General features: G+C 50.0%; 2 protein-coding genes, 3 long non-coding RNA genes and 1 other non-coding gene across 8 annotated transcripts; 1 reads left to right on the forward strand and 5 right to left on the reverse strand.

The window, feature by feature from the left end:
- Nucleotides 1-24,639: 24,639 nt before the first annotated feature.
- Nucleotides 24,640-130,490, reverse strand: LOC120381422 (zinc finger protein 850-like). The gene is made up of 3 exons (XM_039499611.1): nucleotides 129,660-130,490; nucleotides 76,007-76,948; nucleotides 24,640-25,568 (listed from the first exon to the last, which is right to left on the reverse strand). The coding sequence occupies exons 1-3, from the start codon at nucleotides 130,292-130,294 to the stop codon at nucleotides 24,764-24,766; spliced, it is 2,382 nt and encodes a 793-aa protein (XP_039355545.1). The 5' UTR covers nucleotides 130,295-130,490; the 3' UTR covers nucleotides 24,640-24,763.
- Nucleotides 40,989-48,988, reverse strand: LOC120381494. Its single transcript, XR_005588093.1, has 3 exons — nucleotides 48,940-48,988; nucleotides 42,142-42,237; nucleotides 40,989-41,039 (listed from the first exon to the last, which is right to left on the reverse strand). It is a non-coding gene; the product is annotated as an uncharacterized LOC120381494 (long non-coding RNA).
- LOC120381470 lies at nucleotides 82,582-96,124 on the reverse strand. 2 transcript variants are annotated; one of them, XR_005588066.1, is made up of 3 exons: nucleotides 96,043-96,124; nucleotides 90,697-90,836; nucleotides 82,582-82,636 (listed from the first exon to the last, which is right to left on the reverse strand). It is a non-coding gene; the product is annotated as an uncharacterized LOC120381470 (long non-coding RNA). The 2 variants fall into 2 exon arrangements; XR_005588067.1 differs by having other exon boundaries at nucleotides 82,596-82,636; nucleotides 90,614-90,836.
- LOC120381423 (zinc finger protein 850-like) lies at nucleotides 109,620-224,585 on the forward strand. 2 transcript variants are annotated; one of them, XM_039499613.1, is made up of 5 exons: nucleotides 109,620-110,819; nucleotides 110,904-111,253; nucleotides 123,439-123,443; nucleotides 223,814-223,960; nucleotides 224,045-224,585. In XM_039499613.1, the coding sequence occupies exons 1-5, from the start codon at nucleotides 109,801-109,803 to the stop codon at nucleotides 224,531-224,533; spliced, it is 2,010 nt and encodes a 669-aa protein (XP_039355547.1). In that variant the 5' UTR covers nucleotides 109,620-109,800; the 3' UTR covers nucleotides 224,534-224,585. The 2 variants fall into 2 exon arrangements, with proteins under 2 accessions (XP_039355547.1, XP_039355546.1); XM_039499612.1 differs by lacking the exon at nucleotides 123,439-123,443 and adding an exon at nucleotides 220,569-220,602 and having other exon boundaries at nucleotides 109,620-111,285; nucleotides 223,791-224,585.
- Nucleotides 224,586-228,995: 4,410 nt separating this feature from the next.
- Nucleotides 228,996-229,067, reverse strand: TRNAC-GCA. Its single transcript has one exon. It is a non-coding gene; the product is annotated as a tRNA-Cys (tRNA).
- A 41,289-nt stretch (nucleotides 229,068-270,356) lies between these two features.
- LOC120381471 lies at nucleotides 270,357-273,994 on the reverse strand. The gene is made up of 3 exons (XR_005588068.1): nucleotides 271,470-273,994; nucleotides 270,878-270,966; nucleotides 270,357-270,418 (listed from the first exon to the last, which is right to left on the reverse strand). It is a non-coding gene; the product is annotated as an uncharacterized LOC120381471 (long non-coding RNA).
- Between the last annotated feature and the right edge of the window lie 11,503 nt (nucleotides 273,995-285,497).

Genomic DNA, 285,497 nt, shown 5'->3' on the forward strand with positions numbered 1-285,497 from the left:
GCAGCTCCCACTGTGGGAGGTCCACCCAAAAATGTGAGGCTGAAATAGTGCTCGGGCAGTGATCCCCACCAGTGACCTGGGCCAGCCTTTGGGCTCTCTGGTGAGAACCCTCAGCCTCCCGTCCTCAGTCTCTACCTTGATTGGCTGAGGAGGGGGGTTATTGACAGGGAGAAGACTCAGATCTTTGTTGTTCTCTTTTAAGACCAAGTAAATAAGTCAGAACCAGTTCTATGTTTGATGAATTTTGCTGCTTCTCTGCATTAATGGTCTCTGAGCAGTTCATGATTCTCTCTAACATTGCAGTTCTCAAATACTTGCTGAATAATTACTGTGCACTGTTGTTGGTCTGGAGCTCATCAGAGCACTTTATTCAGGTCATTCAATGTATGAAATTCAAGATCCGATGGTTAGTTTGAAAATCAGGGCTCTTGGGTCCTATTCCCAACTCTGCCACTGACTGGCTGTGTGACCTCTGACAAGTCAATTCTCCTTTCTCAGCCTTAGCTTCTCCCTCTTTTGAGTAGGAATAATAATGATCCGCTCCTACCTACCTCACGGTGGGTGGAGGCAGGGCCAGCTCTAGGTTTTTTGCTGTTCCAAGCAAAAAAAAATTTTGGCTGCCCCCACCCCAGCCCTGGGGTCCCCCCCACACACTCCTGCCGACCGAGCCCTGGGCTTCGCCCCCATACACCCCATGCCAACAACATAGGTTTGTTCTCCCCAGTCTGCCCAGGCTGAGCTGCTCCCGTTTATGCTCCGTCTCCAGTGGGAGCATGCCCAGAGAGGGTGAGGGGGTGTGGCGTCTTCAGCCCACATGGCGCAGTTAACCCTAGCAGTGCCAGTGCAGGGTGGATGCACCTCATCATAGACAGCATTTCCCAAATGTTGGGATTAGCTAGGAGATCTCTTCAGGAGTAACCTCCTGTAGGGACTGGGTCACGAACACCTTGGGAACCAAATACCTGGGTGTTTTCCTAGTTCCGAATCACTTGCTGTGGAATTCTATCCCTGGATCATCTGAGACAATATTGACTTAAACAACTGAACTACCCTGTGACCATGTGCACTTACTTCCGTCAGTTGCACCCATTTGGGGTCTGCTGCTGTTCACCTTTTCAGAGTGGAGATTTAAACATACGACTGTTTCTCTGATAATATCTCCAACAGCTTGGAGTATTCTCTCCTGTTGACTGAACTGTATTTGAATTTTCTCCATGTTGTCATGCAGGGATAGGGGGAAAAACAAACCTGAAGTAAAAAAAAATGGTAATTTGTCTGAAATTTCACAAAAAATCTGAGCTACATTCTATCAAACAAAACTAACATGCAGTTATATGACCAAGGAGCCTTCATGAAAGATAGAAAACCCATATCACAGAGAGGTAAAAGACACTTTCATTTTAATTTAAAGTGAAATTCCAGACTAGGTTACATCTGATGTCTCATAATCAGGATGAGAGATTCTCCCATGATCCACTGAAACCTGCTTCACCCGGCGCTTTCTCATGCATCCGAGGAAGGGGTATTCACCCATGAAAACTCATGCTCCAAAAGTCTGATAGTCTATAAGGTGCCACAGGATTCTTTGCTGCTTTTACAGATCCAGACTAACACGGCTACCCCTCTGATACTTTTCTCAGTGTTATTTACAGGAGTTTTAGCACCTTCATAACGGGGGAAAAAAACAGCCGACCTTCCCAGAAGTGGCTTTGCCATTGAGGGAAAAGGGGATTTGAACGGTGCTTGGGATCCACTTGAAATCCCCTTCCAAGTCTGACATTTTCATCTCCTGCCAGACTGATTCTGATTTAGGATCAAAGACGTGTACAAGCACCATTCCCAAGCATGGACAGCCAAGAACATGACCCCACCAGACATGTTGGGAAGCGAAGGAATACGAAGGGGTGAACTGTGCATGGCTCAGGCACAAGGTAACAGTTCTGGGGTGATGGGGAAGGATGGAATGTCTGAGTCGCCCCATCTCCTTCCAGTGTCACAGAGCCTAAAATGACCCTTATTTCCCTGACACTGCTCCAGCTCTTCATCATATTTAAATATATTTTAAATGAGAAAAAAAGTCAACAAAATAACTGCTGTTCTGCACAATCCAGGGTAATGTGAGAACAACTGGGAATGAGACAATGTCTCCTCAAAGAGGAACTTGACGTCTCTAACAGTAACTTTGCACTGGGAGGAGGAGTATAAATGTCAATCTCCAGGTTTGTTTAGAAAAGGAAATGTGATGATGGTTAGCTCAGACAGGAGGAAATGTGCAAGATAACTCCACCGACTATCCATGGCCCATGTCTTTAGTGCAAGAATAGTTCTCTTTTTACATCAGGAAAGTGAACTCAAGCTAGCTAACTCCATGACAACCACAGTGATGAGACCCAGGTAGATTTTATCTCAACGTAGCTAGTTGAAGACACCCCCCATCTCCCCCACCTGGGGTGATGACATTCCTGGTAGAAAGGACACACACTCCAATGACTCGCAGGACAATGGAGTTGATACAAAGGACCACAGGATCCACCCCAAAGATGGGCGACCTTCAAAAGCTCATGTGTGGGAGCTGAGGAACTACAGTGCGCAAAAGATGCAAACAGCCTTAACACTCACTACCTGGGAACTGTCAAAAGAATTAAAGAAAAAAATCTCCTGACAGCTCTAGAGAAGGTTTTTATGAAGTTTATCTCCTTTACGGATTCTCTGATGTTTAGAAAGGCCTGAACTATGAGTGAAGCTTTTCCCACACTCACAGCATTCATAGGGTTTCTCTCCTGCGTGGATCCTCTGATGCATAGTAAGGTTTGAGCTCTGAGAGAAGCTTTTTCCACACTCGCAACATTCGTAGGGTTTCTCTCCCGTATGCGTTGTCTGATGAGAGATAAGGGCTGATCTCTGAGTGAAGCTTTTCCCGCCCTCACAGCATTCATAGGGTCTTTCTCCTCTGTGTATTTGCTGATGCCTACTAAGGGCTGAGGTATGATTGAAGCTTTTCCCACACTCACAGCATTCGTAGGGTCTCTCTTTCGAGTGGATTATCTCATGTCGAATAAGGGCTGAGCGGTAATGGAAGTTTTTCCCACACTCACTACATGTATTCTCTCGCTTTTCCGTGAGGATTTTCTCCTGGGACGTAGTTTCCTTGAGGTCCCTGTGAGTTCCCTGACAATTAATGGGTTCATCCACTCTCTCCTCTGAGTGGTTTCCCTGCTCTCTCTCTGGTCTGTGGTAATTTTCACCAGCTTTTCCCTGCTCATGGGGGCTGGACACGCTCCCTTTGGCTCTTCGCAGTAATTCCCCATGCGCTTTGGCGAGCTCAGCATCTTCCTGGTGAGGATTCTGCTCCTCGCTCTCCCTCACCACCCCATCACCTGCTAGAAGAGAGGAGAAATCTCAGAATTGGGGATGGAAAGGCAGAGAACAAACCCAAGTAAGTGCTGGAGAGACAGAAAATAAAAATCAGGGACTGAATTCCCCCAAACTCTTCCCCACAGGGGACAGTGGAGGGGATCAATTCTGCTCCCCACCCAGGACCGGCCTTTCGGGGGGGCCGTACCCAAGGGGGTGCCGGGCACAGGGTTTGGATTCCCACCTGACCTGCTGCCGAGAGGCTCGCTGAGCTGATGAAAGCGGCACAGGGAGGCAGATAAGCAGCTGCGTGGGGGAGTGGGATAGACCTGAGCTGCAGGTGGCAGTTGGACGACCAGCCATAAGAGCCAGGTGACTGCTCCGGAGCAGAGGGGCCCCTCTCCGCCCTGCTCCACCTGTGCAGCTGCTGCTGTTCCTGTCCCCACAACCCCCGTCCACCCCCGGAGTCGCCCCGTCCACCCCCGGAGTCGCCCCGTCCACCCCCGACTGGGAGCATCCTCCTGACTGCTCTGCAGGGGGGAGGTGCTGATTGATGGGGGGTGTCCCCCTCCCCCCGATACCCAATTTCCACTGAGCTGGGGTGACGGGACAGGGGGAATCTGCGTGTGCTGCTGCCTCTCTGGGGCCGGAGCTGCCGGCAGCTGCTTGTCTGAACAAGCCTAGTTCAGGCTCCTGACCCTGGGAACTTTGTTAAAGAGACAGCGCGCTCACTCACTCAGGCACACACACACTCCTTCATATCCTCCCCTCAACCAACACACACACACAGTCCTTCACACACTCCCTTCAACATACACACACAGTCCCCCCAACACACCCCCAGGGCTCCCTGCATCCAGGTCACTTCCCCACCTGGGCGGTGCTGAGACATCAGGAGCAGCTGCTCTCCTGCCCTCCCCTTACACAGCCTGCAGGGAAAGTGACCTGGGTGCAGGAAGCCCTGACATCGCTCCTTGCTCCCCTCTCCCAGCCCCCCAGGGCTGTGTGGGGCGGGGGAGCAGCAGTCCAGTGGGGGAGCGAGCAGCAATGCCAGCTGCTTTGTGCATCCAGGTCAGGTTCCCCACTTGGGTGCAGGAGGGGGGTGCCGGGGTTAGAGGCAAAGGGGGCACAGTGCAGCGGTTGAGGGCACAGGAGAGTGGTGCAGGGGGTAGCAGTGAAGGGCTGCATAGAACCATAAAATATCAGGGTTGGAAGGGACCTCAGGATGTATCTAGTCCACCCTCCTGCTCAAAGTAGGACCAATTCCAAACTAAATCATCCCAGCCAGGGCTTTGTCAAGCCTGACCTTAAAAACCTCTAAGGAAGGAGACTCCACCTCCCTAGGGAACCCATTCCAGTGTTTCATCACCCTCCTAGTGAAATAGTTTTTCCTAGTATCCAACCTAGTCCTCCCCCACTGCAACTTGAGGTCATTACTCCTTGTTCTGTCATCTGCTACCACTGAGAACCGTCTAGATCCATCCTCTTTGGAACCCTCCTTCAGGTAGTTGAAAGCAGCGATCAAATCCCCCCTCAGTCTTCTCTTCTGCAGACTAAACAATCCCAGTTCCCTCAGCCTCTCCTCATAAGTCATGTGCTCCAGCCCACTAATCATTTTTTGTTGCCCTCTGCTGGACTCTCTCCAATTTTTCCACATCCTTCTTGTAGTGTGGGGCCCAAAACTGGACACAGTACTCCAGATGAGGCCTCACCAATGTCGAATAGAGGGGAACGATCATGTCTCTCGATCTGCTGGCAATGCCCCTATTTATACAGCCCAAAATGCCGTTAGCCTTCTTGGCAACAAGGGCACACTGTTGACTCATAGCCAGCTTCTCATCCACTGTAACCCCTAGGTCCTTTTCTGCAGAACTGCTGCCCAGCCATTCGGTCCCTAGTCTGTAACAGTGCATGGGATTCTTCTGCCCTAAGTGCTGGACTCTGCACTTGTCCTTGTTGAACCTCATCAGGTTTCTTTTGGCCCAATCCTCTAATTTGTCTAGGTCCCTCTGTATCCTATCCCTACCCTCCCGCGTATCTACCACTCTTCCCAGTTTAGTGTCATCTGCAAACTTGCTGAGGGTGCAGTCCATGCCATCCTCCAGATCATTAATGATTGCGGCACAGGAGTGGGGTGCAAGGGCTGGGGTGAAGGGGGTACAGTGCAGGGGTTAGGGGCTCAGGGGGGGCAGGTGTTGGGGTGCACGAGGGAGGCAGAGGTTAGGAATGAAGGGGTGTAGGGATTAGGGGGTGCAGGAGGGGTGGCAGGCATTTGGGGCAAAGGGACACAGTGCAGAGGTTGGGGGGAGGGGAACGTGGGTTGCCTAGGGAGCCCATGGGAGCCAGGGGCACCAAAATGCAAGTTTGCCCCAGGTGCAATTTCCCCAAGGCCGGCCCTGCCCACATCCCAGTAGAGTAAGGACCTGGAAGGGCAGGGATATCACTGAAGGCAGGATCTCAGCAGCATTAGATGTCAGAAAAGCACATCCTGCGGCATTAGGGAACCTAGCGAGTCAGGTATAAAGGGAGGGAGCATAAAAAACACTGTGTGTGGAGAAAGCTGGCAAATTAGATGGTGTAGTTCAAGAGCCACAGACCAATTCTTCTGCCAAAGGAGAATGTGAGAAATAAGAATCAGGCCACGTGACTTCAGAAGGGACAAATTCGAAGATCCAAAGAACATGCAGAGAAGAAAGACGGCGGCTCTTGCAGGTGGGGATGGAAAAGGAAGAGTCTCCGTGGTTCATGGAACCAATTAGTTCATTTTATCATTCATTGATCATTGTTATGGTGATCTCATATGTTATTTCAGATGTAGTCACTGTGTACGAAATAGATTTAAGTTGTAGGTATAGACAGAAGAAAGACAGGTAGAGCCCTGCATGGATACAAAATTTATATCCGCATCCGACCTGCGATCCGCAAAAATGGTCCATGGAGATCTGCAGATTTTCAGGGCTCTAGGAACAAAATTTGTACCCGCAGCCGATCCACACAAATGGTCCGAATTCTCCACCAGGAGACGTGATCAAAGCCAAGGGCTAAGGCAATGAATCCTAAAATCTTCTAATATAGGCTGGAAGGGACCTCAAGAAGTCATCTACTCCATTCCCATCGCCCTGCGGCAGGATCAGGTGTAAATATGCCAGAAGTTTGTCTGACCTGTTCTTAAAACCCTCCTGGGACAAGAATTCCACAACCTCTCTTTGTAATCCATTCCAGCACTTCCCTATCCTTATCGCTGGAAAGGTTTTGGTATTACCCACCCTCAACCTCCCTTGCAGCAGATCAAGCCAATTACTTCTCCTCCTACCTTCAGTGGACGTGACGAACAATTAATCACTGCTCCCTTATAACAACCCTTGACATATTTGAAGACTGTTCTCAGTTCCCCACTCACTCTTTTCTCAAAACTAAACATGCCCAGTTCTTTCAACCTTCCCTCATAAGTCATGTTCGAGGACCAGGAGGGCGCTTTCCCCTTCTGAATGGAGATGCGCAAGGTGAGGTCAGAGAAAAGGATGTTGCAGTAAACGAGACAGGAGAGGATGACTAAGAGCTCTAGCTGTGCAGATGGATAGGAAAGGCCAATTGTTAAGGATGTTACGCAAAGAGAAAATGCCAGGTGTAGGCACAGCCTGGATAGGAGGCCCAGAGGGAGCTCCGTGACAAAGGTATTGCACAGTTATGGGCCTGAGTGACAGGCAGCACAATGGTGCTGTCTGCGGCGGTAGAGAAAGAAGGTGGGGGGAGGGCTTGGGGGGAATATTAAGAGCTTTGCTTCAGCTGTTGATCTTCAGCTGATGGCTGGACATCAGTGAGGAGATGAGAGAGAGAGGGGGGCTGAGATTTCAGTTGCGACAGAAGGAGACAGGCCAGGAGCAGAGAGGCAGAACTGGGAGTTAGGAGCACAGAGATGGTAGCTGAATGTGTGTGTGCAGATGAGATTACCCAGAAATAAGGTGCAGAGGAAGAAAAGAAGAGGCCCGAGGACAGAGCCCCGTGGAACCCAAACAGAAGGCTGGAACGGGGGTCAGCCGGCTCATTCTAAAGACACTCTAATGCAGCGACTGGAGGAGGAGAAGGATGTGACTCATCATGGACCTCTTGATGCCACCTGGCAGAGGGCACAGGGTGCCTAATGTTTTACTGGGATCCCACAGACCAGGTACATGCATATTCGTTCACCCAAAGGTGGCGTGTCAGGTGTCTGTCGAGGAACTAGTTAGGTAGGTCTTGGGTAGCTCTTAAAAGCTTTGCCAGTCCAGCTCTATTGTTTAAGGCTGTGAAAAAGTGCCCACACGCATGCGCACACACGCACCCCATCCAACATGGCTCTGCTGGCCAAAGCTCAATTACAGACACAGCTATAGTGGCAAAAGCATCCATTTTTTAAAACAGGAAACTAAATGCTCATAAGCTACATTAATGCAGCGTTAAGGTTGCCCAGTGCTGTCTCCTGCCTTGCACCATATGGACGGTGAGTAAACTTAAACCTCTGCAGACCAGGAAATGAAAAGTTAATGTAAACTTTCCCCCAACCCTTAACCCTGTAGCTGGCCAGAACCAGTGAGAATGGTTCTGTGTGGGCCGTGCAAAGGTTAACCAACTGCCACAGGGACTCAGGTATTCAGCTCAATGCAGCAGTAACGGGATGAATTCTATGGTCTGTGGTATAAAGGACATCAGAGTAGACGACCTAATAGTCATATCTGGCCTTAAAATCTATGAACCTATAATCGACCCGAGGAAAGACTAAGACAAAGACATTGTCTGTGCTGTGCTCACAGGTGGGAATCCCAGCACCTATCCGCATGCCTCCAGCTGTGTGCACTGGGCCAGCTGTAGCTGTGACTGGCTGATGGAGGGATGGGTTGGAGCAGCTGGGCAGAGCTGTGCCTGTGCTATGCAGAGAGGTGCATGTGAAACTTGGGGGGCAATTCTGCCTCATTTCCATGCTGAGTGTTGCAGGCTTGGTCAGCAAAGGTGCCCAAGGGCGTGTTCTTGCCATGGGGATTGTCAGCACCCTGGTGGTGTATGTTCGAGTGACCTGTGGGGCTTAGTGAGGGGTAAGTGAAGGCAGTGACTCACAAGGAAAACTCAGGTTGAGGGCAAGGGGGTAGTAACACTGTGCAAGTCTCAGCTGGCCTGTGTGCAGGAGGTTCAGTACTGGAGAGCAGGCCAGGGGGTAGGAAGCTTCTGTTTGCTATGATGGAGTTGAACCCGAATATTATCTTAGCAAAGAGAAGAACATGTTAGACATTCTGCTGCACTGCTCTGTTCCCAGAGCGCTGTGTAACAGGGGAGGGGAGAGGGCTAGTGTGGGTGTCTCTGGCATGTCAGGGTGATGCTGAAACAGGGCAGAGCAGAGGTGGCATTGGAGGAGTGTCATGAACCTTAACTCTGCATTTCTCCTTCTAAAAACTGAGGGAACAGGAATCCTTACCCAGCGAGGTCACATTCTCACAGTTCTCCTGCATGACGTCCCAGTAGAGGGCTCTCTGAGTGGGGTCCAGCAGAGCCCACTCTTCCCTGGTGAAATACACAGCCACCTCCTCGAAGGTCACCGGCCCCTGAAAGAGCGAGAGTCCAACACTCAGGACCTGCTGCCCCACTCACATTCCCACTATTCATGGAGGAAAGGAGCCAATCAAATGGAAGCTCTGAGAGAGTCAGCAGAGTCCTATCCCCATACTGCTGAGAGCAGCCAGGAGACATCTGGGTGAGGGGACGAAGTGAGAGCCCCTTGTCTCTCCCAGCAGATCCACCACAGACCTACTAGCCAGAGACTGATACAGGAGATGGAGCCCCCAGTAGGGTCCAGGCAGGGGCGGCTCTACAAAGTAGGCTGCCCCAAGCAGCGCGGAGCGCTGCGCCGCCCTTCCCCAGTCCCGCGGCGGGTCCCCTCTTCCCGCGGCTCCGGTTGAGCTCCCGCCGGCATGCCTGCGGCAGGTCCACCGGAGCCCGGGACGAGCGGACCTGCCGCAGTCATGCCTGCGGGAGCTCAACCGGAGCCGCGGGAAGACGGGACCCGCCGCAGTCATGCCTGCGGCAGGTCCGCTCGTCCCGGGCTCCGGTGGACCTGCCGCAGGCATGCCGGCGGGAGCTCCACCGGAGCCAAATGCCGCCCTCCCCAGGATGCCGCCCCAAGCGGGCGCTTGGCCCGCTGGTGCCTAGAGCCGCCCCTGGGTCCAGGCACAGCCCCATGGTGGAGAACCCAACACCCGCCCCACTGCCAGCAGCTGGATGTGAGGGGCCGGGACATCTTCCCTACAGCTCCCTGCTGGGTGCCCCCTTTCCATGTCACACCAGCCTCTGGCTAGCAGGCTGAGGGTTCAGCCCTGGAAATCTGGTCCGTTTTCCCAGCCCTGCCCAGGGAGTTGCTTTGTCTGTTTCCTGTTTCACAAATTAGGGAATTTTCTCCCCCAACACCCAAGTGTTTGTTCTGAGGATCTAGGCCAATGTTAACAAGTCCCAGCAGGTTTGTCACACTCTGTCCCCAATCCTATCCTCACCCAGGGTATTCCCTGCCCCCTCCAGCCCTAACTCCCCAGAAGTTGCCACCTCTTCAGTATTTCCTGCCCCTCTCCCTCCAGCAGGAACCCACCAGCAACCCCCCAATAACTCCTACCTGAGCTGGCTCCACTACAGCCATTTCTCTTCCCTGTCGCATGGGAGGCTGGGACGAGCTGGAGCGAGAGGTGGGCATCATTCTGCAGCCTGGCAGGGCGAGAAGGGCAGTTGTGGAGGTTTCAGAACAGGCTTCAGTTCATTTCACATCACGATTCCCCCAGGCCCTTTCCCTGCAGACAGAGATTGTAGATTCTGCCAGGCTGGGAACATGCTCAGTCCCCACAGTGCAGCAAAGACCTGGCCCCCGGCCCCTCCTGTCCCCCTTGTGCTCCCCCAGCAGCAGTAACAAACCAAGACATTTTGAAGCCCTCCCAGCAACAGGGTGTGAATCAAACCCTGGACCAGACCAGACCCAAAGGAGCCCCCTTGGGGGGGGGTCCCCCTGCCCCTGCCCCCAGGGCAGCGCACTCCTGCCGCAGGGGGAACAGGGAGAGTCCGGGGCTGGTTCTTCCTCTCTCTGCTCCTCACCTCGGTCACAGGGAAGTGACCCTGGGCAGGGAGGCTGCAGTGAGTGTGCCGGGGAGGGGAAGAGGGGTTCAGAGATCTGGGAACCTGCCCCCACCCTCTAATTTCTCCTCACACCGTCTCCCATCCCCTCCCCCGCTTCCCTAGCGCCCTGCCCCGGGCTGGGAGCCGGGGTCACCGCCCCGTTCCCGGGGGTCTCCCCCCGCGGCTGCCCCGCTCCGCCCGTGCGGGGAAGGGGGCACCAGGCGGGGGGACCCGCTTCACCCCCCCCCCGTACCGGGCACAGCAGAGCCGGGGGGGGGGGCGGCTCAGACTCGCTGCGGGAAGGATCCTCCCGGCCTCAGCGCTGCAGCAGCTCCGGGCCCCCGGGGGCAGCGATGGGGGGGGGCACCGCGCAGAGCCGGGACCTGCCCCGGCCCCCGGGCTCGGTCACCGGGAGCCTCGGCAGAGTCCGGGCGGATTCTAGCCGGAGAAGCCCCCGCCGGCCGGGCCCGGAGGGGTTAATGCCAGACTCCCTCCCACCCCCCAGCACAGACCCCGCTGGGGAAGCAGCAGCTGCTCAGCTCCCAGCTCCCGATGGAGGCAGCAGCGTCTGGTCTCTCCGGAGCTGCCGGGGCCTGATGGTCCCGGTTCTTTGTTCTCCCTCCCGGCTCCTGCCTCCTTCCTCCCGGCGTCTCCCCCGCTCCCAGCTGCCCCAGCCCCTCCCCGTGCCCCCAACCCCCCCCTCCGCTCCCAGCTGCCCCAGCCCCTCCCTGTGCCCTGCAACCCCCCCCGCTCCCAGCTGCCCCCGCCCCTCCCGGTGCCCAGCAACCCCCCCCGCTCCCAGCTGCCCCAGCCCCTCCCTGTGCCCTGCAAACCCCCCCAGCAGCTGCTCCAGCTTCCTCGGGCTGGAGCTGCTGGCCCCGCCCCCACACCGACCCCTGGGGATGTTTGGGGGGGGCTCACTCAGCCCCCCAGGAGGGGGGGGGGAGCAGCGGAGCGGAGCCTGCCCAGCAAACAGCTGATCGCAGCTGCGCCCAGGCCATCCCCGGGGAAAAGCTCCGCGGAGGAGGCGCCACAAGCTGCCGGCAGAGGGTCATTCCCGGGGGGCTGAGCACCCGCCTGCAGCCGCCGCAGCCTCCTCCCCCCCCCGCCCCGGAGCCCCCACGGGAGGGGGGGGAGCAGCCTCCCCAGCCGGGGTTCAGGGCATTGGGGTGCCGGGGCTCCCCCCCTGCGCACGCCTGGGCCCGGGACACTCACACACACACTCTGCCCCGGGGCTCCCCTGGTGCCCAGAGACCGATCAACCCCCCGCCTGCAGCTCCGGCCTCTCCTCCCGCCCCGCCAGCCGCACCCAGAGGAGCCCCGGGCCCCAGGCTCTGTCCCCACCTGGAGCCCAGCGGGGCCGGGGGCAGCTCCTGCTGCAGCTGAGAACAGCGGCTCCGCTCCGGCCCGGGCGGCTTCAGCGCTGCTGGCAGCACGTGGCCACCAGGGAGCAGCTGCTGAGCCCGGGCTCCTGCGTCACAATGTGCCAGAGCCCCGCCCCAGGAGCTGCCCGCCCCCAGGCTGTGCCAGAGCCCCGCCCCAGGAACTGCCCCGCCCCGGGCTGTCCCAGAGCCCCGCCCCAGGAGCTGCCCTGCCCCGGCCTGTGCCAGAGCCCCGCCCCAGGAGCTGCCCCGCCCCCGGGCAGTGTCAGAGCCCCGCCCCAGGAGCTGCCCCGCCCCCGGGCAGTGCCAGAGCCCCGCCCCCAGGAGCTGCCCCGCCCCCGGGCAGTGCCAGAGCCCCGCCCCCAGGAGCTGGTCGCCCTCTGGGATTTGTTCTCCTGCCTCCTTCTTCCCAGCACCCACCACTCCCAGCTGCTCCTTTCCTGTGTCTGTAAACACCCCCCGGCGGGCTGCAGCGCTCGCTGGGGCTGGCTCCAGTGGCTGAAGTTACCTCCATCTCTGATCACCCGGGGGGGGAGGGACAAAGAGAGGAGATGGGCCCAGGGTGTGAAAGCAGAATCAGGGGGCAGGGAAAGAAGGACTGTTTGGAAAGGTGGGTTTTTTACAAGGGGGGGGGGGGAATCCAGATGGAGTCAGAAGCAGTTGGGCAGCAGAGGCTCAGGGAGATTGAGGGGAACCCCCTGGGTGTCCCAGTGTTGGCCAGGGATTGTACAGCACCTAGCGCAATATGGGGTCCCAGAGCTGTAACTAGCTATTTTTTCACCCAAGGCAAGAATAAAAAATTGCGCCCCCTGCTGTGCCATCCAGCCCCCTTGAAACACCTCCCCAGTGCCACCCATCCCTGTGGAAACAACCCCCCCAGCGCTGCCCGCCCTGCAGAAACAAACCCTCCTTCCCCAGCGCTGCCCCACCGAAACAGCTGTGGGCCGAAAAGGAAGGTTTGGGAGATGGGGGAGGGAGAAGAAACGGCCCCCGTAGGGTGACCAGATCTCACCATCACACCCCTCTTCACCCCCTAGCCCCCCGCTGGCCTGCTGCATCTCCTGCTAGTCAGTCTCCCACCCACCACTCGCCTCCTTTCACCTCCTCCCTCCCCTGCCAGAAACCCCCCTGCCCGTCCCTAGAGCCCCTGCTGGCTCACTGCTCACCTCTGTGCCCACCTGCCACTTGTCTACCCACTCTCCTCCGACTCTCCCCCCCAGTATAAAGCCTCATTCAGAGCCCCAGGGGTCACTATATTACAGCACACCGCAGTCACTCACTGCAGTACCAAACATTAAACTGCTGAAAATGGCGCCCCCCTCCAGCCACCGACGTTTTGGACTAGAAAGCTTTGCCCCAGACATCCCCTTCAGAAGACATCCCCAGACTGGCTGAGGGATGCTGGTGTGGCCTCACCTGGCAGCCCCCAAAGAAGGAATTGGGAGGACTACATGGACAGGGCCCCTCTCTAGCTGAAGCCTGGCAAGGGAGGTACGTGGATCCCACCAAAATTTAAAATGAAAAGTGAGGGAGGGGAGGCTCTGCTGGACCTGGGCAGCTCTAGATACAGCACCAGGCACGTAGGAGGATTTCCACTCCTGAGCCATGGAAGCAGAAATTGACTTTTCCTTTCCAGATTTAGTTAATGTTCAGAAAGGGAATCTAGCACCTGCCTTCCAGATTTGAACACCTCAACATTCAGGAGTGCTTCAGCTCAGTTTGGGCAGCTGTTACTTCATTTCTCCCAAATCAAATATACTGATCCACTGTCATTTGCTGTAGAAAAAGTAGGATAAAATTGAGCAAGAAATGCTTCCCAGGGGTTATTAGGACTGGAATTGCTATTTTCAACAGCCATTGACTTTTTGTTTGTTTTTGTTTTATTTGTTTAAAAGGAAGACAGTGATATTGCATTGGCAAATTCCCCAGAGAAGCAAAGAGTGGAACAAAAGAATAATAAAGGCACCTCAACTTTTCCTCATGTATGGAGGACAGTCTTATAATATGCATCCAGGTATCCTCCAATCACACAAGCTGAAAATTGTTCCACTTTACTGCAGCTCTGTAACCATATGGGAACCAGTCCTGTCTGTGTTCTGTGCACATCCAAAATCCCTGCTGAATGACCCACCCTGGGAGCAAGTTGCCAGTGACCCAGGGCTGGTGCAGGGTGGAAGGAGAGTGCAGGGGTGTGTGTGTGGGGGGGATGAGCCCAGGGCTGGAGTGGAAAGAGAGTGCAGGGGTGTGTGTGGGGGGAGAGCCCAGGGCTGGGGTGGCAGGGGGGTGCGGGTTGGGAGTGGAAAGCCCAAGGCTGTGGTGGCAGGGGGTGTGGGTGGAGGGGGCAGAGCCCAGGTCTGGGGTGGCAGGGAGGTGCAGGGGGGAGCCCAGGGCTGGGGTGGGGGCAGCCAACATTTTTTTTGGCTTGGGACGGCAAAAAACCTAGAGCCGGTCCTGCCTCCACGCACCGTGAGGTAGGTAGGAGCGGATCATTATTATCCCTACTTGAAAGAGGGAGAAGCTAAGGCTGAGAAAGGAGAATTGACTTGTCTGAGGTCACACAGCCAGTCAGTGGCAGAGTTGGGAATAGGACCCAAGAGCCCTGATTTTCAAACTAACCATCGGATCTTGAATTTCAGACATTGAATGACCTGAATAAAGTGCTCTGATGAGCTCCAGACCAACAACAGTGCACAGGAATTATTCAGCAAGTATTTGAGGAGAACTGCAATGATAGAGAGAATCATGAACTACTCAGAGACCATTAATGCAGAGAAGCAGCAAAATTCATCAAACACAGAACTGATTCTGACTTATTTCCTTGGTCTTAAAAGAGACCAACAAGGACCTGAGTCTCCTCCCTGTCAATAACCCCCTGCTCAGCCGATCAGGTTAGAGACTGAGGACGGGAGGCTGAGGGTTCTCACCAGAGAGCCCAAAGGATGGCCCAGGTCACTGGTGAGGATCACTGCCCGAGCTCTATTTCAGCCCCACATTTTTAGGTGGACCTCCCACAGTGGGAGCTGCAGAGCCCTCTCCCGCAACACACACACACACCCCCTCCTGGTGTTGGGAGGGGAACAGGAGAAAGGACAAAGGAAGCAAGAGACGAAGAGAAAGGAGAGAGGGTTGGAGGAAAAGGTGAAACACAAAGGACAAACCCTAATGTCCCCAGTGAGTCTAAGGGACAAAATCCCAGGTGTGCAATAAAATTCTGCCTCCTTAAGCTTGTGTTTTCCATGCCTAGAATTCAACTCTCACCAGATGGACCAGACTGAACAGGTTTCACACCTCGAGGAGGCTCTTACCTTCTAAACAGGGACGGCTGTTTTCTAGTAAAATCACTGAAAGGGAAGGAGCAAACTCGAAAGAGGTTCCTCCTGGCGCTCACGTCCGTGAACCTGAATACTCTCTCAGTCCTCAAAGAGAGACCTGGAGAAGGAGACTTGCTGAAGCAAAGCCACAGGGGTCTCTGAGGTTTCCCTGGTCCCTCGCCCCTGTCCTGCCTGGCTGATGTCAGCATCTCTCTGTGAGGTCACCACCTCCCCACCACTTTGGACCAATAGTCTGAGGTCCTGCCAAAGGCCTTTGTGATGTCACTGCCACACCCCTCCCTTGCTGTGCCAATGTCCTGCCCCTGGCCAGGCACTGTGGAGGTTTGAGCTACTCCTTGTGGATCACCCCACTCAAGGAGCGTTCGTTCTAGGCAGCAAGTTGGCTAGACAGGGAAACATCAGACGCTGCTCCCATTGCTCAGTTTTTCAGAAATTAGTCGACTTTCTGGCCAGAAGAGACTATTAGAGCATCTAATCGGACCCCCTGCATATCACAGGCCTCCTGTATGACACAATAGCTACTTTGGGGGCAAACACATTCCAGAAAGGCATCTAGTCTTCATGAAATTACATCAAGAGATGGAGAATCTACCACTTTCCTTGGTAGCTTGTTCCTGTGATGAATCCTCGCTGTTGAATATTTGTGCCTTAGTTGTAATATGAATTTGTCTCTTTTCACCTTCCAGCCATTGGGTCTTGTTAGGCCTTTCTCTGCTCGATTCAAGAGCCCTTTAATACCTTTTCTCTCCATTAAGGCACTTCAGCACTTCAATGAAGTCACCTTTCAATCTTCTTTTGATCAGCTACACAGGTTGAGCTCTTTCAATAGCTCACTAGAAGGCATTTTTCTCCAGCCCTCAGGACATTTGGTGGCTCTTTGCTGCCCCAGCTCCAGTTTCACAACATCTTTTTCAACTGAGGACACCAAAACTGAAGGCAGTATTCCACTATCAGTCTCGCTGATGCCATGTCACCTCCTGTGACGTTATTGACATAATCTGTAACTGTATAGATCACCGTTGCGACCGCTGTTCTATATTTGCAGCCAATATTGTAGAAAGGTTGTCGTGTAAGGGGTCTATGGAGAGGTTCTGATTGGCTGATTATAATGATGCTATCTCTAGATACGTATCATTTTTGTAGTTGACGTTATGAATATTGGCTCTATGCTGCCCATATTTCAAACTTGTGCTCTGCTTCCGGGGAACACCCCAGACAAGTTGGTGTCAGTTCTGCCTAGCCTGCTTGATGGCCCATTAAGGACCATCAGCTATACAATCGACCCACTGAGAGAAGGCAGATATGCCTTGTGACTCAGCAAGGTCTGCAGGGACCTGCCTATGGACAGAACTCTAAGGTTTTTCTATGCCACGTGCTGGATAGAGTGTCCTTGGGACAAAGAAAGCAAAGACCACATGGCAAGAGACTATAAAAGGCTGATGCCTCATCTCCATCTTGTCTTCAATCCTGCTTCTTACCTCTGGAGGGACTTTTCCACAAACTGAAGCTCTAGACAAAGGACTGAATGACTCATCCCAGCTGTGGATTGACTCCAGAGACTTGATTTGAACCTGCAGTTTATTCCATCATTGCTACAAGCCTGAACCAAGAACTTTCTCATTACTGTATGTGAAGGGTGAAAATCCATGTGCATTTTATATAACAACCTGGTCTATGGATTGTGCCAGCTCTTTTCCAGACCCAAAGTCCAGACTATGGTCTAGCCCACTATGACTCTTTTGATGGTTTAAATTACACTCACAGGCACTGAGGATAGAGTTACTGAAAGTTTCGGAGTTAGGAGCTGAAAGGTCAGTGGTCCAGTCCCCTCACAGATGACCCCGACCCTCTGGGACAGGGGCAGGTCTGAGCTCTCACACCAAATGCCTCATTGTGGCTGCCAGAATCTACGGGCTGCTCATTTAGTTTACACTGAGGGTTGAGTCCTGCTTCGTGCACCATGTGTGACAATGAAAATCCTAAACCGCCCTTTGAAATAACAAAAGCAGCAGGACGTGTTATTGTCCCTGCCCCAAAGCAGACAGACCGGTGGAGAAATGCCATTGAGACCAGGGTGATACTCCACTGCCGTTCTACCTTTTTTACTTGCTAAGCTCCCTCCCACCCTTGTGGGGTCTCAGAGCCCGGTATTGAGCCTGAGCCGAGATGTCTACACTGCAAATTTACCACCCCACAGCCCAAGCCCCGGGAGCCTGAGCTGGTATGGGACAGCCCTGGGTGTTTCATTGCAGTGTGGACATAAGCCTATTGTGTTTCATTTCTTAGGTTCTGCTGCCATCGTGTGGCCATTTCCTTCCCCTCCTTTCTGTCCAAAGCGCAGCGCCCAGTTCCTCCAGGGGGAGAAGGACGTCTTTCTTCTTTCCTTCCTTAACAGCCCCCTTCCCTGGAGAGCCCTTTGCTGGGGTCTGGGTGGGGAACAGCCGTTTCTGAGGATTAATTTAATATTAATGGTGTTGATCTATAGATTTCACAGCCAGACTAGATCACTAGGTACCTCTGCTCTGACCTGATTCAGAACAGAGTCCAGAGAATTTTACCCAGTGACTCCTACATCCACCCCAAGAACTTCTGGCTGAACGAGGAGGGTTCATTCAGAAAGTCATCGTGTTTGGGTGTAAAGGTGTGAAATGATGGGGAAATTGGCCCCTCTTTCAAGTTTAAATGTTGTCACTTCTACATCTAGACCGGGGTGGCCAACCTGAGCCTGAGGAGGAGCCAGAATTTCCCAGTGTAACTGCCAAACGTGCACCTTTGTTTGCAACTACTGAGTCAATTGTGAACCTTCCCATCAATGTCCTTTGCTCTTAACCCTGAGGCTATTGCTCCATCATGGGACCATTTCCCGCCTCTGTTTCATACAGAAGCACAATTTTCTTTGCACAGATACAGGAACAGCAAGAAGCAGCAAAGAATCCTGTGGCACCTTATAGACTAACAGATGTTTTGTAGCATGAGCTTTCGTGGGTGAACACCCACTTCTTCTGCTTGCATCCGAAGAAGTGGGTGTTCACCCACGAAAGCTCATGCTACAAAACATCTGTTAGTCTATAAGGTGCCACAGGATTCTTTGCTGCTTCTACAGAACCAGACTAACACGGCTACCCCTCTGATACAGGAACAGCAAGATCTTTCTCTGTCCCTTGTGCAAAGCAGGAGGCCAAATTCCATGGAAACAATGGACAAGTAGGGGGCTCTGGGCACATCCAGCCCTGGCCATGAGATGTTCCCTCCCCTCTTTCTTTATGCTGCTGCTGCTATTTCATGGATTGTCTGGGATGGGGGAAAAGCTGAGTTCACTGCAGGTGGAGGGGAAAAGAACCTTGAAAATCTCAGGACCCAACCCTGCTACCAGGATCACTGAGGTGCTGAGAATCTGCCTGGGAAAGGGACTGTGTGAATTGTCAAGGTGGGGAATGAATAACAATCTACAACTAGATCCACCTCATTAACCACCGACACAGGCTAATCCTGCTGGCAATAGAAGGGAAACTGGGCGCCATTCTTTGCTGTTCAGTCATGGAAACAGTGACCCAATTGCACCGCAGTGAATGTGCTGGGGAAAGCTGGACTTCACAGGCAGGTGGAAATAGCAGATCCTAGAAATACCTGGAGCTTCCCACAGCACTTCTGCCACCAGGGTGAGGTGTTGAGCTGCTCACAGCATCCCCCACCATGACCTTGCAGCAGGGAATTGCAGCACCCCCAACCCAATGCAGGGGAGATGGCTGAGTGTATCTCTGTACCCTGAGACCACGGCACCCACTCTCTCTGCCCCACACATAGAATCTGGCCCTGCTGAAAAGTGACCCCTATGAACAAGTCACCTCCAGGAGAGCAGGATTGGTCCTCAGAGAGGGGAACGGGCTTCTCGTGAAGCTTATAGGTCACTGGATGCTCTGGAAACAGGAGCGCTCTGAGTGTAACCCATAGCACACACAACCTGCTAAGGGATGTAGCTCAGTGGTTGAGCACATGCTTTGCATATATGAGGCCCTGGGTTCAATCCTCAGCAGCTTCATGATCATTTTTTCACCCTGCTGCTTTGCTCATGTCCAGAGGGGATGTGGCCCACCAGTCTCCCTGCACCAGTTTCAGTCCTGCTCAGTGAGGGGCAAGTGACAATTGCATGGAAGATCTGGGGGGGTTCTGCTCCTAAGTCACCTCAGTACATTTAAGATTCCCACCCGCTGTGCTGCTTGGGACAACGGTAAATGAGAAGGGTGAATCCTCCAGCACTGGAGGGAAAGGTCCCATCTGCACAGCCTGAGAGGCAAGGAAACAGAGGGGCAGTCAGTGCTCAGGGAGGAGAGGGGTCAATGATTTACTCCCAGCAGGGGACACTGTCTTTTTGAGTATCAGAGGGGTGCCGTGTTAGTCTGGATCTGTAAAAGGCGACAGAGTCCTGTGGCGCCTTCTAGACTAACAGACGTATTGGAGCATGAGCTTTCGTGGGTGAATCCCCACTTCGTCAGATGAATGGAGTGGGAATTCTGTGCCTGGCTTGCCAACTACAAAAGCAGTTTCTCCTCCCTTGGTGTTCACACCTCAACTGCTAGAAGAGGGTCTCATCCTCCCTGATTGAACTAACCTCCTTATCTCTAGCCTGCTTCTTGCCTGCATACTTATACCTTCCGCTGCAAATTTCCACTACATTCATCTGACGAAGTGGGTATCCACCCATGGAAGTTTATGCTCCAATACGTCTGTTAGTCTATAAGGTGCCACTGGACTCTCTATCTTTTTGAGGCAAGTGCTGCTGGCTTGGGATGGTGCTGACAATGGCTAGAAAAAAGGCTGGAGTCAATGGCAGATGGGACCACAGAAGGGGAAGGGGAATGGCAGCCCCACCGAAGGTCCTGGGTGCTCAGATGCCCCAGTTATTGCACCCTGGCCTGTCCTAGAGAGAGAAAAGACACCGAGTCCTGGAATTTAAGCAACGGAATTTAAGCAACGGAAGCTTCAAACCCTGCACGGGTGTGGGCTGAGGTGCATCAGCAGAAGGTTGGGCTGGACAGGGGTGGCAGGTTTGTATAATTTTTGGTGGTGCCCAGAATGGGACCAAGTCCTGCCCCACCTGCCACACACACCTGCCTAAGGCTCTGGGAAGGAGTTTGGTTGTGGGAGGGAGAGGGGTTGGGCTCTGGGAGAGTTTGGGTGCAGGGTCTGGGCTCAGTCAGGGGGTTGTGGTGAAGGAGGCAGTGTGGGGGGCAGGCTCTTGGAGGGAGTTTGGATGCAGGTGTGGGGTCTGGGCTGGAGCAGGGGGTTGGGGTTGCAGGAGAGGGTGAGGGGTGCAGCATTTACCTCAGGCATCTCCCGAAAGCAACCTGCAGCCCCTAAGCTGGAGAGCTGGGGGCGTCTCTGCACACTGCTGCCCGCAGACTCCACCCCCGCAGCTCCCATTGCCACAGTTGGCAGTTGGGGCGGGGGCAGCATGTGGAGACCCCCCACCCCCACAAATGTGTTTAAAAAACATCTTTAGGGGTGCAACTGGTTAGTGCAGAGGGGCCATCTGTTGGGGTTATGAGTTCAAGCTTTCTCTCAAGCCCTTGTTTCTCTTACCTGTGTAGTTTGTTTTGCCAGTTCATATAGAAAGTGCTATACTAGAAAAAGGAGAGTAAGTTCTAAAATGTAGAGGTGGGTGCATACTTTAGAAACATCGCCCCTGTGCTGCCATTAGTTCCAGCAGATTGTTCACTGGAAGGGCAAATTGATTTCTTTGCTGCTGAGAAAGATGCCAGGACAGGTCTGTAGGCACCAGATCTCTCTGCTTCTTCCAGCTCCTTCCCTGCTCCAGTCATTGCTGTAGGAGGATCTTATATGCACTGAGCCTAAACATTTTCCTGGGCCTTCTTAGCATAGTTGGCAGCATGTCAGTCTGATACTCAGTAGGTCCTGAGCTCACACCTCAGAAAAGACAATGGATTCTGCTCCCTGCTTCAGATTTTCTAAAGGAAATCAGAGAAGAGAAGCTATAGGAGAGTGGTTCCTAGACACTCTAACACACACAGAGATCTTCCAATAAGCTTCTTTTGCAGACTAGACTTATTTCTTGTCTGGGCCCAATCTTTTCACCTGGTATAGTCCTTGTTCCAGCTCAGGTGGTAGCTAGGGGATTTTTTTTGGTACAAGGCAGGAATCTTTTCTCTTTCTCCTAGGGAAAAGACCCAGGTTTAAGATGGATTCCTGTACCACGTGACATGGTCACATGACCTGTGAGACCCCAAGCCTTCATTGTTCCTGGCCTGACTCACAGATGGTGCAGGACAGAGCCATCTCCAGTCAACTGTCCTGGTTAATGGGAGCCATCAAGAGTCCAAACCACTATTAATGGCCCACACTTTGCATCATTACAACAGGACCTCAGAGTTATAGTTCATATTTCTAGCTTCAGATACAGGAATGATCGGTTCATACAAACAGGCTGAACACACACAATAGATAATAAGCTTTGTAATGATACTGCACAAGAGACCTTTTGCATGAAGCATGTTCCAGTTACATTATATTCACACTCATTAGCATATTTTCATAAAATCATCAACATCACAGCAGGGAAAGGGTTTTACTGCGGCACCTGGGAACAGTTGAGTTTCATGTTCAGGCTCTGCTATGAGTTCCTCCAGGTTTCCCATAAGCACACAGGGCCCTTAGCGGGTACTCTCAATACAGGAATGGCCCAGATACAATGAAGTGATGGGAATTGCATTTTCCTTTTTAATTTTTGAATTTCCAATGACATTTCTGTTTGTGATTTCATTTTGCTTCGTATAACTGTGTTTTCTCAGGGACTTGATATTTACCAGGCTAACTAACAGCTAATAACGGGAGACTTCCAAGCAGGGCGTGGGCAAGCAGAAAAGAACTGTAAGAGACGCTGGTTTTCGACCTTGTGTTAGATAAGAATAGAATGCAGATTGTAGCAGAAACTGCTGAGAGAAGTAAGCTATCAGAAAGGAATATGTACAAACAAAATGCAGTTGTTGCTCCTCACTGTATGTCGCAAAAGGTATAAATGCTTGCCTTAATTGCTTATCTAACCGAGACCTACCTCGGGAGGGGAAACTCTGCCTGTCTGTACTCTCCCAAATAACTGCAGTTGCTTGAAATAAACGGCATAATATAATAACATTTAACATCCCTGTGGTGGGAAGAACATGTCAACAGCCCAACGCTATGGCATTTAATTTAAAAAAGGGGAACTATACAAAAATGAGGGGGTTAGTTAAACAGAAATTAAAAGGTACAGTGACTAAAGTGAAATTCCTGTAAGCTGCATGGACACTTTAATGACACCATAATAGAGGCCCAACTTAAATGTATACCCCAATTTAAGAAACACAGCAAAAGAACTAAAAAAGAGCCACCGGGGCTTAACAACCATGTAAAAGAAGCAGTGAGAGACAAAAAGACTTCCTTTAAAAAGTGGAGGTCAAATCCTAGAAAGGAGCATAAACATTGCCAAATTGTAGGTGACAAATCTGAGGAACTGTCACAGACTGAAGTGTCACTAGAGCAGGTTTTGGAATTAATTGATAAACTCAACATTAACAAGTCACCAGGACCAGATGGCATTCACCCAAGAGTTCTGAAAGAACTCAAATGTGAAGTTGCGGAACTATTAACTATGGTTTGTAATCTGTCCTTTGAATCGGCTTCGGTACCCAATGACTGGAAGTTAGCTAATGTAACGCCAATATTTTAAAAGGGCTCTAGAGGTGATCCCAGCAATTACAGACCAGTAAGTCTAACATCGGTACCGGGCAAATTAGTTGAAACAATAGTAAAAAATAAAATTGTCAGACACATAGAAGAACATAAATTGTTGGGCAAAAGTCAACACGGTTTCCGTAAAGGGAAATCGTGTCTTACTAATCTATTAGAGTTCTTTGAGGGGGTCAACAAACATGTGGACAAGGGGGATCCAGTGGACATAGTGTACTTAGATTTCCAGAAAGCCTTTGACAAGGTCCCTCACCAAAGGCTCTTACATAAATTAAGTTGTCATGGGATAAAAGGGAAGGTCCTTTGAAGGACTGAGAACTAGTTAAAAGACAGGGAACAAAGGGTAGGAATTAATGGTAAATTCTCAGAATGGAGAGCGGTAACTAGTGGTGTTCCCCAAGGGTCAGTCCTAGGACCAATCCTATTCACCTTATTCATAAACGATCTGGAGAAAGGGGTAAAAAGTGAGGTGGCAAAGTTTGCAGATGATACTAAACTGCTCAAGATAGTTAAGACCAAAGCAGACTGTGAAGAACTTTAAAAAGCGCTCACAAAACGAAGTGATTGGGCAACAAAATGGCAAATGAAATTTAATGCGGATAAATGTCAAGTAATGCATACTGGAAAAAATAACTCCAATTATACATAAAATATGATGGGGACTAATTTAGTTACAACAAATCAGGAAAAAGATCTTGGAGTCATCGTGGATAGTTCTCTGAAGATGCCCACGCAGTGTGCAGAGGCGGTCAAAAAAGCAAACAGGATGTTAGGAATCATTAAAAAGGGGATAGAGAATAAGACGGAGGATATATTATTACCCTTATATAACTCCATGGTATGCCCACATCTTGAATTCTATGTACAGATGTGGTCTCCTCATCTCAAGAAAGATATACTGGCATTAGAAAAGGTTCAGAGAAGGGCAATTAAAATGATTAGGGGTTTGGAACAGGTCCTATATGAGGAGAGATTAAAGAGGCTAGGGCTTTTCAGCTTGGAAAAGAGGAGACTAAAAGGGAATATGCTAGAGGTATATAAAATCATGAGTGATGTTGAGAAAGTAGATAAGGAAAAGTTATTTACTTACTCCCATAATACAAGAACTAGGGGCCACCAAATGAAATTAATAGGCAGCAGGTTTAAAACAAATAAAAGGAAGTTCTTCTTCACGCAGCGCACAGTCAACTTGTGGAACTCCTTGCCTGAGGACGTTGTGAAGGCTAGGACTATAACAGCGTTTAAAAGGGAACTGGATAAATTCATGGTGGCTAAGTCCATAAATGGCTATTAGCCAGGATGGGTAACTGGAGCACCCAATTCCAAGTACAGTCCTAGTGGATGTAAGGCACAGATAACTTTTGCCTCAGGGTAGCTTGTTGGCATCAACTCTCTCTCTCCCCGACCTGGAGCTGATGAAATTCCTGGCTGGAGGGACACACTCTCCTATAAGTCAAAAGGAAAGGAGCTGATAGAAAAGATCACAGGACTGACCCCAAAGAAGGGTGAGCTGCAAAAGGCAGAAGCAGACAACTCATCTGGCAGAGCTGAGAGACCACAGTGAAGATGGTGCAAAGTTCACTATATTGGAATTAGCAAATGTGATTTTTTTTAAAACAAATCTTTGGGAAGCCCTAAATAAATGTATTTCTTACAGTTCTCTCCCATTTGGATTTTCTGATATCTAATAGGGAATGACATCTGATTGAAGCTTTTCCCAAATGCAGAGCATGTGTAGGGTCTCTCTCCACTGTGGATTCTACGATGTCTGACAAAGTCAGAATGCTCAATTAAACTTTACCCACACTCAGAGCATGTGTAGGGTAGCTCTCATCTGTGGATTCTCTGATGTGTGATAAGGTTTGAGCGCTGACTGAAGCTTTTCCCGCACTCAGAGCACGTGTAGGGCGTCTCCCCTGTGTGGATTCTCTGATGTCTGATAAGGTGTGAGCTCCGACTGAAGCTTTTCCCGCACTCAGCGCATGTGTATGGCATCTCTCCTGTGTGGATTATCTGATGTCTGATAAGGATTGAGCGCTGACTGAAGCTTTTCCCGCACTCAGAGCATGTGTAGGGCGTCTCTCCTGTGTGGATTCTCCGATGTGTGATAAGGTGTGAGGGCTGATTGAAGCTTTTCCCGCACTCAGCGCATGTGTAGGGCGTCTCCCCTGTGTGGATTCTCTGATGTGTGATAAGGTTTGAGCGCTGACTGAAGCTTTTCCCGCACTCAGAGCATATGTAGGGTGTCTCCCCTGTGTGGATTCTCTGATGTGTGATAAGGTTTGAGCGCCGATCGAAGCTTTTCCCGCACTCAGAGCACGTGTACGGCGTCTCTCCTGTGTGGATTCTCTGATGTCTGATAAGGTGTGAGCGCCAATTGAAGCTTTCCCCGCACTCATGGCATGTGTAGGGCATCTCCCCTGTGTGGATTCTCTGATGTGTGATAAGGTGTGAGCGCTGACTGAAGCTGTTCCCGCACTCAGCGCACGTGTAGGGCGTCTCCCCTGTGTGGATTCTCTGATGTCTGATAAGGTGAGAGCTCTGCCTGAAGCTTTTCCCACACTCAGCGCACGTGTAGGGCAGCTCCCCTGTGTGGATTCTCTGATGTCTGATAAGGTGTGAGCGCCGATTGAAGCTTTTCCCACACTCATGGCATGTGAAGGGCGTCTCTCTTGTGTGGATTCTCTGATGTGTGATAAGGATTGAGCGCTGACTGAAGCTTTCCCCACACTCGTGGCATGTGTAGCGTGTCTCTTCCAAGTTGATTCTCTCATGTGTAATAAGGTCTGAGTGGCTACTGAAGTTCTCCTCTGGCCTGTGCAGAGTCTCACAGGCTTTTACTTTTTCTCGGAGTGCACAACTCCTGGAAACATTCCCTTTGGGTCTTCCTGATAACCCATGTGGTTCTCCTTGCTCAGCATCTTCCTGCTGGGGTTTCTGCTCCTCATTCTCATGCACCATCCTCTCACCTGATGGGAGACAGAGAAAATCCAGGCATAGGTCACTCCCTGTGGGGGGAGGGATAGCTCAGTGGTTTGAGCATTAGCCTGCTAAACCCAGGGTTGTGAGTTCAATCCTTGAGGAGGCCACTTAGGCATCTGGGGCAAAAATTGGTCCTGCTAGTGAAGGCAGGGGGCTGGACTCAATGACCTTTCAAGTTCCCTTCCAGTTCTAGGAGATTGGTATATCTCCAATTATTATTATTTATTATTACCTGTGCCTGAGAGAAAGAAAATCTCAGAGACAGGAATTTAAAAAGGGATGAACAAACCAAAATATGTGCAGGAGAGATCAAACCTATCAGGAGCTGATTTTCCCCAGAGGAGAGAGGAAGGGATCAGTTTTGGTCTGCATTTCACCAGAACATGCAGGACAAAGTGGGATCAGGTAGGGATCTGCTGCCAGTTGTTAGTCAGGATAGGTGGGAAGGCATGAGTGACATCTGCCTAATTATTCCACATCTGCAGGGAACAATCCTGAACAGAGTCTTTGTAGGGCATCCCAAATGTTTCCTGTATTCACGGACAGTTTTTTACTTGCTTTAACCAAGTCCTCACCTCTGCAGGCACCTCTCGGGAGCACTTCATTCTCAGAACCCTGGAGGTCCTGGACCCACGGCTCTTCCCCTCGTTCCAGCTGTGAGACCACATCAGGTTTGGAATATAGAAACCCTATGCCAGGCAAAGAAAACCAGGAAGGTCAGTGGAATTTGTGGGATGCTTGTCACAAAGAATAGTCCATGGTTTTACCCCCAGCTCATTTTTAAGCAGTAACATCCCAAGACCAGCTTCCTTGGCTCCAAGTGGCAGGAGAGTTATTATTATTATTAATCATACACATTACCTTAGTGCCTAAGGACCAACTAACAGTGTGTCTCCGTTGTGCTAGGCACAGTATAAATGCAGAATAGTAGATGGCCCATGCTCTGAAGAATTTACAGTCTAAATAGACAAGACAGACATAGCATGGGGGAAGGGGTAGAACCCTCTGTTAGAATGGCGATATTCAGGCCTGCCTGCAAAGCCTTCCCCACACACTTAGGTGTATTTTTATCACTTAGCTAGTTACAGGAGTATGAAAACAAAGAATCAAAATCACAGTCTGCCTGTGTCTGGGCCTTCTCTCACTAGGATAGTCTGAGGCCTTGTTCTTAGGCTAAGGACTTTGGCTAAGCTGGGAAGCGAAGGGTCACATCCTCACATCCCAAACCAGTCACACTGAAATAAGGTGCTATTGGGCTGTTAGGAAGATAATCCTGTCCGGATCTTAAGATGGTTAAAGAAACCTTAATTTGATAGCATTGTGACTGGCAAGAAATCACTTATCAATGGTTGTGGTTGTGAAACCCTCATTTCTGTATTGCTTTATCTTTATGGCCACCACTTTTATATTGTTAATCAGTCTGGTTCTCTAATTGTTTCTCTCTCCTGTATAATTAATGTTGCCAGGTGTAAGTTAATTAGGGTAGTGGTTTATAATTGGTTAGAGCAGGAGTAGGCAACCTATGGCGGCACATGAGCTGATTTTCAGTGGCACTCACACTGCCCAGGTCCTGGCTACCGGTCCAGAAGGCTCTGCATTTTAATTTAATTTTAAATGAAGCTTCTTAAACATTTTAAAAACCTTACTGACTTTACATACAATAGTTTAATTATGTATTATAGACTTATAGAAAGAGACTTTCTAAAAACGTTAAAATGTATTATTGGCACATGAAATCTTAAATTAGAGTGAATAAATGAAAACTCAGCACATCACTTCTGAAAAGTGGCCAACGCCTGGGTTAGAGAATTATGTCACAATATGTTAGAATTGGTTAGTTAAATTTCAGCACAATGATTGGTTAAGGTATAGCTGATAATATTACTCAATAAATGAGGTCAAACAGGAGGGTGGAAGGAAATTGGAATCATAGAATCTCAGGGTTGGAAGGGACCTCAGGAGGTTATCTAGTTCCACCCCTGCTAAAAGCAGGACCAATCCCCAACTAAATCATCCCAGCCAAGGCTTTGTCAAGCCTGACCTTAAAAACCTCTAAGGAAGGAGACTCCACCACCTCCCTAGGGAACCCATCCCCGGGCTTCACCACCCTCCTAGTGAAATAGTGTTTCCTAATATCCAACCTAAACCTCCCCCACTGCAACTTGAAATCATTACTCTTTGTTCTGTCATCTGCTACCACTGAGAACAGTCTAGATCCATCCTCTTTGGAACCCCCCTTCAGGTAGTTGAAAGCAGCTATCAAATTCCCCCTCATTCTTCTCTTCTGCAGGCTAAACAATCCCAATCCCCTCAGCCTCTCCTCAGAAGTCATGTGTTCCAGTCCCCTAACCATTTTTGATGCCCCCCGCTGGATGCTTTCCAATTTTTCCACATCCTTCTTATAGTGTTGGGCCCAAAACTGGACACAGTGCTCCAGATGAGGCCCCATGAATGTCGAATGTTGGTTAGGGGGAGAGCGGGAACAGGGACACAGGCAAGGCTCTGCGGCATCAGAGCTGGGAAGGGAACAGACGGTATCGGCGTATAGAGATAAGCCCGACTGGTGTGAAGGGCTTCGGAATATGTAATCTTATAGGTGTAAAAATTGTACAGACTATACCACCCTGTGACATCATCAACGAAGTGCCCATTTGTGCCTGGGTAGGGGCCCTGCTCTGGGAGGGAGGATGCAGCAAGGACTCAGGATCGGTGGCCGGGGTCGCTGTGCATAGGAGATGGGGAGGTTATGTGAGGAGGGGGGTAATGAGTGGGAGAGGGAGGTCAAGAGTTAAAATAATAATATTTGGGGAAAAAATGTATAATAAAGTGAAACTGAACAGAAATAAAACTGGAGTGGAGGCTCTAAAGCAACAAGGCTTCAGTAGGGATTTGGGGTTAAAGGTCTGGGATCCCCCACAGCTCCAGATCCCCAAACCTCTCCTCCCTCCCACTGACCCACCCACCCCACTTCCTGGGTGCCCCTCCCCCACACTCCCCTCCGCTTCTTCCCATTACTCTCAGCCAGCACCACCTCCCGGCACCTTGAGAACTTCTTGTATTTTCTCCTCGTCTCTCACAGCCTCCTACCTCCCTGCTGCTTCTTAGCTCTAACCCTGCACACACCCGCCCCATGTCCTGGCATATCTACTACCCCCCGTCTCCGTCCCTCCCACGGCTCGCTTATCCCTTCACCCATGGGATCCTGAACGGCAACATTACACACTCTCCTAAAAGAGCTCATCTGACTGTCACACAAGCCAGGCATGAGTCACACACCTATTTACTCAATTTAGAATTCTACAGGCAGAATATTTTCCTCTTAAAATGAGGAAAAGGCATGAAAGCTACAGTGATTAATATAGTTACTAATGTAGCCAATAAGGATACATTCAATGCAATTTTAAAATGTGTGACAGCACCAAAAAGGCACATGTCCAAAAATGATACTAGTGGGTGGGAAATAAGGCAAAAAAAGGGGGGGCAAGGAAAAAGACGGTTACTCACCGTTGTAACTGTTGTTCTTCAAGATGTGTTGCTTGTATCCATTCCAGTTAGGGGTGTGCGCACGCCGCGTGCACGGTTCATCGGAAGATTTTTACCCTATCAACACTCGGTGGGTCGGCTGGGCGCCCCCTGGAGTGGCGCCGCTATAGGGCTAGATATATACCCCAGCCGACCCGTCCGCTCCTCAGTTCCTTCTTGCCAGCTACTCTGACAGTGGGGAAGGAGGGCGGGTCTGGAATGGATAGGAGCAACACATCCGGTGAGTAACCATCTTTTCTTCTTCGAGTGATTGCTCCTATGCATTCCAGTTAGGTGATTCCCAAGCCTTACCTAGGTGGTGGGGTCGGAGTGAGATGTGGCAGAGTGTAAGACCGCTGAGCCGAAGGCTGCATCGTCTCTGGACTGTTGCACCAGTGCGTAGTGGGAAGCAAAGGTGTGTCGCCGCCCGACAGATGTCCTGAATGGGGACATGGGCCAGGAAGGCGGCAGAAGAGGCTTGCGCTCTTGTAAAGTGAGCGGAGAGATGACCAGCCGGAACCTGAGCGAGCTCGTAGCATGTCCTGATACATGACGTCACCCAGGCCGAAATCCGCTGGGAAGAGACTGGCATGCCCTTCATGTGATCTGCTACCGCCACAAAGAGCTGGGGCGAGCGGCGGAAAGGCTTCGTTCGGTCTATGTAAAAAGCAAGGGCCCTACGCACGTCGAGGCTATGAAGCTGTTGTTCCCTACGGGATGCGTGCGGCTTCGGGAAGAAGACCGGGAGGAAGATGTCCTGGTTCACATGGAAAGCCGACACCACCTTAGGCAGGAAGGCGGGGTGTGGCCGAAGCTGCACTTTGTCCTTATGGAAGATAGTATACGGCGGGTCAGCCGTTAGGGCACGAAGCTCAGAGACTCGTTGCGCCGAAGTAATTGCGACGAGGAAGGCCGTTTTCCAGGACAAGTAGAGAAGGGAACATGTGGCCAAGGGCTCAAAGGGGGCTCCCGTAAGCTTGGCTAAGACCAAGTTCAGATCCCAGGTCGAGGTGGGGCGTCGTACTGGAGGGTATAATCGTTCTAGCCCCTTCAGAAAACAGGAAACCATGTGGATTGGAGAAGATGGAACGTTCTCCTATGCTGGGCCTAAAAGCGGAAATTGCCGCCAGGTGCACTTTCAAGGAGGAGATTGCGAGGCCTTGCTCCTTGAGGGACCAGAGATAGTCCAGTATCTTGGGAACAGGTATCAGGAGTGGGTTGAGACCTTTCTGATCGCACCAGAGCGCGAAACGCTTCCACTTGGCGAGGTAAGTCGACCGAGTGGAAGGCTTCCTGCTCTCTAGCAGCACCTGCTGCACTGCAGCGGAACAGTCCCGCTCTGCTCGGGTTAGCCATGCAGGAGCCAAGCTGTCAGGTGGAGGGACTGTAGGTCCGGGTGGCGAAGCCTGCCGAAGTCCTGTGTTATGAGGTCCGGCCATAGCGGGAGGGGAATAGGATCTGCCACTGATAGGTCGAACAGCAGGGTGTACCAGTGCTGTCTCGGCCACGCCAGAGCAATGAGAATGAGGTGGGCCCTGTCCCTCCGGAGCTTGAGCAGCACCCGGTGTACGAGGGGGAATGGAGGGAAGGCATACAGCAAGCGATCGTTCCACGGGAGGAGGAATGCGTCCGAGAGAGAGCCCTGGGAGCCGCCCCGGTAGGAACAGAACAGATGGCATTTCCTGTTCTCCCTGGAGGCAAAAAGGTCTATCCGGGGAAAACCCCACCTCTGGAAAATTGTGTGCACCACATCGGGACGAAGGGACCACTCGTGGGAGAGGAAGGACCTGCTGAGGCGGTCTGCCAGTGTGTTCTGCACTCCCGGGAGAAACGATGCCACCATATGAATGGAGTGGGCTATGCAGAAGTCCCACAGTTGCATCGCTTCCGTGCAAAGCCGGGAGGAGCGTGCTCCGCCCTGCTTGTGGATGTAGAACATCGCTGTCGTGTTGTCGGTGAGGACACACATGCAGCGACCTTGGAGTTGGGAGTGAAAGGTTTGGCATGCTAAGCGAACCGCTCGCAGTTCCCTGACGATGTGGAGGGTCAGCTCGCGAGGTGACCAAAGCCCTTGAGTGTGTAGGCTGCCGAGGTGCGCACCCCACCCCATGGCCGAGGCGTCTGTAGTTAAAGTGATGGAGAGATGAGGGGGGCGGAACGGAACCCCGGGATACACCACCCCCGGGTCTAACCACCAGTTGAGCGAGACGAGGACTGACGGCGGGATCGTGACCACCGTGTCTATGGAGTCCCTGTGCGGGCGGTAAACCAACGCCAACCACGTTTGAAAGGTGCGAAGGTGGAGTCTCGTGTATGGGGTCACGAAAGTGCACGCTGCCATGTGGCCTAGGAGGCTGAGGCAGGTGCGCACCATTGTCGTCGGGAAGGACTGCAGGCTTCGGATGATGGAAGCCATGGCCTGGTGCCGAGGCAGAGGGAGGCAGGCCCGGGCTAGATTGGAGTCCAGGACAGCGCCGATGAATTCTATCCTCTGCGTTGGAGTCAAAGTAGACTTCTCGGCGTTGATCATAAGGCCTAGGTGTTGAAACAGGCCTAGGATCTCGGCCATTTGCTGTGCTACGAGCTGCTGGGGCATCCCGCGGACCAGCCAGTCGTCGAGATACGGGTACACATGTATCCGCCGACGTCGAAGGGCCGCGGCGACCACCGCCATACACTTGGTGAAGACCCTCGGTGCCGTGGAGAGGCCGAAGGGGAGCACCGTAAACTGGTAGTGCTGGTGGTTGACAACAAAGCACAGGTAGCGTCGATGAGGAGGGTAAATCATAATATGGAAATACGCGTCTTTCATGTCGAGGGTGGCAAACCAGTCTCCCGGATCCAGGGAGGGAATAATGGTCCCCAGGGTTACCATGCGAAACTTGAGCTTGACCAGAAATCTGTTGAGCTCTCGGAGGTCGAGGATTGGTCGCAGACCTCCCTTCGCTTTGGGGATTAGGAAATATCAGGAATAAAATCCCCTGCCCCGTATGCCTTCCGGCACCTCCTCTATGGCACCCAAACTCAACAGAGTCTCGACCTCTTGCAAGAGGAATTGCTCGTGAGAGGGGTCCCTGAAGAGGGATGGGTAGGGTGGGTGGGAGGGAGGGGGAGAAACAAACTGGAGGCGGTAACCAGACTCCACTGTGCGAAGTACCAAGTTGTCTGTTGTTATCTGGGACCAGGCCGGTAGGAAGCGGGAAAGACAGTTGAAAAACAACGGGGAAGGATCCGGTAAAGAAACTGATGGGCCGTCCTCGAGCGTCCCATCAAAAGTTTTGCTTGGGTCCTGAGGAAGGCTTGGAGGGCGGGGTTGGGACTGGTTTCCCTGATTGCCCGACTGCTTGCGCCAGTTCACTCTGCCCCTGCGCCTATTATCGGGGCGCGGTCTGGGCTGCTTAAACGGGCGGTATGGTTGTGGCCGGAAGGATCTCCGCTGGGTAACCGGCGTGTGCATGCCCAGGGAGCAAATGGTGATTCGACCATCCTTGAGGGTCTGCAGCCATGAGTCTGTCTTTTCAGAAAAGAGACCCTGGCCATCAAACAGCAAGTCCTGGATGGTGTGCTGGACCTCCGGCGGCAACGTGGAGGCCTGAAGCCACGAAATTCTCCTCATAGTCACTCCAGAGGCCAAAGTCCTGGCTCCCGAATCTGCAGAGTCCAGAGAGGCTTGGAGGGCCGACCGGGATGCCTTTTTACCCTCCTCAACAAGGGCCGTGAACTCAGGCCGGGAGTCGGAAGGCACAAGCTCAGAGAACTTCGAGAGGGACACCAAGGTGTTATAGGTGTACCTACTGAGGAGAGCCAGCTGGCTGGCGACTCTCAACTGGAGGCCCCCGGCCGAATAGACCTTACGGCCCAAAAGGTCCATGCGCCGCGCCTCCTTGGATTTGGGCGCTGGCTGGCCATGTCGCTCACGGTCGTTAACCGACTGGACCACCAATGAGCACGGAGCTGGGTGTGTGTAGAGATACTCGTATCCCTTAGATGGGACCGGGTATTTTCTCTCCACTCCCCGAGCGGTGGGCGGGATCGAAGCTGGTGATTGCCAGACAGTGTCCGCATTCCGCTGTATAGTGCGGATGAAGGGCAGGGCCACACGAAGAGGCGCATCTGCTCCGATTATGCTAACGACGGGGTCATCATCCTCTGCCACCTCCTCAACTGGCAGGTTTATGTTTTGGGCCACCCGTCGTAGCAAGTCCTGATGGGCCCGAAGGTCGATCAGAGGAGGGCCCGAGGAGGATGCCCCAGCTATGGCCTCATCCAGTGAGGAAGAGGATGATAGGCCTGGGAGCAGCGTGTCCGGCGGGGGCTCATCGAGCTGCTGCGGAGCCTCAGCAACCAGGGGATGTTCTGCATCCGTGGATGTCAGTGGCTCCTCTACCACGGTTGTGGGAGGAGGTCTGCTGACCGTAGCCTCAGGCGCTCTGTGGTCGGATGTCCTGGAGCGCTGGGTGGAAAAGGGCACTCCTTGAGTCTCATGGTAGGCCCATGGAGTCCAGAAGCCCCATTGAGGAGGCCCCTGGTCTTGCCCTTGAGGCTCAGTGCGCTGATCAACGGCGCTGTCTGCCTGAGAGGAGACAGATGGCTGTCTTGAAGGCCACGGCGGGGCGGAGAGACTCTGTGACTGCGCCGTCGACACTGCAGGTACGTTCCTGGATGGTGCCAGGGAATGGTGCCGGTCCTCGCGGTGCCGGGAATGAGACCAGGACCATCGACCGTGCCAGAAGGTCGACTGGGAACCGGTACCGGGAACGATACCGAGAGCTGGATCGGTGCCGGTAATGCCGGTCCGGAGAGCGGGACCGGGAACGCCTCCGCGAGTACGACCGGTACCGCAATGGAGAGCGGTACCGGGACTGCGAGCGGTGCCGAGATCTGGAGCGGCGTGAGCGTGAACGTCTCTGGGATTGGGACCGGGACCTGGAGTACCGTCTCTCCAGTCTGTCAGGGGAAGGAGGCCGCATGATAGCCGGCTTACCCGCTGATTTAACAACCCGCACCGGAGGTGCCGGGGGTTGAGTATGCGTTGGCTCCGTCAACGCAATGAGTTCTCTCACTGTCGAAAAGGTTTCAGGTGTCGACGGGACAGCGAGCTCGACCGCGGTATGCACCGGGGAGCAAGGAGGTACTGGACTCGACGGCCCTTGCGGTGCCGGAGTCAATGGTACAGCACAGTGTTTATACGCTGTCGGTGCCGGTGGTTGGGCGAGAGGTCCTGGTGCCGAGGCCTTGGAGGACGTCTGCGCTGGCTTACGTTTCCTCGAGGGAGAGAGGGAACGGTGCCAGGGTGCCGGTGCCGGCTGTTTCTTCATGGCCTCGGTACCGGAACGGTCAGGAACCGTTGGAGCGCTCCGCACCGACGAGGTCTGCGGAGCGGTCGGTGTCGGCACTGCAGGGCTAAGTGCCGATTCCATCAGGAGCTGCTTCAAACGAAAGTCCTGCTCCTTCTTTGTCCTTGGGTTAAATGACTTGCAAATGCGGCACTTATCTGTAAGATGAGACTCTCCTAAGCACCGCAGGCAGGAGTTGTGAGGGTCTCCAATCGGCACTGGCCGCTGGCAGGCCGAGCACGGCTTAAATCCCGGTGCCTTGGGCATGAGCCTGCACCGGGTTGGGAAAAGAAGGGCTAGGCCCCTCAATTTCCCCTAACTAACTAACACTAACTACAACAAACTACTTAAACTAATCTAACTATTTTTAACAAACTATATACAACAAGTATGAGAAGAAAAGCAGCAAAACGCTAGGGCTGTGGAGGTCAACGAAGCACTCCACTGTTCCAACAACCCTCACGGGTGGTAAGAAGGAACTGAGGAGCGGACGGGTTGGCTGGGGTATATATCTAGCGCTATAGCGGCGCCACTCAGGGGGGCGCCCAGCCGACCCACCGAGTGTTGCTAGGGTAAAAATCTTCCAACGAACCGTGCACGCAGCGCGCGCACACCCCTAATTGGAATGCATAGGAGCAATCACTCGAAGAAGAACTTGTCAAAACTTGTATGACGAATAAAAGTATAAAGTTATTACTACTCAGGTTCTTCAGAGACCCCACAGGTTCTAATAACCCAGGGGACAGGATTCCTTACCCAGCGAGGTCACCGTCTCATAGTTCTCCTGCATGACATCCCTGTAGAGGGCTCTCTGAACAGGGTCCAGCAGAGCCCATTCCTCCCTGGTGAAATACACAGCCACCTCCTCGAAGGTCACCGGCCCCTGAAAGAGCAACAGTCCAACACTCAGTACCTGCTGCCCCACTCACAATCCCACTATTCACGGAACAGCAGCACCAGGTAAATGGAAGCTCCAGGAGGCACATGTTAACAGAGTCCCACCTCACCTAGCTTAGAGCAGCCAGGCGGCATCAGAGGGTAGAAAGAGAGAACCTTTGTGTCTCCCAGCTGACAGACGGAGGCAGGGTCATCACATTTATCACATACCTACTAGCCAGAGTTTGATATAGGAGATGGGGCTGGCTCTGAACCCTACTAATGGCTCCCTGGTAGGAAACACTCTCCAAATAAAATATAAGGAAGAAAAGGGAAGTCAGTAGTAAAGAATATTAGTTAGAACAGGGATAGGCAACCTATGGCACGGGTGCTGAAGGCAGCACGCAAGCTGATTTTCAGTGGCACTCACAATGCCCGGGTCCTGGCCACCAGTCCGGGGGGCTCTGCATTTTAATTTAATTTTAAATGAAGTTTCTTAAACATTTTAAAAGCCTTATTTACTTTACATACAACGATAGTTTAGTTATATATTAAAGATCTTCTAAAAATGTTAAAATGTATTACTGGCCCACTCAAAACCTTAAATTAGAGTGAATAAATGAAGACTTCTGAAAGGTTGCTCACCCCTGAGTTAGAAGGTCAGAATTGTAGAAAATTGGTAAGGGAAGCTATCAGAAATCAATGACCAATCAATGAAAATAAGAAGGAAGTTTTGAAAAGTATATTAATCCTAACAATGGTAGTGATAAATTACTAGACGGAAATGGCAGAATTTTATCAAAAATAATGCAGAAGAGGTAAAAGTGTTCAATAAGTGTTCTCTCCTGGATTTGGAGAAAAACAGATGCTGTACTCGTATCGTAAGATGTTGACGACGACACTCTTTCCATTCCAACAAGAACTCACAAGGACATTAAACAGCAGCTATTACAGTTAGACATGTTTAAATAAGCAGGTCCAGATAACTTGTATCCAAGAGTTTTTAAAGACCTGGTGGAGGAGCATGGTGGACTATTAATGTTGATTGTAATTAGGACTTGGAACACTGGGAAAATTCCAGAAGACTGGAATTAAGCTAATGCTGTGCCAATACTAAAAAGTGTAAAAGAGATGACCCAGCTAATTACAAGAGTGTCAGTCTGATATCAATACTGAGCAAAATAATGGAGCAGTCGATACTGGATTTCGTTAATAAAGAATTAAAGGAAGGTAATATAATTAGTACCTATTAACAAAGGTTTAGAGAAAATAGATCCTATCAAACTAACTGGATATCTTTATTAGATGAGATCAAAAGTTTGGTTGCAGCTAATATTATTGATGTAATATATCTAGACTTCTGTAAGGCATATGACTTGTTTCAGCACAATATTTTGACTAAAAAACTACAATGATACAAAATAAAAACGGCATACATTAAATAGATTAAAAACTGGGATTGTAAATGGGGAACCACGGTCGAGTGGATTTATTTCTAGCGGGTTCCCACAAGGATTGCTTTTTGCCCGTGTGCTATTTAACATTCTTTAACAATGACCTAGAACAGAATATAAAATCATCACTGATAAAGTTCGCAGTACCACGAAGATTGCGGGTGGTAGTAACTAATGAAGTGCCAGTAGATTCAGGCTCCAGCACTGGGAGTCTGGGAAGTTGTCGCAGCCCTGGCTGGAGGGTTATTTCCTGTTCCACAAAGAGGAGAAGTTCCATTCCCAAATCCCGTGCCTTGAAATTAGGCCCTATCTGACACTACACCCCATATTCAGCATAGTGGTATGGTTATAATATGATTAGGACATAATTATGATGCATTTTGTGCAAGATGCGTCATGTGCTGAATATGATTATCCTATTTGTGTGCATGGATCATGTTTGTATTTGAAGTTATGGATATTGACTCTGTATTTCAAATGTGCTTACTCTGGGTATCACCCACAACGAGCCTTTCAGGTACAACAATGAAGAAGCCAGACAGAGCTGATGGCTCATCAACAAAGACAATGGACCGTGGAAGAGCTTAGCCTTCCTGTGATTGTTTCAGCCAGCCTATGAGTCATGGCTACTATGACTCAGCAGGACATGCTAGGACATGTGACTAGACCACATGACAATGAATTCCATTTTGGTACCTGTATTTTTCCACAAACTGGACTGGGAACTGAGTTTGGAACAAATGGTTCCCGCCATATGGAAAAGCTACATAAGGTGGGGTGTGACATCATCTCTTGGCCTCATTCCCCACACAAGAGAACTCCTGGAAACACCTGAGGAACAAAGACTGAACTGGGGGAAACTGCTGGTCCCAGGGTAAAGGGATTTCTAGCTTGTGTATGGAAACCTGGTGGACTGCTTGTAGCATCAGTCAGGGTGAGAAACTGCTAATTCAAATTCTATCCATCTAGTATGTTAGGCTTAGTTTGAGTTTTTGGTTATCTGCTAAGTAATTTGCTTTGATCTGTTTGCTACCACTTAGAATTGTTGGGATACGTTAGGGTTCAGTAAAACAGCTGGGAAGCTGCTAATGTGCTGACATGCATTGGGGACAAAGGCATAAGCAGGCAGTAATTCTTTGCTTAACAAATAAGTTGCCAAATTTTCCTTTCTCTGTTGCTTGTAAGAATTGACATTGATGCAGCTACATAAACAAGCCCTGGCTTATGGCCCCTTCCTCCCTTCCCCGAGAACTGCTCATTGACCCTTCCTCCATACCCTGAGAACTGCTGTTTAGGGAAATTTGTGGCAACACGTTATTGCAAAGAACGGTATTTTCAAGGTAAAAACGCCTCTATGATATGTGTAATACTGTGATAGTGGATAGGGGTGGGTATACTAATTGTATGAGTGTTTCTACTACTTAATAAGGAGTTTTGGGGTGTTGTAACGGATGTAGATGTTTACATACAAACTTAGATAAAAGGCATGTGATGTAACTAATCCAGTGCTTACTCGATAGTTGGGTCAAGGGAAACAAGAAACGCAATAAAGAAGCCTGTATTCATATCCGAATCTGGATCAACCGGCTCCTTTTTTGTTCTAACAATAATTACTTAAAATCTACCTTTCTGCCCTTAATAAACTTGTTTTATGCTTTATCTTAATCAGTGCATTTTGAGTGAAGTGTTTGGGGAAAAGCTGAGCTTGGTTAGCACAGGCTTGTTGTGCACATCTTTCCCATATTGAGGGGAAGGTGAACTATATTAATGAGCTGACATTACAGAGATCCCTGTGCACTATAAGCTAATGTAGTTCCTATATTCAAGAAGGGGAAAAAAAGTGACCCGGGGAATTATAGGCCTGTTAGTCTAACATCTGTAGTATGCAAAGTCATGGAAAAAATCTTAAAAGAGAGAGTGGTTATGGCAACTGGGATAGATTACAGCATGGATTTACGAAAGGTAGATCGTGCCAAACCAACTTGATCTCCTTCTTTGAGAGAGTAACAGATTTTTTAGACAAGGGAAATGCGGTGGATCTCATATATCTGGATTTCAGTAAGGCGTTTGATACGGTACCGCATGAAGAATTACTGGTTAAATTGGAAAAGATGGGGATCGAAGTGAAAATCCAGAGGTGGATAAGGAGCTGGTTAAAGGGGAGACTGCAGAGGGTAGTATTGAAGGGGGACCTGTCCGGTTGGAGGGGGGTTACCAGTGGAGTTCCTCAAGGCTCGGTTTTGGGTCCGATTTTATTCAATCTATTTATTGCTGACCTGGGAACCAAGAGTAGGAGTGGGCTGATAAAGTTTGCGGATGACACCAAGTTGGGGGGTATTGTCAATTCGGAAGAGGATCGGGATATTCTCCAGGGAGATTTAGATGACCTTGTAAACTGGAGTATTAGTAACAGGATGAAATTCAATAGTGAGAAGTGTAAGGTTATGCATTTAGGGATGTCTAACAAGAACTTTAGTTATAAGCTGGGGACGCACCAGTTGGAAGTAACGGAGGAGGAGAAGGACCTAGGAGTCCTGGTTGATCGCAAGATGACTATGAGTAGGCAATGTGATGTGGCAGTTAAAAAGCTAATGCGGTCTTGGGTTGCATTAGGCGAGGTATTTCTAGTAGGGATAAGGAGGTGCTAGTCCCGTTATATAAGGCGCTGGTGAGACCTCATTTGGAGTATTGTGTGCAGTTTTGGTCTCCCATGTTTAAGAAGGATGAATTCAAACTAGAACGGGTACAAAGAAGGGCCACTAGAATGATCCGAGGAATGGAAGGCCTTTCGTATGAAAGGAGACTTGAGGAGCTCGGTTTGTTTTCCTTAACCAAAAGAAGGATGAGAGGAGATATGATTACACTCTTTAAATATATCAGAGGATAAATACCAGGGAAGGAGAAGAATTATTTCAGCTCAGTGCTAATGTGGACCGGATATAAACTGTCAGTCAGGAAATTCAGGCTTGAAATTAGTTTCTAACCATCAGGGAGTGCAATACTGGAACAGTCTACCGAGGGAAACAGAAGGACCTCCATGACTTTAAGATTAAGCTAGATAAGTTTATGGAGGGGATGGTATGATAGGATAACGGGCTTAGTCAATAGGTCAATTATGTGCCTGGTATGATATAACCTTTCCAGAGGGTTTGGCTGGAGAGTCTTGCCCGCATGCTCGGGGTTCAGCTGACCGCCATATTTGGGGTCGGGAAGGAATTTTCCTCCAGGGAAGATTGGCTATGGCCCTGGAGGTTTTTCGCCTTCCTCCGAAGCATGGGGCAGGGTTCACTTGCCAAGGAGTGGGTGGATCGGCTTATGTGGCCTGCATCTTGCAGGAGGTCAGACTAGATGATCATAATGGTCCCTTCTGATCTTGAATTCTATGATTCTATGATTCTATGGTATAATTCTGAATTTATACTACAGCAAGTGTGCAAGGTTGGGGAACTGGGAAATTGGCTGTTGTCGTCTATCTGTCCTTGAGCGGCTCAGGTAAAGCATTCAGGTAGCTTAGTTGGGTGTATGGCGCCACCTGCTGTCATGCTGGGTGATGACAGGCCCTGGAGAGGCTGGTGGAATCTCCAGCAAAGCCGTGTGAGAAGGGCCAGCCCAGCTTGAGGGTTAGAGGGCACAGCGGTTCCCAGAAGCCCCCCAGACTGCACCCCGGGGTGACAACCCATCACACCCTAGAGTACACAATTCTCAGCAGGTTTGTCACATCCTGTCCCCGCCCTTTCTCCACCCGAGATATTTCCTGCCTCCCACCACCTCCAGCAGCTCCTATCCTCCTATGCATTTACTGCTCCTCTCACTCCAAGCAGAACCCACCACCAGCTCCCTGGTAATCCCTTACCTGAGCCAGCTCCAGTGCAGCCATTTCCTTCCCTTTGGGAGGATGAAATGATCTGGAGCAAAACGTGGACGTTAATCTGTAGCCTGCCAGGACGAGAAGGGCAATGTGAGAGAATGCAGAGGGGGCTTTTGTTCATTCCACATGCTGATTCCCCCCTGATTTTTCCCTGTTAATGGACACTCTAGGTTCTGCCACACTGTGAAGCACAGAGTGACCTTATTCCAGTACAGGCCTAGCCCCCTCCCACCAGGGTGTAATCCTCTGAGACACGGTGAAACCCTCCCAGTAACATCCTCTGTTATACTTAAGTTTGCAGACAATACCAAGCTGGGAGGGGTTGCAAGTGCTTTAGAGCAGGGGTCCCCAACCCCCGGGCTGCGGACCGGTACCGGTCCATGGCCTATTAGGAACCGGGCCACGAACCGAGCGCACAGCAGGACATGAGCGGTGAGTGCACAGCAAGACATGAGCGGCTAGGACATGAGCGGTGAGTGAGCTAGCAAAGCTTCATCTGTGTTTAGAGCCGCTCCCCGTCGCTCGCATTACTGCCTGAGCTCCGCCTTCTGTCAGATGTTAGATTCTCATAGGAGCGCGAACCCTATTGTAAACTGTGCATGCGATGGAGGGAGTTTTGCACTCCTTATGAGAATCTAATGCCTGATGATCTGAGGTGGAGCTGAGGCCATGATGCTAGCGCTGGGGAGCGGCTGCAAAAACAGATTACATTAGCAGAGGTTTTACTGCACAGAGACCATAATAAATCAATCGCTTGCAGACTAATATCAGAACCCTATCAGTGAATGGCAAGTGACAATTAAGCTGCATCTGGTGGCAGGCTTTATAGTGGCAAGTGAGTTGATGTACTTCAATTGCACAGCTGCATCTGGTGGCAGGCTTTAAGTCAGAATCCGACACTTATATTAGTCCGCACGTGGCCCGCCCATTATTTTATTTACCACTTCCGTCCGTGCCTCTTTCCCGCACAGTTTTGGTAAGCCCACAAGCTAACCCTGGCCAAAATGAGTAAAAAACAAACGTCACTGCAAAGCTTCTTTGAAAAGGGGGAAAGACCCAATGATGAGACAGCAGAAGACTCTAAGACGGCCAACAAAAAGAAAGCTGCATTTAAAAGAAAATACCAAGAGTCCTACTTAAATTACGGGTTCATTGCAACAGGTGACTCACATTCTCCACGCCCGCTTTGTATAATATGTGGCGACCGGCTATCCAACGAAGCCATGAAACCTTCAAAACTGCTTCGCCACATGGAGACCAAGCACCCTGCATTAAAAGACAAGCCTTTGGAGTTTTTCAAAAGAAAAAAATGTGAACACGAAGAACAGAAGCAATTACTGAAGGCCACCACTTCATCAAATGTGTCTGCACTGAAAGCATCATTCTTAGTGGCTAACCGCATTGTTAAAGCTAAGAAGCCCTTTACTATTGGTGAAGAGTTGATCCTGCCTGCTGCTAAGGACATTTGTCGTGAACTTTTAGGAGAGGCTGTAGTTCAAAAGGTGGCACGTGTTCCTCTTTCGGCTAGCACCATAACTAGACGAATTGATGAAATAGCAGAGGATATTGAGGCACAATTGTTAGAGAGGGTGAATGAGTCACCGTGGTACGCAATCCAGGTTGACGAGTCTACCGATGTTGACAACAAGGCAACAATGCTTGTTTTTGTGCGATATATTTTTCAGGAGGATGTGCATGAGGATATGTTATGTGCACTTTTGTTGCCAACCAACATCACAGCTGCAGAACTATTCAAGTCTTTGAATGATTACATGTCAGGAAAACGGAATTGGTCATTTTGTGTCTCTATATGCACGGATGGAGCAGCTGCCATGACTGGACGGCTTTCTGGTTTCACTACTCGGGTCAAGGAGGTCGCTTCTGAATGTGAGTCTACGCACTGTGTCATCCATAGAGAAATGCTAGCTAGCCAAAAAATGTCATCTGAACTTAAAGTTTTGCAGGATGTGATTAAAATTATCAACCACATTAAAGTACATGCCCTTAACTCACGTCTGTTTGCGCAGCTCTGTGAGGAGATGGACGCAGAGCACACACGTCTTCTCTTATACACAGAAGTGAGATGGCTTTCTAAAGGTAGATCACTGGCCAGAGTTTTTGAATTACGAGAGCCGCTCAAGAGATTTCTTTTAGAAAAACAGTCACCACGGGCAGCACATTTCAGTGACACAGAATGGGTCATAAAACTTGCTTACTTGTGTGACATATTCAACCTGCTCAACGAACTCAATCTGTCACTTCAGGGGAGAACGACAACTGTGTTCAAGTCGGCAGAAAAAGTGGCTGCATTCAAAGCCAAACTAGAATTATGGGGGCGACGAGTGAACATTGGGATTTTTGACATGTTTCAAACATTAGCAGAGATTTTGAAAGAGACTGAGCCAGGGCCTTCTTTTTCCCAGCTGGTGCATGATCACCTATCTGAGCTTTCAAAAGAGTTTGAGCATTACTTCCCAACCACAAAAGACCCCCGAACTGGGAAGGAATGGATCCGCAACCCATTTGTGAATAAGCCAGGTGAATCGACTTTATCCGTGCTAGAAGAGGATCAACTGCTTGAGATCACAAATGATGGTGGCCTTAAAAGTATATTTGAGACAACTTCAAATCTCCATACGTTCTGGATTAAAATCAAGGCGGAATATTCTGAGATTTCCACAAAAGCACTGAAAAGCTTACTTCCATTTTCAACAGCCTATCTTTGTGAAGCAGGGTTTTCTGCAGTGACAGCAACCAAAACGAGATGACGGAGTAGACTGGACATAAGCAACACACTTCGGGTGTCACTGTCTCCCATCACCCCCAGATGGGACCGTCTAGTTGCAGGAAAACAAGCTCAGGGCTCCCACTAATTCTGCATTATGGTCAGTTGTATAATTATTTCATTATATATTACAATAATAGAAATAAAAGTACAAAAATAAATGTAATGCGCTTGAATCGTCCCAAAACCATCCCATAGGTCCGCGGAAATTTTTTTTTCTATGAAACCGGTCCCTGGTGCCAAAAAGGTTGGGGACCACTGCTTTAGAGGATAGGCCAGGGAGGGAGAGCTCAGTGGTTTGAGCATTAGCCTGCTAAACCCAAGGCTGTGAGTTCAATCCTTGAGGGGGCCATTTAGAGATTTGGGGCAAAAATCTGTCTGGGGATTTGTCCTGCTTTGAGCAGGGGATTGGACTAGATACCTCCTATGGTCCCTTCCAACCCTGATATTCTATGATTAAAATTCAAAATGATCTGGAGAAAAGGCCTGAAGTAAATAGGATGGAATTCAATTAGGACAAATGCAAAGTGCTTCATTTAGGAAGGAACAATCAGGTGCACACGTACAAAATGGGAAATTCCTGCCCAGGAAGGAGCACTGCGGAAAGGGAGCTGGGGGCCATAGTGGATCACAAGCTAAGTACAAGTCAACAGTGCAAAAGGCAAACATCATTCTGGGATGTATTTGAGGGAGTACTGTAAGCAAGACACAAGCAGTAATTCTTCCACTCCACTCTGTGCGGATTAGGCCACAACTGGAGTACTGTGTCCATTTGTGGGGGCCACATATGAGGAAAGATGTGGACAAATTGGAGAAAGTCCAGAGAAGAGCAACAAAAATGATTAAAGGTCCAGAAAACAGGACCTATGAGGGAAGATTGAAAAAATTGGGTTTGTTTAGTCTGGAGTAGAGAGGACATGATAATAGTTTTCAAGTACATAAAAGGTTGTTACAGGGATGTGGAAGAAAAAATTGTTCTTAACCTCTGAGGATAGGACAAGAAGTAATGGCCTTAAATTGCAGCAAGGGCAATTTAGGATGGAGATTAGGAAAAAACTTCCTAATTGTCAGAGTGGTTAAACTCCAGAACAAATAGCGTAGGGAAGTTGTGGAATCTCCATCATTGGGGATTTTTAGGAGGAGGCTGGACAAACACCTCAGGGATGGTCTAGATAATACTTAGTCCTCCCTTGAGTGCAGGGGACTGGCCTAGATGACCTCTCGAGGTCCCTTCCAGTTCTATGATTCTATGAACCAAAGGCCAGAGAAGAGCAGAACCAAAGGAGTCACTCTGGGGGATTCTCCCTGTCATTGTCCCCAAGGCAGCTCTCTCAGGTTAACTAAGTTGTTTGATGCTTTAGCCTTTGTAGAGCCTCTCCTGGGAGTGCCCCTTTCATGGGTGGGCCTAGTTTTAGCCTTTGGGAAGCGTGACCCCGGGGGCTCTGAGACTGGGCCTTCTTGCCTCAGCACATCTTGTTCCTTTCTGTGGCTCCCCAGTGAGTCCCAATGAGTAGATACTCCTGATAGAGACTGTGAACATAAGAACATAAGAGCTGCCCACTGCATCAGACCAATGGTCCATCTAGCTCAGTGGCCAATGCCAGGTGCTTCAGAGGGAATGAACAGAACAGGTAACCATCAAATGATCCCCCCCGTCGCCCATTCCCAGCTTCTGGCAAACAGAGGCTAGAGACACCATCCCTGCTCAGCCTGCCTGTGACACTGGCAGATGAGGTGTTAGCTCTTGCAAAAGCCCCCATGTCTTCACGGAACAGGGACAAATGCATCGCTGGAATCAGTCTGACTCACCTGTGTTAGTATTAGGTTTTAGGATTATAAAAATGCGTTTACACTTTATTGAATGCTTGAGAGTTGCTGCCTGGGTTAATATCTGACTAGTTGCATTGGGAGCCTCTGTGGCTCTGTAAATCACCACACAGGAGAGAGACTTTACCTAGGTGAAGTGCTGGTTGACAACCGAATGCATTACACCCTGCCTGGCAGGAAAGGTTCATCAACACCAGATAGACTATTATGGGATGTTAAAGACAACAAAAGACTGTTGTTGTGCTCTTGACTTCCCAGTAGCTGACTTTGCAGCTCAGAGCACATGGCAGGAAGGGCATAAAAAACCCCATACAGAAGGAACTGATTATCTGTATGCTGCTTGGACTCGGGGGGTGGGAGGAGTTTCTAGGCATAAGCACGAGATCCCCAGCTGATTAGCCGGGGTTAGCCCTAAAGAATATGCAGAGCTTGCTTATTATAGAAGCTTCTATTATCTTTGAAATCTAAGACTGCAACTCGTCTGCATCTATCGGATTACCTGCTTTAACTTCATCAACAACTCTCCTTTCCTTTTAAATAAGTCTTAATACAGGTTATGACAGGACTGGCTACAAGTGCTGTCTCTGTTGGAAGATCTAAGATTCAATTGACCTAAGGAAGTGACTGGTCCTTTGGGACTGGCAGTAACTTGAACATTGCTGTGATTTGTGGGGTAAGGCAGGGGTTCTCAACCAGGGGTCTGGGGCCCCTGGGGGGCCGTGAGCAGCTTTCAGGGGGCTGCCAAGCAAGGCCGGCATTAGACTCGCTGAGGCCCAGGGCAGAAAGCTGAAGTCCCAGCGCATGGGGCTGAAGTCCAGGGCCCTGAGCCCCACCACCAGGGCTGAAGCCGAAGCCTGAGCAATGTAGCTTTGTGGGGGCCCCTGTGGCATGGGGCCGCAGGCAGTTGCCCTGCTTGCTGCCCCCTAATGCCAGCCCTGGCTTTTATATGCAGAAAACCAGTTATTGTGGCCCACGTGGGCAGTGCAGTTTTTATAGCATGTGTGTGTGTGTGGGGGGGGGGGGGAGCTCAGAAAGATATATGGGATCACCCAAGGGGGCTGTCTGTGATTCCATGTTAATGCTGTTACAGAGCCTGAAGTGTTTACACTGTATTCTAGGTTGGTGAAATCTCCATACAGACCTCACACCCAATTTGGGGTTTGTTCCCTGCTTCTTACCAGTCTGCCCGAGGCTGCTGCTCATGCTCTCGAGTCACTGGAGACAGCGTTACAGAGAGAGGGGCTGTGACTTCCCCACAGTCACTGAACAGGTCTGTGACAGAGCCAGGAACAGACCCTGTTAACTCCAGAGCCCTGTCACCCGCAGCATGGAAAGGTCCCCCGAGCACACTGTATTAGGCTGCAGGAAGAGGTGTGCAGGGACTGAAGCTGAGCTGCCCTGCCAAGACGGCCTGTGCATCCATGGACAAACCACCTCGCTGGGGGGGTGTCCCCTGGGTCAGGAGAAGTCAGTGTCCAGCCCTGTGGGGCTGTGCTCCTGGCTCATACCTCCAGCACTCACTGCTGCCCCCCACCTTACCAGCTGCACTGTTCAGCCAGCCCCAGGCCTCAGGGAGGTCACTTCCCCCCGCCCCCACCTCAAACCTTCAAACTGGGACATGGTGCACCAGTGCCAATCAGAGTGCACTAGTGTGAATTCTGTCTACACTAAGGGTTTGCACCAGTGCCTAAAACATCAGTGTGGCAGAGACCTTCAGAAACAGCAGTACGGTGGCACTAGAACCTATTTCTAGCTCGGTCACAGACAGCCTGGGTGACCTTGGACACGTCAATGTTTCTCCTCCCAACTTCGGTCTCTTTACCCAGCTGCCCACTCACTGGGGTCTCCTCTCTCTCCAGAGCTGCTCACCACTACAGTCTGTGTGGGTGTCCCCAGAGCTAAGGCAGTTCAGCTCGGGAATAGTCTTACAAGGGAGGCTGGGGAGTCTCTGTCCCTGGAAGTTTTTAAGGACAGGTAGGACAAAGCTCTGCCAGAGATAATCTACATATACTTGACCTGCCTCGGCAGAGAGAGCTGGACTTGATGACATCTTGAGGTCCTATCTAGCCTACATGTCTAGGATGCGATGCAATATATACATATAAAAACCCAACATACAGAATAAAACCCACCACAACATAACATCAGGCAATTCAGGGGGAAAAAAAACCACAACCTACACTCCACAGCATAGAATGACAATACAAAGGAAAAGAAGGCAATACGATGCAAACGACGACATCCTAGGGCAAAAGCACACAATGGAAAATAGCTCAAACCAACACAGCACAGGCACCAAACAAGCTGAGGCAAAACAATTCACCATAAAACTGCTACACAGCATGGTGCGATCACAGTTCCAAATGGCACCATGCACAACAGCTCAGCGTAGAACAGGGCACAGCACAAAAGAGAATTATTTCAGTGTAGGCCTGGAAGGGATCTTGAGAGGGCGTCTACTCCAGCCCCCTGTGCTGAGGCAGGACCAAGTATCCCTAGACATTCCCAGACTGGTGTATCTCTAACCAGGTCTTAAAAACCTCCAGTGAAGGAAATGCCACAGCCTCCCTTGGAAGCCAATGCAAGGCAAACACTGACCAAAACAACGCTGTACACACACACGCTGGGCTTGTGGTTAAGAGGAGGGGCAAGAATTCAAACAATCTAGATTCAATTCCCAGTTTTGCCCCAAATTCTCCATGCAAACTTGTTCGACACCGGCGGCTGGTCCGTGCCCGCTGACTTGGGCTCACACGGCTCAGGCTGTGGGGCTGTTTAATTGTGGTGTCCATGTTCCGGCTGGGGCTGCAGCCCAAGGTCTGGCACCCTCCCACCTCGCAGGGTCCTACAGCCTGGCCCCAGCCCGAGCCCAGACACCTACACTGCAATTAAACAGCCCCTTCGCCTGAGCCCGTGAGCCTGAGTCACCTGGCATGGGCCAGCTGGGGGGTTTAACGGCAGGGTAGAGATACCCTTGGTGTCTGTTCAGCACCTGTCACAATGGGGACCCTGATCTCGGTGTCTGTGCAGAGCCCTGCACAACAGGGGCCTGACCTCAGTCGGGGACTCTGCAACTCCGGCATTACAGGATCCCGGATTTTGTTTGGGGTCCCTGCAGCAACTGGCAAAATGTGGGGGCAGGATCTCTGTCAGGTTCTGTGCAGTGCCCAGTACAGTGGTGGGGTGTGATCTTCGTTAGGATCAGTGCAATGCCAGACTCAGCGGGATCTCTGAAGTGCCCAGCACAATTGATGCAGCAGTTTGGGTTGTAGCCGTTTGCTGCCTGGCACAAGAGGGGCTGTGATCTCGGTCCAGGTCTCAGTTTTACCTCGCACAACAGTGGGGTCTGATCTCACCTGGGGTCTCTGCAGCAGCTGTCAGAACAGGGCCACGCTCAGTACGATAAGAGCCCTGATCTCAGTCACACACCTGGAGAGAAAAGTGGAAAGATTTTTGAGCATTAGATATCAGTATTTCAGAACTGAGGAGAAAATGGGGCACAAACTAAATATTTGCCAATATAAGGGACAAGCATCACGTGGGGAGATTTTATGTCACCATTCAAGAGAAAAGATGGGAAATTGGAGGGGATCATACAGAGATATTGAATCAACAACAGAATGGGACAGATTCTTCTTGCCCCACACTCACAGGGCCAGTAGGGAGCCCGGGGTGATGTCTTTTCACAGGGGAAAGGAGGGGGCTGGAGTCAGAAAGTCATATCAGTGGGGAGGGGTTGGCAGTGGGGTCTGGGAATGTGACTAGCAAGTGCGGGGGGGCTGCTGGGTTGGGCAGGGTGGGGGAGGGGAAGTAGCTGGGACTGGGAAACGTGGGGCTGGGCAGTGGGGGGGGGACACTTGCTCCTCCCTCCCTGGCCCTTCCCAGGCCCCGTTGCCAGCAGAGAGTGGCCCCCCCAGCCCAGAGGTGTCCCTGTCTCAGGCTCCCCCAGCCTCTGCCCATTCACCCTCTGCCCAGCTCAGAAATCACTCGGGGGAACCATTTCCCACCAACACAAGGACAAATCCCTGCAGGTGGAAATGGGGGAAACCCCCCAAACCTGAGATCTGAACTGGCCACTGGCGAAGGGGAGAGAAAATGGGGCACAATCGGGGACAGGGAACTTCTCAGGGGGTTGGGGGGGTCACCCTGGGTGCTGCTTGTGGCTCTCTAGGGAGAAAGGGGGCAGGATGGGAGAGGAGGGGGTCCCCACGGGAGGGAGCAGCGGTAAATCCGAGGGGATCTCTGCCCCCCCTTTCTCCCCGCTCCTTGGGGGTCACCTGCCCCCCCCCCGGCCATGTCCGGGCTGCACCGACATTTCCCGCCCGCCCCAGCCCGGTCTCACCCCCCCAGCCCCGCCCGGCCCCACGCAGGGACCCCAGTGGGGCCGGGCCCCTCCCCCCGGCACCCCCCACGGGGCCCCAGGGCAGAGCCTGGCTGGGCCCGGGGGGCGCTGGGCTCCTGCGGGGCAGCAGCCCGAGCCCCCGCGGGCGCTGCCCCGGGAGCAGATCCCGGCGCTGCGAGATGCCGGGTCCCCGGGCACTGGGGCAGAATCAACGCCCGGCCCCGCCCCGGGCTCACTCCAGGACCTGGAGGCTGCAGCTCCGCAGCGGGCGGGCGGAGCCCGGGCGGCCCCAGGGCGGCTCCAGCAGAGCAGGGCCCGGGCCGGGCACGGGGGGCGGGGGGGGGCGGTGGTGGTTAATGAAGGGCTCTCCTGCCGCGATCTGCGCATGCCCAGAGCTCCACCGGCACCAACGCTTCTCCGGCCGGGAGAGGCTCCAATGGCCCCGCGCGAGCCAGGCAGAGCCGCAGGGGCCCGCGCGCCTTTGCAACTCGGCTTGGTCTCTCCACCCAACGTCACTTCCGGTCCAGGGAGAGTCAGGAACTACATCTCCCAGCCTGCCCTGGGGCGTTTCCGCTCTCTCCAGCCCAGGGAAGGGAGATCCCTGGGGCCAGCGAGCCCTTCCCCCCACCGCTCATCCTTTCCCCTGGGGAAAGGAGGGTTTCAGCAGGTAAAATCGCGCATGCTCTGTGGGAGCCCACGTGGGGGTGGGAGAACAAAGCTGCTGCTGCCGCCTCCGCGTGAGCCGGGCCCGGGCTGAGCCGCTGCTGCTCCCCGGGGGGGCCCGGCCAGGCGGGGGGGTTTCTCCAGCTGGGCCCCGCCCCCGGGCAGCCCCGGGCTCTGCCCACCCCAGCCCCGCCCCGCGCCCCCGGGGAGTGAGAGACCGGGGGGGGGGGGGGGCGAGAACGTGGCTCTGCCCCGGGAGAAGCCTCGGAGCCGTCTCGGCCCCAGTGGAGCTGCAGCAGGATCCTCCCCCTGCTGGGTTGGGGGGGGAGAAGGATCAGTGGGACACGGGAGGGGGGGCGTTAATTGGATCCTGTCCTTGTTTGTGCCACTTGCCTCTCACCCCTGATACAAATTCTCTCTAGTTCTGCCCCTTTTCTCGCTCAGTGTCTCACCCGGGCTGTAAAATCCGGGGAGATTCGCCCCTTTCCCCGCCAATGAGCCGCTCTCCCGTCTCCCCCATTTCCCCCTGGTCTCTCCAGGAGTCTGATTTTCCACCTTCAGTTGCATAGTTTGTGACACCTTTTTTCTGCAAATCTCAAAGGTTGATATAAAATACCCTAAACGTTTGCTCCACTTCTCTCTAATTGTCTATTTCTAATTGAATATGCCCTGAGATTTTCCCCCTCTCTATAATTATAAAATACCAAGAAAATCTCAGATTTACACCTTTTCTCAGCTTCTTGAACCTGGATATAAAATGTTTGCAAATGTTGCCCATTTCCTCTCTATTCATTTAACAAATACTGATGTGAGAAACACTGACATTTTACTGCACATCAGATATAAACTGATATAAAATCCCTTTGATTTTCCACTTTCCTCTCTATTTGCAAAAATAGAGCCAAAATCTCTCAGATTTCCCCCCTTTCTTTCATTTCTATGTAATTATCAAATGTCAATTAAAAATCCTTACATGTTTGGGGCTGTTCCCCATGTCTCTCAATCCCAGCAACTTCTCCTTTCTTCGGGGAAACCTGTTGCCCTGAATCATTCTCCATCCTGGAGGTTGCAGGGGGTTAAATTTCCCAGTGTTGATCTTTCCCCTCTCCTTTGAGAACCATTTCTCCCCCCCCCTTTATCTGTGTTAAAATGTTTGCTGATGAAAGAGACCAGCCACATCTTTAATACACATCAAAGCCAGAGGCCTCCCCCTGTTTCGGGATCAGTGGTCCCCAGCTGGTAACAGGAGAGTTGGCTGGACCGTTTTATTTTCTCCAGCTGGCACGGGATGAGGAGGACACTCTGAGTGCAGTGTGGGTCCAGAAGTATCCTAAACCCCATGGCAAATGGCCTCTGTGAGGGGTTGCTTCCCGCAGTGCTAAGATGCAGCCACTTCTGGGGTGGATCCATGGTGGCCGTTATTTGCTAGTGACAGGCCATGGACTTTTCTTACCTTTCTTGCCCTCCAGAGCTTCCATTCTCCTGTTCAAGAGACATCCCCCAGGGCTCCCTCTGCCCCTGTGACTGGCCAGCAGGGGGCAGTGATAACTCTCTATCCACTTAGCAGACACTCTGAGGTAACAGTGTTGTGCGGGGTGGGGGGAGGTGTCTGTGGGGGGAGATTGCAGGGGGTACCCTAGTGAGGTTGGTGGGTTCTGGAGGTTTGGTTGTTCAGGGGGTGGTTGTGATGTGCCCAGCCCTGAGGCTGTGGGTCCTGGAGGTGGGTATCGCTGGGGGCCGTTGGCTGCAGAACAGCCGGGGTGGGCGTCTCTTGGGGAGGCGGGACAGGGGTTAGAGGGAGCCTGGTGCTGTGCCAGGGGCTCCATCTGGGCTTCTCCGGCTGGCTCCTGGGATCGCTGCCGTGCCCAGTGCACAGAGCTGGGGGAGGGGATCCCTGGCACTAGGTCAGGGGATGCCAGGGAAGCAGAGTGAGGGGTCCCACTGAAAAGCATCAAGGGGTCCCGCTGGGTGGAGGAGGGGGTCCCAGACAAATGGCAGGGCAGATCCTGCTTGGTGGTGGTGTGCGGGGCGGGTCCTAGGCAGGCAGTGAGGAACTGAGTTCCCAGTAGGCGAGTCTCTGGCTGCTGGGGGCTCTTGGTGGGGGGAACCCTCTGGGATTCCCAACCTGACAGTCATGGTCTGGTGGGGATTCCCTGGCGGTGGGGCTTTGAGGGGTATCTGGGGTCCCTGGGGGCTGCGTCCCAGGGAATATCTGGTGGGCCCCTATCTGGGGGAACTTCTACTAACCATGATCCTTCTCTCTGATCAACTCGCGTCAGAGTCCTGGCTCCAAGCACTGCCGGGCATTCCCCAGTCACCGGCCCTGTCACTGTGATAACTTTCTGTCCACTTATCAGACACTGTTTGTGTGAAATCACAGATTTTGCTTTTCTCCTCTTTTGAAAACTACAGGAACTTTTGGTTCAGTTTAGAAAATTTGTGCCCCCCAGTCCTGAGAGCAGCTAGGGGGCATCACGGTGAGAGAACAGAGAGAGACCCCTTGTCTCTCCCAGCAGATCCATCACACACCTACTAGCCAGAGGCTGATATAACCCCATGGTAGGGAACCCAACACCCTCCCCACTGCCAGCAGCTGGATGTGAGGGGCCGGGACATCTTCCCTACACCTCCCTGCTGGGTGCCCCCTTTCCATGTCACACCAACCCCTGGATTCAGCACTGGAAGTCTGGTCAGTTTTCTCCACCCTGCCCAGGGGGTTGGTTTCTCTATTTCCTGTTTCACAAATTAGGGAATTTTCTCCCCCAACACCCAAGCGTTTGTTCTGAGGATCTAGGCCCACGTTAAACAAGTCCCAGCAGGTTTGTCACACTCTGTCCCCACTCCCTACCCTCACCCAGGGTATTCCCTGCCCCCTCCAGCCCTAACTCCCCAGAAGTTGCCACCTCTTCAGTATTTCCTGCCCCTCCCCCTCCAGCAGGAACCCACCAGCAACCCCCCAATTACCCCTACCTGAGCTGGCTCCACTGCAGCCGGAGAAACCCCCGCCTCCCCCGGCCGGGCCCGGAGGGGTTAATGCCGGGCTCCCCCCGTACAGACCCCGCTGGGGAAGCAGCAGCTGCTCAGCTCCCAGCTCCCGATGGAGGCAGCAACGTCTGGTCTCTCCGGAGCTGCCGGGGGCTGATGGTCCCAGTTCTTTGTTCTCCCTCGCGGCTCCTGCCTCCTTCCTCCCAGCGCCTCCCCCAGTCCCAGCTGCCCCAGCCCCTCCCTGTGCCCTGCAACCCCCACCCCCGCTCCCCCAGCCCATCCCCGTACCACGCAACCCCCCCCGCTCCCAGCTGCCCCAGCCCCTCCCCTCCGCTCCCAGCTGCTCCAGCCCCTCCCTGTGCCCCACAACCCACCCCGCTCCCAGCTGCCCCAGCCCCTCCCCGTGCCCGCAACCCCCTCCGCCCCAGCTGCCCCAGCCCCTCCCTGTGCCCGCAACCCCCTCCGCTCCCAGCTGCTCCAGCCCCTCCCTGTGCCCCCAACCCCCAGCTGCTCCAGCCCCTCCCTGTGCCCCGCAACCCCAGCTGCTCCAGCCCTCCTGTGCCCCCAACCCCAGCTGCTCCAGCCCCTCCCTGTGCCCCGCAACCCCAGCTGCTCCAGCCCCTCCTGTGCCCCGCAACCCCAGCTGCTCCAGCCCCTCCCCAGCCCCCCAGCTGCTCCAGCCCCTCCTGTGCCCCGCAGCCCCCGCTCCCCAGCCCCTCCCTGTGCCCCGCAACCCCCGCTCCCAGCTGCCCCAGCCCCTCCCTGTGCCCCGCAACCCCACTCCCAGCTGCCCCAGCCCCTCCCTGTGCCCCGCAACCCCCGCTCCCAGCTGCCCCAGCCCCTCCCTGTGCCCCGCAACCCCCGCTCCCAGCTGCCCCAGCCCCTCCCTGTGCCCCGCAACCCCGCTCCCAGCTGCCCCAGCCCCTCCCTGTGCCCCGCAACCCCCGCTCCCAGCTGCCCCAGCCCCTCCCTGTGCCCCGCAACCCCCGCTCCCAGCTGCCCCAGCCCTCCCTGTGCCCCGCAACCCCCTCCCAGCTGCCCAGCCCCTCCCTGTGCCCAACCCCCGCTCCCAGCTGCCCCAGCCCTCCCTGTGCCCTGCAACCCCACTCCCAGCTGCCCCAGCCCCTCCCTGTGCCCCGCAACCACCTCCCAGCTGCCCCAGCCCCTCCCTGTGCCCTACCCCTGCTCCCAGCTGCCCCAGCCCCTACAACCCCCGGGCTGCAGCGGCTGGGATCCAGCTGACACCCTCTGCTGAGCCGGGCACTACACGGGCGGGGGGAGCTGCTGTTCCACCGGCTTCCCCGCGTGTCCCACCCCCCTGCGTGGGGCCCGGGGACGGGGCCAGGCCCGGGGAGGAGCCGCCCCCTCCGGCCCGGCCCCCGCCCATTTGTGCGGCAGCGGGGCCATGGCCGGGGCCGGGAGTGCAGCGCGGGGGCTGCTCCAGTCCTGCAGCCCGCGGGGCAGCGCGGTGGGGCCGGGGGCAGCGCGGGGCGGACACGCTGCTGCGGGGGCGGGGTCGGGGCTGGGGGGCCAGTTATGATGGGGGGGTCACAAGCCCCCCCAGCTCTACCGCTCCCCGGGGCAGGTGCGAGACACGGACACACACTCACCTCCCTCCCCCCCCGCTACGGAGGCCGCACCGGGACCGCCCGGCCCAGGGCGGGGGGGGGTCTCGGGCCCAGGTGTCTGTTCCCCGCCCCCCGCTCGGATCTTACCGGTTCTGTCGCGCGCCAGGAGCTCCCGCCGCGGCGGCCGGAAGTGACGCACCCAGCGGGGGAGGGGGGGGAAGGAGTCACATGACGGGGCCGGTGTAACGACAGAAACAGCCCCCGCTCCGGATTCGCTACTTGGGCTGCACTGAGCATGCGCAGCCGAACGGAGCATGCGCAGCAACCTCCGTTGTCGCCGCTGCCCGCTCTCTGCCCTCACTGCTTCCGGCGCTTCGCTGCCCGCTCCGCGGGGGGGGTTAAAAGCACCGGGAGGCAAATCGCGGGGGGGGCAGAAACTCACTGGCCGGGGGGGGGGGTCGAGCTGCTGCAGGGGGCGGCGGGGGAGGGGCCGGGGGGAAATGGGGGGGGAGCCGATGCCAGACCCTGTGCGGGACAAACCCCTGTTTGGGGAACAGGGGCCCCTCGGGCCGCGCCCCCCGCTGCGCGCGCAGATCTGGGGGGGCCGGGCGGGGGGGCACCGGCTGTCTCGGTTCTGCCGCGTGTCAGGCCGGGGGCGGGTTCCCGGGCTCCAGGCACCGCCCCCGCCTGTCCGAGCCCCGCCCCCGCAGCGCCGCTCGGTCTGTGCCAGACACCACCCAGAGACCCCCACCACCCCCCTGCCCAGCACCCCTCCGGCTCCCTACGCCCAGCGCCGCACCACCCAGAGACCCCACCAACCCCTGCCCGGCACACCTCTGACTCCCTACGCCCAGTGCCGCACCACCCAGAGACCTCACAAACCCCCTGCCCAGTGCCCTCCCAGATCACTCCCCCACCCACTCAGAACCCCCCCACAGATCCTCTCACTGACCAGTGCCCCCCAGCTGAAGACCCCCCACAGCCCTCCCACAACTGCACAGGGCCCCGCACCTTCCCACCCAGAGCCCCCACTATAGATCCCCTCACTGTCCAGTGCCCCCCCGCCACAACTGCACAGTGCCCCGCACAGACTCCCACACTTTCCAGCGCCCCTGACACACACAGATCTCCCCCACTGACAGCCCCCCAACTCTCACAGATCTCCCCTCCCCCCAGTGCCCAGCACCTACCCAGACCCACTAGAGACCTACTCTCCCACACCCTAACCCCCAGCCACAGTAGCCGTCCCTGATGGGAGGTGACTGTGTCTGCCATGCTGAGCTGGCAGCGCAGCCAGAGCTGGTCCTGGGGCAGGAGAACTCCGGCCCCTTGGGAGTGGTGGAAGCAGCCAGGCTGGAGCAGGAGCAGAGCCTACCCGGGCCAGGCTCCCTCAGGACCCAGCTGAGCCTCCCCCCTCCCCGACTGTTCCCTGTGAGTGGCTGAGACTGGCCCAGCCTCTGCACCAGTCCCAGGTGGCTCTTCCCCCCCGGGGAGGCAGGTGGGGCCCCACAGATCCCAGGCAGTGGAGACAGCTCAGAGCTGGAGCAGTGCTGGGGAGCGGGGCAGATCCCTGAGATGTGACTCCCGAGATCCTACCCAGCCCACCCACACCCATTGGCCCCGTGGCCAGCAGCCTTGCAGAGCACACACCTCTCTCTCTCCCTGCTTTCCTATCACCAGTTATGTTACTACAGGAATGAAATGGAGCCATCCCGTAAAACAGCTAGTTCCACATGGTTCTTCAAACCTCAGATCATTGAAATGTAGCTTTGCATTTGAGATACTATATGACTGTAGTACATTTTGCACTGCCTGCATCTACACTGACATCAGGAGAGGAGAAGAGGACAAGACTGTCCCTAGCATATGTGATTTTAAAGAAAGGTGAGACACACCCACCCACTATCAATACAACAAGAAGGGAGAACAGTAGCTGGTGCCAAGAGAGAAGATGCAATGAAACCCTTCTGTACCCACAACTGATGTCTGAAAAGCATCAGTCATTCTGCAGATCAAAGAAAGAAAGAGCAGCCAGTTTCAGACAGATAGGATCCTTATGACCTATATAGGAGAAGTGCACTTCCCTATAGCAGTTTCCCAACATAGTTTTCTTATGGATTTATTTATTAAGCAAAAATTAAGATTAGGAGTCTGATTTAAATTATGTACATTTTCAGTATTAGTTAAGTATGAAACTTTTGCAGCTACTTTTATTTTACTCCTGCCTTCATAAAAAGCTACTGAGTTATAGCAGATAATTACAAAGACTAAAGTACATGCTTTACTATAATTAGGACCGGGCAACCCAAGATGAAAACTACACCGTGGAAGAGTCCTACAACCAGGTTTTTGAGGCCAATCCCTTTATCAATGGAATCCTCAACCAAAATATGAGGAAGGAGAAGAGTCTTTTGACAATAGCTCAAGGTCAGACACCAAGAAGACCAGTACCATTCATCTTCTGGTTTTGGATAAAATACTTGATCTTGCCTACATCATAGAAACCTTCCTCTCTCCAAGTCTACACCCCGCTACACCCTTTAGCAATAAAGTAACCATTAAACAAGTTCTGAATCAGTCGTCTTTCTTCCCAATTTAGTTTTAACAATAAAGCTGCAACGTAAGTAGCTATGGGAGATGACAGTGCAACTGCTAGGTATTGGTGGGGGAAAAGTGTGCTAGTAATGTCCTGGATATACTGGCAGGGCTGGCTTTAGGCCAATTCAACCAATTCCCCTGAATCGGGCCCTGCCCCTAAGAGGGTCCCGCACCCAAGCCCCGGTTCGGTGTATTGGCAAGAGTCAGTGCACTGTACCGAGGTGGCCCAGCTTCTCCTGGGGACAATTTAAAGGGCCCGGGGGCCCTTAAAATTGCCACCACAGCCACACTGCTGGAGCCCTGGGGTAGGGCTGTGGGGATCTGTGGGCTTCTTAAAAAGTCCATGGCTCCCGTTGCTTCTATCGCCCCAGCCCTTTAAATAACCACTGGAGCCCTGCCGCTTCCCCAGGGCTCCGGCAGCTATGTACATGGCCAGGGCTGTGGAAGCAGGGGAGCCCCAGGTGGCTGCTGCTACTCTGGTGGGGGAGGGAGGAGGGAGCACTTACCATGGGATATCTCACAGGTTTGGTTCTCTAATGGTGACTACGAATCAATAATATCTTTAAGTACACAAAAATTTGAATGGGGTGAATGATTGCTATCGATCAGTTGAATGAAATTTGCATTTTTAGATACAGGTGCAGTAAAGTAAAAATTTGAGAAAATATGATTCCCAAAAAATAAAAAAAAGTTCAAAGCATTGACTGCATTAAAATATTGACAAGTAATAAATCAAGGTTTGCATTTTCAGTGTTGGTCATACCATATTCATCATTTCATAATGCTATAATTATTTTTTAGAAAGCGTGGAGGACTACTGCATATACTGCAACTGTATCAACTGTGAAAAAGAAAATGAGGATTGCACGATGGTAAGAAACATAGTATTGAATGAGAAATATACGCCATAAACTGGTTAAGGATCATGATTCCTGTAAAAATTCCACAGCAGTAATCCTTTTCTTCATGCTGATAGTCATATATTAGGTAACGCTCCCATGTGGAAGGAATAGCATGAGTGAATGCTAAGTATGCGTAACATTATAACTTCTGTGATTTCATTTCTTAATTGTTACTTATCAAAGGTCCAGTGTGAATCTTGCAAGAGGTGGGCACATATACCCTGCATTGCAGAAGGAACCAATCAAGAAAACCTGACAGATGAGAAGAAAGAGTACAACTGCAAGAAATGTGCATAGTTCACTTCATTACCCCCCAAAAAACCCCAATAGAAAAACCCATAGTTTAAATACCTCTTGTTCAAAACATAAAACTATATTTCGTTGGGTTGCATTATGTATAATCAGAATTTAATAAAACATGTTTTTACTTGAAAAAATTATTTTCTGTATTTGTGTCCATATATATAATGCAAATTATAAAATTATAAAAATAGATTTAAAAAAAGAAAGTGGTCTCATCATGGGCGTTCTCCATACCCCCAAACCTTACCTCCCTTTTCACGTATTCACACACAAAAAAGGGAAAGCGCGCGCCTCAATCATCCAATAGGTCAATTTGGCACATTAGCCAGGAGGAAGCAGATCGTGAGCGTTTTTGACCGCAAACCCCATCCCTCCAGATTTGCAACCATCCCCGGACCAGTGACAGGTGCACAACCATCCCCGGACCACTGCATAGGCAGCCAAGTCATTGGAAATAATCAAGGAGGAAGCCAGTGGAAAAAATGAATGGGGCCACTCTGGTTATCACCTTGGGGTCAGGGGCGTCCTCTGTACCCCCAAACCTTACCTCCCTTTTCACTTATTCACACTGTGACGAGGCAGTTCTGGTGGGACCAAAGTGAGAGTGCCAATTCAGGACAAATTGTTCAAACAGGGCAGTTACAGCCCTCGGCTGGGGGTTTTCCACCTCTAAGGCAAACCAAACCAGCCAGACAAAAAGGACTTTGGTTTCACCCCACTGGGTAACACAAGTCACACAAACAATTTCCTTAGACACTCCAGTCTCCCAGTATCACCACCAGACCCACTCATCCTGGGGATGAATGGTTATGAAAACCAACACCCCAATAAAAGAAAACGGTTCTCTCGATCCCAAAGGACCAAGCCCCAGACCCATGTCAATATACACATCTGATCTTACCCACAAATCACGCTGTTGCCAATCCTTTAGAATATAAAATCTAAAGGTTTATTCATAAAGGGAAAAAGGTAGAGATGAGAGCTAGAATTGGTTAAATGGAATCAATTACATGCAGTAATGACAAAGTTCTTAGTTCAGGCCAGGGGTGAGCTGGAGCCGGTTCGCACGAACCCGTTGTTAAATTTAGAAGCGGTTTTAGAACCGCTTGTTAACTAGCTTCCCTGCGAGGGAAGCTTTGATGGGCTCTGCCTGGGAAGCCTGTAATTCCTCCTCCCGGCCGCCGGGGGGCGCTGCGCTGCGGGAGCCACGTGAGCTGCCTCCTGGCCCTGTTGCTGCTGCTGCTCTTTGGAGCTCTGGCCCTGGGGCTCCTGCTGCTGCCTGGTGGGTGCCCGGCTGCCTCCTGCTGCTCCCAGCCCCGTGTGAGTGTCTGCGCCTCCCCGCCCAGAGCCCCCTGCCTGCAGCCCCACGCTGCAGCCACCCCCTGCCACCCTCCCCCAGCCCCTGTCTGCACCCCCTGCCCTGCCACCCCCCATTGTACCCCCTGCCCTGCCCCAGCCCCTGTCTGCACCCCTGCCCTGCCCCCAGCTCCTGTCTGCACCACCTGCCCTGCCACCCCCATTGCACCCCTGCCCTGCCCCAGCCCCTGTCTGCAACCCTGCCCTGCCCCCATTGCACCCCTGCCCTGCCACCCCCATTGCACCCCTGCCCTGCCCCCAGCCCCTGTCTGCACCCCTGCCCTGCCCCCAGCCCTGTCTGCACCCCTGCCCTGCCCCCATTGCACCCCTGCCCTGACACCCATTGCACCCCTGCCCTGCCCCAGCCCCTGTCTGCACCCCTGCCCTGCCACCAGCCCCTGTCTGCACCCCTGCCCTGCCCCAGCCCCTGTCTGCACCCCTGCCCTGCCACCCCCATTGCACCCCTGCCCTGCCACCAGCCCTGTCTGCACCCCTGCCCTGCCACCCCCATTACACCCCTGCCCCGCCCCCAGCCCCTGTCTGCACCCCCTGCCCCGCCACCCCCCTGGCACCCCCTGCCCCCAGCCCCTGTCTGCACCCCCTGCCCTGCCCCCAGCCCCTGGCTGCACCCCCTGCCCTGCTCCCAGCCCCTGTCTGCACCCCTGCCCTGCCACCCCTATTGCACCCCTGCCCTGCCCCCAGCCCCTGTCTGCACCCCTGCCCTGCCCCCATTACACCCCTGCCCTGCCCCTGTCTGCACCCCTGCCCTGCCACCCCATTGCACCCCTGCCCTGCCCCCAGCCAGCCCCAGCCCACAGCCCCAGCCAGCCCCTGCCCACAGCCACCCCTGCCCCCAGCCGCCCCTGCCCCAGCCCCTGCCCCAGCCGCCCTCTGCCCCCAGCCAGCCCCTGCCCACAGCCACCCCAGCCAGCCCCTGCCCCAGCCCGCCCCAGCCTACAGCCACCCCCCTGCCCGCAGCTACCCACAGCCACCCCCTGCCCGCAGCCACCCCCTGCCCGCAGCCGCCCTCTGCCCACAGCCAGCCCCTGCCCACAGCCAGCTCCTGCCCACAGCCGCCCTCTGCCCTACCCCCTGCCCACAGCCACCCGCAGCCAGCCCCTGCCCACAGCCGCCCTCTGCCCACAGCCACCCTCTGCCCGCAGCCAGCCTCTGCCTGCAGCCCCTGCCACAGCCACCCCCTGCCTGCAGCCAGCCTCTGCCCACAGCTGCCCGCAGCCACCCCCTGCCCACAGCCACCCGCAGCCAGCCCCTGCCCACAGCCGCCCTCTGCCCGCAGCCAGCCCTTGCCACAGCCACCCTCTGCCCGCAGCCAGCCTCTGCCTGCCCACAGCCACCCGCAGCCCGCCCGTCTGCATCACCTGCCCACAGCCAGCCCGTGTCACTCCCTGCCTCCAGCTAGCCCTGCCCCACGTCCCTATCTGCAGCCAGCCCCACATCCACTGGTGCCCTGCAGTTCCCAGGGCAGTAACCCTGCACACCTGCTTTAATGAGGGGGGGCCAGGGAGCAGCTGGGACCCACACGTGCACACCCTAGAGTGACCAGACAGCAAGTGTGAAAAATCAGGACGGGGGTGAGGGGTAATAGGAGCCTATATAAGAAAAAGACCCAAAAATTGAGACTGTCCCTGATCACCACCCACACATGTGAAACGGAGCTCATTTCTAGTTCAGCCCCATCTTTTTAAAAAAGAACTTTAGGTAGGGTTAAAATACATCTGTATTCTCCTGGACATGTCAGGCTTTTCGGTTCTTAATCACCTCCTGGGAAAATATAGACGTATGGTAACCCTATTGGTACAAAAAATACATGCTGTCGCACATCCCTTAAATCAGAACTTTTTATAGGGAACCTGTTGTTAAATCAGAACTTTTTATAGGGAACCCGTTGTTAAGATTTTGGCAGCTCATCACTGGTTCAGGCTTGTAGCAGTGATGGAGTAAACTGCAGGTTCAAATCAAGTCTCTGGAGAACATCCCCCGCTGGGATGGGTCACTAGTCCCTTGTGTAGAGCTTCATTTCCTAGCAAAATCCCTCCAGAGGTAGAAGCAGGATTGAAGACAAGATGGAGATGAAGCATCAGCCTTATATAGGCTTTTCCAGGTGTAAGAACCTCTTTGTCCTTACTGTGGAAAATTACAGCAAAATGGAGTCTGGAGTCACATGGACAAGTCCCTGCATACTTTGCTCAGTTACACAAGGCGTATCTGCCTTCTCTCCATGGGTCGATTGTGTAGCTGATGGTCCTTAGTAGGCCATCAAGCGAACTTATCAGAGCTAACACCAACTTGTCTGCGGTGTCACCCAGAAGCAGAGCACAAATACAAAATACAGACAATACAGAGCCAATACTTATAACTTCAACTACAAAACGATACATACATACAGACAGCATAATCATAACCACTAACCCATAACCTGGTCTTAGCCACCTTATATGACCCCCTTACCCTAAGATTTGGTGCCACTACAGGACCTTGGTTGCAAACCATGTTCTATATGGTCCCAGTTTATATCAATAATGTCACACACACACAAACAAGGGAAAGCGTGCGCCTCAATCATCCAATAGGTCAGTTTGGCACATTAGCCAGGAGGAAGCAAATCATGAGCATTTTCGACCGCAAACCCCATCCCTCCCGATTTGCAACCATCCCTGGACCAGTGACAGGTGCATAGGCAGCTGAGTCATTGGAAATAATCAAGGAGGAAGCCAGTGGAAAAAATGAATGGGGCCACTCTGGTTACCACCTTGGGGTCAGGGGAGTGCTCTGTACCCCCAAACCTTACCTCCCTTTTCATGTATTCACACACAAAAAAGTGGAAGAGCGCGCCTCAAGCATCCAAAAGATCAGGATTCGGCAACCTTTCAGAAGAGCTGTGCCAAGTCTTCATTTAGTCTCTCTGATTTAAGGTTTCGCATGCCAGTAATACATTTTGATATTTTAGAAGGTCTCTTTCTATAAGTCTATAATATAGAACTAAACTATTGTTGTATATAAAGTAAATAAGGTTTTTAAAATGCTTAAGAAGCTTCATTTAAAATTAAATTAAAACGCAGAACCCCCCAGACCCCTGCAATAGGTCAATGTGGCACATTAGGCAGGAGGAAGCAGAATGTGAGTGTTTTCGACCACAAACCCTGTCCCTCCTGATTTGCAACCCCATGGACCAGGCGGCAGCAAGTCCTGAGCAGGAGCCCAGATGGTCACGTTGTGCGGCAGAAACTGCAACTAGTAGCAAAACGCGATCAGCTGTTTGCTGGGCAGGATCCGCTCAGCTGCTCCCCCCCCCCGGCTCCTGAGGGGCTGAGTGAGCCCCCCCCAAACAGCCCCAGGGGTCGGTGGGGGGGCGGGGCCAACAGCTCCAGCCCGAGGAAGCTGGAGCAGCGGGGGCAGGGCACAGGGAGGAGCTGGAGCAGCTGGGAGCGGGGGGGCTGCGGGACACGGGAAGGGGCTGGGGCAGCTGGGAGCGGGGTTGCGGGCACAGGGAGGGGCTGGGGCAGCTGGGAGCAGGGGGTTGCAGGGCATGGGGAGGGGCTGGGGCAGCTGGGAGCAGGGGTTGTGGGGCACAGGGAGGGGCTGGAGCAGCCGGGAGCGGGGGGTTGTGGGCACAGGAAGGGGCTGGGGCAGCTGGGAGCGGGGTTGCGGGAGAGACTGGGGCATCTGGGAGCGGGGGTTGCGGGCACAGTGAGGGGCTGGGGCAGCTGGGAGCGGGGGTTGTGGGCACAGGGAGGCGCTGGGGCAGCTGGGAGCGGGGCGGGTTGGGGCACAGGGAGGGGCTGGGAGCGGGGGTTGCGGGGCACTGGGGAGGCTGGGAGTGGGGAGGCGCTGGGAGGAAGGAGGCTGGGAGCCGGGGGTTGCAGGGCACAGGGAGGGGCTGGGGCAGCTGGGATGGGGCGGGGCACAGGGAGGGGCTGGGGGAGCGGGGGTTGCGGGGCACAGGGAGGGGCTGGGGCAGCTGGGAGTGGGGGTTGCAGGGCACAGGGAGGGGCTGGGGCAGCTGGGAGCGAGGGGGTTGCGGGCACAGGGAGGGGCTGGGGCAGCTGGGAGCGAGGGGGTTGCGGGGCACAGGGAGGGGCTGGGGAAGCTGGGAGGGGTTGCAGGGCACAGGGAGGGGCTGGGGCAGCTGGGAGTGGGGGAGTTGCGGGGCACAGGGAGGGGCCAGGGCAGCTGGGAGCGGGGGCGGGTTGGGGGTCGGGGCTGGAGCAGCTGGGAGCGGGGGGGGTTGCGGGGCACGGGGAGGGGCTGGGAGCGGGGGAGGCGCTGGGAGGAAGGAGGCAGGAGCCGGGAGGGAGGACAAAAAACCGGGACCATCAGCCCCCGGTGTGACGACACATTGCGAAACCCTCGCGTTTTGCTACTAGTTGCAGTTTCTGCTGCACAACGTGACCATCTGGGCTCCTGCTCAGGACTTGCTGCCGCCTGGTCCATGGGGTTGCGAATCAGGAAGGACAGGGTTTGTGGTCGAAAACACACACATTCTGCTTCCTCCTGCCTAATGTGTCAAATTGACCTATTGCAGTGGTCTGGGGGGTTCTGCGTTTTAATTTTAAATGAAGCTTCTTAAGCATTTTAAAAACCTTATTTTCTTTATATACAACAATAGTTTAGTTATATATTATAGCCCTAAAAAGAGACCTTCTAAAAATATTAAAATGTATTACTGACATGCGAAACCTTAAATCAGAGAGACTAAATGAAGACTTGGCACAGCTCTTCTGAAAGGTTGCCGAACCCTGATCTTTTGGATGCTTGAGGCATGCTCTATCACTGTTGTGTGTGAATACATGAAAAGGGAGGTAAGGTTTGGGGGTACAGAGCACTCCCCTGACCCCAAGGTGGTAACCAGAGTGGTCCCATTCATTTTTTCCACTGGCTTCCTCCTTGATTATTTCCAATGACTTGGCTGCCTATGCACCTGTCACTGGTCCGGGGATGGTTGTGCACCTGTCACTGGTCCAGGGATGGTTGCAAATCGGGAGGGATGGGGTTTGCGGTCAAAAACGCTCACGATTTGCTTCCTCCTGGCTAATGTGCCAAATTGACCTATTGGATGATTGAGGCGCGCGCTTTCCCTTGTTTGTGTGTGAGTATGTGAAAAGGGAGGTAAGGTTTGGGGGTATGGAGAACGCCCATGATGAGACCACTTCCTTTTTTTACATTTATTTTTATAATTTTATAATTTCCATTATATATATGGACAAAAATACAGAGAATAATTTTTTCAAGTAAAAACACATTTTATCAAATTCTGATTATACATAATGCAACCCAAAGAAATATAGTTTTATGTTTTGGACAAGAGGCATTTAAACTATGGGTTTTTCTATTGGGGTTTTTTTGGGGTAATGAAGTGAACTATGCACCTTTCTTGCAGCTGTACTCTTTCTTCTCATCTGTCAGGTTTTCTTGATTGGTTCCTTCTGTAATGCAGGGTATATGTGCCCACCTCTTGCAAGAATCACACGGGACCTTTGATAAGTAACAATTAAGAAATCAAATTGCAGAAGTTATAATGTTACACATACTTTGCATTCACTCATGCTATTCCTTCCACATGGGAGCGTTACCTAATATATGACTATCAGCATGAAGAAAATGATTACTGCTGTGGAATTTTTACAAGAATCATGATCCTTAACCAGTTTATGGCATATATTTCTCATTCAATACTATGTTTCTTACCATCGTGCAATCCTCATTTTCTTTTTCACAGTTGATAAAGTTGCAGTATATGCAGTAGTCCTCCACGCTTTCTTAAAAATAAATATAGCGTTATGAAATGATGAATATGGTACGACCAACACTGAAAATGCAAATCTTGATTTATTAATTGTCAATATTTTAATCCAGTCAATGGTTTGAACTTTTTTTTCTTTTTTTGGAATCATATTTTCTCAAATTTTTACTTTACTGCACCTGTATCTAAAAATGCAAATTTCATACAACTGGTCGATCAATAGCAATCATTCACCCCATTCAAATTTTTGTGTACTTAAAGATATTATTGATTCATAGTCACCATTAGAGAACCAAACCTGTGAGATATCCCACTTTAGGGGTATTAAGAGAACTGTCTACTATGTGACAAAGTTCCACTCTTCATGTTATCTTCACATGTGCCCAATGAGTCCACAAGACATGGAAGAAAGTAATTACCTGACTCCTTCATTAGAAGAATTGCTATATGTCTTCTAAACGCAGTATTAGCCTCTTGTGTTGTTTCTACCGCACTGCTGTCTTTGTGCTGCAAATACGTTTCTGCAAACTAGCAACACAGATATTTAGAATACACATTATAATTACCAGAGGTGAAAGTGGGTCGGTCCAGTGTACCGGTAAGAACTGGCCACTGGTTCCGGCCCATACATGGCTGACATGACACTTCCGCTGTGGCAGTGCTTTATGCTTTAACAGCGCTGCCCCCTTTATCCCATCGCCCCCGCATCAGCGGCCCTGCCATAGGGTCCGGCAATGCTGTTGAACGCTTCTGGCAGGGCTGCCTACAGTGGGGGAGCGAAAGGGGCTCTGGGCTACGGTGATTTACAAGCGCCTGGTGTTCCTGGCCACTGCAGCAGCAGCTGTCAGGAAGGGCTGGCTGGTAGAATCTGGTCCCCCCAGCACCGCACCTTCCACTGGAGACCCCATCCCTTCTTGGGGCCAGAAGCGCACCCTGTACACCCTGGCAAGGACACCAGTGCAGTGCCCACTGGTAATCTCTGGCATTTACTTTCAACATGGATAAGTAAACATACATAACCAATATTAATTGCAATTTGGTATTCAATACCTTTAAGATGAGTGGTCCGCAGTTGTGGCCATCACTTTGTCTGGCATGCTGAACAATTTTATTGTTCCAATCAGATGAGGATTTACTAGTTAATCGTTTGATGAAGTTTCTGAAATTTTTAGAGAGTACATTAGCAGACTGCAGAAATGAGCTTTGCTTTCCTTTTTTCCCCCCTCTGGTTTCTGGACATAGATAAAAATCCATACTCTCTCTTTTTAATAGTAATTGAAATGACTTATTGCTCACATATATACACACTTGTTTTCATATTATTGTCTCACACTTACACAATGTATCACCTGATTTGCTGTGCCCCATGTTGATAATAACACATTCTCAAACATGCAACATGCCACTGTTTCGTGTCCACATTCTGTGAAGTCTTTCCCCAGAGTCAAATCACTCAAAGTCCATTATTAAGCATATTCAGTAGAAGTACATGCTGTTTCAATGTTTACTTGTAGCTAACAGGAAGATATTAGTCTCACTATTGTTACATTCCCTTTTAAAAAAATTTCAATGGAACAGTTAATGTCCAATGTAAAAGTAAGTATCTAATAAATCACCTCCAATTCCTCAGGCATGTTCTTTCATATCTGAAATTCCCTTTTTTTCCATCAAGACTATCTGTAAGTTTCAATATATTCACAAATTTTATTGGTAATGAGATTTTTTTCAAAAACTTTATACTGATTTATCAACAATCATTATGCAACTAACATATTGTCATTTGTAATGTCTCAGTAACACACAAGATATAAGCATATTGTGAAATCAATCAATTCTTTACAGAATGTATTCTTCCAGGATACATGAACAATGTAAAGTGACAGTAGCAATTTTTTATAACATTCACACTCCTCTTTCCTTTGCATGCACTGAACTCACTGAAAACCCGCAACAAGGGAAATTATAGTACAATACAAAACATCTTACCGCAATAACCTAATGACCTGGTGTGTGGTAAGGAAGCAAGAATATATCATTTTGAAGTAATTCACTCTGTGTTTATTTAAAAAATTAGAAATTCAATTATAGTTTCCAGTGAAGCAAACCATGAAATATACATTATACTGTATTTCCCAAATTCATTGCATGTCTTACTATTAGACTACTCCTCCACATCAAACATACCACTGCATTTGCTGTTTCACACTGTGTTTAACTCACTGAATGAAATTGTGCTTTTCTCATGCTCAGTATGAAAATGTGTTAGCATTTACCTTCACTTTCATTTGAGTAGCTCTGCCTGAGAGAATGACAGTGGAAACTACTGATGAGATGGCTTGTACCTGTTGACAGTCAACAAAGTTATTAATGCATTAATAATTGTGGCACGTCAAAAACATAATGAATTTAAATAGACAGATATGCAAGGGATCCTTCGTTTTACAAATCAGATACGTATATAGAATCACAGAATTCAAGATCAGAAGGGACCATTATGATCATCTAGTCTGACCTCCTGCAAGATGCAGGCCACATAAGCCGATCCACCCACTCCTGAACTAATTCTCTCCCTTGACTCTGCTGTTGAATGCTCCAAATCATGATTTAAAGACTTCAAGTAGCAGATAATCCACCAGCAAGCGACCCCTGCCCCATGCTTTGGAGGAAGGCGAAAAACCTCCAGGGCCACTGCCAATCTACCCTGGAGGAAAATTCCTTCCCGATCCCAAATATGGCGATCAGCTGAACCCCGAGCATGTGGGCAAGACTCTGCAGCCAGACCCTCTGGAAAAGGCTAACAATATCCCAACATTGACCCTTTGTACTAATTACCAGTGTGGCACGTTATTGACCTATTGACTCAACCCGTTATCCTATCATACCATCCCCTCCATAAACTTATCCAGCTTAATCTTAAAGTCATGGAGGTCCTTTGCCCCCACTGTTTCCCTCGGTAGGCTGTTCCAGAATTGCACTCCCCTGATGGTTAGAAACCTTCGTCTAATTTCAAGCCTAAATTTCCTGACTGACAATTTATATCCGTTTGTCCTCGTGTCCACATTAGCACTGAGCTGAAATAATTCCTCTCCTTCCCTGGTATTTATCCCTCTGATATATTTAAAGAGTGCAATCATATCTCCTCTTATCCTTCTTTTGGTTAAGGAAAACAAACCGAGCTCCTCAAGTCTCCTTTCATACGACAGGCTTTCCATTCCTCAGATCAATCTAGTGGCCCTTCTTTGTACCCATTCCAGTTTGAATTCATCCTTCTTAAACATGGGAGACCAAAACTGCACACAATACTCCAAATGAGGTCTCACCAACGCCTTATATAACGGGACTAGCACCTCCTTATCTCTACTAGAAATACCTCGCCTAACGCATCCCAAGACCGCATTAGCTTTTTTAATGGCCACACCACATTGCCTACTCATAGTCATCCTACGATCAACCAGGACTCCTAGGTCCTTCTCCTCCTCCGTTACTTCCAACTGGTGCATCCCCAGCTTATAACTAAAATTCTTGTTAGTCATCCCTAAATGCATAACCTTATACTTCTCATTATTGAATTTCATCCTGTTACTAATACTCCAGTTTACAAGGTCATCCAAATCTCCCTGGAGGATATGCCGATCCTTTTCCGAATTGGCAATACCTCCCAACTTGGTGTCATCCACAAACTTTATCAGCCCACTCCTACTTTTGGTTCCGAGGTCAGCGATAAATAGATTAAATAAAATCGGACCCAAAACCGAACCTTGAGGAACTCCACTGGTAACTCCCCTCCAACCCGACAGATCACCCTTCAATACGACCCTCTGCAGTCTCCCCTTTAACCAGCTCCTTATCCACCTCTGGATTTTCATTTCGATCCCCATCTTTTCCAATTTAACCAGTAATTCCTCATGCGGTACCATATCAAACGCCTTACTGAAATCAAGATATATTAGATCCACCGCATTTCCCTTGTCTAAAAAATCTGTTACTTTCTCAAAGAAGGAGATCAGGTTGGTTTGGCGCGATCTACCTTTCGTAAAACCATGCTGTAATTTGTCCCAGTTGCCATCGGCCTCAAGGTCCGTAACTACTCTCTCCTTTAAAAATTTTTCCATGACTTTGCATACTACAGATGTTAAACTAACAGGCCTGTAGTTACCTGGGTCACTTTTTTTCCCCTTCTTGAATATAGGAACTATATTAGCTAATCTCCAGTCAAACAGTACAACCCCCGAGTTTAGAGATTTATTAAAAATCATCGCTAACGGGCTTGCAATTTCACTCGCCAATTCCCTTAATATTCTAGGATGAAGATTATCCGGGCCCCCTGATTTACTTCCGTTAAACTGTTCAAGTTTGGCTTCTACCTCAGATACCGTAATGTCTACCCCCATATCTTCATTCCCGTCAGTCCCTCTACCACTATTCCTTAGCCCTTCATTAGCCTCATTAAAGACCGAGGCAAAATATTCGTTTCAATATTGTGCCATGCCAAGATTATCCCTAATCTCCACTCCGTCTAAAGTTTTAAGCGGTCCCACTTCTTCCTTCTTGGTTTTCTTCCTATTTATATGGCTAAAAAACCTTTTGCTATTGGTTTTAATCCCCTTCGCTAGGTCCATCTCCACCCGGCTCTTTGCCTTTCTCACTGCTTCCCTACACCCTCTGACCTCAGTAAGGTAGGTTTCTTTGCTGATCCCTCCCATTTTCCAGTCCTTGTACGCTTTCTGTTTTTTCTTAATCACCCCTCTGAGACGCTTGCTCATCCAGCTTGGTCTAAAACTGCTACCTACAAACTGTTTTCCCTTTCTCGGGATACAGGCCTCTGACAGCTCCTGCAACTTCAACCTGAAGTAACCCCAGGCATCTTCCGCCTTTAGATCCCTAAATATGTTAATCCAATCCACTTCCCTAACTAGTCGCCTTAATTTAGTAAAGCTAGCCCTTTTGAAATCGTAAACCTTAGTCTCAGATGCAATTTTGTTTATCCTTCCATTTATTTTGAAACAAATTAGCTCATGATCACTCGAGCCAAGGTTGTCCGCTACAACTATTTCCTCAACAAGGTCCTCGTTACTCACCAAAATCAGATCTAAAATGGCATCCCCCCTCGTTGGTTCAGCAACTACTTGATGAAGGAATTCATCAGCTATCACGTCTAGGAAAAGCTGAGCCCTATTATTATTACTAGCATTTGTTTCCCAATCTATATCCGGGAAGTTAAAGTCTCCCATGATCATACAGTTCCTATTAGTATTTACCTCCTTAAAAACATTAAAGAGCTCTCTATCCATATCCAGGCTAGATCCCGGCGGTCTATAGCACACCCCATCACTATCCCAGGGGACGCTCTAGTAGTTTTCTTCCCCAATGTCACCACTGCCCAAACAGACTCCGTATTATCCATTGCATTGCTAGTTATTTCGTTACATTTCACCTCATTATTGACATACAATGCTACTCCCCCACCTTTACCTTTGTTTCGGTCTTTCCTAAACAGCACATACCCTTCCATACCTGTACTCCAGTCATGGCTACCGTTCCACCATGTTTCGGTTATTCCTACGATATCTGGTTTCAATTCTCGGACCAGGAGCTCCAGTTCCTCCATTTTGTTACCTAAGCTTCTCGCATTGGTGAACAAACATCCTAATTTTTGCTGTTTGGCTCCTCTCACCCTTTTCACCCAACTTGGTAGGGACACAGTACTACCAGTATGACTTGCCGGTCTAGTATCCGTTCCCCCCTCTTCCTTATACCTAACCCTCCCCCTCTGGCTATATCTGTTGTTATCCTGTTGTTCTCACTCTCAACGTATAAATTTGGCGTGGAGAGTACCTGGACCTCTCCCAACCGTCTCCCCCCCCAATGTCTAGTTTAAAGCTCTTTTAATCAGATGAGCCAGCCTCCCTCCTAGAATTCTACTTCCTTCCCTACTTCGGTGGAGCCCATCCCGTGAGAACAGTTCTCTGTCCCCGAAAGCCTCCCAGTGCCTATACATCCCAAAGCCCTCCTTGTAACACCACTCCCTCAGCCAACTATTTATCATCACGATCTTGTCACCCCTTTGGCGCCCTTCCCTAGGGACAGGTAGAATCCCACTGAAAATCACCTGAGCCTCGATTTCCTTGAGCGTCTTACCCAATCTGGCATAGTCTCCCTTGATCCTCTCTAGCGAGAATCTAGCCGTGTCATTCATTCCTACATGAAGGATGATCAATGGGTTCTTACCTGCTCCTCTTAGGATTCTTTTCAACCTCAGGTCCACATCCCGTATTTTAGCGCCCGGTAGACAGCACACCCTTCTGTTCTCTGGATCAGCCCTGGTCACAGGCCTGTCCAACCTTCTCAGTATGGAATCCCCAATCAGATAGACCTGCCTTTGCCTGGGGACAGTGCGGTCCTCTAACCTATCCTCCGTCCCCCCTGGTTGCAAGCTCCTTCCATTCCTATCATCCCTTGTGGTTCCCCTTAAGCCATCCTGCATCCTCCCTGGGCCCAGACTTGGTGCTGCCTCCATCGACTCCTCCCCTCTTTCTATCAGACTAGCCGCTCTTCTCTTTTTCCTTGCCCTCCCACTGTCAGCTACCACCTTCCTCATTCTCCAAACCTTCAAACCTGTTCCTTAGCTCTATTTCTCCCTCACTGGCTCTCCTTTTCCCCTGCCTGCTTCTCACGGTCACATGCTTCCACCGACCATATTCCTCATCTGGCAGTCCCCCCTCACTGGCCTTAACCCCTGCTTCCCCCTGTACTCCTGGGCATTCCCCTTCAGCCACTGCTTGCCATTGCTCCATCAGCTGCTCGAACCCCCTTCTATGCTCTACCAGGGTTTCTACCTGCAGCTCTAGACCCTGGAACTTTTCCTCCAGCAGCTCTATTAGGCGGCACTTCATGCATACATAGTACTGTTCTGGGTCCCCCGCTAGGACCATGTACATACCGCAGCTGCTGCATGCTATCATCCTCAGTGTATCCTCTGCTGCTTGGCTCATGGCTGCTGCTGTCTCGGCCTCGCTCGGCGGTCCTACCTGGGGACCACAGGAAACACGGTGCCGCCCCCTTCCGCCTCCCCCTGTAAACTCCCACTCAAACTCCCCTGTTAGCAGCCCTGTTCGCCGGCTCTCTTTCCCTTTAGTCTTGTCGTAAAACTAAATATCTCTTCAGATACAAGGGAGTGTTTGTGTTCATTCCTGTTAGCTACACAGGGGTTTGATGTAGCTGCTGGGAGATTAGACCACCTGGTATGCCTAGCCGATTTGCTGTTAGCGCTCCTGGAATAACACTCAACATTTGGATGGGGTTAGGGAATCAATGGAAATTTTGGCCATTAGAATCCCCCCAGCTTTAGTGTATACGTAAAGTGAAACCAGGGGAAGTTGTCACTGTTCATGATAATGTTTGCTGGGAGGGTAGGGGACAAGGAACTACCCTGACAGGACACCTACTTTTTCAAGCTAATGATGATAATTGTGTGTATGTTAAAACCACCATGTTGCAAGACATACGTTTTAATCTCACTACTGCTGCAGGCAATCATATTATTTACTGGCCTGCAGATAGCATTTTACAAGTAGCCCTTAAGTTCCAGATACCCTTTAATTGGACTAGTTTAGTACCTGATCGGTTTCAAGATTTGCTTTCATTGTTACCAGAGGTTCAAAGAATCTCTGAAGTACAAGGGCAAAGTCACATGCTTCAAAATATATATCAAGTTGAAAAGAATGCCTTTCATACAGCTTATAGAGTGTCTGCTTTATGTACTAAGTATGATGTATTGTGCTTTATGACTAAAACTGTACAACAACCCCATCATATTACTGTGAGAATGTTACTGCTTGTATTGTTGTTATTTAGTTTAGGATTATGTTGTTGTTGTTGTTGTAAAGGATGTGATAATAGTAATACCTTTCATGTCCAGGCTAATCATGCATTGTCATTACATCCAATTAAAACCCCTAAGGTTAAAACATCTGATGTAGAATCTGAAATCCATGGCTTAATGCAAAAAGAGGTTTGAGAATATTTGTTGTACTAGAAGTACAAAAGGGGGGAGATGTGGAAGTAGAGCAAGAACTGATAGGGATTTGAAGGGGATTTCAATGCATGACAGTCTCTGTTAGCAAGAGTCAGGCTAGCTGTAACCCTAATAACGCGAGATTTGTAGAAGTGAGGATTGTGTGAGGCGAATGGGAAAGAACTGTGTGAGTTGTTGTTGCGACCTTGTGTCGATAATGAGGAATGTAGACTAGTGTCTAAATAGAAGTGAGAAAAATAAGATATCAAGAGGACCTATGTATAAACAAAATGCAGCTGTTACTTATTATTGTATGTAACAAAAGGTATAAATGCTGCTGTAATTGTTTACCTGTAGAGAGACCTGCCTAGGAAGGGAAACCCTGTGTCCTAGCGCACTCTCCCCTTCTATGAAATTGCTTGAGAAATAAAGTATCTGACTTTGCTGAACCCAACCAGAGAGTGAGAACTATGTTTTTCTCCAACTACACTAAAATGACAATGGTTGGAACTCTCCATTTCTTCCTGTCTTTGGATTGATGGGCACTAAGAGCTGTAGCTACAGTTGAGGAACCAGGTGATCCGACAGCTGGCTCAGCCCTCCATACTAGCAGCTTTCTCACATACGAGTAGATGGGTCAAAATTGGAATTGATGTCATGACTTGATTCCCATAGGGGATCAATCTGTCTAAGGCTGTGTCTACCCTTCAAACACTGGAAGTATTCTTCTGACAACCTAACACTGTCTAGACTGGGGCTCAGGTCACATTAACTACTACTCTCAGTGGCGTGGATTTTTCACACTCCTGAGAGATGTGGCTATGTCAACATAGCTTTTCAGTGTAGATCAGCCTCTAGGTGGCTTTTTGACATGAAAGGAAACGGAGTAATCAGCCTTTTCCTTGATACTGATGGTTGATGATTGCAACTTTCCTACCTGCTGGACACATCCTATGACAGATCTCATGCCTTTCCTTTGCAAATTAGAGAAGTGGGGAAGTCAGTGACCCTTACAGGCTAAGTGGGTAAAATCTGATGCAACTTGACTCCTCGAGTAATTTCCTTTTAATAGAAATTAACTTTAAAGCTAAGCAAAGTAAGTTTTATTTGAAATACAAAAAATTAAAGTCGATACTGGGCCAATATTCTCTTATACACTCATTCTCACACACATTCTTCCACCCCAACCATTGAAGTTAGGTTTTCTACCAGAACGCCTTAAATTACAGGGGGTAAATTAAATCAAATTAACTTTTCAAGATTAGCCATCATTTGCTGTAAGAGAACTTTCAGTTTTCCAAAATAATTGAGATTATCACACAATTAGTCTCTTACTCTTTAACCAATAACTTCACCTATAACTTCATTTTCATTGGTAACAAGAACATATTCAAAGATCACAAATTCTTATATCTGTTAGTTTTCTTTTAATGCCCACTGCCAACAACTGAACCTTGGCTCAAATTGTGGTTTGTCCCAACATAGGTCCCAAATACGTCTGTAAGTTCATATATCTCAGGATCTTCTGCCATGTGTGTTGGTGGAAGGGGTCTCCTATGTGGGAATGTCTGCATCATGAGGAAAGATACTTCTCTTTTCACACTTTTTAATCTTTCAAAGTAGGAAAGAGGTAAAGAAGTAATATGATGCTCCCTGGTTCCGGATAGGAAGGGCACACTTGAATTACACAAGGGACAATGGAGTTGATAGAAAGGACAAACGGGTCAACTTCAAAACAGGGGGAAAGGCAAAAATGGGCCACTCATCCAGACAAGCTGAGGGATAACGGTGCTGCAAACAGTTCAAACAGCTTTAAAAGTTACTATGTGGGAATCAGGAAAAGTATTAACATAAAGTACAGATAGCCCTAGAGGTTTTTATAGTGTTGATCTCCCTTGCAGATTCTCTGATGCCTAACATGGGCTGAGTGCCAAGAGAAGGTTTTCCCGCACTCACTGCATTCAAAGGGCCTCTCCCCTGTGTGGATTCTCTGATGTTGAAAAAGGTCTGAAGTGCAAGTGAAACTTTTCCCACATTCACTGCATTTATAGGGCCTCTCTCCTGTGTGGACTGTCTGATGCCTAATAAGGTTCGAGCTGCGATTGAAGGTTTTCTGACATTCAGTGCATTCATAGGGTCTCACACCGGTGTGGATATTCTGATGTTCAGAAAGGGCTGATCTGTGAGTGAAGTTTTTCCCACACTCACTGCATTCATAAGGCCTCTCCCCTGTGTGGATTCTCTGATGCCTACTAAGGACTGAGATGCGATTGAAGGTTTTCCCACACTCAGTGCATTCATAGGGTCTCACACCGGTGTGGATTTTCTGATGCTCAGAAAGGGCTGAACTCCTAGGGAAGCTTTCCGCACACTCACTGCATTTATAGGGTCTTTCGCCTGTGTGGATTCTCTGATGTTCAGAAAGGGCTGAGCTGGTAGTGAAGCTTTTCCCACACTCACTGCATTCATAGGGCCTCTCTCCTGTGTGGATTCTCTGATGTTGAAAAAGATCTGAAGTGCAAGTGAAGCTTTTCCCACACTCACTGCATTCATAAGGTCTCTCTCCTGTGTGGATTCTCTGATGCCTAAGAAGGTGTGAACTGTGATTGAAGGTTTTCCCGCACTCACTGCATTCATAGGGTCTCTCCCCTGTGTGGATTCTTTGATGGGTAATAAGGTGAGAACTGTGATTGAAGGTTTTCCCACACTCACTGCATTTATAGGGCCTCTCCCCTGTGTGGATTCTCTGATGAGTAATAAGGTTTGAGATGCGATTGAAGGTTTTCCCACACTCACTGCATTCACAAGGTTTCTTACCTGTGTGGATTCTCTGATGCTTTATAAGGGCTGAGTAGTGACGTAAGTTTTTCCCACTCTCAGTGCATGTATTTTTTCTCTTTCCCCTGAGGATTTCCTGCTGTGTTGTGCTTTCCTTGAGGTCCTTCTGAGTTCCTTCACATGGAATTAATTTACCCACTTTCTCCACTGGCTGGTTTCCCTGCTCTCTTTCTGGTCTGTGCCGAATCTCACAGGATTTTCCCTGCTCGTGACTCCTGGACACATTCCTTTTCCGTCTTTGTGATAAGTCTCTGTGTTTATCCACTCGCTCAACATTTTCCTGCTGAGAATTCTGCTCCTCTTTCTCACATGCCATTGCATCACCTGCTGTGATAGAGACAGAAACCTCAAACAGGGAGACCAAACCAAAACAAGTGCTGGAGAGAGGTCAAATAAAAATCGGGAACGGAAATCCCCCAAACACTTCCCCAAAATGTACTAGTAGAATTTTGTGTTTGTATTTTATATAATTTAGAATGAAGGATAAAGAATAAGAATGTAGCATGTATTAAATATATTGGTGTATGATCTGATCATATCCTGCCAAGTCACCCTTTTTGAATAGCAGAAAGGAATGGCCTTATGGGCCAATGGGCAGAGATACAGCAGCCAGAATCTGTGTCTGGACTGATATCAAGGCAGTAACAGACCTTTGAGGGTCACCAATTTGTTGTAGGTTTAGCATTTTAAAATAAGTAAAAGAATGCCATGATTGTTTTCTTTTGCATTGCAATTTGATATTCCTGTTGAAAATGTTGTGCGTAAATTAAATCTGTTGTGTGTGTGAATGAGGAATGTACGTGTTAAGAGATAAGTGTGAAGGCCATCACTGAACCAGATGTACGAGGGAGGAACTGGAGACAGACGTAAGGGCACCAGGAGGCTGCAACACGCCCCTATTGAAATGTCAGAGGAGGGCAGATTGACGACTCTAAAGATGAGACAGGCACCTATCAGGGGGGACTAGACAGCTGTAATCAAAACCACCATGGGTAACTCCCTGAGGAACTTGATGAAAGAAAGAGATAAAGGATGAAAAGGACAATTTAAGAAAACAAGCACTCGTCAAACAACAATTGATTAATGCATGACGGTGCAAAACTCATTGGTCCCAAAGAAGGAAAATCACTATATAAACAGGGTGCCTTGCCATGAAACTTTGGGTTTGTCCTGCCAAGAATTCCCCAGAGCATCATATCGCGTCCGACACAACCTGGCTCCTCCTACGTGTGATCAACCTAGCTGGCCACAAGATTGATCCATACTCTGGACGGGTAACTATAACATCGACTGGCAGGACAGTGTTTGTGTGGGGTGCGATTGACTGCATATGCTAATTGTTGTATCTTCAATAAATGCAGTGTATTGCCTTTTCCACTGAAAAAGATCCCTTGTGCTTCTTATAAACATAACACAAGTAGGAGAGAGGAGGGGATCAATTTGGTCTTCACACCCCATTCAAATTCGCATGGGGAAGGGAGGCAGCTACTGCCTGGTGTCTGCTAGGATCTACAGGAAGCCATGAGCTATAGTTACCCTGAGGATACGACCCCTGCTAGGAAAAATAATGAACTGAGAGATCTCCCAAGGGTTTTGTAGGGTATCCCAGATGTTTCCTTCAGGCACTTACAGATTCTGAGTTGGTTTAACATTTCCTCACCTGTGCAGGGAGCTCTCAGGATCTCTCTTTCCTCTGAACCCTGGAGGACTGGGACCCATGGCTCTTCCCCTTGTTCCACCTGGGAGATCACATCAGGTATGGAAACTGGAAACCCTGCCCAGATGAAAGAAAACAATGGAGTTCAATTGATCTCATAAGACTTTGTCATAAAAAAGATTCTATTAATTTAACTTCAGTGCTTAGTGTGACCTGGTGGGCCAGGGGCAGTTCTCACTGAAAATGCCAAGGTTAGGGCAGGCTGAAAAAGGGAGAGCAGACGCTCCTAAAACTGTGCTTTTGATTCCCCGCATGGGTAATCGAGAAGCTGAAAAAAGAAATCACACAACCCCCTTTATTGCATTCCAGTTCTCTGACTCCCAGTCAGCATCTAGGTCCAGTACAGTGAGAGGTTATTTAAAAACTTATTTTAAAACTCTGCTCACATAAACAAAATGTTCTTCTGACCCCAAAGGGTCAGCCATGTTACCAGGTCAGTATAGGTTTGGCCATGCTGCCAGCCAATCCATTAGCATGTAAACTAAAGGTTTATTATAAAAGAAAAGAAAGAAAGGAGTTGTTAAATAGGAAAGCAGTCAGATACATTCCGAAATCTATATATCAGGTTCTTAGCAGTAAGAACCATCTGGCTTGAAAGTCCATCTGGACCACATCCACAGTTTGTATAGGTCATTCAGTCCTTTGGTCAAGGCTTCAGTTTGTAGAAAAGTTGCTCCAGAGGGAGGAAGAGGGACTGAAGACAAAATGGAGATGATGCAGCTGCCCTTTATATTCATTTTGCCATGTAGCTTGTACTTCCTGTGTCCCAAACACAAGATTCACAGCACATGGCATGTAAAAGCCTTGGAGGTCTCAGTACACAGGCATACCCCGGCATGTCTTGCTGACTCAATAGGTGTATCCCGTTAGTCCTTTCCATGGGTTCGCTGTACAGCTGATGAACCTGGATGGGCCATCAAACGGGCTAGGCAGTGCTGACGCCAATATGTCTGGGGGTGTCACCCAGAAACACTGCACAAGTCTGGAAATACAGATATACCCTACATATCTATAACTCACAATACAAAGGTATTGTACATAGAAACAAAATTATCATACCTGGAAAATCATAACATTTTCACTGACACATTACATGGCATATCTAGCACGATTCATTGCAATTTTTTCATATTGGTATTAATAATAAAATAATAATAATATAAAATGTCTCACAATTCCCAGCAAACCAGTGAATTCCCAGGGCCAGCTCCCCAGGTCATTGAAGATGCCAAACACACTGCTTTTGAGCGATTGAAATACCCACATATCTGCTGGGAACACACACAGACACTGTGTCAGTCTGTACCCCTATGTTCACTCTTCTAGAAAATTATGATCAATTTTGTACACAGTATGGCTTGTGAGGTATCATTTGAAAACACATAATCTACTGAATATTATCCTCCTGTTAAAATGTGTATCAACACTTATGTAAACTTATGAGATTCTACTGTATGATATTACTGAAAAAGTTACAGTTCTGGGGAACAGCCGCAGACCAGTTCCTCAGAGACATCAAGGCAAACAGCTGGTCAAACAGCCATTCTCTGGAGGGGGATGGTGTGAAGAAGACATTTACATTCCATCACAGGGACCACTTGAAGCTCATATCTCCAACAGACAGCCTGTCACCATGACTCAGCTGAGAACTGAAGTGGTTTCTAGTACAAAGGACTGAATTATAAAAAGAGGTAAGGAAAATGCTTGAGACTCTCTCTCTCCCCTTTCCCTCTGCTCATGACAACTTCCAAAGAGCTGCACTTGGGCAGCAAGGGCGGGTTAGGCAGAGTCCTGGCTGAAAGGAAAGTCAGCCTGTCTCAGAATATGGTCAGAGAAACATTTGCTTTCAATCCGTTTTAGCTTGTTAACTTAGATGTTAGTTTTTGTTTTATCTTGTTATCTTTTATAACCAATTCTGAACTTTTATGCTTCATTACCTGTAGTCATTTAAAATCTTTTTTTTTTTCCCGGTAGTTAACAATCTTGGTTTATTGTTTATCTAACCAGTGTGTTTGGATTAAAGTGTGTTGGAAACTCAGTTTGGGATAACAAGCTGGTGCATGTCATTTTCCACTGATGAAATGACAGACTTCATATGAGCTTGCGTTGTTCAGTAGTGTGCTGGACAGTGCAAAAGGCATATTTCTGGGGGAAAGTCTGGGAGCAGAGAATTTTCTGGGGCTCTCCTGTGGGGTACTGTAATTCGTGAGTCGCTGACTAGCAGCACTCAGTACTGTGTAGCTGGGAGTGAGTTACATGCTGGAGACTGTGTGTTAACTGCCCAGGAGTGGCTGTTCTCACAGTAAAGCAGTGTTAAAGACACCCCAGCTTGGGGAACTGAGAGGAAACAGCTGTTTAACCACAGTACAATCTGGACTGTTAATGTCACAGACACTCAATTTCAATGAGTCTCCTAAAACACAGAGAAAGTAAATCCATGTCTCAGATATTGAAGACTCCAGACAGAGGGCAAGTCTCCCTGGCACTTGCTTCTTGCTGACAGAGAGGTCCAGAGACAATGAGAGTGTAAATTTCCACTACTTGCATCCGATGAAGTGAGTATTCACCCACGAAAGCTCATGCTGCAAAACGTCTGTTAGTCTATAAGGTGCCACAGGATTCTTTGCTGCTTTTACAGATCCAGACTAACACGGCTACCCCTCTGATACTTGAGAGAGTCCTGGGGAAGCTGGGAACAGGAAGCATGGGCTGGTGGGGTTCAGTGGAGAAAGGGAACAGGAAGGGCAGGGATATCACTTAAGGCAGGATCTCAGCAGTACTAGATGTCAGGATAGCACATAATGCAGCCCACTGGAAAACATAATCCCAACTATACATATCAAATGATGGGGTCTAAATTATCTGTTTCTATTCAAGAGGGGGATCTTGGAGTCACTGTGGATAGTTCTCTGAAAACATCCACTCAGGGTGCAGAGGCAGTCAAAAAAAACCGAGAATGCTGGGAATAATTAAGAAAGGGATAGATAATAAGACAGAAAATATCATATTGCCTTTATATAAATCTGTGGTGCGAGCACATCTTGAATACTGCGTGCAGATGTGCTCGCCCCATCTCACAAAAGATATATTGGAATTGGAAGAGGTTCAGAAAAGGGCAAATAAATCATTAGGGGTATGGAAATCCCTGGGTGTGGAGAACACTGGGAAATTAGAAGCTATAATTCAGAAGCAAGAGACTCTAATTATTCCGGAAAAGCAGACTGTGGAAAATAAGAATCAGGTCATGTGACTTCAGGAACGAGGGACACAAAAATCCAAGGCGCCTGCAGAGAAGAGAGATTGTGGCTATTACACACGGTGATGGGGGAGCAAGACTCTCAATGTGTCAGGAAGTTTCACTACCAACCTAGGCCATTTTCACATGCTGGGGTGCAACCCAGCTCAGTGAGGAGTTGTGTCATCTGTAATCCTGGGTGAGATTCTAAATTCTGATGCTGGCGCTCCCCTGTCTGGATACTCCCAGCCAGCATTCAAGGACACACCAAGTCTCTGTGTGATAAGTAACCCTGGACCAGCAGCTCTGACTCCTGCAGCCTGCTTGTTACACCCCAATCACGTTCTGGTTTGGGTGGAGAAGGCTCAGGGTTTGAGAGGTCTGGGGTAGAAAGCTTCTGTTGATTATGCTGGACGTGAGCCCATTTTACTTGAGCAAACAGGAGCTATTTGACACTGTGCGATACTGCTCCTGTGCTCTGTTCCCAAAGTGTTCTGCAGCAGGGGAGGGTCTCTGTTAGTGTGTGTCACTGGCATATTGCGGTGATGCTGAAACAGGACAGAACAGAGATGGCATTGTGGGGCTCGTGTGAACCTTATCTCTTCATTTCCCCTTCCAAGATCCGAGGGGACAGGAACCCTTACCCAGCGAGGTCACAGTCTCATAGTTCTCCTGCATGACGTCTCTCTAGAGAGCTCTCTGAATGGGGTCCAGCAGAGCCCACTCTTCCCTGGTGAAATACACAGCCACCTCCTCGAACGTCACCGGCCCCTGAAAGAGCAAGAGTCCAACACTCAGTACCTGCTGCCCCGCTCACAGCCCCACTATTTGTGGGGGAGAGGAGCCAATCATATGAAAGCTCTAGGTGGCTCACAGTCAACAGAGTCCCACCCCCACCCCACTCAGAGTATCCAGGAAACAACAAGATGAGGAGACAAAGAGAGAGCCCCTTGTCTCTCCCAGCAGATCCATCACACACTGATACAGGAGATGGAGCCCCTAGCAGGATCCAGGGAGAGCTCCCTGGTAGGAAGCCCAACACCCTCCTCATTGTGAGGAGCTACACATGAAGGGAGGGGAATCTCCCCTAAACCTGACTCATGGGTGCCCCTTTCATATCTCACAGCAGCTGCTGGTTAGTCGGGTCAGGCTCCCGCAGTGGGAATCTGATGAGTTTTGCTAGCTCCATGTAGGTGGATTATTTTCTGTTCAACAAATTAGAGCATTTCCACCTACGAACCTCATGGGTCTGGTCCTAGAATCTAGGCTGCTTATTAAACAATTCCCAGCAGGTTTGCCACACCCTGTCCTCCTCCCTTTCCCCACCCTGTGCATTTCCTGCCCTTCTCCAACCTGCAAACCAGACTGTGCAAACCTTCCCATCTCCGGTGTATTCGCTGTCCCTCCCCTACTGCAGAAACCCACCAGCAACCCCCCGATAATCCCTATATGAACTGGCTCCACTGCAGCCATTTCTCTCTCCTGTCCCATGGGAGGATGGGATGAGCTGGAGTGAAACATGGACGTCATTCTGCAGCCTGTCTAGGTGAGGAGGACAGTTCTGGAGGTTTCAGAACAGGCTTTAGTTAATTTCACATCACGCTTCCCCGGGCCCTAGGATAACCAGACAGCAAGTGTGAAAAACCAGGACAGAGAGTGGGGGGTAATAGGAGCCAATATAAGAAAAAACTGCAAATATCAGGACTGTCCCTATAAAATTGGGACATCTGGTCACCCTACTTTCCCTGCAGACAGACAGACATCCTAGATTCTGCCATGCTGAGAAAATGCTCAATCTCTTTATTACAGTGCAGACCTGGCCCCTCCTGCCAGGCTAAGCCCACAGACACATTTTTAACCTCCCTTCTCCCTCCCCTCACCCCCTAACAAAGTCTTTGAACAAAATGCTAGAAAAAAGGAAAACGAAAGGAGTCACTTTCGATGATTCCCTCTGACCCCATGGCAGCCACACCCCAGCAGGAGGGATATGAACATAAGAACATAAGAAAGGCCGTACCGGGTCAGACCAAAGGTCCATCTAGCCCAGTATCTGTCTACCGACAGTGGCCAATGCCAGGTGCCCCTGAGGGAGTGAACCTAACAGGCAATGATCAAATGATCTCTCTCCTGCCATCCATCTCCATCCTCTGACGAACAGAGGCTAGGGACACCATTCTTACCCATCCTGGCTAATAGCCATTTATGGACTTAGCCACCATGAATTTATCCAGTCCCCTTTTAAACATTGTTATAGTCCTAGCCGTCACAACCTCCTCAGGTAAGGAGTTCCACAAGTTGACTGTGCGCTGCGTGAAGAAGAACTTCCTTTTATTTGTTTTAAACCTGCTGCCTATTAATTTAATTTGGTGACCCCTAGTTCTTGTATTATGGGAATAAGTAAATAACTTTTCCTTATCCACTTTCTCAACATCACTCATGATTTTATATACCTCTATCATGTCCCCCCTTAGTCTTCTCTTTTCCAAACTGAAGAGTCCTAGCCTCTTTAATCTTTCCTCATATGGGACCTCTCTAAACCCCTAATCATTTTAGTTGCTCTTTTCTGAACCTTTTCTAGTGCTAGAATATCTTTTTTGAGGTGAGGAGACCACATCTGTACACAGTATTCGAAATGTGGGCGTACCATGGATTTATAGAAGGGCAATAATATATTCTCAGTCTTATTCTCTATCCCCTTTTTAATGATTCCTAACATCCTGTTTGCTTTTTTGACCGCCTCTGCACACTGCGTGGACATCTTCAGAGAACTATCCACGATAACTCCAAGATCTTTTTCCTGACTCGTTGTAGCTAAATTAGCCCCCATCATGTTGTATGTATAGTTGGGGTTATTTTTTCCAATGTGCATTACTTTACATTTATCCACATTAAATTTAATTTGCCATTTTGTTGCCCAATCACTTAGTTTTGTGAGATCTTTTTGAAGTTCTTCACAATCTGCTTTGGTCTTAACTATCTTGAGTAGTTTAGTATCATCTGCAAACTTTGCCACCTCACTGTTTACCCCTTTCTCCAGATCATTTATGAATAAATTGAATAGGATTGGTCCTAGGACTGACCCTTGGGGAACACCACTAGTTACCCCTCTCCATTCTGAGAGTATCAGAGGGGTAGCCGTGTTAGTCTGGATCTGTAAAAGCAACAAAGAATCCTGTGGCACCTTATAGCAGAGCAATAGCAGATCACAATAGCAATCACACAATAGCAGATCTTAAGGTGGCCATCCTGCAGCAAAAAAACTTCAGGACCAGACTTCAAAGAGAAACTGCTGAGCTCCAGTTCATCTGCAAATTTGACAACATCAGCTCAGGATTAAACAAAGACTGTGAATGGCTTCACAATTACAGAACCAGTTTCTCCTCCCTTGGTTTTCACACCTCAACTGCTAGAACAGGGCCTCATCCTCCCTGATTGAACTAACCTCGTTATCTCTAGCTTGCTTCTTGCTTGCATATATAAACCTGCCCCTGGAAATTTCCACCACTTGCATCCGAAGAAGTGGGTATTCACCCACGAAAGCTCATGCTGCAAAACGTCTGTTAGTCTATAAGATGCCACAGGATTCTTTGTTGCTTTTCCATTCTGAGAATTTACCATTAATTCCTACCCTTTGTTCCCTGTCCTTTAACCAGTTCTCAATCCATGAAAGGACCTTTCCTTTTATCCCATGATAGCTTAATTTACATAAGAGCCTTTGGTGAGGGACCTTGTCAAAGGCTTTCTGGAAATCTAAGTACACTATGTCCACCGGATCCCCCTTGTCCACATGTTTGTTGACCCCTTCAAAGAACTCTAATAGATTAGTAAGACACGATTTCCCTTTACAGAAACCATGTTGACTATTGCTCAAGAGTTTATGTTTTTCTACGTGTCTGACAATTTTATTCTTTACTATTGTTTCAACTAATTTGCCCGGTACTGACGTTAGACTTACCGGTCTGTAATTGCCGGGATCACCCCTAGAGCCCTTTTTAAATATTGGCGTTACATTAGCTAACTTCCAGTCATTGGGTACCGAAGCCGATTTAAAGGACAGGTTACAAACCTTAGTTAATAGTTCCACAACTTCACATTTGAGTTCTTTCAGAACTCTTGGGTGAATGCCATCTGGTCCCGGTGACTTGTTAATGTTGAGTTTATCAATTAATTCCAAAACCTCCTCTAGTGATACTTCAATCTGTGACAGTTCCTCAGATTTGTCACCTACAAAAGCCAGCTCAGGTTTGGGAATCTCCCTAACATCCTCAGCCGTGAAGACTGAAGCAAAGAATCCATTTAGTTTCTCCGCAATGACTTTATCATCTTTAAGCGCTCCTTTTGTATTTTCATCGTCAAGGGGCCCCACTGGTTGTTTAGCAGGCTTCCTGCTTCTGATGTACTTAAAAAACATTTTGTTATTACCTTTGGAGTTTTTGGCTAGCCGTTCTTCAAACTCCTCTTTGGCTTTTCTTATTACACTCTTGCACTTAAGTTGGCAGTGTTTGTGCTCCTTTCTATTTGCCTCACTAGGATTTGACTTCCACTTATTAAAGGAAGTATTTTTATCTCTCACTGCTTCTTTTACATGGTTGTTAAGCCACGGTGGCTCTTTTTTAGTTCTTTTACTGTTTTTCTTAATATGGGGTATACATTGAAGTTGGGCCTCTATTATGGTGTCTTTAAAAAGGGCCCACGCAACTTGCAGGGATTTCACTTTAGTCACTGTACCTTTTAACTTTTGTCTAACTAACCCCCTCATTTTTGTATAGTTCCTCCTTTTGAAATTAAAGGCCACAGTGTTGGGTAGTTGAGATGTTCTTCCCACCACAGGGATGTTGAATGCTATTGTATTATGGTCACTATTTCCAAGCGGTCCTGCTATAGTTACCTCTTGTACCAGCTCCTGCGCTCCACTCAGGATTAAATCTAGAGTCGCCTCTCCCCTTGTGGGTTCCCGTACCAGCTGCTCCATGAAGCAGTCATTTAAAGTATCGAGAAATTTTATCTCTGCATTTCGCCCTGAAGTGAAATGTTCCCAGTCAATATGGGGATAATTGAAATCCCCCACTATTATTGGGTTCTTAATTTTGATAGCCTCTCTAATTTCCCTTAGCATTTCATATGGGTCAGGAACTGGATTTTCCTCTGTCTGATCTTCATCTTGTCCACAGGAAAGTGATTCTACCCAGGGTGCGGTAATTAATCTGCCCAGACAGATGTGAGATCTGGAAATCTCTCTCAAAACTCCTCTCTCCCACAGCCCCTTTCAGTCTCTCTTTCTCCTTTTCTCTGTCCCCTCTCCCTGCCCATCTGGTAGGAAAGTCCCATTCCTGAGTTGTTTGCTCCCCCATGGCTGGATTTGCTCCTGCAATTGCTAATGGGAGAAGAAATGAAGGGGGAGGGGTGTTTGTGTAGAGTCATTTTAATGTCAGACCCCAGCATTTTCCCTTGGTTTCTTTTAGTTACCTGGAGTCTCTGGCTCAGAATTTAGTATTAACAGGGCCTATGGGGCTAGTACTAGGTGGAGAAAGTAATCATCTGGGCTGGGCAGAGAAGCAGCTTTAATTAACGTCACTTCCTAGCAGAGAACCCCGCTGGGGGAGCAGCAGCTGCCAAGCCTGGTCTCCCCGATCACAATGGAGGCTGCAGCCTCTGACCCAGGAAGCTGAACCCCAGTATCCTGAGCAGAGAGGGACAGAGTGTTTGAGCAGCTTCCCTCCTTTAGCTCTCTGGGGAGAGCAGCTAATGAGAGCCCCTCCTCACAGGGAGAATTGCTGATCTCATTTGCACCACTGTCCATCCGGAGTCACTCCTTGTCTTTCCATACAGTGACTCTGGATTAACAATGGTCTCAATGAAACCAGATTTCAGAAAGAATGATTCCAGAACGCTGTGGAAAAGACCATTGTGTGGCAGTGCTGACCCCCTTCCCACCTCCCTCACCCCCAGATCTAGGACAAGGACTCGGGGCACAAATTTTCTCAATGGAACCAAAAGTTCCTTCAGTTTTCAAGAGAGGAGAAAAGCAAAATCTGTGTTTGGTAAGTGGATAGGAAGTTATCCTGGTGACTGGGCGTGGCCAAGGAATGACGGGCAGTGCTTGGAGCCAGGATTCTGTCACAAGCTGATCAGGGAAAAGGAGCGTGGTTAGTAGCAGCCCCCACAGCCCACACCCAGGGTCCCCCAGACACCCCCCAGTATCACCCAGCCACGGTCCCACTAGATATTCCCTGGGACCAAGCCCCCAGAGTCCCTGCCAGGGACCCCAGATGCTCCTCAGAGCCCCACCAGCCAGGGAACCCCCACCAGACCTTCACTGCCAGCATGGGGATCCCAAAGGGTTCCCTCCACCAAGAGCCCCCAGCAGCCAGAGACCCCACCAAGGGAACCCCCGCACTGGGAACTCAGTCCCTCACTGCCTGCCTGGGATTCCCCCACTGCCTGCCCTTCAGCAGGATCTGCCCTGGTGTTTGCCTGAGACCCCCTGATGCTTTACAGTGGGACCCCTCACCCTGTCTGCTTGGCATCCCTGATCTGCTAGGGATCCCCTCCCCCACAACTCTGTGCACTGGGCATGGCAACGATCCCAGGAGCCAGTGGGGGAAGCCCAGACAGAGCCCCTGGCACAGCACCAGGCTCCCTCTAACCCCTGCCCCACCCCTAAGAGATGCCCACCCCCATTGTTCTGCAGTCAAGAGGCCCCCAGCAATACCCACCTCCTGGACCCACAGCCTCAGGGCTGGGCACATCAGAACCACCCCCTGAAACCTCAAACCTCCAGAACCCACCAACCTAACTACGGTACCCTCTGCCCAGCCACCCAGAGGCCTCCCCCACCACAATGCCCCTTCAGCTCCAGCTGCAATCTCCCCAAACAGACACACATGTCCCCCAGCAACAGTGTTACCTGGCAGTGCCTGAGAAGTGGATAGAAAGTGACCACCGCCCCCTGCTGGCCAGTCACACAGGCAGAGGGAGCCCTGGGGGATGCTTTTTGAACAAGAGAATGGAAGGCCTGGAGGTCCCAAATAGGTAAGAAATGTCCATGGCCTGTCACTAGCAAATAATGGCCACCATGGATCCACCCCAGAGGTGGCTACATCTTAGCACTGCGGGAAGCAACCCCTCACCGAGGCCATTTGCCATGGGGCTTGGGATACTTCTCAACTCACACTGCACTCAGAGCAACCTCCTCATCCCATGCCAGCTGGAGAAAAGAAAAGGGTCCAGCCAACTCTCCTGCTACCTGCTGGGAACCACTGATCCCCAAACAGGGGGAGGCCTCTGGCTTTGATGGGTATTAAATATGTGGCTGGTCTCTTCCATTAGCAAACATTGTAACAGAGGGAAAGGAGGGAACAAATGATTCTCAAAGGACAGGGGAAAGATGATCACTGGGCAATTTAACCTCCTGGGACCTCCAGGATGGAGAACGACTCAGGGCAACAGGTTCCCTCCAAGGAAGGAAGAAGTTGCTGGAATTTAGAAATATGGGGAACAGCCCAAAACCCGACAGGATTTTTAAATTGACATTTGATAATGACATAGAAAGAGGCAAACCCTGAGTTTTGAGATCAGTGTTCAGAAATGAAAGAGAAATGATGCAAATTGGAGGGATTTTGGATCCATTTTGCAAATTATAGGGAGGAAAGTGGAAAATCGGAGGGATTTTGTATCAGTTGTTGATATGAGGTAACATCTGTGTGTCTTTAACATCAATATTTGATAAATGAATAAAGAGGAAATGGGCAACATTTGCAAACATTTTATATCCATGTTCATAAACCTGAGAAAAGGTGGGGGCAGTACTACTCAAAAGGATCTGGGGGTTACAGTGGATCACAAACTGAATCTGAGCCAGCCATGTGACTCGGTTGTGACGAAGGTTAGTTCAGTACTGGAATAGGTTACCAAGGGAGGCTAGTATCAGAGGGGTAGCCGTGTTAGTCTGGTTCTGTAGAAGCAGCAAAGAATCCTGTGGCACCTTATAGACTAACAGATGTTTTGCAGCATGAGCTTTCGTGGGTGAATACCCACTTCTTCGGATGCAAGCAGTGGAAAGGAGGCTGTGGATTCATCATCATTGGAGGTTTTTAAGGACAGGTTGGGCAAACACCTCAGTGTTGGGGGGCTGGACTAGGTGACCTCTCATGGTTCATTCCAGCCCTACAGTTCTCTGATTCCATTCTGAGGAAACGTTTGATCATTTTATTACACCACTGACCCGGCCCACCACACTGGCACTAAACAACGGAGACATTTTGAAACCCTCCCAATAACAAAGTCTGGGAACCAAATATGAGACAAGAGCAGAACAAAAGGAGCGACTTGGGGGATTTCCCCTGACATGGTCCCCAGGGCAGCACACTCCCACAGCCGGGGGCACAGGGAGAATCAGGAATCGGCTTTTCCTCTCCCTGCACCTCACCTTGTTCACTGGAAAGGGAATGTGCCCCATATGCTGCAGTAAGTGTGGGGGGGTAGGTTAGAGATCAGGGAATCTCTCCCCCCAATTATTTCTCCCACTGCCCCTATCAATCTCTCTCTCCCTTTTCTCCTTGTGTTTCCCACCTCCTGTTCCTCCCGCTCTGGCAGACAGCCAGCCATTCCTGGGTGTTCGCTCTCCTATGGCTAGATCAGCTCCTGCAATTGCTAAGGGGAGGAGAGCTGTGGGGTGAGGAGGGGCTATTTGTGCAGAGTCACTTTCATGCCCATCCCCAGCACATTCCCTTTGTCTCTATCAATCACCTGGAGTATCTGTCTCGGATGTTGGTGTGGGCAGAGCCTCGGGCTGGCCCATGGAGCTAGTTACAGCTGGGGAAAGTCCTCACCTTGCCTGGGCACAGAGGAAGCTTCGCCCCAAGTCACTCCCAAGCCCAGACCCCACCGGGGAGCAGCAGCTGCTCAGTCTGGGCTCCCAGACCACAATGCAGGCAGCAGCGTCTGATCCAGGAAGCTCAACCCCAATATCCTGAGAAGAGAGAGAGACACAGTCAGACAGAGACTGAGGGCTTCCCCGCATTTAGCAACAACTGAAACCCCCTCCCCAGAGGGGCATATCCCGATTTTATTTGCCCCCATGTTAATCTGGAGTCGCTTCATGTTCTTCCTTGAAGTGTCTCTTGATTAAGAAGGGGGAGAAGGATTCACAGCAACAGCTTCCCTCCAAAACCTGGAGTTCCAGCAGTTCTGAAAACGGGGAAAGAAGCAAAGCCTGTTGTGATTTCGTATCAGTAATCAATAAATGGATAGAAAGTTATCAGCAGCCCCTGCCAGCCATTCACACAGGTTGAGGGAGCCCTGGGTGATGCTTCTTTAACAGGAGAATGGATGGCATGGAGGAGACAATTTTTTAAAGAAATTTTCATGCCTGGTGACTGGCAGATAATGGCCAATAGGGACCCACTCCAGACACAACTATATCTCAGCACTAGGCGAAGCAACCCCTCATGGAGACCATTCATCATGGGGGTTTGGGATACTGCTGGTGAACACAGTGAGGGGCAAGTGAGGGGCTAATACAGTAGCAGGGAGATTCTCAGCCACTCTGGGGACAGCCTGGGCAGCAAGGAGCACAGACTAAGCCCTCATCCTGTGCCCCCTGAGGAAAGGAAAAGGGTCCAGGCAACAGTCCTGTGAGCAGCTGGGAGACACCGTTCCCCCCAAACAGGGGGAGGCCTCTGGCTTTGATGTGTATTAAATATGGGTCGAGTCACTTTCATCAGCAAACATTTTAATGAAGATAAAGGGGGAAAGAAATGAGTCTCAAATGAGAGGAGAAAGTTGAACATTGAACTCCCTGAAACCACCAGGATGGAGAATGACTAAGGCAAAAAATTCTTTCCAAAACAGGAGAACTTGCTGCAACTAAAAATGGGAACGTCTTCAAACACAAGATGCTTTTTAAGACATTTGATAATTACATGGAAAAAGACAAAAACTGACAGCTGATATCCATGTTAAGTCATTAAAGAGAAAAGGGGAGAAATCTGGAGAATTTTTCGTCAATTTTCACAAACTAGAAAGGAAAGTGGGAAAATGTGAGGGATTTTATATCGATAGTCAATAGTAGGTAAAGAGGTAAAATGAGAGTGAATTTCATATTGTTATTTGACAAATTGAGAGAAAACGGGAAACCTCTGCAAAACTTTTCTAAATATATTAAAAAAAATGAGAAAAGGTCAAAATCTGAGGATGTGTTATGTTAATATTTTATTATTAGTGAGAGATGGAAAAAATTTCAGGGAATATTAAATTAGAAATAGATAACTAGAGAGAAAGGAGGGCAAAGTTTTAGGATATTCTCCTGAAGAAGAGATCTGTGTGTAGCTCAGAGATTTGTCTCTCTCATCACCTGAAGTGGGTCCAATAAAAGATATTATCTCACCTACCTTGTCTTTCTAAATGCACATTGGAGAGAAAAACTGCAGTTACTTGTACACCGGGAGGTAAATTAATTATCAAATGTAGCCCACAGGTCCAGCTTTAGCATTTATTTTATGCAGCAGTAATGGAAGGAACCTACAGGCCTGTATCCTGTACGATACTGGCTTGAACAGTTAGCGTAAGACTTGAGGCCTATGAACTCTGACACAGTCACCCCTAACTAAGGGTATGGCTACATTTGAGAGTTGCAGCACTGGTGGAGGCTTTCCAGAGCTGCAATTAGTAACTGTCCACACCTGCAAGGCACATCCAGCGCTGCAACTCCCTGGCTGCAGCGCTGGCTGTACACCTGGCTGGCTGTACACCTGTATATCTGCTTGGGATATAACGAGTGCAGCACTGGTGATGCAGTGCTGCTCGTCAAGTGTGGCCACACACCAGCGCTGTTATTGGCCTCCAGGGTATTAGGAGATATCCCAGAATGCTTTTAACTAAATTACTCCCTTTGTTTTGTTATGCTGCCTCTCTTTGTTTTGTTGTGAACTCAGGGCTCCAGGAGCTGCTTATCTAAAAAACAAACACAGCTCCTGTTTGCTGTGATCAATCTGTAACTGACTGTAAACAATCAAATGAGAGAACCCACTACCTTGCTGTGAATGAGGCAGGCAGGGGGATGAGTGTTTGCTTGAGGATGGAAACAGCGGGGGCAGGGGGGAGAAAGGGAGTCCGTTGGAGCAGCTGCTTATCTGGTCTGCAGGCTGTTTGCAGTTAAGAGTAAGGGGTCGGGAAAATTTTCTGATTTTGCAAGGCTGATACACAGTGTCAGCTCCAAAAATCCACTCTCTCTCTCCCCCGGGTCCCTGTCACACTCCACCCCACCCCCACTCTTTTGAAAAGCACATTGCTGCCACTTGAATGCTGGGATAGCTGCCCATAATGCATCACTCCCAACAGCGCTGCAAAGGCTGCAAATGTGGCCACACACCAGCGCTGGTAGCTGTGAGTGTGGCCACACACCAGCGCTTTCCCTACACAGCTGTACGACCAGCGCTGTAACTCCCAGTGCTGCAACTCTCAAGTGTAGCCATACCCTAAGGTTTGGAGAACAGGAAACTGTCTCTAAGGGAGAATTTTGTCCATAAAGACACCAGCCAACCAGAAGAACATGAGCTAACACCGGCATTTCAATAGAACATCCGCAGATGTCTGACCACAGGAGTGCCATGGCAACGAATTGACACATTTGACCCCAAGATCATGAGATCATTAATACACTAACCTATAGGAGGACACCCCAATATTAATAGAGAGGAAATACAAATAAAGAAGAGGGGAGAAACCCCTACTGAACATGCATTACACCTGCAGCATCAGCAGAACATATTATCCGCTACACAAGAAAAAGATTTGCATGTTGCTGTAGATAGATCAATGAAAAACTCCACTCAATGCACAGCTGCCAGCAAAAAAGCGAACGTGTTCAGATTCATAAGGAATGGGATGGAGAATAACACCGAACATTTGTATATAAATCAAGGGGGCAGCCTCAAATATCCTGGGACCACCATGGCGACTACAGCACTGCACACAGGATATTTTATATCTATCTTTGAGAATTGGGGAAGAAAGTCTAAAAAGAAATATTTGATGAGAGAAAACCACCCAGATCTGAAGAGATTTTATACTAAGTAAGTGACAGTAATTGGACAGTTTGATGGGATTGTATATGGAAGTTCCATAAACGGAGAGTAATAATCCCCTCCGCCCCCCTTCACGTAGGCAGCAGGGAGCCCTTTGAGGAAGTGGTTTAAGAGGGTACGTGAGGGGAGTGGAGAGCAGGAAAACTGCCTGGCAGTGGGGAGGAGGCAGCAGCAGAGGTGGGTAGGTGATTGACAGCTGGGGGGAGCCGCATTGGGCAGTTGGGGGCAGCAGTAGCCAGGACTGTGTAATCTTGGGCTGGACAGTCTCCAGTGGGAACTTTTTCCTTCTGTCCCCTTCCTTGCCTTGTTGCTGGCAGAGAATGGCCACCTCATCCCACCCCAGAGGCAGCTGTGTCTCAGGGCTCTGCAAGCTGCACCCATTAAGCCCCTTCTCATTTGGGGAATGATTCAGGACAATTTCCCAAAGAAAAAAAAAATTGCCACAGGTCAAACAGGTGTGAAAATATCCCAAACCTGCGACTGTTTTAAATGAACATTGGAGAATTAGAGAGAAAATGGGGCAAAATCTGAAAAGGAGACTAGAGAAAGTGTCAATCATTGCTCCATCAACAGGACCCTTCATGGAGCCGATGCTGCTTTTACACCTGAGAGGAGACTCCATGGGGCCATGGTAGGAAGTGGAGACTCAGTGACTTGAGGCTGATGGAGGGGAGCAAAGCCGAACCAGCTGCCCAGGGTTCGGGCATCGAGCCACTGAGGATCTGTGTTGTGGGAGGAGCGCTCACTCAGACAGAGCTGAAATAGACTCCTATGAAAGACCAATTTAGAAAGTTGCCCTCAGAGACTTTCTAAATTGGTCTCACACTTCATCAGACATTTGCTGGGTCCTTCCACCAATGCAAGGATTGTTTGATCTTGGTGGGTAGCAATAGTGGTTTGTCTAGGCGGTGGGAGGCTGGGACGGCAGGTAGGCCTGGGTTCCCCCACATCAGTGGTTCTCAGCCAGGGGGACACCTACACCTGGGGGTGCCCAGGGGTCTTCCAGGGGGTCCATCAACCATTCCAGATGTGGCCCTACTTTTACCACAGGCCACAGAAAAAGCACCAGCGAGGTCAGTACACACTGAACCTGCAGCCAGTGACTGGGGCTGGGGCACCAGGCAGGGACCAGGGCACTGGGTGGGGGGGAAGCGGGGCGCGGGCAGGGACGGAGCGGGGAGCTCGGCGCGCCAGGCGCGGGCAGGGGAGGGGAGCTCGGCGCGCCGGGCGCGGGCAGGGGAGGGGAGCTCGGCGCGCGCCGGGCGCGGGCAGGGGGAGGGGAGCTCGGCGCGCCGGGCGCGGCAGGGGAGGGGAGCTCGGCGCGCCGGCGCGGGGCAGGGACGGAGGGGGCGGGAGCTCGGCGCGCCGGGCGCGGGCAGGGACGGAGGGGGGAGCTCGGCGCGCCCGGCGCGGGCAGGGACGGGGGGGGGGGGGGGAAGCGCGGCCCGCCGGGCGCGGGCAGGGGGCGAGGAGCTCGGCGCGCCGGGCGCGGGCAGGGGGCGGGGAGCTCGGCGCGCCGGGCGCGGGCAGGGGGCGGGAGCTCGGCGCGCCGGGCGCGGGCAGGGGGCGGGGAGCTCGGCGCGCGGGCAGGGACGGAGGGGGCGGGAGCTCGGCGCGCCGGGCGCGCAGGGAGACGGGAAGCTCGACGCCAGGCGCGGGCAGGGACGGAGGGAGGGGAGCGCGGCGCGCCGGGCGCGGGCCGGGACGGAGGGGGGAGCTCGGCGCGCCAGGCGCGGGAAGGGACGGAGGGGGAGCTCGGCGCGCCAGGCGCGGAAGGGACGGAGGGGAAGGGGAGCTCGGCGCGCCGGCGCGGGCAGGGACGGAGGGGAGCTCGGCGCGCCGGCGCGGGCAGGGACGGAGGAGAGGAGCTCGGCGCGCCGGGCGCGGGCAGGGACGGAGGGGGAGCTCGGCGCGCCGGGCGCGGGCAGGGACGGAGGGGAGCTCGGCGCGGGCAGGGACCGGGGCAGGGAAGCCGGGGCGCGGGGAGGGGGGGACCGTGGGGGGACAGGGGCACCAGGGGTGGAGGGGGCTCTGGGCCGGGCGCGGGCCGGGCCCGGCCCTGGGGGTTGCGGGCGCGCGGCGCTCACCCACCGGGGTTCAGTGTCTCGCTTTCCGGTGCGTCGGGGGACACTCACCAGCCGGGCCAGAGACCCCGGGGCTGAGGCTCCGCCCGCCCCGCGCGCAGCCCCGCCCCCGGCTCTCCCCGCAGCGCAACGGCCCGGCCCGGCCCCGCCCCCGAGAAGCGGGGCCGCTGCTCCTGGGGCGGGGGTGTGAGAGGCGCAGGCTGGGGGAGGGGCGCGGGACGGGGGGGGCGGGCTCTCAGCGGGAAAAGGGGAAGAGAGGCGGGGAGAGGGAATCAGGCTGACCTCGGGGCCCGCTCTTACCAGGGGAGGGCGGGAGCGGCCCCGGGGCAGGCTGGGAGATGTAGTTCCTGACTCTCCCCGAAGCGGAAGTGACGTTAGGATGGGGAGGTGGAGACGGAACCGGGCTGCGAAGGAGCGTTGGCCGCTGCGGCTCTGTCTGGCTCGCGCGGGGCCGTTGGAGCCTCTCCCGGCCGGAGAAGGGTTGGTGCCGGTGGGGCTCTGGGCATGCGCAGATCGCGGCGGGAGAGCCCTTCATTAACCCCCCCGTGCCCGGCCCGGGCCCTGCCCCGCTGGAGCCGCCCTGGGGCTGCCCTAGGCTCCGCCCGACCCGCTGCGGAGCTGCAGCCTCCAGGCCCCGGAGCGAGCCCCGGGGGCGGGGCCGGGCGGTGACTCTGCCCCAGTGCCCGGGGGGGACCCGGCATCTCGCAGCGCCGGGATCTGCTCGGGGGCAGCGCCCGCGGGGGTTCGGAGCTGCTGCCCCGCAGGAGCCCAGCGCCCCCCGGGCCCGGCCAGGCTCTGCCCTGGGGCCCCGCGGGGGGTGCCGGGGGGAGGGGCCCGGCCCCACTGGGGTCCCTGCGTGGGGCTGGAGGGGAAGGGGCGGGCGGGAAATGTCGGTGCAGCCCGGACATGGCTGGGGGGGGGGCAGGTGACCCCCGAGGAGTGGGGAGAGAAAGGGGGGGGCTGAGATCCCCTCGGATTTACCGCTGCCCCCTCCCGTGGGGACCCCCCTCCTCCCCCGTCCTGCCCCCTTTCTCCCTAGAGAGCCACGAGCAGCGCCCAGGGTGACCCCCCCTCCCCCAACCCCTGAGAAGTTCCCTGTCCCCCTGATTGTGCCCCATTTTCTCTCCCCTTCGCCAGTGGCCAGTTCAGGGCTCAGGTTTGGGGGTTTCCCCCATTTCCACCTGCAGGGATTTGTCCTTGTGTGGGTGGGAAATGATTTCTGAGCTGGGCAGAGGGTGAATGGGCAGAGGCTGGGGGAGCCTTGAGACAGGGACACCTCTGGGCTGGGGGGGGGGGTACTCTCTGCTGGCAACAGGGCATGGGAAGGGAGGAGCAAGTGTCCCCCATGAAGACTGCCCAGCTCCAGGCTGCTACCAGTAGCAGATTCCTAGGCAGAGTAGTTTAATACTCTATGCCTGGTGGGGGCTTTCTCCAGCTGGGACCAGCCCCTGGGCCGGAGCCCCCTGGTGAGTGAGAGACCCTGGGGTTGGAGTGGGGGATGGTGCTAGGGCTGGGTAGGAAAGTGACTCTCTCCCCTCAGATCTTGGTGGTTTTCTCTCATCTTATCAAATACATAGTTTGTGACACTTTTTCTCTGTAAATCTCAAAGATTCATATAAAATACCCTAAACATTTGCCCCACTTCTCCATAGTTGTCTGTTTCTAATTGAATTTGCCCTGAGATTTTCCCCTATCTCTCTCATTATAAAATATTAAGAAAATCTCAGATTTACACCTTTTCTCAGGTTCTTGAATATGGATATAAAATGTTTGCAAATGTTGCCCATTTCCTCTCTCTTCATTTTATCAAATATTGATGTGAAACACTCAGATTTTACCTTGTATCAACAACTGATAGAAAATCCCCTCGATTTTCCACTTTCCTCTCTATAATTTGCAAAAATGGATCCAAAATCTCTCAGATTTCCATTGTTTCTCTTCCATTTCAGAACTTTGATCTGAAAGCTCAGGTTTTGCCTCTTTCTATGTCATTATCAAATGTTAGTTAAAAATCCTCTTGAGTTTTGGGCTGTTCCCCATGTTTCTAAATCCCAACAACTTTGCCTTTCTTGGGGGAACCTAAAAGGTAATAATTGGAGAAATACCAATCTCCTAGAACTGGAAGGGACCTAGAAAGGTCATCAAGTCCAGCCCCCTGCCTTCACTAGCAGGACCAATTTTTGCCCCAGATCCCTAGGTGGCCCCCTCAAGGATTGAACTCACAACCTTAGGTTTAGCAGGCTAATGCTCAAACCACTGAGCTATCCCTTCCCCCTAACCTATTGTACTGAGTTGTTTTCCATCCTGGATGTTGCAGGGGGGTTAAATTGCTCAGTGATCATCTATCAACTCTCCTTTGAGAATGATTTGTTTCCCTCTTTTATCTCTGTTAAAATGTTTGCTGAAGAAAGAGACCAGCCACATCTTTAATACCCATCAAAGTCAGAGCCCTGCCCCTGTTTGGGGATCAGTGGTTCCCAGATGGTAACGGGAGAGTTGGCTGGACCCTTTTCTTGTCTCCAGCTGGCAGGGGCTGAGAAGGTCACTCTGAATGCAGCATGGGTTGAGAAGTATCCCAAACCCCATGACAAATGGTCTCCATGCGGGGCTGCTTCCCACAGTGCCAAGATTTAGCCACCTCTGGGGTGGATCCATTACTTGCTAGTGACAAGGCATGGAAATTTCTTACCTATTTTGCCCCTCCATGCCTCCCCTTCTCCTGTTAAAGAAGCATCCCCAAGGGCTCCCTCTGCCTGTGTGACTGGCCAGCTGGGGGTGGTGATAAACTTTCTATTCACTTATCAGACACTGTGAGGTAACACTGTTGCTGAGGGCAAGGGGTGGCTGTGTGGGGAGATTGCAGCTGGAGCTGAAGGGGGATTGTGGTAGGGGGAGGCCTCTGGGTGGCTGGGCCGGGGGTACCCTAGTTAGGTTGGTGGGTTCTGGAGGTTTGGGGTTTCAGGGGGTGGTTGTGATGTGCCCAGCCCTGAGGCTGTGGGTCCTGTAGGTGGGTATCGCTGGGGGCCTGTTGGCTGCAGAACAGCGGGGGTGGGCGTCTCTTGGGGAGGTGGAACAGGGGGTTAGAGGGAGCCTGGTGCTGTGCCAAGGGCTCTGTCTGGGCTTCCCCCGCAGACTCGGGATCGCTGCCATGCCCAGTGCACAGTGTGTATGGGAGAATCCCCGGCGCTAGGCCAGGGGATGCCAAGCAAGCAGTGTGAGGGGTCCTGCTGTAAAGCATCAGGGGATCCCGCAGGGGGGAGGAGGGGGTGCCAGGCAAAGGGCAGGGCAGATCCTGCTGGAGGGCAGCCGGGGATCCTAGGCAGGCAGTGAGGGACTGAGTTCCCAGTTGGGGTCCCTTTCAGGGGGTCTCTGGCTGCTGGTGGCTCTTAGTGGGGGGAACCCTTTGGGTTTCCCAGGCTGGCAATGACGGTCTGGTGGGGGTTCTCTGGCCAGTGGGGCTCTGAGGGGTATCTGAGGTCCCTGGCTAGGGACTCTGGGGGCTGGGTCCCAGGGTATATCTGGTGAGACCCTGGCTGGGGGGATTGGGGGCTCTGGGGGCTGCTGCTAACCTCTCTCCTCTCTAATTAGCTTATGCCAGAATCCTGGCTTTAAGCACTGCCTAACATTCCCCGGCCAGGCCCAGTCACTGTGATAACTTTCTTTCCACTTATCAAACACTGTGAGGTGAAATCACAGATTTTGCTTTTCTCCCCTCTTGAAAAATGCAGGAACGTCCAGTTCCATAGGGAAAATTTGTGCCTCGAGTCCTTGTCCTAGATCTGGGGTTGAGGGAGGTGGGAAGTGGGTTAGCACTGGCACACTGTGATCTTTTCAACAGCATTCTGGACTCATTCTTTCTGTAATCTGGTTTCATTGAGACCATTGTTAATCCAGAGTCACTGTATGGAAAAAGGAGGAGTGACCAGCTGTACAGTGGGGCAAATGAGATCAGCAATTCTCCCTGTGAGGAGGGGCTCTCATTAGCTGCTCTCCCCAGAGAGCTAAAGGAGGGAAGGCCACTCAAACACTCTGTCCCTCTGCTCAGGATATTGGGGTTCAGCTTCCTGGGTCAGACGCTGCAGCCTCCATTGTGATCTAGTAGACCAGGCTTGGCAGCTGCTGCTCCACTAGTGGGAGTTTTGTGCTGGGAAGTGACCTTAATTAAAGCTGCTTCTCTGCCTTGCCCAGCCCAGGTGAACAAGAAAAGGAGCAGCCAGAGGAAAAGCCAGTTCCTGACAACATATTCCTCCTGCTGGGGTGTGGCTGCCGTGGGGTCAGTGTCCAAGGGAATCCCTCACGGTGACTCCTTGGCTTCTGCTCTTTTCTAGCCTTGTGTTCAGAGACTTTGTTACGGGGTGGGGGAAAGGGAGAAGGGAGGTTAAAAATGCCTCTGTGGGCTTAAAACCTCCAGGGTAGATTGGCAGTGGCCCTGGAGGTTTTTCGCCTTCCTCCGCAGCATGGGGCAGGGGTCGCTTGCTGGAGGATTATCTGCTACGTGAAGTCTTTAAATCAGGATTTGGGGACTTCAACAGCTGAGTCAAGGGAGAGAATTATTTCAGGAGTGGGTGGGTCAGCTTTTGTGGCCTGCATCTTGCAGGAGGTCAGACTAGATGATCATAATGGTCCCTTCTGATCTTAAGTTCTATGATTCTATGAGTGGTCAGGTCTACACTGTAATAAAGAGATCAAGCATTTTCTCAGCATGGCAGAATGTAGGATGTCTGTCTGCAGGGAAAGGGCCTGGGGGAATTATGATATGAAATTAACTAAAGCCTGTTGTGAAACCCTCACAATTACCCTTCTCACCCTCCCAGGCTGCAGAATGATGTCCACGTTTCATTCCATTTCATCAGATCCTCCCATGGCACAGGGGAGAGAAATGGCTGCAGTGGAGCCAGCTCAGGTAGGGATTATTGGTGGGAGTGGTTGGTGGGTTCCTGCTGGAGGACAGGGACAGCAAGTACACTGGAGATGGGAAGGTTTTCACAGTCTGGTTTGGAGGTTGAACTGGGGCAGGAAATTCACAGCGTGGGGAAAGGAGGAGGCCAGGGTGTGGTAAACCTGCTGGGAATTCTTTAATAAGTGGCCTAGATTCTAGGAACTGACCCAGGAGGTTCAGAGGTGGAAATGCCCTAATTTGTGAAAGAGAAAATAACCCACCTATATGAGATGAGGAAAACTAACCAGACTCCAGTGCTGGAGCCTGATCCGACTAACCAGCAGCTGCTCTGAGATATGAAAGGGGCACCTGGCAGTGAGGTTTAGGGGAGCTGCCCCTCCCTTCATATCCAGCTCCTCAGAATGAGGAGCGTGTTGGGCTTCCTACCAGGCAGCTCTCCCTGGACCCTGCTAGGGGCTCCATCTCTTGTATCAGTTGGTGGTTAGTAGATGTATGATGGATCTGCTGGGAGAAACAAGGGACTCTCTCTTCGTCCCCTTAACCTGCTGTTTCCAGGATGCTCTGAATGGGCTGGGGGTGGGACTGTGATCCACCAGAGCTTCCATTTCATTGGGAGTGTGAGTGGGGCAGCAGGTACTGAGTGTTGGACTCTTGCTCTTTCAGGGGCCGGTGACCTTCGAGGAGGTGGCTGTGCATTTCACCAGGGAAGAGTGGGCTCTGCTGGACCCCACTCAGAGAGCCCTCCACAGGAATGTCATGCAGGAGAACTATGAGAATGTGACCTCGCTGGGTAAGGTTTCCTGTCCCCTCTGTTCTTGGAAGGGGAAATGAAGAGTGAAGGTTCACACCAGCCCCACAATGCCACTTCTACTCTGTCCTGTTGCAGCATCACTCCAATATGTCAGTGACACACACACTACCAGAGACCCTCCCCTGCTTCAGAACATTTTGGGTACAGAGCACAGGAGCAGTATCGCACAGTGCCAAATATCTCCTCTTTACTCAAGTAAAACTGGGGGTTAGGTCCAGCATAATGAATAGAAGGTTCCTACCCCTGGCCTTCTCTCAAACACTGAGCCTTCTCTAACCAAACCAGAATGTGCTTGGGGTGTAACAAGCAGGCTGCAGGAGTGACAGCTGCTGGTCCAGGGTTACTTATCACACAGAGACTCGGTGCGTCTTTGAATGCTGGCTGGGAGTATCCAGACAGCAGAACATTGAATCGCACCCAGGATTACAGATGACACAAGTACTGCTCTGGATTGCACGCCAGCATGTGAAAATGGCCTAGGTTGGTAGTGAAACTTCTTGATACCTAGAGAGTCTTGCTCCTCCATCACCATGTGTAATAGCCACAATCTCTCTTCTCTGCATGCTCCTTGGATTTTTGAGGCCCTCATTCCTGAGTCACATGACCCAATTCTTATTTCGCACTTTCTGCTTTTCCAGACTAATTAGAGTCTGTTGCTCCTGAATTATAGCTTCTAATGTTCCAGTGTTCTCCACATGCAGGGATTTTCCAACTCCCTTCCATTACACTGGACTCACTAGATTCCCTAGTACATAAAAACAGCTATACCGGGTCAGACCAAAGGTCCAGCCAGCCCAGTATACTGTCGTCTGACAGTGGCCAATGCCAGGTACCCCAGAGGGAATGAACACAACAGGTAATCATCAAGTGATCCATCACCTGTCATGTATTCCCAGTTTCTAGCAAGCAGAGGCTACAGACATCATCCCTGCTCATCTTGGCTAATGGCCATTGATGGACCTATCCTCCATGAATCTATCATGTTCTTTTTTTGAACCCTGTTATAATCTTGGCCTTCACAACATCTTCTGGCAAAGAGTTCCACAGGTTGACTGTGCATTGTGTGAAGAAATACTTCCTTTTGTTTGTTTTAAACCTGCTGCCTATTAATTTCATTTGGTGATTCCTAGTCCTTGTGTTATGAGAAGGAGTAAATAACACTTCCTTATTCACTTTCTCCACACAAGTCATGATTTTATAGACCTCTCTCGTATCCTCCCCCTTCATCTCTCTTTTCCAAGCTGAAAAGTCCCAGTCTTTTTAATCGCTCCTCATAGAGAAGCTGTTCCATACCCCTAATCTTTTTTTTTGCCCTTTTCTGAACTTTTTCCAATTCCAATATATCTTCTTTGAGATGGGGTGACCACATCTGCATGCAGTATTTGAGATGTGGGCGTACCATGGTTTTATATAGAGGTAATATGATATTTTATGGATTTGTATAGAGGCAGTGTTATATTATCTATTCTTTTCTTAATGAGTCCCAACATTCTGTTCACTTTTTGACTGCCTCTGCACCTTGAGTGGATGTTTTCAGAGAACTATCCAAAATGACTCCAAGATCCGTCTCTTGAGTGGAAACAGCTAATTTAGATGCCATCATTCTGTGTGTATAGTTGTGATTATGTTTTCCAATGGGCTGCACTTGTGTTATCCTGACATCTAGTACTGCTGAGATCCTGCATTCAGTGATATCCCTGCCCTTCCTGTTCCCTTTCTCCACTGAACCCCACCAGCCCATGCTTACTGTTCCCAGCTTCCCCAGGACTCTCTCACTGTCTCTGGACCTCTCCATCAGCAAGAAGCAGTGCCAGGGAGACTTGCCCTCTGTCTGGAGTCTTCGATTTCTGGGACATGTTAGAGGCTCTGTCATAATGAGTGTCTGTGACATTACCCACAGTACAATCTGGACTGTTGAACAGGTGTGTCCCCTGTGACGAAGTGGGGCTGTTCTTAACGTTCCCTCTGAATACTGTGTGGGGGCCTCAGTTCCTGGCTGACCCACTGTCGCCTGACCCTTCCCCCCCACTGCAAGGGGATGCTAAAGGTGTTGGAGACAAAGATCAGGTGACCTCCTGGCCCGGGAAAGGAACTGAGCAGAGGAGGAGGGGCTTGAGGGGGTTTCAGTCTGGAGCTGGCTGGGGACGAGGAGTGAAGTGCAGACGTGGGGGACTGGCTCACTGCCCCCCAGAATGGACCCGGCCGAGGGGTCCGGTTCGCTGTACCTACAAGCTCTGTTTTAGACCGTGTTCCTGTCATCTAATAAACCTCTGTTTTACTGGCTGGCTGAGAGTCACGTCTGACTGCAAAGTGGGGGTGCAGGAACCTGTGGCTTCCCCAGGACCCTGCTGGGGCGGGCTCGCTGTGGGAAGCACACGGAGGGACAGAGGATGCTGAATGCTCCAAGGAGAGACCCAGGAGGTGAAGACGTGTGAGCTTCTTGCCCTGAAGACAGTCTGCTCCGAGGGAGGGGAGGCTCCTCAAAGTCCTGACTGGCTTTGTGGGGAGCAGTTCCAGAGCATCGCCCGGGGACTCCGTGACAATTGGTGGCAGTGGTGGGATGTACTGCACCCCGTGAATGGTGCTGCTTGCAGTAAGTGACTGGGGAGCAGTAAAACAAAGGTGGGATAATGAGGACCAGGTGTGCTGAAGGCTCAGAGAGGGACGGTTTCAGGGGGCAGTTAACCTCTGGGAGTGTGTGACCAGCGAGAAGGACTGTTGGAGTAACAGGGTCCCCCTGAGGACTGCAGCGAGCTCGACCTTGGGAAAGAGAAGGATTTTTGCAGTAGCAGGGTTCCCCTGGGGATTGCAGGAGCAGTCCCAGCGGCAGAGGAGTCTGCAGCTCGACCCTGGCAAAGAGGTGGTGATCACTAGAAGGGCTGGCACACCAGGAGTTCTTCCTGGAAACCATGGGGGAGCTAAGAGCATGCAGGCCTGTGAGTCCAGAGCAACTTGGGAACGGTGAAGTGATGGCCTATCACCATCTCCTTAAGAAGGACATTGTGATCCTGTGCACAAAGAGAGGGTTACACATTGGGAAGTTCAACAAGGCACAGTTAATCGTGCAGTTGGAGGAGTAGGACCGCTCTGAGGAGTGGATTCCTGACCCAGATTGGGCTACAAGAAGATCTGGGAGCAGCAACCAGGCATTCCCGAGAGTCTGGTCCCCAACCAGATGAGGGTCTTCACGATTGGGTTCCCCATCAGGGGATCGGAGACGAATGGGATTGGAGCAGAGCCTGAGAGATCGAGAGGACTGTGAGAGAGAGCAAGAGCCTGAGAAAAAGCTGCAGGAGAAGCAACAGCAGCATGGACTGGCGATGGTGGAGCGGAGAGGCATAGGGGGCTTCCCAGGGGTCAGTGGGGAGACACGCCTGGGGTGGCGAGACCCTGGGACAGAGAGAACTGTTGTCAGGCCCCGGGTGGTACAGCTGCAGATGCTGAGGGGCTGTGGGACCTGGGTGAAGGTCCCCGGGGTGAAGCCCCTTGCCCTGCTAATGGCCCGGATCCCTGTGCAGACCCAGGAGGGGTCGGGCTGGCTGGTCATTGGGGTTCTCCAGGATATCGGCTGGGAGGTCCTGGTGGGGAGTGGCTGCCCAAGCCCAAAGCAGGCAAGGCCAAGATGGGGGCTCTTAACCAAAAGAGCCCAAATTGCAGCCCTCCAAACTGGAGTGCTGGGAAAAGACCCAATCCCAGTTTAAAACCCTGGGGTATTGGGGTGGCAAAAGGGCACAGGCCGCATAAACCTTCCCACATGCAGCCTGCAAGCGCCATCAAGCATAACTGACCCACAGGAGAACCTGAAATGGGAATGTCCTGGTGTAACCCCCACCAAGGAATGGGAGAGATGCTGGGGCATCCATGGGAACGTTGGTGGGTTTGAACTTCCCCAGGTCACTGGCTAAAGTGACCTCACTCAGTTCGGTCTCGAAGGGGGGAGAGATGTGACGAAGTGGGGCTGTTCTTAATGTTCCCTCTGAATACTGTGTGGGGGCCTCAGTTCCTGGCTGACCCACTGTCGCCTGGCAACTAATGGCCAGGCCCTTCCCCCCCTGCAAGGGGATGCTAAAGGTGTTGGAGACAAAGAGGTCAGGTAACCTCCTGGCCCGGGGAAGGAGCTGAGCAGGGGAGGAGGGGCTGGAGGGGGTTTCAGTCTGGAGCTGGCTGGGGACGAAGAGTGAAGTGCAGACGTGGGGGACTGGCTCACTGCCCCCCAGAATGGACCCGGCCGAGGGGTCCAGTTCACTGTACCTACAAGCTCTGTTTTAAACTGTGTTCCTGTCATCGAATAAACCTCTGTTTTACTGGCTGGCTGAGAGTCACATCTGACTGCAAAGTGGGGGTGCAGGACCCTGTGGCTTCCCAGGACCCTGCTGGGGCGGGCTCGCTGTGGGAAGCGCACGGAGGGGCAGAGGATGCTGAATGCTCCAAGGAGAGACCCAGGAGGTGAAGACGTGTGAGCTTCTTGCCCTGAAGACAGTCTGCTCCGAGGGAGGGGAGGCTCCTCAAAGTCCTAGCTTTGTGGGGAGCAGTTCCAGAGCATCGCCCGGGGATTCCGTGACATCCCCTCAGTTCTCCAACCTGAGGTGCCTTTTCCACTGTTTTACTGTGAGAACAGCCACTCCGGGGCAGTTAACACAGTCTCCAGCATGTAACTTGCTCCCAGCCACACAGTATTGAGTGTTGCTGGACAGTGACTCACAAATTACAGCACACTACCGGAGAACCCCTGAAGATTCTCTGCTCCCAGACTTTCCCCAAGAAATGTGAATCTTGCACTGTCCAGCACACTACTGAACAATGCAAGCTCATATGAAGTCTATCATTTCATCAGTGGAAAATGACACATGCTGGCCTTGTTATCCCAAATGGTGTTTCCAAGACACTTTCTTCCAAACACACTGGTTAGATGAAGCAGTAAAACAAAATTATTAATGACTGAAAAAAACATTTTAAGTGACTATGGGTAATGAGGCATAAAAGTCAGAATTGTTTACAAAAGAAATGCAAAGATAAAACACAAACTAATGTCTAAGTTAATAAGCTAAAATGGATTAGAAGCAAATGTTTCTCTCACCATATGCTGAAACAGGTTGGCTTTCCTTTCAGCCAGGATTCATAGAATATCAGGGTTGGAAGGGAACTGAGGAGGTCATCTAATCCAACCCCCTGCTCAAAGCAGGGCCAATCCCCAGACAGATTTTTGCCCTGGATCCCTAAATGGCCCCCTCAAGGACTGAGCTCACAACCCTGGGGTTAGCAGGCCAGTGCTCAAACCACTGAGCTATGCCCCCCATTCTGTTCTTTTGGAGTTGTCGTGAGCAGAGGGAAAGGGGAGAGAGAGAGTCTCAAGCATTTTCCTCACCCCTTTTTATAACTCAGTCCTTTGTACTAGAAACAACTTCAGTTCTCAGCTGAGTCATGGTGACAGGCTGTCTGTTGGAGATACGAGCTTCAAGAGGTCCCTGTGATTGACTGTAAATGTCTTCTTCACACCTTCCCCCTGCCAGAGAATGGCTGTTTGACCAGCTGTCTCTGAGGAACTCTTCTGTGGGTGTTGCCCAGACTTGTAACTTTTTCAGTAATATAATACAGTAAAATCTCATAACTTTACATACAGTGTTGCTACACATTTTAACAGGAGGATAATATTCAGTAGATTATGTGTTTTCAAATGATACCTCACAAGCCATACTGTGTACAAAATTGGTCATAATTTTCTAGAAGAGTGAACATAGGGGTACAGACTGACACAGTGTCTGTCTGTCTGTTCCCAGCAGATATGTGGGTATTTCAATCCCTCATAAGCACAGTGTTTGGCATCTTCAAGGACCTGGGGAGCTGGTCCTGGGAATTCACTGGTTTACTAAGTGTGACACTATGGAATTGTGAGACACTTTATATTATTATTTTATTATTAATACCAATATGAAAAAATTTCAATGAATCGTTCTAGATATGCCATGTAAGGTGTCAGTGAAAATGTTATGATTTTCCAGGTATGATAATTTTGTTTCTATGTACAATACCTTTGTATTGTGAGTTATAGATTTGTAGGGTATATCTGTATTTCCAGACTTGTGCAGAGTTTCTGGGTGACACCCCCAGACATATTGGTATCAGCACTGCCTAGCATGTTCGATGCCCATCCAGGTTCATCAGCTATATAATGAACATGTGGAAGGGACTAAGGGGATAAACCTGTTGAGCAGAAGTGGCTTCAGGCACCAGCGCTCCAAGCACATGCCTGGGGCGGCATGCCGCAGGAGGCGCCCTGCTGGTCCCCGCGAGGGCAGCAGTCAGGCAGCCTTTGGTGGCGCACCTGCGGGAGATCCGCCGGTCCCGTGGATTCGGTGGCAATTTGCCAGCAGGTATGCCAAAGCTGTGGGACCGGCGGACCTCCCGCCGGCAAGCCACTGAAGGTTGCCTGACTGCTGTGCTTGGGGCGGCAAAAAAGCTAGAGCCGCCCCTGCTGTTGAGACAGCAAGACATGCAGGGATATGCCTCTGTACTGAGAACTCCAAGGCTTTTCCATGCTATGTGCTGTGAAGCTTGTGTTTGGGACACAGGAAGTAGAAGCCACTTGGCAAAAGGAATATAAAGGGCAACTGCATCATCTCCATTTTGTCTTCAATCCCTCTTCCTACCTCTGGAGCAACGTCTCTACAAACTGAACCCTGGAACAAAGGACTGAATGACCCATCCAATCTATGGATGTGTTCCAGACGGACGTTCAAGCCAGCAACTCACCAATATTGCTAAGAACCTGATATACAGATTTCTGAATGTATCTGATTGCTTTCCCACTTAACAACTCCCTTCTTTCTTTCTTTTCTTTTATAATAAACCTTTAGTTTAGATGCTAAAGGATTGGCTGGCAACATGGTATTTTGGGTAAGATCCAAACCTATACTGACCTGGTAACATGGCTAACCCTTTGGGGGTCAGAACATTTTGTTTATGTGAGCAGAGTTTTTAAATAATCTCTCACTGTACTGGACCTAGGTGCTGATTGGGAATCAGAGAACTGGAATGCAATAAAGGGGGCTGTGTGATTTTTTTTTCCAGCTTCTTGATCACCAGTGTGGGTGATGAAAAGCACAGTTTGTGACTGGTCGTTGAGTTTAACTTCAGTGTTAAGCAGCAGTTTTGGGAGCATCTGCTGTCCCCTTTTCAGCTTGCCCTAACCTTGGCGTTTTCAGTGATGACTGCCCCAGACACACCAGGTCACACTAAGCACTGAAGTTAAATTAATAGAATGTTTTTATGACAAAGTCTTATGAAATCAATTGAACTCCTTTGTTTTCTTTCATTTGAGCAGGGTTTCCTGTTACCCAGCCTGATGTGATCTCCCAGCTGGAACAAGGGGAAGAGCCATGGGTCCCAGACCTCCAGGGTTCAGAGGAAGGAGATATCCTGAGAGCTCCCTGCACAGGTGAGGAAACGTTAAACCAGCTCAGAATCTGTAAGTGCCTGAAGGAAACATCTGGGATGCCCTACAAAGTCTTGGGAGGTCTCTCAGTTCATTATTGTCCCTAGCAGGGTCGTATCCTCAGGGTAACTATAGCTCATGGCTTCCTGTAGATCCTAGCAGACACCAGGCAGTAGCTGCCTCCCTACCCCCTGCAAATTTGGATGGGATGTGAAGGCTGAATTGATCCCCTCCTCTCTCCTATTTGGGGGTAGAGTTTGGGGGAGTGCAGTTCCTGATTTTTATTTGACCTCCCTCCAGCATGTGTTTTGGTTTGGTCTTCTCCTTTCCATCCCTGTTTGAGGTTTCTGTCTCTATCACAGCAGGTGATGCAATGGTACGTGAGAAAGAGGAGCAGAATTCTCAGCAGGAAAATGTTGAGCAAGTGGATAAACACAGAGAATTATCGCAAAGATCAAAAAGGAATGTGTCAAGGAATCATGAGCAGGGAAAATCCTGTGAGATTCAGCACAGACCAGAAAGAGAGCAGGGAAACCAACCAGGGGAGAAAGTGGGTACATTTATTTCCTGTCAGGGAACTCGGAAGGCCCTCAAGGAAACCACGACACAGCAGGAAATCCTCATGGGAAAGAGAAAAAATACATTCACTGAGTGTGGGAAAAACTTAAGTGACTACTCAGCCCTTAAAAAGCATCAGAGAATCCACACAGGGGAGAGGCCCTATGAATGCTGTGAGTGCAAAAAATGCTTCACTAGCAGCTCAGACCTTTCTAAACATCAGAGAATCCACACAGGAGAGAGGCCCTATGAATGCAGTGAGTGTGGGAAAAACTTCACTCACAGATCAAGCCTTTCTGTTCATCTGCGAATCCACACAGGGGAGAGGCCCTACAAATGCAGTGAGTGTGGGAAAAGCTTCACTAGCAGCTCACACCTTTCTAAACATCAGAGAATCCACACAGATGAGCGGCCCTATGAATGCAGTGAGTGTGGGAAAAGCTTCACTCAGAGATCAGGCCTTTTTCAACATCAGAAAATCCACACAAAGGAGAAGCCCTATGAATGCAGTGAGTGTGGGAAAACGTTCAATCGCAGCTCACATCTTATTACTCATCACAGAATCCACACAGGAGAGAAGCCCTACGAATGCAATGAGTGTGGGAAAAACTTCACTCACAGATCAGCCCTTTCTGTTCATCAGAGAATCCACACAGGGGAGAGGCCCTACAAATGCAGTGAGTGTGGGATAGGCTTCACTAGCAGCTCACATCTTTCTAAACATCAGAGAATCCATACCGATGAGAGGCCTTATGAATGCAGTGAGTGTGGAAAAAGCTTTACTCAAAGATCAGCCCTTTTTCAGCATCAGAGAATCCACACAGGGGAGAGGCCCTATGAATGCAGTGAGTGTGGGGAAACCTTCAATCGCAGCTCACACCTTATTACTCATCAGAGGATCCACACAGGAGAGAGGCCCTACAAATGCAGTGAGTGTGGGGAAAGCTTCATTCAAAGATCAGGCCTTTTCCACCATCAGAGAATCCACACAGGGGAGAGGCCCTATGAATGCTATGAGTGTGGAAAATGCTTCACTAGAAGCTCAGCCCTTTCTGTTCATCAGACAATCCACACAGGGGAGAGGCCCTATGAATGCAGTGAGTGTGGGAAAAGCTTCACTCACAGATCACGCCTTTTTCACCATCAGAGAATCCACACAGGGGAGAGGCCCTACGAATGCAGTGAGTGTGGGAAAACCTTCAATTGCAGCTCGCACCTTATTAGTCATCAGAGCATCCACACAGGAGAGTGGCCCTATGAATGCAGTGAGTGTGGGAAAAACTTCACTCACAGATCAGCCCTTTCTCTTCATCAGAGAAGCCACACAGGGGAGAGGCCCTATAAATGCAGTGAGTGTGGGAAAACCTTCAGTCGCAGTTCGCACCTTATTAGTCATCAAACAATCCACACAGGAGAGAGGCCTTATGAATGCAGTGAATGTGGGAAAAACTTCACTCACAGATCAACCCTTTCTGTTCATCAGAGAATCCACACAGGGAATAGGCCCTATGAATGCAGTGAGTATGGGAATACATTCTCTTGGAACTCAGCCCATGTTAGCCATCAGACAATCTGCAAGGGAGATCAACACCATAAAAACCTCTAGGGCTATCAATATTTTTTTTCTTTAATATTTTTCCTGATTCCCACATACTAACTTTCGAAGCTGTTTGAACTGTTTGCAGCACTGTTATCCCTCAGCTTGGCCAGATGAGTGGGCCATTTTTGCCTTTTGCAGTTTGCCCTCTTTTGAGGTGGACCTATTTGTCCTTTCTATAATCCCACAAGTAATTGGAGTGTGCCCTTCCTATGAGAAACCAGGGAGCGTCACATTTATACCATTCCTCCTATTGCAAAGTTATTGTTAGAGTCACCAATGACACAGATTGTATCATTGCCAGTTCTCACGTTGCTCTGGGTTGTGCTGAAGAGCAGTATTATTGGGAACTTTTCAAATTACATGTAAATGAAGAGGAGTAGGGGCACTGGAAGAGATGGGGTGACTCAGAGATTCCCTCCTTCCCCATCACTGCAGAACTGTTACCTTTTACCTGAGCCAGGCAGAGTTTATCTTCATCACATTCTATCCATCCACTTCTCAAAGTGTCATGTGATGAAGCTTTCTCCGTTGTCTGTGCTTGGAGATGATGCTTTGACTTCTTTAATCCTATATCAGTCGCTATGACTGGAGATGAAAGTATCAAAGAAGGGGAATTCAAATGGATCCTGAACACAGTGTGATCATTTGGAGTTTAAATCCCATGTTCCATCTATCGGTAAAGCCACTTCTGGCAAGGTGACTGTTTTCCCCTCATTATGGGGATGCTAGGATACTAAAAAAATTGCAAATAACATATCTGGCTATTGACACAGTGCTGAGTGAAGTATCTTTGAATGGATCAGAGGAGACTGTGATGGGAGAATCTCTTCTCCGGATTCTGAATCATCAGATGTAACCTGCTCTGGAATTTCACTTGACACTCATTGTTAGTATTCTCTCTCTCTCTCTCTCTGTGATGTGGGTTTCTATCTTTCCTGGAGGCTCTTTGGTCACCCAGTTGGATATTAGTTCAGTCTGATAGGATGTAGCTCAGATTTATTGGAGACTTTAAGATAAATGACCATTTGATAAGGTCCTCTTTTATCACTTCACCTTTGCTTTTTTCCCATCCCTCCATGATAACATGGAGAAAGTGCAAGTGCAGTTCTGTTAACAGGAGGGAACTCTCCAATTTACTGGACATGCTAACAAAGACACAGCAGTGATTTAAAATCTCCACTCGGAAATGGTGAACAACAGCAGAACCCCAACTAATTGAAGGAAGTGCATCTGATCACAGTGTAGTTCAATTGTTGAAGTCAATATTGTCTCCGATGATCTGGGAAGAGAATTCCATGGTAAGTGATTTTGAACTAGGCAGAATGCCCATGTGTTTGGTTCCCAAAGCATTTGTAACCCAGGCCCTACAGAAGATCTCTCCTAGCTAATCCTATGGTATGGGAAATGCAGCCCTTCATGATGTAGATGTTGAGAAATAGAAGTGGGGGTTTTGTTGAATTTATCCTTTGTAGGTGCTAAAGATGTGTGTAAAATGAAACCAGTGTTGAAATGTAATAGCTTCAGAAAAATAGCAATTTTTGAATAGAAACTCCAGCTCTGGTAACTAACGGAGATTCTGATCCAGGCCTGCATCCAGTTCCTTGCCTGGAGCTGTGCCACCAAATTAAAGAAAAGCTGGGCATGTTTCCGGAAGCCATTCCTCACTAACACTGCTGAGATTTTGAGTGGTTTTGTAAAGGATTCTTCTTCAGAGAAGTGTAAATTTACCCTAACCAAGGCCAAGGATTTGGAAAGAACTAGGGTGGAAAGAGTACACACTCAGTTCTTGGTTTTCACCCCAGTAAAGGAAGCTATGGTGACTGATGACCCAAGAAAATTTGTCTGTAGAACTCCACTTCCTAGTTCAGTGTCACTGATTACAGTTCCAAAGTATGTCAGGGTTAGACTGAGAACAATCATCCTTCACAGTTTGGATCCAAAGAGAGGGAGCTTCATAGGACATTCCTTCCCCATGGATCCCAAACTGGCTGCTTGATTGGGTAACAAGGACTTTCAGGCTGTAGAAATGATGGTAACCAACGAGACGATGAATTTGTCAGGCTCCAATTTCAGACTTTAGAATCAGGGCTCAATATGCGTGTATTCTGTAGTTTTGTTGTTGCAGCTGCACCGATGTAGCTGCGCTGCTATAGCACTACTATTACATACACTCTAAGCCAATGGGAGAGATCTCTCCAGTCGGATTTGATCAGTCCAGCCCCCGCAAGCGGCGGTGGCTATGTTGGCAGGAGAAGCTCTCCTGCTGATGTAGCACTATCTACACAGGGGGTTAGGGCTGTGTAACTACGTTGCTCAGCTGTGTGGATTTTTCACACCCCCGAGCAATATAGTTATCCCAATAAATGTCTTTAGTATAGACCAGACCTTAGTTTTCTCTTGTGTTTTATCCATTTACATTACTTCTCTACTTTGAAAGATTAAAAAGTGTGAAAAGAGAGGTATTTTTCCTCATGCTGCAAACATTCCAACGTAGGAGACCCCTTCCACCAACACACGTGGCAGAAGATCCTGAGATATATGAACTTACAGAAGTATTTGGAACCTACGTTGGGACAAACCACAATAAGAACCAGGGTTCAGTTGTTGGCAATGGGGATTAAAAGAAAACTAACATATACGACAAGAATTTGTGATCTTTGAATATGTTCTTGTTACCAATGAAAATGAAATTTTAGGTGAAGTTATTAGTTAAAGAGTAAGAGACTAATTGTGTGATAATCTGAATTATTTTGGAAAACTGAAAGTTGTCTTGGTTTTTATTTTGTTAGTTATACAGGAAATGATGGCTAATCTTGAAGAGTTAATTTGATATAATCTACCCCCTGTAGTGTAAGGAGTTCTGGTAGAAAACCTCATTCCAAAGGTTAGGGTGGGAGAATGTGTGTGAGAGAGAGTGTACAGTAACTCCTCGCTTAACGTTGTAGTTATGTTCCTGGAAAATGGACTTTAAGTGAAACAATGATAAGCGAATTCATTTTCCCCATAAGAATTAATGTAAATAGGAAGGGTTAGGTTCCAGGGAAAAAAACTTCACCAGACAAAAAAATATGTATTATATAGATATACACACAGTATACATTTTAAACAAATAACTTAATACTGTTCACAGCTATGATGATTGTGAAGCTTGGTTGAGGTGGTGATGTTAGTGGGTGGAAGAGGGAGGGATATTTCCCAGGGAATGCCTTGCTGCTAAATGATGAACTAGCACTCAGCTGAGCCCTTAAGGGTTAACACGTTGTTACTGTAGTCTCTCAGACAAGATAGCACGAACACGAGGGAGAGGAGACACATAGCAGATAGAGACAGACACACACCTTGTGGGCAGGGGAGAGAGACAGATGCACACTGCCCCTTTAAGTAAGATGACCCACTCTTAAGTGCATTGTCTTTTTAAGTGGATCAGGAAGTTGAGACAGCAGCTGCTGCCCCAAGCTCGTTGTCTCTCTCCGCTGTGTCCCCTCCCTGCTCTATATGGAGAAGGGGTAAGTGGGGTGCAGGAGCAGGGGGCAGCAAGCACAGCAAGCAGGAGTCTGGAGCAGCTCCAAGGCAGAGGACAGGAACGGCACATGGCAGTGGGGGAGGGACAGCTGAACTGCTGATTGCTAGCCTGCTGGGCAGCTGCAGCACAGGGAACTTAGGGGAGCTGATAAGGGGGCTGCAATCATCAACCATCAATATAAAGGAAAAGGCTGAAGTCCATTGCCTTTCATATCAAAAAACCATCTAAAGGCTGGTCTACACTGAAAAGCTATGTTGACATAGCCACATCTCTCAGGAGTGTGAAAAATCCACTCCACTGAGAAATAGTTAATGTGACCTGAGCACCAGTGTAGACAGTGTTAGGTTGTCAGAAGAATAATTCCAGTGTTTGAAGTGTAGACATAGCCTTAGACAGATTGATCCCCTATGGGAAGCAAGTCATGACATCAATTCCAAGTTTGACCCATCTCCCTGTATGTGAGAAAGCTGCTAGTACGGACGGCTGAGCCAGCTCTCCGATTGCCTAGTTCCTCAACAGTAGTTACAGCTCTTAGTGCCCATCAATCCAAAGACTGAGAGAAATGGAGAGTTTCAACCATTGTCATTTTAGTATCTTAATGTTCATTTCTCTATTTTTTGTGCTGGCCTTTCTATTATATCAGGGTGTGACAGTATAGTTCATTGCATGTGTGACAATTGGCAAAGGGGTCACGGTTATTCACAAGCAACTCCTGCCTCAGACTTGACAAACTTGCCACTCCGAATACACTGATTTTATTATATTTATCCGGGAAGCATAGCAGTGAGACATCTACTGAAAGCTTGTAAATTATTGATACTCTGAATCACTGAGAGAGGTGTGTATGAGTTATATTTAAGGAGTAATGTAAGCACATGGAAAAATATGTGCATATGGTATTGTCATGAAACTGAGTCACTCCAATCACTGGTCTTGGTGGGGATGGCCCATTCCAGTGGGAGGGAATTGTCACTTTCCCTTGCTCCATTGTCAACCATTGCATTAACCCAGAAAAGCCAATGGAAAACCATTAAAGACAAACTATAGATTGAAACCCTGTGATGTGAAAAGGACAATATGACCTTTCTGTGAATAAAGACAAAAGACTGATTCAGTTTATAACAGGGTGGAGAAAAACACTCTGGGTCCATTCACCAAGGAGATCCCTACTGACCAGTGGTGCTTCATGAATGGCAGGGCCCTGGCTCCTAGGGACTAGCAATCACTGCAATGGACTGAAGTGTGAGGTGAGAATCTACTCTAGATAGGAAAGGTAACTATTAAAAAGTGTAGGTTACATTTTGTGATTTTGTTTAGTTGGTAATGGTTGGTTTCCATCACTTACATTTGTTTCTGTTAAATCTCTATCCCTGGTTAAATAAATTTCTGTTTGTTCAATAACTGTACTCAAGTGCTGTGTGTGATACAGTAGCAGTGGTCCACAGTAAAACTGGTAAATGGAGATATACCACTGCTTTGGGAAGAGAAGATCTGGGATTTCTCTGAGTATCTGGTGATCAGAGCTGGACTCCAGAGTGGGACATATTGAAGGAACTCAGGGGTTAGGATATCTCTACTGTCAACTGTCAGGGCTGCTGTGGCTCAGAGGAGGGTGCTTGACTGCCTGACAGGCTGGGTGAGTTTGGTCGCTAACATCCAGCTGCCAACTGCAAAAATCCCTCTTACTAGTGGCAGGTGGCAAGAAGGAGACTCACAGCCCTCAGCACCCTGAGAAGGGTCACAATGTGCATCTATGTTGATCCACCTATCAAATCCACACAGGGAAAGCACCCTATAACATAGCTCCCTGAATCAAAATAGCCCTAAAATGCTGCCTAAGCATGTAAAGAATCCAAGAGCTGGAGGGGAGGGATTGGGTCCAGAGTGACCTAGAGAAATTGGAGGATTGGGCCAAAAGAAATCTGAGGAGGTTCAACAAAGACAAGTGCAGAGTCGTGTACTTAGGACAGAAGAATCCCATCCCATGCAGGCTGCAGACCCACTGGCTAAGCAGCAGTTCTAAAGAAAAGGACCTGGGGATTACAGTGGATGAGAAGCTGGATATGAGTCAGCAGAGTGTCCCTGTTGCCAAGAAGGCTAATGGTATATTGGGCTGCATTCGTAGGAGCATTGCCAGCAGATCGAGAGAAGTGATTATTCCCCTCTATTTGGCACTGATCAGGCCAGATCTGGAGTTCTGCATCCAGTTTTGGGGCCCCCACTACAGAAAGGATGTGGACAAATTGGAGAGAGTCCAGCGGAGGGCAACAAAAATGATTAGGTGGCTGGGGCATGTGATTTATTAGGAGAGGGTGAGGGAACTGGAGTTATTTAGTCTGCAGAAGAGAAGATTAAGTTGGGATTTGATAGCAGCCTTCATCTACCTGAAGGAGGATTCCAAAGAGGATGGATCTAGGCTGTTCTCAGTGGTGGCAGATGACAGACCAAGGAGCAATGGTCTCAAATTGCAGTGGGGGAGGTCTAGGTTGGATATTAGGAAAAACTGTTTCCCTAGGAGGGTGGTGAAGCACTGGAATGGGTTCCCTTGGGAGGTGGTGGAATCTCCTTCCTTAGAGCTTTTGAAGGCCTGGCTTTGCAGAGCCCTGGCTGGGATAATTTAGTTGGGGTTGGGCCTGCTTTGAGCAGGGGGTTGGACTACATGACCTCCTGATGTCTCTTCTAACCCTAATCTTTTATGATTCTAAGTAGCTGCAAGTGGTCTACGTGTTCACATCTGTACAGATGCTGGGAATGGGCGACAAGGGATGGATCACTTGATAATCGCCCTGTTCTGCTTATTCCCACTGAAGCACCTGGCATTGACCGCTGTTGGAAGACAGGGCACTGGGCAAGATGGACCATTCGTCTCACCCAGAATGGCTGCCCCTCCACCATTAGGGAAACCCATTTGTGCAAAGCCATCCACAATGTCGTGCATGTTACCTAGAGTCACGGTTCTTCTGAGCAGGATGCCATTAATGTCCCTGCAGACTTGCATCAACACAATTCCAACTATCGACTTTCCCACTCCAAACTGGTTCCTGACCGATCGGTAGCTGTCTGGAGTTGCCAGTTTCCAGATTGCAATAGCCACTCGCTTCTCCACCGGCAGGGTAGCTCTCAATCTCTTGTCCTTGTGCCGCAGGTGGGGGTGAGCTCCTCACACAGTCCCATGAAAGTGGCTTTTCTCATCCGAAAGTTCTGCAGCCACTGCTCATCATCCCAGACTTGCATGACGATGTGATCCCACCACTCCGTGTTTGTTTCCCAAGCCCAAAAGCAGCATTCCACGGCGGTGAGCATGTCTGTGAATGCCACAAGCAAACTCATGTTGTATGCATTACTCAAGTCAATATCATCGTCGGAGCCCTCACTGTCACGTTGGATCCTAAGGAATAACTTGACTGCTAAACGTGACATGCTGGTGAGACTTGTCAGCATACTCCTCAGCAGTTCGGGCTCCATTCCCACAGTCCAAAAGGGAAGACAGAGCGTGCAGTATAAAAACATTGAAAGATGGCGCCAAATGTGGATGGAAGCACAGGGATTTCTGGGATGCAAACTGATGCATCACAGGCATTGGGACAGGACCCAGAATGTATGATGTTTCTGCATGATGAGGAAAGGTTTGGGGTCAGTTTTTGCTGCTGCAGATTCCTTTGCTGTTCTAATTATAATTATACGAACAAAAGGGAGGCAAAATAAAAATAAATCCAAAATTGCAATACAGGTAGGGAAAGAGAAGATCATGGTTAAGCCCACACTTCAAAATAAAAATTAATACTAAAAAGGGAGGGAGGAGAAGAGATCAAGTATGTGGAGATCCCCTGGATATTTGAACTCACTGTGATGGGTTGGATCACAGAAAAGCCCTAGGGAACTGCTAACTGAAGTGTTGAGACTACTTCTGCCCCTGCTTTCTTGCCAGCTTGGTACTCCAGTGCCCTGCCTGGTTTGAGCGAGACACACTAGCCTGCTGAAAACCCAGGCCCAGGTCTGAACAACATCCCCCCAAACTACAGGCTTAACTGAAAACAGCTTAAGAAGTGTTCCTGTCTCCAACACCCAGATACCCAACTCCCAATGAGGTCCAAACCCCAAATAAATCTGTTTTACCCCTCCCCCCGGTATTAATACATACTCTGGGTTAAATAATAAGTAAAAATTGATTTTATTAAATACAAAAAGTAGGATTTAAGTGGTTCCAAGTAGTAACAGACAGAACAAAGTAACTTACCAAACAAAATAAAATAAAACATGCAAGTCTATGCCTAATACAGTAAGAAAGTGATTACAGATGAAAACCTCACCCTGAGAGATAGTCCAGTAAGCTTCTTTTACAGACCAGCCTCCTTCTACCCTGTGGCCTATAGGACTAACCTGCTTGCTTGTATATAGATCTTTTCTTATAGATTAAGTATTTGGTTTATTGTAATAGGTTTATAAATTTATATTAAAAGTAAGTTTGGCTGTAATGCAAGAGACCTACGGGCCATATCCTGTATGTTAAGCTAAATCAAAGTTAGCATAGCTATATCCTGTGCCCTTCGTACCCAGAAAAGCAAAGTTGACCTTTTATCTTGTTTTTCTTATACCCAAATAAAGTATCTATGTCTATGACCTTTTATTTAGAACAATAGACAATGGAGAATGGCATAGGTTTTTTTTCAATGTTGTACCCACAAACTTAACAAGTACACCACAAGAGACTGGTGTGCGTACATTCCTGTCATCAATACCCCAAAGGCTAATATGTATGTGTGTAAGTGGACCCTAACATTTCTGTGGGTGAGGAATGAAATTTGGGCATAAGAGGAAGGATTTCCAGCATTTGCCCTATAAAAGAAGTGACCCACCTCAATATAGTATCTCCACTTCTCACTTTACTCCATTCTTACTTACTCCGCTCTATCATTCCTATTTTACTTATTCTCTGTCTCTCTCTATCTATTCTGTCTACGATGACTGCTACTATTAGTAGGCTGTACTCGTTCTTCTGAAACTTTAAGTTTCAAGGGAACTAGGCTAAGCTCAGTTTCCCTAACTTTTATTCTTAGTTTGTTTATTAGGTTTTGATTTAAGTTTAAACCCTAATTTAGTGTTGATAGCTCTTAGCATTAGATTTCTTCTAAGCACTGCATCCCTCACTCAAGAATTGAGAAACCTGAACTGCAAGGCTGGTCCTGTGTCTCTTACCACCAGGTTATCAAGGAAGGGTGTGAGTATATTAACCAAAGCTTTGTTGCATATCATACTATATTATCATATGTCTCTTCTGAATAGCAGTAATGCAATTGTAACTTTGTAACTCTGGGTATTTTACCATTTACTTATTTGTAGCAGGGTGGACCTCTGCTCCTACCCTCAAGAGGTTAAAAACAGCCCTGGGAAGGGGCCGAGGCTTGAGAAAGCAGCTTTTATGCTGGGCTGATTGGGAAGTGGCTGCAGCTGGGCCACACCCCAGTCAGGCCCAGCTGGCCCCTATGAGCCAGAAGCCCAAGCAGTCAGCCTCTCTCTGCTTTCAGAGAGAGAAGGGCCTGGCTGCAGGGAACTAGACCAGGTACCTGAGTGGAGCAGGGCTGGGGAAAGGCTGAGGACCTGGGGAGCTCCAGCCTGGAAAGCCCCAGGCTGCGGCCTAGCATTGGGCTAACAGGTACTGGGGTTGCAGAGAGCAGCCCAGGGGTAGGCCAAAGCAGCAGGTTCAAATCCAAACCCCTTTGCCTATGATGAGTGGCTGATACTGCAGTCTGCCCCAGGACGTGGGGCTAGAGAATGACTGGCAATGGCCAACACTGAGGCAAAGTGGGGATAGTGGGGTGGGGGTTCCCTGAGGAGGGGAGACCCTGAGAGAAAGGGGTTACTGCTGGGGGCAGCACCCCATGTAAAAGGGCACTGGGTCCAGGGAGGGACATGGGGGCCTGAGGACAGGTGGATCACCAGCCTGCAGAGGGCGCTCCAGTGCTGGAACAGAGCTAATTCCCGGAGTCACCAGCAGGAGGTGCCGCAGGGGTGAGTCCAGCCCGTCTACATTACTATTATTGATTTTAATAAAAAGTCTTTAAGGCTGTATCTGTCTTAGCGTGAGCTTCCTGTCATACCACCGAGGGTCCTTTATAAATTCTGTGACGCCTGATTCAGGACAAGAACTTTTATCTTCTGATCAACAGATTGGCAAGCCAAAAACCCATACTAATTTTGATTATTATTATTAATAATAAATTAAAACTGAATAAAAATTAAATTAATAAATTAAACTCCCATATTATCCAAATTAATATTATTAGTACACCCTAAATCAGGCTACAGTCCAGCAATCACTGACACCCCCGTGGTTATTGTCCTTTGTTCCAGTTTCTTTCAGGTATCCTTTGGGGGTGGAGAGGCTCTCTCTTGAGCCACCTGAAGACCAAATGGAGGGGTTTCCAGGGGCTTAAATAGACTTCCTCTTGTGGGTGGACTTCCCTGCCTCTCCCCCTGTGTACAATCCCAGCTACAAGATGGCGTTTAGGAGTCACTTGGGCAAGTCATATGTCCATGCATGACTGAATCCCCAAGCTCAGATGTGGATTAGTGTCTTTGAGTTCATTGTTGGCTTAAGTGTTTCATGATTGGGCACTTACTGAGAATAGTCTTTTCTCAGGAAGCTGACCAACTGCTTCACTGAGGCTACTTAAAATAAGTACACAGCCAATATTCATAACTTCAAATACAAAAATGATACAGTCATACAAATAGGATAAATGTATTCAGTAGATCATAACCTTTACAGGGATATGTTACATGGCATATGTAGCATAAAACATATTCCAGTTATTTCATAGATACATTCATAAGCATATTCCCATTATGGGGTGCAACGTCACACTCACATTGCTAGAATCAAAGTTCAGACTTGATGCTGTGGAAACCCTACAACTACCCGTCTCTCTGAACACCTGTGATGAGCAAGATGGAGTTGGGACACCTGCTCTGCTTCAATCATTTACTGTCTCTCTGTTCTCTCTTTCTTCTCCCCCTATTCTTCTTCTCCAATGTCTCTGCCTTTCTCCTCTTGCTCCCTCTCCCCCTGCCCTTTCCCAGTAACTCACAGGCTGCAGCTTATAGGAAAAGCCAGAGCTCCCATGTTCTGCACATTATCCTGTGTCAGAGGACATGGGACCCAGGTCAGAACCTGTCACCAGAACAATATGATCCTTTATGGGAAACTTCTCTGCCTACTCACCAATTATCCCCCCCACACACACACACACACTAAAGGGGGTGGGGTACAGCTCTGACTGAGAGGCCTCAAGGGAGAAATTTCAGCCCAAAGTCAAATTTGTGTGAAATGTTGAGAAGTGAAGAGACCCCACCCCCCAAAAAGCCACAGAATTCTAGTGTCACCCCCATGGCACCAGCACAGGGAACCCAGTGAGATGGGGTTACAGAATACAAGGGGGGAGGGAGCAGGGGAGAGAGGTGACAGGGAATCTCTCTTTTTCCTTCTCTTCACTTTTTATTCTGCTCTTCTCATCCAGGAACTGCAGTCACTGCAGGGAGGGGGTTTGTCTCATTATTAGGGATCCATGTCTGTCACGGAGGTGGTGGAAGTGACAGATTCTGTGACTTCCTGTGACCTCTGTGACTTCTGAAGCGACCACTGTGGCTGACTCCAGGGCCACCCAAACAGCTGGCCCCAGGGATCGCCCAAGCAGTGGCCAATGCTGCTGGTTCTGGGGACCATTTGAGCAACGGTTCCAAGAGTGGCAGGAGTGGCCACAGCTCAGTGGCTCCCGGCAGCACTCCCAGGGTGGCTGGAGCAGCGACTGGCCCCCTGGGGCTCCCCCCCAGCAGCAGCTGGAGTGGCATGGAGCCCCGGGGCTTCTCCCCGAGTAGCTGGTGCCACATGCCCCCCGGACTCCCTTCCCCCACAGCTGGTGCCGCAGACCCCCTGGTCGCCCCCAACCCACAAGATTCAATGAGTAAGGTGACGATTTAATCACGGATACTTTTAGTAAAAGTCATGGACAGGCCACGAGCAAGAAACAAAAAAAATCACTGTCCGTGACTTGTCCATGACTTTTACTAAAAGTACCCATGATTAAATCATCGCCTTACTCATTATCAATCAAATACATCAAAACGCTTCCCCCTGCAAGTGGATTTAGCCCAGGACCCTCAGAGTCAGCAGCTCTTACACCTCCGATTAAGCTCTCTGGTCAGGTGTCTTAGTGCTGGAAGCCTCCTGTTTAGAGCCTAAAATAGCGTTTTTGCACCGGGGGGGGGGGGGCTGAAATTTTGGACTGGACATTGTAGCTCCACCGTTATTTTACAGAATTGCTTCAAAACAGCAAGTGTAGAAAGTATCCTAAGTGCCAGGCTCTCTGCCATGGAAACAGCTGCCCCTGCTCTGCAGGAGTCTGTGCGTTCCACACAGCAACGTACAAACCTGCTCCGAACTGAAGGGGGGTCAGACAGTGACGGTAACGCAAATCTTCCGACTATTAACCCAAGTCCCTTTCTTTAACCCAGGACGTGCCAGTCACCTGTTAGCCGTGGCGTTATCTTCACCTTAAAATACCTCTCAGGATATTGAACAGAGGAAGTGAAACCCCCTCCCCCGAATGGCTCCCTGTTGAGGCGTTGTACCATACCTGCCCCTGGACACTGTCTGGTTTTATACTCAGAGCTTTTTCTCTTCAAACCCCTTATCCCAATCTATGGGCCAACTTCCACATTTCAGAGTTTAGAACCTACTCTCATCACCCTCGTATGGCACTTTCCATGTGAATGAGACAAAGTAAGTGAGGGAAGCTACATAGCTAATGAAAAACCAATGCTTTGGGTGAGGCCTGAATGCATAACCCACAGGAGCATTTGCTCCCTGCACTATCCAGTTGCACCACTGTAGGTGCTTCCAGACACATTTGGGAAGTAGGCAGTTACCTGAATCTGTGGTTAACACCTTTGGTTTGTAACTGGAAGGCTGATGGTTCAAACCCAAATGAAGATTTTTTTTTTTTAAGTGATGAGAATCCAGCACATTTTACCAGGCAGAAAATCTCCTCTATTCTGGTCTAGCCTCATTTGACTACTCCTGCCCATCTTCTTCTGGCCTCAGTGTCTTTCCTTCCCTATTGGGTACATGCAGAGATGAGCCCTGGTCAGTCAGTGTCACAGAGAGGCTGTATCCCATAGAGCAGTGGTTTTCAAAATGTCAGGCACTGGGTCGTGGTGGCTCTGGTCAGCTCTGCCGACGAGGCCATTAAAAGTCCTGTTGGGAGGCAGGCTAGTCCCTATCTGTTCTGACACCACGCTGACCCCGGAAGCGGCCAGCAGCAGGTCCGGCTCCTAGGTGGGGCGGGGCTGCGGAGTTTCTCTGTGAGGGGAGGGGCTGTAATGGGGATGGTCCATGCGGGAGTCAGTGTGAAGGGAGGGGCTGTCAGGGGGAGGGCTAGGGAGTGTCTCTGTGACAGGAGGGGCTGTGAGGAGATGGTGACCTCCAGGCAGCAGGAGCCCCTGACATGGCAGTTGAACTGTCCCCTCCCACAAGTGCTTTGGGGGGCCTAGAGCCCAGCATGGAGCTGCTGTCCCTGCGAGTCACAAAGGGGTGATGTGCAGTTACTGCCCCATCTGTCCTGCCCCCAGAACAGCCCTGTGGGGAATTCAGTGTCTGTGGAAAAGCACGTCTAGGAATGGGGATTCCCAGCCACATTAAAGCAGCAGGAAGGAGAAGAGAGTTATTGCTTTAGGACAGTCTGGGTGTGCAGGGTATGAAGGAGGGTGCCCAGCTCTGTCTGCAGAATGGCCGACCCCTAACTTTCAAAAACCCTGAGTCAGGCTCACCAAAAATCATGAGATTGGCTTTAAAATAATGAGATTATGTAATTTTAATAGATTTGGGGATCTTTTTATTTGCCTTCTGCTTGATGAGCCTTTAGGGTGCCCTGGGGTGACATTTTGTAGCTTTCTCCACAGCCACAAGGGCTAGAAAGGTTCTGTGTCTTTAAGAGCAAATCACATCTCCACTTGACTCCAGGAGCTGGGGCATTAAGGAAACAATAATTCTCATGAGACTCGCGACACAATCATGAGAGTTGGCAGCCCTGAGTCGGACTGAGTCTTTATTCTCCAGGATTCCCTGGAGCAGGGGTTCCCAGCTGTTTTCTTGCTGTGCCCCCCGCCCAACATGATATAAAAACTCCACAGCCCACCTGTGCCACGACGACTGTTCTTCTGCATGTCCAGTAGATTAAAAGCCAGGGCTGTCATTAGGGGGTAGCCAGCAGAGCAATTGTGCAGGGCCCCACAACACAGGGGCCCCCATGAAGTTAAGATTCTTTGGCTTCAGTTCCAAGCAGGAGGGCTCAGATTTCAGCTTTCTGCCCCAAACCCCAGCAAGTCGAACGCCGGCCCTGCTTTCTGGTTTATTTTGGCAACCCCCCCCAAACCTCCTCACTGCCCCCAGGGGGCTCCAGACCCCCGACTGAGAACCACGGCCTCGGAGCTCTGTTTAGAAAGAGGGAGCAAAGCTGCTGCCTTTCCTGATGGCTGAACTCAGGCCCTTAGAGTGGGATGTTCCTGCCCTGCCAGTGACACCAAGAAAGCTCCCTGAACAGCTGCCTGGCCTCAGGGACAGTCTAAGCCTGCAGGGCCCCCAGGGGCAATGAAGCAGCTGGGTCAGGCTGGGCACCCTGATTCCCAGAGACCTGCCCTGGCTCCCTGCTCAGCAGCAAAGTCAGTTCCCCCACCCCGAGGAATCAGCCTGGAGCTATGTGCAGTGCTGGGGGTTTCTCCTTTCACTGCTGCTGGGGAGTGTGGGGATCCCAGGGGCATTTCTAGACGACAACAGGAAGCTCAAGATCAGATTACATTTTTATTTACAATTTTTTTATGTGATATAATCCTTCAATCCTAGTGTCATCATCAATAATATGCCTTGATCATCCTGGAAGTTTACCACTCTGGACCTTAGAATCGTAGAATATTAGGGTTGGAAGAGACCTCAGGAGATCATCTAGTCAAACTCCCTGCTCAAAGCAGGACCAACACCAACTAAATAATCCCAGCCGGGCCTTAAAAACCTCTAAGGGAACCCATACTAGTGCTTCACCACCCTCCGAGGGAAACATTTTTTCCTAATATCCAACCTAGACCTCCCTCACTGCAATTTGAGACTGTCTTGGTCTGTCATCTGCCACCACTGAGAACAGCCAAGCTCCATCCTCTTTGGAACCCCCGTTCAGGTAGTTGGATGCTGCTATCAAATCCTCCCTCACTCTTCTCTTCTGCAGACTAAATAACCCCAGTTCCCTCAGCCTCTCCTCATAAGTCATGTGTTTCAGCCCCCTAATCATTTTCTTTTCCCTCTGCTGAACTCTCTCCAATTTTGTTCACATCCTTTTTGTAGTGAGGGGCCTGAAACTGGACACAGCACTCCAGATGTGGCCTCACCAGTGCCAAATAGAGGGGAATAATCACTTCCCTTGATCTGCTGGCAATGCTCCTACTAATGTAGCCTAATATGCCATTAGCCTTCTTGGTAACAAGGGCACACTACTGACTCATATCCAGCTTCTTATCCACTGTAAGACCCAGGTCCTTTTCTGTAGAACTGCCCCTTAGCCAGTCAGTCCTCAGCCTGTAGCAGTGCATGGGATTCTTCTGTCCTAAATGCAGGACTCTGAACTTGTCCTTGTTGAACCTCCTCAGATTTCTTTTGGCCCAATCCTCCAATTTCTCTAGGTCACTCTGGACCCAATCCCTCCCCTCCAGCTCTTGGATTCTTTACATGCTTTCACAGAGCGAAGAGCACATGTTCCATGATTTCATAGGGCAGAGTTTTAGGGCTATTTTGAGTCAGGAAGCTATGCTATAGGGTGCTTTCCCTGTGTGGATTTCACAGGTGGATCAACATAGGGCAGGTCTACACTAAGGGCGGGGGTCAAACTAGGGTACGCAAGTTCAGCTACGTGAATAGCATAGTTGAACTCAAAGTACCCTAGTTCGAACTACTTACCCGTCCAGACGCCGCGGGATCGAAGTCCGCGGCTCCAAGGTCGACTCCGCCACCGCCGTTTGCAGTGGTGGAGTACCGGAGTCGACCGGAGCGCGCGGGGAGTTCGAACTATCGCGTCCAGATTAGACGCAATAGTTCGAACTCCGAGAAGTCGAACTCACCGCATCGACCCAGCAGGTAAGTGTAGACTAGCCCATAGATGCATATTGTGCCCCTTCTCAAGGTGCTGAGGGCTGTGAGTCTCCTTGTTGCCACCTGCCACTAGGAATAGGGACTTCTGCATTTGGCAGCTGGATGTTAGCGACCAAACTCACCGGCCTGTCAGGCACTCAAGCACCAACTGTATAGCTGCTTTTTCTTGACTAGTTTCTCCTCTGCAACAACCAACTTTTTTTGGGGGGGAGCCTGGCTAGCTCAGTTGGTAGCACATCAGATTTTTAATCTGAGGGTCCAGGGTTCAACTCCCTGGTCAGGTGATGAACTGTTCAGCATGATCTTAAAAATCTCTCTCTTCATAGTCCTCTTTGGTGTAACTTTTTCTCATCAGAATTTTGTCTTTCTTAAGAAGGGCCTTTTTGTGTGTGGGATTGACGGGGCAACTTCCTGACATCCCCACTGTCCTCACAGGCTAGAGGAATAAAGGCCTCTGGGCATATAGCATGTTCCTCCCCTGCGTGCACACACAAACACACATAAAATATCCCTAAGGAATTAGAATCACCTGCTGCCTTCCCCTGTCCTGCTGGATCCCCAAATGACGACGCTCTTCAGCCTGAACCCATGTCCCCTCTATTCCCAGTGCCCCTCAGATCCAACCCACAGCCCCTCCTATGCACAGCAGCCTACTCCCCTTCACTAGGAAGTGGAGTTGTACAAACAATTTTCCTTGGGTCTTTGGTCACCATAGCTTCCTTTACTGGGGTGGAAACCAAGAACTGGGTGTGGACTCTTTCAACCCCAGTTCTTTCCAAATCTTTGGCCTTGGTTAGGGTAAATTTACAGTTCTTGGAAGCAGAATCCTTTACAAAACCACTCCAAATCTCAGCAGTGTTAGTGAGGAATGGCTTCCCAAAACATGCCCAGTTTTTCTTTAATTTGCTGGCACAGTTCCAGGCAAGAGACTGGATAGAGGCCTGGATCAGAATCTCTGTTAGTTATCAGAGCTGGAGTTTCTATTAAAAAATAGTTATTTTTCTGAAGCTATTAGATTTCCAATACTGATTTCATTTTATACTCATTTTCAGCAACTACAAAGGATAAATTCAACAAAATCCACATTTCTATTTCCTCAACATCTGTGTCATGAAGGGCAGCATCTCCCATACCATAGGATTAGCTAGGAGAGATCTTCTGTAGGGCCTGGGTTACAAATGCTTTGGGAACCAAATACATGGGCATTTTACCTACTTCAAAACCACTTACCATGGAATTCTCTCCCCAGATCATCTGAGACAATATTGACTTCAACAATTGAACTACACTGAGATCATATGCACTTCAGTTAGTTGGGATTCTGCTGTTGTTCACCATTTCTGAGTGGAGATTTTAAATCACTGCTGTGTCTTTGTTAGCATGTCCAGTAAATTGGAGAGTTCTCTCCTGTTAACAGAGCTGCACTTGCACTTTCTCCATGTTATCATGGAGGGATGGGAAAAAAGCTGAAGTGAGAAATGAGGACTTTAGCAAATGGTCATTTGTCTTAAGTTCTCTAATAAATCTGAGCTACATCTTATCAAACTGAACTAACATCCAATTGGGTGACCAAACAGCCTTCAAGAAAGATAGAAACCCACATCACAGCGAGACAGAATACATGACAATGAAAGTGTCAAGTGAAATTCCAGAACAGGTTACATCTGATGACTCAGAATCAGGACGAGATTCTCCCATCACATTATCCTCTGATCCATTCAAAGATACTTCACTCAGCACTGTCTCAATAGTCAGTTATGTTATCTACAACATTTTTAGTATCCCAGCATCTCCATAACTGGGGGGAAAAAACAGCCACGTTGCCAGAAGTGGTTTTACCAATAGATGGAACCTGGGATTTAAACTCCAAATGATCACACTGTGTTTGGGATCCATTTGAATTCCCCTCCCAGGTCTTTGACACTTTCATCTCCAGTCATAGTGACTCTGATATAGGATTAAAGAAGTCAAAGCATCATCTCCAAGCACAGACAACGGAGAATGCTTCATCACATGACACTTTGAGAAGTGGATGGATAGAATGTGATGAAGATAAACTCTGCCTGGCTTAGGCAAAAGGTAACAGTTCTGCAGTGATGGGGAAGGAGGGAATCTCTGAGTCATCCCATCTCCTTCCAGTGTCACAGAGGCTGAAATGACACATTTTTCTGGCACCTGCTTCTCTTCATTTACATATAATTTGAAAAGTTCCCATGATAACTGCTCTTCAGCACAACCCAGAGCAACGTGAGAACAACTGGCAAGGATACAATCTGTATCATTGGTGACTAACAATAACTTTGCAATAGGAGGAATGGTATAAACATGATGCTCCCTGGTTCCTGATAGGAAGGGCACACTCCAATTACTTGTGGGACAATAGAAAGTACAAATAGGTCCATCTCAAAACTGGGCAAACTGCAAAAGGCAAAACTGGGCCACTCATCTGGACAAGCTGAGGGATAATGGTGCTGCACACAGTTCAAACAGCTTTAAAAGTTATGTAGGAATCAGGAAAAATATTTTTAAAAAAGTATTGATAGCCCTAGAGATTTTTATGGTGTTTGACCTCCATTGCAGATTCTCTGATGGCTAACATGGGTTGAGTACCAAGAGGTTTCCCCACACTCAGTTCTTTCATAGGGCCTCTCTCGTGTGTGAATTCTCTGATGTTTAGAAAGGGCTGAGTTGTTAGCAAAGCATTTCCCACACTCACGGCATTCATAGGGCCTCTCCCCCGTGTGGATTCTCTGATGTTCAGAAAGGCCTGATCTGCGAGTGAAGTTTTTCCCACACTCACTGCATTCATAGGGTGTCTCCCCTGTGTGGATTCTCCGATGCCTAATAAGGTGAGAACTGCGGTTGAAGGTTTTCCCACACTCACTGCATTCATAGGGCCTCTCCCCTGTGTGGATTCTCTGATGGAGAAAAAGGCCTGTTCTGTGAGTGAAGTTTTTCCCACACTCACTGCATTCATAGGGTCTCTCCCCTGTGTGGATTCTCTGATGTTCAGAAAGTGCTGATCTCTTAGTGAAGCATTTCCCACACTCACGACATTCATAGGGACTCGCCCCTGTGTGGATTCTCTGATGGAGAAAAAGGCCTGATCTGCGAGTGAAGTTTTTCCCACACTCACTGCATTCATAGGGCCTCTCCCCTGTGTGGATTCTCTGATGCTTTAAAAGGGCTGAGTAGTCATGTAAGTTTTTCCCACACTCAGTGAATGTATTTTTTCTCTTTCCCATGAGGATTTCCTGCTGGGTTGTGCTTTCCTTGATGTCCTTCTGAGTTCCCCAACAAGAAATTAATTTACCCACTTTTTCCCCTGGCTGGTTTCCCTGCTCTCTTTCTGGTCTGTGCTGAATCTCACAGGATTTTCCCTCCTCATGACTGCTGGACACATTCCTTTTCCGTCTTTGTGATAATTCTCTGTGTTTATCCACTGGCTCAACATTTTCAGGCTGAGAATTCTGCTCCTCTTTCTCACATGCCATTGCATCACCTGCTGTGATAGAGACAGAAACCTCAAACAGGGATGGAAAGGGGAAGGCCAAACAAAAACAAGTGCTGGAGAGAGGGCAAATAAAAATCAGGAACTGAACATCCCAAAACTCTTCCCCCAAATGTAGTAGTAGGATTTGATGTTTTTATTTTATATAATTTAGAATGAAGGATAAATAATAATTATGTAGCCTGCATTAAGCGTATTGGTGTATGATCTGATCATATCCTGACAGCCACCCTTTTTGAATAACAGAAAGGAATGACCTAATGGGCCAATGGGTAGAGATATAGCAGCCAGAATCTGTGTCTGGACTGATTTCAAGGAAGTAACAGACCTTTGAGGGTCACCAATTTGTTGTAGGTTTAGCATTTTAAAATAAGTAAAAGAATGCCATGATTGTTTTCTTTTACATGGCAATTTGATATTCCTGTTCAAAATGTTCTGTGTAAATTAATTCTGGTTTGTGTGTGAATGAGGAATGTACGTGTTAAGAGGTAAGTGTGAAGGTCACTGCTGAACCAGACGTATGAGGGAGGAACCGGAGACAGATGCAAGGGTACCAGGAGGCTGCAACACGCCCCTATTGAAATGTCAGAGGAGGGCAGACTGACAACTCTAAAGATGAGACAGGCACCTATCAGTGGGGACAAGACAGCTGTGATGAAAACCACCATGGGTAACTCCCTGAGGAACTTGATGAAAGAAAGAGATAAAGGATGAGAAGGACAATTTAAGAAAACAAGCACTCGTCAAACAATAATTGATTACAGCATGACGGTGCAAAACTCATTGGTCCCAATGAAGGAAAATCACTATATAGACAGGGTGCCTTGCCATGAAACTTTGGGTTCATCCTGCCAAGACTTCCGCAGAGCATCGTGTCATGACCAACAGAATCTGTCTCCTCCTACCCATGATCAACCTAGCTGGCCACTAGGTTGATCCAGACTCTGGACTGGTAAGTATAACATCAACTGGTGGGACAGTGTGCGTGTGTGGTGTGTCACTGAATGCATATGCTAATTGTTGTATTTCAATAAATGCGGTGCATTGCCTTTTCCCCCCAAAAAAGATCCCAGGGGCTTCTTATAAGCATAACAGGGTAACACCCACAAGGCAGCTAGCTAGCACATCTTGGAGGGACTGTTCAAATTAAGTGGTTCATCAAGAAACACTTGGTTGACAGTGGATCATGGGAGAAGCCCATCTACACTGAGTGGACTGTCATGTAAATGTGCTGTCTGGAGCATAGGTAATGGCTTCCTGCAATGAATGAGGGAAATTGGGCATGAACATGTGACTTGCCCAAGTGACTCCAAACTCCATCTTGTTGCTGTAATTTTCCACAGTAAGAACCATGGGATGCCCTCCACATGGCAAAAGCTATAAAAGGCCCTGGAAACACCTCCATTTTGTCTTCAATCCTGCTTCTTACCTCCGGAGGAACTTTGCTACAGACTGAAGCTCTGAACAAAGGACTGAATGACCCATCCCAGCTGTGGATGTACTCCAGAGACTAGATTTAAGCCAACAGTTTATTCCATCACTGCTACAAGCCTGAACCAAGACCTTTGCCATTACCAGATGTAATTGATTCCCTCAGCCAATTCTAACTCTCCCCTTTCTTTCTTTTTATGAATAAACCTTTAGATTTTAGATACTAAAGGATTGGCACCAGCATGAGTTTTGGGTAAGATCTAAGTTGTATATTGACCTGGGAGTGGCTGGCCCTTTGGGATCAGAAGAACCTATTATTTAATGACACTGGTTGTAAAGAACCACTCAGCTCTGAATCCAGTGTTTTTGGTGGTGATATAAGATCTGGAATGCCTGAGAAAACTGCCTTTATGTTTTCTTGTTAGCCAGTGTGGTGAAACAGGAGTTTACGTTTGTGGCTGGTTTGGTCTATCTTATAAAAGAATAACCACCAGTTTTGGATGGTGTTTGCTGCAGTTTGTCCTGAATTTGGCATCCTCAGTTGTGACTGAGTAAGGCATGGTGACAGGGTGCCAAGGAGGGGGCTGGGTCATGGATTTACAGGGAATTAGATGACCCAGCCTTCATACAGTCTCCCTTGGGACTGCCCTCTTTAGGGTATGTCTACAGGGCATCAGGGAGTCGGCCGCCTTCCATGCTGGTCTCACGCTAGTGCATTAAAAATGGCTGTGGCGACATTGCTTTGATGGAGCTCAGACCATCCAGCCCACCCGCCCCCCTCAACCCCTGGCTTTAGAACCCAAGCTACAGCCCAACCGACAGCGCCTGCACCATTATTTGTAGTGAGTCAGCATGGACTCTGGCTGGGAGGCAGCTTCCAGACGCAGTGCAGACATACTCCTAATGGGCAACACGCTCGCTTTAGCTTTTTCCAGGGGCGAACCCCGGATCCCCTTAGAACCAGAGTTAAAAGGGAATACAAAGGTCATCTAGTCTAACCCCCTGCCAAGGTGCAGCATTTGCTGCACCTAAACCACCCAAGACAGATGGCTCCAGCCTCCTTTTGAAAACCTCCAGTGAAAAACCTACCACCATCTCCCTAGGCATCTGTTCCATTCTCCTACTGTTCTTCCAGTTAGGAAGTTGTTCCTGAGATTTAATCTAAATCTGCTGTGCTGTAGTTTGAACTGACTGCCTCTTGTCCTACCCTCTGTGACAAGAGAGAAGAACTGTTCTCCATCCTTTGTATGGCAGCCTGTAGCGCGGAAGACCAGCAGGGACCACAACCCGCCCGTTGGGCTACAGAGCCAGGAAAGCCACCTCCACCCCTCCGGAAGCTGAGGGGGTGGGGCAGGAAGCAGAAGTACACGAGGAGGGGGCCCTGCAGCTCAGTTAGGCTGGAGCTGCTGAAGGAGACAGACACTTGTCACCCGCTGCTGGAGCGGGACACCGAGGACCTGCTGGGGCAGATGCCAGAGCTCCCAGAGTCACCAGCCAGTCAAGGTGCCAACAAGCTGATGGGGCTGCCACAGACCACCGACCCTGGGGAAACGAAGGCCAAAGGTACCAAACCCTGGGGATTGTAGGAAGTCGCTCAGGGAAACGAGACCATCGTCTGGCTGAGTGTTGGCCTGACACTAAGTCAGTGTGTTGTGAGTGGATCCCCACTGATCCAGTGGTGGATTACACTGCCACTGTTAAGGGCTGGGACCCAGTGGAGTCAGGTGGACCCAACCTCCTGACACCCACCTTCGGCCAGGAGGCCTGTGTTGCCGAGCCAAGATGCTAGACTGTTTGGTGCTCGCCCTGGGCAAAGCCCCTAATTGTTTGCTGCCCCACCCGGCCTGAAGACCTGGGCTTGGAGACTTTGCAGCTCTGTCCTGAGACAGACCAGGAGGGACGGCCACACACGCTCACACGGCCTTTCGAGTATTTGAAAACCACTGTCATATCCCCCCCCCATTAACTCTTTTTTCCAAAGTACACACACACACACACACACAGTTCCATCAGCCTTTGCTCACTGGTTTGCGTTCCACCCCTTTGATCATCTTTGTCACTTGCCTCTGGATTCTTTCCAATTTCTCTACATCCTGTCTAGTCACTGGTGACCCAAACTGGATGCAGGAGTCCCCCTGAGGCCTAACCAGTGCTGAGTAGAGCAGAACTATCCCCACCTGTAATTTCCATGTTATGCTTCTCTTAATGCATTTGCTTCTTTTGGCATTATCATCACACTGTTGACTTCATGTTGAGGTTGTGATCCACCACAACTCCCAGATCCTTCTCAGCAGAGCTGCTGCCATACCAGTTATCCCCCAGTCAGTATCTGTGCATTGGATTTTTCTTCCCAAAGTGTAGCACCTTACACTTGTCTTTGTTGAATTCCATTGTTGTCTATAGCCCAGTTTGCCAATTTATCACAGTCTCTTTGAAGTTTTGCTCTATCCTCCAAAGTGTTGACAACCCCCCCAGCTTTGTGTCATCTGCAAATTTGATCAGTATGCTCTCTCTTCTTACATCCAGGTCGTTAATGAAGATGTTAAATAGCAGCAGACCCAAAACAGATCCCCGTGAAACCCCATTTGAGAAATCCCTCCAATCTGACATCATTCCATTAATAGTTACTTTTTGCTTGCGGTTGTGTAACCAATTATATATCCACTTAATGGGAGTTTTGTTGAGCCCGCATTTCTCCAGCTTACTCATGGGACTGTATCAAAAGCCTTTTTGAGGACCAGGTCTATTTTATCCACCAAACCAGTTGCCCTATCAAAGAAGGATATCACGCTGGTTTGTCATGCTATGTTCTTAGTAAATCCATGCTGGCTGCTATCGATTACCCCTTCATCCTCCGGGTATTCACAAGCTGAATGTTTAATACGTTGCTCTAGTAGCTTCCCTGGTATTGACGTCAGGCTGACTAGTCTATAGTTCCCCAGCTCCTCCTTTTTCCCCTTTGTAAAGATGGGCACTATGTTAACCCTTCTCCAATCTTCTGGGACCTCTCCTGTCACCTGAGTTTACAAATATTGCCAGAGGCTCCGAGATTCCATCAGCTAATTCTGTGCTGAACAGCAAGAAAGGAAGTGGGGGGCTGGTTTGGGGGATTAAGAGCTCTGTTATCAACATTTGAGTTGTTGAGCTTGAGCTGATGGCTAGCCATCCATGAGGAGTCATCAGAGGGAGGCGGGGATTTCAGTCTGGACAGAAGGAGACAGGTCTAGAGTAGAGCAGTGATCTGTGATTCATCAGCATACGGACAGTAGCTGAATTTGTGTTTGGGGGTGAGATTTCCCAGAGATAAAGTGCAGAGGAAGTGACCAAGGACTGAGGCCTGCAGAACCCCCACAGCAAACCGGAGTGGGGGTGAGGAGGATCTTCCTAAGGACACGCTGAAGAAGTGGTTACAGAGGTAGGAGGAGAGCCAGGAAGCAGACGAGATGTCAAGACGACAACCATGGTCAGTGGTATTAAAGGCGGCTGACAGGTCAAGAAGAATAAGGATGGAGCACTGGTTCTGAGCTTTGCTTAGGGAGAGGTCATTAGAGACTATGGCAAAAGCATTCTCAGTGGAGGGCCCCAAATATCTGCCTCCCTGAAACCTTCCCTTCCCACTGCCACCAGATCCTTCCCGCTCCTTGGAGCAACCACTCCCCATCCCCTTCCCACTATCCTCAGTCTTTTCCACTTCCAAGTATCCCAGATCTCCTACCCAATCCTCCCCCTCCAATAGCACCACTGCTGGGACCTCCACCCCCTTTTCTCCACTCCCAGTCTCCCACTCCCTCAACTCACCACACTACCTGTTCTCCACCTCCTCTTCCTTCCATGGTACCCATCCCTCTGATTCCCTCTAGTCTTCCACATACCTATCCCTTTCCTCCCATTACACTCAGCCTTCCCTACCTTGTGGCACCCCACAAGCACTAGCTCCCCCACCATCTTCTCCCTCCCACTGCTCCCTGCTCTCCTTCCCCTCCCCCCCAATAACTCCTGAATAGGAACCTCACACTACTCTCACAGTCATTGGTTGGGTGGGTCAAGAGGACATGCTGTGGCCACTGCCTCTGAGCTACACCCATTCATCTGTCGGAGCCGCACCACTGTTAAAGTTCAGACTATGCGTACTGTGCGTTTTGCTTGCATTCTGAAGGAGTTCCTCTTAGACGTTTCCCCCGATTCCAAAATTTCAGTGCTGAGAACAATATCTTAAAGTGTTTTAAAATCCACTTGCAGACTCTGGCCTCTTCTGAGTTGCAAAGTTTTGTCAGCATAGCTCTGTTTGTTAGGGGTGCGAAAAACCACATCCTTAATTGACATAATTATGCTGGTAAAATCTCTCATGCAGAGAGAGTACTGAAAAAGTCTATTAAAAAATAAGGAAATCAGATGCCCATAACCTACATAAATACAGAGTACCGGTTGGCCAGTTCTACTTCATGCCTTTGCACTAGGTGGGTGGTGGCTAAACTTAAACCTCTGAAAACCACAAAAGGAAGAGTTAATATACACAGTACTCCTAAAATGCAACCTTAACTCTGCCCCTGACCCTGCAGCTGGCACTAGCCACTGGGCATGGCTCAGTAAGGCTGGTGCAAAGGTTAAGAAACTAACAAAGGAAGTGGAGGTTTCTCCATTTCTTGAAGTCATCAAGTCAGAGTGGATGCCTTTCTGGGGGAGAATTTAGTCCAACACAAGGTATTCAGCTCAGTACAGCAGTAACTGGATGAAATTCTATGACCTGTGTTATATAGGAAGTCAGACTAGATGACCTAATAGATTTTTATGGCCAGAAAAGGCTATGATTCTACAATCGCTATGAAGGACTAAGAACGTGCCATTGTTTGTGTTGTGTTCAGAGATGGGAATCCCAATATTTATCCACATGCTCTCCAGCTGTGTGGACTGGGTCAGCTGTAGCTGTGACTGGATGGTGGAGGGAGGAGTTGGAGCAGCTTGGCAGAGCTGTGACTGTGATATGAAGGGAGGTGCATGTGAAACCTGAGGGGCCTAGTCTGCCCCATTTCAATGCACCCAATGGGCTGCTGCTGAGACAGGGCAGAGCAGAGCAGAGGTGGCATTGTGGTGGTGGCGTGAACCTTAACTCTTCACTTCCCCTTCTAAGAAAAAAGGGGACAGGACTCCTTACCCAGTGAGGTCACATTCTCATAGTTCTCCTGCATGACGTCTCTGCAGAGGGCCCTTTGACGGGGATCCAGCAGAGCCCACTCTTCCCTGGTGAAATGCACAGCCACCTCCTCGAAGGTCACCGGCCCCTGGAAGAGGAAGAGTCCAACACTCAGTACCTGCTGCCCCACTCACAACCCCACTATTCATGGAGGGGGAGGAGCCAATCAAACGGAAGCTCTGGCAGGCTCACAGGCAGCAGAGTCCCACTCCCACCCTGCTCAGAGCAACCAGGAGGGGAGATAGAGATCCCCTCACCCACCCCAGCAGACAGAGGGGGAAGGGTCTTCTCCTCCATCACACACCTACAAGCCAGAGGCTGATACAGGGGATGGGGCCCCCAGCAGGTGCCAGGCTCAGCTCCCCAGTAGGAATCCCAACAGATTTTCCATTGCCAGCAGCTGGAAGGAAGGGGAGGGGTTATCTACTCTATGCCCCACCCTCCCACCCCCTCCTTCAAATCTCCTAGCAGCCTCAGGTGAGTAGGTTTATGTTCTCGCACTGGGAATCGGATACGTTTTCCCCGCGCTGTCCAGTGTTCCCCCACCAGCCCCGTTCTACAAATAGGATAATTTTCTCCCCTAAACCCCATGGGTCTGTTCTCAGAATGCAGGACTTGAGTTAAACAATTCCCAGCAAGTTTGTCACATGCCTTGTCCCCCTCCCTTTCTCCACCCTGGGTATTTCCTGCCCCCATCCCACCTCCACACTGAGCTCCCCCAAAGATCCCAGGCCCTCAGTATTTCCTGCCCCTCTCCCCCCAGCAGGAACCCACTAGCAACCCTGCAATAATCCCTACCTGGACTGGCTCCACTACAGACAGTTCCCTTCCCTGTCCCGTGGGAGGCTGGGACAATCTGGAGCCAAAGGTGGGTGTTACTCTGCCCCCTGTCAGGGTGAGAAGGGAGACAGGGAAGATTTCAGAAGTTAGTTCCTGTCACATCATGATCTTCCCCGGCCCTTTCCCTGCACAAGATGTGTCTGACTCGCATGCTGGGAAAACATTCCATCACTATCACAGCCCAGACCCAACCCCTTCCCACCAGCACTAAACCCACTGTGCTAGTTTTAAAACCCTGAGGGTAACTCCCCCAACAGCGGGGATCAGGCGGAGGCAGGGACAGGACAAAGACTGCCCAGTGCTGGTGCAGTAAATGAAATGAAGTTTGCTGGTGATATTAAGATGGAAGCCGTTGTCAATAGAGACAAATATAATATAATAAAATAATAATTATAATATATGGAGATATACCTAGCTCATAGAACTGGAAGGGACATTGAGTCCAGTCCCCTGCCTTCATTAGCAGGACCAAGTACTGATTTTGCCCCAGATTGCTAAGTGGCCCCCCCTCAGTGATTGAACTCACAACCCTGGGTTTAGCAGGCCAATGCTCAAACGACTGAGCAATCTCCCCTGTAACACCTGCATTTTGAACTCTCTTCCTTACTTCACTGTAAAAATCAGACAAAAGTTCATAAGATCTTACAATAACCTCTAGCAGCAAGTTGATGAAAAGTAGGTTACATTCTTTTTGGCCATGAAAGCCATGCACAGGTGCAACACAACCAACAACAGAAAATTTAATTAGTCCAAACAAAAGGGGGCTAATGATGTCGTTCAGGGCCAGCACTAAGCTCTATGCTTGGTGAACAAGAAAATGTGGCAACAAAGTTACCTAAGGCCAAATTTGGCCTTAGGGACATGGATTTAATTAGTAAACAGAATTTAAAAAAATAAATTATGCCACCCACTTTTATTCCTTTTGGGACTTTTAAAAAGAGATTGGGGGGGGGGGGGGAGAAGGAATAATCTTCCACCTCACCCCAACATTGCAACACTGCTACCAAACTGATATTTTTCCTTTCTGCGAGGCTTTGTTTTCATTATATTTTAACTTGTATTCCCTCCTCTTTCTCCTCATGACGCACGATCATTAATTTGCACTTAATGTTGACCATAGTTCTATCCTGTTCCTCAGAAAGGCTCTAAGGGCTTGTCAGTTAAAATATATTCCAAAGAGACCCATTGCTCCCGTGATTAGTGACTTTCTTAAAGTCTCTCAGTGCTCGTACGTTAAACTATTTTTCTAAAAAGACCCCTCTTTTTAAGAGCAGGATTAGAAATGAAACTTACCCTGTTTCCCACAAGCCACTGCCTCTGTGCCTTTACTCTCTGGTGCAACACCTTCAAATAATTCTGCTGAGGATGTTTCCCAGAAATTAATCATCATCGGGATGGCTAGGAACGTATTGGGGGAAAAGTTAAGATTCTATCTTAAATGAATAAAATCATTCCAAGAAATATAAATTCATTTAAGGCATAATGTAAGCATAAAAAAAGTTTAGCACTAAAAGTTAATTAAAAGAACCAAACAAACGTTCCATTCTTAAAGAAGTGCAGGTTACGCAAAAAAGAAATACTGAATTGCTGTTTTAACCAAATTAGATGCTAATAGCAGATTTATTTAAAGTGTAAAAATCAGCTACAACCTGTGTCACAAGAGGTAAATAGTGCACTAAAATAATTATAAGTTAAAAATGTGAATACATTACCAATTTAAAGAGTCACAACAAAAAAGTCTGTATTTTTTTAAAAAGCCAAAAAACTCTAACTGTACTAACAAACTTTCAAATAAATATGTTTAAAAAAAGCTCAGCCTTTGTATTTTTTTTTAAAGTATCAAGCAGTCACTCAAATACAGGAAAAGTTATCAAAGACCTTAGTAGTCTTTTAAAAAAATACTTTAAAATCAGACTACGCAAACTTAATTAAAAACACTATTAATATTACTGCAATTAAAACTGCAAAATAAAATTCTTAAAATTAATGTAGTCAGTAAAAAAATGCAATAATCAAAGAAAGTAAAGGCAAAAAAATTAATGAATACTAAAAAACTGCAAAACACTTTAAATGCTTATGTGACATTGTTGAGCTAAAATATTTAACAGACAAGTCAGTTGAAAATATAGTGGTGCAAGAAAAAAGTAAAATCCCTTCACATTGTTACACAGCTTCCAGCTGCTGGAGGCTGCAATCCCGTCGTTAACATGGTTATTGGTCTGAAATCTCCCCTTGGCCAGTCAGAGACAGACACATACCTGTGTCGCTCCCCAGCTCCCGTTGCAGCGTCTCTAGAGGAAGGAGAAGATGGAAGAGGTGAGAATTCAGGCCCTCGCATTCATGGAGAAATCCCCATTGCGTATTAATGGAACTGCTGTTAACTATGAGATGGTGACAGAGATCAGAGGCCGATAACGCAGCCGCTGAAGAGAGAGCCAGCCCTACAGGGCTGCTCCATGGGGAAGGGCGACTCACTGAGCTGGGCTGTGAGATGGAGCCCAGGATCAGTGACATCACTAGAGTCCTCGACTCCTTCCCAGGGTCAGGGTCGCTCTAACCAGAGGAGACGCCACCCCCAGACTCCAACTCACCTTTGAATCCCAGCAGCACCTCCTGCAACATGGCACTTTTCAGAGAGAAATCGCTGAGTCTCTTCTCCAGCTCTGCAAACGATGGCTCTGGCTTCCGAAACGTCCCATCCTCCCTGCTGGGGAAAGGAGGGGTGAGAAATAGGCCTGAGCCCCAGACACTGAGCCCAACAACCCCCAAACTTCACGAAACCTGGATCTGAGCTTTGTAGCCTGAGATAGTCAATGTCAGGGTGAGTCACCTCAGCCCTGTGCTCCCCAGAGAGACGGGAAGTGGGGAGACACTAGAGCAAGGAACGGAGACATTGTTCAGGGGCTTTCTCAGGGACGCTCTGGTTCTGGGGGGGGGGCAGAGCCACCCCCTACGCTGGTTTACTGCAGGAACAAGGGGCACCAGCACAGGGATCATGTGGAAAGGGAGGAGACACAGACCAAAGAGTGGGCAGGTCCTACATGCTGACAGTGGCCACAGACAGAGCCCAGGGCTCCAGCAGGGAATGAACGTGGGCCCTTTAATGCCAAAACCCCCCAACCCTTCAGCTGAAGCAGTAACCCTGGGGCGTCCAGCTCATTTGGCAGAGAGGGCGACATTGCCCTGTCCGTTACGGCCAGTGGCCAGAGCATCGGGTTAGGACTCTGTGTCCTTCTCCATTCACAGCAGAACACCCACTGCTCTCCATGGGACACCCACGTACAAGGAAGAAGGGGAGAATCTGCCCTTCGTATGGGAAATAAAATTTTAGATCTTAATTTGCTAAGTCTTTGTCACACTCCGTGTCACTCAGGAGGAAAACAGCCCCTTCCCGGACACCCCCGTAGGGCCCTGCTGGTTCTTCCCTGCCTTTCCCACCCTCCTTTCCCTATTTCTCTCTTGCTTCCTTGTCGTTGTGTCTCTTCCTTCCCTACAGCAATCCCCTATTCCCACCCTGCAAAGGTTTCACTCCTGCCCGTTCCATCTGCTCAAGTGATCAGCCAGGGAACGTTGAATGTTGACATCAAAGTGTTACACCTCAATGACATTAACAGGGGACAGGAGAGTTCACGCTCTCAGAGCTACGGCTTAAGGCTGCTGGCAGCTCCAGCAAGGCAACACTGTCTCCGTTTACACTGGGGAGGTGCTGAGGGCCGGCAACTCACTTTAACAAATGCGAAAGCTGAGATTCTGCGCCCTCTGAGTACGTGACGCGGCCACGTCAGTCCAGGAGACAGGCCTGGTCTGTCCCATCGGCCCTGGGTCTAGCAGCCCTGCTGTGACCTCATGAGCGACCAGACAGTAACCGGTTCTTCTCCTACCCGAGTCAACCACTAGGGGAGACAGAATCACACGCTCCCAGGGCAGGGGGCAGCTTCCTATTCAGTGCAGTTATCAAACCTAGCGGCCCATGAGGGGGAGCAAAATGGAGCCCAGGACTTACCTGCCCCCAGTGCTCCCAGCACCCTAAAGAGGGAGAGAAAGAGGAGGCCATCAGGGGGAGTGTCCCTAGGTGAGGAGGCCTCCTGCTCTGCAGGGGTCACCACTGAGGCCTCGGGCAGTAGGGGAATTTCAGGTTTACATTCCCAGAGCTGCTGCCCCCCTACCAGCCCCAGCAAACCCTGCGGGCAGGTCCCACTCTGGAAATCTTCTCCCCGGGCACTTTACAGGCAGAAGATATTTCTCTGCATTGAGAATCAAATTCCCCCCAGGGCTGAGAGACCCAGAAACCCCCTGGCCCTACTAAACCCATTAACCTGCAGTGACAGGGGCCTTAGGCCTGGCTCGGGACCTCAGCATGGTGGGGGAGGGGATTTCACCCTCCAAGAGCAAATGGAGAGAGACATTTCCAGGAGAGAAGGTCTTGGGGCTGCAGCGTCCAGGACTCCCAGGGCCCATCCCTGGCACTGACACAGACTCACTGTGTGACTTGGGCCAGGGCTCCACCCCTCTCTCTGCCTCACTTTCCCCATTTGTCCCATAGGGATAATGCCCCGACCCCACTCTGTAAAGTGCTTTGGGGTCTGGGGCTCAGAAGCGCCTAGAGAAACGCTGCGTATGATCATTGCAATGACAGCCTGACCTGCAGGGGTTGGCTCAGTGGCTGCTGCCCCTTCTCTCCTCCCATCTCGCTGAGCAGGGAAATCTCCCAGGACAGGCTGCAGACGCCCTCATCCCTTCGCTGGACAATGGCTCTCTCCAGCTCCTCCAGCCGGCCCAGCAGCCGCTGCTCCTGCTCCTCCAGAAACCCTCGCAGCTCCTGCCACTCCCAGACGATCTTCTGCCTCTCGGCTGCCGTCTGTTTCTGCAACAGGGAGAGGGCGGCTCAGTAACAGGGGAACATAGAACATAAGAACGGCCAGACTGGGTCAGACCAAAGGCCCATCTAGCCCGGTATCCTGTCTTCTGACAGTGGCCAATGCCAGGTGCCCTAGAGGGAATGAACAGAACAGAGAATCATCAACTGATCCATCCCCTGTCGCCCATTCCCAGCTTCTGGCAAACAGAGGCTAGGGACACCATCCCTGCCCATCCTGGCTAATAGCCGCTAAGGGACCTGTCCTCCATGCACTTCTCTAGTTCTTTTTTGAACCCTGTTAGTGTCTTGGCCTTCACAACATCCTCTGGCAAGGAGTTCCACAGGTTGACTGTGTGTTGTGTGAAGAAATTGTGTTTGTTTTAAACCTGCTGCCTATTCATTTCACTGGGTGACCCCTAGTTCTTGTGTTATGAGGAGGAAATAACACTTCCTTATTTACTTTTGCCACACAAGTCATGATTTTATACCATGTCATCTCTTCTCCAAGATGAACAGTCTCAGGCCTTGTCTACACTGCCACTTCTCTCCTGGCGACAAACAGCAGCTACACTGTGTGCCTGTCAGCAGCACGGCTGTAGCGGCACAGCTGTGTCGCTAAAAGTTGAAGAGCGTAGCCATAGCCTCAGTCTTATTAATCTCTCCTCACACGGGAGCTGTTCCGCACCCTTCATCATTTTGTTGACCTTCTCTGTGCTTTTTCCAATTCCATAGGGGTTTTTTTGGGTTTTTTTTTTTGAGATCAGGTGACCAGATCTGCACGCAGAATTCAAGATATAGACATACCATGGATTTATATAGAGGCAATAGGATATTTTCTGTTTTATTGTCTATCCCTTTCTTAATGATTCTCAACATTCTGTTTGCTTTTTTGACTGCTGCTGCAGATTGAGTGGATGTTTCCAGAGAACTATCCACAGTGCCTCCAAAATCTCTTTCTTGAGTGCTAACAGCTAATTTAGACCCCATCATTTTATGTGTATTTGATATTATCTTTTCCAATGTGCATTACTTTGCATTTATCAACATTGAAATTCATCTGCTCGGTAACTGGGGAAAATCATAAATGCACCTGGGGGCGGGTGGCAGAGTTATTTACCAGAACACAAGATCTCTTGCGGTGGGGGATGGGAAGTTCATTTATCCCGGGAAGGGAGGAGAGATCAGGGCCGGGGTGAGCTGTACATCACCTACAGGATGGACACTTCTCCCCAAAACCTCATCAACGTGCACTGAGCCAAAACCTCCATCTCTGCAGCCCACATTTCATCTCCTTCCTCCCCATCCCCCCAGGAGCTAGAAAGGATCCCTGGTCACTGTGACATCCAGACAGCCCGTGGGCAGGGGCTCCGGGCTAACACAGACTGACCCTCTCCTGCCCAGCAGCCTCCTGCGTCCTAAGGGCATCATGTTACCCCTGTGTCTGACCCTGCAGGCTCCCTGGGCTCCAGCGGGGATGGGTCCCTGGCTGAGGCGGGCAGGGTGGGCCCTGCATTCACCAGGTCATTCTTATGCCCAGCAAATCTAAGTGGCGGGGGGCTCTGGGCACCTACCAGCAGCTCCTCGCTCTGCTGCTCCTCCTTGGCTTTGGCTGCTTCTCTCTCTTTTCCCAGAGGGACCAGATGCTTTTGCGGTGCCTCCTGGAAGAAGCAGGGGAGGGAGGGTTAGAAACTGCTGCAAACCTCCCAGCTGCCAGATTTCAGGGCCCGTCCTGCCCTGCAGACACCTGTGCAGGGTCCCTGGGACTCAGATTGAGAGGAGCTGGTGAAACAGGGAGCAGCTTTTCAAGAGGAAATGCAGGGCCCCAGGCTGCAGGGACAGGGGTGCAGCCCAACCCCCAGCTCCCCGGGGCCTCACCCACATCCCAAGCAGCCAACTTCAGACAGTCCCCCACTTTCCCCAGCGCCAGCCCCCAAAGCTCCTGCAGGGCCAGATCTGAACACGGAGCCCCCCAAACATTCCCCAACTCCCAACCGCTGCCCCCCCAGCGCACCCCAAACTCCCAGCTCCCCACAGCCCCATCCCCAGCCACTGCCCCCGACACCCCAGGTCCCCTGGGCCCAGCCTGGGCTCCGAGCTCTGTAGCGGAGCCGCGCTCCGGCCCAGCCGCTCCCGGGCTCCGTCGCCCCGGCCCCGCCCGAACCACTCCCCCCCCCGGACCCCGGGCAGCCCCGCTCCCGCCGCGCGGAGCTCGGGGACCCCGGGCAGAGGGCGAGCCAGGCCCGGCAGGAGCGTGTCCGCCCCACGCGTGTCCCCGGCCTCACCGCGCTGCCCCGCGGGCTGCAGGGCTGGAGCAGCCCCCACGCCGCGCTCCCGGACCCGGACCCGGCCATGGCCCCGCTGCCGCACAAAGGGGCGGGGGCCGGGCCGGGGGGGGCGGGAAGGGGCGGCTCCTCCCCGGGCCTGGCCCCGCCCCCGGGCCCCACGCAGGGGGGTGGGACACGCGGGGACACGCCTCAGCCCGGAAGGGGCAGGAGGGGCGGGGCTCCCCAGGGGAAAGGTGGGGGCGGGGCGGGGCTGCTGAACCGTCAGACTCAGGAGCCCCCGGGCAGCGTATTAACGCGCCTCCCGCAGCCATGTGCTGCTCCCGGGCACTGCGCATGCTCAGTGACAGCCGCTGAAGCCGCTGCCCTTCCCCCTGCCCGTATCAGCCTCAACATTCTGCTCGTTCCAGGGGCTGGAGCGGGGCGGGGGAGTGACAGGGGGCGGGAATTGCCCGGCCCCGGGGGGTCAGGCAGCTGGAGGCAGGTGCAGGAGAGGGGCTAAGGGACAAAACCAGGGCTGGGGGGAGGAGCAGAAATGAAGCCCAGGAGCGAGGCTCTGGCAGAGGGTGACTAAGGGCAAAACCCGGCACAGGCGGGGCACAGGGGGCAGCAGTGACCCCAGTGGGACTGAGCCCAGTGTTTGCAAAAACGGTGGGGGGCAAAGCAGCTTTTTTTATTTTAATTTCCCCTCCCCCAGACAGCACCGCTCGGCAGGGGCTTCCCAGGGCTGGTTCTTACAGACACAGGCATCCCCCTGCCTAGGCAGTGCAGCTCCCCTCTGTCTGATCCAACCTACGGAGGCTCTGTCTGCACTACACAGTTCAGAGCGCTGCGGTGGGTGCCGGTGCGCCTGGTAATCCACCTCCACGAGGGGATGCGCTCTGAGCACTGGGAGCCGAGCCTGTCCACGCTAGCGCTTTAAAGCGCTCAAACTTGCTGTGCTCAGGGGTGTGGGGGGGTGATTTTTCATACCCCTGAGCCAGCGAGTTCGAGCGCTTTAACTTGCCAGTGTAGATAATCCCTGAGATTTAATTCAGTAAAACATTTTACACAGATCCCCTCAGAAACAAGGAATCCCTTCTCTCTGTATCTGAATGCACAGAGTCTCCAAGCAGTTTCCAAAGTTCTTTTATCTGCTGCTGGGATAACCTGAATTCCCTGAATTTTTAAATTTAATTTTTTCGTCTCATTTTAGAGCTGACAGAATTTCTGGCCTAGTGTCAAAACCAAAGTTTGCAGCACATAATATTGTATTATCACATGTATCTCTTGAATAACAGTAATACAATTGTAACGCTGTAATTCTAACTGTTTTATAATTTACTTACTATTTCATTGATTTTAATAAAAAGTCTTTATGACTAAATCTATCTCAGTGTGAGCTGTGGAACCTGATTCGAAACACAAACTTTTATGATCTGATCAAACAAATTTGCGACCCTAAACTCATATTAATTAATATAAAGATTAAGTATTATTAATTAATTAAAAATAATTACAATACAAATTAAATTAAGTTGATAAATCAAATCAACATTACTAACACACCCCAAATAAGGCTACGCATCCCAAGGCCATCTTCCTTGGCTCAAAGTGGCAGGAGAGTTATTATTATAATAAATCATATTCATTACCTTAGTGCCTAAGGACCAACTAACAGTGGGTCCCCACTGTGCTAGGCAAAGTGCAAACAGAGAACAGTAGATGGCCCATGCACTGAAGAATTTACAATCTAAATCAGGGCTAGGCAACCTATGGCACAGGTGGCGAAGGTGGCATGCGAGCTGATTTTCAGTGGCACTCACACTGCCCGGGTCCTAATTGTTTCTGTCTGCTGCATAATTAATTTTTCTAGGTGTAAGTTAATTAGGGTAGTGGAATATGCTTGATTGGAAATAACCCCAATAAACATCGCATTATCTGTGCTTCAGACTTCTGGTCTTTCGCTGCTTGCTGTCTGTGTGACAAGAACCAGGGAAGTGGGAGGGTGAAGGGAAAGCGCTGTAACAAAACGGACATGACCTGATAACCAAGAGGTAAGCCTTTAAGTCTTTAAGGAAGGTTTTAATACACTTTGGAACGGATCAGGGATTCCCATGAGGACTGAGAGGGAGCGATGGTAAACACGCATTTAGATCCTTTTCTTGTTTTGTATCTTTTCCCGATAAGGCTTAACCTCTGGCACACGGGCATGGATCCATAGGATCTGTGCAATGCCCTGGCTTTTAAATAGTCCTTGGGAGGTGCCTCTTGAGTGCACTAGACCCCCAAGGGGTCCCACTCTTCCACAAGGACAGGCCATGTAGCTTCAACACTTGAGACTGAGCCACTTCCTCGGTGCCCTTCCTCCACACTCCTCTCCACTTCTTCCCATTACTCTCAGCCAGCACCACCTCCTGGCACCTTGGAAGATTCTTATGTTCCCTCCTCGTCTCTTACAATCTCATCCCTCCCTGCTGCTTCTTAGCTCTAACCCTGCACACACCCTCCCCATGTCCTGGCACCCCAGAATTATCTATTCCCCCCCTTCTCTGCCCCTCCCAAGGCTCTGTTCTCCCTTCACCCATGGGGTCCTGAATGGAAACATTATATGCTCTCCTATCAAAAGAGGAGCTCATCTGACTGTCACACAAGCCAGGCATGAGTCATACACCTATTTACTCAATTTAGAATTCTACAGGCAGCATAGTTTCCTCTTAAAATGAGGAAAAGGCATGAAAGCTACAGTTATTAATGTAGTTATGAATGTAGTCAATAAGGATACATTCAATGCAATTTTAAAATGTCTGATGGCACCAAAAAGGCACATGTCCAAAAATGATACTAGTGGGTGGGAGATAAGGCAAAAAATGGGGGCAAGGAAACTTGTAAAAACTTGTATGAGGAATAAAGGTATAAAGTTATTACTCTTCAGGTTCTTCACAGCTTCTAATAACCCAGGGGACAGGACTCCTTACCCAGCGAGGTCACCGTCTCGTAGTTCTCCTGCATGACACCCCTGTAGAGGGCTCTCTGAGCGGGGTCCAGCAGAGCCCCCTCTTCCCTGGTGAAATACACAGCCACCTCCTTGAAGGTCACCGGCCCCTGAAAGAGTAAGAGTCCAGCACTCAGTACCTGCTGCTCCAGTCACAATCCCACTATTCACGGAACAGCAGCACCAAGTAAATGGAAGCTCCGGGAGGCACATGTTAACAGTCCCACCCCATCTTGCTTAGAGCAGCCAGGAGGCATCAGAGGGTAGCAAGAGTGAAACTTGTGTCTCCCAGCTGACAGACGGAGGCAGGGTCTTCACATTTATCAGATCCCTACTAGCCAGAGCTTGATATAGGAGATGAGGCTGTCTCTGGACCCTGCTGGTGGCTCCCTGGTAGGAATCCCAACACTCTCCAAATAAAATATATGGAAGAAAGGGGAAGTCAATAGTAAAGAATATAAGTTAGAAGGTCAGAACTGTAGAAAGTTGGTAAGGGAAGCTATCAGAAATCAACGACCAATCAAGGAAAATAAGAAGGAAGTTTTAAAAAGTATATTAAGTAAAAAATTAATCCCTAACAATGATAGTGGTAAATTACTAGATGGAAATGGCAGAATTATCAAAATAATGCAGAAGAGGTAAAAGTGTTCAATAAATATTTTTCTCCTGGATTTGGAGAAAAACAGATGATGTCAGTCATATAAAATGTTGATGACGACAGTCTTTCCATCCCAACAATAACTCACGAGGATGTTGAACAGCAGCTATTACAGTTAGACATGTTTAAATAAGCAGGTCCAGATAACTTGTATCCAAGAGTTTTGAAAGATCTGGTGGAGGAGTGTGGAGGATTGTTAATGTTGATTTTAATTAGGACTTGGAACACTGGGGGAATTCCAGAAGACTGGACTGAAGCTAATGCTGTGCCAATATTTAAAAAGTGTAAAAGAGATGACCCAGCTTAAAAAAAAAATAATTGGAGATATACCAATGTCCTAGAACTGGAAGGAACCTTGAAAGGTCATTGAGTCCAGCCCCCTGCCATCACTAGCAGGACCAATTTTTCCCCAGATCCCTAAGTGGCCCCCTCAAGGATTGAGCTCACAGCCCTGGGTTTAGCAGGCCAATGCTCAAACCACTGAGCTATCCCTCCCCCCATATAAGGGTGGGGGGAGGGATAGCTAATTACAAGAGTGTTAGTCTGATACTGGGCAAAATAATGGAGCAGCGAATATGGATTTAATTAATAAAGAATTAAAGGAGGGTAATATAATTAGTACCAATTAACAAAGGTTCAGACACAACAGATCCAATCAAACTAACTGGATATCCTTATTGGATGACATCAAAAGTTTGGTTGCAACTAATAGTATTGGTGTAATATACCTAAACTTCTGTAAGGCATGTGACTTGGTTCAGCACAACATTTTGACTAGAAAACTAGAAAGATACAAAAATAAACACAGCATACATTAAATAGATTAAAAACTATTATTGTAAATGGGGAACCATGGTCGAGTGGATTTCTTTCTAGGGGGTTCCCCCAAGGATTGGTTCTTGGCCCTGTGCTATTTAACATTCTTATCAATGACCTGGAAGAGAATATAAAATCATCACTGATAAAATTTGCAGTTGCCACAAAGATTGGGGTTGGTGGTAACTAATGAAGTGTCAGCAGATTCAGGCTCCATCACTGGGAGTCTGGGAAGTTTTCCCAGCCCTGGCTAGAGGGTTATTTCCTGTTCCACAAAGAGGGGAAGTTCCATTCCCAACTTCCGTGCCTTGAAATTAGGCACTGACACTACACCCCACATTCAGCATAGTGGTATGATTATCAAATGATTAGGATATAATTATGATGCATTTTGTACAAGATGCATCATGTTCAGTATCATTGGAAAAGATATGATTGTCCTATTTGTGTGCATGTATCATGTTCGTATCTGAAGTTATCGATATTGACTATGTATCTGTATTTCAAATGTGCTTACTCTGGGTAACACACACAATGAGCCTTTCAGGTACAAAGAAGCCAGACAGTGTTCATGGCTCATCAACAAAAACAATGGACCGAGGAAGAGCTTAGCCTCCTTGTGAATGTTTCAGCCAGCCTATGAGTCACGACTACTATGACTCAGTAGGCCATGCGACCAGACCATATGACACCAAACTCCATTTTGGTACCTGTATTTTCCCACAAACTGGACTGGGAACTGAGTTTGGAACAAAGGGTTCCTGCCATATGGAAAAGCTACATAAGGTGGGGTGTGAAATCATCTCTTGGCCTCATTCCGCACACAAGAGAACTCCTGGAAACACCTCAGGAACAAAGACTGAACAGGGGGATGTGCTGGTCCCAGGGTAAAGGGATTTCTAGCTTGTGTATGGAAACTTGGTGGACTGCTTCATCAGTCAGGGTGAGAAATTGCTAATTCAAATTCTATCCAGATAGTATGTTAGGCTTAGTTTGAGTTTCTGGTTATTTGTTAAGTAATCTGCTTTGATCTGTTTGCTACCACTTATCGCTGGGAAATTGGCTATTGGAGTCTATCTGTCCTTGAGTGGCTTTGGCAAAGCACTCAGGTAGCTTAGTTGGATGCATGGTGCCACCTGGTGTCGTGTTGGGTGATAACAGGCCCTGGAGAGGCTGGCTGTATCTCCAGCAAAGCAGTGAGAGAAGGGCCAGCCCAGCTTGAGGGTTAGAGGGCACAGCGGTTCCCAGAAGCCCCCCAGACTGCACCCCGGGGTGACAACCCATCACACCCTAGAGTACACAAGTCTCAGCAGGTTTGTCACATCCTGTCCCCTCCCATTCCACACCCTAGATAGTTCCTGCCTCCCACTACTTCTAGCAGATCCCACCCTCCTATGAATTTACTGCTCCTCTCCCTCCAAGCAGAACCCACCACAAGCTCCCTGAGAATCCCTTACCTGAGCCAGCTCCATTGCAGCCATTTCCTTCCTGCTGGGAGGAGGGGATGATTTGGGGCGAAACGTGGACATTATTCTGTAGCCTGCCAGGGCGAGAAGGGCAATGTGAGAGAATTCAGACAGGGTTTCTGTCCTTTCCACATGTCGATTCCCCCCAGCATTTTCCCCTGGTAATGGACATTCCCGGTTCTGCCACACTGTGAAGCACAGAGTGACCGTATCCCAGTACAGGCCTAGCCCCCTCCCACCAGGCTGTAACCCTCTGACACATGGTGAAACTCTCCCAGTAGCTCTGTTACACTTATCAAGTCTGTGGACGATACCAAGCTGGGAGGGGTTGCAAGTGCTTTGGAGGATAGAATTAAAATTCTAAATTATCTGGACAAACTGGAGAAATGGTCTGAAGTAAATAGGATGAAATTCAATAAGGACAAATCCAAAGTACTCCACTTAGGAAGGAACAATCAGTTGCACACATACAAGACAGGAAATGACTGCCTAGGAAGGAGCACTGCAGAAACGGATCTGGGAGTCACAGTGGATCACAAGCTAAATATGAGTCAACAGTGTTACACTGTTGCAAAAAAAGCAAGTATAATTCTGAGATGTATTAGCAGGAGTATTGTAAGCAAGACACGAGAAGTAATTCTTCCACTCTACTCCGCACTGATTAGGCCTCAACTGGAGTAGTGTGTCCAGTTCTGGGTGCCACATTTCAGGAAAGATGTGGACAAATTGGAGAAAGTCCAGAGAAGAGCAACAAAAATGATTAAAGGTCTAGAGAACATGACCTATGAGGGAAGACTGAAAAAACTGTGTTTGTTTAGTCTGGAGAAGATATGATCAACTTTCAAGTACATAAAATTTTGTTTCAAGGAGGAGGGAGAAACATTGTTCTTCTTAACCTCTGAGGACAGGACAAAAAGCAATGGGCTTAAATTGCAGCAAGGAAGGTTTAGGTTGGACATTAGGAAAAACTCCCAAACTGTCAGGGTGGTTAAGCACTGGAATAAATTGCCTAGGGAGGTTGTGGAATCTCCATCGTTGGGGATTTTTAAGAGCAGGCTGGACAAACACCTCTCAGGGATGGTCTAGATCAGGGATGGCCAACATGTGGCTCTTTAGAATTTAATATGCGGCTCCTTGTATAGGCACCAACTCTGGGGTTGGAGCTACAGGCACCAACTTTCCAGTGTGCTGGGTGTGCTCACTACTCAGCTACAGGCCCTGCCTCCACTCCACCTCTTCCCACCCCCTCTCTTGAGCCTGCAGTGCCCTCGCTCCATTAACCCCCCCCAGGGTCTTGCATAGTGTGAGCAGCTGATCGGGAGGTGCGGGGAGGGAGGGGGAGGTTCTGATTATTGTGGCTTCCCATGGGTGTGAGTTGATGGGGGGCTGCTGACGTATTACTGTGATTCTTTGGCAATGTACATTGGTAAATTCTGGCTCCTTCTCACTCAGGTTGGCCATTCCTGGTCTAGATAATACTTCGTCCTCCCTTGAGTGCAGGGGACTGGACTAGCTACCTCTCGAGGGCCCTTCCAGTTTTGTGATTCTATGAACCAAAGGCCAGAGATGAGCAGAATCAAAGGAGTCACTCTGGGGATTCTCCCTGTCATTGTCCCCAAGGCAGCTCTCTCAGGTTTACAAAGTTGTTGGATGCTCCAGCCTTTATACAGTCTCTCCTGGGAGTGCCCCTTTCATGGGCTGGGCCTAGTTTTAGCTTTTGGGAAGCGTGACCCCGGGGGCTCTGAGACTGGGCCTTCTTGCCTCAGCCCATCTTGTTTCTTTCTGTGGCTCCCCAGTGAGTCCAAATGAGTAGATACTCCTCACACAGACTGTGAACATAAGACTGTGTTTAGTGTTTAGACTTTATTGAATGCTTGCAAGTTGTTGCCTGGGTTAACATCTGACTAGTTGCATTGTGAGCCTCTGTGGCTCTGTAAATCACCACACAGGAGAGAGACTTTACCTAGGTGAAGTGCTGATTGGCAACAGACTGCATTACACCCTGCCTGGCAGGAAAGGTCCATCCACACCAGAGAGACTATTATGGGACATTAAAGAAGACACAAGGCTGGTGTTGTGCTCTTGACTTCCCATTAGCTGAGTTTCCAGCTCAGAGGACATGGTAGGAAGGCGATGAAAAACCCCATGCAGAAGGAACTGATGAGCTGTATGCTGCTTGGACTCTGGGGGGGCAAAGTTTCTAGGCATAAGCAAGAGATCCCCAGCTGCTTAGCCGGGGTTAGTCCTAAAGAATATGTAGAGCTTGCTTATTATAGAAGCTTCTATTACCTTTGAAATTTAAGACTGCAACTCGTCTGCATCTATAGGATTACCTGCTTTAACTTTGTAAACAACTCTTGTTTCCTTTTAAATAAATCTTAATACAGGTTATGACAGGACGTTGTCTTTGTTAGAAGATCTAAGATTCAATTGACCTAAGGAAGTGACTAGTCCTTTGGGACTGGCAGTAACCTGAACATTGCTGTGATTTGTGGGGTAAGGCAGCGATTCTCAGCCCCCTGGGGGGCCGTGAGCAGCTTTCAGGGGGCTGCCAAGCAAGGCCGGCATTAGACTCGCTGAGGCCCAGCGCATGGGGCTGAAGTCCAGGGTCCTGAGCCCCACCACCAGGGCTGAAGCCGAAGCCTAAGCAATGTAGCTTTGTGTGGGCCCCTGTGGCATGGGGCTGCAGGCAGTTGCCCTGCTTGCTGTCCCCTAATGCCAGCCCTGGCTTTTATATGCAGAAAACCAGTTATTGTGGCCCACATGGGCAGTGGAGTTTTTATAGCATGTTGGAGGGGGGTGGGGGGGTCTGAAAGAAAAAGGTTGAGAACCCCTGGAGGAAGGGACCATCTGTCACGAAGGTGAGCTCACCTGCGTGGTGAGATATATGGGATCACCCAAGGGGACTGTCTGTGATTCCATGTTAATGCTGTTACAGAGCCTGAAGCGTTTACACTGGATTGCTGGTTGGTGAAATCTCCATACAGACCTCACACCCAATTTGGGGTTTGTTCCCTGCTTCTTACCAGTCTGCCCGAGGCTGGTGCTCGTGCTCTCAAATCACTGAAGACAGCGTTACAGAGAGAGGGGCTGTGACTTCCCCATGGTCACTGAACAGGTCTGTGACAGAGCCAGGAACAGACCCTGTTAACTCCAGAGCCCCGTCACCCACAGCTTGGAAAGGTCCCCCAAGCACACTGTATTAGGCTGCAGGAAGAGGTGTGCAGGGACTGCAGCTGAGCTGCCCTGCCAAGACAGCCTGTGCATCCATGGACAAACCACCTCGCTGGGGGGTGTCCGCTGGGTCAGGAGAAGTCAGTGTCCAGCCCTATGGGGCTGTGCTCCTGGCTCATACCTCCAGCACTCACTGCTGCCCCTCCCTTACCAGCTGCACTGTTCAGCCAGCCCCAGGCCTCTGGGAGGTCACTGCCCCCCGCCCCCACATCAAACCTTCAAACTGGGACATGGTGCACCAGTGCCAATCAGAGTGCACTAGTGTAAATTCTGTCTGTACTAAGGGTTTGCACAAGTGCCTAAAACATCAGTGTGGCAGAGTTCCCAAAACAGCAGTACGGTGGCACTAGAACCTATTTCTAGCTTGGTCACAGACAGCCTGGGTGATCTTGGCCACGTCAATGTTTCTCCTCCCAACTTCAGTCTCTTTACCCAGCTGCCCACTCACTGGGGTCTCCTCTCTCTCCAGAGCTGCTCACCACTACAGTCTGTGTGGGTGTCCCCAGAGCTAAGGCAGGTCAGCTCGGGAATAGTCTTACAAGGGGGCTGGGGAGTCTCTGTCCCTGGAAGTTTTTAAGAACAGGTAGGACAAAGCTCTGTCAGAGATAATCTACATATACTTGGTCCTGCCTCGGCAGAGAGAGCTGGACTTGATGACATCTTGAGGTCCTATCTAGCCCTACATGTCTAGGATGCGATGCAATATATACATATAAAAACACAACATACAGAATAAAACCCACCACAACATAATGTCAGGCAATTCAGGGGGGAAAAAAACACAACCTACGCTCCACAGCATAGAATGACAATACAAGGGAGAAGAAAGCAACATGATGCAAACGATGACATCCTAGGACAAAAGTACACAATGGAAAATAGCTCAACTCAAACCAACACAGCACAGCCACCAAACAATCTGAGGCAAAACAATGCACCATAAAACTGCTACACAACAATCACAGTTCCAAATGGCACCATGCAAAACAGCTCAGTGTAGAACAGGACACAGCACAAAAGAGAATTATTTTAGTGTAGGCCTGGAAGGGATCTTGAGAGGGCGTCTACTCCAGCCCCCTGTGCTGAGGCAGGACCAAGTATCCCTAGACATTCCCAGACTGGTGTATCTCTAACCTGGTCTTAAAAACCTCCAGCGAAGGAAATGCCACAGCCTCCCTTGGAAGCCAATGCAAGGCAAACACTGACCGAAACAACGCTGTACACACACACGCTGGGCTTGGGGTTAAGTGGAGAAGCAAGAATTCAAACAATCTGGGGTCAGTTCCCAGTTTTGCCCCAAATTCTCCATGCAAACTTGTTAGACACCGGCGGCTGGCCCGTGCCCGCTGACTTGGGCTCACATGGCTCAGGCTGTGGGGCTGTTTAATTGTGGTGTCCATGTTCCGGCTGGGGCTGCAGCCCAAGGTCTGGCACCCTCCCACCTCGCAGGGTCCTACAGCCTGGCTCCAGCCCGAGCCCAGACACCTACACTGCAATTAAACAGCCCCTTCGCCTGAGCCCTGTGAGCCTGAGTCACCTGGCATGGGCCAGCTGGGGGGTTTTAGTGGCAGGGTAGAGATACCCTTGGTGTCTGTTCAGCACCTGTCACAATGGGGACCCTGATCTCGGTGTCTGTGCAGAGCCCTGCACAACAGGGGCCTGATCTCAGTCCGGGGCTCTGCAACTCCCAGCATTACAGGATCCCGGATTTTGTTTAGGGCCCCTGCAGTATCTGGCAAAATGTGGGGGCAGGATCTCTGTCAGGGTCAGTGCAGTGCTCAGTACAGTGGTGGGGCATGATCTGGGTCAGGGTCAGTGCAGGGCCAGGCCCAACAGGGACACAGATCTCAGTTGAGGTTTCTCAAGTACCCTGAACAATGGAGGCAGCTATCTGGGCCGCAGTCGTGCGCTGCCTGGCACAAGGGGGGCCGTGATCCCGGTCCAGGTCTGTTTTACCTGGCACAATGGGGGACCTGATGTCTCTGCAGTGCCCAGCACAACAGGGGCACAGATCTCACTTGGGGTCTCCACAGCACCTGTCACAACAGTGGGGTCTGACCTCTGTTGGGGTCTCTGCAGCACCTGGCAGAACAGGGCCCAGATCTCAATTGGGGTCTCTGCAGCTCCAGGAACAACAAGGTCCCTGAGTTTGTTTGCTGTCTCTGCAGCACCTGGCACAATGGGAGCCTGATTTCACTTGGTGTTGATGCAGGGCCTGGCACAACAGGGACCCGAAGCTCAGTCAGGGTCACTGTGGCACCCGGCACAACAAGGTCCCTGCTCTCTGTAGGGGTCTGTGCAGTTCCTGGCACAACCAGTGCCCCAAAGTCAGTCAGGGTTTGTGAAGTGCCCGGCACACTAGGAGACCTGATCTCAGACCAGGCCTGAGCCACGCCCAGTACGATAAGAGCCCTGATCTCAGTCACACACCTGGGGAGAAAAGCGGGAAGATTTTCAAGAATTCGATATCAGTATTTCAGAACTGAGGAGAAAATGGGGCACAAACTAAATATTTGCTAATGTAAGAGAGAAGCACCAACATCTGGGGAGATTTTGTCACCATTTAACAGTTCAAGAGAAAAGATGGGAAATTGGAGGAGATTTTACAGGGTTATTCAATCAACAACAGACTGGGACAGATTCTTCTTGTCACATATTCACATGGCCAGCAGAGCCCTGGGTGATGTGGCTTTCACAGGGGACAGGAGTGGGGCTGGAGCCAGAAGGTCACTGGCTGTGGGGAGGGGCTGGCAGTGGGGTCTGGGAATGTGACTAGCAGGTGATGGGGCATGGGGGCTGCTGGGTTGGGCAGGTTGGGGGAGGGGAAGTAGCTGGGAGGGGAAACCTGGGGCTGGGCCGTCTCCATGGGGGACACTTGCTCCTCCCTCCCCTTCCTGGTCCTTCCCAGGCCCCGTTGCCAGCAGAGAGTGGCCCCCCCAGCCCAGCCCAGAGGTGTCCCTGTCTCAGGGCCCCCCCAGCCTCTGCCCATTCACCCTCTGCCCAGCTCAGGAATCCCTCGGGGGAACCATTTCCCACCCGCACAAGGACAAATCCCTGCAGGTGGAAATGGGGGAAACCCCCAAACCTGAGACCTGAACTGGCCACTGGCGATGGGGAGAGAAAATGGGGCACAATCGGGGGGGGGACAGGGAACTTCTCAGGGGTTGGGGGAGGGGGGTCACCCTGGGCGCTGCTCGTGGCTCTCTAGGGAGAAAGGGGGCAGGACGGAGGAGGAGGGGGGTAAATCCGAGGGAATCTCAGCCCCCCTTTCTCTCCCCGCTCCTCCTCGGGGGTCAGCTGCTCCCCCCCCCGGGCCATGTCCGGGCTGCACAGACATTTCCCGCCCGCCCGGCCCCACGCAGGGACCCCAGTGGGGCCGGGCCCCTCCCCCCGGGACCCCCCGCGGGGCCCCAGGGCAGAGCCTGGCCGGGCCCGGGGGGCGCTGGGCTCCTGCGGGGGCAGCAGCTCCGAGCCCCCGAGGGCGCTGCCCCCCCCCGGGAGCAGATCCCGGCGCTGCGAGATGCCGGGTCCCGCCCCCCGGGCACTGGGGCAGAGTCACCGCCCGGCCCCGCCTCCGGGGCCTGGAGGCTGCAGCTCTGCGGGCGGCCCCAGCGGGGCAGGGCCCAGGCTAGGCACGGGGGAGGGGGTTAATGAAGGGCTCTCCCGCCGCGATCTGCGCATGCCCAGAGCTCCAACGGCACCAACCCTCCAACGGCCCCGCGCGAGCCAGGCAGAGCCGCAGCGCCCAACGCTCCAAAGCAGCCCGGCTCCGCCTCTTCTGCCAACGTCACGTCCGCTCCAAGGAGAGTCAGGAACTACATCTCCCAGCCTGCCCCGGGGCCGCTTCCGCTCTCTCCGTCCCAGGTAAGGGAGGATTTCAGCAGGTAAAATCGCGCATGCTCCGTGGGAGCCCCTCTGGGGGGCGGGAGAACAAAGCTGCTGCTGCCGCCTCCGCGTCAGCCGGGCCCGGGCTGAGCCGCTGCTGCTCCCCGGGGGGGGGGGGTCTGTGCGGGGGGTCCCGGCCGGGGGGGGTTTCTCCCGCTGGGCCCCGCCCCCGGGCAGCCCTGGCTCTGCCCGCCCCAGCCCGCCCGGAGCCCCCGGGGAGGGAGAGACCCGGGGGGGGCGCTGGGGGGGCGGGCACGTGACTCTGCCCCGGGGAACCCGGGAGAAGCCTCGGAGCCGCCTCGGCCCCAGCGGAGCCGCCCCCCACCCCGCTGGGATGGGGGGGCGGGGCCCGGCGGGGGGGTCCCTGGGGGGAGGGGGGGAAGGTCGGTGGGACGCGGGGGGAGCAGGCGGGGGGAGCGGGGTTAATTGGATCCTGTCCCTGTTGGTGCCACTTGCCTCTCGCCCCCGATACAAATTCTCTCCAGTTCTGCCCCTTTTCTCTCTCTGTATCTCACTTAGGCTATAAAATCTGGGGCGATTTCCCCCCTTTCCCCTCCAATGATCAGCTCTCCCATCTCCCCTAATCAACAACTGATATAAAATCTCTCAGATTTCCCCCCTTTCTCTTTCATTTCTATGTTATTATCAAATGTCAATTAAAAATCCTTTCATGTTTTGGGCTGTTCCCCGTGTTTCCCAATCCCAGCAACAACTTCTTCTTTGGAGGGAGCCTGTTGCCCTGAGTCCTTCTCCATCCTGGAGGTTGCAGGGGGTTAAATTTCCCAGAGATCATCTTTCCTGTCCCCTTTGAGAATCATTCTCTCCCCCCCCCCCCCGCTTTATCTCAGTTAAAATGTTTGCTGATGAAAGAGACCAGCTTCATATTTAATACCCATCAAAGTCAGAGGCCTCCCCCTGTTTGGGGATCAGTGGTTCCCACCTCGTAACGGGAGAGTTGGCTGGACCCTTTTCTTTTCTCCAGCTGGCACGGGATGAGGAGGTCTCTCTGAGTGCATTGTGGGTACAGAAGTATCCCAAACCCCATGGCAAATGGCCTCGGTGAGAGATTGATTCCCACAGTGCTAAGATGTAGCCACCTCTGGGGTGGATCCATGGTGGCCATTATTTGCTAGTGACAGGCCATGGACATTTCTTACCCTCCAGGCCTTCCATTCTCCTGTTCAAGAGACATCCCCTAGGGCTCCCTCTGCCTGTGTGACTGGCCAGCACGGGGCGGTGATAACTTTCTATCCACTTATCACACACTGTGAGGTAACCCTGTTGCTCTGGGGGCGGGAGTGTCTGTGTGAGAAGATTGCAGCTGGAGCTGAAGGGGCATTGTGGTAGGGGGAGGTGTTTGGGTGGCTTGGCAGGGGGTACCCTAGTCAGGTTGGTGGGTGATGTGCCCAGCCCTGAGTCTGTGGGTCCTGGAGGTGGGTATCGCTGGGGGCCTGTTGGCTGCAGAACAGCCGGGGTGGGCGTCTTTTGGGGAGGCGGGACAGGGGGTTAGAGGGAGCCTGGTGCTGTGCCAGGGGCTCTGTCTGGGCTTCCCCGGCTGGCTCCTGGGATCGCTGCCATACCCAGTGCACAGAGCTGGGGGAGGGGATCCCTGGCACTAGATCAGGGGATGCCAGGGAAGCAGAGTGAGGGTCCCACTAAAAAGCATCAGGGGGTCCCAGGCAAATGGCAGAACAGATCCTGCTGTGGGGGAGTCCTAGGCAGGCAGTGAGGGACTGAGTTCCCAGTGGGTGGGTGCCTGGCTGCTGGGGGCTCTTGGTGGCCGGAACCCTTTGGGATTCCCAACCTGATAGTCATGGGCTGGTGGGGCTTCCCTGGCCGGTGGGGCTTTGAGGGGTATCTGGCTGGGGACTCTGGGGGCTGCGTCCCAGGGAATATCTGGTGGGCCCCTGGCTGTGGGCTCTGGGAACTTCTTCTAACCATGATCCTTCTCTCTGATCAACTCCTGTCAGAGTCCTGGCTCCAAGCACTGCCTGGCGTTCCCCAGTCACATGCCCTGTCACTGATAACTTTCTATCCACTTATCAAACACTGTGAGGTGAAATCACAGATTTTTGCTCTTCTCTCCTCCTGAAAACTGCAGGAACTTCCAGTTCCATTCTCCTAGATTGTCCAGTCCTTGTCCTGGATCTGGGGGATGAGGGAGGTGGCAGGGGGGTCAGCACTGCCACACAATGGTCCCTTCCACAGCATTCTGGACTCATTCTTTCTGAAATCTGGTTTCATTGAGACCATTGTTAATCCAGAGTCACTGTATGGAAAGACAAGGAGTGACTCCGGATGGACAGTGGGGCAAATGAGATCAGCAATTCTCCCTGTGAGGAGGGGCTCTCATTAGCTGCTCTCCCCAGAGAGCTAAAGGAGGGAAGCTGCTCAAACGCTCTGTCCCTCTCTGCTCAGGATACTGGGGTTCAGCTTCCTGGGTCAGACACTGAAGCCTCCATTGTGATCTGGGAGATCAGGCTTAGCAGCTGCTGCTCCCCCAGTGGGGTTCTGTGCTGGGATGTGACCTTAATTGAAGCTGCTTCTCTGCCCAGCTCAGGGGATGACTTTCTCCAGCTGGTCCTAGCTCCCTAGGGCAGCCCTGGGCCCGGTAAATACTAATTTCTGAGCCAGACATTCCATGTAACTGAAAAGAATGAAGGGAAAATGCTGGGGTCTGGCCTTAAAATGACTCTGCACAAACAGCCCCTTCCTCATTTCTCATCCCATTAGCAATTGCAGGAGCAAATCCAGCCATGGGGGAGCAAACTACCCAGGAATGGGACTTTCCTACCAGACGGGCAGGGAGAGGGGACAGGGAAAAGGAGCTAGAAGGAGAAAGAGACTGAAAGGGGTCGTGGGAGAGAAGAGTTTAGAGATCTGGAAATCTCTCTCCAATCTGCTCAGATAGATGTATTGCTGCACACTGGGTAGATTCACTTTCCTGTGGAAAAGATGAGAATCAGACAGAGGAAAATCCAGTTCCTGACTCCACATTCCCCTGCTGGCGTGTGGCTGTCACGGGGTCAGTGTCTGAGGGGATCCCGCACAGTGACTCCTTTGGTTCTGCTTTTTTCTAGCTTTGTGTTCAGAGACTTTGTTAGGGGGTGAGGGGAGGGAGACAGGAGGTTAAAAATGTCTCTGTGGGCTTAGCCTGGCAGGAGAGGCCAGGTCTACACTGTACAAAGAGATGAAGCCTTTCTCAGCATGGCAGACTCTAGGGTGCCTGTCTGCAGGGAAAGGGCCTGGGGGAATCATGCTGTGAAATGAATTAAAGCCTGTTCTGAAACCTTCACAACTGCCCTTCTCACCCTGCCAGGCTGCGGAATAACGTCCATGTTTCGCTCCAGTTCATCCCGTCCTCTCGTTGGACAGGGGAGAGAAATGGCTGCAGAGGAGCCAGTTCAGGTAGGTATTATCAGGGGGTTGCTGGTGGGTTCCTCCAGGGCGGGAGAGGGACAGCAAATACGTGGGAGATGGGAAGGTTTGCACAGGCTGGTTTGGAGGTTGCAGTCTGGTTTGCAGGAAGTGCACAGGGTGGAGAAAGGGAGAAGGACAGGGGAAGAAGGGAGAAGCAGGAGAGCTGTGGGGAAGTGGCCCAGGGAAATGTAGCAACTCTGGCAGTGAAAGGTTGGCTGCCAACAACTGCTACCATTAGGGTCCCTGGGCTGGAACCCGGAGTAGAGGGCAGGCCCGGGTTCCCCCCAACCCACCACTATAGGAACAGCTCCTGGAAGGGGAAGTCAGGTCCCTGTCAGGACAGGAGGCTGAACAGAGACTGTGGGAGTTCTCTCACCAACCTCCTTGCAGGCTATGATGAAAAGGGCTCAGTAGACTGTAACCCTGGCCCTAGAGAGAGAAGGGCTACGTGGAGGGTCACAGTGAGCCACTGAGGCAGCATAAACCGCCTAGAAGCGCAGGACCCCCGGGAGCAAGGTCAGAGCTCTGCCACACTAGTTAGAAAATCTCTGTTAACCAAGCAGCCCTGAGCTGAATGCATTCCAGTCAGTGAGCTGCAGAGGGGTGTGGCCAGCACAAGAACGCAGAAAAATGAGTACCAAGGAAGCAGTTAAACAGGAACTGGCTAGACTGGACACAGAAGAGAAAGCCAAAGAAGCTGACCACAAAAGAGCTATGGAGATTAAACAAAAAGAGATGGAGATGAGAGAGAAAGCATGAACTGGACTTAGCAAAGGCTAAGCAGGATGGACCAGCCAACCCTAACAACCCTTCTCCAGGTACTGTTTCCCATCCCAGAAAATTTCCCACCTACAAGGCAGGTGATGATACTGAGGCCTTCTTGGAAAATTTTGAAAGGACCTGCCTTGGGTACAGCATCTCTGCAGACCAGTACATGATAGGGCTGAGGCCACAGCTCAGTGGACCCTTAGCAGAGATGGCAGCTGAAATGCCTAAGGAACACATGAACAATTATAATTGTTTTCAAACCAAGGCCAGAATCAGAATGGGGCTAACACCTGAGCATGCCCGTCGGCGGTTCAGAGCCCTAAGGTGGAAACCAGCTGTGTCATTTACCCGACACGCCTACCACATTGGAAAGAATTGGGAGGCCTGGATAGCAGGAGCAAATGCTAAAAATCTGGAAGAGCTGGCCTTCCTAATGCAAATGGAGCAGTTCTTATAGGGTGTTCCTGAGGAAACAGAAAGGTACATTCTAGATGGAAAGCCCAAAACTGTAACCGAGGCGGGGGAGATTGGAGCCAGATGGGTGGAAGTGGCAGAAAAGAAAAAAACTACTAGCAAGGGGAGCGAATATCAGAGCGGGCAAACCGAAAATAAACCCTATCACTGGGGGCAACCCAAGACCCCACCCACAACCCAAGGAAAGCCCCAGACACCCTATTGTCCCACCTCACCAGTCTCCAGCAACTCACCTCAGCCTAGTGACCAGTCAGCTGGGCGACATTTTAAATGTAATGAACTGGGACATATAAAGACCAACTGCCCCAAGAACCCCAGCTGAGTACAGTTCATTACACCACCATCACACCAAAGATCCCCAGGCCCAGATGCCTCTCAAATACCCTCAGAGTGAAGGGAAACCTTGAGAGTGAGCGGGAAGGTTATCGCATGGAGAGACACCGAGGCACAAGTGTCAGCTATCCACCAATCCTTAGTGAACCCCAAATTCATCAACCTAGAGGCCCAAGTGACAATTCACCCATTCATGTCAAAATCTTTAAACCTGCCTGCACCTGAATTGCCTGTCCAGTACAAGGGCTGGTCAGGAATGTGGACTTTTGCAGTCTATGACAATTATCCCATCCCCATGCTACTGGGGGAAGTCTTGGCCAACCAGGTGAAGCTGGCCAAGAGGGTGGGAATGGTCATATGCAGCCAGGCCAAGCAAGCTTCCACTCCCATCCCTGTTCCTGAGCCGTCCACAAGGGCCCCGTCTGTGTTACCGGAGACCCAGACAGAGGCGGTGAAACCGGATCCCCTACCAATGACTGCAACAGCCATAGTGCATCCAGAACCGGAACTGGAAAAGCAACCAGCACCAGAACCGTTGCCAGCACTGACGCCAGTGCTTGCAAACCCATCTACAACTCCAATGCCAGAGGGCACCAGCGGGCCTGAACTGGCAGAAACAGCAGACAACCCTACCCAAGAGGCTCAGCCAGAGCCTGAAATATCTCAAAGTACACCAGCGGAAAGTGGTTCACAATCAACGAAAACAACCCCATCACCTACATCGCTTCCAGAGGGACCAAGCCCAAGTCCACAGTCTAAGGAGGAACTGGTGTCTCCAGCCTCAAGAGAACAGTTCCAGGCTGAGCAGGAAGCAGATGACAGCCTCAAGAAAGCTTGGGCGGTGGCACGGAGCACCCCACCGCCTCTCAGGTCTTCTAACTGATCCCGTTTTGTCATAGAACAAGGACTTTTATACAAGGAGACTCTTTCTGGTGGACACCAGGAAGACTGGCATCCTCAAAAACAGTTGGTAGTTCCAACTAAGTACCGGGTAAAGCTCTTAAGCTTAGCCCATGATCATCCCAGTGGCCATTCTGAGGTGAACAGAACCAAAGACAGGTTGGGGAAGTCCTTCCACTGGGAGGGAATGGGCAAGGACGTTGCTAATTATGTCCGGTCTTGTGAGGTGTGCCAAAGAGTGGGAAAGCCCCAAGACCAGGTCAAAGCCCCTCTCCAGCCACTCCCCATAATTGAGGTCCCATTTCAGCGAGTAGCTGTGGATATTCTGGGTCCTTTCCCAAAAAAGACCCCCAGAGGAAAGCAGTACATACTGACTTTCATGGATTTTGCTACCTGATGGCCAGAAGCAGTAGCTCTAAGCAACACCAAGGCTAAAACTGTGTGCCAGGCCTTAGCAGACATTTTTGCCAGGGTAGGTTGGCCCTCCGACATCCTTACAGATTCGGGAACTAATTTCCTGGCAGAGACCATGAAAAATCTTGGGAAGCACATGGGGTGAATCACTTGGTTGCCACCCCTTACCACTATCAAACCAATTGCCTGGTGGAGAGGTTTAATGGAACTTTGGGGGCCATGATACGTAAATTCATAAACAAACACTCCAATGATTGGGATCTAGTGTCGCAGCAGTTGCTTTTTGTCTACAGGGCTGTACCACATCCCAGTTTAGGGTTTTCACCATTCAAGCTTGTGTATGGCCACAAGGCTAAGGGGTCATTACAATTGGTGAAGCAGCAATGGGAGGGGTTGATGCCTTCTCCAGGAACTAACATTCTGGACTTTGTAAGCAGCCTACAAAACACCCTCCGACACTCTTTAGCCCTTGCTAAAGAAAACCTAAAGGATGCTCAAGCAGAGCAAAAGGCCTGGTATGATAAACATACCAGAGAGCGTTCCTTCAAAGTAGGGGACCAGGTTATGGTCTTGAAGGCGCAACAGGCCCATAAAATGGAAGCGTCATGGGGAGGGACATTCACGGTCCTAGAGCGCCTGGAAGCTGTTAACTATCTCATAGCATTCCTCACTTCAACCCTAAAGCCTAAAGTGTACCATGTTAATTCTCTAAAGCCCTTTTATTCCAGAGAATTACAGGTTTGTCAGTTTACAGCCCAGGGAGGAGATGACGCTGAGTGGCCTGAAGGTGTCTACTACAAAGAAAAAAGTGACGGGGGCGTGGAAGAGGTAAACCTCTCCACAACCCTGGAACGTCTGCAAACGGCAACAGATCAAGGAGCTGTGCACTAGCTTTGCCCCAGTGTTCTCAGCCACCCCAGGACGGACCAAACGGGCATACCACTCCATTGACACAGGTAATGCTCACCCAATTAGAACCCCACCCTACAGGGTGTCTCCTCATGCCCAAGCTGCTGTAAAACGGGAGATCCAAAACATGCTACAGATGGGTATAATGTGCCCCTCTAACAGTGCATGGGCATCTCCAGTGGTTCTAGTACCCAAACCAGATGGGGAAATACGCTTTTGCGTGGACTACCGTAAGCTAAATGCTGTAACGTCCTGAAAACTATCCAATGCCACGCACCAATGAGCTATTGGAAAAACTGGGACGTGCCCAGTTCATCTCTACACTAGATTTAACCAAGGGGTACTGGCAAGTACCACTAGAAGAACCCGCCAAAGAAAGGTCAGCACACACACAACCCAATGGCAAAATCTTTCCATCGATAATAATCAAAACTAACAGATGGACAAAGTAAGAATCATGTTGCTTGAGAACTTATCCTATTCTAATCCTCTAGGGTTCCCTTTTGCCTTAGGCACCACCACGTGGGCATTTCATATCCCTCCTCATTTTCACACAGAGGCACAGTTTCCTTTGCACAGATCCATGAACAGCAAAACCTCCCTCTGTCTATTGTCTGAGCCAGGGCATTCGATTCCACTGAAACCTTCTCTCCTGCAATGGCAATGGTCAGTCAGAGGGAATGTGTCCACCTTCCCCCTGGCAGTGAGATATTCACTCTCCTCTTCATGCTGCTGTTGTTATTCCATGAGTCATCAAGGATGGAATAAAAAGCTGAGTTTACTCCAGGGTGAGGAAAGAAAGGAGCCACCAATGCCCTCAAAAATCTCAGTGCCCAGAGAAAACCTGCCCCTGTTATTGGACTCACAGAAGTGCTGGCGATACAACAGGAAAAGGGACTGTCTGAATTGCCAAGGCAGGGAATGAACAATCTACAGCAACATCATTAACCACAAACACACTCTAATCATTCTCCAGCCAGTAGGGAAATGGGCAGGAATTTTTGCTGTTCAGCCATGGCCACACGTACAGAGCTGCACAGCAGTGAGTGTGCTGGGGAAGCTGGTCTGAGCAAACAATTTGTAATGACCCTTCAGTGAGAACAGAACCAGAGTGTAGAAAGGCCCCTGTGTTAATTGGTTGTGGCTGAGGCCTTAGGTAGCTGGGCTAGAAAACCATGGGGGTCTTTCTGTGAAGGTTTAATCCTTGCCAGCTAGGCAAGGCTGGTGTGTGGTGTCTCCATGGCTGTACTTTTGGGTCTGATCACAACACTGCCATAGGGAGCCAAGCCTAGACATATTCAGAGGCTAAGGCCAGGTCAATGTTTCCAACAGTGAGTCTATGCTGCTGCAGCTTAGTAATGGAGATGCTCTATGCCAGGGTTTCTCAAACGTCCTTTCACTGCAACCTCCTTCTGCCAAAATAACTTAATACGTAGCCCTGGAAAGAGGGACCAAGCACCAAGCCCCCCCACTTGGGTGGGGGAGAGTGCCAAAGACTGAGCCCCAGTGGAGGGAGGGCAAAACCAAAGCCTGAGGGATTCAGCCCTGGGTGGGGGGGCTCAGACTTTTGGCTTCAGCCCCAGGACCCAACAAGTCTAATACCAGCCCTGGTGACCCCATTAAAACAGGGTCACGACCCACTTTATGTCCTGACCCACAGCTTGAGAACCACTGCTCCATGCTGAGGGGGGAGAGTTTTCCTGTTGGTGTAGTCAATCCACTTCCCCAGGAGGTGGCAGCTCTGTCATGGGGAGAAGCTATATTGGTGGGTGCACAAGCTGTGGTGTTTACCACATTTAAGAAGTTTAATCAAACCCCATTTTTAAAACCACCTGTGGTCTGGGAATGGCAAAGCTCGATGAAGCAGGGTCTGTCCAAAGTCCTGGAGATCACAATTCCCTGCTCTTGTTAACATGGGGGTATAGCTCAGTGATAGAGTGTTTGATTGCAGATCAAGTGGTCCTTTGTTCAAACGCAGGTGCCCTCTTAAAAAAAAGAAAAAAAATTTCATTTCCATTCTCCATTATGTTCAGGAGCTCCACCATACGAGGATGTTTGAAATGAATGTGAACACTCAACATTTCGCTGTCCAAATGCATAAAAACCTAGCAAACCTGTCCATCAGCTGAAATCAGTTCCAATCCTCTAAGTGTCTAGTTTATGTTTTCATCAAATTAAACAAAGGTATCATTCCCTGAAGCAGAGCACAAGTTTGAAATACAGGCAGCATAAAGCCAATATTCATAATGTCAACTACAAAAAAATGATACACATCTAGAGATAGCATCATTATAATCAGCCAATCAGAACCTTTCCATAGACCCCTTACAGGACCACTTCTCTGTAATATTGGCTGCAAATATAGAACAGTGGTCGCAATGGTGATCTATACAGTTACAGATTATGTCAATGTCACAGGCGGTGACACAGCATCAGTGAGACTGATACTGGAATACTGCCTCCAGTTTTGGTGTCCTCATTTGAAAAAGATGTTGAGAAATTGGAGCTGGGGCAGCAAAGAGCCACCTAATGTTCTGAGGACTGGAAAAAATACCTTCTAGTGAGCTATTGAAAGAGCTCAACCTGATTAGCTTATCAAAAGAAGATTGAAAGGTGACTTCATTGAAGTTAATGGAGAGAAAAGATTGGGTATTTAAGGGCTCTTTAATCTAGCAAAGAAAGGCATAAGAAGACCCAATGGCTGGAAGGTGAAGAGAGAAATTCATATTACAACTAAGGCACAAAAATTCAACAGCAAGGATGATTCACCACAAGAACAAGCTACCAAGGAAAGTGGTGGATTCTCCATCTCTTGATGTCATTTAATGAAGACAAGATGCCTTTCTGGAATGTGTTTGCCTCAAAAGTAGCTATTGTGTCCTACAGGAGGCCTGTGATATGCAGGGGGTCAGATTAGATGCTCTAATGGTCTCTTCTGGCCATAAAGTTGACTAATTTCTGAAAAACTGAGTGTAGCATTGGGAGCAGTGTCTGATGTTTCCCTGTCTAGCCGGCTTGCTGCCTAGAACGAACGCTCCTTGAGTGGGGTGATCCACAGGGAGTAGCTCAAACCTCCAAAGTGCCTGGCCAGGAGCAGGACATTGGCACAGCAAGGGAGGGGTGTGGCAGTGACATCACAAAGGCCTTTTGCAGGACCTCAGCCTATTGGTCAGAGGTGGTGACCTCACAGAGAGATGCTAACATCAGGGAGGCAGGACAGGGGTGAGGGAAACCTCAGAGACCCCTGTGGCTTTGCTTCAGCAAGTCTCCTTCTCCAGGTCTCTCTTTGAGGACTAAGGGAGTATTCGGGTTCATGGATGTGAGCGCCAGGAGGAACCTCTTTCGAGTTTTCTCCTTCCCTTTCAGTGATTTTACTAGAAAACAGCCGTCCCTGTTTAGAAGGTAAGAGCCTCCTCGAGGTTTGAAAGCTGTTCAGTCTGATCCATGGGGGTGACAGTTGAATTCTAGGCATGGAAGACACGAGCCTAAGGAGGCAGAACTTTATTCTGCACCTGGGATTTTGTCCCTTAGAATCACTGGGGACATTAGGGTTTGTTCTTTTTGCTTCCCCTTTTCCTCCCTCCTCTTTTTCTCTTGCTTCCTTTGTCCTTTTACCTGTTGTCCTCCCAACACCAGGAGGGTGTGTGGGTGCGCGCGCGCGTGCGCTCTGGAGTGCTCTGCAGCTCCCACTGTGGGAGGTCCACCCAAAAATATGGGGCTGAAATAGTGCTCGGGCAGTGTTCCCCACCAGTGACCTGGGCCATCCTTTGGGCTCTCTGGTGAGACCCCTCAGCCTCCCCTCCTCAGTCTCTACCCTGATTGGCTGAGGAGGGGAGTTATTGACAGGGACGAGACTCAGGTCCTTGGTGTTCTCTTTTAAGAACAAGTAAATAAGTCAGAACCAGTTCTATGTTTGATTAATTTTGCTGCTTCTCTGCATTAATGGTCGCTGAGCAGTTCATGATTCTCTCTAACACTGCAGTTCTCCTCAAATACTTGCTGAATAATTCCTGTGCACTGTTGTTGGTCTGGAGCTCATCTGAGAGCACTTTATTCAGGTCATTCAATGTCTGAAATTCAAGATCCAATGGTTAGTTTGAAAATCAGGTCTCTTGGGTCCTATTCCCAACTCTGCCACTGGCTGGGTGTGTGACCTAAGACAAGTGAATTCTCCTTTTTCAGCCTTAGCTTCTCCCTCTTTCAAGTAGGGATAATAACGAGCCGCTCCTACCTACCTCACGGTGTGTGGAGGCAGGGTCGGCTCTACGTTTTTTGTTGCCCCAAGCAAAAAAAATTTTGGCTGCTCCCACCTCAGCCCTGGGGTCCCCCGCCACATGCTCCTGCCGACCGAGCCCTGGGCTTCCCCCCACACGCAGCCCCCTGCCACCTCAGCCCTGGGCTCTTCCCCCCCCCATACACCCCGTGCCAACAATATAGGTTTGTTCTCCCCAGTCCGCCCAGGCTGAGCTGCTCCCGTTTATACTCCGTCTCCAGTTGGAGCATGCCCAGAGAGGGTGAGGGGGTGTGGCCTCTTCAGCCCACACGGTGCAGTTTACCCTAGCAGTGCCAGTGCAGGGTGGATGCACCTCATCACAGACAGCATTTCCCAAATTTGGGGACTAGCTAGGAGATCTCTTCAGGAGTAACCTCCTGTAGGGACTGGGTCACAAATACCTTGGGAACCAAATACCTGGGCGTTTTCCTAGTTCCGAATCACTTGCTGTGGAATTCTATCCCTGGATCGTCTGAGACAATATTGATAAACAACTGAACTACCCTGTGACCATGTGCACTTACTTTGGTCTGTTGCACCATTTGGGGTCTGCTGCTGTTCACCTTTTCAGAGTGGAGATTTAAACATACGACTGTTTCTTTGATAATATGTCCAACAGCTTGGAGTATTCGCTCCTGTTGACTGAACTGTATTTGAATTTTCTCCATGTCATCATGCAGGGATAGGGGGAAAAACAAATCTGAAGTAAAAAAAAAAAAAGTAATTTGTCTGAAATTTCCCAAAAAATCTGAGCTACATTCTGTCAAACAAAACTAACATGCAGTTATATGACCAAGGAGCCTTCATGAAAGATAGAAAACCCATATCACAGAGAGGTAGAAGACACTTTCATTTTAATTTAAAGTGAAATTCCAGACTAGGTTACATCTGATGTCTCAGAATCAGGATGAGAGATTCTCCCATGATCCACTGAAACCTGCTTCACCCAGCGCTTTCTCATGCATCCGACGAAAGGTAATAAAAGGTAATAATTGGAGATATACCAATATCCTAGAACTGGAAGGGACCTTGAAAGGTCATCAAGTCCAGCCCCCTGCCTTCACTAGCAGGACCAATTTTTACCCCAGATCCCTAGGTGGCCCCCTCAAAGATTGAACTCACAACCCTGGGTTTAGCAGGCCAATGCTCAAACCACTGAGCTATCCCTCCCCCCGGACGAAGAGGGTATTCACCACAAAAGCTTATGCTCCAAAAGTCTGATAGTCTATAAGGTGCCACAGGATTCTTTGCTGCTTTTACAGATCCAGACTAACACGGCTACCCCTCTGATACCTCTCTCATTAGTGTTATTTACAGGAGTTATAGCACTTTCATAACGGGAGAAAAAACAACCGACCTTCCCAGAAGCGGCTTTGCCATTGAGGGAAAAGGGGATTTGAACGGTGCTTGGGATCCACTTGAAATCCCCTTCCAAGTCTGACACTTTCATCTCCTGCCAGACTGACTCTGATTTAGGATCAAAGACGTACAAGCACCATTCCCAAGCATGGACAGCCAAGAACATGACCCCACCAGACACGCTGGGAAGCGAAGGAATACAAAGGGGTGAACTGTGCATGGCTCAGGCACAAGGTAACAGTTCTGGGGTGATGGGGCAACTCAGACATTCCATCCTTCCCCATCTCCTTCCAGTGTCAGAGCCTAAAATGACCCTTATTTCCCTGACACTGCTCCAGCTCTTCATCATATTTAAATATATTTTAAATGAGAAAAAAGTCAACAAAATAACTGCTGTTCTGCACAATCCAGGGTAATGTGAGAACAACTGGGAATGAGGAAATCTCTCCTCAAAGAGGAACTTGACGTCTCTAACAATAACTTTGCACTGGGAGGAGGAGTACAAATGTGAATCTCCAGGTTTGTTTAGACAAGGAAATGTGACGGTGATTAGGTCAGATCAGGAGGAAATGTGCTAGATAACCCCATTGACTATCCATAGCTCATGTCTTTACTGCAAGAATAGCTGTCTTATTACATCAGGAAAGTGAACTCAAGCTAGCTAACTCCATGGCAACCACAGTGATGAGGCCCAGGTAGATTTTACCTCAATGTAGCTGGTTGAAGACACCCCCCATCTCCCCCACCTGGGGTGACTGACATTCCTGGTAGAAAGGACACCCACTTCCATGACTTGCAGGACAATGGAGTTGATACAAAGGACCACGGAGTTGATACAAAGGACCACAGGATCCACCCCAAAGATGGGCGACCTCCAAAATTGGGCAACTCATGTGTGGGAGCTGAGGAACTACAGTGTGCAAAAGATGCAAACAGCCTTAACACTCACTACCTGGGAACGGTCAAAAGAATTAAAGAAAAAAATCTTCTGACAGCTCTAGAGAAGGTTTTTATGAAGTTTATCTCCTTTACGGATTCTCTGATGTTTAGAAAGGCCTGAGCTATGAGTGAAGCTTTTCCCACACTCGCAGCATTCATAGGGTTTCTCTCCTGTGTGGATTCTCTGATGAGAGATAAGGGCTGATCTCTGAGTGAAGCTTTTCCTGCACTCACAGCATATGTAGGGTCTCTCTTTCATGTGGATTATCTCATGTCGAATAAGGGCTGAGCGGTAATGGAAGTTTTTCCCACACTCACTACATGTATTCTCTCGCTTTTCCGTGAGGATTTTCTCCTGGGATGTAGTTTCCTTGAGGTCCCTGTGAGTTCCCTGACAATCCATGGGTTCATCCACTCTCTCCTCTGAGTGGTTTCCCTGCTCTCTCTCTGGTCTGGGGTAACTTTCACCAGCTTTTCCCTGCTCACGGGGGCTGGACACACTCCCTTTGGCTCTTCACAGTAATTCCCCATGCGCTTCGGCGAGCTCAGCATCTTCCTGGTGAGGATTCTGCTCCTCGCTCTCCCTCACCACCTCATCACCTGCTAGAAGAGAGGAGAAATCTCAGAATTGGGGATGGAAAGGCAGAGAACAAACCCAAATAAGTGCTGGAGAGACAGAAAATAAAAATCAGGGACTGAACTCCCCCTAACTCTTCCCCACAGGGGACAGTGGAGGGGATCAATTCTGCTCCACACCCAGGACCGGCCTTTGGGGGGGCCGTACGGGTGCCCCACCCAAGGGGGTGCCAGGCGCAGGGTTTGGATTCCCACCTGACCTGCTGCCGAGAGGCTCGCTGGGCTGATGAACGCGGCACAGGGAGCAGATAAGCAGCTGCGTGGGGGAGTGGGAGAGACCCGAGCTGCAGGGGGCAGTTGGACGACCAGCCGTCAGAGCCAGGTGACTGCTCCGGAGCAGAGGGGCCCCTCCACGGCCCTGCTCCACGTGTGCAGCTGCTGCTGTTCCTGTCCCCCCAACCCCTCACCCCCCGTTCACCCCAGGAGTCGCCCCGTCCACCCCTGACTGGGAGCATCCTCCTGACTGCTCTGCAGGGGGGAGGTGCTGATTGATGGCAGGGTGATCCCCTCCCCCCAACCCAGGTACCCGATTTCCACTGAGCTGGGGTGACGGGACAGGGGGAATCTGCGTGTGCTGCTGCCTCTCTGGGGCCGGAGTTGCCGGCAGCTGCTTGTGTCTGAACAAGCCTAGTTCAGGCTCCTGACCCTGGGAACTTTCTTAAAGAGACAGCGCGCTCACTCACTCAGGCACACACAGTCCTTCACCATACACACACTCCTTCATATCCTCCCCCCAAGACACCCCTAGGGCTCCCTGCATCCAGGTCACTTCCCCACCTGGGCTGTGCTGAGACATCAGGAGCAGTTGTTCTCCTGCCCTCCCCTTACACAGCCTGCAGGGAAAGTGACCTGGGTGCAGGAAGCCCTGACGTCGCTCCTTGCTCCCCTCTCCCAGCCCCCCAGGGCTGTGTGGGGCGGGGGAGCAGCAGTCCAGTGGGGGAGCGAGCAGCAATGCCAGCTGCTTTGTGCATCCAGGTCAGGTTCCCCACTTGGGTGCAGGAGGGGGGTGCCGGGGTTAGAGGCAAAGGGGGCACAGTGCAGCGGTTGAGGGCACAGGAGAGTGGTGCAGGGGGTAGCAGTGAAGGGGTGCATAGAACCATAAAATATCAGGGTTGGAAGGGACCTCAGGATGTATCTAGTCCACCCTCCTGCTCAAAGCGGGACCAATTCCCAACTAAATCATCCCAGCCAGGGCTTTGTCAAGCCGGGCCTTAAAAACCTCTAAGGAAGGAGACTCCACCTCCCTAGGTAACCCATTCCAGTGCTTCACTGCCCTCCTAGTGAAATAGTTTTTCCTAGTATCCAACCTAGTCCTCCCCCACTGCAACTTGAGGTCATTACTCCTTGTTCTGTCATCTGCTACCACTGAGAACAGTCTAGATCCATCCTCTTTGGAACCCTCCTTCAGCAGTTGAAAGCAGCTATCAAATCCCCCCTCATTCTTCTCTTCTGCAGACTAAACAATCCCAGTTCCCTCAGCCTCTCCTCATAAGTCATGTGCTCCAGCCCACTAATCATTTTTCGTTGCCCTCTGCTGACTCTTTCCAATTTTTCCACATCCTTCTTGTAGTGTGGGGCTCAAAACTGGACACAGTACTCCAGATGAGGCCTCACCAATGTCGAATAGAGGGGAACGATCATGTCCCTCGATCTGCTGGCAATGCCCCTATTTATACAGCCCAAAATGCTGTTAGCCTCCTTGGCAACAAGGGCACACTGTTGACTCATAGCCAGCTTCTCATCCACCGTAACCCCTAGGTCCTTTTCTGCAGAACTGCTTCCTAGCCATTCGGTCCCTAGTCGGTAACAGTGAATGGGATTCTTCCGTCCTAAGTGCTGGACTCTGCACTTGTCAGGTTTCTTTTGGCCCAATCCTCTAATTTGTCTAGGTCCCTCTGTATCCCATCCCTACCCTCCAGCGTATCAACCACTCTTCCCAGTTTAGTGTCATTGGCAAACTTGCTGAGAGTGCAGTCCACGCCATCCTACAGATCATTAATGATTGTGGCACAGGAGTGGAGTGCAAGGGCTGGGGTGAAGGGGGCACAGTGCAGGGGTTTGGGGCTCAGGAGGGGGCAGGTGTTGGGGTGCACGAGGGGGGCAGAGGTTAGGAATGAAGGGGTGTAGGGATTAGGGGTGCAGGAGGGGGAGCAGGCATTTGGGGAAAAGGGACACAGTGCAGAGGTTGGGGGGGAAGGGACCGTGGGTTGCCTAGGGAGCCCATGGGAGCCAGGGGCACCAAAATGCAAGTTTGCCCAGGGTGCCATTTCCCCAAGGCCGGCCCTGCCCACATCCCATCCAAACACTCAGTAGGAAGGGAGGGAGCTCCAGCCAAGGTGTCAATCATCATCTGTAGGAAGCCAGGAGTGAGATCTGCTTGGGACTGTCCTGAGCTCACAGAGTCTGTGTGGGGAATCCCAGCGGGGTCTCTCAGGCACTTACAGTTTCTGGGTTGGTTTGATGGTTCCTCACCTGTGCAGGGACTTCCCAGGATCTCGCTTTCCACTGAACCAGGGAGATCCAGGACCCACGGCTCTTCCCCTCGTTCCAGCTGGAAGATCACAGAGGGTTGGGAAACTGGAAACCCTGCTCAAGGGAAAGAAAACAAAGGAGATCAGGGGAATTCATAGGCCATTTATCATCATAAAAAACATTCTATTAGTTTGACCCCAGTCCATTTTAAACAATAAAATGGCAGGGCCAGCTCCCCAGGTGCTCAAAGGTGCAGAACACTCTGCTTAGGAGGGATTTAACTATCCCCATCTTTGCTGGGAACACACACAGCCAGACACTCCTTATCAAAGAGGCTCCTAAAAAACAGAGACTGGAGCTGCATTTCCCAGAAAGTGAAGACTCCAGACAGAGGGCAAGTGTCCCTGGCACTGCTTCTTGCTGACAGACAGGTCCAGAGCCAAAGAGAGAGTCCAGGGGAAGCTGGGAACAGGAAGCATGGGCTGGGGGGGTTCAGTGGAGTAAGGACCAGGAAGGGCAGGGATATCACTTAAGGCAGGATCTCAGCGGCAGTAGATGTCAGGAAAGCACATCCTGCGGCATTAGGGAACCTAGGGAGTCAGGTATAAAGGGAGGGAGCATAAAAAACACTGTGTGTGGAAAAAGGTGGCAAATTAGATGGTGTAGTTCAAGAGCCACAGACCAATTCTTCTGCCAAAGGAGAATGTGAAAAATAATAATCAGGCCATGTGACTTCAGGAGGGACACATTCGAAGATCCAAAGAACATGCAGAGAAGAGAGACGGCGGCTCTTGCAGGTGGGGATGGAAAAGGAAGAGTCTCCGTGGTTCATGGAGCCAATTAGTGCGTTTTATCATTCATTGATCGTTGTTATGGTGATCTCATATGTTATTTCAGATGTTGTCACTGTGTACGAAATAGATTTAAGTTGTAGGTATAGACAGAAGTAAGACAGGTAGAGCCCTGCATGGATACAAAATTTATATCCGCATCCGATCTGCGATCCGCAAAAATGGTCCATGGATCTCTGCAGATTTTCAGAGCTCTAGGAACAAAATTTGTACCCGCAGCCGATCCACACAAATGGTCCGAATTCTCCACCAGGAGACGTGATCAAAGCCAAGGGCTAAGGCAATGAATCCTAAAATCTTCTAATATAGGCTGGAAGGGACCTCAAGAAGTCATCTACTCCATTCCCATCGCCCTGCGGCAGGATCAGGTGTAAATATGCCAGAAGTTTGTCTGACCTGTTCTTAAAACCCTCCTGGGACAAGAATTCCACAACCTCTCTTTGTAATCCATTCCAGCACTTCCCTATCCTTATCGCTGGAAAGGTTTTGGTATTACCCACCCTCAACCTCCCTTGCAGCAGATCAAGCCAATTACTTCTCCTCCTACCTTCAGTGGACGTGACGAACAGTTAATCACTGCTCTCTTATAACAACCCTTGACATATTTGAAGACTGTTCTCAGTTCCCCACTCACTCTTTTCTCAAAACTAAACATGCCCAGTTCTTTCAAGCTTCCCTCATAAGTCATGTTCGAGGACCAGGAGGGCGCTTTTTCCTTCTGAATGGAGACGCGCAAGGTGAGATCAGAAAAAAGGATGTTGGAGTAACTGAGACAGGAGAGGATGACTAAGAGCTCTAGCTGCGCGGATGGATAGGAAAGGCCAATTGTTAAGGATGTTACGCAAAAAGAAAATGCCAGGTGTAGGCACAGCCTGGATAGGAGGCCCCAGAGGGAGCTCTGTGACAAAGGTATTGCACAGTTATGGGCCTGAGTGACAGGCAGCACAATGGTGCTGTCTGCGGCAGTAGAGAAAGAAGGTGGGGGGAGGGCTTGGGGGAAATATTAAGAGCTTTGCTTCAGCTGTTGATCTTCAGCTGATGGCTGGACATCAGTGAGGAGATGAGAGAGAGAGAGGGGCTGAGATTTCAGTTGCGACAGAAGGAGACAGGCCAGGAGCAGAGAGGCAGAACTGTGAGTTAGGAGCACAGAGATGGTAGTTGAATGTGTGTGTGCTGATGAGATTACCCAGAAATAAGGTGCAGAGGAAGAAAAGAAGAGGCCCAAGGACAGAGCCCCGTGGAACCCAAACAGAAGGCTGGAACGGGGCTCAGCCGGCTCATTCTAAAGACACTCTAATGCAGCAACTGGAGGAGGAGAAGGATGTGACTCATCATGGACCTCTTGATGCCACCTGGCAGAGGGCACAGGGTGCCTAATGTTTTACTGGGATCCCACAGACCAGGTACACGCATATTCGTTCACCCAAAGGTGGCGTGTCAGGTGTCTGTCGAGGAACTAGTTAGGTAGGTCTTAGGTAGCTCTTAAAAGCTTTGCCAGTCCAGCTCTATTGTTTAAGACTGTGAAAAAGTGCACACACGCATGCGCACACACGCACCCCATCCAACATGGCTCTGCTGGCCAAAGCTCAATTACAGACACAGCTATAGCGGCAAAAGCATCCATTTTTTAAAACAGGAAACTAAATGCTCATAAGCTACATTAATGCCGCGTTAAGGTTGCCCAGTGCTGTCTCCTGCCTTGCACCATATGGACGGTGAGTAAACTTAAACCTCTGCAGACCAGGAAATGAAAAGTTAATGTAAACTTTCCCCCAACCCTTAACCCTGTAGTTGGCCAGAACCAGTGAGAATGGTTCTGTGTGGGCCGTGCAAAGGTTAACCAACTGCCACAGGGACTCAGGTATTCAGCTCAATGCAGCAGTAACGGGATGAATTCTATGGTCTGTGGTATAAAGGACATCAGAGTCGACGACCTAATAGTCACATCTGGCCTTAAGATCTATGAACCTATAATCGACCCGAGGAAAGACTGAGACTAAGACATTGTCTGTGCTGTGCTCACAGATGGGAATCCCAGCATTTATCCGCATGCCTCCAGCTGTGTGCACTGGGCCAGCTGTAGCTGTGACTGGCTGATGGAGGGATTGGTTGGAGCAGCTGGGCAGAGCTGTGCCTGTGCTATGCAGAGAGGTGCATGTGAAACTTGGAGGGCAAGTCTGCCTCATTTCCATGCTGAGTGTTGCAGGCTTTGTCAGCAAAGGTGCCCAAGGGTGTGTTCTTGCCATGGGGATTGTCAGCACCCTGGTGGCGTATGTTCGAGTGATCTGTGGGGCTTAGTGAGGGGTAAGTGAAGGCAGTGACTCAAAAGGAAAACTCAGGTTGAGGGCAAGGGGGTAGTTACACTGTGCAAGTCTCAGCTGGCCTGTGTGCAGGAGGTTCAGTACTGGACAGCAGGCCAGGGGGAGGAAGCTTCTGTTTGCTATGATGGAGTTGAACCCGAATATTATCTTAGCAAAGAGAAGAACATGTTAGACATTCTGCTGTACTGCTCTGTTCCCAGAGCGCTCTGTAACAGGGGAGGGGAGAGGGCTAGTGTGGGTGTCTCTGGCATGTCGGGGTGATGCTGAAACAGGGCAGAGCAGAGGTGGCATTGGGGGAGTGGCATGAACCTTAACTCTGCATTTCTCCTTCTAAAAACTGAGGGAACAGGAACCCTTACCCAGCGAGGTCACATTCTCAGAGTTCTCCTGCATGACCTCCCAGTAGAGGGCTCTCTGAGTGGGGTCCAGCAGAGCCCCCTCTCCCCTGGTGAAATACACAGCCACCTCCTCGAAGGTCACCGGCCCCTGAAAGAGCAAGAGTCCAACACTCAGTACCTGCTGCCCCACTCACAGCCCCACTATTCATGGAGGAAAGGAGCCAATCAAATGGAAGCTCTGAGAGAGTCAGCAAAGTCCTATCCCCATACTGCTGAGAGCAGCCAGGAGACATCTGGGTGAGGGGACGAAGTGAGAGCCCCTTGTCTCTCCCAGCAGATCCACCACAGACCTACTAGCCAGAGGCTGATACAGGAGATGGAGTCCCCAGTAGGGTCCAGGCACAGCCCCATGGTAGAGAACCCTAACACCCTCCTCACTGCCAGCAGCTGGATGTGAGGGGCCGGGACATCTTCCCTACACCTCCCTGCTGGGTGCCCCCTTTCCATGTCACACCAGCCCCTGGCTAGCAGGCTGAGGGTTCAGCACTGGAAATCTGGTCAGTTTTCCCAGCCCTGCCCAGGGAGTTGCTTTGTCTGTTTCCTGTTTCACAAATTAGGGAATTTTCTCCCCCAACACCCAAGTGTTTGTTCTGAGGATCTAGGCCCATGTTAACATAAGAACGGCCGTACCGGGTCAGACCAAAGGTCCATCTAGCCCAGTATCTGTCTACCGACAGTGGCCAATGCCAGGTGCCCCAGAGGGAGTGAACCTAACAGGCAATGATCAAGTGATCTCTCTCCTGCCATCCATCTCCATCCTCTGACGAACAGAGGCTAGGGACACCATTCTTACCCATCCGGGCTAATAGCCATTTATGGACTTAGCCACCATGAATTTATCCAGTCCCCTTTTAAACATTGTTCTAGTCCTAGCCTTCACAACCTCCTCAGGTAAGGAGTTCCACAAGTTGACTGTGCGCTGCGTGAAGAAAAACTTCCTTTTATTTGTTTTAAATCTGCTGCCTATTTATTTCATTTGGTGACCCCTAGTTCTTGTATTATGGGAATAAGTAAATAACTTTTCCTTATCCACTTTCTCAACATCACTCATGATTTTATATACCTCTATCATGTCCCCCCTTAGTCTTTTCCAAGCTGAAGAGTCCTAGCCTCTTTAATCTTTCCTCATATGGGACCCTCTCTAAACCCCTAATCATTTTAGTTGCCCTTTTCTGAATCTTTTCTAGTGCTGGAATATCTTTTTTGAGGTGAGGAGACCACATCTGTACACAGTATTCGAGATGTGGGCGTACCATGGATTTATATAAGGGCAATAATATATTCTCAGTCTTATTTTCTATCCCCTTTTTAATGATTCCTAACATCCTGTTTGCTTTTTTGACCGCCTCTGCACACTGCGTGGACATCTTCAGAGAACAGTCCACGATGACTCCAAGATCTTTTTCCTGACTCGTTGTAACTAAATTAGCCCCCATCATGTTGTATGTATAGTTGGGGTTATTTTTTCCCCATGTGCATTACTTTGCATTTATCCACATTAAATTTCATTTGCCATTTTGTTGCCCAATCACTTAGTTTTCATAGAATCATAGGGTTGGAAGGGACCTCAGGAGGTCATCTAGTCCAACCCCCTGCTCAAAGATCTCAGAGATCTTTTTGAAGTTCTTCACAATCTGCTTTGGTCTTAACTATCTTGAGCAGTTTAGTATCATCTGCAAACTTTGCCACCTCACTGTTTACCCCTTTCTCCAGATCATTTATGAATAAATTGAATAGGATTGGTCCTAGGACAAGTCCCAGCAGGTTTGTCACACACTGTCCCCACTCCCTATCCTCACCCAGGGTATTCCCTGCCCCCCTTCAGATCTAACTCCCCAGAAGTTGCCACCTCTTCAGTATTTCCTGCCCCTCTCCCTCCAGCAGGAACCCACCAGCAACCATCCAATAACCCCTACCTGAGCTGGCTCCACTGCAGCCATTTCTCCTGTCCCATGGGAGGCTGGGACGAGCTGGAGCAAGACATGGGCGTCATTCTGCAGCCTGTCAGGGTGAGAAGGGCAGTTGTGGAAGTTTCAGAACAGGCTTTAGTTCATTTCACATCACGATTCCCCCAGGCCCTTTCCCTGGGGACAGAGATTGTAGATTCTGCCAGGTGGGAACATGCTCAGTCCCCACAGTGCAGCACAGACCTGGCCCCTGGCCCCTCCTTTCCCCCTTGTGCTCCCCCCAGCAGCAGTAACCAACCAAGACATTTTGAAGCCCTCCCAGCAACAGGGTGTGAACCAAACCCTGGACCAGACCAGACCCAAAGGAGCCCCTTGGGGGGGTGTCCCCCTGCCCCTGCCCCCAGGGCAGCGCACTCCTGCCGCAGGGGGAGCAGGGAGAGTCCGGGGCTGGTTCTTCCTCTCTCTGCTCCTCACCTTGGTCACAGGGAAGTGAGTGTGCCGGGGTGGGGGGGTCAGAGATCTGGTAACCTGCCCCCCCCCAATTTCTCCTCACACCCTCTCCCGTCCCCTCCCCCACTTCCCTAGCGCCCTGCCCCGGGCTGGGAGCCGGGGTCACCGCCCCGTTCCCGGGGTCTCCCCCCCGCGACTGCCCCGCTCCGCCCGTGCGGGGAAGGGGGCACCGGGCGGGGGGACCCGCTTCACCCCCCCGGTACCGGGCACAGCAGAGCCGGGGGGGGGGCGGCTCAGACTCGCTGCGGGAAGGATCCTCCCGGCCTCAGCGCTGCAGCAGCTCCGGGCCCCCGGGGGCAGCGATGGGGGGGGGGCACCGCGCAGAGCCGGGACCTGCCCCGCCCCCCGGGCTCCGTCACCGGGAGCCTCGGCAGAGCCCGAGGCGGGGCCCAGCTGGAGAAAGCTCCGCCCCCGCCGGGCCCCATCCCAGCGGGGCCGAGGCGGCTCCGAGGCTTCTCCCGGGTTCCCCGGGGCAGAGTCACGTGCCTGCCCCCCCAGCGCCCCCCCGGGGTGTCTCACCCCCCGAGGGCTCCGGGCGGGGCTGGGGCGGGCAGAGCCCGGGGCTGCCCGGGGGGCGGGGCCCAGCTGGAGAAACCCCCCGGCCGGGCCCCCCCGCACAGACCCCCCCGGGGAGCAGCAGCGGCTCAGCCCGGGCCCGGCTCACGCGGAGGCGGCAGCAGCAGCTTTGTTCTCCCGCCCCCCAGGGGGGCTCGCACGGAGCATGCGCAGTAACAGCTGCTGGAACCCTCTCTTCCCTGGGCTGCGGAGAGGGCGGAAGCGGCCCCGGTGCAGGCTGGGAGATGTAGTTCCTGACCTCCCCGGAGCGGAAGTGACGTCAGCGGGGGAGCCGGAGCCGGGCTGCGAACGAGCGTTGGGCGCTGCGGCTCTGTCTGGCTCGCGCGGGGCCTTTGGAGCCTCTCCCGGCCGGAGAAGGGTTGGTGCCGTTGGAGCTCTGGGCATGCGCAGATCGCGGCGGGAGAGCCCTTCATTAACCGTGGCCGGGGAGGTAACCCGCGGGGAGAGAAAGGGGGGGCTGAGATCCCCTCGGATTTACCGCTGCCCCCTTCCGTGGGGACCCCCCTCCCGTCCTGCCCCCTTTCTCCCTAGAGAGCCACGAGCAGCGCCCAGGGTGATACCCCCTCCCCCAACCCCTGAGAAGTTCCCTGTCCCCCGCCCCCCCCGATTGTTCCCCAATTTATCAACCCATCGCCAGTGGCCAGTTCAGGTCTCAGGTTTGGGGGTTTCCCCCATTCCCACCTGCAGGGATTTGTCCTTGTGCGGGTGGGAAATGGTTCCCCCGAGGGATTCCTGAGCTGGGCAGAGGGTGAATGGGCAGAGGCTGGGGGAGCCCTGAGACGGGGACACCTCTGGGCTGGGCTGGGGGGGCCACTCTCTGCTGGCAACGGGGCCCGGGAAGGGCCAGGAAGGGGAGGGAGGAGCAAGTGTCCCCCATGGAGACGGCCCAGCCCCAGGTTTCCCCTCCCAGCTACTTCCCCTCCCCCACCCTGCCCAACCCAGCAGCCCCCCCTCACCCCAACTGCTAGTCCAGGGGTAGCCAACCTATGGCACACAAGCTGATTTTCAGTGGCACTCACACTGCCTGGTCCTGGCCACCGGTCTGAGGGAGGCTCTGCATTTTAATTTAATTTTAAACAAAGTTTCTTAAACATTTAAAAAACCTTATTTACTTTACGTGCAATAGTAATTTAGTTCTATATTATAGACTTACAGAAAGAGACTGTCTAAAAACATTAAAATGTATTTCTGGTATGCAAAACCTTAAATTAGAGTGAATAAATGAAGACTTGGCACAGCACTTCTGAAAGGTTGCTGACCCCTGTACTAGTCACATTCCCAGACCCCACTGCCAGCCCCTCCCCATAGCCAGTGACCTCACTCCAGCCCCACTCCTCTTCCTTGTGAAAGCCACATCACCCAGGGATCCCTGCCGGCCATGTGAATGTGAGGCAAGAAGAATCCCTCCCATTCTGTTGTTGATTGAATATCGCTGTATAATCCCCTCAAATTTCCCCTCTTTCCTCTTGAGTGGTTGAATGGTGACATAAAATCTCCCCACGTGATGCTTGTCCCTTATATTGGCAAATATATTGCTTGTGCCCCATTTTCTCCTCGGTTCTGAAATACTGATATCTAATGCTCAAAAATCTTCCCGCTTTTCTCCTCAGGTGTGTCACTGAGATCAGGGCTCTTATTGTACTGAGCGTGTCCCTGTTCTGCCAGGTGCTGCAGATACCCCAACTGAGATCTGGGCCCTGTTCTGCCAGGCGGTGAAGAGACCGCAGGTGAGATCAGACCCCACTGTTGTGCCAGGTAAAACTGAGACCTGGACCGAGATCATGGCCCCCCTTGTGCCAGGCAGCGCATGACTGTGACCCAAACCGCTGCCTCCATTGTGCTGGGCATTTCAGAGACCTCGACTGAGATCTGTGTCCCTGTTGGGACCCAGATCACGCCCCACCACTGTACTGGGCACTGCACAGACCCTGACAGAGATCCTGCCCCCACATTTTGCCAGAAGCTGCAGGGAACCCGAACAAAATCAGAGATCCTGCAATGCTGGGAGTTGCAGAGTCCCCGACTGAGGTCAGGGCCCTGTTGTGCAGGGCTCTGCACCGACACTGACCAAGATCAGGGTCCCCATTGTGACAGGTGCTGAACAGACACCAAGGGTATCTCTACCCTGCCACTAAAACCCCCCAGCTGGCCCATGCCAGGTGACTCAGGCTCACAGGGCTCAGGCGAAGGGGCTGTTTAATTGCAGTGTAGGTGTCTGGGCTCGGGCTGGGGCCAGGCTGTAGGACCCTGCGAGGTGGGAGGGGGCCAGACCTTGGGCTGCAGCCCCAGCTGGAACATGGACACCACAATTAAACAGCCCCACAGCCTGAGCCGTGTGAGCCCAAGTCAGCGGGCACGGGCCAGCCGCCGGTGTCTGACTGCAGTGTGGACATGCCCAAGGGACAGAGAGGCCTTGCCACAAAAAGCTCAAAGGCTAAATAGGCCAATGGTGGGAGGCGACTCTCCATTTTACAGATGGGGAAACTGAAGCTCAGAGAGCTGAAGTAATTTGCTCAAGTTTGCATGGAGAATTTGGGGCAAAACTGGGAACTGAACCCAGATTGTTTGAATTCTTGCCTCTCCCCTTAACCCCAAGCCCAGCTTGTGTGTGTGCAGCGTTGTTTTGGTCAGTGTTTGCCTTGCATTGGCTTCCAAGGGAGGCTGTGGAATTTCCTTCATTGGAGGTCTTTAAGACCAGGTTAGAGAGACACCAGTCTGGGAATGTCTAGGGATACTTGGTCCTGACTCGTCACAGGGTGCTGGAGTAGACGCCCTCTCAAGATCCCTTCCAGGCCTACACTGAAATAATTCTCTTTTGTGCTGTGTCCTGTTCTACACTGAGGTGTTTTGCATGGGGCCATTTGGAACTGTGATCGCACCATGTTGTGTAGCAGTTTTATGGTGCATTGTTTTGCCTCAGCATGTTTGGTGCCTGTGTTGTGCTGGTTTGAGATGAGCTCTTTTTTTTTTTTTTCCATTGTGTAATATTGTCCTAGGGTGTGTTAGTTTGCATCGTGTTTTCTTTTCCTCTGTATTGTCATTATATGCTATGGCTTTTGTTGTTTCTTTTTTCCTTTTTTTTTCTGAGTTTCCTGACATTATGTTGTGGTTGGTTTTACTCTGGATGTTATGTTTTATACGTATATATTTCATGGCATCCTAGAAATGTAGGGCTAGATAGGACCTCAAGATGTCATCAAGTCCAGCTCTCTCTGCCAAGGCAGGACCAAGTATCTGTAGATTATCTCCAACAGAGCTTTGTCCTACTTGTTCTTAAAAACTTCCAGGGAAAGATACTCCCCAGCCCCCCTTGTGAGACTATTCCAGAGCTGAACTGCCTTAGCTCTGGGGACACCCACACAGACTGTAGTGGTGAGCAGCTCTGGAGAGAGGGATACCCCAGTGAGTGGGCAGCTGGGTAAAGAGACTGAAGTTGGGAGGAGAAACATTGACGTGTCCAAGGTCACCCAGGCTGTCTGTGACCGAGCTAGAAATAGGTTCTAGTGCCACCGTACTGCTGTTTCTGAAGGTCTCTGCCACCCTGGTGTTTTAGGCACTGGTGCAAACCCTTAGTACAGACAGAATTTACACTAGTGCACTCTGATTGGCACCGGTGCACCATGTCCCAGTTTGAAGGTTTGAGGTGGGGGCAGGGGGAAGTGACCTCACAGAGGCTTGGGGCTGGCTGAACTGTGCAGCTGGTAAGGGAGGGGCAGCAGTGAGTGCTGGAGGTATGAGCCAGGAGCACAGCCCCACAGGGCTGGACACTGACTTCTCCTGACCCAGGACACCCCCCCAGCGAGGTGGTTTGTCCATGGATGCACAGGCTGTCTTAGCAGGGCAGCTCAGCTGCAGTCCCTGCACACCTCTTCCTGCAGCCTAATACAGTGTGCTCGGGGGGCCTTCCCAAGCTGCGGGTGACGGGGCTCTGGAGTTAACAGGGTCTGTTCCTGGCTCTGTCACAGACCTGTTCAGTGACCTTGGGGAAGTCACAGCCCCTCTCTCTGTAACGCTGTCTTCAGTGATTTGAGAGCACGAGCACCAGCCTCGGGCAGACTGGTAAGAAGCAGGGAACAAACCCCAAATTGGGTGTGAGGTCTGTATGGAGATTTCACCAACCAACAATCCAGTGTAAACGCTTCAGGCTCTGTAACACCATTAACATGGAATCACAGACAGTTCTCTTGGGTGATCCCATATATCTTTCTGAGCTCCCCCCCCCCCACTCTATAAAAACTCCACTGCCCATGTGGGCCACAATAACTGGTTTTCTGCATATAAAAGCCAGGGCTGGCATTAGGGGGCAGCAAGCAGGGCAACTGCCTGGGGCCCCATGCCACAGGGGCCCCCACAAAGCGACATTGCTCAGGCTTCGGCTTCAGCCCTGGTGGTGGGGCTCAGGGCCCTGGACTTCAGCCCCATGCGCTGGGACTTCAGCTTTCTGCCCTGGGCCTCAGCGAGTCTAATGCCGGCCTTGCTTGGCAGCCCCCTGAAAGCTGCTCACGGCCCCCCCAGGGGGCCCCAGACCCCTGGTTGAGAACCACTGCCTTACCCCACGAATCACAGCAATGTTCAAGTTACTGCCAGTCCCAAAGGACCAGTCACTTCCTTAGGTCAATTGAATCAATTGAAAAGACTTATTTAAAAGGAAAGGAGAGTTGTTTACAAAGTTAAAGCAGGTAATCCTATAGATGCAGATGAGTTGCAGTCTTAAATATCAAAGGTAATAGAAGCTTCTATAATAAGCAAGCTCTACATATTCTTTAGGACTAACTCCGGCTAAGCAGCTGGGGATCTCTTGCTTATGCCTAGAAACTTTGCCCCCCAGAGTCCAAGCAGCATACAGATCATCAGTTCCTTCTGCATGGGGTTTTTTATCCCCTTCCTACAATGTGCTCTGAGCTGGAAAACTCAGCTAATGGGAAGTCAAGAGCACAACAACAGTTTTTTGTGTCTTCGTTAACATCCCATAATAGTCTCTCTGATGTTGATGGACCTTTCCTGCCAGGCAGGGTGTAATGCAGTCTGTTGCCAATCAGCACTTCACCTAGGTAAAGTCTCTCTCCTGTGTGGTGATTTACAGAGCCACAGAGGCTCACAATGCAACTAGTCAGATGTTAACCCAGGCAGCAACTCACAAGCATTCAATAAAGTCTAAACACTAAACACATTCTTATGTTCACAGTCTGTATGAGGAGTATCTACTCATTGGGACTCACTGGGGAGCCTGCTGAGGCAAGAAGGCCCAGTCTCAGAGCCCCCGGGGTCACGCTTGTCAAAAGCTAAAACTAGGCCCAGCCCATGAAAGGGGCACTCCCAGGAGAGACTGTATAAAGGCTGGAGCATCGAACAACTTAGTTAACGTGAGAGAGTTGCCTTGGGGACAATGACAGGGAGAATCCCCAGAGTGACTCCTTAGATTCTGCTCGTCTCTGGCCTTTGGTTCATAGAATCACAGAACTGGAAGGGACCTTGAGAGGTAGCTAGTCCAGTCCCCTGCCCTCAAGGCAGGACGAAGTATTATCTAGACCAGGAGTGGCCAACCTGAGCCTGAGAAGGAGCCAGAATTTACCAATGTACATTGCCAAAGAATCACAGTAATACGTCAGCAGCCCCCCATCAGCTCCCACCCATGGGAAGCCACAATAATCAGAACCTCCCCCTCCCTCTCCGCACCTCCCGATCAGCTGTTCACACTATGCAAGACACTGGGTGTGGGGGTTAATGGAGCGAGGGCATTGCAGGCTCAGGGAAGGGGTGGAGTGGAGGCAGGGCCTGTAACTGAGTAGTGAGCACACCCAGCACACTGGAAAGTTGGTGCCTGTAGCTCCAACCCCAGAGTTGGTGCCTATACAAGGAGCCGCATATTAAATTCTACATGTTGGCCACCCCTGATCTAGACCATCCCTGAGAGGTGTTTGTCCAGCCTGCTCTTAAAAATCCCCAACGATGGAGATTCCACAATCTCCCTAGGCAATTTATTCCCGTGCTTAACCACCCTGACAGTTAGAGAGTTTTTCCTAATGTCCAACCTAAACCTTCCTTGCTGCAATTTAAGCCCATTGCTTTTTGTCCTGTCCTCAGAGGTTAAGAACAATGCTTCTCCCACCTCTTTGAAACAAAATTTTATGTACTTGAAAGCTGATCATATCTTCTCCAGACTAAACAAACGCAGTTTTTTCAGTCTTCCCTCATAGGTCATGTTCTCTAGACCTTTAATCATTTTTGTTGCTCTTCTCTGGACTTTCTCCAATTTGTCCACATCTTTCCTGAAATGTGGCACCCAGAACTGGACACACTACTCCAGTTGAGGCCTAATCAGTGCGGAGTAGAGTGGAAGAATTACTTCTCGTGCCTTGCTTACAATACTGCTGCTAATACATCTCTGAATTATACTTGCTTTTTTTGCAACAATGTAACACTGTTGACTCATATTTAGCTTGTGATCCACTGTGACTCCCAGATCCGTTTCTGCAGTGCTCCTTCCTAGGCAGTCATTTCCTGTCTTGTATGTGTGCAACTGATTGTTCCTTCCTAAGTGGAGTACTTTGCATTTGTCCTTATTGAATTTCATCCTGTTTACTTCAGACCATTTCTCCAGTTGGCCAGATAACTTTGAATTTTAATTCTGTCCTCCAAAGCACTTGCAACCCCTCCCAGCTTGGTATCGTCCACAGACTTGATAAGTGTAACAGAGCTACTGGGAGAGTTTCACCATGTGTCAGAGGGTTACAGCCTGGTGGGAGGGGGCTAGGCCTGTACTGGGATAAGGTCACTCTGTGCTTCACAGTGTGGCAGAACGGGGAATGCCCATTGCCAGGGAAAAATGCTGGGGGGAATCGACATGTGGAAAGGACAGAAACCCTGTCTGAATTCTCTCACATTGCCCCTCTCACCCTGGCAGGCTACAGAATAACGTCCACGTTTCGCCCCAAATCATCCCCTCCTCCCAGGGGGAAGAAAATGGCTGCAATGGAGCTGGCTCAGGTATGGGATTCTCAGGGATGGGTTCTGCTTGGAGGGAGAGGAGCAGTAAATGTATAGGAGGGTGGGATCTGCTAGAAGTAGTGGGAGGCAGGAACTATCTAGGGTGTGGAATGGGAGGGGACAGGATGTGACAAACCTGCTGAGACTTGTGTACTCTAGGGTGTGATGGGTTGTCACCCACAGGGGGCAGTCTGGGGGGCTTCTGGGAACCGCTGCACCCTCTAACCCTCACGCTGGGCTGGCCCTTCTCTCACTGCTTTGCTGGAGATTCAGCCAGCCTCTCCAGGCCCTGTTATCACCCAACACGACAGCAGGTGGCGCCATGCAGCCAACTAAGCTACCTGAGTGTTTTACCTAAGCCACTCAAGGAGAGAGAGAGACAACAGCCAATTTCCCAGCGATAACTGTTAGCAAACAGATCAAAGCAGATTACTTAGCAAATAACCAAAAACTCAAACTAAGCCTAACATACTATCTGGATAGAATTTGAATTAGCAATTTCTCACCCTGACTGATGATAGAAGCAGTCCACCAAGTTTCCATACAAGCTAGAAATCTCATGTTCAGATCTGGCCCTGTGGGAGCTTTGGGGGTTGGCGCTGGGGAAAGTGGGGGACTGTCTGAAGTTGGCTGCTTGGGATGTGAGTGAGGCCCCGGGGAGCTGGGGGTTGGGCTGCACCCCTGTCCCTGCAGCCTGGGGCCCTGCGTTTCCTCTGGAAAAGCTGCTCCCTGTTTCACCAGCTCCTCTCAGTCTGAGTCCCAGAGACCCTGCACAGGCATCTGCAGGGCAGGACGGGTCCTGAAATCTGGCAGCTGGGAGGTTTGCAGCAGTTTCTAACCCTCCCTCCCCTGCTTCTTCCAGGAGGCACCACAAAAGCATCTGGCCCCTCTGGGAAAAGAGAGAGAAGCAGCCAAAGCCGAGGAGGAGCGGCAGAGCGAGGAGCTGCTGGTAGGTGCCCAGAGGCCCTCGCCACTTAGGTTTGCCTGGCAGAAGAATGACCTGGTGAGTGCAGGGCCCACCCTGCCAGCCTCAGCCAGGGACCCATCCCCGCTGGAGCCCAGGGAGCCTGCAGGGTCAGACACGGGGGTAACATGATGCCCTTAGGACGCAGGAGGCTGCTGGGCAGGAGAGGGTCAGTCTGTGTTAGCCCAGAGCCCCTGCCCACGGGCTGTCTGGACGTCACAGTGACCAGGGATCCTTTCTAGCTCCTGGGGGGGATGGGGAGGAAGGAGATGAAATGTGGGCTGCAGAGATGGAGGATTTGGCTCAGTGCACGTTGATGAGGTTTTGGGGAGAAGTGTCCCTCCTGTAGGTGATGTACAGCTCACCCTGGCCCTGATCCCTCCTCCCTTCCCGGGATAAATGAACTTCCCATCCCCCACCACCAGAGATCTTGTGTTCTGGTAAATAACTCTGCCACCCGCCCCCAGGTGCATTTATGATTTTCCCCAGTTACCGAGCAGATGAATTTCAATGTTGATAAATGCAAAATAGTGCACGTTGGAAAAGATAATATCAAATGCACATAAACTGATGGGGTCTAAATTAGCTGTTACCGCTCAAGAAAGAGATTTTGGAGTCAGTGTGGATAGTTCTCTGGAAACATCCACTGAATCTGCAGCAGCAGTCAAAAAAGCAAACAGAATGTGGGGAATCATTAGGAAAGGGATAGACAATAAAACAGAAAATATCCTATTGCCTCTATATAAATCCATGGTATGTCCACATCTTGAATACTGTGTGCAGATCTGGTCGCCCCATCTCAAAAAAGATATATTGGAATTGGAAAAGGTTCAGGGAAGGTCAGCAAAAATGATGAAGGATATGGAACAGCTTCCGCATGAGGCGAGATTAATAAGACTGAGGCTATGGCTGCACACCGCAGCTTTTAGCCACACGGCTGTGCCGCTACAGCCGTTCTGCTGACAGGCGCGCAGTGTAGCTGCTCTTTGTTGGCAGGAGAGAAGTGCCAGTGTAGACAAAGCCTGAGACTGTTCACCTTGGAGAAGAGACGACTAAGGGGGGATATGGTAGAGGTCTATAAAATCATGACTTGTGTGGCGAAAGTAAATAAGGAAGTGTTATTTCCTCCTCATAACACAAGAACTAGGGGTCATCCAGTGAAATGAATAGGCAGCAGGTTTAAAACAAACAAAAGGAAGTATTTCTTCACACAACACACAGTCAACCTGTGAAACCCCTTGCCAGGGGATGCTGTGAAGGCCAAGACACTAACAGGGTTGTAAAAAGAACTAGAGAAGTGCATGGAGGACAGGTCCCTTAGGGGCTATTAGCCAGGGTGAGCGGGATGGTGTCTCTAGCCTCTGTTTGCCAGAAGCTGGGAATGGGCGACAGGGGATGGATCACTTGATGATTCTCTGTTCTGTTCATTCCCTCTGGGGCACCTGGCATTGGCCACTGTCAGAAAACAGGATACCGGGCTAGATGGGCCTTTGGTCTGACCCAGTCTGGCCGTTCTTATGTTCCCCTGTTACTGAGCCGCCCTCTCCCTGATGCAGAAACAGACGGCAGCCGAGAGGCAGAAGATCGTCTGGGAGTGGCAGGAGCTGCGAGGGTTTCTGGAGGAGCAGGAGCAGCGGCTGCTGTCCCGGCTGGAGGAGCTAGAGAGAGCCATTGTCCAGAGAATGGATGAGGGCGTCTGCAGCCTGTCCTGGCAGATTTCCCTGCTCGGCGACAGGGGAGGAGACGAGGGGCAGCAGCCGCTGAGCCAACCCCTGCAGGTCAGGCTGTCGTTGCAATGATCATATGCAGCGTTTCTCTAGGCGCTTCTGAGCCCTAGACCCAAAAGCACTTTACAGAGTGGGGTCAGGGGCATTATCCCTATGGGACAAATGGGGAAAGTGAGGCAGAGGGAGGGGCAGAGCCCTACCCAAGGTCACCCAGTGAGTCCGGCAGCGGCGCCAGGGATGGGCCCTGGGAGTCCTGAATGCTGCAGCCCCAAGACCTTCTCTCCTGGAAATGTCTCTCTGCATTTGCACTTGGAGGGTGAAATCCCCTCTCCCACCATGCTGAGGTCCCGAGTTAGGCCCAAGGCCCCTGTCACTGCAGGTTAATGGGTTTAGTGGGGCCAGGGGCCTTCTGGGTGTCTCAGCACTGGGGGGAATTTGATTCTCAATGCAGAGAAATATCTTCTGCCTGTAAAGTGCCCGGGGAGAAGATTTCCACAGTGGGACCTGCCTGCAGGGATTGCTGGGGCTGCATAGGGGAAAGTCCCTGGTGGGGGGCAGCTGCTCTGGGAATGTAAACCTGAAATTCCCCTACTGCCCGAGGCCTCAATGGTGACCCCTGCAGAGCAGGAGGCCTCCCCGCCCAGGGACACTCCCCCTGACGGCCTCCTCTTTCTCTCCTTTTTAGGGTGCTGGGAGCACTGGGGGCAGGTAAGTCCTGGGCTCCATTTCACTCCCCCCAATGGGCCATTAGGTTTGATAACTGCACTGAGTAGGAAGCTTCCCCCTGCCCTGGGAGCGTGTGATTCTGTCTCCCCTAGTGGCTGACTCGGGTAGGAGACGAGCCGGTTACTGTCTGGTCGCTCATGAGGTCACAGCAGGGCTGCTAGACCCAGGGCCAATGGGACAGACCAGGCCTGTCTCCTGGACTGACGTGGCCGCGTCACGTACTCAGAGGGCGCAGAATCTCAGCTTTCGCATTTGTTAAAGTGAGTTGCCGGCCCTCAGCACCTCCTCAGTGTAAACGGAGACAGTGTTGCCTTGCTGGGGCTGCCAGCAGCTTGAAGCCGTAGCTCTGAGAGCGTGAACTCTCCTGTCCCCTGTTAATGTCATCAGGGTGTCAACTGAAATGGCAGGAGTGTTTCCTGGCTGATCACTCGAGCAGATGGAATGGGGAGAGGACAGGAGTGAAGCCTTTGTGGGGTGGGAATAGGGGGTTGCTGTAGGAGGGAAGAACAGAGGAGAGACACAAGGACAAGGAAGCGAGAGAGAAATGGGGAAAGGAGGGTGGGAAAGGCAGGGAAACACAGGGAAGAACCAGCAGGGGCCCTACAGGGTGTCCGGGAAGGGGCTGTTTTCCTCCTGAGTGACACTGAGTGTGACAGACAAAGACTTGGCAAAATACTAAGAACTAAAATTTTATTTCCCATAAAAAGGGCAGATTCCCCCTTGTTCTTCGTACGTGGGTGTCCCATGGAGAGCAGTGGGTGTTCTGCTGTGAATGGAGAAGGACACAGAGTCCTAACCTGATGCCCTGGCCACTGGCCGTAACGGACGGTGCAATGTCGCCCTCTCTGCCAAAGGAGCTGGACGCCCCAGGGTTACTGCTTCAGCTGAAGGGTTCGGGGGTTTTGGCATTAAAGGGCCCACGTTCATTCCCTGCTGGAGCCCTGGGCTCTGTCTGTGGCCACTGTCAGTATGTAGGACCTGCCCACTCTTTGGTCTGTTTTTCCTCCCTTTCCACATAATCCTCGTGCTGGTGCCCCTTGTTACTGCAGTAACCCAGCGTAGGGGGTGGCTCTGCCCCCCCCCAGAACCAGAGCGTCCCTGAGAAAGCCCCTGAACAATGTCTCCATTCCTTGCTCTAGTGTCTCCCCACTTCCCGTCTCTCTGGGGAGCACAGGGCTTAGGTGACTCACCCTGACATTGACTATCTCAGGCTACAAAGCTCAGATCCAGGTTTTGTGAAGTTTGGGGGTTGCTGGGCTCAGGGTCTGGGGCTCAGGCCTATTTCTCATCCCTCCTTTCCCCAGCAGGGAGGACGGGACGTTTCGGAAGCCAGAGCCATCATTTGCAGACCTGGAGAAGAGACTCAGCGATTTCTCTCTGCAAAGTGCCCTGCTGCAGGAGGTGCTGCTGGGATTCAAAGGTGGGTTGGAGTCTGGGGGTGGCGTCTCCTCTGGTTAGAGCGACCCTGACCCTGGGAAGGAGTCGAGGACTCTAGTGATGTCACTAATCCTGGGCTCCATCTCTCAGCCCAGCTCAGCGAGTCGCCCTTCCCCATGGAGCAGCCCTGTGGGGCTGGCTCTGTCTGCAGCAGCTGCGTTATCGGCCTCTGATCTCTGTCACCATCTCATAGTTAACAGCAGTTCCATTAATAAGCAATAGGGATTTCTCCATGAATGTGAAGGCCTGAATTCTCACCTCTCCTAATTTCTCCTTCCCCTAGAGACGCTGCAACGGGAGCTGGGGAGCGACACAGGTACGTGTCTGTCTCTGACTGGCCAAGGGGAGATTTCAGCCCAATAACCATGTTAAGGACAGGGGATTGCAGCCTCCAGCACCTGGAAGCTGGGTAACAATGGGAAGCGATGTTACTTTGTTCTTGCACCACTATATTTTCAACTGACCTGTCTCTTAAATATTTTAGCTCAGGGATCAGCAACCTTTGGCACATGGCTCACCAGGGTAAGCACCCTGGCAGGCCGGGCTGGTTTGTTTACCTGCCACGTTGGCATGTTTAGCTCCCACTGGACACAGTTTGTCACTCCAGGCCAATGGAGGCGGTGGGAAGTGGCAGGCAGCACATCCTTCAGCCTGCGCAGCTTCCTGCATCCCCCATTGGCCTGCGACGGCAGACCGCGGCCAGTGGGAGCTGCAATCGGCCGACCTGTGGACGTGGCAGGTAAAGAAACTGGCCCGGCCCACCAGGGTATGTGGATTGGAGTTTCCCCAAGGTCCTTCAAGTGTTTCTTGATTGAGCATTTGATTTGCAAATTCCTTTCTGAAGAAGCTGATCTAATGCTTTACTAAGGCTACTTCAGAATCAAAACACATTGATGTACAAGAACGTAGCCAATATTCATAACTTTAACTGCAAAAATGATACACCCACACAGGTAGTATCATCATCTTCAGCAAATTATAATCTTTTCATAGACACCTTACACGACAACCTTTGTACAATATTTGCTGCAAATATATAACAGTGGTTGCACCAATGAACTATACAGTCACAGGTTATATTAATAACATCACAGCCAGGGCTGGTGTTATGGGGTAGCAAGCAGGGCAACTTCCTGGGGCCCCAGACCCCCACAAAGCTACATGGCTTCGGCTTCAGCCCCGGATGGTGGGGCTCAGGGGCCCAGACTTCAGCCCCATGCGCTGGGACTTCAGCTTTCTGCCCTGGGCCTCAGCAAGTCTAATGCTGGCCATGCTTGGCAGCCCCCTGAAAGCTGCTCACGGCCCCCCAGGGGGCCCCAGACTCATGGTTGAGAACCCCTGCCTTACCCCACGAGTCACAGCAACGTTCAGGTTACTGCCAGGCCCAAAGGACCAGTCACTTCCTTAGGTCAAAGACAACACTTGTAGCCAGTTCTGTCACAACCTGTATTAAGATTTATTTGAAAGGAAATGAGAGTTGTTTACAAAGTTAAAATAGTGTGACAAAGCTCTGTCCTTGTCTCCATGGGCCCTGCATTTCCTGGTGGATTTCGCTAGCCTCAGAGGCTCACTGTGACCCTCAACGTAGCCCTTCTCTCTAGGGACAAGGGTCACAGCCCACTGAGCCATTTTCGTCGTAAGCCAGCGAGGGAGGGGAGGCAAAGCTACCCTCCCTTGCACAGTCTCTGTTGTCTCCCAGTCTCAGTGATTAATCAGGGCAGCAAAGGGGGAGCCCAGGACCCCCCTCTGTTCTAGGCTCCAGCCCAGGGACCCTAATAATATCAGCTGTGGCATCTGACCTTTTAGAAACAGGACACATACAATTCCCTGTTCTACTTCCCCACAGCAGCCCCACTTCCTCAGGCTCCACTTCACCCTTACCTCAGGGCTTCCTTCCTTGTGCCTGATCTGGTGTGTACTGCTCAGTCGCTCCCACAGCTCCTGTTCTGCACACCCACCTGCCTAACTGGGAGCTCTTTAACTAGTTTCAGCCAGCCCCTGATTGGCTTCAGGGGTCCCAATCAACCTAGCTGTCTCCACAGCTTTCTGGAAGGATGTTAATTGGCCCCAGGTGTCTTGATTAACCTGGAGCAGCTGTCATTTGGTTACCATGGTAACAGGGATTTGTTTAGCCTGGGGCTAACATACCTGTTTCTCACTACTTTCCTATAGCCATCTGGCCTTGCCCTGTCACAGCAGCTAATCATCCAGATGCAGACAAATTACAGTCTTACATTTAAAAAGGTAATAGAAGCTTCTATAATAAGCAAGCTCTGCATATTCTTTAGGACTAACCCCGGCTAAGCAGCTGGGGATCTCATGCTTATGCCTAGGAACTTTGCCCCCCAGAGTCCAAGCAGCATACAGATCATCAGTTCCTTCTGCATGGGGTTTTTCATCCCCTTCCTGCCATGTGCTCTGAGCTGCAAACTCAGCTAATGGGAAGTCAAGAGCACAACAACAGCCTTGTGTCTTCTTTAACATCCCATAATAGTCTCTCTGGTGTGGATGGACCTTTCCTGCCAGGCAGGGTGTAATGCATTCGGCTGTCAATCAGCACTTCACCTAGGTAAAGTCTCTCTCCTGTGTGGTGATTTACAGAGCCACAGAGGCTCACAGTGCAGCTAGTCAGATGTTAACCCAGGCAGCAACTCAGTAAAGCATTCAATAAAGTCTAAACATGTTCTTATAATCCTAATACCTGTTTTAACAATACTAACACAGGTGAGTCAGACCGATTCCACTGTGTGTTTGTCCATGTTCAATTAAGACATAGAGGCTTTTGCAAGAGCTAACACCTCATCTGCCAGTGTCACAGGCAGGCTGGGCAGGGATGGTGTCTCTAGCCTCTGTTTGCCAGAAGCTGGGAATGGGTGACAGGGGATGGATCACTTGATGGTTACCTGTTCTGTTCATTCCCTCTGGGGCACCTGGCATTGGCCGCTGAGCTAGACGGACCATTGCTCTGATGCAGTGGGCAGCTCTTATGTTCACAGTCTGTATGAGGAGTATCTACTCATTTGGACTCACTGGGGAGCCACAGAAAGAAACAAGATGTGCTGCGGCAAGAAGGCCCAGTCTCAGCACCCCCGGGGTCACGCTTCCCAAAGGCTAAAACTAAGCCCTGCTGATGAAAGGGGGCACTCCCAGGAGAGACTGTATAAAGGCTGGAGCATCAAACTGTTACCGAAATATCGGGTGCGTCTAGCTGAGAGCCAATAACAGCCTGACAGGGATACGGAAAGATGCTTTATTCTGCAGAAGAAAGGAGAGCCCTGTAAATAGATACAGAAGACTCTGCCTGACACAAGTTTTACAGATCCTTTATACACATTCAGACAAAGACCAAGTCGTGTTAACGCTTCATTGGTGGTTGCCAGACCCCGTGAAACCGTTATCTGGTCAGTGAAAACCGTCTTGGAGCAAGATTTCTCTGCTTTGAGGCAGAAGAGAAAACATAGTTCAAAAGTTCAGGTTACTGTGTACGTGAGGCTTCTGTTTCCCCCTACTGGCCGCTTGTAAGCTATTAAGGGGGGCCACCAGTAACTTTCACAGTCCCCCCTTCGGGCCTGACAATCCAAACGCAACCCAGGTTGTCAGGCCTGATACGTAATTTACGATCAAGCTGAAGAGACAGGTACTGGGTTCTCTTATGGACAGCAGAGCCTTTGGTTACAGTATTACACAGTCATTTTGCACATTGCATTACTACCCAAACAATACATAGGAAGAACAGGAAGAAAATAATCCATTTGACAGTGGTACGGAAGAGGCCAGTAAACCATGACCCAAGATCTGGGAGGAGGTCCTCAAAACTAAGGGTTTGATCAAGAGATACTGTGTGGAAAACAACAGCTGCATTTTGTTTATACATAGGTCATCCTGATATCTCATTTTTCCCACTTCTGAGAGACGGCAGTCTATCTACACATTCTCTACACAAGGTCAAAACAACTTCTCACACAATTCTTTTCTGCTCGCCTCACACAATCCTCGCTTCTACAAATCTTGCGTTATTAGGGTTACAGTTAGCCAAAGTTATGCATTAAGATCCCCTGCAAATCCCTGTCAGTTCTTTCTGTGCTTCCACATTCCTCCCTTTTGTACTTCTAGTATAACAAATATTTTCAAACCTCTATTTGCATTAAGCCATGGATTTCAGATTTTACATCAGATGTTTCAACCTTAGGGGTTTTGATTGGATGTAATGACAATGCATAATTAGCATGGACATGAAAGGCATTACTTTTAGTACATCCTTTACAATTACAACAACATAATCCAAAGCTAACTAATAGCAATACAAGCAATAACATTTCCATAGCAATAATATGATGGGATTGTTATACAGTTTTGGTCACAAAGCACAATACATCATACTTAGTACATAAAATAGACACTCTATAAGGTGTATGAAAGGCATACTTTTCAACTTGATATATATTTTGAAACATGAATTTGCCCTTGTAGTTCAGAGATTCTTTGAACCTCTGGTAACGATGAAAGCAAATCTTGAAACCATTCAGGTACTAAACTAGTCCAATTAAAGAGTATCTGGAACCTAAGGCTACATACAAAATTATATCTGCAGGCCAGTAAACAATATGATTGCCTGCAGTGGAAATGAGATTAAAATGGATATCTTGCAATGTGGTGGTTTTAACATACACACAGCTATCATTAGCTTGAAAAAGTAGGTGTCCTGTCAGGATAGTTCCTTGTCCTCTGTCCTCCCAGCAAATGTTATCATGAACAGTGACGACTTCCCCTTGCTTCAGTTTATGGATACACTGAAGCTGTAGGGGTTCTAACAGCCAAAATGTCCATTGACTCCCTATTCCTATCCAAAATGTCAGGTGTTATTCTAGGGGCACTGACTATAAATCAGTTAGATATCCCAGGTGGTCTAATTTCCCAGATGTCTCGGTGAATAATCCAGTCCCACATTCATCCTCCCATGGACCTGGCAAGATTTGGTATATGGGAGCCCACCCCCCCAACCGATCCATATGCTTGGAAGGAGCACTGTGAATGTCCACACTTCCACCCAGAAAGTGTCCAAGTGTGTCTCCATGGCCACAGATCAGATGGTTCCTGATGTGTCTGTAAGGGCAGTGGGCCAAGCCTGGTGCTCAAGATCATTCCGAATGGCCATCAGCTGGTCATTCAGGAAATCCTGAATTTCTGAACATGCTAGATCCCACTGCAATGCCTTCCCAGCCTCAGTGATATTCAATACCATCTCTCTCAGTAACTTTTGGGTCATAAAACAAAGGATGGAAATGACATGTAACTCACCAACTCCAGCCTGTACTTGGGTTAGCTGAGCTCCAGAAATAAGGCTAGTGGCCTTTTCTAGTTGGCTCAATTTCTCATCATGTTCTTGGCTCTTAAAAAACATTCCAAATGGCTGCTGCACTATTAGCCCCATCCCATAGGGATCCAGTCAAGTTCCTCTTCTTCCAGAGGAAATAACCCAGGCCCTCTGTTGCGCTAATCTAATGGCAGCCCCTTGTGAGCAATTTGGGTATGTAGAGGTGATCTGGAAACTGGATAAGGGCAATGTAAATTTGGCAGTCCCTAGTGTTGTATTAATCACAGTCCATTGATGTCCTAATACATCTCTCTTTGGTGTAGTGCTACATCACATCTATTATTTAACTATTCTCAGGTACTTTCAAAAGGCATTAACATTAATAGCATAGGAGGGGGTGTATTACAGGGGTAATAGTGTAATGGAGGAGATGGCAAGGGCAACAAGGTGCCTTTGGTACTTATAATTTAAAATCCAATTAGGGAGGGCAATACATGCTGAAGGATTTATCCAGAACACAGGGCGCAGCATGTAGAATAAACCCCAAAATCCAATCAATACCACATTCCCAAGCAGGGGTCCCACAAATTTCTTCCTGCCGGTGTATAATTCTTTGTTTCTTCACCAGGATCAGTTCTTAATGTCCTTTCTAGTCAGGAATTCCTGGACTTTGGAAATGGCAGTGGAGTGAGTGTTCCTTCTTCTTTCCCGAAACAGTCGTGGTTCAGCATCCTACAGGGGAGAGGTTACCAGCACATCACCCTGTAATCATAGAATCATAGAATTCAAGATCAGAAGGGACCATTATGATCATCTAGTCTGACCTCCTGCAAGATGCAGGCCACATAAGCCGATCCACCCACTCCTGAACTAATTCTCTCCCTTGACTCTGCTGTTGAATGCTCCAAATCGTGATTTAGAGACTTCAAGTAGCAGATAATCCACCAGCAAGCGACCCCTGCCCCATGCTTCGGAGGAAGGTGAAAAACCTCCAGGGCCACTGCCAATCTACCCTGGAGGAAAATTCCTTCCCGACCCCAAATATGGCGATCAGCTGAACCCCGAGCATGCGGGCAAGACTCTCCAGCCAGACCCTCTGGAAAGAGCTAACAATATCCCAACATTGACCCTTTGTACTAATTACCAGTGTGGCACGTTATTGACCTATTGACTCAACCCGTTATCCTATCATACCATCCCCTCCATAAACTTATCCAGCTTAATCTTAAAGTCATGGAGGTCCTTCGCCTCCACTGTTTCCCTCGGTAGGCTGTTCCAGAATTGCACTCCTCTGATGGTTAGAAACCTTCGTCTAATTTCAAGCCTAAATTTCCTAACTGACGATTTATATCCGTTTGTCCTCGTGTCCACGTTAGCACTGAGCTGAAATAATTCTTCTCCTTCCCTGGTATTTATCCCTCTGATATATTTAAAGAGTGCAATCATATCTCCTCTTATCCTTTTTTTGGTTAAGGAAAACAAACCGAGCTCCTCAAGTTTCCTTTCATACGACAGGCCTTCCAGTCCTCGGATCATTCTAGTGGCCCTTCTTTGTACTCGTTCCAGTTTGAATTCATCCTTCTTAAAAATGGGAGACCAAAACTGCAGACAATACTCCAAATGAGGTCTTACCAACGTTTTATATAACGGGACTAGCACCTCCTTATCTCTTCTAGAAATACCTCACCTAATGCATCCCAAGACCGCATTAGCTTTTTTAACGGCCACATCACATTGCTTACTCATAGTCATCCTACGATCAACCAGGACTCCTAGGCCCTTCTCCTCCTCCGTTACTTCCAACTGGTGCGTCCCCAGCTTATAACTAAAATTCTTATTAGTCATCCCTAAATGCATAACCTTACACTTCTCATTATTGAATTTCATCTTGTTACTAATACTCCAGTTTACAAGGTCATCCAAATCTCCCTGGAGGATATCCCGATCCTTTTCCGAATTGGCAATACCTCCCAACTTGGTGTCATCCGCAAACTTTATCAGCCCACTCCTACTTTTGGTTCCGAGGTCAGCGATAAATAGATTAAATAAAATCGGACCCAAAACCGAACCTTGAGGAACTCCACTGGTAACCCCCCTCCAACCCGACAGATCACCCTTCAATACGACCCTCTGCAGTCTCCCCTTTAACCAGCTCCTTATCCACCTCTGGATTTTCATTTCGATCCCCATCTTTTCCAATTTAACCAGTAATTCCTCATGCGGTAGGTACCGTATCAAACGTCTTACTGAAATCAAGATATATTAGGTCCACCGCACTTCCCTTGTCTAAAAAATCTGTTACTTTCTCAAAGAAGGAGATCAGGTTGGTTTGACACGATCTACCTTTCGTAAAACCATGCTGTAATTTGTCCCAGTTGCCATCGGCCTCAAGGTCTGTAACCACTCTCTCCTTTATAATTTTTTCCATGACTTTGCATACTACAGATGTTAAACTAACAGGCCTGTAGTTACCCGGGTCACTTTTTTTCCCCTTCTTGAATATAGGAACTATATTAGCTAATCTCCAGTCTAACGGTACAGTCCCCGAGTTTAGAGATTTATTAAAAATCATCGCTAATGGGCTTGCAATTTCACTCGCCAATTCCCTTAATATTCTAGGATGAAGATTATCCGGGCCCCTGATTTACTTCCGTTAAGCTGTTCAAGTTAGGCTTCTACCTCAGATACCGTAATGTCTACCCCCATATCTTCATCCCCATCAGTCCCTCTACCACTATTCCTTAGCCCTTCATTAGCCTCATTAAAGACCGAGGCAAAATATTCGTTTAGATATTGTGCCATGCCAAGATTATCCCTAATCTCCACTCCGTCTAAAGTTTTAAGCGGTCCCACTTCTTCCTTCTTGGTTTTCTTCCTATTTATATAGCTAAAAAACCTTTTGCTATTGGTTTTAATCCCCTTCACTAGGTCCATCTCCACCCGGCTCTTTGCCTTTCTCACTGCTTCCCTACACCCTCTGACCTCAGTAAGGTAGGTTTCTTTGCTGATCCCTCCCATTTTCCAGTCCTTGTACGCTTTCTGTTTTTTCTTAATCACCCCTCTGAGACGCTTGCTCATCCAGCTTGGTCTAAAACTGCTACCTATGAACCATTTTCCCTTTCTCGGGATACAGGCCTCTGACAGCTCCTGCAACTTCAACCTGAAGTAACCCCAGGCGTCTTCTGCCTTTAGATCCCTAAATATGTTAGTGCAGTCCACTTCCCTAACTAGTTGCCTTAATTTAATAAAGTTAGCCCTTTTGAAATCGTAAACCTTAGTCTCAGATGCAATTTTGTTTATCCTTCCATTTATTTTGAACCGAATTAGCTCATGGTCACTCGAGCCAAGGTTGTCCCCTACAACTATTTCCTCAACAAGGTCCTCGTTACTTACCAAAATCAGATCTAAAATGGCATCCCCCCTCGTCGGTTCAGCAACTACTTGATGAAGGAATTCATCAGCTATCACGTCTAGGAAAAGCTGAGCCCTATTATTATTACTAGCATTTGTTTCCCAATCTATATCCAGGAAGTTAAAGTCTCCCATGATCACACAGTTCCTATTAGTATTTACCTCCTTAAAAACATTAAAGAGCTCTCTATCCATATCCAGGCTAGATCCAGGCGGTCTATAGCACACCCCAATCACTATCCCAGGGGACGCTCTAGTAGTTTTCTTCCCCAATGTCACCATTGCCCAAACAGACTCCGTATTATCATTTGCATTGCTAGTTATTTCATTACATTTCACCTCATTATTGACATACAATGCTACTCCCCCACCTTTACCTTTGTTTCGGTCTTTCCTAAACAGCACATACCCTTCCATACCTGTACTCCAGTCATGGCTACCATTCCACATGTTTCAGTTATTCCTACGATATCCGGTTTCAATTCTCGGACCAGGAGCTCCAGTTCCTCCATTTTGTTACCTAAGCTTCTCGCATTGGTGAACAAACATCCTAATTTTTGCTGTTTGGCTCCTCTCACCCTTTTCACCCAACTTGGTAGGGACACAGTACTACCAGTATGACTTGCCGGTCTAGTATCCGTCCCCCCCCCTCTTCCTTATACCTAACCCTCCCCTTCTGGTTATATCTGTTGTTATCCTGTTGTTTTCCCTCTCAATGTACAAATTTGGCGTGGAGAGTACCTGGACCTCTCCCAACCGTCTCCCCCCAATGTCTAGTTTAAAGCTCGTTTAATCAGATGAGCCAGCCTCCCTCCTAGAATTCTACTTCCTTCCCTACTCAGATGGAGCCCATCCCGTGAGAACAGTTCTCTGTCCCCGAAAGCCTCCCAGTGCCCATACATCCCAAAGCCCTCCTTGTAACACCACTCCCTCAGCCAACTATTTATGGTCACGATCTTGTCACCCTTTTGGCGCCCTTCCCTAGGGACAGGTAGAATCCCACTGAAAATCACCTGAGCCTCGATTTCCTTGAGTGTCTTACCCAACCTGGCATAGTCTCCCTTGATCCTCTCTAGCGAGAATCTAGCCGTGTCATTCGTTCCTACATGAAGGATGATCAACGGGTTCTTACCTGCTCCTCTTAGGATCCTTTTCAACGTCAGGTCCACATCCCGTATTTTAGCGCCCGGTAGACAGTACACCCTACTGTTCTCCGGATCGGCCCTGGTCACAGGCCTGTCCAACCTTCTCAGTATGGAATCCCCAATCAGATAGACCTGCCTTTGCCCGGGGACAGTGCGGTCCTCTAACCTATCCTCCGTCCCCCCTGGTTGCAAGCTCCTTCCATTCCTACCATCCCTTGTGGTTCCCCTTAAGCCATCCTGCATCCTCCCTGGGCCCAAACTTGGTGCTGCCTCCATCGACTCCTCCCCTCTTTCTATTGGACTAGCCTGGCTCCTCACCTTTTTCCTTGCCCTCCCACCATCAGCTACCACCTGCTGTACCCCTTCCTCATTCTCCAAGCCTTCAAACCTGTTCCTTAGCTCTATTTTCTGCCTCACTGGCTCTCCTTTTCCTCGGCCTGCTTCTCACGGTCACATGCTTCCACCGCCCATATTCCTCATCTGTCGGTACCCCCTCACTGGCCTTAGTCCCTGCTTCCCCCTGTACCTCTGAGCATTCCCCTTCAGCCACAGTTTGCCATTGCTCCATCAGCTGCTCGAACCCCCTTCTATGTTCTACCGGGGTTTCTACCTGCAGCGCTAGCCCCTGGATCTTTTCCTCCAACAGCTCTATTAGGCGGCACTTCATGCATACATAGTACTGTTCTGGGTCCCCCGCTAGGACCATGTACATGTCGCAGGTACTGCATGCAGTCATCCTCAGTGTATCCTCTGCTGCTTGGCTCATGGCTGCTGCTGTCTCGGCCTTGCTCGGCGCTCCTACCTGGAGACATAGGACACGCAGTGCCGCCCCCTTCCGCCTCCCCTGCAGACTCCCACTCAAACTCCCCTGTTAGCCGCCCTGTTTGCTGGCTCCTGTGCCACTGCCTGGCTGGGCGGCCGCTTTTATAGGCCCCTCCTCAGCCTAGCTCCGCCCCCTACTCAGGGCTCGGCTGCCCACTCAGCAGTCTGCCCCGACGGGCCTCTACAATGTAATGGTTTTGCTTCTTCTAGATAAATTCAAAGGCACAGTAGATCTGTCAGTGGACAAGGGAGAGGTTACTAGCACTTCACCTTGTCCTTTTTCCCTGCTGTCCAGAAGGCACAGCAGAGCTAGAAGAAGGAATAGGCTAATCATCAGTAGGAGAATCCTCCCGAGGTGGAGGGGTCTTTTTTTCAGTGAGAATCATGGGTCCAGGCAGTCAGTCTTTGGCACTTCACAGCGGTGTTGGTAGTTAGCAGGACTTAATAAGGGCCTTTTCAGCATGGAGCCAAAGCAGTCTTTCATTGGTGGACCTTTACATAGATCCAGTCTCCTGGTTCCAAGGAATGGCAGGGCTGCTAGGGTCTTTGGGTAGCGCTTCTTTACCTGTGAGAAAAGAAACCTAACACATTTCATTAGTGCCTGGCAGTGTTTTGCAGATCTCATAGGTGTTTGGGCACATTCAAGCCCCCCCCCTTTCTTGGTTGTCAGCCAAGTCTTAGCTGTGAGCAGTGTCCTTGAATGGGGCCAGTGTCTTATCTTTAGCCTGAGCTTGCTAGCTATTTTTTTCCAGTTAATTCATTCTGTTATTTTTCCTTCTCCCCTTCTTGGCTTCTTTTAACCTACAAAGGAAATTTCCACTCTTCACTCATACACCTTTTCCCAACCATGAACACACAAACATTGCCGTTATACAGTACATTAGTCTTATTATGCAATGTATGCCACATATACCCTTCCACTGAAATAACTTTATTACAGAGCTTTGGAGCAACAAGCCAGGACAAGCACACCCACTTTGAGGAGTTCACTCAATATAACCTCTAGTTCAATAGCTTCCCACCATCCCCAGCCCTCTGGCTAGAAATCTGAGGTAGCCAGAAGGATCCCATGTACAATATGGGGAGTGGCTTAACTTTTCATGTCCTTGCTTCCAAAGACTGTTGGTATGCAAATTTTAATAATTTTTTTCAGTTAACAGTCTGGCCAATGAAGTTTTTTTCTTACTTAAGCAAATGTGTTAGACTTTAGTATATCACATTTTCCTGATTTATCCAAACACTTTGTATTCCAAGTTGAATAAAACAGGTATCTGCATTTAACCATTAATCTGTTTAAAATCAAACTAGACTATCCTATAAAAATATTCAACACAACAATTCTGGCCACGAGACAAACACCACAAGACAGGACATAGAACACAAAACATAATTCCTATTGTGCCAGTAAATGCATCGTACGTTGAATGCTGTTCAGCTGGCATCAGTTTTCTCTGATTATCTGAAAGACAAAAACCAGAGGTCTACCTTCTTCGGCTTGACAGTAACAGTGGAGAGGGCAGCTCCAGAGTCCAGAAGACGAGAATAAATGGTTCCTCTTTGACATTCCTTTCTGAACACCGGGTAAAGGCCATTTACTTAACATATATTCCAAAGGGCGATCCTTAGAGGGTTTATCCAGAGACCCACCCATCTCTCTTCTGACACTCAAACAGAGAATTACACAGAGAGCAGAGGGAATTATGGTCTAATCCAGGTTTTCCTACTTCTATTACACTGATAGCTACAGGGGATGGGAGAGAAGGATCTCAATTCAACCTCAGAGCTTCATCGCACGCAATGGCTTCCACCCCGAGGAATTACGAACAAGAGGTTCAGTTCCGCCCACACACCTAACGCCCAAATGAACAGAGCAGAAAAACAACAGTAACCGGTTAAACAGAACAGAACCAGATAGCGTTTCCTTATCCTGTTAGGGCTCACCTTATCGGAACACGAATCCCAGGGGCCGCAGTGAAGCAGAGAAAGAGGGGCCAAACACCCCATTGGCGCCGTTCCCAGTTCGCCACAGCCGTCCGGAGTCCAATGTCCGGGCTAGGAGGGTCCCTGTTACCGAAATATAGGGTGCGTCTAGCTGAGAGCCAGTAACAGCCTGACAGGGATAAGGAAAGATGCTTTATTCTGCAGAAGAAAGGAGAGCCCTGTAAATAGATACAGAAGACTCTGCCTGACACAAGTTTTACAGATCCTTTATACACATTCAGACAAAGACCAAGCCGTGTTAACACTTCATTGGTGGTTGCCAGACCCCGTGAAACCGCTGTCTGGTCAGTGAAAACTGGCTTGGAGCAAGATTTCGCTGCTTTGAGGCAGAAGAGAAAAGATAGTTCAGAAGTTCAGGTTACTGTGTACGTGAGGCTTCTGCTTCCCCCTACTGGCCGCTTGTAAGCTATTAAGGGGGGCCCCCAGTAACTTTCACAAAACCACTTTGTTAACCTGAGAGAGCTGCCTTGGGGACAATGACAGGGAGAATCAGGGCCACCCAGAGGATTCCAGGGGCCCGGGGTCTTCGGCGGCGGGGGGCCTTTCCATTCCGGGACCCGCCACGGAAGTGCCCCGAAGACCCACGGCGGGAGCCCCCCACCGCCAAATTACCGCCGAAGCGGGACCCGCTGCCAAAGTGCAGCCCGGTCTTCGGCGGTAATTCGGCAGCGGGAGGGGTCCCGGCGGCGGGTCTTCGGGGCACTTTGGCGGCGGGTCCCGAAACGGAAGGGCCCCCTACTGCCGAATTACCACCGAAGACCGGGCTGCACGTCGGCGGCGGGTCCCGCTTCGGCGGTAATTCACCAGTGGGGGGTCCTTCCGCCCCGGAGCGGAAGGACCCCCCGCTGGCGAAGACCAGGAGCGAAAAAGCTCCTGCGCCTTCTTGCCCCACCCCGTCTGGGCGGCCCTGACCCTATCCACCCCCCCAGAACACCCACAATCCAACCCCCCCCATTCCCTGCGCCCTGACCGCTCCCCCAACCTCTGCCCTCCCTGTGCCCTGACTGTCCCCAGGACTCCCTGCCCCTTAGCCAACCCCCCTAGCCCCAGCCTCATACCCCCGGCTCCCTCCTCACCCGGAGTCTCAGCGCCTCGCTGAACAGCCACAGCGCGTCTCCGGCGGGGCCTGAGCTCCGTCCCACTCAGAGCCACGTGGTGAGGGGGTGGGGCTGCAAGCTCCACGCCGAGCGGAGGGAGCTGAGCTCAGCCCGGAGCTCCCAGCCCCGTCCCCTGACCACGTGGCTCTGAGCGGGGCGGGGCTCAGGGGCCCCGTCGGAGACACGCTGCGGCGCTGTCTGAGGACGCCGCTTGATGTGCTAGGGCTCCAGGAGAGGGGCGGAGGCGGGAGCCTCAGCTGTTCTCTTGGGGGCCCCTGCGGAGGCTGGGGCCCGGGGCAAATTGCCCCCTTTGCCCCCCCCCCCTCTGGGCAGCCCTGGGGAGAATCCCCAGAGTGACTCCTTCGATTCTGCTCTTCTCTGGCCTTTGGTTCTTAGAATCATAGAACTGGAAGGGACCTCGAGAGGTCATCTAGGCCAGTCCCCTGTACTCAAGGCAGGACTCAGTATTATCTAGACCACATCTGACAGGTGTTTGTCTAACCCACTCTTTAAAATCCCCAGTGATGGAGATTCCACAACCTCCCTAGGGAATTTATTCCAGTGCTTAACCACTCTGACAGGGAGGTTTTTTTTCTAATCTCCATCCTAAACCGCCTTTGCTGCAATTTAAGCCCATTGCTTCTTGTCCTATCCTCAGAGGTTAAGAAGAACAATTTTTCTCCGGCATCTTTGTAACAACCGTTTATGTACTTGAAAACTGTGATCGTGTCCCCTCTGAGTCTTCTCCAGTTTTTTTCAATCTTCCCTCATAGGCCATGTTTTCTAGATCTTTAATCATTTTTGTTGCTCTTCTCTGGACTTTCTCTAATTTGTCCACATCTTTCTTGAAATGTGGCCCCCAGAACTGGACACACTACTCCAGTTGAGACCTAATCAGTGCGGAGTAGAGTAGAAGAATTTCTTCTCGTGTCTTGCTTACAATACTCCTGCTAATACATTCCAAAATGATACTTGCTTTTTTGCAACACTGTTGACTCCTATTTAGCTTGTGATCCACTATGACCCCCAGATCCCTTTCCACAGCGCTCCTCCTAGGCAGTTATTTCCCATTTTGTATATGTGCAACTGATTGTTCCGTCCTAAATTAAGCACTTTGCATTTGTCCTTATTGAATTTCATCCTATTTACTTCAGACCATTTCTCCAGTTTGTCCAGATCATTTTGAATTTCAGTTCTATCCTCCAAAGCACTTGCAATCCCTCCCAGCTTGGTATCGCCCGCAAACTTGATAAGTGTAACAGAGAGACTCTGCTGCTGGGAGGGTTTCACCATGTGTCAGAGGGTTACACCCTGGTAGGAGGGGGCTAGGCCTGTACTGGGATAAGGTCACTCTGTGCTTCACAGTGTGGTAGAACCTAGAATGTTCATTACCAGGGGAAAATTCTGGGAGGAATCGACATGTGGAAAGGACAGAAACCCTGTCTGAATTCTCTCACATTGCCCTTCTCGCCCTGGCAGGCTACAGAATAACGTCCACGTTTCGCTCCAGATCATCCCCTCCTCCCAGGGGGAAGGAAATGGCTGCAATGGAGCTGGCTCAGGTAAGGGATTCTCAGGGAGCTGGTGGTGGGTTCTGCTTGGAGGGAGAGAATCAGTAAATGTATAGGAGGGTGGGAGCCAGTGATGAGCTGCCAAAATATTAACAACAGGTTCCCTCCTCCTCACCTCACGAGGGGGTCATGCCCCATCCTACCCCCCCGTGCTCCTTGACACCCCCCCGACCCATCCCCCCCCTTTCCTGTCCCCTGACTGCCCCCTGCCACCCCATCAAACCCCTCCTCTCATTCTTGATGCCCCCCCGGAACCTCTGTCCCATCCAACCACGCCTTCTCTCTGTCCCTGACTGCCCCCCAGCACCTCATCCAACCCCTGCTCCTTCCTGACTGCCCCATGGGACCCTTACTCGCATTAAATCCCCTTGTTCCCTGCCCTCTGACCGCCCCGACCCCTATCCACCCCCCCACAACCCACCGAACACCCCCTCCCTGCTCCCTGCCCCCTTACCACACTGCCTGGGGCCAGGACCAGGTCCGCGACTGGGCCGCAGGACCCGACTCCCCGAGCCGGATTGGAGCCGCTCGGCTGGGACCGGTGCTGCAGGGCCTGAGCTGGACCAGGTCGGAGCCACTCGGCTGGGACCAGCCCGAGCCAGGGGTGCTTGGCCGGGACCCAGCTGGGACGCTCGGTCAGGGCCAGGAGGAACTGTTAACTAAGGTTTGTAACCTGTCCTTTAAATCGGCTTCGGTAGCCAGTGACTGGAAGTTAGCTAATGTAACACCAATATTTAAAAAGGGCTCTAGAGGTGATCCCGGCAATTACAGACCGATAAGTCTAACGTCAGTACCGGGCAAATTAGTCAAAACAATAGTTAAGAATAAAATTGTCAGACACATAGAAAAACATAAACTGTTGAGCAATAGTCAATATGGTTTCTGTAAAGGGAAATCGTGTCTTACTAATCTATTAGAGTTCTTTGAAGGGATCAACAAACATGTGGACAAGGGGGATCCGGTGGACATAGTGTACTTAGATTTCCAGAAAGCCTTTGACAAGGTCCCTCACCAAAGGCTCTTACGTAAATTAAGCTGTCATGGGATAAAAGGGAAGGTCCTTTCATGGATTGAGAACTGGTTAAAAGACAGGGAACAAAGGGTAGGAATTAATGGTAAATTCTCAGAATGGAGAGGGATAACTAGTGGTGTTCCCCAAGGGTCAGTCCTCGGACCAATCCTATTCAATTTATTCATAAATGATCTGGAGAAAGGGGTAAACAGTGAGGTGGCAAAGTTTGCAGATGATACTAAACTACTCAAGATAGTTAAGACCAAAGCAGATTGTGAAGAACTTCAAAAAGATCTGTCACGGAGTATGGGGAGTCCGGCCCTGCACCCCTCTTCCTGGGACTCGCAGTGACTCTCAGCCAGCCAGTAAAACAGAAGGTTTATTGGACAACAGGAACACCGGATACAGCCCAGCTCGTGTTCAGATCCAGGACCCCTCAATCTGGCCTTTCTGGGGGGTTCAGGGTGCTTGGATCCCAGCCTAGGATCCCCTGAAAACCCACCACCCAGTTCCCCAACCCAAGACTGACTCAACCCTCCCCCTCAGCCCCTTTCCTTTGTCTAGCCCCTGGGCAGAGGTGTCACCTCCCCTCCCCCAGGCCTAGCTCATGTTACAGTCTGAATACCTGCATCTCACCTAAAATCCTTCCTGGCTCTCCCCTCCCCCACATAGACAGTCCCTACTCCACCACACCTCTCCCCCCTTTGAGACTGAACTGAGCGGGGTCACTCTGCCCAGTGACCCGGGGAAGTTCGGGGCCCCCTCTCCGGGACAGCGTGTCCGCTATCAGGTTGGCACTTCCCTTCACGTGGACCACGTCCATGTCATAGTCCTGCAGGAGCAGGCTCCACCTCAGGAGCTTGGCGTTGGCTCCTTTCATCTGGTGCAGCCAGGTCAGGGGAGAGTGGTCGGTGTACACGGTGAAGTGGCGCCCAAAGAGATAGGGCTCCAGTTTCTTAAGGGCCCACACCATGGCCAGGCATTCCTTCTTGATGGCCGCGTAGTTCTGTTCCCGGGGTAGCAACTTTTTGCTCAGGTATACGATGGGGTGTCTCTCCCCCTTTTCATCCTCCTGCATCAACACCGCCCCCAGGCCCGTGTCTGAGGCGTCGGTGAACACCATAAAGGGCTTGTCAAAATCTGGGTTTGCCAGAACTGGGCCTCTGAGCAGAGCCTCTTTCAGCACCTGGAGAGCCTGCTGGCACTGCTCGGTCCAGACCACCTTGTCTGGCTTCCCCTTCTTGCACAGCTCAGTGATTGGGGCGGCTATGGCGCTAAAGTGGGGCACGAACCTTCGATAATACCCCGCCATCCCAATAAAGGCCTGGACCTGCTTTTTGGTCTGGGGAGTGGGCCAGTCTCTGATCACCTCCACCTTGGCTGGTTCCGGCTTTAGGCAGCCGCTCCCCACCCGATGGCCCAGGTAAGATACTTCCGCCATCCCCACCTTGCACTTCTCCGCCTTTACGGTCAGTCCAGCCTCCCGGAGTCGGTCCAGCACTCGTCTAACCTGGGACACGTGGTCCTCCCAGGTCTGGCTGAAGACGCAGATGTCGTCAATATACGCCATGGCAAAACTCTCCATCCCCCTCAGTAGCTGATCCACCAGGCGCTGGAAGGTGGCCGGCACTCCCTTGAGGCCGAAGGGCAGGGTCAGAAACTCGTAGAGCCCCAGAGGGGTGATAAAGGCTGATTTCAGCCTGGCATCTGCGTCCAGCGGCACTTGCCAGTAGCCCTTTGTAAGATCCATGGTGGTGAGGTACCGAGCACCTCCCAGCTTGTCCAAGAGCTCGTCAGGCCTTAGCATGGGGTAGGCATCAGATACGGTGATGGCATTGAGCTTCCTATAGTCCACACAGAACCGGATCGACCCGTCCTTCTTGGGGACCAGCACCACTGGGGAAGCCCAGGGGCTGGCAGACGGCTGGATCACCCCCAAGGCCAGCATGTCCCTGACCTCTCTTTCTAGGTCTTGGGCAGTTTTCCCGGTGACCCGAAAAGGGGAGCATCGTATAGGGGAATGTGACCCGGTCACATTAGTGCGTCCAGGCTGGTTGGAAAACAGCTGTCGGTACAGATGCAACACCCCTCTGATCTCAGCCTGCTGGGCGGGGGTCAGCTGATCGGAGAGGGGGATCGCCTCCGGGGGAAAACCAGCCTTTGTCCCTGGGAATAGATCCACTAAAGGGTCATCCCCCGGCTCCTCCCAATGTCCACACACGGCCAACACCATATTCCCCCGGTCATAATATGGCTTCATCATATTCACATGGTACACCCGGCGGTGGTGCGCCCGGGTCGACAGCTCCACCACATAGTTTACCTCATTTAGTTGCTTGATAACCTTGAAGGGCCCTTCCCAGGCAGCCTGGAGTTTGTTTTTCCTCACAGGGATAAGAACCATCACTTGATCCCCGGTGGCAAAGGCGCGGGCCCGCGCCGTGCGGTCGTACCAGACCTTCTGCTTCCTCTGGGCTCAGGCCAGATTCTCCCTGGCCAGGCCCATGAGCTCGGCAAGTCTTTCCCGGAAGGTCAGGACATACTCCACCACCGACTCTCCATCGGGAGCAGCCTTCCCCTCCCATTTGTCTCTCAACAGGTCCAGGGGCCCCCTCACCCGCCTTCCATACAACAGTTCGAAAGGCGAGAACCCAGTTGATTCCTGGGGTACCTCCCTGTATGCAAACAGCAGGTGAGGTAAATACTTGTCCCAGTCCTGTGGGTGCTGGTGCATAAATGTTTTTAGCATCATCTTTAGCGTCCCGTTGAACCTCTCCACCAGCCCATTGGTCTGGGGGTGATACGCTGAGGCCCAGCTGGGTTGGACCCCACATTTCTTCCACAAGGACTGGAGCAGGTTCGACATGAAGTTGGACCCCTGGTCCGTTAAGACTTCCTGGGGGAACCCCACCCGGCTGAAAATGGTCAGCAGCGCATCCGCCACGGTGTCTGCTTCAGTAGAGGACAAGGCCACCGCCTCGGGGTAGCGAGTGGCGAAATCTACCACCACCAGGATGTGTTTCTTCCCTGACCGAGTCGCTTTGCTGAGAGGTCCCACCATGTCTATGGCCACCTTCTGGAAAGGTGAGGTTCTAGTTTGGGCCCCAGCTGTCCACTTGCGGGCGTACCCCTGCGCCCGGTTGACCAGTTGTAGGTATGTGACCTCCCGGGTCTTATGTTGACTCCGGAACCTCTTCCGGTACATCTCCGGGGTCAGCCCAAACTCGCGGAGCAGGGCCTCTTTGAACAGGTTGTAGTCCCCTGCCTCCGCCCCTTTCATTCGGCTGTACACCTCCAAGGCGGTGGAGTCCAGTAAGGGGGTGAGGAACGGGATCCTGTCTGCAGGGTCAACCCTGTGCAGCTCGCAGGCATTCTCAAAGGCCGTCAGGAAGGTATCTATGTCCTCCCCCTCCTTACGCCGGGCCAGGAAGCTCTTATCAAAGCTCTTTGTAGGCTTGGGTCCCCCCTCACTCACCGCAGCCGGGGCCTTACTGTTGTTCAGCTGGGCCAGTTCCAGCTCATGTTTACGTTGCTTCTCATTCTCCTCCTGCTCCTGTCTCAGTTCTTGCCTCCTTAGCTCGAGCGCCTCCCTGTCATATTCCAGCCGCCTCCGCTCCAGGGACAGGGAGCTCCGCCGGGACGATCCCCTGCTGGCCACTGAGCCCTCAGTAGTCGCTGGGCTCCCCCTCCCCCTACGCCTAGGGGTGGGGGGTCTCGGGACGCCCTCAGCGGCCAGCTAACCACTCCCAGCGGGGACAGACACTGGTGCCTGTGCTGCATCTGCCGGGCTGCTTCCCTCAGAGACCGGGACCGGTTCATTGACGCGGTCTCTCTCCTCCAGCCGGGCAATCAGCTGGGCCTTGGTGAGCTTCCCACTGCGCAGCCCCCTCAGCTTGCACAGCTCCACCAGGTCACACTTGCGCTGCTTGGCATACATCTTCCTGCTGGCCACTCGCAGGCCGGGGTGCTCGCCGCCCCCCACGGGTTCCAGGGGGACCCCTAGTGTGCCAGTCCTTGAGGTCACCCCCTCTCTGCCAGGGTCAAGCTGCAGACTCCTCCGCCCCTGGGACCGCTCGCTGCGATCCCCCGGGGGACCCTGTTACTGCAAAGTCCTTCTCTCTGGTCACACTCTCCCAGGGGTTAATCACCCCTTCGTTTTACTGCTCCCCAGTCACTTACTGCAGGAAGCGCCGTCCACGGGGTGCAGTAGATCCCACCGCTGCCACCAGTTGTCACGGAGTATGGGGGAGTCCGGCCCTGCACCCCTCTTCCTGGGACTCACAGTGACTCTCAGCCAGCCAGTAAAACAGAAGGTTTATTGGACAACAGGAACACAGGATACAGCCCAGCTCTCGTTCAGAGCCAGGACCCCTCAATCTGGCCTTTCTGGGGGGTTCAGGGTGCTTGGATCCCAGCCTAGGATCCCTTGAAAACCCACCACCCAGTTCCCCAACCCAAGACTGACTCAACCCTCCCCTTCAGCCCCTTTCCTTTGTCTAGCCCCTGGGCAGAGGTGTCACCTCCCCTCCCACAGGCCTAGCTCATGTTACAGTCTGAATCCCTGCATCTCACCTAAAATCCTCCCTGGCTCTCCCCTCCCCCACATAGACAGTCCCTACTCCACCACAAGATCTCACAAAACTAAGTGATTGGGCAACAAAATGGCAAATGAAATTTAATGTGGATAAATGTAAAGTAATGCACATTGGAAAAAATAACCCCAACTGTACATACAATATGATGGGGGCTAATTTAGCTACAACGAGTCATAGAATCATAGAATCTCAGGGTTGGAAGGGACCTCAGGAGGTCATCTAGTCCAACCCCCTGCTCAAAGCAGGACCAAACCCAACTAAATCATTCCAGCCAGGGCTTTGTCAAGCCTGACCTTAAAAACCTCTAAGGAAGGAGATTCCACTACCTCCCTAGGTAACCCATTCCAGTTCTTCACCACCCTACTAGTGAAAAAGTTTTTCCTAATGTCCAACCTAAACCTCCCCCTCTGCAACTTGTGACCATTACTCCTTGTTCTGTCATCTTCTACCACTGAGAACAGTCTAGATCCATCCTCTTTGGAACCCCCTTTCAGGTAGTTGAAAGCAGCTATCAAATCCCCCCTCATTCTTCTCTTCTGCAGACTAAACAATCCCAGTTCCCTCAGCCTCTCCTCATAAGTCATGTGCTCCAGCCCCCTAATCACTCTCTCCAATTTATCCACATCCTTCTTGTAGTGTGGGGCCCAAAACTGGACACAGTACTCCAAATGAGGCCTCACCAGTGCTGAGTAGAGGGGAATGATCACATCCCTCGATCTGCTGGAAATGCCCCTATTTATACAACCCAAAATGCCATTAGCCTTCTTGGCAACAAGGGCACACTGTTGACTCATATTCAGCTTTTCATCCACCGTAACCCCTAGGTCCTTTTCTGCAGAACTGCTGCCCAGCCATTCGGTCCCTAGTCTGTAACAGTGCATGGGATTCTTCCGTCCTAAGTGCAGGACTCTGCACTTGTCCTTGTTGAACCTCATATTTCTTTTGGCCCAATCCTCTAATTTGTCTAGGTCCCTCTGTATCCTATCCCTACCCTCCAGCGTATCAACCACTCCTCCCAGTTTAGTGTCATCTGCAAACTTGCTAAGGGTGCAGTCCACACCATCCTCCAGATCGTTAATGAAGATATTGAATAAAACCGGTCCCAGCACCCACTCTTGGGGCACTCCACTTGATACCGGCTGCCAACTAGACATGGAACCATTGATCACTACCCGTTGAGCCCGACCATCTAGCCAGTTTTCTATCCACCTTACTGTCCATTCATCCAGCCCATACTTCTTTAACTTGCTGGCAAGAATACTGTGGGAGACTGTATCAAAAGCTTTGCTGAAGTCCAGAAATAGCACATCCACTGCTTTCCCCTCATCCACAGAGCCAGTTATCATAGAAGGCAATTAGGTTAGTCAGGCATGACTTGCCCTTGGTGAATCCATGCTGACTGTTCCTGATCACTTTCCCCTCCTTTAAGTGGTTCAGGATTGATTCCTTGAGGACCTGTTCCATGATTTTTCCAGGGACTGAGGTGAGACTGAGGTGAGTCAGGAAAAGGATCTTGGAGTCATCGTGGATAGTTCTCTGAAGATGTCCACGCAGTGTGCAGAGGCGGTCAAAAAAGCAAACAGGATGTTAGGAATCATTAAAAAGGGGATAGAGAATACGACTGAGAGTATATTATTGCCCTTATATAAATCCATGGTACGCCCACATCTCGAATACTGTGTACAGATGTGGTCTCCTCACCTCAAAAAAGATATTCTAGCCATAGAAAAGGTTCAGAAAAGGGCAACTAAAATGATTAGGAGGTTGGAGAGGGTCCCATATGAGGAGAGATTAAAGAGGCTAGGTCTCTTCAGCTTGGAAAAGAGGAGACTAAGGCCTGGTCTACACTGGGGGGGGAGTTCGATCTAAGGTACACAACTTCAGCTACGCTATTCGCGTAGCTGAAGTCGAATACCTTAGATCGAATTACTTACCCATCCTCACGCCGCGGGATCGAAGTCCGCGGCTCCCCCATCGACTCCGCCACCGCCGTTCGCAGTGGTGGAGTTCCGGAGTCGACGGGAGCGCGTTCGGAGTTCGATATATCGCGTCTAGATGAGGCGCGATATATCGAACTCCGAGAAATCGATGGCTACCCGCCGATCCGGCGAGTAGTATGGACGTACCCTAAGGGGGGATATGATAGAGGTATATAAAATCATGAGTGATGTTGAGAAAGTGGATAAGGAAAAGTTATTTACTTATTCCCGTAATACAAGAACTAGGGGTCACCAAATGAAATTAATAGGCAGCAAGTTTAAAAGAAATAAAAAGAAGTTCTTCATGCAGCGCACAGTCAACTTGTGGAACTCCTTACCTGAGGAGGTTGTGAAGGCTGGACTATAACAATGTTTAAAAGGAAACTGGATAAATTCATGGTGGCTAAGTCCATAAATGGCTATTAGCGAGGATGGGTAAAGAATGGTGTCCCTAGCCTCTGTTTGTCAGAGGATGGAGATGGATGGCAGGAGAGAGATCACTTGATCATTGCCTGTTAGGTTCACTCCCTCTGGGGCACCTAGCATTGGCCACTGTCAGTAGAGAGATACTGGGCTGGATGGACCTTTGGTCTGACCCGGTACGGCCGTTCTTATGTTCTAGCCGCTCAGGTGGAACCAGACTGGGCCACGCGCACCGTCCCTCCTCTGGCCCGGCTTACCTGCCTGCTGCTTGTTTCAGGCTTCCCGCGAACAATTGATTTGTGGGAAGCGGGGGAGGGGGAGGAGAAGGAGGGCGGAGTGTTCAGAGGAGAGGGGGAGGTGAGCTGGGGTCGGGGGCCGGGTGGACAGCTGCCCAAGCCTTTGTTAAATTTAAAAGTTTTTTTAGAACCAGTTGTCCTGGAACAACCGGTTCTAAAAAGGCTTCTAAATTTAACATCCGGTTCATGCGACCCGGCTGGAGCTCACCACTGGTGGGAGCTGCTAGAGGTGGTGGGAGGCAGGAAATATCTTGGGTGGAGAAAGGGAGGGGACAGGATGTGACAAACCTGCTGAGACTTGTGTACTCTAGGGTGTGATGGGTTGTCACCCCCAGGGTGCAGTCTGGGGGGCTTCTGGGAACCGCTGTGCCCTCTAACCCTCAAGCTGGGCTGGCCCTTCTCTCACTGCTTTGCTGGAGATTCAGCCAGCCTCTCCAGGGCCTGTTATCACCCAACACGACAGCAGGTGGCGTCATGCAGCCAACTAAGCTACCTGAGTGCTTTATCTAAGCCACTCAAGGAGAGAGAGAAGACAACAGCCAATTTCCCAGCGATAAGTGTTAGCAAACAGATCAAAGCAGATTACTTAGCAAATAACCAAAAACTCAAACCAAGCCTAACATACTATCTGGATAGAATTTGAATTAGCAATTTCTCACCCTGACTGATGCTACAAGCAGTCCACCAAGTTTCCATACACAAGCTAGAAATCCCTTTACCCTGGGACCAGCACTTCCCCCAGTTCAGTCTTTGTTCCTCAGGTGCTTCCAGGAGTTCTCTTGTGTGGGGAATGAGGCCAAGAGATGATGTCACACCCACCTTATGTAGCTTTTCCATATGGCAGGAACCCTTTGTTCTAAACTCAATTCCCAGTCCAGTTTGTGGAAAAATACAGGTACCAAAATGAAGTTCATTGTCATGTGGTCTGGTCACATGCTCTAGCATGTCCTGTTGAGTCATAGTAGCCATAACTCATAGGCTGGCTGAAGCATTCACAGGAAGGCTAAGCTCTTCCGCAGTCCATTGTCTTTGTTGATGAGCCATGAACACTGTCCGGCTTCTTCATTGTTGTACCTGAAAGGCTCATTGTGGCTGTTACCCAGAGTAAGCACATTTGAAAGCCAGATACAGAGTCAGTATCCAGAACTTCAGATACAAACATGATCCATGCACACAGGTAGGATAATCATATTCAGCAAATCATAACTTTTCCAGTGACACCGCACATGACTTATCTTGTACAAAATGCCTCATGTCCTAATCATTTTATAATCCTGCCACTATGCTGAATATGGGCTGTAGTGTCAGATAGGTCCTAATGTCAAGGCACAAGTGTAGAGAATGAAACTTCCCGTCTTTGTGGAACAGGAAATAACCCTCCAGCCAGGGCTGGGAAAACTTCCCAGACTCCCAGTGCTGAAACCTGAACCTACTGACACTTCATTAGTTACCACCAACCCCGACCTTTGTGGCAACTGCAAATGTTATCGGTGATGATTTTATATTCTCTTCCAGGTCATGGATAAGAATGTTAAATAGCACAGGGCCAAGATCCAATCCTTGTGGGAACCCCCTAGAAAGAAATCCACTCAAGCATGGTTCCCCATTTACAATCATCGTTTTTAATCTATTTAATGTATGCCGTGTGTATTTTGTACCTTTCTAGTCAAAATATTGTGCTAAACCAACTCATATGCCTACATATATTACATCAGTACTATTAGCTGCAACCAAACTTTTGATCTCATCCAATAAGGATATACAGTTAGTTTGATAGGATCTATTGTGTCTAAACCTTTTTAATGGGTACTAATTATATTACCCTCCTTTCTTTATTAATGAAATCCAGTATCAGCTGCTCCATTTTCTTGCCCAGTATCGATTTCAGACTGACACACTGTCACGGAGTGTGGGGGAGTCAGGGCCCTGCACCCCCGGCTTCCTGCGATTCACCAGGACTCTCAGCCAGCCAGTAAAGCAGAAGGTTTATTTAGACGACAGGAACACAGTCCAACACAGGTCTTGCAGGCACAGATAACAGGATCCCCCCCTGTTAGGTCCATCTTGGGGCCCCAGGAGCCCCATAGCCCCCATTGGGGATCAGAGCCCTGTCTCTCCTTCCCTTCTTTCCCCAGCCAGCTCCAGTCTGCCCACCCCCCTCCAGCCCCTCCTCTCTGCTCAGCTTCTTTCCCGGGCCAGGAGGTCACCTGACCCCTCTGTCTCCAACACCTTCAATTGCACCTTTGCAGGGGAGGTGCCCAGGCCATCAGTTGCTAGGAGACAGAGTGTCAGGAATTCGGTTGCACTGGCCTTTTGCTTTGCTAGATACTTAAGAACTGCACACAGCATTCACAGACCCCAGTAAGAACAGTCCCACTTCGTCACACACACTTGTAATTAGCTGCATCATCTCTTTTATAGTTTTTAAATATTGGCACAGCATTAGCTTTATTCCAGTCTTCTGGAATTTCCCAAGTGTTCCAAGTCCTAATTAAAATCAACATTAACAGTCCGCCACACTCCTCCAGCAGGTCTTTCAGAACTCTAGTTATCTGGACCCACTGATTTAAAGACATCTGACTTTAATAGCTGCTGTTTAACATCCTCGTGAGTTACTTTTCGAATGGAAAGACTGTCAGTGTCAGCATCTTATGATATGAGTTACATCATCTGTTTTTCTCGAAATCCAGGAGAGAAATATTTATTGAACACTTTTACCTCTTCTGCATTATTTTGATGATTCTGCCATTTCCATCTAGTAATTTACCACTACCATTGTTAGGATTAATTTTGTACTTTTAAAAACTTCTTATTTTCATTGGTTGATCATTGATTTCTGATAGCTTCCCTTGCCAACTTTCTACAATTCTGACCTTTAACTTAGATTCTTTACTATTGACTTCCCATTTCTTCCATATATTTTATTTGGAGAGTGTTGGGATTCCTACCAGGCAGCCACCAGCAGGGTCCAGAGACAGCCCCATTTCCTATATCTTATCTATCTCTGGCTAGTAGCTATGTGATAAATGTGAAGACCCTGCTTCCATCTGTCAGCTGGGAGACACAAAGGTTCTCTCTTTCCACCCTCTGATGCCTCCTGGCTGCTCTAGGTAAGGTGAGGTGGGACATGTGCCTCCCAGAGCTTCCATTTACCTGGTGCTGCTGTTCTGTGAATAGTGGGGTTGTGAGTGGGGCAGCAGGTCCTGAGTATTGGACTCTTGCTCTTTCAGGGGCCGGTGACCTTTGAGGAGGTAGCTGTGTATTTCACCAAAGAGGAATGGACTCTGCTGGACCCCACTCAGAGAGCCCTCCACAGGGATGTCATGCAGGAGAACTATGAGACGGTGACCTCGCTGGGTAAGGAGTCCTGTCCCCTGGGTTATTAGAAGCTGTGGGGTCTCTAAAGAACCTGAGCAGTAATAACTTTATTCATCATCCAAGTTTGACAAGTTTCTTTGCCTCCTTTTTTTCCTTATCTCCCATACACTAGCAGGCAGCAGGGAGGGAGGAGGTAATGAGAGATGAGGAGGGAACAGAAGAAGCTCCCAAGGTGCCGGGATGTGGTGCTAGCTGCCAGTAATGGGAAGAAGGGGAGGGGAGTGTGAAGGAAGGGCACCCAGGAAGTGGGCTGGGTGGGTCAGTGGGAGGGAGGAGAGGTTTGGGGATCTAGAGCTGCGGGGGATCCCAGACCTTTAACCCAAACCTCAGGTAAATCCCAGACTTCAGCATAACCACTCTCACAAAGCCTCAACGTAATATAAGGCCCTGAACTGTAGCAAGCTTAGGCTACGTTTACTAAATCGTATCAGTAAATCGACCATGGCTGGAACGATCTCAGAGCGTCAATCCCGGCTGTAGTGTCGACCTGCCCTGAATAATACATTTCTTTATGTTCACCTCCTTGCCCCTCCACGCATGTTCCAAGCTAATAAGCAATACTCTGATCATGACATCTTATCTCTAGTGAGTATAAAATTGCCCACAAGACGTGAGACTGGGTCATAGATCGTAAACTCAGGTCAGGGTCAAGAAGACTGAGAGTTTGGAGAGAGTCTTGTCCCCCCTCTCCCCATCTGCAGCAGCCACAAGCTGTCTTCCCTCCCGGCTCCTTGGATCTCTGAGCCGGTCCCTCCTGAGGCTGCCTGGCCCAGTTCTTGTTTCTTACCTTCTCCTTTTCCGGAAGAATTAGAGGCTGTTGCTCCTGAATGTTAGTGTGTAATTCCCCAGCCTTCTCTTCCCACTGGGGGAGTTTAATTCTCCCTCCCATTACACCCGAGTCACTAGATTTCCTAATTCCCCAAAATGTGCTTTTGCGATGTCACAGTTCTGGGGTAGCAAAGCCTTTGACCTGCCTCCATGGTCTGCTCAAGGAATGGCCCCTCAGGTATCAAGCCTGTAGCCAGCCCCTCTCTATGGGCAGGGACCCACATGCCTCTCCTTTTTGACCAGGGTTTGAGGATTGCAGCTTGTCTCCACTGTGTTCGCTGGACTAACGTCCAGTTCCTGTGCTTTGCTTTCTCTCCAGGGGCTGTGAGCAGTGTGTCTGAGATAGAGGTGGGACTTTTGGTGATACTTGTATGATGCCAATGCACACCTCAGTTTCCTGCTGTGATTGGTATTGCTATGATTCTAAAGAGCAGGAGACATGAGGTGTTTTTGTCACGTAGCTGTCATGGGGTGATATGAATGGGTCATTAAGGACTGGCTGGGAGTAACCTACATCAATGGAATACCCGACAGAGACAAGGGAGTGATTGTCACCCAGGGCCGCCCAGAGGATTCAGGGGGCCTGGGGTCTTCGGCGGCGTGTCCCCCTTATCCGCTCTGACACCACAGAGCATTTTCCCCGTGTCCCCCTTACCAGCTCTGATGCCACAGAGCATTTATCCTGTGTCCCCTGTTCCTGTTCCTGTTCCCCCTCCTGTTTGACTCAGTTTATATAGTAATATGCTCAGCTATATCTTTGCTTAACCAATCATTGTACTGAAATTTAACTAACCAATCCTAACACATTGAAACATAATTCTCTAACCAATTGTATCCCACTACCCTAATTAACTTACACCTAGCAAAATTAATTGTACACCTAGCAAAATTAATTGTACAGCAGACAAAACCAGTTAGACAACCAGACTGATTAGCATTGTAAAAGTGGTGGCCATAAAGATAAAACAATACAGAAATGAGGGTTTCACAACCACAAGCATTGAGAAGTGATTTCTTGCCAGAAAGGCTGCTGTCAAACTAAGTTTTCTTTAACCATCTTAAGATCTGTTTCTTTATCTGGTGGTGATGGGCACTATCGGGACAGGATCATCCTCCTAACAGCCCAATAGCACCTTATTTCAGTGTGACTGGTTTGGGTTTGGGATGCCCCTGCTGCTTAGCCAAAGGCCTTAGCCTAAGAACAAGGCCTCAGACGGTCACAGTAAGAGAAGGCCCTTACAAATACAGACAGTGATTTTGATTCTTTGTTTTCGTACTCCTGTAACTAGCTAAGTGATAAAAATACCCCTAAGTTCTTAAACTATAGGCTTTACAGGCAGGCCTGAATATCTCTATTCTAACAGTGGGGTCTATCCCTTCCCCCATTCTGTGTCTGTCTTGTCTATTCAGACTGTAAATTCTTCAGGGCATGGGCCATCTACTATTCTGTGTTTGTACTTCTCCTAGCACAATGGGGACCCACTGTTAGTTGGTCCTTAGGCACTAAGGTAATGAATATGATTTATAATCATAATAATTCTCCTGCCACTTTGAGCCAAGGAAGCTGGCCTTGGGATGTTACGGCTTAAAAATGAGCTGGGGGTTAAAACCATGGACTATTCTTTGTGACAAGTATCCCACAAATTCCACTGACCTCCCTGGTTTTCTTTGCCTGCAGTAGGGTTTCCAGTTTCCAAACCTGATGTGATCTTGCAGCTGGAACGAGGGGAAGAGCCGTGGGTCCCAGACCTCCAGGGCTCTGAGAAAGAAGTGCTTCCAAGAGCTGCCTGCACAGGTGAGGAATTGGTTAAACCAACTCAACAACTGTGCGGGAATGCAGGAAACATTCGGGATGCCCTACAAAAACCCTGTGAGCTCTCCAAGTTCAGGATTGTTCCCTGCAGATGTGGAATCATTATGGCAGATGTCACTCATGGCTTCCCTCCTATTCTGACTGACAACTGGCAGCAGGTCCCGCCCCGATCTCTCTTTCTCCTGAGTGTTCTCGTGAGATGCAGACCAAAACTGATCCCTTCCTCTCTTCTCTGGGGAAGGGTTTGGGGAAAATCAGCTCCTGATAGGTTTGATCTCTCCCACACATATTTTGGATTGTTCATCCCTTTTTCCATTCCTCTCTCTGAGATTTCCTTTCTCTCAGGTGCAGGTAGTGATCTATGTCCGGATTCTCTCTGTCTCCCATCAGGTGAAGGGATGGTGAGTCAGAATGAGGAGGAGAAACCCCATCAGGAAGATGCTGAGCAGGGAGAACCACATGGAACTTTATCAGGAAGATCCAAAGGGAATGTTTCCGGGAGTTATGCACTCCCAGAAAAAACAAAAGCCTGTGAGACTCAGGGGAGGCCAGAGGGAAACTTTAGTAGCCACTCAGACCTTATAACAAGCGACAGAATCAACTTGGAAGAGACACGCTACATGTTCCATGAGTGTGGGAAAAGCTTCAATCGGAGCTCTGCCCTTATCACACATCAGACAATCCACACAGGTGAGAAACCTTATGAATGCTCTGAGTGTGGGAAATGCTTCATCGATAGTTCAGCCCTCATCTCACATCAGCGAATCCACACAGGAGAAGCGCCCCACACATGCTCAGAGTGCGGGAAAATCTTTAGTTGGAGCTCTACTCTGAACACACATCTTAGAATCCACACAGGGGAGAAGCCCTACACATGCTCTGAGTGCGGGAAAAGCTTTAGTCAGAGCTCTGCCCTTATCAGACATCAGAGAATCCACACAGGAGAGACGCCCTACACGTGCTCTGAGTGCGGGAAAAGCTTCCGTCAGAGTTCAAACCTTATCACACATCAGAGAATCCACACAGGAGAGACGCCCTACACGTGCATTGAGTGCGGGAAAAGCTTCAATCACCACTCTACCCTTATCAAACATCAGAGAATCCACACAGGAGAAAGGCCCTACACATGCTCTGAGTGTGGGAAAAGCTTTAGGCAGAGCTCAAACCTTATCAAACATAGGAAAATCCACACAGGTGAGAAACTTTATGGATGCTCTGAGTGTGGGAAATGTTTCTCTAATCGTTCAGACCACTTCTTACATCACAAAATCACACAGGTGAGAAGCCCTACACATGCTCTGAGTGCGGGAAAAGCTTTAGTCAGAACTCACACCGTATCAGGCATCAGATAATCCACACAGGGGAGACACTGTACACGTGCTCTGAGTGTGGGAAAAGCTTCAAGCACAGCTCACATGTTGTCTCACATAGGAGAATCCACATGGGAGAGAGTGTGGGAAAAGCTCTGAGTGCAGGAAAAGCTTCAATCAGAGCTCAAGCCTCATTAGACATCACAAAATCCACATGAGAGAGAATTGTAATAAATCCTTTGACTAGTGTTGGCCAAACATTTTTTTTAAATAAATCGCATTTGCTAATTCCCACATAGTGATTTTTGCACCATCTTCACCGTGGTGTCTCAGCTCCACCAGATCAGTTGCCTGCTTCTGCCTTTTGCAGCTCACACTTCTTTGGGGTCAGTCCTGTGATCTTTTCTATCACCTCCTTTCCTTTTGAGTCACAGGAGTGTGTGTCCCTCCTGCCAGGAATGTTCATCCCTCCAGGTGGGGGGAGAGAGGTTTGATCCCAACAAGCTACACTGAGGCTAAAACTACCTGTGCCTGACATCCACTAGGACTGTACATGTTGTTGGCTGCTCAAGTTAGTGATCTTAATGTAAAAACTTGTAGTGCAGATGCAGCCCAGGTGCAATGGGTTGGCATTAGCTTTCCCCTTGACCTGACCTAAACCCCATCACTTTTCCTAGTCTAAACAAACCCTGAGCATCACGGTTATACTGTTCCCCCATTTCACAGCAATTGTTAGTCATCGAGTTCTCCCTTGGGGAACAAATTGTTTCATTCCCAGTTGCTCTGATGTTGCTGCAGGTTGAGCTGGAGAGCAGATATTTTTATGATCATTTTCCACACTTAAAATATATTGAACTATAACAAAGAGCAGGAACAGGGCAGGGATAGGGAAAAATGTAATTTCACCCGCTGTAACTACAGACGTAGTTAGGGTAAGTCAGAGGGATTCCCTTATTCCCCATCACCATCCTCCTTCAATCCGTGCTAGAACTTAATAATCCTTTTCCTTTCCCCCGTTGTGGGATGGGAGACTCCCAAAAGTGCTCCCTGTGCTATAGCACATGGCTAAGCTCAGAGAATAAATCCCAAATAGCCCCTGAGCTTTGCTTTTTGAATTCTGTGTTTCCGATTACTTCAAGCCGGGGTATTGTGATTATTTACCAGTTTCTCTAGCACTGTTCCTACCACTGTTTCTGTAACATATTTTGTTTTTTTTGTGGGACAGGGTTGTTATTCCTTTGCCTAACCCCAACCTCGAAGGCCAGGGGGTCTGTTTTCTGTGGCCCCTGCCCACAGACAAATCTGACAGGGTTGAACCTGCCAGGAGCAAACAAAAAGCCCCATCGGTCACACACACAAAGCAGATAGACACACACAAGACAGAGAAGAAACTGAATTATTTGAGCTATCAACATTTCCACTTTCCCACAGCATGTTAGTTCTGAAGGTTGTTTTAATTTGTTTATTTTCTTGGAACCAGAACTGGGGAAAGAGAACACTGGAGTCAGTGGAATTACAGCAGGAAAGGATAAGTCTCATGATTCGTCACTAACCAAAGGCTTTGTGAACAGAGCGATAATGTTACTGAATGGTCTGGCTAACCCTGCAGTTAGAAACAATCAGCTCTATGGGTGTAAATTGACAGGCTCTGCTGCTGATCATGAAATAGCAGCTGTTTAAAGGTAATGTGCTTCTATTTCAATGTCTCTGGAAGTACAGAAAACAATGATCTGTGTTAAAGGAAAGTTGCCATTTCTCAGAGCCCCAATTTCTGTTGTGTGTGTACAGGAAGGTTTGAATGTGTAGCAGGTAGTTTGCTAAAACTTAGCTATTTTATGTGTGTAACAGGCTCCTGCCCACCTCCAGCAGAGGTTTCAATCACATAGACTCATAGACTTTAAGGTCAGAAGGGACCATTATGACCATCTAGTCTGACCTCCTGCACAAAGCAGGCCACAGAATCCCACCCATCCACTTCGATAACAAACCCCTAACCTATGTCTGAGTTATTGAAATCTTCAAATTGTGGTTTGAAGACCTCAAGCTGCAGAGAATCCTCCAGCAAGTGACTCATGCCCCATGCTGCAGAGGAAGGCGAAAAAACTCCAGGGCCTCTGCCAATCTGCCCCGGAGGAAAATTCCTTCCCGACCCCAAATATGGCGATCAGCTAAACCCTGAGCATGTGGGCAAGACTCACCAGCCAGCACCCAGGAAAGAATTCTCTGTACTAACTCAGATCCCAACCCATCTAACATCCCATCACAGACCACTGGGCATACTTACCTGCTGATAATCAAAGATCAATTGCTAAAATTAATTGCCAAAATTAGGCTATCCCATCATACCATCCCTTCCATAAACTTATCAAGCTTAGTCTTAAAGCCAGATATGTCTTTTGCCCCCACTACTCCCCTTGGAAGGCTGTTCCAGAACTTCACCCCTCTAATGGTTAGAAACCTTCATCTAATTTCAAGTCTAAACTTCCTAGTGTCCAGTTTATACCCATTTGTTATTGTGTCCACATTGGTACTAAGCTTAAACAATTCCTCTCCCTCCCTAATATTAATCCCTCTGATATATTTATAAAGAGCAAGCGTATCCCCCCTCAACTTTCTTTTGGTTAGGCTAAACAAACCATGCTCTTTGAGTCTCCTTTCATATGACAGTTTTCCATTCCTCGGATCATCCTAGTAGCCCGTCTCTGAACCTGTTCCAGTTTGAATTCATCCTTCTTAAACATGGGAGACCAGAACTGCACACAGTATTCCATATGAGGTCTCACCAGTGCCTTATATAACGGAACTAACACCTCCTTATCTTTGCTGGAAATACCTCGCCTGATGCATCCTAAAACTGCATTAGCTTTTTTAACGGCCATATCACATTGGCGGCTCATAGTCATCCTGTGATCAACTAATACACCAAGGTCCTTCTCCTCCTCTGTTGCTTCCAACTGATGTGTCCCCAATTTATAACTAAAATTCTTATTATTAATCCCTAAATGCATGACCTTGCACTTTTCACTATTAAATTTCATCCTATTACTATTACTCCAGTTTACAAGGTCATCTAGATCTTCCTGTATGATATCCCGGTCCTTCTCTGTGTTAGCAATACCTCCCAGCTTTGTGTCATCTGCAAACTTTATTAGCACATTCCCGCTTTTTGTGCCAAGGTCAGTAATAAAAAGGTTAAATAAAATTGGCCCAAAACAGATCCCTCTAGAACTCCACTAGTAACCTCCTTCCAGCCTGACAGTTCACCCTTCAGTACGACCTGTTGTAGTCTCCCCTTTAACCAGTTCCTTATCCACCTTTCAATTTTCATATTGATCCCCATCTTTTCCAATTTAACTAATAATTCCCCATGTGGAACCATGTCAAATGCCTTACTGAAATTGAGGCAACTTACTGAATGTCACACAAATTAGTCCATCCCTCCCCATATTCAGTCTCTGACCGGAATGTTAGAATGAGGCAGAGAACTGGGAAAGTATCACAGTAGGAATACATTAAAAAGTGGGATTAATCAGAGCTGGGATGCAGACAGAGCCTGTTCCAGAGCTGGTGAAGTGACAGGGACACACTCCCGCTAGTGCTGGCTCTGAAATAACAGCAGAAGCAGATCAAAGAGAATGAGCTCATGGGCAGCTGCCCTGTCAGTGCATCACTCACCTGGCAGGTGTTACACAAAACACAGCACTTCCCCCCACTGCCACCACTTCATTATACTGTCCATGGGGCTGTTTGTCCTGCAGGACTTTGATCTCTCCGGGTGGTCCATGGTAATTCATAAAAGAGCCATTAGGGGAGCAGGAGTCATCCCAATGGAAATCTCGCCACTTCTTTCTCAGTGTTACCTTCTTAGTCTTGGCTTTGGAGATGACATTAGCCTTATCCTGTCTTGATTTTAGGTAGGATTTTCATCACCTTCTGGGGCTTGGCAGCTTAGAACTTTTGAGGGCTTTTCTCTGCCTTTTTGGTTCCCGCTGCAGTCAGTACATTCTAGACATGGGCATGGTGACCTCCCTGGGGATCTTGACAGCTTTAGCCAGCTTCTTGGTGGCTATTTTCCTGCTCACAGCCACTGTCTTCTTCTCATGCCTTGTCCTGGGGGCCCAGCTGCTGGTTGAATGGGAAGGAGCCAAAGTGCTGGTGACTTTAGCCCGCACCAAGTTGCCTTTGCTCATCAGACTCCTGAACCCCCAACTGGATGTGGTTCTTGTTCTTCTGCACAGCACAGCCCTGGAGAAGAGGGATCTTCAAATGTACATTCATATAATCCCTTTGTTTAATTGACGAAAACATAAACTAGACTCTTAGAGGATTGGAACTGATTTCAGCTGATGGACAGGTGTGCTAGGTTTTTATGCATTTGGACAGTGAAATGTTGAGTATTTACATTCATTTCAAGCATCCCCGTATAGTGGAGCTCCTGAACATAATGGAGAATGGAAATGAAAATGTTTTCCCTTTTTTCAAAAATAAAAATAAGAGGCTCATTAGAGAGCACTTGGATTTGAACCAAGGACCACTTGATCTGCAGTCAAACACTCTACCACTGAGCTATACCCCCTGAGAGCAGATGCTTTCCCCATTGTAGCTGAGGCACATCAGTGATTCCAGTAGCAGGGGCAGGTTCTCTCTGGGGCACAGAGATTTTTCAGGGAGTTGGTGGCTCCTTTCTTTCCTCACCCTGGAGTAAACTCAGCTTCTTATTCCATGGTACATGTTTTATGGAATAACAACAGCAGCTTGAACAAAGAGCAGAGTGAATATCTCACTCTCAGGGCTGAAGGTGGCCACGTCCCCTCTGTCTGGCTGTTGCCATTGCAGGAGAGAAGGTTTCAATGGAATTGAATGCCCTGGCTCAGACTAGAGACACAGAAAGGTTTTGCTGTTCGTTGAACAGCGAAGGAAATTGTGTCTGTATGTGAAACTGAGGAGAGACATGAAATGCCCACAGGGTGGTGCAATGCCCTAAGCTAAGGCAGGAGGGTGAAGGAATGGGGCTGAGGAATGACTGAAGTGGACTCACCTGGGATTGAAATGACATTTGTTTGTGTCGGGCAGTGAGAAATGTGACATTAATTCAGATGCAGGGTTGAGGCTTCTTTAGCTCCTTGTAGAATTTGAACTTGATTTCCCTGAAGGGAAAAGGGGAAAGTCTGGGGCGGCCTTTAGTCCCTGGCTGAAGCAGTGTATGAAAAAGGCTCCAGAGACGCAGCTGGCAATTACAGGCCACTGAGGCTAACATCAGTACCAGGCACATTGGGTGGAATTGTAGAGCCCAATGATTAGACACATCGGTGAACGGAATTTGCTGGGTGTAGCGGGTGGTTACCCGCTCCTGCCCTGCGGGGCTTGAAGCAGCCCAGGAGAGGGCTGGGGCTGGGGCAAGGAGCCTGGGCTGATTGGGGGAAGCAGGCTCAGCTGTGGCCAGGTCCCAGTCAGGCCCAGCTGGCCCCTATAAGAGGCTGTGAGCCAGGAGCCCAGTCAGTCTCCCTCTGCTTGTAGTGAGAGAAGGGCCTGGCTGCTGAGACCTAAGCAAGACACCCAGAGTGGGAGCAGGGCTGGGGAAGGGCCAGAGGAGCTGGGAGCTCTGGCCTGGAAAGCCCCAGGCTGGAGGCCTGACTATAGGCTGAATAGGTGCAGGGTTGCAATGGGGCAGCCCACGGGGAAGCAGAGGTGGCAGGTCCAAACCCCTTTGCCTGTGATGAGTGGCTCATACTGCAGTCTGCCCCAGTGAACGGGGGCTGGATGGAGACTGGGCAGTAGCCAAGACTGAGGTGAAGTGGGGATAGTGGGTGTGGGTTCCCCTGGGAGGGGGAGACCCAGAACTGGGGGGGTTCTGCCAGGGGGTACTGCCAGGGTAAAAGGGGCATCCGGGTCCTGGGAGGGACAGGGGGCCAACTGCAGTAAGGCGGATCACCAGCCTGCAGAGGGTGCTCTGACAGCTGGAGAGCTAATTCCCAAGATGACCAGCAGGAGGTGCCACTGGGTGAGTCTGCCCCTGCTTACATTGGGGAAGAATGAACATGGTTTTTGTAAAGGAAAATCATGCCTCACGAAACTACTATAATTCTTTGAGGGAGTCAACAAGCATGTGGATAAAGGTGATCCCGTGGATATAGTATACTTAGATTTTCAGAAAATCTTTGACAAGGTCTCTTCCCCAAAGGCTCTGAAGCAAAATGGGATAAGATGGAAGGTCCTCTCGGGGATAGGTAACTGGTTCAAAGGCAAGAAACAAAGAGTCTGACTAAGTGGTCAGTTTTCAGAATGGAGAGAGGTAAATAGTGGTGTCCCCCTGGGGTCTGTACTGGGACCAGCACTGTTCAACATACTCCTAAGGGCAGGTCTACACTAAGGGCGGGGGTCGAACTAGGGTACGCAAGTTCAGCTACGTGAATAGCGTAGCTGAACTCGAAGTACCCTAGTTCGAACTACTTACCCGTCCAGACGCCGCGGGATCGAAGTCCGTGGCTCCAAGGTCGACTCCGCCACCGCCGTTTGCAGTGGTGGAGTACCGGAGTCGACCGGAGCGCGCGGGGAGTTCGAACTATCGCGTCCAGATTAGACGCGATAGTTCGAACTCCGAGAAGTCGAACTCACCGCGTCGACCCGGCAGGTAAGTGTAGACTAGCCCTAAGTGATCTGGAAAAAGGGGTAAACAGTGAGATGGCAACATTTGCAGATGATACAAACCAACCCAAGTTAGTTATGTCCAAAAGAGAGTGCAAAGTGTGACAAAGGGATCTCACCAAACGGAGTGACTGGGCAGCGAAAAGGCAGATGAAATTCAATGTGGATCAATGCAAAGTAATGCACATGGGAAAACATGATCTCAGCTCTACATCTAAACTGATGGGGTCTAAATTAGCTCTTACAACTTAAGAAAGAGATCTTGGAGTCACTGTGGATAGTTCTCTGAAAACATCCACTCAATGTGCATTGGCAGTCAAAAAAGTGAACAAAATGTTGGGAAGTCATTAGGAAAGGGATGGCTAGCAAGACTGAAATATAATATTGCCTGTCTATAAAATCTGTGGTAGGCCCACATCTTGAATACTGGAGCTGGTCCCCCATCTCAAAAATATATGTCGGAATTGGAAAAGGTACAGAAAAGGGCAACCAAAATGATTGGGGTGTGGAACAGCTTCCATGTGAGGTGAGATTAATAAGACAGAGGAGTTTTCAGCTTGGAAAAGAGATGACTAAGGGGGGGTTAGGATAGAGGTCTATAAAATGATGATGGGTTTGGAGAAAGTAAATAAGGAAATATCAGAAGGGTAGCCGTGTTAGTCTGGATCTGTAAGGAAGTGTTATTTACTCCTTCTCATAACACAAGAACTGGGGTCACCTGATGAAATGAATAGGCATCAGGTTTAAAACAAACCAAAGGAAGTATTTCTTCACCCAACACCCAGTCAACCTGGGGAAACTTTGCCAGAGGATGCTGTGAGGGCCAAGACTATAACAGGGTCCACCAAAGAACTAGATAAGTTGATGGAGGATGGGTCCATCATTGGCTATTAGCCAGGATGGGCAGGGATACAAAACCATGCTCTTGAAGTGTCCCCAGCCTCTGTTTGCTGGAAGCTGGGAATGGGCGACGGGATGGATTGCTTGATGATTCCCTGTTCTGTCGATTCCCTCGCAGGCACCTGGCATTGGCCACTGTGGGAGGACAGGATTCTGGGCTGGCTGGACCATTGGTCTGATCCAGTATGGCCGTTCTTATGACCAATAGAGGGCAGGGCCGGCTCCAGGCATCAGCGCTCCAAGCGCGTGCTTGGGGCGTCATTCCGCGGGGGGTGCTCTGCCGGTTGCCGGGAGGGCGGCAGGCGGCTCTGGTGGACCTCCCGCAGGTGTCCCTGCGGAGGGTCCACTGGTCCCGCGGCTCCGTTGGAGCTTCCGCAGGCACGCCTGTGGGAGGTCCACCGGAGCCGCGGGACCAGCGGACCCTCCACCAGGACGCCTGTGGGAGGTCCACCGGAGCCGCGGGACCGGCGAGTGGCAGAGCGCCCCCCGCGGCGTGCCGCCGTGCTTGGGGCGCCAAAATTGTTAGAGCCGGCCCTGATCGAGGGCAGTCCCCACCAGCAATATTTATATTTGGTGCACTGGAAGGGCCAACTTTCCGAAGCTGACCAAAATGATCGGTTAAAGTGTTTTGGAGAAAAACACTAAACAGAACAATGTGAATGAAAATTGGGAGCTATTGTTTGAGGAGCTTGTTAGATGGGCCATAAGCCACATAGAATAATTAACTGAGCATGCAATGGCCTTTCACTCAACTCGCTGACATTTCTCCGTCTGCAAATGTGGTACCCGTTTTAAAACCTAGATCCAATCAATTACAACATGTCCGGGAAGATTCTAGGCATCAATGATCTGATCATTGGGTTGATGGTGGTAAACGAGATTCCCATAAGGCTCCCTCCCTCCCTCTTCCCAAGAGCCACCCTCATCCTCTCTCCCCTTTCTGCTCCTGCATCCTCTGCAAACTTTCGAAGACAGATGCCTCGTGATGGCCTTTGCTCGTGGGGATGTTGCCTCTTCGTCAGGGTTTTGGCCCTTTTGGGGGGAAGGACGCAGCAGATGGTGGTGTGGGGGAGCCCAGGGCCTCCCATGGGCTCTGACCCAGGCCACTCTGAGGGCAACACTTTCTACCACCCTGCTATTGTCCTAAGTTCACAGTTTATCACAGGAAGCTCTGAAGGGTGTCAGCTCACTGCTTGGTACCTCTTCTCAGCCGGGCGTGGCATGGCAGCTCTCTCCTTGGGGTAGCAGCTGCCTCTGTTACGCTGACAAATCCGGGTCGGTGACTTGTCGGTGGGCGGGATTGAACCGGGGACCTCTGGAGCTTAGTGTGTGGGCCTCTACAGCATGAACTAAAAGCCACCCGGCTGCTAGCGAAGGCTGTATAGAAGACAGGTTTTATTTCTTCCTCTAAGTGATCTCGGTGCCACTAGCTGGGACACCCCACCACACCCTGGAGGTGTGTGGGTTACGTACTTCCCCTAGCTGAGGAAGCGCATCCTGAGTTTCAGAGAGTTCCCAGCTGTAATCCCGGATGACCCCTGTAACGATGCAGCCTCTGTCAGGACACTGCTGAGAGTATCAATTCAGGATAAATTGTTTGGAGCAGGGCAGTCAGAGCCCGAGGCTGGGTGTCCTTTACTATTAAAGCACGTCACAGCAGCCATGCAGCGAGGACTTTGGTTTCATCCCACTGGCCAATTGGACATCATACAAGCAATTCCCTCAGCTATTCCAGTTCCCTTCTATCACCACCAGCCCCGCTCCTTCTGGGGATGAATGATTATGAAAACCAAAACCCCAGTAAAAGAAAAAAGGTTCTCAAAGGACTCCAAAGGACCAAGCCCCAGATGCAGGTCAATAGACAAGTCAGATCTTGCCCGTGTCAAAGTTAGACTCTGGACTCACAGTTTGTCAGACCACTCTGTTTTATTAGCACAGCGCTCCGCTAATAACACCCAGATAATGTGAGCGGCCATGCAAGACCCAAACAGTCTTATTTATACAGATAAATGAGCGGGAATTAAACAAAGGGACAAAGAGAGCAAAACAGTAAAATTCACCTGAGGCATAGCATGCATATCCTACTTCCTTACTAACTCTTATTGATCTAAGGCTAATACTTCACCAATTGCCCTTAAATGGTGCAATTGCTCTATGTTAATGTCTGTATTCCTGACACCTGGATTGCAGCATTCCAGCAATTTTGCTTAAAGGTACAGACAGCATTTCTTTAATCCTTTCTATTTTTACAATATAATTCATTCTACTTTCACAATCCCTCCTTTTGGTCACGCTTAGCCATGACCAACATTGGACTGGGTTCCACATATTAACCGTTCTTTATCTCTTTGTTCATCAGCGATATTCAGAATCATCATATTAGCACTCTGTTTTGGGGCAGTCACCTGGGTGGCATATTTTACACAATTCTGGATACAACTGGAGATTAACTGAAAACATACAAAAATCACTAGGATTCCAAACAGGATAGTCAGGGCTTCCTGAAACAACCAGTTCCCTATGCCAGAGAAATTGAACAGGTTACTTAGCCACTTCCATAAAGAACTCGGCTCTTTATGGGGAAGATATGTGATTTGTTCTAAGTGGCTAACACGATCTGTTACCTCATTGGTGTTGTTTTCCAATGAGAGCACAGTACCCTCATTTGGACGCCAGTACTATGTTCAATGCCTGACAGTTTTGGAGGGCCATCTGTCAGTTCGCTCCTGTTTCTTTGGCCAGGGCTCTTAAACTTTCTCCAGTTTTATTTGCTATTATTTTAACTACTGCTTGTAACCTTAGGAGCCTTTTTGCCTGGTGTATTACTCCCCCAAGTGGGATAAAGGAACTGCCAATAGTGTCTTCCCAAGTGTCATTACTGTTCCATATTGTGTTAAACAGACAAGATCCTCCAGTGAGGTCTGGGGAATTGAGTGGGACAGCCAGGACAGGAACATCAGTTTGAGAGTGGGCTGGGATGTGGCTGCAGACCCAGCATTTAGAAATATTAAGGGTCTGAGTTATCCACACTTGCTGCTGGATAAAAGAATTGTCATTGTGGACTCCCCAGACCTTCAGACACCAACAGCCGAGGAACAGGCACCACCAGAGGCACATGTTGGAGGCAGGGCCCTTCTGGTTCTGACAACCTCAACTGAGGGAACTGCAGTCACAGTTTTATGTCCACCAGGCAGCAGGCGCTAGGCTCACTACTGCTTGTTCTTGGGCCTTGCTTTAGGTCGTCGTCTGCTTCTGGCAACCCTTACGAGAACGTTGATTGTAAGGTATTGCAGGCTGTTCCTCTACATCTTCTTCTGGAGTCAAAATTGACTCTGCGTGGTCCTGACGTGATGATTGGTTCGCTGGGGGTGGTGCATTCTTACACGGCAAAGCATGTATCCACGCTGCGGATGCCAGACAGTTGTGCCTGATGATTCTTTGATGCTCTTTAAGTCTTTTTGCTTCTTTCCTTGACTCTGGCTATAACAATGGCCTTCATACCTTATCTTTTCCTGATGCATTCATTCCTCATTCATACAAACAGATTGAGAATACAAACAGTAGTATTTTATATCGAGCAAAAAGGCATTGCAAATTAAACGTTGCTAAATTTTACAATCAATAACCAAGAAAATTTACATTGAGACCCAGGCTTTCAATGTTTCTCTAATTTACTTAACATAGACACAATAGAGAATCCTGTCTCTTGCTAACTAAAACTTAAAACAAAGAGTTAAGAGAGGGCCCAACTTCTAATGCATATGGGAAAACAGAATCTTATAGTCCCAGAGGGTCATTTCTTTCTGCTATTCAAAAAGGGTGGCTAGCAGGATGAAATCAAATTATACATTCATTCTCATAGTACATTATAAAGTCCAGCTCCTACATATCCCCCTTTTGACACTAAGATTATTAATCGCCAGTGTCATTTCTTATTTAGTCCACATAATAGAAAATACTGGGAGGTGATTTGGGCCTGTGGCTCTAGCTTTGCATATATTTGTTTTATCCAACAGCACATTCCAAATATTTCAATTAAACACATTACAATTTAAAACCAAACAGTTAGGGGTAGTATCATTAGTATGCCAGTAGTTGTGAGAGACTATTCAGAAAATATGTTATACCAATGGTAAGCTGTTATGTCTTTCTGCAGTGGCAATTCATAACATGTCCCCATTTGCATGTATAATATGAATGGTTCTGTTTCCCACATTGTTTTGTTTGTTTGTTTTTGTTTTTAGGAACTATGTTACCTTTCTACCTTTTTAAACAGATGATTGGTAACTGTTTGCCATTCAGTGCGAAGATTGATAGAGAACTCAGCTAAATCAGTGCTTACAGTAAGCTGAGACTTTTTGGTTGTGGCAAATAGTAAATGTGATTATTGGTAAACACAGTACTTACATTACATGTACATTTGTCTACTGGTGAGTTGCTAACACTTTTATCCTTTTAAAACACTTTTTTCCAAGAATTAACACACACGTTTCCCATTATACTTTGGTCTAAATTTAAAATTATATCCCACATACAGGATCCTAGTGAGATGTCTTTACTACAGGGCTTTGGAGCAACAGGCAGGATAAGCAGACCCACTTTTGAGGAGTCCACTTGGTACAACCTCTAGTGTCCAATAGTTTCCCTTCCTCCCCAGCCCATTAGCTCGAGGTCCGGGGTAGCCAGAAGGATCCCATGTACAATATGGAGAGTGGGCTAACTTTCGATATCTTTGCTTCCAGAGCCTGTTGGTGTGTGATTTTAACAACAATTTCTTCATTTAACAAATTTTGTCTCACCGTACTGGAGACATACTGCATCCATTTATATTGATAGGTATTAAACAATGATCTTTTCCTTTGCTTTAACAGATGCATTAAAACCTTAATATTTTCTGATATTACCCAAAACATCTTATGTTCTAAATATCTGCATTTCAGTACATTCCATAGCTATCGCAGGATGTTTTTTCTTTCATTTGTTCTGTAGCTGGTATTAGCTTTTTATGATTTTCTGAAAGACAGAAATAACATTTTTCTACCCCTTTTGGGGCGGCGTTGATTATTGCTTAAAGATTCTGTTCTTTTACAAATCCCCTTGCTGATTGCCGGCAAAACAGAGGAATTACCCCCATATTTTCCTGTGTTTTTTTGTTCTATAGGCAGGCCAGGTTTTAATGGCTTCTACTTTTTAAGAGTTATGGGGAAAGTATTCCACTGTTTAGTTATTAAATTCACGAGGTGGTGTACCTCAAGTTTTTCCTCTTATATAGCAGACCAAGTTTGTAATGTTTTTGCTGCTGTGTTAAGCTTTAAGTTTATTCACAGGTAATAGCTGAGAAGCATCATTACCATATTACCTTAAAGGATTTTTCCAAAAGTCATACACGCTATACGTTATTACAGGGGTACTTACTAACATTAAATTTATTTCAGTGTTTAATATTAACAATAACAATAGCGTCAAATCTATTGAAGGTATCTTGTTATACCATGTCTTTTATGTAGGCAATTTGTTCGCTGACCAGATGTGTTCTTTATTTGCAGCTTCTTTTGTGCTAGCAGTTGTCACCTTTCTTTATCAGTTAGGGAATTTGCATCAACACAGGCTTGGCTTTTGGATTCAAAGCCATCAGCAAAGCTCAGAGACTCTGTCTTAACACACAGGGATCTGAAAAAGAAAACAGCCTATTGCGGCTCTTTTTGGAGCCCTAATAGGATTTTAATTCAGTAGCACTTTTCATTTGTATTTCTTTTTTCTTACAGAGTTTTCATGTACTGTTATTAAAGTGACAGTCTGATTACACAGAGCCATTTTAAGGCTCAGTGTTTTTAACATTGCTTCTTTTTGTTTTGTGCACCTCACCTCTGCTGTTGCTTCAGAGGGTCACTGTTAATTTTTTTTTATTCTTTCACTACAGCTTTTATCTGCTGTTGTTACAAAAAACCAAACAAACAAACAAAAAGACTCCAGAATCTCTCCCTATTCTCCTGATTTTGACTACCCTATTGCAGCCATGACTTGGTTTTTATTTAAAAACATTTTAAATTTTATAAAGAATCAAGTTACCCCTTAAGGGTTAAATGCTAAATCCCAAAGCCAAACAACACTAATTACCTGTGTCTTGCAAAAAGGTTTATCAGTTTTGAAACTTTTAATTAAAGAGTCAAATGAATATTTAGTGGCATTAAAAACAAAACCAATTTATCTTACACCTACAAAACAGGAGTTTTACAAACCAGATGTGCTGGTTTAGATTCTTAGAACTTTACATATTTTCACAGACAAATAGATACATACACATTTTTTTTCCTTAACATTCCTTTACACTGCTTTGTTTTTACATAGCTGTATATATATTTGGATTGTTTACAAGCATTCTTCTGGAAAAGGGCCCATTTTCCCTTCAGAATGGCTGCAAAGAAACCAAGAATTCTCTCTCTTTAACATGGTCCTTTTTAACATTTTCACAAAGTTTAACTGCTTAATTCTCTCCAGCCTCTGTAGAGTTAACTTTTCACTCTCTTTCCTTTAATCACTTGTTTATCTCCCAAAATAACACCTTTATCACCTCAGATTTCACCATTTTAAGTATTGTTCCAGGGGTTCATGCCTGCACTTATGCTTTTCTTACTCCTTACACTATGCCCTTAGGGTTTCCAACCTGTTTTTCAGTTTCTTTATCTGTTGCTTGCCTGCTTTTCTGGGCCCGATCCTGCTTTTTTTCCAATGAACCGTTTGTGAGTGATATTGTGGTCACTTCACAATTTTGAAAGAAATGTTTAAGGAAAGGGACCAGGAAGGGTAGGGGCTAGTTGAGGAATCCACCTTCTTTGCTGAATTGGTAGTGGAACACTAAAGAATCAGTTTTTGAGGCAGACAACAAAGGGGAACAAAACAAGGGGCTTTTTGTCCTTTTTACAATGAGATGGGAGTATTAAGGGGGTTGGATCGATCCGGGGTGGAGATTTTTTGAGAACGGGGTAAAGGGGAGTGCTCAGTCTGGTGGTGGGAGAGGAGGCTTTTAATAAAGCTTTTAACTTATTATTTGAATATTTGAGAGAGGCGAGCTTTGATTTTGTCCAGCTACGATTTGCCTCTTCCCACCACTGAATGAAACAATTAACCTCTTCTTTAGCCAATTTAGTTTTAGGTTGGCTGAGTTTGTCCTTTAAGATGTCCACTCGGTCTTGTTCCAATATTTTAACAGTGGCCACTGAGTTTTGGGACCCCCCTGAGTTAGCCTAGACCATTTTTCCAGAAATTTACAGGAGTCTGGACCCTTCTTACAGGAGTCTGGACCCATCCTAAATATATAAAATGAGCCGGCGTTTGTTTAGGGAACTGTCCTGACTTAGACGTCTGGTTACCCATACAGGAGGACTTCACACACCAATCGCACAAGAAGGAAATTCGGGTTCGTCAGAGCGATGCCCGGTGCAACACACAAAAGGAGCCCACAGGCTACTGCCTCAATCACCCTTGCTTTCACACCAGGGGTTTTACCCAAAGTGCGGTGTGGCTGCAATTGTGCAGATTCCACTTACTCAGACCACGGGGACAGGAACCCCTTGGTTGGCCGATCCCCGGATGGAGATGGCACCCAGACTCAAACACTCCACAGGAAGACGGATAGACACAGAGACAGGACAGTCCTCAGTCCGGACAAAGCACAGAAATAATTACCTGACCAGATTCCTGATGTCAGATCCCGGGATCCCTACCAGAACTGAGTGGGAACCAACAGGTTCAATGGCGTAGAATTCACTGTGGCCGTGCGCCTTTCCGTTCTGGTGGAGGACCGCTTGGGCCAAATGCCCAGGTGCCGGCTGCCATGGTCGTCCTACAAAAACGGTCAGGAATCACACAGCCCCAGTGAAGATGGTTGCCATCTCGGTGGACCCTCCAAATTGTCGAAGTTAGTCTCAGGACTCACAGTTTGTCAGACCACTCTGTTTTATTAGCACAGCGCTCTGCTAATGACACCCAGATAATGTGAGCACCATGCAAGACACAAACTATCTTATTTATACAGATAAAAGGGTGAGAACTTAACAAGATAACAAAGGAAGCAGAATCAGATAAGTTTACCTGGTCTAGGCATGCATATCTTATTTTCTTACTAACGATTACCGATCTTCTGTTAACGTTTCGCCATTAGCACCATTGTTTATGCCTAATGTTTCGTTTCCTGGCACCTGTATTTCAACATTTCTTATTTCTCCTTAAAGGTACATACAATATTTCTTTAATTCATTCTTATTTTTACAATATAATTCATTCTACTTTTACACCTGTCAGGGTGGTTCCTTGTTCCCTAGCCTCCCAGCAAACATTATCATGAACAGTGACAACTTCCCCTGGTTTCACTTTATGTATACACTGAAGCTGGGGGGTTCTAACGGCCAAAATGTCCATTGACTCGCTAACCCCACCAAATGTCGAGTGTTATTCCAGGAGCGCTAACAGCAAATCGGCTAGGTATACCAGGTGGCCTAATCGCCCAGCAGCTACATCAAACCCCTGTGTGGCTGGCAGGAATGAACACACACACTCCCTGGTATCTGAAGAGATGTTTAGTTTTGCCCTTGGTAAACGACAAGGCTAAAGGGAAAGGTGGTGGTGCCAAATATAAAGAGTGAAACACGGAACACCTGGCAATTTGCTGACCAGGCCTATCTCAGCAAGCAAGGCGTTCTGTTTACCCAGCTTTCTCTTAGCTGATCACTATTTGCTAGGCCTCTGGTCCTTTGACCATATTCTGGAAAAGAGCTGGAACAATCCATAGACCAGGTTGTTATATAAAATGCACATGGATTTTAACCCTTCACATACAGTAATGGCAAAGTTCTTGGTTCAGGCTTGTAGCAGTGATGGAGTAAACTGCAGGTTCAAATCAAGTCTCTGGAGTACATCCTCCTCTGGGATGGGTCATCAGTCCCTTGTGTAGAGCTTCAGCTTGTAGCAAAGTCCCTCCAGAGATATGTGTCTGTTACAGCTGCCTCCCTGCTGCATTCCTTTTTTGTTTTCCTCTCTGTGTGTCCGCCCCTCCTGGCCATGGGCTAGCAAGAGTCATAGCCTGGCCCTGCTCATTGGAATGGCCTTTGCAGACTAACCGGAGCCATTGCTCTGCTCAGGTGGGGGTGGGCCTCTGCCTCCTTTGTTCAGACCTGGGCTCGGTGTAGGGGGCGCTGCCCAAGAATGCAAGACCTTATATGGCCACATAGCTGAGCATGTAAGTCATGCCTGTGACTTAGAACTAGCCCAGACACGTCTGTGCACACCTGAAGACTTTTCCCTGCTTTCTCTCCTCCCCTCTAACAAGGGGAACCAATCAAAGTCACTGGCGGGAAACTGCCTAAGTTTGCATATATAACCAGACATTTTCTGAACAGATTTTAGAAAGGGATTCCTGCATTGCTGCCTGGTCTGATCAGCCAGGAATTCTGGGGGGGTCCTTTCTCCACTCTCGTTTTATTTTTGAGCGTACCCCCATTTTTAAACTCCCCTCCCACGAACAACAAATTTTGCCTGGAGATCTCCTGATTATTGTGAACGAATTGAGTCCTCTCTGCGTCCTCTGATGCTGAAACTACTGTGCCTGCTTCTGCCTTTGCTGTTGTCCTGGGGATTGGTAAGAACTCTCTCTTGCAGACCCACCCTGTTCTAGCTGCTGGCTTTCTTTCCCCAACAGACAGACCCAAGTTAACTCCTTGGTCTGCATCTGTATTCTGTTTCTGGTTCTGCAGCTCCTTTGCTGCTAGAAATAACCCTGTGCCTCCCTGGATTCTATCCTGGGCAGCTCACTTGCTCCACTGCTGCAGCCACACCCTTGGAGAACCACCCCTAGTATAAGGTGCACTCATTAGGTTAAATTAGGTTTAGCATTATACTCTGTAAGTTAGGCTTAGAGAATTGCTGCATTGTGTTTTGTTACTTGCTAACTTGTGTAGTCTTGGTTAAGTTAGATCATAGATAAGATTTTGCTGTGTTTTGTATAATTGTGGTTAAATCTGTCTTCCCACTGCAACCCCAGCTTCTCTGTGTCCCTCTGACTCCTTACAGTCTCTCTGTTCTCTGTGTCTCTCTAAGTTTAAATCTCCCTCTGCTCCACCACGTGCTTCTCTTCCCCCATCCCAATCTAGCATAAAACCCCATTGGTTACCTTTTTTCTCTCTGATACACCTCACATTCTATATTTACCCCACTGTGACACATTTTTACCTAAAATTGTTTGTTATTTAACATATTTTTCCATAACTGTTAGTTGGTTATATGCTGCTGTGACTCACCTTTTTACATAGAAATTGTTAGCTACCTGTTACTTTTATACTTCAGTATTAATTGTTTATCAACTGTATTGTACCCCACTATTGAAACCCCCTACACTGTTCACCAAAAGAAACCCCTCCCCAATTGTCTACCTTAACAAACCCCATACCCCTCACCATTGAATTTTCCCTGTTTTTGCATTTTCTTAATAAAGTTTATTTTGCACCCCACCCGTGTGGTAATTGCTCCCCAAGATCCCATTTACCTGCTGGCAGGGACAATATGAAGCAGGACTGAAAATAAGATGGAGATGAGGCATCAGCCTTTTATAGTCTCTTGCCATGTTGTCTTTGCTTTCTTTGTCCCAAGGACACTCTATCCAGCACGTGGCACAGAAAAACCATAGAGTTCTCTCCATAGGCAGGTCCCTGCATACCTTGCTGAGTCACAAGGCGTTTCTGCCTTCTCTCAGTGGGTCGATTGTATAGCTGATGATCCTTAATGGGCCATCAAGCAGGCTAGGCAGAACTGACACCAACTTGTCTGGGGTGTTCCCAGAAGCAGAGCACAAGTTTGAAATACGGGCAGCATAGAGCCAATATTCATAACGTCAACTACAAAAAAGATACACATCTAGAGATAGCATCATTATAATCAGCCAATCAGAACCTCTCCATAGACCCCTTACACGACAACCTTTCTACAATATTGGCTGCAAATATAGAACAGCGGTCGCAACGGTGATCTATACAGTTACAGATTATGTCAATAACGTCACAGGAGGTGACACGGCATCAGTGAGACTGATACTGGAATACTGCCTCCAGTTTTGGTGTCCTCATTTGAACAAGATGTTGTGAAATTGGAGCTGGGGCAGCAAAGAGCCACCAAATGTTCTGAGGGCTGGAGAAAAATGCCTTCTAGGGAGCTATTGAAAGAGCTCAAGCTGTTTAGCTTATCAAAAGAAGATTGAAAGGTGACTTCATTGAACTGTTGGCGTGCCTTAATGGAGAGAAAAGATTGGGTATTAAAGGGCTCTTTAATCGAGCAGAGAAAGGAATAACAAGACCCAATGGCTGGAAGATGAAAAGAGACCAATTCGTATTACAACTAAGGCACAAATATTCAACAGCGAGGATGATTGACCACAGGAACAAGCTACCAAGGAAAGTGGTGGATTCTCCATCTCTTGATGTCATTTCATGAAGACTAGATGCCTTTCTGGAATGTGTTTGCCCCAAAAGTAGCTCTTGTGTCATACAGGAGACCTGTGATATGCAGGGGGTCAGATTAGATGCTCTAATGGTCTCTTCTGGCTGTAAAGTCGACTAATTTCTAAAAAACTGAGTGTAGCATTGGGAGCAGCATCTGATGTTTCCCTGTCTTGCTGCCTAGAACGAACGCTCCTTGAATGGGGTGATCCCCAGGGAGTAGCTCAAACCTGCAAAGTGCCTGGCCAGGGGCAGGACATTAGCCCAGCAAGGGAGGGGTGTGGCAGTGACATCACAAAGGCCTTTGGCAGGACCTCAGCCTATTGGTCCAAGGTGGTGGGGAGGTGGTGACCTCACAGAGAGATGCTGACATCAGCCAGACAGGACAGGGGCAAGGGGCCAGGGAAACCTCAGAGACCCCTGTGGCTTTGCTTCAGCAAGTCTCCTTCTCCAGGTCTCTCTTTGAGGACTGAGAGAGTATTCGGGTTCACGGACGTGAGCACCAGGAGGAACCTCTTTCGAGTTTTCTCCTTCCCTTTTAGAAATTTTACTAGAAAACAGCCGTCCCTGTTTAGAAGGTAAGAGCCTCCTCGAGGTCTGAAACCTGTTCAGTCTGATCCATCTGGTGAGAGTTGAATTCTAGGCATGGAAAACATGAGCTTAAGGAGGCAGAATTTTATTCTGTACCTGGGATTTTGTCCCTTAGAATCACTGGGGACATTGGGGTTTGTCCTTTTTGTTTCCTCCATCCCTCCCTTCCTCCCTCCTTTCTCTTTGTCGCTTGCTTCTTTTGTCCTTTCTCCTGTTCCCCTCTCAACACCAGGAGGTGTGTGTGTGTGTGTGTTGTGGGGGAGTGCTCTGCAGCTCCCACTGTGGGAGGTCCACCCAAAACTGTGGGGCTGAAATTGTGCTCGGTCAGTGATCCCCACCAGTGACCTGGGCCATCCTTTGGGCTCTCGGGTGAGAACCTTCAGCCGCCCATCCTCAGTCTATACCCTAATTGGCTGAGCAGGGGGTTATTGACAGGGAGGAGACTCAGGTCCTTGTTGTTCTCTTTTAAGACCAAGTGAATAAGTCAGAACCAGTTCTGTGTTTGATGAATTTTGCTGCTTCTGGGCCAAAGCTGCCTACTCCTTGGGCACATTTGTTCTCCACTCTCAGCATGAGGTTTCAGCTACCATACTCCCTCCCCCTCCCTTTCCTGTTGATAGCAGCCAAGGGAATGCTGGGAAATTTGGTTCTTTCCCTGCTCCAGGGCTGGCTCTATGGGCAGGGAGCTAACCAAGCAACTACAGCTCCCAGGGTTCCCTGTTGGTTCTCAGCTCCCAGTCTGGATCCCTGCCGGCTGCCGCCCCTGCAAATGGGCTGCTCCAGACACCTACTTACTTTATTGGTGCCTAGAGCCACCCCCACCCTGTGCCCCTGCCCGGAGCCTGCATCCAGCACCCAAACTCCATGCTAGAGCCTGCACCTGACTCCATCCCAGAGCACAACCTCTCAACCATCCTACACCCCAATCCCCTGCCCCAATCCAGGGCCTGCACCCCAGACCTCCTCCCCCCACCCAAACTCCCTTGCAGAGCCTTAGGCAGGTGGGGGGCAGAGTTTGGAGGGGGGGCTCTGAGTGGTCTGGGCACCACCAAAACTTCTAGAAACCTGCTGCCCCAGATACTTGGAGGGGGGGTGAGGAGGCAAGCGGCGAGTCGGTGGATGCAGGGGGACATCCATTTTCAGTATTTTAATTTTTGGTACTGCAGTGATTGACTGCTATGTGCAGTAATATAGTGACCCCTGGGGGGTCCATACTCGGTGGGGGGAGTGAGGAGGTCAGCGGCGAGTCGGTGGGTGGAGAGGGGCAAATCTCCCAGATTCAAAATCTGGGACTGTGTCTGTTGGTCCTTTTTGCTGCTTTTCTCTGGGCTGGGGGTTGTCCCAGTGCGGCACAGAGGGGATTCCCACAGGAAGGTGCTTGCTCCTAACCCCCGAGGCCGTCAGTGTGTCGGCTCTTCTCTAGCCAGCCCACTTGCCAAGTGTGATTGGCCTTGGTCGGGCTCCCAGCCCCTCTCCAAGCAGGGCCGGTTCTAACAGTTTTGCCGCCCCACGCACAAACAAAATCAAGGGCCGCCCAAGTCCCCGCCCCCCCAAGTGTCGCGTCCCCCGCGTCCCCGCCCCCCCAAGTGTCGCGTCATGCCACCCAAGTCCCTGCCCCCCCAGCACCACATCCCCCAAGTCCCCGGCCCCCAGCGCCGCGACACGTCCCCCAAGTCCCCGCCCCCCCGAGTGTCGCATCGCCCAAGTCCCTGCCCCCCTCAGTGCCATGTCGCGCCGCCCAAGTCCCCGCCCCCCTGAGTGTCGCACCGCCCAAGACTCCGCCCCCCAGGCTTTATACTGGGGGGCGGGCGGGCGAGTCGGAGGCGAGCGGGAGGGCAAGTGGCAGGTGGGCACAGAGGTGAGCAGTGAGCCAGCAGGGGCTCTAGGGGCGGGCAGGGGGGTTTCTGGCAGGGGAGGGAGGAGGTGAAAGGAGGCGAGTGGTGGGTGGGGGACTGACTAGGAGGGACGCAGCGGGGAGCTAGGGGGTGATGAGGGGTGTAATGGTGAGGCCGAGCAGGGAGGGGGCAGGTCCTATTTTACTGCTGTGATCTGGTCACCCTATGGGTGCTGTTTCTTCCCCCTCCCCCTACCTTCCTTTTTGGCCCACACCTGTTTTCGTGGGGTGGGGCTGGAGAAAGACGGTTTGTTTCTGCGGGGCTGGTGGTGCTGGGGACGTTGTTTCCACAGGCCTGGGAGGTGCTGGGTGGGTGTTTCAAGGGGGCTGGGTGGCACAGCGGCGGGGGGGGGGTGCACAATTTTATATTCTTGCCTTGGGTGCAAAAATAGCTAGTTATGGCTCTGGGACCCCATATTGCGCTAGGTGCTGTACAATCCCTGGCCAACACTGGGACACCCAGGGAGTTCCCTTCAATTTCCCTGAGCCTCTGCTGCCCAACTGCTTCTGACTCCATCTGGATCACCCTCCCCCCCTGCAAAAAACCCACCTTTCCAAACAGTCCTTCTTTCCCTGCCCCCTGATTCTGCTTTCACACCCTGGGCCCATCTCCTCTCTTTGTGCCTCCCCCCCCCCCAGGTGAGCAGAGATGGAGGCAACTTCAGCCACTGGAGACAGCCCCAGCGAGCGCTGCAGCCCTCCCGGGGGGTGTTTGCAGACACAGGAAGGGAGCAGCTGGGAGCCGGGGGTGCTGGGAAGAAGGAGGCAGGAGAACAAATCCCAGAGACCCAACATGGGGCAGCTCCTGGGAGCGGGGCTCTGGCACAGCCCGGGGGCGGGGCTCTAGCACAGCCCAGGGGCGGGGCAGCTCCTGGGGGCGGGGCTCTGGCACATTGTGACGCAGGAGCCCGGGCCCAGCAGCTGCTCCCTGGTGGCCACGTGCTGCCAGCAGCGCTGGAGCCGCCCGGGCCGGAGCGGAGCCGCTGTTCTCAGCTGCAGCAGGAGCTGCCCCCGGCCCCGCTGGGCTCCAGGTGGGGACAGAGCCTGGGGCCCGGGGCTCCCCTGGGTGCGGCTGGCGGGAGAGGAGAGGAGAGGCCGGAGCTGCAGGCGGGGAAGGGCGGGGGGCAGGCGGGGGGTTGATCGGTCTCTGGGCACCAGGGGAGCCCTGGGGCAGAGTGTGTGTGTGAGTGTCCCGGGCCCAGGCGTGCGCAGGGGGGGAGCCCTGGCACCCCAATGCCCTGAGCCCCGGCTGGGGAGGCTGCTCCCCCCCTCCGTGGGGGCTCCGGCGGGGGGGAGGAGGCTGCGGCGGCTGCAGGCGGGTGCTCGGCCCCCCTGGGAATGACCCGCTGCCGGTGTGATGACACATTGTGCAACCCTCCCATTTTGCAACTAGGTGCAGTTTCTGCCGCACAATGCGACCATCTGGGCCCCTGCTCAGGACTTGCTGCCACCTGGTCCATGGGACTGCGAATCAGGAGGGACAGGGTTTGTGGTCGAAAACACTCACATTCTGCTTCCTCCTGGCTAATGTGCCACATTGACCTATTGCAGGAGTCTGGGGGGTTCTGCGTTTTAATTTAATTTTAAATGAAGCTTCTTAAGCATTTTAAAAACCTTATTTACTTTATATACAACAATAGTTTAGTTCTATATTATAGACTTATAGAAAGAGACCTTCTAAAAATATTAAAATGTATTACTGGCACGCGAAACCTTAAATCAGAGAGACTAAATGAAAACTCGGCACAGCACTTCTGAAAGGTTGCCGAACCCTGATCTTTTGGATGATTGAGGCGCGCTCTTTCACTTTTTTGTGTGTGAATACGTGAAAAGGGAGGTAAAGTTTGGGGGTACAGAGCATGCCTCTGAACCCAAGGTGATAACCAGAGTGGCCCCTTTCATTTTTTCCACTGGCTTCCTCCTTGCTTATTTCCAATGACTTGGCTGCCTATGCACCTGTCACTGGTCCGGGGATGGTTGTGCACCTGTCACTGGTCCAGGGATGGTTGCAAATCGGGAGGGATGGGCTGTCACTGGTCCAGGGATGGTTGCAAATCGGGAGGGATGGGGTTTGTGGTCAAAAACACTCACAATCTGCTTCCTCCTGGCTAATGTGCCAAATTGATCTACTGGATGATTGAGGCGTGCGCTTTCACTGCAAATTTTCCCTTATCTGGTCGATTGGCTCCTCAAGGGCAGTTATTAGTCCCAGGTGCAGGCCCAGATGCAATTCCTGCTGTCCATGTGTGCGGGTCTGGGCCTTGTGGTGAACAAGGCCAAGTCCACGTTGATACCGGCCCAGTGCATACACTTCATAGAGGCTCTGCTAGACTCTGTAGAGGCCACAGCCTCTCTTCTCCGGGACAGATTTGAGACACTCAAAAGTCTCGTAGCCTACGTCACGATCTTCCCTGTGAGGACGGCAAGGGTGTGCCTTCAACTCCTGGGTCACATGGCAGCATGCACGTCCGTGGTGCGACATGCCAGACTCAGAATGAGGCCCCTCCAACTCTGGTTGGCCTCCCAGTATTCCCAGTCCAGGGACAGCCTGGACAAGGTAGTCACGATGCCACCCAACGTGGTGGCCGTGCTGCAATGGTGGTCCCTCCCGAGCAATATGCTAAATAGGATCCCCTTCCAGGACACCCCTCCTTCACTAGACACGGTGTTGGATGCCTCGGACCTGGGCTGGGGAGCCCATATAGGGGACATTCAAACCCAAGGCAGGTGGTAGACCTTGGAATTGTCTCTGCACATAAACGTCAGGGAGCTCAGGGCAGTAAGCCTGGTGTGCATAGCGGTCAGTTTGCACCTTTGTGGGAATGCGGTCAGAGTCCTCACGGACAACACGTCCGCGATGTATTACATCAACAGGCAGTGTGACATGCGCTCCTCGGCCCTGTCCCACCAAGCCCTGGACCTCTGGGAGTTTTGTATAGCCCACGATATCTCCCTACGGGCCTTCCACCTACCCAGCACACGCAATGTGCAAGCCCATCACCTCAGCAGGGTGTTTTCCCACCAGTACGAGTGGTCACTCCACTGGGAGGTCACCCATCTGCTCTTCCAAGAGTGGGGAGCTCCCCAGGTTGACCTCTTCACTACCGCCCAGAACAGGCGCTGCCCCCAGTTCTGCTCCAGGGCAGGGGCAGAAAGGGAGGTGATCTCGGACCTCCCCCTCTGGTGGTCAGGACAACTGTTCTATGCCTTTCCACCCTTCCCCTGATAGGCGAGGTTCTGCAGAAAGTAAGGGCAGACAGGTCGAGGGTTATCCTCATAGCCCCGGACTGGGCCCATCAACATTGGTACGGGACCCTTCTGCAGCTTTTAGCGCCCCCCCCCCCCCCGCAAAGGCTGCCACTTCGTCCAGACCTCCTCTCCCAGGACAGGGGATGGCTTCTCCATCCCAACTTGGCCACGCTCCACCTGACAGCATGGCTTTTCCATGGTTAAACCAGGAGGAGGGAAGATGTTCGGAGGATGTACGATGAATCCTGCTGGAGAGCAGAAAGCCATCCACACGGCGGATGTTCCTTGCTAAATGGTCTAGGTTCTCCAGGTGGGCAGGGGAGCGGGGCACCTCCCCGTCATCCACATCCCTACAGCTTATTCTCAATTACCTCCTGTCCCTTAGAATCCAAGGGCTAGCTCCTGCCTCCGACAGGGTTCATTTAGTGGCCATTTCGGCCTTCCACCCTCTGGTGCAGGGTCTATCAGTGTTCTCCCACCAGGTGACCTCCTGTTTTTTAAAGGGCCTAGATTGTGCATTCCCGTATGCCAGGGCCCCGGTCCCACAATAGGATCTGAATCTAGTGTTATCCCGTCTCCTGGGTCCTCCCTTTGAACCCTTGGCCACGTGTTGCTGGTCCCACCTATCCTGGAAAGTGGCATTCTTGGTGGCTATCACCTCAGCCCGTCAGGTCTCGGAGCTTGACCTCGGAACCCCCGTGTATGATTTTCCACAAAGATAAGGTCCAGCTTTGCCCACACCCCGCTTTTCTCCCGAAGGTGGTCTCCGCCTTCCATATGGATCGGGACTCTGTCCTCAGCCCCATTCCTCCAACAAGGAATGCTGCCTACACACACTAGACGTACGTAGAGTGCTGGCCTTCTACCTGTACCGAACCAGGCTGTTCAGGAAGTCCTTGCAACTATTCGTTGCGTCGGCCAAGCGGATTAGGGGGCAACCAGTTTCCATCCAGCGCATTTCCTGCTGGATCACCTTGTGCATACGCACGTGTTACGACTTGGCAGGGGTTACCCCGCCGCCTATAGTGAAGGCGCATTCTACGAGAGCGCAAGCCTCATCGGCCGCCTATGTCACCCACATCCCTATCCAGGACATATGTAGGGCTGCCACGTGGTCATCTGTCCACATTTTTACCTCGCACTATGCGATCGTCTCCCAAGCACAGGATGACACCGGGTTTGGTAGGGTGGTACTCCGTCCTGATAACCCTTAAACTCCTACCCACCTCCATCAGATATAGCTTGGAGTCACCTACTGTGGAATACACAGGAGTAGTCACTCGAAGAAGAAAGGTCAGTTACCTGTTCCGTAACTGGCGTCCTTCGAGATGTGTTGCTCCTGTCTAGTCCACATCCCAGCCTCCTTCCCCTCTGTCGGAGTTGTCTGGCAAGAAGGAACTGAGGGTGGGGGGAGTGCGCAGCTCCCCTTATAGCGCTATAGCGGTGCCACTCCAGGGGTCGCAGCAGTGCTCCAAAAATTTCCGGCACCGGTGCACGTGGTGAGCACGCACACCTACTGTGGACTAGACCGGAGCAACACATCTCAAAGAACACCAGTTACAGAACAGGTAACTGTCCTTTTTAAAGGATGTCTAGATTTCATTCCTGTAGTAACAGAACTGGTGATAGGAAAGCAGGAAGAGAGAGAGAGGGGTGTGTGTGTACAGCTTAAATTGGTTAAATAGTCTAACTTTCAGTACTCAGTGTTTCAAAAATGTTAGACTGCCAACCTGTGTCATAGAGATGTCTTCTGTTTTTTAAAAAACCCATGAATAAAGCTACTTTAAGGGAAATTACTGCTTTGTCCAACCCTGAAGAGCTATGAGATCTTTGCTCACCAATTCTCATAAAACTTGTATTTGTTATGCCTTTTTGGTGACTTTAGTATTATGATCTATTATAAATAAAGTGCATTTCACTGATTGATTTTAAAATGAAATTAGTAACTGGAAAAAATGGCCAGTATTTTTTTTAAACCTGTGACAATTATAAGCTACTGTATTCTGTCATTTAGTTTCTAGAATCAAAAGTATATCTAAGTACAATCTGACGTTCTCCTGCAAAATGCCGGCTGTGCAAATCCTTCTGTGGCTGGATCATTCTTGGGTTTTTATTTTAAGTACAAAATAAATACGTATAACAAATTTAAAAGTATGTAATTAGTAATTCAATATGTTGGGTGGTGCCTCTTTTAATGTGTTTGCTCCCCTGATGTTAGAACCTGGCTATGCCACTGCTGTAGAGGGCTCATCACCCAGCAGCTGGGGGCCACCATGCGGGCTCAGCAGGGCTGCTGGCCACGGGGCCAATGGATGTGGGTGGGCTGGGTAGGATCTCGGGAGTCACGTCTCAGGGATCTGCCCCGCTCCCCAGCACTGCTCCAGCTCTGAGCTGTCTCCACTGCCTGGGACCTGTGGGGCCCCACCTGCCTCCCCGGGGGGGAAGAGCCACCTGGGACTGGTGCAGAGGCTGGGCCAGTCTCAGCCACTCACAGGGGACAGTGGGGGAGGGGGGAGGCTCATCTGGGTCCTGAGGGAGCCTGGCCCGGGTAGGCTCTGCTCCTGCTCCAGCCTGGCTGCTTCCACCACTCCCAAGGGGCCGGAGTTCTCCTGCCCCAGGATCAGCTCTGGCTGCGCTGCCAGCTCAGCCTGGCAGACACAGTCACCTCCCATCAGGGCCGGCTACTGTGGCTGGGGGTTAGGGTGTGGGAGAGTAGGTCTCTAGTGGGTCTGGGGGGTGCTGGGCACTGTGGGGAGGGGAGATCTGCGTGTGTTGTGGGGTTGTCAGTGGGGGAGATCTGTGTGTGTGTGTCGGGGGCACTGGGAAGTGTGGGGTCTGTGCGGGGCACTGTGCAGTTGTGGCGGGGGCACTGGACAGTGAGGGGATCTGTAGGGGCTCTGGGTGGGAGGTGCGGGGCCCTGTGCAGTTGTGGGAGGGCTGTGGGGGGTCTTCAGCTGGGGGGCACTGGTCAGTGAGAGGATCTGTGGGGGGGTTCTGAGTGGGTGGGGGAGTGATCTGGGAGGGCACTGGGCAGGGGGTTTGTGAGGTCTCTGGGTGGTGCAGCACTGGGTGAAGGGAGTCAGAGGGTGCCGGGCAGGGGTTGGGGATCTCTGGGTGGTGCGGCACTGGGCGTAGGGAGTCAGAGGGGTGCTGGGCAGGGGGTTTCGGGGGTCTCTGGGTGGTGCGGCGCTGGGCGTAGGGAGTCAGAGGGGTGCCGGGCAGGGGGTTTGGGGGGGATCTCTGGGTGGTGCGGCACTGGGCATAGGGAGTCAGAGGGGTGCTGGGCAGGGGGTTTGGTGGGGTCTCTGGGTGGTGCGGCACTGGGTGTAGGGAGTCAGAGGGGTGCTGGGCAGGGGGTTTGTGGGGGTCTCTGGGTGGTGCGGAGCTGGGCGTAGGGAGTCGGAGGGGTGCTGGGCAGGGGATTTGTGGGGGTCTCTGGGTGGTGCGGCACTGGGCGTAGGGAGTCGGAGGGGTGCTGGGCAGGGGGTGCGTGGGGGTCTCTGGGTGGTGCGGCACTGGCCGTAGGGAGCCGGAGGGGTGCTGGGCAGGGGGTAGCATGGTGCAGCATGGGCCCGCCCCCCAGGGGAAGAAGCACGATGGCAGTGCAGGGCTGGGCTGGACAGTGTGGGTCTGGCAGCTCCCGGTTTGTAAACAGGGCCCTTGTACTGGGCTGGGTGGAGTGGGGCTGTCCCTGCCGTGCCATGACCCATCTCCCATTGCCCCCGGCCAGCCCCTCGCTCTGAGGACTCTGCCCCCATGCCTCATGTCCCCATTTCCCCCATGGGAACCCACAAATATGTTTAGCACCGGACCCACAAAAGATTAATCCGGCCCTGTTTGGGGTGCAGGCTCTGGGAGGGAGTTGGGGGGGGGGCGGGTTACAGGCTATGGGGAGGTTGAGTGAGGGGGGCAGGCTCTGAGCTGGGGCAGGGGATGGGAGTGCAGGGGTGCGGACACGCGGGCTCGGGAGTTGGGGCGGGAGGGTTGCAGGCTATGGGGAGGTTGAGTGAGGTGCAGGCTCTGAGCTGGGGCAGGGATGGGGGCAGGGGTGCGGACACGCGGGCTGGGGAGTTGGGGCGGGAGGGTGCAGGCTATGGGGAGGGTGAGTGAGGGGGCAGGCTCTGAGCTGGGGCAGGGGATGGGGGTGTAGGGGGGTGCAGACACGCGGGCTCAGGGGGGGGGAGTTGGCAGCTCGGCGCTGTAGCAGAGGAAGGAGCTGCAGGGGTTTCACACAGACACAGACACTGACACTTTCCCACAGTCCCAAGGCGGGAGGCAGGGGCGGGGGGGTCTGGCCGGTGTGTCCCGCACTCAGGCTCCCGGCCAGTGTAACGACAGAAACATGAACCTCCCCCGATTCACTACTTTGGCTGCACTGAGCATGCGCGGCCGAACTGAGCAGGCCCAGTAACTTCCGCTGTCGCCGCTGCCCTCTCTCTGCCCTCACTTCTACTCACCATTTGCTGCCTGCTCTTTGGGGTTGTTTAAAATGCTCAAGGGGGCAAATCGCAGCGTGGGGGCTGCCAGGGTCTGAGCGGGGGACACAAATTTACTGGCCAGGGGGGTTCAAGCTGCTGTAGGCAGCGGCAGGAGAGAGGCTGAAGGGGAAAAATCGGGGTGGGGGTGGTAGCCGCGGTTAAGCCCCGGGGGGAGAGATGCTGCGAGACCCTGTGCGGGGACAAAACCCTCATTTAGGGAGGGGGTGGGGTGGGAGAGTGGCTCCTCGGGATGAGCTCGCAGATCTGGGGGTGTCGGGGTTGTGGGTGGGGGCACAGGCTGTTTTCAGTTGTGCCCCGTGTCAGCCCCGGAGCAGGGGGCGGGTTCCTGGGGCTGGGTCTTAAAGGCACCGGCAGCCCAATTCCCAGACTGTCAAAGCGTAGACAGCGCGGCTCCTCTCGATCCTGTACAAGTGCTGCGGGGCTGTTACTGCTCCAGCCAGGAGACTGAATGCGGGAAATATTGTACAGACGCCCCCTCCCTCCCTCAAACTCTGCCTCTCACATTTTGACTATGGAAAAGTCTCTTCTATCATTTTCTATGTCTATATGAAATCCCTGCAGCTCCTTTCTTTTACACAACGTGCTGATTTGGTAACTCCCTCCCAGAGCCCACATGTCTGTACCCCCTCCTGTACCCCAAGCCCCTGCCCCAGGTCAGAGCCTGCACCCATCACTCAAACTCCCCATAGCCTGCAACCCTCCTGCACCCCCAACTCCCTCCCAGAGCCTGCACCCCAAACAGGGCCAGATTAACCTGTTGTGGGCCCGGTGCTAAATATATTTGTGGGTCCCCATGGGGGAAATGGGGACATGGGGCAGGGGGCAGAGTCCTCAGAGCGAGGGGCTGACTGGGGGCAATGGGAGATGGGTCATGGCACGGCAGGGACAGCCTCACTCCACCCAGCCCAGTACAAGGGCCCTGTTTACAAACCGGGAGCTGCCAGACCCACGCTGTCCAGCCCAGCCCTGCACTGCCATCGTGCTTCTTCCCCTGGGGGGCAGGCCCATGCTGCACCATGCTACCCCCTGCCCAGCACCCCTCCGACTCCCTACGCCCAGCTCCGCACCACCCAGAGACCCCCACCAACCCCCTACCCGGCACCCCTCCGGCTCCCTACGCCCAGCGCCGCACCACCCAGAGACCCCCACAAACCCCCTGCCCGGCACCCCTCCCACTCCCTACGCCCAGTGCCACACCACCCAGAGACCCCCACAACCCCCCTGCCCAGTGCCCTCCCAGATCACTCCCCCACCCACTCAGACCCCCCCCCACAGATCCTCTCACTGACCAGTGCCCCCCTAGCTGAAGACCCCCCACAGCCCTCCCACAACTGCACAGTGCCCCACACCTTCCCACCCAGTGCCGCACCACCCAGAGACCCCCACAACCCCTGCCCAGTGCCCTCCCAGATCACTCCCCACCCACTCAGACCCCTACAGATCCCCTCACTGCCCAGTTCCCCCACCATCACAACTGCAGTGACCTGCACAGACCCCTACACTTCCCAGCACCCACACACACACAGATCTCCCCACTGACAGCCCCAACACACAGAGATCTCCCCACCCCCCCCGTGAACAGCACCTACCCAGACCCCCTAGAGACCTGCTCTCTCACACCCTAACCTGCAGCCACAGTAGCCGGCCCTGATGGGAGGTGACTGTGTCTGCCAGGCTGAGCTGGCAGCGCAGCCAGAGCTGGTCCTGGGGCAGGAGAACTCCGGCCCCTTGGGAGTGGTGGAAGCAGCCAGGCTGGAGCAGGATCAGAGCCTACCCGGGCCAGGCTGCACCAGGACCCAGCTGAGCCTCCCCCCACCCCCACTGTTCCCTGTGACTGGCTGAGACTGGCCCAGCCTCTGCACCAGTCCCAGGTGGCTCTTCTCCCGGGGAGGCAGGTGGGGCCCCACAGGTCCCAGGCAGTGGAGACAGCTCAGAGCTGGAGCAGTGCTGGGGAGTGGGGCAGATACCTGAGATGTGACTCCCGAGATCCTACCCAGCCCATCCACACCCATTGGCCCCGTGGCCAGCAGCCTTGCAGAGCACACACCTCACTCTCTCCCTGCTTTCCTATCACCAGTTATGTTACTACAGGAATGAAATCGAGACATCCCGTAAAACAGCTAGTTCCACATGGTTCTTCAAACCTCAGATCATTGAAATGTAGCTTTGCATTTGAGATACTATATGACTGTAGTACATTTTGCACTGCCTGCATCTACACTGACATCAGGAGAGGAGAAGAGGACAAGACTGTCCCTAGCATATATGATTTTAAAGAAAGGTGAGAGACACCCACCTACTATCAATACAACAAGAAGGGAGAACAGTAGCTGGTGCCAAGAGAGAAGATGCAATGAAACCCTTCTGTACCCACAACTGATGTCTGAAAAGCATCAGTCACTCTGCAGATCAAAGAAAGAAAGAGCAGCCAGTTTCAGACAGATAGGATCCTTATGACCTATATAGGAGAAGTGCACTTCCCTATAGCAGTTTCCCAACATAATAAATAAATCCATAAGAAAACTAAGCAAAAATTAAGATTAGGAGTCTGATTGAAATTATGTACATTTTCAGCGTTAGTTTAGTATGAAACTATTGCAGCTACTTTTCTTTTACTCCTGCCTTCATTAAAAAGCAACAGAGTTATAACATATAATTACAAAGACTAAAGTACATGCTTTACTATAATTAGGACCGGGCAACCCAAGATGAAAACTACACCGTGGAAGAGTCCTACAACCAGGTATTTGAGGCCAATCCCTTTATCAATGGAATCCTCAACCAAAATATGAGGAAGGAGACGAGTCACCCTCAAACTTTTGACAATAGCTCAAGGTCAGACACCTAGAAGACCAGCGCCATTTGTATTCTGGTTTTGGATAAAATACTTGATCTTGCCTACATCATAGAAACCTTCCTCTCTCCAAGTCTACACCCCACTACACCCTTTAGCAATAAAGTAACCATTAAAGAAGTTCTGAATCAGTCGTCTTTCTTCCCAATTTAGTTTTAACAATAAAGCTGCAACCTAAGTAGCTATGGGAGATGACAGTGCAACTGCTAGGTATTGGTGGGGGAAAAGTGTGCTAGTAATGTCCTGGATATACTGGCAGGGCCGGCTTTAGGCCAATTCAACCAATTCCCCTGAATCGGGCCCTGCCCCTAAGAGGGTCCCGCGCCCAAGCCCCAGTTCAGTGTATTGGCAAGAGTCACTGCACTGTACCGGGGTGGCCCGGCTTCTCCAGGGGACAATTTAAAGGGCCTGGGGGCCCTTTAAATTGCCACCACAGCCACACTGCTGGAGCCCTGGGGTAGGGCTGTGGGGATCTGTGGGCTACTTAAAAAGTCTGTGGCTCCCGTTGCTTCTATCGCCCCAGCCCTTTAAATAGCCACTGGAGCCCCGCCGCTCCCCCAGGGCTCCGGCAGCTGTGTACATGGCCAGGGCTGTGGAAGCAGGGGAGCCCCAGGTGGCTGCTGCTACCCTGGTGGGGGAGGGAGGAGGAGGAGGGAGCACTTACCATACCGGGTGGTCTGTACCCCCTGTACCTGCACCCCCTGCCCTGTCTCCAGCCAACCCCTGCCGCACCCCCCCTGCCTGAAGCCAGCCATTCCTGCACTCCTCTGTCTTCAGCACTGCCAATCTATGCCACACCCCCCTACGGCCCTGCTTGAAGCCAGCGAGGCCCACCCCACCCCACACACCCCTGTCTCTAGCCATTGCTGCACCCCTTGCCCTGCCTGCAGCCAGCCCCATGTCCACTGGTGCCCTGCAATTCCCTGGGCAGTAACCCTGCACACCTGCTTCAATGATGGGAGAAGAGAGCAGCTGGTACCCACACACATGTGCACACCCGAGGGTGACCAGACAGCAAGTGTGAAAAATCAGGATAGGGTGGAGGTTAATAGGATCCTATATAAGAAAAAAAAACCCAAGATTGGGACTGTCTCTATAAAATTGGGACATCTGGTCACCCTAGCACACTCCCAGGGAGTGGCGGGGACCCACACATGTGAAGCGGAGCTCATTTCTAGTTCAGTCCCATCTTTTTTAAAAAGAACTGTAGGTAGTGTTAACATACAGCCATATTTTCCCGGACATGTCAGACGTTTTGGTTCTTAAATTGCTGTCCGGGAGGAATTTTTAAGTCTGGAAATATAGTAACCCGATTGGTACCAGAAATACATACTCTGGCACATCCCTTAAATCAGAACTTTTTATAGGGAACCGGTTGCTAAGAAAGGAAAGGCTTTTTTTTTCCACCTTTTTTTCCTTTTTTTTAAAGTCATCCCTGCTGGGGCCCCGCCGAAAATGTTTGAATTGGGTGGGCCCCAAACTTCCTAAAGCCGGCCCTAACTAGTCTGTTCAGTGTTATAGCTTTTAATATGCTACTGCAAACACTGTAATAGAGCATTAATGTCCCAATGTACTGTAGCTTGTTTTAACTTACCGTAATACTAGACGTGGTGCATGTGAACATTGCCGTAACGAGGGCAAGGTGAGTGAGGCACTTGCCTCGGGCACGGAAAGTGAGGGGCTCAGAAAGTCTCTCCTTCAGCGGCAATTCGGCAGCAAGTCCTTCCCTCTGAGAGGGACTTGGGGACCCGTTGCCGAATTGCCGCTGGTCGTCATCAATGGAGAGGGGCGGCACATACGGCTCTTTTGCAGAAATTCATTGGTGGATCCTTCCCTCCAATCGGGAAGAGCCGGACATGCTGCCTCTGTTCCTTGCCTTGTGTGCAAAAATCCCTAGTTACAGCTCTGCATGTGAAGCTCTCTTAAAAGCTGACACTACAGTAGTGATATTCCCAAGCCAGCATGCATAGGGCTGGGAGTGGGGAAAGGGAGTGCATTTAGGTATAGGTAACATCTCTCACACCAAACAGGAACTTTTCCAAAGTTCATTATTCTACCTTGTCTTACAAACACCAAAAACTATTACCTATGCACAAAGGTCAATAATCCCCCCCTCCCCATATATACAGAGTTCTGCTTCTGCATATAGTATCTATCTCAGATTAATATTGAGCTACCAGCTGTTCAGGAATCAGTACAGAGTCAGCTGCCAAGCCACATGTTGAATCCTATTGCAAACAGTATGGGTGACCCATGAGGCATTCTGAAGCAAGAGATTACTGTAAAACTTTAAATAAGACGCAGAAAGAATAAACTTTTCCTAGGTTTTGTTTCTGTCAGATTTATTTTATTATGTATAGTAGGTGTTTAATATAAAAACCAGGTAGTATGGTTTACAATGTTATAACAAGAGATTATGCTATTACCATTATCCAGTCAACTTGCACACTACTATTTTGAATTAGTGATAATTCAGAGAGAGAGAAAGAAGAAAGCTGAATTTAGATAATTATTAACCAGATTCCTGGTTATTCACCAGCCACTTTGCTTCAGTCCATGGCATAAAGCACCATAAACCCAGGACAGTATGGACAAGACAATATTCACCTCGAATTGGCATCTGCTACACTCCCTGCCCCCGCCTCATTCCCAGTCACACTATTCAGGATATAGCCTAGTGAGAAAGTGGCTTGGCTGAAGCATGTAGCTGGCAACTGAAAACTAGTATAGAGTACAATAGCCCTGAGAACATTGCTTAATTCTGAGCACTGTGTCTGCAGTGAGATGCAGGGTGGGCCTGGTGCCACGGCACCGCTGGCACCATTGTAAAGTCGGTACTGACTCTAATCCCCCTCCCACAGGAAAACTCCCTTGGACCTTTTCTGGATGCCACTAAAAAATATAAAAATCTGCTGTCCCGGTGCTAATTTACTGCTACAGGAGATGATGCAGTGAAATAATTTCCCTATATTCCATCAAACTCTGCATCACGCCTCTTGAGTATTTAAAAGAGTCTCTCATAACTATTTGTCTATGTAAAGTATCAGAACAGTTCACAAATTTTAGGATTGCCTTTTGTTGCATTACTCTTGCCTGTGAATCCAGCTCTTACAGTCCCATGTTCACACGTCTTTGTTTGTGTGTAGAAGCTGATTCACAAATATTCAGTAAGTGTATTATATGGTCTCACCCTACATCGTTCCCAAGGGCAAAAATCTTCTGCAACAATGAAGGCTTGGGCTGATGACCAGTGGCTGCAGAATTTTTGGATGCATCTTTGTGCAAAACTCGCCAAAATGAAAGCTGCACTGACAGTGGAGAAGAAAAAACAATTGCACTATGGGGATCTGCAACACCAAATTACTTTTGGTCAATCAGTGGTCTCTCTCCTAAACTAAGGTGAATGGATTTCTTTAATGTAAGTAGTCGCAACATATGGTTAAATATTTTATGATCAATATCCTGTTAAGAACTCAGCGGTCACAGATAATACCTGTCTTCTTTGGAAACCAGGGCACATTATCCAGTCTTTTCCCCCACCCCCGCACAACCAAAACTGATCTGAGAAAAAACTTGCATAGAGCAGTTAATGGAGGTGCGAGACATACCTACGTCCCTGGTGACAAGCTTTAGGCAACACCCCTATCCTCATTCACACCCACCTTAGCAGTTGGACAGACTTCTAGTAGTGAAACTCTGATTGATATCGAAAATACCGAAGCAGACAAATTAATTGTCAGCCCCCTGAAGGAACATCACCCATAGTAAGAAGTGATCAGCTCCTATTATCTAGCCTAAAGACATCAGTCCTCGGTTTACCCATAAACAAATCTAGTGTTCTCCCATCAACCAATTCAACCAATTGCATATTTTCTCTACCAAACCATTTCCTCACTCTCAAGTAAGAATTCTTATGCGTGCATAGACCCAAAATATGCCTGATTTAGAATCATAGAATAGAATCATAGAATCTCAGGTTTGGAAGGGACCACAGGAGGTCATCTAGTCCAACCCTGCTCAAAGCAGGACCAATCCCCAACTAAATCATCCCAGCCAGGACTTTCTGAAGCCTGAGCTTAAAAATCTCTAAGGATGGAGATTCCACCACTTCCCAAGGTAACCACACCTACTCCTGACAGAATCAAGATTCTGAGTTAAGATCATCAATGAAGACTCACGAGTTCAAGCTTCCTGGAGTGGGTGAGTTCCCTCATTTTATCTCTCTGTTTCCTTTTCTACCTCAGGTATTAATCTTTAAGAATGTAACTTATTTTGTTTAGGCTCTCGTTGTGATGTAAGGGTGATGATAGGGACATGCTAAATCTGGGACAAATAAGGGTGTCAGCTTGAAAGTGCTCTTTGAATCATTGCATTGGGCACACAACCAGTACATTGATAGACTTACACAACCCCCCACCCCAGAAGAGTAGAAATATCGGGGAAAACCAAGACAAGTAACCACAATAAATGAGCATATCCCAATGAATGGGCAAATCTGTTAAAAGTACCCAAATACTAAGGGTCTTCCTGGCTAACTGCATGAATAATAAAGAATCTTCACAATATAGTCATTTCTTAAATGGTTTGCATGCCTGTAATCATGGTGATTTCTTTATTGCTCCCAATTTCTATATTGTTTATCTGTGCGGGGTCTGTTTTTTTAAATGTCTTTGGCTGACATATAAGTAATTTTGCTTGGTTTAAAACAATTCAGATGGTGGGATCTAATTGGTAAGATAATCAAGTAACATTATGTTACGGTTGATTAGTTAAATTATATTACAATGATTGATTAAAGGCATTGATGAGAATGAGGCATGGCTGCCCAGAGGTGGGGGTGCAAGTCGGGTAATTTGCCCCATGCCCCGGGCTCCGCAGGGGCCCCCAAGAGAACGTGTGAGGCTCCCGCCTCCGCCCCTCTCCCGGAGCTTCAGCAGATCCAGCAGTGTCCCTGAACAGCTGCAGCCTGACTCCGGCGTGGCCTGACCCCCTCCCTGCTCAGAGCCATGTGGTAAGGGGGCGGGGCTGCGAGCTCCAGTGGGGTCTGCGCTCCCAGCCCCGCCCTTTACCACGTGGCTCTGAGCGTGGCGGAGCTCAGGAGCCACGCTGCAGCTATTCAGGGACACTTTTGGATAGGACGCGCTGTGGCTCCGGGTGAGCGGGGCGCCAGGGGTAATTGGCTGGGGGTAAGGGGCCAGGGCATATTTAAGTCCAAATACCCTTGAAATATCAACAGACACCTGATATTGCAACATTTCTGTGTATTTACTGCTGCCAAAAATTTAGTAAAATATATTTGGAGGTGCATATCGGACATACAATAGAGAGCCACGTTAGTTTTGCTGTACAGGTCAGTGGGTCCATTAATTGTACACAAGTATGCAAACAGCTTAGTCACATTTTTAAATTAAGTAAGACAGAGCACATTGATTACAAATCATTTTGTTTTTATAGGACACTCTTACATAACACGGGATGGGCTCCACCTAAGTAGGGAAGGCAGTAGAATTCTAGGAGGGAGGCTGGCTCATCTGATTAAACGAGCTTTAAACTAGACATTGGGGGGAGACGGTTGGGAGAGGTCCAGGTACTCTCCATGCCAAATTTATACATTGAGAGTGAGAACAACAGGATAACAACAGATATAGCCAGAGGGGGAGGGTTAGGTATAGGGAAGAGGGGGGGACGGATACTAGACCAACAGGTCATACTGGTAGTACTGTGTCCCTACCAAGTTGGGTGAAAAGGGTGAGAGGAGCCAAACAGCAAAAATTAGGATGTTTGTTCACCAATGCGAGAAGCTTAGGTAACAAAATGGAGGAACTGGAGCTCCTGGTCCGAGAATTGAAACCGGATATCGTAGGAATAACTGAAACATAGTGGAACGGTAGCCATGACTGGAGTACAGGTATGGAAGGCTATGTGCTGTTTAGGAAAGACCAAAACAAAGGTAAAGGTGGGGGAGTAGCATTGTATGTCAATAATGAGGTGAAATGTAACGAAATAACTAGCAATGCAATGGATAATACGGAGTCTGTTTGGGCAATGGTGACATTGGGGAAGAAAACTACTAGAGCGTCCCCTGGGATAGTGATTGGGGTGTGCTATAGACTGCCGGGATCTAGCCTGGATATGGATAGAGCGCTCTTTAATGTTTTTAAGGAGGTAAATACTAATAGGAACTGTATGATCATGGGAGACTTTAACTTCCCGGATATAGATTGGGAAACAAATGCTAGTAATAATAATAGGGCTCAGCTTTTCCTAGACGTGATAGCTGATGAATTCCTTCATCAAGTAGTTGCTGAACCGACGAGGGGGGATGCCATTTTAGATCTGATTTTGGTGAGTAACGAGGACCTTGTTGAGGAAATAGTTGTAGGGGACAACCTTGGCTCGAGTGATCATGAGTGAATTTGTTTCAAAATAAATGGAAGGATAAACAAAATTGCATCTGAGACTAAGGTTTATGATTTCAAAAGGGCTAACTTTACTAAATTAAGGCGACTAGTTAGGGAAGTGGACTGGACTAACATATTTAGGGATCTAAAGGCGGAAGACGCCTGGGGTTACTTCAGGTTGAAGTTGCAGGAGCTGTCAGAGGCCTGTATCCCGAGAAAGGGAAAACAGTTCGTAGGTAGCAGTTTTAGACCGAGCTGGATGAGCAAGCGTCTCAGAGGGGTGAACAGAAAGCGTACAAGGACTGGAAAATGGGAGGGATCAGCAAAGAAACCTACCTTATTGAGGTCAGAGGGTGTAGGAAAGCAGTGAGAAAGGCAAAGAGCCGGGTGGAGATGGACCTAGCAAAGGGGATTAAAACCAATAGCAAAAGGTTTTTTAGCCATATAAATAGGAAGAAAACCAAGAAGGAAGAAGTGGGACCGCTTAAAACTTTAAACGGAGTGGAGATTAGGGATAATCTTGGCATGGCACAATATCTAAACGAATATTTTGCCTCGGTCTTTAATGAGGCTAATGAAGGGCTAAGGAATAGTGGTAGAGTGGACTGACGGGAATAGTGGTAGAGTGGACTGACGGGAATGAAGATATGGGGGTAGACATTACGGTATCTGAGGTAGAAGCCAAACTTGAACAGCTTAACGGAAGTAAATCGGGGGGCCCGGATAATCTTCATCCTAGAATATTAAGGGAATTGGTGAGTGAAATTGCAAGCCCGTTAGCGATGATTTTTAATAAATCTCTAAACTCGGGGGTTGTACCGTTTGACTGGAGATTAGCTAATATAGTTCCTATATTCAAGAAGGGGAAAAAAAGTGACCCAGGTAACTACAGGCCTGTTAGTTTAACATCTGTAGTATGCAAAGTCATGGAAAAATTTTTAAAGGAGAGAGTAGTTATGGACCTTGAGGCCGATGGCAACTGGGACAAATTACAGCATGATTTTACAAAAGGTAGATCGTGCCAAACTAACCTGATCTCCTTCTTTGAGAAAGTAACAGATTTTTTTAGACAAGGGAAATGCAGTGGATCTAATATATCTTGATTTCAGTAAGGCGTTTGATACGGTACCTACCGCATGAGGAATTACTGGTTAAATTGGAAAAGATGGGGATTGAAATGAAAATCCAGAGGTGGATAAGGAGCTGGTTAAAGGGGAGACTGCAGAGGGTCGTATTGAAGGGTGATCTGTTGGGTTGGAGGGGGGTTACCAGTGGAGTTCCTCAAGGTTCGGTTTTGGGTCCGATTTTATTTAATCTATTTATCGCTGACCTCGGAACCAAAAGTAGGAGTGGGCTGATAAAGTTTGCGGATGACACCAAGTTGGGAGGTATTGCCACATCGGAAAAGGATCGGGATATGCTCCAGGGAGATTTGGATGACCTTGTAAACTGGAGTATTAGTAACAGGATGAAATTCAATAATGAGAAGTGTAAGGTTATGCATTTAGGGATGACTAACAAGAATTTTAGTTATAAGCTGGGGACGCACCAGTTGGAAGTAACGGAGGAGGAGAAGGACCTAGGAGTCCTGGTTGATCGTAGGATGACTATGAGCAGGCAATGTGATGTGGCCGTTAAAAAAGCTAATGCGGTCTTGGGATGCATTAGGCGAGGTATTTCTAGTAGAGATAAGGAGGTGCTAGTCCCGTTATATAAGGCGTTGGTGAGACATCATTTGGAGTATTGTGTGCAGTTTTGGTCTCCCATGTTTAAGAAGGATGAATTCAAACTGGAACGGGTACAAAGAAGGGCCACTAGAATGATCTGAGGAATGGAAAGCCTGTCGTATGAAAGGAGACTTGAGGAGCTCGGTTTGTTTTCCTTAACCAAAAAAAGGATAAGAGGAGATATGATTGCACTCTTTAAATATATCAGAGGGATAAATACCAGGGAAGGAGAGGAATTATTTCAGCTCAGTGCTAATGTGGACACGAGGACAAACAGATATAAATTGTCAGTCAGAAAATTTAAGCTTGAAATTAGACGAAGGTTTCTAACCATCAGAGGAGTGCTATTCTGGAACAGCCTACCGAGGGAAACAGTGGGGGCGAAGGACCTCCATGACTTTAAGATTAAGCTGGATAAGTTTATGGAGGGGATGGTATGATAGGATAACGGGTTGAGTCAATAGGTCAATAACATGCCACACTGGTAATTAGTACAAAGGGTCAATGTTGGGATATTGTTAGCCTTTTCCAGAGGGTCTGGCTGGAGAGTCTTGCCCACATGCTCGGGGTTCAGCTGATCGCCATATTTGGGATCGGGAAGGAATTTTCCTCCAGGGTAGATTGGCAGTGGCCCTGGAGGTTTTTCGCCTTCCTCCGAAGCATGGGGCAGGGGTCGCTTGCTGGTGGATTATCTGCTACTTGAAGTCTTTAAATCATGATTTGGAGCATTCAACAGCAGAGTCAAGGGAGAGAATTAGTTCAGGAGTGGGTGGATCGGCTTATGTGGCCTGCATCTTGCAGGAGGTCAGACTAGATGATCATAATGGTCCCTTCTGATCTTGAATTCTATGATTCTATGATTCTATGAAAGAGTGAAACACAAAACACCTGGCAATTTGCTGACCAGGCCTATCTCAGCAAGCAAGGCTTTCTGTTTACCCAGCTTTCTCTTAGCTGATCACTATTTGCTAGGCCTCTGGTCCTTTGACCATATTCTGGAAAAGAGCTGGCACAATCCATAGACCAGGTTGTTATATAAAATGCACATGGATTTTAACTCTTCACATGCAGTAATGGCAAAGTTCTTGGTTCAGGCTTGTAGCAGTGATGGAATAAACTGCAGGTTCAAATCAAGTCTCTGGAGTACATCCACAGCTGGGATGGGTCATTCAGTCCTTTGTCTAGAGCGTCAGTTTGTAGCAAAGTCCCTCCAGAGGTATGAAGCAGGACTGAAGACAAGATGGAGATGAGGCATCAGCCTTTTATAGTCTCTTGCCATGTGATCTTCGCTTTCTTTGTCCCAAGGACACTCTATCCAGCACATGACGTAGAAAAACCTTAGAGTTCATCCATAGGCAGGTCCCTGCTACCTTGCTGAGTCACAAGGCGTATCTGCCTTCGCTCAATGGGTCGATTGTAGAGCTGATGGTCCTTAGTGGGCCATCAAGCAGGCTAGGCAGAACTGACACCAACTTGTCTGGGGTGTTCCCCGGAAGCAGAGCACAAGTTTGAAATACGGGCAGCATAGAGCCAATATTCATAACGTCAACTACAAAAATGATACGCATCTAGAGATAGCATCATTATAATCAGCCAATCAGAACCTCTCCATAGACCCCTTATACGACAACCTTTCGACAATATTGGCTGCAAATATAGAACAGTGGTCGCAACGGTGATCTATACAGTTACAGATTATTTCAATAATGTCACAGGAGGTGACACAGCATCAGTGAGACTGATATTGGAATAGCCTCCAGTTTTGGTGTCCTCGTTTGAAAAAGATGTTGTGAAATTGGAGCTGGGGCAGCAAAGAGCCACCAAATGTTCTGAGGGCTGCAGAAAAATGCCTTCTAGTGAGCTATTGAAAGAACTCAACCTGTTTAGCTTATCAAAAGAAGATTGAAAGGTGACTTCACTGAAGTGTTGAAGTGCCTTAATGGAGAGAAAAGATTGGGTATTAAAGTGCTCTTGAATCGAGCAGAGAAAGGCCCAAGAAGACCCAATGGCTGGAAGGTGAAAAGAGACAAATTCATTTTACAAATAAGGCACAAATAGTCAACAGCTAGGATGTTTCACCACAGGAACAAGCTACCAAGGAAAGTGGTGGATTCTCCATCTCTTGATGTCATTTAATGAAGACTAGATGCCTTTCTGGAATGTGTTTGCCCCAAAAGTAGCTATTGTGTTATACAGGAGACCTGTGATATGCAGGGGGTCAGATTAGATGCTCTAATGGTCTCTTCTGGCCATAAAGTCGACTAATTTCTGAAAAACTGAGTGCAGCATTGGGAGCAGCGTCTGATGTTTTCCTGTCTAGCCGGCTTGCTGCCTAGAACGAACGCTCCTTGAGTCGGGTGATCCACAGGGAGTAGCTCAAACCTCCAAAGTGCCTGGCCAGGGGCAGGACATTGGCACAGCAAGGGAGGGGTGTGGCAATGACATCACAAAGGCCTTTTGCAGGACCTCAGACTATTGGTCAAAAGTGGTGGGGAGGTGGTGACCTCACAGAGAGATGCTGACATCAGCCAGGCAGGACAGGGGCGAGGGGCCAGGGAAACCTCAGAGACCCTTGTGGCTTTGCTTCAGCAAGTCTCCTTCTCCAGGTCTCTCTTTGAGGAGTGAGAGAGTATTCGGGTTCACGGACGTGAGTGCCAGGAGAAACCTCTTTCGAGTTTTCTCCTTCCCTTTTAGTGATTTTACTAGAAAACAGCCATCCCTGTTTAGAAGGTAAGAGCCTCCTAGAGGGAATGGGTGTCATGGGGGCGTCACAGTTCGGACACCAGTGCCTCCCGCCCACCCCACTGTAAGGAAGTTCCCGCCACCCTGCTCTGTGTTCGCAGGGCGGGAGAGCAGCATTCCACGGCAGTGATTTGCTCCTGGCTGCCGGAGCAGAGCAGCAGGCTCAGCTGCCAGAACTTCCGGGAGCTATGAAAGGGGAGGGGCCCATGGCTCTGTAGCAGGAATGCAGGGCAGGCGAGTTCACAGAGGGCATTGTGGGATACTGGCGGAGGCCAGTTATGGTGATTTAATGAACGGCAGCGTCTGCACTGACACTCTCACTTTAAGTTTGCTGCAAAAGGCTCTAGGCCTCTTGTCGAGGTGGTTTTATTTTGTCACCAAAACAGGGCAGTTTTGTCGCCAGACATGGCATTGCAGTGTGTACACCAGCCACAAGCTGCCGACCGAGGGAGCATAGTGTGTTTTTCATACACCCGAGCAATATAATTCTGCTGAAATAACTTTGTAGTGCAGACCTGGCCAAAGATTCACATACACACACAGCTTGCAAGGAAAACCTCACCAGCTCCTCTGCTTTGCAGAATCCAAACACAAGCAAAGCTTGTCAGGCCCTGGTGGGGTTGGTGGGGAGTCAGCTGTGGGCAGACATGATGTCCTAACCCCAGGCAGGCACCATGGCTTAACTAGCTAAAGCACCTGTTTAGTAAACAGGAGATCCTGGGTGCAACTCCTAGTGGTGCCTTGTTGAGTGGCTTTTGGGGCACCTGGTATTGGCTACTGTAAGAAAACAAGATAAAGAGCTAGATGGGCCTTTGGTCTACCCCAGTATGGCTGTTTTTATGTTTTAAATTACACTCACGGGCACTGATAATAGAGTTACTGAAAGTTTGGGAGTTAAGAGCTGATAGGTCAGTGTTCCAGTCCCCTCGCAGATGATCCCCTCCCTCTGGGACAGGGACAGAGGCAGGTCTGCGCTCTCACATCAATGGCTCATTGTGGCTTCCAGAATCTGTGGGCATCTCATTTAGCTTACAACGAACGTTGAGTCCTGCTTTGTGCACCGTGTCTGAGAATGAAAATCATAAATCAGCCTTTGAAATAACAAATGCAGCAGGACGTGTTATTGTCCCTGCACCAAAGCAGACCAACCAATGGAGAAATGCCATTGAGTCCAGGGTAATACTCCACTGTCATTCTTCCTTTTTTGCTTGCTAAACTCCCTCCCAACCTTGTGGGATCCCAGAGCCTGGTATTGAGCCTGAGCCAAGATGTCTACACTGCAGACTTACCATCCCACAGCCCAAGCCCCAGGAGCCTGAGCTGGACTGGGACAGCCGTTGGTGTTTCATTGCAGTGTGGACATAGCCTAACATTATGTCTACACTGCCATTAACGCACTCAAGTCACTATTCTCAAACTCTGGGTCACCTGATTCAGGCTTGTGGTGCAGGGTTATAAAATTACAGTGTAGATGCTTGGGCTTGAGCCCAGCCTCTGAGAAACCATGGCCCCCCATTCCCAGTGCCCCTTAGTCCCAACCCACAGCCTCTCCTATGCAGGCCATGGGATGGGATTCCCTGTGGTGGGGCGATAGATGGAATGCATAGCCCTATCCTGGGACCGGAGCACCTTGGCAGCCAGTACATAAACCGCAAGGGGTACTTTTCAATGGTGCTGCAAGCACTGGTGGATCACAAGGGATGTTTCACCGACATCAATGTGGGATGGCCGGGAAAGATGCATGACACTCGCATCTTCAGGGACTCTGGTCTGTTTGAACAGCTGCAGAAAGGGACTTATTTCCCAGACCAGAAAAAAACAGTTGGGGATGTTGAAATGCCTATAGTTATCCTTGGGGACCCAGCCTGCCCCTTAATGCCATGGCTCATGAAGCCATACACAGGCAGCCTGGACAGTAGTAAGGAGCAGTTCAACTATAAGCTGAGCAAGTGCAGAATGGTGGTAGAATGTGCATTTGTCTGTTTAAAAGCATGCTGGCACGGTTTACTGACTCAGACCTCAGCGAAACCAATATTCTCATTGTTATTGCTGCTTGCTGTGTGCTCCACAATATCTGTGAGAGTAAGGGGGCGACGTTTATGGTGGGGTGAGAGGTTGAGGCAAATTGCCTGGCGGCCGATTACGTACAGCCAGAGATTAGGGTGATTAGAAGAGCACAGCAGGGCATGCGGCGCATCAGAGAAGCTTTGAAAACCAGTTTAATGACTGGCCAGGCTACGGTGTGACAGTTCTGTTTGTCTCTCCTTGATGAAAACCTGCCCCCTTAGTTCACGCTACTTCCCTGTAAGCCAACAGCCCTCCCCCCTTCGATCACCACTTGCAGAGGCAATAAAGTCATTATTGTTTCAAAAGCATGCATTCTTTATTAATTCATCACACAAATAGGGGGATAACTGCCAAGGTAGCCTGGGAGGGGGTGGGAGAGAAGGGAAGGACAAGGCCACACTGCACTTCAAAACCAGCTTTCTGTTGCTTTGGCAGTCCTCTGGGGTGGAGTGATTGGGTGCCCGGAGCCCCCTCAGGTTCTTGGGTGTCTGGGTGAGGAGGCTATGGAACGTGGGGAGGAGAGCGGGTGGTTACACAGGGACTGCAGCAACAGTCTGTGCTCCTGCTGCCTTTCCTGCAGCTCCACCAGATGCCGGAGCATATCAGTTTGATCCCCCAGTAGCCTAAGCATTGCATCCTGCCTCTTGATTGCAGTGCCGCCACCTTTCATCTCACTTGTTCCTCCTGTCCTCACATTCATTTTCTGCTTTCCTGGACTCTGACATTGTTTGCCTCCACACAGTCTGCTGAGCTCTTTCAATGTGGGAGAACTGCATGAGCTCAGAGAACATGTCGTTGTGAGTGCATTTTTTTTCACCTTATCTGCACTAGCCTCTGGGATGGAGATGATAGGGGAAGCATTGAAACATTTGCAGCTGCGGGAGGAAAAAAAGGGAGAGACACTTTTTGAAGAACAATGGGTGGACTCTTTCAAGGCGAACCAAGCTGTTAACATTACCTAGTACATGTGCTTTCAGTACAAGGTTGCATTTTGCCTCTCATATTGCCAGCAAACACCAGGACCATACGCTGCCATGCTTTGTTATGCAATTAATCCAGACTACCTGCTACTGGCCTGGCATGGTGAAGTGTCCTACCATGGAAGATGGAATAAGGCTGCCCTCCCCAGAAACCTTTTGCAAATGCTTTGGAAGTACCTACAGGAGAGCTTCATGGAGATGTCCCTGGAGGATTTCCACTCCATCCCCAGACATGTTAACAGACTTTTCCAGTAGCTGTACTGGCCACGAATGCATCCTAAGTCTTCAGGGCAAATTAATCATTAAACACACTAGCTTTTAAACCATGTATTATATTTACAAAGGTACACTCACCAGAGGTGCCTTGTCTGGCTTCATGGTCCGGGAGCCCGCTTCGGGATGGTTGGGAGGGTATTGGTTCCAGGGTGATAAACAGTTCCTGGCTGTCGGGGAGAACGGTGTCACTGCTTGCCTGCTGTGCACTATCCTCCTCCTCCCCAAAATCCTCATCCCTGTTCAATGACGCTCCCCCCCTTGCAGGTGTCCAGACAGGGGTGGGCTAGTGGTACAGGCAGCTCATCATAGAAGCGGCATGTCTGGGGAGGGGGGGTCTGACCCGGAACGGCAATTTGCCTCTTTGGTTTTTAGTAGCTTTGCCCAAGCTCCTTAATTTTCACGTGGCACTGCTGTGGGTCCCTGGAGTAGCCTCTGTCCATCATGCTCTTGGAGATTTTTTCAAATATTTTGGCATTTTTTTCTTTTGGAACAGAGTTCCGACAGCACAGATTCATCTCCCCCTACAGCGATCAGATCCAGTACCTCCCATTCGGTCCATGCTGAAGCTCTTTCGCGATTCTGGGACTGCATGGCCACCTGTGCTGATCAGCTCACCATGCTGGCCAAACAGGAAATGAAATTCAAAAGTTCCCGGGCTTTTCCTGTGTACCTGACTAGTGCATCTGTGTTGAAAGTGCTGTCCAGAGTGGTCACAATGGAGTACTCTGGGATAGCTCCCAGAGGCCAACACCGCTGACTTGTGTCCATAGTACTCCAAATTCGACCTGGTGATGTCAATTTCAGCATCAGGGAGAAGTGCAGTAATCAATTTTAAGAGCCCTGTAAGTTGATAAAAATGGCTTCGTCGTGTGGATGGGTGCAGGCTTACATCTATCTAACACTGCTAAATTTGACCTAAACTCGTAGTGTAGACTAGGGCTTAGAGTCACATGCCTATTTTCAGGCTGTAATCTGGGGCACCCTGCTTTGTGGGCAGCGGGGGGGTGGGGTTCCGGCAGCTTAGACTCAGGGCTGGAACAGGCCCCTGATTTAGGTGGTGGGCCCATGGTTTCCAACACTCAGATTCTTAAACAATCTGTCTCTCCCAAAGCCTCAGGCCCCAGGGAAGGCTCCTGCACTGCCTCCGCTCCTTTCACACTCTCCAGAGAGGAGCAGCAGCCACGGTTTGGGTTAAGTTGTGGGGCAGTAGGTGAGTGGCAGAGGCTTTGGGAGCTGAGAATTTGCCTGAGACCTCAGGGACACAGTGTGAGGTAGGATCCCAGCAGTCTCTATGAGAGTAGCAGAACAGGGTTTACTTGCGATGGGAAGTGTCTCTGGGGTGTGTATAGATGTATTGCTCTAGTTAGAAACTGTAGCTGAAAGGCAGTTCACACAGGGAGTAGGATTCAAACCTGAGCAGGAGAACCCCATGGGATTTCTAGTCCAACAGCTTAACCACTCAGCCATCACCCCATTGAATCTGCAGTGCCAAAGAAACTGATAAATAATCACAATGCCCAGGCTTGAGGGCATCTGAAATACAGAATTCAAACAGCAAACCTGCCTCTCAAAGTACAGAGGGAATTTGGAGTGTGTTCTTTGCTTAGCTATGTGCAGTAGCACAGAGAGGGCTTTTAAATGTCTCCCCTCCCACAACTGGGAAAAGGGAAAGAATTCTTAGGTTCTAGCTTGATTTGAAGGAGGATGTCTGGACCATAGGGCCATGGACTGGGCTTTGCTAGAGAAACCAGTGACACATGGAACCGGGGTAAGAAAAATATTTCCTGGAATCAATAACTGATCCCCTGGAATATCAGCAATATTGAGTACCTGGAAATGTCTCACAAGAGGAGCTGAGCATTGGTGGTTCAGTAGCAGAAGTCTTATATACAGCAGGGGAAGTCTAGGTCTGTTTTCTGACTAAAAAAGGGCTTCATTTTATCACCTAAACCTTTCAGTAGATAAATTCAGCCCCAAACTGTGTAAGGGCTGATTGGTTGGGGTTACTTTGGCTTTGATTTGTTTTGTTCTTCTCATTTTAAATTATCTTGATCATTTTGATGGGAAAAATATTTGTATGAGGCCAAGGAAAAATTAAAAATCTGCCTGGGAGCCTCTGAGTGCCATGGCTAAGGCTAAGATTTAGTCATGGGTATTCTTAGTAAAAGCCATAGACTGGTCACAGGCAATAACCAAAAATCCACAGCCTGTGAAATGTTAATTACTTTTACTATAAATCCCCACCACCTAATCTCTGCTCCTGGGCCCCAGTGCTCGGGGGGGGGAGGGGGGCTGCTCCTGGGGCACCAGGAGCAGGGGCACCACTCTCCCAACGGCCCCTGGGATCACTGATCCAACCACCACCTAGACTGCTGCTGCCCTAGAGGTCCTTGGGGCACCCCCAGGACTATTGTTTGGGGCTTCCTGGGACTGGCCCCATGATCCCTGGGGCCAGCCACAATAGCCACTGCTTGGGCACTCCCCAGGGGCTGCCTGGGGCTGCCTGAGCAGTGGCTGGTGTGGTTGGCCCTGGGGCAGCCCCTGAGATCACTGCTTCAGTGATCCCTGAGACTGCCCCTGGGATTACTGCTCAGGTGCTCCCTGCAGCCAGCTGCACTGGCTGCTATTCAGGTGCTTTCCAGGCCACCCCTGGGGCCGCTACTCAGGCGCTACCCAGGGCCACCTGCACTGGCTCCTGCTGAAAACGTCCCTGCAAATCAAAAACAAACTCCCCTCGTCTGCCCCTTCTCCTGGCTGAATCCTCACCCCACAGAGTGCAGAACAACCCCCACGTAACTGGATCTTCCAGCAGCCACAGGAGGCTGAGGATACGCATTTGTGCACACACACACGTGATTTCATAACTATTAGGTTGACATAACTCTGTAGTGTAGACATTGCCTTAGTATGTTATTTTGTGCACTAATGTGAGCATTAAACATCCACCCACAAACAGAGTGATTTAATTCCCCAAATTCACTGTCTCCTCACTTGCCAGAAAGCTGCAAAATTCAGTTAGGTCTTGCTAGTAGAGGGGAAAATTCAGGTGACACTAATGTTTAGATTGGATTAAATAATATTTAGGGTTTAATTAATATATTCAAAAATAGTGATTACTCTAAATAATAGAAAAAGGTGAAAAAAGAACTGAGACAAACCTTATCAGTAAAACGCAACAAAGTCCTGTGGCACCTTATAGACTTACAGACGTATTGGAGCATGAGCTTTCGTGGGTGAATCCCCACTTCGTATTCACCCACAAAAGCTTATGCTCCAAAAATGTCTATTAGTCTATAAGGTGCTATAGGACTCTTCGTTGCTTTTTACAGATCCAGGCTAACACGGCTACCCCTCTGATACTTATCAGTAATGTCTCTTTTCCCAAAAGATCCTCAAAATATTATTAATTCCCACCCCACTTCCACACAATTTCTGTGCACATTATGTGCCCTTCATACATCTCCCTATCAGAAATGCTTTTTTGGACATGCCCAGATCTGGAAATCTGTGAAATACAGAATTTGAACATCAAACCTGGCTTCCTGCAACAAGAGACACTTCTGTGACCAGCTGTAATTATATTGGGGGCTAACTAACCCCAGCATCACAGCAAGGATCTTTTTAGCACCTGGAGAAAAAATATAAATGAGGGTCAATGTCACCACCACTTGGTATCTCTCTTCCCCCATCTCAACACTTGGAAAATTGTCTGAAAGACAAAGCCTTTGAACTGGGGAGATTGGTCCCAGGCTGAGAGGGAATTCAGCCTGTGTATTAAGAACTGTAAACTCCCTGGAATATCCAGTGGGGTGAGAAAAGCTGTTTGATCCAATTCTTGCTAATTGTGTCCACGTTAGAATTTAGATTAAGATTCTATTTTTACTTGCTCTGTAGTGAACTCTGATTTCTGTGCCTAACACTTATAATCACTTAAAATCTTTCTGTAGTTATTAAACTTAATTTTTTTCTACTTACTAGTGAGTTTGTCCAAAGTGCTTGGGAAAGCCTCTCAAATGACAAAAGCTGGTGTGTGTCCATTTTCTTTTGATGAAGTGGCAAACTAATTAATGAACTTGTACTGTTCAAGAGAAGGTCTTGTGCAGTGAAAGACGATACATTTCTGAGGTGCAAGTCTAAGTTGCTGGTGACTCTCTGTAGAATTCATGAGTGGTTTATAGGGCATTCATGCAACTTAGTTGGGTGTGTCACTGCATGTTGTTGGCTGAGTGATCACAGCACCAGGAAGGCTTTTGCTGCTTGTCACTAACACAGCATTGTATGAGAAAGCCCAGGCTAGAGAGTTCAGGGGGCACAGTGGTCCCACAGTTCCAGGTTGCACCCCCCTGTTCCTGTCACATAAAGATCCTACTGTGACCAGCCATGGTCATGCTGTGTTTAATACTCTGCCTTGTAGCTTCAACAGCCACAGATGCAAGATGAGTTAGAGCAGACTTCACCTTGTCTCCATGTTTAGGTGATTCACACCTAAATGCCTGAGCAGCTCACAGTAATCTCCTGAACAACCCAAGTCCCACTGGCAGCTGAATTCTTCCTCCCTATTGAGCCCAGGAGAGACAGTGAGTGGTGGATGAGTTTGTATCCCAAATAACTGATGGTAACAAGCAAGGAGCAAAGAAATGTTTGCTTCAGTCACTAGGTCTGTTTCTATTCCTCACTCTCTCTCTCCCCTTCTCTGATAATGAGCAAGGGTAAGAAAACAGCTTAAAACATGCTAGGTGTTAGCTACATTGGATGACAAATTTAAAACCATCAGAGTGTCCTTTAGTGTGATACTGACACTATCAGATTCTGACCTTTGATTGACACTTCATTAATAAATATTTCCCTGAAGTACATTGCTATGATTATTTCAATGGCTCCTACACCAATACCTGCTGCCCCTTCTGGCTTGTTCATTGTGTTATTTGGAACCTGTACCTAAAATTACACCCTTTCTGGGAGCAAGATTCAAAACTTCCTAAGGAAACCCCATTGGGTTTCAAGTGCAGCACACATAGGGAGGCAAGGGGACAGCACAGGGGTCTCAGAGCTTCTTCTTTGTCACAGGAAGTGGGGTCTAGTGGGCTAGAGTAGGGGAGTCTGGGAACCAGGACTCCTGGGTTCTATGCCTGGCTGAGTGGGTTAGAGTAGGGGAGGCTGGGGGTTAAAGAGGAAAACACCTCCCTTTTCAGCACAATGCACTTTGAAGAAACATATGGCTTCTCATTCCTTAGGTTCTGGCACCATCATGTGGCTATTTCATTTCCCTTCTTATTTTTCAGTTTTGGGTGCTTGGCACAGAAAAGTTATTTCCTAGAGGGAGTCTGAGGAGTGGAAGTTGCAGTGATTTAACTCTCAAAAAATAAATATACAAAAAGGATTAAAATACTCCACAGACCCATCACTCCCAACCGTCCTCCCTCACTGCTGCCAGTGAAGCTCAGTTCTCTCTCAGAGCCCCAGGAACTGCTGGGGGCAAGTCCTGGGGCTGATTTGCAGTAAGTGTAGGGGTGACTCTGCCTGCCTAGACTTTTCAGTAGAAAAATTCAGACACACACTATATCTGGTGAAGGAGGTACAGATGTGTGTGTTTGGTTTTCTCATTTAAAATGTACTTGTTCATTTGTACGAGACCATGAAAAAAGGAAGAAACTGTGAAAATACCCATGGGAAAGGGGGTGGTTTCTGAGAGCCGGGGTAGAGATGGAGATTTTCATGAAACGAGGAGAGACCAAAGTAGGGCCTTTAGCTGGAGCAAAAGAGGAGGTTTCTTGTGCACTTTCATTTTAACCAGTCTCACATTCTGTAGTCCCTACTGCCACACCCCCAGGGTGTCACCTAGCCACCTGTGACTCCTCAGACAACCCCACTGGTCTGGCTCTCCTCCCCACTGCTAAAACTGCAGAGCCCCCAGCACTCCCTCTCCTAGCTGGATCCCCTGGCAGCCAGAGCTCTCCGCAGAACTGCCGTGGTTGCTCTCCTGGGTGACTGTTCAAGGACGGCTACTGGCTTCTCCTGAGAATCCAGCTGAGAAATGACTAACTCTTCTCTAGATTCTCTCCTGTGGACCCAGTATGGTAAAGTCCATGCAACATTACCTTTCATCCCAGCCCTGGTATGTCGCCAGGAGCCTGCTGTCCCCTGGCAGCAGCAAAGGATGTTTCCCACCGTCCAGGAGACCCCACCCTGGGACTGAAGTCAGCTTCAGGCTTCTTCTATCTCTCTGCTTGGAATCAAGTTCATGCTTTTACCAAGAGTTAAAGCAGCCTGAACCCCCAGAGTCTGGCTCAAGGTCACAAGTTCACAACGTGTCCATGGAAGAGAATTTTTTAAATCCCAGATGAGTGGAGTTAAATCAGGTCTCAGGTGGAGTCCTTTGCTCTGAATCCTGAGGCTATTGTCCCACCATAGGGCCATTTCCCACCTCTCTTTCATACAGAAGCACAATTTTCTTTGCACAGATGCATGAACAGCAAGATCTTTCTCTGTTCCTTGTGCAAAGCAGGGTGTCAAATTCCATGGAAACGTTCTCTTCTGCAACAGAAACAGAGGGGCCTGGGAACATTCAGCCCTGACACTAAGATGTTCCCTCCTCTCTTTCTTTATGCTCCTGTTATTATTTCATGTAATGTCTGGGTTGGGGAAGAAGGCTGTAGGGGAGAGGGCTGATTGTATCTCTGCACCGAGTCCAGGGCACACACTCTCTCTTTCTCACACAAAGAAGCTGTCCCTGCTGCAAAGTGACCCCTATGAACCAGCAATCTCCAGGAGAGCACAATTGGCCCCGAGAGATGGGCTTCCCATTAAGCTTATAGGTCACTGGATGCTCTGGGAACAGGAGGGCTCTGAGTGTAGCACCTAGGAAGCCTAACTTGGCTGCTGGTGTAGCTCAGTGGAAAACCACATGGTTTGAATGTATGAAGCTTGTCAGGAAAAATCTACTGTCTGGGAAAGTTTTGGGGCTTTAGAATCATAGAATCATAGAATCATAGAATTCAAGATCAGTCTGCCCCACCACCTGATGGATCCCTCCAACCCTCTGTAAGAAAACCTGCAGCACCGAGCCCCCAGACCTCCAGGAGGAACCCCCCTGCCTGCCAGGAGGAAGGATTTCCCAACCCCAAAATTCCCCTCCAGCTTCTCTGGAAAAAATGCAGCTGAACCCCCCCAGCAATGGAAAAGGAACCTCCATCATCAAAACCCCACTTCCCCCTCACTAATTGACCTGGCCTACTGATACATTTCATCCTCCATACCCATGTCTCATTCTTATTATCGTCTCCAGCCCCCGCCCCCTTCCAGGTCCCTGTTTCCTTCTGTTCCCTCAGTTCCCTGTTTCACTCCCCACTCCTGATACCTCCTGAGCCTGAATTTCCTCTCGTGTCTTTTCCTTCGCCTGCCTTCCAATCTGTGACTCCTTCCTCGTCCATTTATCCTTCTATGCATTTTCCTTCTCCTTATATTTCCTCCTTTATATTCCTTTTTATTTCCTTCGCCATATCTCCTCTCCTCTCTTTTTTGTTAAGTCCTCTTCTTCCTTCTCTCTCCTCTCCTTCCTTCCGAAATCTCCTTTTCTTTCCTCATATCATTATCCATCTTCCTCATTTGTCCCCGTTCTAGTTTGAATTCATCCTTCTCAAACATCTTCTTCTAAAAACATGACTCCTAAACTCTTCACACTACTACACATATCTCCTCTCCAGAGCCACTACCACCAGGAGGGATACCTCCTTTCACTACTAGAAATAAATACCTTTTTACCTTTTTTAACACATTAGCTTTTATTAGCTATCACATTCATCTACTGATAGTCATCTTCTCCATCACCTCCTTCTCCTCCACCCTTCCTCCTCCTCTCCCCATAACTAACTGGTGCATCCCAGCTTATAACTAAAGTTTACTTTTCTTTTCTCCTCCTCTCATACTATTAATCATACTATTAAATATCTCATCCTGTTCTAATATCCCAATCCTACATCCTGGAGAATATCTCTCCCTCTATCCATATCCTCTTACTCCCAACTTGGCCCCATCCTACTCTCTATGTCCCTCACTTAATATCTTCCTTCTACTCTAAAAAACCCCAAATTGAAAAAATAAAGGAAAAAATCGGCCCCAAACCAGAACTCCACCTCCCTCCCCTAAACTCCCCCCCCTCCTCTCGACCCCTCCTCTTCTCCTCCCTAACTTCTCCTCCCCTTTCTCTCCACCTCATCCCTTCTCTTTTTCTTCATTCCCCTCCAGTATTTCTTCTAATATTTTTATCCTTACTTGGATTTTCACTTGATTGAATCTTTATATCTATATCCAAAATCCATTTCCCCTCTCAAAATCTGTTGCTCTCTCTCAAAGTCAAAGAAGTTGGTTTAGCACGATCTACCTTGCGTAACCATCTCCAAATCCTCATCTCCTCTCCCCAACTTCTTTTTGCAGATTTTTTACTCTCTTTTAGATTTTTCCCATTAGATTTATACTTTGCCAGATAATTCTTCCTTCCCTCTGAATATAGGATTAATTTTAGCAAATTAGCATACTACAGGATAATAGGGAAATATAGGGATTAATTAAAGATTTCCGGATTTATTAAGAATTTAGGAAGATAATTTCCTTAATATTCTAGCGCTCCCCCTATTATCCAATTATTTAATTTTCTAGATTGAAGCTTAAGCTGTAGCTACTTTACCCCATCCCTACCCGTCCTATCTTCATTCCCAGCTACCCCTTCCCATTACCTTCTCTATTCTCATTCTTCATTCCCTTCATTCCCCTTCATATTCCTTCATTAGCCTCATCATTTACAGATAATCTCAAGTATCAGAGATATTTAAACTCCTCTCCATTATTTAAAGTTTTTTTTTCCCTTTTTCTTTTTCTTTGTTTTCTTTTTCTTTCTTTTGGCTAAAAACCCTATCCATCTGGTTGTTTCTTTGCCTTTCTCACATCCCTCTTCTTCCCTCTCATCTCTCTTCTCGCTTTGCCTTTGCTGATCAATCCTCCTTTTTCTGTTTCTCCTTTCATATTTTTCCCTTTTCCTCCTCTTTTTTTTCTGATTTCTTTCTGCTGCTTTTCTGCGCGCCTTGCTCCCTTAGCTGCTCCTACCAGCCTCTGACCCTTCTACGCTACCATCTCCTCTGACAACCCCCAACTTAACAACCTGAAAGGCCCCCCTGCAAATTCAACTTAGATACCCTATATATGTTCCTTGCCCAGTCCTCTTCCCTTACTTTAGCCCTTAATTTAGTAAAATAATCCCTATTAAAATTAAATCCCCCTTTCCTGATCATAATCCTATTCATGATTATTTTTTGATTGAAACTCATAGCGATTGATCTTTCGAGCCAAGTATGTCCCTTACAACAAATGTCTTCAACAAGGTCCTCACAACCAACAAAATCAAAAATCAAATGCATCAAATCAAAGCATTCAGCAACCACTTGGTGAAGAATTCATTAGCTATCTATCCTTAGAAAAGCCATTATTCTATTTAGCTTTACTATTATTTATTTCTATATCTATTTTTAAAGTATGTCCGTCCCCATGATCAAGCAGTTCCTTTTAGTGTTTTAAAAACATAAAACATTAAAAATCTCTATCTCTATTCTAGATCCTACTATCTATCATCTCCCACCTCTAATCACTATCTGAGATGAGCTGGATGTCCCTCTCCTAGATGAGGTCCCCAAGTTTGTCTCATACCATATTATTCCATTTATATCGCATTTTTTTATATCATTATTACATACCATTATACCTATACATCTACCTCTCCCTTTCCCTTTTATACTTCCACCTTTACTACACATACCATACCCTTCCATACCCTCTCCCATGGCTCATCTCTTCCACCATGTGTTTCTTGTGTTATTCCAGTATCCATTCCCCCAACCCTTACTCCAGTTCCTCCTTCTCCCTCCACCTCCCTTTCCTTGTTACATCCTCTTCCCTCAAATTCTTAATTTTCTCTTTTTCTCCTCCTCTCTTTTCTACTTCTTTATAGAGGGACAGAGTACTTCCTTACTTCCCTGTAGTCTCCCTGTCCCCCCTCTTATCCTCCTCTCTAACTGCCCCTCTTCCTCCTAATGTTTATATCACAATGTGATGTGTCCAGGACCTCTCCCCACCCTCTCCCGCCTCTCCCAGTGTCTCCCCCTTTAGCCTTTAAAGCTCAGCCTCCCTCCTAGATTTCAGCTTCCTTCCTTCCCTCCCTAGAGAGCCCTACTTTGAGCCACTTCCCTGTCCCCCCAAAGCCTCCCCCCCAGCCTCCTGTCCCCAAAACCCCCCAAGCCCCCCCCCTCCCCCCAAGCTCTCCCACACTCTCTCCTCCCTCCCCTCCCTATTAATCCTCTCCCAGTCTCGCCCTTCCCCCCCCACACACAAGCCCTCTGGTACCATCCACAGTCAGCCACACAGCCCTCATCCTCCTTGATCCTCTTCCTCGAGAATCTAGCTCTGCCTTGATCCTCTCTCGAGCCCATGATCAAAGGGTTCAAGAAGGATGATCAAAGGGTTCCAACCTCCTCTTACTATCCTCCTTTCATTTTTCACCGGGTAGACAGCACACTTCTCTGTTCACCCTGGCCCACAGCGTTCTCCAGGCCTGTCCCCTCCCTGCTCAATCTGAATCATCACCCATCGCCACCTCTGGCCGGCCTGGACCTGCCCTCCCTCCCCTCCAGCCTCCCCCTCCCCCCTCCCCCTCCCCTCCTTCCCTTCCATCTCTTCCTCTGGTCCTTCTCCCATCATTCATCTTCCTTTCCCCCCTTCCCCCACTCTCCATCTACTCCCTCCCCGACTCTCGATCGACTCTTTCTTATGCCTCTTACGCCTTTTCTTTTGGCCTCTCTGGCTCTTGTACATTCTCACTCTCCCCTTCCTCACCTCCTTTGTTCCACCTTCCTTCCTCTCTCTGGCTCTCCCTCTCCCTGCTTCCTTTGCCTGCTTTCCTGCTTCTCATGCTTTCCTCTTCCTGCTTCCTCCTCCCATGGTCTCCTCCCCCCCCCCCCCCTCCCCCCTGCTCCCCCCTGCCCCCCCCCCCCCCCCTCCCCCTCTGCCCTCTCTTGCCCCTGCTCTCTCTCTCTCTCTCCCTTCTCTATCCCTCTCACCTCCAGCATCAGGCCCTTTCCTTTCCTCCAGCAGCTTCTATGGATCTTTATTCATGCATATATATATACACTCAGGGTCCCCCGCTAGGACAGGTACACACCGCAGCTGCTGCATGGCTCTCATCCTGGTGTCATGCTCTCTGCTGCGCTGCCTGCTGCTGCTTGGGCTGGCTGCTGCTGCCTTCTTTGGGTGCGGGTGTGGGACCTCCCTCCTTCCCTCCCCCGCTAACTCCCTGTTGGCCCCTGTGTGCTGCCTTGCTGCTGCCTGCTGGCTCAGCTGCTGGCTGGCCTGGCTGGGGCTGCTCCCGGGCCCTCCTGGCCTGGCTCCTCCCCCCCTACTCAGCTCAGCCAATCCTGGCTTCAGCTGCCCAGCCAGCAGCCTGCCCCTCCCTCCTCTAGAAACACAACACAAACAAACACAAACAGAAGACACTCACCTGCTCCTCAATGGCAACTCACGCTAACTCCCCTGTGTTGGCCCCTGTTTTTGCTCCTGTGCCGCTGCTCGCAGCTGTGCCGCTGCCTGGCTGGTAGGCCCAAAAGTGATCAAGCTAGTAGGCCCAAAAGTATTTGCTGAGCTTGCTTCATTGTATAAAGGGCATAGAAAGACAGAGTGATATGGAAAAAAATCCCAAGATAAAGGAACATTGACTGTGTGTGCATAAGGGGCATCAGTAGGTGAAATGGAAAGTCCTGAGATATGCTGATTTGCAATAACTAAGCTTGTGAAACAAAACCACAGTGAAGGCGTTAGAAAAGTCAAACCACAAATGAGACTAGGAATAACTACAACAGGAAAGGCCGAATATGGAAAACTGATTGTTCAGCTTGCTTTTGACCTGCATTATATTTTGCAATATATTCCAAATAAGGTAATTAATGTACAATGTGTATGTAATTGTCTGTGGTTTTAACTTTTATAAGCTGGCTAGAAATTTATGGAAGGCAGAGCAGTTTGTCACCTTCAATGGGGTCATGCTGACTCTCCTTGCATATATGCTCGCATAAAATAAAGGAGCCTCAGGCTGTCTGATCCAAAACCAACCATGTGGTCAATTTTCCACAACAAGCTCTAGGTTCAGTCTCCAGGTTCTCCTGCTGCTTTCCTCATGCCCAGCTGGGATGTGTCCCAGCAGTCTCCCTGCACAAGTTTCAACCCTGCTCATTGAGGGAGAAGTGCCAACCGCATGGAAGGTCTATGGGTGGATTTCTGCTCCTAAATCACCTTGGTACTTTTAAGATTCCCATTCACTGGGCTGCTTGATGATGGAGAAGGGAGAATCCTCCAGGAGTGGAGGGAAGAGTTCAATCAGCACAGACTGGGAGGCAAGGACATGGAGGGGCAGTCAGTGCTGAGAGAAGTCAGTGATTTACACAAGACAGGGGAGAGTATCTCTTTAAGGGGACAGGAGGCAAGGGCAGCTAGTTTGGGATGATTCTGATGCTAAATAGAAAAAACGCTAGTCAATGAAAGATGAGATCATAGAAGGAGAAGAGCAACTCCACAGGGGCCATGGGTGCTCACACAACACACAGTTAACCTGGGGAACTCTTTGCCAGAGGATCTTGTGAAGGCCAAGACTAGAACAAGGTTCAAAAAAGAACTAGAGCAGTGCATGGAGGACAGGTCCATCCATGGCTATTTACCAGGATGGTGTCCCTAGCATATGTTTGCCAGAAGCTGGGAATGGGCAACAGAGGATGGATGATTACCTGTTTTCTTCATTCCCTCTGTGGTGCCTGGCATTGGCCACTATTGGAAGACACAACAGTGGGCTAGATGAACTGGTCTGACTCAGTGTGGCTGTTCTTATGTTCTAATTGCTGTTTATTGAAGAGACGACCTGTTGGGCTACACAGAACTGAAGAAGTGCTCTGGGTTAGCTCCAAAACTCATCTCTTTCACCAACAGGTTGGTCCACTACTTGCTCTTACCCTCACCCACCTTGTCACCCTTTGGAGAGAAGTGAAGTTTTCCCTTTGGGAAACTATGAGGCTGAAGCAACTGTATTGATTCTGACACTAGAACTGAAGGATAAAACAGTTCCATAACTGGTGTTCTTCGAGATGTGTTGCTCATGTTCATTCCACAATAGGTGTGTGTGTTCGCCACATGCACCGGTGCTGGAAGTTTTTCCCTTAGCAGTACCGATAGGGGAGCGCCCCTAGCGCCCCTTGGAGTGGCGCCGCCATGGCGCAGTAAAAGGGGCGCTGCACGCTCCCCCCACCCTCGGTTCCCTCTTGCCAGACAACTCCGACTGAGGGGAAGGAGGGAGCAATGTGGAATGGACATGAGCAACACATCGCGAAGAACACCAGTTACGGAAAAGGTAACTTTCTTTTATTCTTTGAGTGACTGCTCATGTGCCTTCCACAATAGGTGATGCCAAGCTATATCTGTGGGAGGTGGGTAGGAGTTCACAGACACTCAGGATGGCGCACTGCTCTGCTGAACCCAGCATCCTCCCTAGTCTGGGAGATGCTTGCATAATGCATCTACAAATGTCCTGAATAGGGATGTGAGCCAGAAAGGCAGCCAATGAGGCTTGTGCCCTAGTCAAGTGTGCCCTCACAATCGGCAGTGGGGGAATTCCCACCAGATCGTAACAAGTATGGATACAAGAAGTGATCCAATTGGAGAGCCACTGAGTGGAGATCGGCCAACCTTTCATGGACGCGGCTGTATCAGTGAAGACTTTCTGAACTGCTTTGTATGTTCTAGGTAAAAAGCCAGAGCCCGTCTTACATCTAACATATGAAGGCAGCACTCCTCACTGGACACGTGGGGCTTGGGACAGAGCAATGGCTTGGATATTTTGCAATATGGTGGCTTTAACAAGTACACAGCTATCATTAGCTTGAAATAGTTGGTGTCCTGCCAGGTCTTGGCCCTGTCCCATACCTTCCCAACAGACACTATCATAAACAATAATGACTTCTCCTGGATTTAGTTTGCGTATACACTGGAGCTGTGGGGGTTCCAATTGCCAAAATGTCCAATGAGTTCCTATTCCTATCCAGATATTGGACATTATTATAGGAACACTGACTATAAATCGATTAGGGCTACTAGGTGGCTTGATTTCCCAAATATCTCAGTGAATTACCCAATCCTATATGAATCTTTCCCATGCACTAGGCAGGATTTGGTATGTGGGAGCCCACACCCCTCCAATTGGTCCATAAGCTTGAAAGGAGCATTGAGATTGTTTGCATTCCCATCCAGAAAACCTCCAGGCAAGTCTCCATGGCCATAAGTTAGGTGGCACACCTGAACCTGCTGTCAGGGCAGTGGGCCAGGCCTGATGGTCGAGGTCACCCCGAATGGCCTTGAGAGTTGGTCATTCAAAGCATCCTGAACTTCCGAACAAGCCGAATCCCACTGTGATGCCTTTCCAGCTTCAGCTATGCTGAGTATCATATTGGTTACAAGTTTCTGGGTCACTGCACTAATGTCAGAGGTAACATGTAATTTACCAATGCCAACCTGGACTTGGGTTAACTGTGCTCCAGTAATGAGGCCTGTGATTTGTTCTAATAGGCCTAATTTTTCATGTTCTTGACTTTTGTGGATATTCCAAATTGCAGCTACACTA

This window comes from Mauremys reevesii, linkage group 14 (genome assembly GCF_016161935.1).
Source record: "Mauremys reevesii isolate NIE-2019 linkage group 14, ASM1616193v1, whole genome shotgun sequence".
Taxonomy (NCBI): Eukaryota; Metazoa; Chordata; order Testudines; family Geoemydidae; genus Mauremys; species Mauremys reevesii.

Coding starts and splice junctions, on each gene's coding strand:
- LOC120381422 (XM_039499611.1), bottom strand. CDS start 130,294: ATGGGAAAGAGAAAAAATACATTCACTGAGTGTGGGAAAAACTTACAT. Junction 76,949..129,659: donor GAGTGTGGGGAAACCTCTTG/GTACTCAACCCA, acceptor ATGCACTGAGAG/TGGGAAAAACTTACGTCACT. Junction 25,569..76,006: donor TGCGGGAAAACCTTCTCTTG/GCACTCAGCCCA, acceptor GTGTGGGAAAAG/CTTCAATCGGCGCTCACACC.
- LOC120381423 (XM_039499612.1), top strand. CDS start 109,801: ATGGGAAAGAGAAAAAATACATTCACTGAGTGTGGGAAAAACTTAAGT. Junction 111,286..220,568: donor ATACATTCTCTTGGAACTCA/GCCCATGTTAGC, acceptor GGGTCTCTAAAG/AACCTGAGCAGTAATAACTT. Junction 220,603..223,790: donor TAACTTTATTCATCATCCAA/GTTTGACAAGTT, acceptor TCAACTTGGAAG/AGACACGCTACATGTTCCAT.